At 50.5% G+C, this 276,252-nt stretch overlaps 18 protein-coding genes across 39 annotated transcripts in view; 10 read left to right on the forward strand and 8 right to left on the reverse strand.

The window, feature by feature from the left end:
- The window catches only part of KCNN4 (potassium calcium-activated channel subfamily N member 4), a 12,610-nt gene extending 2,856 nt beyond the window's left edge, over positions 1–9,754 (forward strand). The window contains exons 2-9 of the mRNA XM_037820656.1: positions 689–784; positions 2,121–2,548; positions 4,222–4,357; positions 6,601–6,711; positions 6,878–6,996; positions 7,384–7,453; positions 8,634–8,801; positions 9,208–9,754. Coding sequence (XP_037676584.1) covers positions 689–784; positions 2,121–2,548; positions 4,222–4,357; positions 6,601–6,711; positions 6,878–6,996; positions 7,384–7,453; positions 8,634–8,798 — 1,125 coding nt within the window. The 3' untranslated portion in view covers positions 8,799–8,801; positions 9,208–9,754. The remainder of the gene's footprint in view (positions 1–688; positions 785–2,120; positions 2,549–4,221; positions 4,358–6,600; positions 6,712–6,877; positions 6,997–7,383; positions 7,454–8,633; positions 8,802–9,207) is intronic.
- A 7,412-nt stretch (positions 9,755–17,166) lies between these two features.
- On the forward strand, positions 17,167–38,118 carry SMG9 (SMG9 nonsense mediated mRNA decay factor). Of its 2 annotated transcripts, none has more exons than XM_037820639.1 (14): positions 17,167–17,459; positions 21,017–21,172; positions 23,478–23,552; positions 23,644–23,911; positions 24,006–24,103; positions 25,609–25,721; positions 29,358–29,469; positions 31,415–31,510; positions 31,916–32,001; positions 34,786–34,892; positions 35,690–35,797; positions 35,996–36,088; positions 36,371–36,515; positions 37,611–38,118. In XM_037820639.1, exons 2-14 carry the CDS (start codon positions 21,023–21,025, stop codon positions 37,687–37,689), a joined length of 1,530 nt encoding a protein of 509 aa, XP_037676567.1. In that variant the 5' UTR covers positions 17,167–17,459; positions 21,017–21,022; the 3' UTR covers positions 37,690–38,118. The 2 variants fall into 2 exon arrangements, with proteins under 2 accessions (XP_037676567.1, XP_037676566.1); XM_037820638.1 differs by having other exon boundaries at positions 17,170–17,459; positions 35,960–36,088.
- Positions 38,119–38,413: 295 nt separating this feature from the next.
- LOC119521163 (interferon-inducible GTPase 5-like) lies at positions 38,414–40,867 on the reverse strand. The gene is made up of 2 exons (XM_037819219.1): positions 40,527–40,867; positions 38,414–38,445 (listed from the first exon to the last, which is right to left on the reverse strand). Exons 1-2 carry the CDS (start codon positions 40,756–40,758, stop codon positions 38,414–38,416), a joined length of 264 nt encoding a protein of 87 aa, XP_037675147.1. The 5' UTR covers positions 40,759–40,867.
- Positions 40,868–44,857: 3,990 nt separating this feature from the next.
- On the reverse strand, positions 44,858–46,349 carry IRGC (immunity related GTPase cinema). Its single transcript, XM_037820653.1, has one exon. It carries the CDS (start codon positions 46,250–46,252, stop codon positions 44,858–44,860), a length of 1,395 nt encoding a protein of 464 aa, XP_037676581.1. The 5' UTR covers positions 46,253–46,349.
- Positions 46,350–59,679: 13,330 nt separating this feature from the next.
- LOC119521947 (phospholipase A2 inhibitor and Ly6/PLAUR domain-containing protein) lies at positions 59,680–66,742 on the reverse strand. 2 transcript variants are annotated; one of them, XM_037820673.1, is made up of 5 exons: positions 66,148–66,742; positions 64,604–64,735; positions 63,370–63,534; positions 62,970–63,116; positions 59,680–60,750 (listed from the first exon to the last, which is right to left on the reverse strand). In XM_037820673.1, the coding sequence occupies exons 1-5, from the start codon at positions 66,275–66,277 to the stop codon at positions 60,518–60,520; spliced, it is 807 nt and encodes a 268-aa protein (XP_037676601.1). In that variant the 5' UTR covers positions 66,278–66,742; the 3' UTR covers positions 59,680–60,517. The 2 variants fall into 2 exon arrangements, with proteins under 2 accessions (XP_037676601.1, XP_037676600.1); XM_037820672.1 differs by having other exon boundaries at positions 63,325–63,534.
- A 2,816-nt stretch (positions 66,743–69,558) lies between these two features.
- LOC119521963 (phospholipase A2 inhibitor and Ly6/PLAUR domain-containing protein-like) lies at positions 69,559–73,821 on the reverse strand. Its single transcript, XM_037820704.1, has 4 exons — positions 73,097–73,821; positions 72,106–72,207; positions 71,696–71,842; positions 69,559–69,987 (listed from the first exon to the last, which is right to left on the reverse strand). The coding sequence occupies exons 1-4, from the start codon at positions 73,149–73,151 to the stop codon at positions 69,815–69,817; spliced, it is 477 nt and encodes a 158-aa protein (XP_037676632.1). The 5' UTR covers positions 73,152–73,821; the 3' UTR covers positions 69,559–69,814.
- An 8,021-nt stretch (positions 73,822–81,842) lies between these two features.
- Positions 81,843–93,186, forward strand: PLAUR (plasminogen activator, urokinase receptor). Of its 2 annotated transcripts, XM_037820667.1 has the most exons (7): positions 81,860–82,106; positions 83,839–83,949; positions 85,016–85,159; positions 88,841–88,993; positions 89,563–89,697; positions 91,669–91,815; positions 92,639–93,186. In XM_037820667.1, exons 1-7 carry the CDS (start codon positions 82,049–82,051, stop codon positions 92,890–92,892), a joined length of 1,002 nt encoding a protein of 333 aa, XP_037676595.1. In that variant the 5' UTR covers positions 81,860–82,048; the 3' UTR covers positions 92,893–93,186. The 2 variants fall into 2 exon arrangements, with proteins under 2 accessions (XP_037676596.1, XP_037676595.1); XM_037820668.1 differs by lacking the exon at positions 88,841–88,993 and having other exon boundaries at positions 81,843–82,106.
- Positions 93,187–98,138: 4,952 nt separating this feature from the next.
- CADM4 (cell adhesion molecule 4) lies at positions 98,139–111,902 on the forward strand. Its single transcript, XM_037820658.1, has 9 exons — positions 98,139–98,255; positions 106,711–106,857; positions 107,177–107,329; positions 107,554–107,688; positions 108,423–108,587; positions 108,708–108,798; positions 109,171–109,343; positions 110,128–110,256; positions 110,831–111,902. The coding sequence occupies exons 1-9, from the start codon at positions 98,192–98,194 to the stop codon at positions 110,938–110,940; spliced, it is 1,167 nt and encodes a 388-aa protein (XP_037676586.1). The 5' UTR covers positions 98,139–98,191; the 3' UTR covers positions 110,941–111,902.
- Positions 111,903–113,828: 1,926 nt separating this feature from the next.
- Positions 113,829–122,558, forward strand: ZNF428 (zinc finger protein 428). Its single transcript, XM_037820701.1, has 3 exons — positions 113,829–114,206; positions 116,682–116,891; positions 121,968–122,558. Exons 2-3 carry the CDS (start codon positions 116,816–116,818, stop codon positions 122,465–122,467), a joined length of 576 nt encoding a protein of 191 aa, XP_037676629.1. The 5' UTR covers positions 113,829–114,206; positions 116,682–116,815; the 3' UTR covers positions 122,468–122,558.
- Positions 116,549–119,504, reverse strand: SRRM5 (serine/arginine repetitive matrix 5). Its single transcript, XM_037820710.1, is given in 3 exon segments — positions 116,549–118,144; positions 118,547–119,072; positions 119,075–119,504. Coding segments are annotated over 3 exon segments (2,211 nt in total). The 5' UTR covers positions 119,466–119,504; the 3' UTR covers positions 116,549–116,850.
- A 5,598-nt stretch (positions 122,559–128,156) lies between the features above and the next one.
- Positions 128,157–131,266, reverse strand: ZNF576 (zinc finger protein 576). 10 transcript variants are annotated; one of them, XM_037820699.1, is made up of 4 exons: positions 130,917–131,103; positions 130,327–130,428; positions 129,691–129,851; positions 128,157–128,812 (listed from the first exon to the last, which is right to left on the reverse strand). In XM_037820699.1, exons 3-4 carry the CDS (start codon positions 129,719–129,721, stop codon positions 128,331–128,333), a joined length of 513 nt encoding a protein of 170 aa, XP_037676627.1. In that variant the 5' UTR covers positions 129,722–129,851; positions 130,327–130,428; positions 130,917–131,103; the 3' UTR covers positions 128,157–128,330. The 10 variants fall into 10 exon arrangements, 9 of the variants coding, with proteins under 9 accessions (XP_037676627.1, XP_037676628.1, XP_037676620.1 ...); XM_037820700.1 differs by having other exon boundaries at positions 130,845–131,103; XM_037820692.1 differs by lacking the exons at positions 129,691–129,851; positions 130,917–131,103 and adding an exon at positions 131,230–131,266.
- On the forward strand, positions 129,965–137,026 carry IRGQ (immunity related GTPase Q). Its single transcript, XM_037820641.1, has 3 exons — positions 129,965–131,395; positions 131,718–132,249; positions 133,125–137,026. Exons 2-3 carry the CDS (start codon positions 131,720–131,722, stop codon positions 134,425–134,427), a joined length of 1,833 nt encoding a protein of 610 aa, XP_037676569.1. The 5' UTR covers positions 129,965–131,395; positions 131,718–131,719; the 3' UTR covers positions 134,428–137,026.
- Positions 137,027–141,287: 4,261 nt separating this feature from the next.
- Positions 141,288–144,140, reverse strand: LOC119521961 (phospholipase A2 inhibitor and LY6/PLAUR domain containing). Its single transcript, XM_037820703.1, has 5 exons — positions 144,119–144,140; positions 143,751–143,867; positions 142,035–142,187; positions 141,652–141,795; positions 141,288–141,523 (listed from the first exon to the last, which is right to left on the reverse strand). Exons 2-5 carry the CDS (start codon positions 143,845–143,847, stop codon positions 141,369–141,371), a joined length of 549 nt encoding a protein of 182 aa, XP_037676631.1. The 5' UTR covers positions 143,848–143,867; positions 144,119–144,140; the 3' UTR covers positions 141,288–141,368.
- Positions 144,057–170,544, forward strand: XRCC1 (X-ray repair cross complementing 1). 7 transcript variants are annotated; one of them, XM_037820628.1, is made up of 19 exons: positions 144,057–144,888; positions 145,278–145,489; positions 145,723–146,160; positions 146,552–146,644; positions 155,383–155,493; positions 161,690–161,848; positions 162,755–162,835; positions 162,939–163,044; positions 163,276–163,385; positions 163,461–163,566; positions 163,740–163,998; positions 164,294–164,410; positions 165,519–165,612; positions 165,796–165,928; positions 166,251–166,302; positions 166,397–166,536; positions 169,571–169,661; positions 170,076–170,151; positions 170,299–170,544. In XM_037820628.1, exons 3-19 carry the CDS (start codon positions 146,110–146,112, stop codon positions 170,527–170,529), a joined length of 2,010 nt encoding a protein of 669 aa, XP_037676556.1. In that variant the 5' UTR covers positions 144,057–144,888; positions 145,278–145,489; positions 145,723–146,109; the 3' UTR covers positions 170,530–170,544. The 7 variants fall into 7 exon arrangements, with proteins under 7 accessions (XP_037676556.1, XP_037676559.1, XP_037676555.1 ...); XM_037820627.1 differs by having other exon boundaries at positions 144,059–144,888; positions 166,248–166,302; XM_037820632.1 differs by having other exon boundaries at positions 144,063–144,888; positions 166,248–166,302; positions 170,258–170,434.
- A 6,369-nt stretch (positions 170,545–176,913) lies between these two features.
- Positions 176,914–179,605, reverse strand: ZNF575 (zinc finger protein 575). Of its 3 annotated transcripts, XM_037820677.1 has the most exons (4): positions 179,469–179,605; positions 179,079–179,279; positions 178,086–178,184; positions 176,914–177,640 (listed from the first exon to the last, which is right to left on the reverse strand). In XM_037820677.1, exons 3-4 carry the CDS (start codon positions 178,165–178,167, stop codon positions 176,979–176,981), a joined length of 744 nt encoding a protein of 247 aa, XP_037676605.1. In that variant the 5' UTR covers positions 178,168–178,184; positions 179,079–179,279; positions 179,469–179,605; the 3' UTR covers positions 176,914–176,978. The 3 variants fall into 3 exon arrangements, with proteins under 3 accessions (XP_037676605.1, XP_037676604.1, XP_037676603.1); XM_037820676.1 differs by lacking the exon at positions 179,469–179,605 and having other exon boundaries at positions 179,079–179,448; XM_037820675.1 differs by lacking the exons at positions 179,079–179,279; positions 179,469–179,605 and having other exon boundaries at positions 178,086–178,296.
- Positions 179,606–184,592: 4,987 nt separating this feature from the next.
- On the forward strand, positions 184,593–206,036 carry ETHE1 (ETHE1 persulfide dioxygenase). The gene is made up of 7 exons (XM_037820674.1): positions 184,593–184,750; positions 185,063–185,207; positions 185,317–185,465; positions 203,333–203,462; positions 205,061–205,150; positions 205,525–205,641; positions 205,843–206,036. The coding sequence occupies exons 1-7, from the start codon at positions 184,649–184,651 to the stop codon at positions 205,893–205,895; spliced, it is 786 nt and encodes a 261-aa protein (XP_037676602.1). The 5' UTR covers positions 184,593–184,648; the 3' UTR covers positions 205,896–206,036.
- Positions 206,037–207,081: 1,045 nt separating this feature from the next.
- PHLDB3 (pleckstrin homology like domain family B member 3) lies at positions 207,082–225,188 on the forward strand. 2 transcript variants are annotated; one of them, XM_037820636.1, is made up of 16 exons: positions 207,082–207,207; positions 207,751–208,125; positions 208,628–208,810; positions 208,989–209,126; positions 211,060–211,188; positions 211,317–211,478; positions 212,439–212,549; positions 212,705–212,788; positions 213,142–213,255; positions 218,778–218,877; positions 219,036–219,126; positions 219,213–219,300; positions 219,478–219,534; positions 222,651–222,864; positions 223,608–223,693; positions 224,366–225,188. In XM_037820636.1, the coding sequence occupies exons 2-16, from the start codon at positions 207,892–207,894 to the stop codon at positions 224,498–224,500; spliced, it is 1,926 nt and encodes a 641-aa protein (XP_037676564.1). In that variant the 5' UTR covers positions 207,082–207,207; positions 207,751–207,891; the 3' UTR covers positions 224,501–225,188. The 2 variants fall into 2 exon arrangements, with proteins under 2 accessions (XP_037676564.1, XP_037676565.1); XM_037820637.1 differs by lacking the exon at positions 219,478–219,534.
- Positions 225,189–231,043: 5,855 nt separating this feature from the next.
- LYPD3 (LY6/PLAUR domain containing 3) lies at positions 231,044–235,154 on the forward strand. Its single transcript, XM_037820663.1, has 5 exons — positions 231,044–231,145; positions 231,639–231,770; positions 232,643–232,813; positions 233,092–233,253; positions 234,129–235,154. The coding sequence occupies exons 1-5, from the start codon at positions 231,079–231,081 to the stop codon at positions 234,635–234,637; spliced, it is 1,041 nt and encodes a 346-aa protein (XP_037676591.1). The 5' UTR covers positions 231,044–231,078; the 3' UTR covers positions 234,638–235,154.
- Positions 235,155–276,252: the final 41,098 nt, after the last annotated feature.

Raw genomic sequence — 276,252 nt, forward strand, 5'->3', positions numbered from 1 at the left:
AGCATGGGGGCCCAGGTGGCTCTCACTCCCTCACAAAACCTACCCCGGGCGGGGCTCCACCCCCTCTTAGGGAATCCAGGAGTCCCAGTCCCTCTAAATCTCTCCCTCCAGAATTCTAGATTCCTCCAAGGTACTGCCACACAAAGAGAGGAAAAAAAAAAAAAAAAACACTTCTCCGTGGTTTCTGGAGGCCCTGTGCTTCCGGCCAGATCTGCCCTGGGCTTAGAGCCAGGAGAGAAAGCAGGAGGGAGGGCAGGAGGTGCAGGAGGCAGGCCTGGGGGGTGTCTCCTCAGAGTGGGGGCTGAGGGCCCAGGGCTAGATGAGAGCAAGGCAGGGGTGTCATTCCTTGAGGGCTGAATGATAGTGTCTAGGCGCCTCTAGGGGGCTGGGATTAAGAAGAAATGTGAGTTTCAAGGATTCCTTCAGGGCTGTGGGTGTGAGTCTCAGAAGAGCTGAGGAGGAAGGTGGCCCCTGGGGCAGGACTGTCTGGTTGGGAAGGAAGAGGGCACTCTCTCTGGGGATCAGATGATGGTTTGGGACTTTCCCAGAACAGAGACATCAGGAAGTATTGGTTTGGGGTGGGGGGGGAGGCCAGGAAATTGGGAATCTAGAAGGCATAGAGTTATTTGAAGGAAGGTAGAAGGGTGGAGACCTGGGATCTCATCTCTTTTTTCTACCCTCCCTACAGTGGGCACTTTACTTGTTCCTGGTTAAATGGATGATCAGCGTTTCCACCTTCTTGCTCCTTTGCCTTATCGTGGCCTTTCATGCCAAGGAGGTCCAGGTAGGGAAGGCCCCACCTCCGAGCCCCTTCCTTGCTCCTCTTCCTTCCTCCCTCCAACACACCCCATCAACTCACACATTCCATCCTCCTCCTTCTCCTCCCAGGCTGAGTAAGGAGGTTCCTCTGCCCAAGGTTGTATCCACACCCTTATCCATAGGGATGGGATGAACCACAAACAGACAGAGCCTCCTGGAGCAGCCCCAGCCTTTCCTCCACCTGCAGGCTCTCCTTGCATGCTGCTCCACCCTTCCAGCTCCCCCATTTCTCCTGCTTCCACCCCAGGCAGCTGTCCACTGGACCCCAGGTAGCCTTGCACCAGGCCCAGCCTCCCAGGTTTCTGTCCTCCGTCCTGGGTCCCCACCAGTCCTAGATCTGAGCAGCCTAAGAGCCCAGCTATGTGCCCACAGCTCCATCCCCACTCCCGACCCCCACTCTGCGTCAATATCCCTCACCCAGACCCTAGAATCCTTCCCACCCATAGCCCCCATCTCACCCAGACACTCAACCTCACCCACTCAACTCCCCACACCTCTCCCATTTCCCATCTCTCCAGATCCTCTTGCCCCACACTCCTACCCTACGCCACCTGCCCCCCCCCATACTTCAGCATATAAAACGGGAATATTGGCCAAGCATGATAAGCTGATGCAGTGCCTGGCAGATAAGAGGCACTCAGCAAAAAGTACACATTATCCTTATCATTAATAACAGTCATTCCAGCAGTTAAGTGGCCTGGATTTGTAGCTCAGCTGCACCACTGCCCACTGGGAGAGCCCGTCTCTTAACCTCTCTGGGCCTCAGTTTTCCCACCTATAAAATGGTGGTAAGAGTAATATCAGTCTCATTGCGTTGCAAGCACATTCACTGGGTCACACCGTGTAAAGGGGATCGAGCATATCCAGAGGGCCCAATAAATGTCAGCAATTGTTAATGCTAATGTTGTTATGATTTGGATTACTAGGCATGCCCCGAATGACAGGAGTAGGCAGGGCTCCAGGGATGTGAAATGTGAGCTCCAGGGGGGCAGAAGGTTTCTGTGTGTTTTGTTCACTCCGTATCCTCAGCATATGCAACAGTCTCAGGTACACAGTAGGTGCTCCATAAGTGTTCACGGGCTAGAAATTTTCCATGTGGCCTGAAACTTAGCGGGGGAGAGGTGGTGGCAGGAGAGGGGGTGTTTTCCTCCGGTCCTACCAGGTCTCTTCCCCAACCCTCCCGGGCCTCACGCCCCTGCGCTATCTCCCTCCCTCCCGGGACCCAGCGGGCGCGCCCACCTTATCTCCGGGTGCAAGCGGGCGGACCGCCCCTGACCGCCCTCCTCCGCCCCCGCCCGCAGCTGTTCATGACGGACAACGCGCTCCAGGACTGGCGCGTGGCGCTGACCCGGCGGCAGGTGGCGCAGATCGTGCTGGAGCTGGTGGTGTGCGGGCTGCACCCGGCGCCGCTGCGGGGCCCGCCTTGCGCGCAGGGCTTGGGGTCGCCGCGGACGGACGCGCAGTCCTGGCCCAGCTTCCTGGGCCAGGAGGAGGCGCTGCTGTCGCTGGCCATGCTGCTTCGCCTCTACCTGGTGCCCCGCGCCGTGCTCCTGCGCAGCGGCGTCCTGCTCAACGTGTCCTACCGCAGCATCGGCGCCCTCAACCAAGTCCGCTTCCGCCACTGGTTCGTGGCCAAGCTGTACATGAACACGCACCCCGGCCGCCTGCTGCTCTGCCTCACGCTTGGCCTCTGGCTGACCACGGCCTGGGTGCTGTCCGTGGCTGAGAGGTGAGGGGGCTGGGGGCCCTGGTGTCCCTGGAGCTGCAGCCAGCCAGCCAGCCACTGCCACTCCCTAGGATGGTGGAGAAACCAACGGCCCAGGCCCAGCCCTTCCTCCACCTGCAGCCTCCAGTCCGGCACACACAGACCCTAGGAAGCCCCCTCCCCTCTGGTTCCTGGGCCCCTCTTGCCTCAGGACTCTAGGCGTCTGCTCCGTCTTCAAACGCAGTCGCTGGGACCCGAGAAGGGCTGCATCTGCCTTTGAGAAGGGGACAACTTTTCCAAGTCAGCCCAGGAGCGCTGCAGGGGCTAGCGGTGACTCGGAGATGGGAGTGATTTGGGGCTCCCCTGGAAAAGAATTCCACGCAGGGAATAGGAACCAATTCCAGGCTTCCCGCTGGACCACGTGTGACCTGGTGCCCGGCCTGTACCCTTTCAGGACCTCAATTTCTTTTACAGAGTCAGAAATTGGGAGGAATCGTAGCCAGTGGTTCTCAAAGTGTGGTTTCCAAACCCGCAGCATCACCTGGGAGCTGGGTTGCAAAGGTTGCACATGCAGATTCTCAGGCCCCACCCAGACCTACTGAATCTGAAACTCCACGGGGTGTGAGCTAGCAATCTGTTTTAACAGGCCCTCCAGGAGATACCCATGCCTGCTCAAGTCTGAGAACCTTGGGTTTAGCGCATCTGGCAAAGGAGTCTTGAAGGGAAGATGAGAAGATCTGTCTTCAGATCTCTCGTCCAGCTTATCTGTGTGACTGCTTCGCCTTCTCTGACCCTCGGTTTCCTCATCTGTAAAATGGGTGTCAAATTTCACCATTTTTAAAGTCTCCCTGGCAAGTCTAATCTTTTGTGATTTTACACTCCGTCACCTCCCAGGATCTCAATTTCCCCAACTGGGAAATTGGTCAGGATCAGGATCAATGAATGATCCCGCCACCAAATTTCTCATCTGAAAAATGGGAGAATGAGGAGGGAATGAAAGTGTAATCCGAAGGCCGAAGTCCTCTAACTGAATGTACTCCAGGATTGGGAGGGGTGGGTGTGGAGTTGTTGGCAATGCAGATTCAGGCCCTACCCCCAGAGATACCTCACTGGGACTAAGATGGGATCCAGAAATGAAGCTTTCCCTGCAGGTTCTGATGCAGGAAGTCTGTGAACCAAAGTTAGACAAATACTGATCTTAAATTCCTCTGTGCTTGGACCTAATTGTTCCTGTCTATGAAAAGAGGAGAAAGAAAAGCAGAGTCCCACCAAGCCTTTTTAGAATCCCACCTTTTTAGTTCTGATGGGGCCACCTCTGGGCCATACAGCATCTTTTTGGACATCAGAAAAAGGTACCCCTTCCGCTGAGTGGATGCAGCTCCCTGCCAGGGTCTGACAAGTGGACTTTGGGCTGGGTGGCAGCCAATGCTACACCCCTGGTGGCATAGCTGCAAACATTCAGGCTTTGGAATTGGCCAGACCCAGAGTCAAATCCCACAGCCCAGAGAGGCTGAACAACTTACCCAGGTCACATAGCAAAGGGAGGAGGCTGGGCAGGCTCTCCAAAGCCCAGGACTTGCCGGCTTTTTGTCTGGGTGCTTTTGGGGGCTATGGGGGGCTGTTGGGAGGGAGAGGGTAGTAAGCATCAGAGAAACCCATGGGATGGGGCTTCATAACTAACTCTCCCTTCCCCCTAGGCAGGCTGTTAATGCCACTGGGCACCTTTCGGACACGCTGTGGCTGATCCCCATCACGTTCCTGACCATCGGTTATGGGGATGTGGTGCCGGGCACCATGTGGGGCAAGATTGTCTGCCTCTGCACTGGCGTCATGGTGAGCACAGCCCCTTCAGGGACCCTATGCCTACCGCACTGCCCACCCCAACCCCCAGCCCCATTTCAAGACTCCTGAATTCAGCCCCCATGTCCCTACTCTCTCGGGAACTTGGCAATCCAGGCCCCCCAACTTCCCAGTTCCACTTCCTTCTAGATTCCAGCCTCTAGCCCCCAGCCCCAACAAGGCTCAGGCGCCCTGTCCCTCACCCTGTAAACTGTCTCGGACTCAGGCACCTGGTGTCCCAAGCCTGGGCTCCTCCAGGATCCAGGAGTCCAGTCTCTCAGGCCCCATCCCCTGTAAGTCCATAGCGTCTAGTTATCCAGATCATGCCCATGGGGCCAGGCTGCCTGGGTTCCAATCCTGCTTCTGCCACTTCCTAGCTGGTAAGCTGCATAATCTCTCTGTGCCTCAGCTTCCTCATCTGTATAACAGAGAGAACAATACTAGTGTATTCCTTTGGGGGTTGCTGAGATCAAATGAGCTAAACCACGTCAGGGGCTTCAAACAGTACCTGGCACATGGCATGTGCTCAGTAAGTGTGTGGGGGTGGGGGTGGGGGTGTTATTATTACTGGTCTCAGGCATCCAGTCACCCCCACCCTAGGATTGAGGCAGAGGGTCCCCAGATCCAGAAGCAAGCTTCCTCCCCAGAGTCTGCTTCCTCCTGAATCCAGACATCCACCCCCTTCCTTCTGGAAGACATCCAGCTCCCCCCCAACCAGCCCCTGTCCCCCTCCAGGACCCACACCCAGTGCCATGGGCTTCACCTCCCCACAAGATCTGGTTGCCCTCTCCCTCAGGGACCTGAGCTGCCAGCCCCCAGCCCTGATGTTGTCCCAGGACAACCAAAGAGCAAGGACATGTTGAATTCCCAAGCCCTGGGTCCACAGGTGATGGATGGGTGGCAGGGGGATGTGACTCCCATGCCCCTCCAGTGATGAGTCTCTGGGGCGGGGGAAGAGGGGTAGAGACCAGGCCTGGGGGACACTCCCAAAGAGTCAGGGACCCTTGGGTCTGCCAATGGCCTCCTCCCTCATTTGACACAAGGAGAAACTGAGACCTTGAGAGGGGGGTGATTTGCACAAGAGCTCCCAGCCAGCTCCTGGCCAAGAGGTTCCACGGTGCAATGGATGTAATGGAATAATAGCTAGCTTTACGGAGCATGTCTCTGTTACCAGTGTCTGTTCTAAACACATTCCAGGGGTGAACTCGTAGAATCCCCATACTAATGCTCTGAGGGCCTGCCCGTTTTACAGTTGAGAAACTGAGGCACTGAGAGATTAAATAACTTGCTCAGAGCTGGGAATGGAACCCAGGTGGCCCCCAGAGCCAATGTGTGAAACTAGAAACCGTTCAGAGCTGTCAAGAGCGGAAACACGCGGGGGAGGAGAGAGGCTCAGCCGAGGGTTCATTCTAACTGGAGGGAGAGTGAGCTGGTGTCACAGGGCAGAGGGGATGTGACAGGGCCTTGGTGGACAGAAGGCCTTGGGAGCAGGAAGGATTCCCAGTTTCCTCATAGGTCACCTGGGGGGTGACATTCCCTAAGTGGAAGCAAATGATTTTCGCCAGGTCCACAGGGCAGGCTCCTCCCAGCCCTCCTGCAGACCCAGGTGCCCAGGCAGGTGAGGCAGAGTGGGCACGGCTGGGCAGAGGTGGGGCAATGAGGCAGGAGAGGGAGGGGGACGCCAGGCTAAGAAGCCTGAGGCAGTGGGAGCCTCAAAGATTAGAGTGAGGGGGCAGGGTCATAACTGAGTGTTCAGGTCTCCCTGGGGTCAGGGTGGGAGCCAGTGGGATGAAAGTGGTCCAGGAGGGAGAAGACAGGGCTAGAGCTGGGGCAGAGGCCGTGGGGATGGGGAGAGGGCGAGAACATACTTGGTGATTAAAGTGGCAGGGCTTGATGACCGACCAGATGAGAGCAGTGGAGAGAGAGGGGCCTGCTGGAGCCCGAGGTCTGCCCCTCACCCAGAGCCAGCCCCCGCATCTTCTTAAAGAAGACATTCCAATGGTGTGAACAGTAGCCACACGACTTGGACTCAGACATCTGTGGTTTCTGATCCCGGCCCCACCACTTTCTAGCTGTGGGGCCTTGGGTCCTTCTCTGAGCCTCAGTTTGCTCATCTGTCAATTCGGGATGGTTGCACCTCCCCTCCGGCTGCTGGGAGGGCTCGAGAAGAAAATCAGTGCCCAGGCCTGGCCCGGGAGCCCGCAGCATATGTGCCCCAGCGCCCACTGTGCTCACAGGGTGTCTGCTGCACAGCCCTGCTGGTGGCCGTGGTGGCCCGGAAGCTGGAGTTTAACAAGGCAGAGAAGCACGTGCACAACTTCATGATGGACATCCAGTACAGCAAAGAGGTGAGGACGGGCACAGGGCACCCAGAGCACAGCCCCTGCCTCAGACCCAGGAGCCCTGGTCCCGGCCCCTCCTCCCTCAGACCCAGGGGTCCGGGTCCCCAGCCCCTCCTCCCAGAGCCCTAGGGGATCCAGCTCCACTGACACCCTGCCACACGCACCCCCCCAGATGAAGGAGTCGGCAGCCCGAGTCCTGCAAGAGTCCTGGATGTTCTACAAACACAAGCGCCGGAAGGAGTCCCGAGCCGCGCGCAGGCATCAGCGCAGCCTGCTGGCCGCCATCAACGAGTGAGGGCTGCTCTGTGCGCGCTCCCGGTGCAGCCCCGGGGCCCGGGCACCCCCTGCTTCCCGCGGCCCCTGTGCGCGCGCCTGTGCCGGCCCAGGCCAGGGCACCCGTCCGCGGGGCTTGACCGTGGCTGGACCTGGCAGTGGCTCTGTGTCTCTGGTGGTGGCTGTCTGCACGTCTCAGAGCCGCTCTGAGTGCCTGGCTCCCTGGGTGACTACCGCAGCCGGGCTCCTGGGTGCAGACACCCCCTCCAGCCCCTTCTGCTCTCCGGCGACTCCTCCTCCTGTGCCTGCTTGGCTCTCTCTTCCCTCCTCCCACCCCTGATGGGGGCCACATCTGGGGACCAGGCTTGTGGGAGAAACTGACACCCCCACTTCCTCTTTCCACAGGTTCCGCCAGGTTCGGCTGAAACACCGGAAGCTGCGGGAACAAGTGAATTCCATGGTGGACATCTCCAAGGTTCCCGGGGGCCCATGGGAGGGGGTCTGGAAGAATGGTGGTTTGAGGGTTGCTGGCAGGGACATCTGGCCCCAGCGTGGGGAGCACTGGCACAGAACTGGCACACATAGGTACTCAGCAGACATTCGTGGTGGAATGAATGAATGAATGAATGATGCAGTAGTGTTTCTTAACCTCAGGTAAGGTTCAGATCCCTTTTAAAATTAAAAAAAAAGTAATTGCATAACGAATCCCAGTGTTTGATTCTAAATTATTTTTATTGTCAAGTTACTTACATGTGAACGGAGAGGGGTATAAAATTCTTTCCAGCTACCACTATCATACAACAATAAAACAATAAAACAATAAAAAGCAAAGCAAATTTACAAACCAATAAAACTGAAATTCACATGAAATTCACAACGTTGATATGGAGACAGATGACATTGTTTTAGTAAAAGACAATCTCTGCCGCTTTGGGAAGGGCCAAAGGTGCTTCTCCGCTGGGCAAGCTGCCCGGCCAAGGCAGGACTCAGCTCGCCCTCCCCGCTCTGCTGCTGGGACCACTTGATTCCATCAGTGCTCGGGGCCGGGGCCGCCGTGCCCCCTTGGTTTGGCTCACAGCACCTTTGGCTTTTCCAGTGGCCTTTGCTTTGCTTTTTCTCATTAGTCCGTGACACTTCAAACAGAGGCCCTTGGCACCCATGACATGGCAAACACCGCTGCAGCTGCAGGCCTCCAACCCAATGGCAGGGCTCAGGGAGGAGGTGGAGGTCCCAGTTTCTGAAGATTGTCAAGCCCAAAACATGGAATTCAAGAATTCCCGGAGGGGAAACAATGAAAAGAATTCTCATAGAAAGCTGAATCTAGTTTGAGAATGTGATGTGGATTTTGAAGTCAGGCATTCGTGATGCCACAGATACTTAAAGAGCACCTACGAAACTCCAGGCCCTGTTCCAGGTGCTGCCTTGGGCATGTTACTTAACTGCTTTGGGCCTCAGTTTCCTCACCTGTAAAATGAGAACAGGATTCCCGCTCCCCACGGCTTTGGGGGTAGGGTTACAAACTATGAATGAAACAGCACCTAGCAAGGTAGCTGGGACATGGCAGGTGCTCATCAGTTGTAACTGTTATTAAGGTAATGTTGACCCCGTGGCCCACCCAGCCCCCTGACACCTCGACCCTCTCTTTGCCACCCAAGATGCACATGATCCTGTGTGACTTGCAGTTGGGCCTGAGCACCTCACACCGGGCCCTGGAGAAGCGGATTGACGCGCTGGCAGGCAAGCTGGACGCCCTGTCCGAGCTGCTGAGCACTGCCCTGGGGCCACGGCAGCTTCTCCAACCCTGCCAGGAGGCCACGTAGCTGGTGAGGGGCTGGAACTCGGGCAGGAAGACATCCAGGAGGAAGTGCCAGGGGCCAGCACCCCGTGTGGCCACGGGCGTGGGGAGACAAGGTCACCCTTTCTCTTCTGCTCCAGCTCTGTCTGGAAGATAGTGAAGATTCATGCTCCCCTCCGTGGACCCTCAGGGCCCTCTCCCTCTTTTGCTGCTTGCCCTCCCCACCCTGCCTTTTCCTGGGAATGCTCTGTCCGTCCTGTGCCTCTGTCCACGTGCACGCCTGCACCCTAGTCTCTCTTCGTACACCCTCACTACTCCTTCCCCCTCTGCCCACTGGTTTCTGTCTGCTTCCACCTTGGTGTGTCCCCAGTCTCGCTCTCCCTCTGGTTTCAGGCCTGCCTGTCCATCATCTCTCTGTCTGTCTGTCTCTCCAGGACCCATGGAAGAGGAACCAGGCTACTTCTCCAGGGGAGAGGTCAAGAACACCCTCCCTGCCACTCCTGACCCAGCCCCTTCCAGGAATCAAGCACCTCAAGTGCGAGGACTGAAGGGGCCCAACTTGGAGCCGGTTGACTCTCTTGCGGCTGCTGGTGGGACCACTGGCTGAAGGAGGGAGCCCTGGGCCCACCCCTGCAGCCCCTCATAGGAAAACAGTCACCCACCCCCACACATGCTGTCATCAGAAATGTTCTTCCCACGCTTCTGGCTTTCGGTTGAAGCGGGGTGCCTGGGGACCGTTGTCTCCTGGGTCCCGGGGAAGGAGGGGGCTGTGGGCCCGGAGTCCAGGGTCCTGGGGAGCCTCAGTGACCCCCGCTGGAACCGGGACCAAGGCTGGGACAGAGGCGGGAGGGGCGCCCCCTGGTGGGAGAGCAAGCAGAACACTTTTTCCAGAGCCGCAGAGAATATTTGTAGGGGATCGGGGGTCCAGCCCACCAGTCTCTCTCTGCTCTTATACTTTGTAATAAACATAAAACAAAGCCAGAAGATGTTGCTGTTTCTTTCTAAACACATCCAGACTCCGAACAGGTAGGTCATCCAGTGGAAGGACCTTGTCTTGTCTGAACCCTGAACCACAAAACCCCCCACCAAGCCTGGTTCTGAGGCTAAGAGCAAGAGCTCTTGATTCGGACAGATCAGAGTCCAAACCCTGGCTCTGCCATCCACTGGCTGTGTGCCCTTAGGCAAGCAGCTTCACCTCTCTGAACATTTTACCTCACCAGTAAAATGGGGCATCTAGCTCCTTGGAACTGCTGTGAAGATTAAAACAGGAAGTGCCACCGAGGTTCGGGCGTTTAGTGAGAACCACATCACGAGAGATAATGAATCACGTTTATTACTGTTACTGATTTTTGCACACAACGCATGGCTGTCCTTTTCTTTTTCTTCTGCTGTCCTTTCCCCCTCTACTCATGCCACCACCAGAACTTAGATGACAACTCACCCATCAAGAGATTAAAAAGAGCCCCAAACCATCCTACATACCTGTTTCACATCCAGGCACAAGGTGTCTGCTGGGATTCAGGAGGGAAAGGGGAAGAGGCACCCAGCTCTGTGCTCCCTGCTTTTTATAAATCATCACAACCACTCCCTCACCCCATCCCCATCTCCAGTGCACAGACAGAGAAACTGAGGTTCCGTGTGGAGCCAGGCCTGGCCCAAGGCTACCTGGCCAGGAAGCTGCAAAGCCCAGAGTCACAGCCAGCCTGTCCCACTGCTCGGCCCTCCCAGTCGGCCCAGCCTGAGCTGAGTCAAAGGCAACAGTGGCCTTGGGCCTCTTGAACCTGGGTCTGACTTCCCCGATGGCTTCCTTCCAGCCCGAGGGGCTGATTCATCTGCACTTTCCTGGCTCTGTGGGGAAGCCCAGGCTGCCTGTCATCCTCCTCTGCCGAGCTATCTTTGGATTTCCCTAAAAGTCTACAGCTGGCCTCGCCTCTCTCCCTGGGAGCTAAAGTGGGGCCTCTACCTCCCACTGTCCAGAGACTGCCTCCTGCCCCTGCTGTCCACACGCCAGCCCACCTGGGGAGCACAGGATGCCTCCGCCCGTGCGGACACCCTCCCGCTGCAGGAAGCCTTCCCTTGAGTGGTGCTCAAGTCCCAGCCAGACTCACTCCTCCGGGACCACTTTTTCTTGGCCTCAACCCCTTCAGTTGGTAAGCTCCTTCCTACTCCTCCTTTAGGCCTTAGCTTAGCCGCCACCTCCCCCAGGAAGCCCTCTTTGAAGCCCCTAGATGGGCTCATGAATCCCCCCTGGGTGCCCCCAGCCCAGTGAACCTGTCCCTATCACAATAATATTTATCAGGCCAAGTACCATGCTAAGCCCTTGATAAATGTGATCTCACGAAAGCCCCACAATAAAAGACCAATGGGGTATTGTTAGTTCCTTTTTACAGATGAGGAAACTGAGGCACAGGGAAATTAAGAAACCTGCCAAAGTCACAGCAAAGAGGTGGGGAACTGGAGTTTGACTCAAGCAGCCTGGGTCCAGAACCCCCTGCCCCTGGCCACTGGCCAAGGAGCTCCCAGGTCACCACACTGTGTCGTTCGCTGTTGTGACTTCTATGCCAGGGGCCTGGCACAGTCACTGAGTGCCTGGGGTGGTCTGAAGCACCTCACCTTCTATCACAGGTTGGTCGCAGCTGAGACAAGGCAGGAACCAGTTGCAGGGGCTTTTGACTAAGAACCTAAGAGAATACATGAGAGATTCCTTATTCTGAATTATCTCAGGTCTTCCCGGGCCCACCCGTCCCCACTCTCCTCTGGGGTTCTCCTTTCCAATGCCCCTTTTCTGGCCGTTTTTACACTCCCTCTCTCACCGAATCAACACTTCCTGGAGGCCCTGTGCCAGTAGCTGCTGCAGCTGCTGGCACAAACCAGGGGCCTCTGTCCTTGAGGGACTCGGTTTCGTGGGAATTTTGGCTATTTTCCACTCCTACTTCCGCTCTAACCCTCTCCCACAGGAGGGCTGGGAGGGAAATGGGGAGCCCAGACAGGGGTGGGGGCTTGCCCAAGGCTGTGTAGCCAGGCAGGGACTGAGACTGGGGCCAAGCTACAGCCTCTCCCCTTTCATGAACCCCTGTCCCCAACACAGAGAGAGCCCCTGAGGATCTTTCTTAGCACCCAGACCTGACCAGAACCCTCCCCTGCTCAAAATCCTTCAATGGCTCCCACCTGCCTTTCTGTCAAAGCCCAACCCCCAGGCCTAGCTCTTTTTCGCTGTAATTGAGATACGTTTTACATACAATAAAGTGCACATTTTGCAAATGCATTCACCTGAGTTATCACCATGCAGCTCAGGCTGGAACGTTTCCTGCCCCACAAAAGCTCTCGGGCCCCTTTCCAGTTACTACCCTCCTCCGCCCACAGGTAACCACCATCCTGACCTCTATCACCATTGATTCGTTTTGCCCAGTTTTGAACTTCCGTGAAAGGCACCCTGCTGCATACCCTTGTGTGTATCTGCGTCTTGGGCTCCACACAATTGATTCATTCATCCCGCTCATTCGCTGTTTCCCGCAGAGCTGGGGTTCCACTGTGGCAATACACCACCCGCCTCACCTTGCTCTTGCAACATGCTGCCCCTTCCCTGGCTGCTCCCCCCACACTGGGCTCCTCTTTTTTCCCAAACATCCTTTGCCAGAACTGCCCCCTCCCTCTTTTGTCCCATCCACTTTGAACAAACCGCCTATATTTGCCCGGTTCTTTTTTTATGGTCTATAAAGGAAGCCGTATCATCTACATTAATACTAAGCCAGCAGTCCAAAGACCAGCGTGGAGCTTTTATGTCGTGTGGAGTAACTGCCAACATATATAAAAAACAGGAGCGGCTTTTACAGTTTGCAAGGGTATCAAATAGGAAAACTTTCCTGGCCCTTTTTCAATTCAAGCCCAACACCTCTCTCTACCTAGGCCGTTCCCATCCCTTCTCGTCTCAAGAACACAGTTGCTAAGTCACCTCCATTTCCCCTCTATCATGTCCATCAGCATACAAACACGCTGTCATTACTCCCATCTTAAACACACCCCACCGGAACTTTAAGAAACATTTCAGATTCTCCATTATCCTTAAATTTCACTATTCATTCACCAAACATCCTCAAATTAAAATTCAGCATCCTCACTTTAGACACTGTAAAACAACGAGTATGCAGAAATTCTTTAAAAGCAAGTTCTTCTAGAACAAACTCCTGCTACATGCTACATGGATGACTTGTACGTACATAAAAAGCTGAAGAATCCAGACATGCAAAAGGGCATGCTATAATATTTTATTTTATATCAAGTTCAAGAACAGAATCCAACTAATCCATAATCACAGAAATCAAATCAGTGATTGTTTCTGGACTGGGGGAATTGATAGGGAAAGGGCATGAAGAACTTTCTGGAGCTTTGGAAAGGTTCTCTTGATCTTGGTGGGAGTTACATGGGTGTACACATCTGTAAAACTTAATCGGCCTGTACACTTAAGATACGAGCCCTTTATGCACTTTTCTACATTTTAGTTATATCTTGACAAAAACAAAACTTTAAAGAAAAACAAGTACTTATGAAAACTTTTCCCTCAGAATCTGTGTTACGGTATCGGTAAGTTTCCATAACGTAAATAGACTGCCGGGAAGAAAGCCTTCCCTTGATCCCACAGCTGCCTCCACCTGCTGCCCCTTATTTCCGCTCCCCTTTAGAGCAAAACTTCTCAAATAGTTGTCTACACGTGACTTCCTCTTCTCTCACTTTCCTTGTACCCACTCCAACTCCGCCATCGCGCCACTAAATCCAGTCAACAAGATCACCAGCGACCTCCACGTTGCCAAATCCAATGGTCTATCCCAGTCCTTGTGATTTTCAATCTCCCTTGAGCACCTGACATGGTCAATCGTCTTCTCTTTGGAGTCCTTTTTCTCTTTGGCTTCAGGTTGCCACCTCTCCTCGTGTCTTCACTGCCACTTCCTCTCACCTGCTCCCTAGGATGCAGCTCCTTTCCCTGGGACCCCTGAGTGCGGGAGGCCCGGGAGCCTACACTCTGCTCTGTCCAACCCTTTTGGCTTGGATAAGCTTAGCAAATCCCAGGGCTTTAAATATCAACTACACATTAGCAAATGAAAATTTTAGCCTGCTTTTTATTATGGATAAAATGACAGGATATCTGGGATTTGCTTAAAAACAAAACAAAACAAAAACTCCAGGACAAGTGTGTTTGCATGGGGGAGGGGGAAATAGAAGAAACATGTAAATTGGGGATGACTGTCAAGCCAGGTGATGGGTATGTGGGGGTTCTTAATACCATCCTACCTTTGAGTGTTTTTTAAACTCCATAATGAAAAGTCAGAAAAAAATTCTGTCTCTCCAAACCCTGGTTTCTCCCCTCAACTGCAACCACTTACTTGATGTGCAGTGTGCATCTTGAGGTTATAAAGAAGTTCAAAGCTGGTCAATTTCCCACCAAGACTCTTTTTAAAAAAAGAGAGAGAAAGAGAAAAAAAAGGCACCACTTCATCCAATTGGTCAGGCCTCAAACCTTTAGGGTAAATTTTAAGTCATCCCTGACTCACACTTCCTCTCACAAGCCATATTTAATCCCTTCAAAGCAGATCCTGGTTCTCGACCTTTCTCACCTTGTCTACCAGCACCGACCATCCTCTTCCCAAGCCACAGTCAGCGCTCACCCTGGCAGGAACATCAGCTCCATTTCCTGCTTCCACTCCTGCCCAGCTCCAGGCCATTCTCCTTGCCAGCAACCAGCTCTGTTTTCACTTAACTTGGGGGACACAGGTAATAGCCACATGGTTCAAAAAACTTAACAATTTTCTAAAGTTTATAGGGAAAGGTCTTCCTCACGGCCCTGACCCACGTCTGTCCCTAACGCTCATCTCCACGGACAACCACTGTTATTGTGTTCACCAGAGAAGTCTTTCTAAAACATAACCAGAACATGCCAGTCCTTGCTCACAGCCCTCCAGTGGTTTCTCATTACACTTGAATTCCAAAGCCCTTACCGTGGCCCACAAGTCCTCATGTACCCTGGGCCCCTGCCTATACCTCAGACTTTAAATAATCCTACCCTTCCCCCCCTCCCTGCTTTGCTCCAGCCCCTCTGGCAACCTGATGATTCTGGAACAGCCGGGCCCACTCCGACTTGAGGGTCTTTCCGTCTTACTTTTCCTCAGCATCTTCATATGGCTCATTTCCTTGCCTTCTTTTAGGCCTTTGCTCAAATGGCACCTCCTCAGAGCAGCCGCCACTGACCACCCAAACTAAACAGCACCTGCCACTTTCAATTCCCGATTTTCCTTTCTCCTGAACATCTTTTATTTGACATCATATTGTTACATCTCATCACTTATTTTTCTGTCTGTATTCCCCACTAAGATATCCACTCCTGGGTGCTCCACCCAGTTCACTGTTGTATCTCCAGCTTCTACAGTGATACCTGGCAGTCAACTAGAGCTTAATAAATGAATGAATGAAATGAACAGAGAGATAAATGAAGAGATGAAGCAATCACTTGGCAATGGCTCTCAAAATTCCCAATGTACACTTTGACCTACTAATTCCACTCCAAGCAAGGTATTCTACGGATAATAGCACTTGCATGCAATCGGCTCTACAGGGATATTAGTTGCCACCAAAGTTTAGAAACAACCAAATGTCCATCAAGAAAGGAATAGTTAAATACAGTATGGCACGTCTGCAGAGGCATACCATGCAGCTGATAAAGAGAAAAGGCAGCTCTCTGGGCGTCTGACCGCACCAGTGACTCACCACCAGGCAGGTCGCCCTGTACCAGGGAAAAATGTGGGCTCGCCCTGGGGTGACACAGGCTTGGGTTTGAATCCAGGCCCTGCTGCTTCCTGGCTGCAGGGCATTGGGTAGGGCCCTTCTCCTCTTTCAGACTCACTTTCTACATCGTTTTAAGTGGAGAGGCCCCTTCTTTTCCCTTTTTGAAGTCACTTCCACCTCTGAGGATTGTCCAGATATGAAACTGGCACGAGGACTGGTCAGGAATTGAGAAGGTAAAGAAAAAGAGACCTAGCATCTTAGACGAAGATGCTAAAAAGGGAAACTGACAGACATAATGCCCAGATGGCCTGTCACGTGTAATTCCCAAATGCCCCAAATCTTCTGGAGACTCCATAAACAGGTGTAACTGTTTTTTTCACCCAGCCTGTGTGGGACAGCCTGGAGAAATGGTTCCGGAAGGGGGCAGCTCAGAATCAATCATTACAGTCAGCATCATAGATCACAAAATGACAACACATAGTGCCAACTATGCACCAGCCACTGTTCTGGGCACTTTTACTCATTTAACCCTGCCAGCAACATAACATGCCTTCGTCTCCATTTTACACATGGGGACATAGAGGCAGAGAAGGTTAAGGAACTTGGGCAAGGTCAGGCACATGCTCTGAACTCCAATCCTTTGCTATAACAGCAGCATGTTAGGAAACACAATAAACTGGAATCAGAGGTGGCCTTTAGGAATGGAAAGTGGGGGGCCAAGACTTACTTTTCTCATATACACTTGAACTGCTGAATTTTGTAATTCAAAAATAATTTCAAAATGTCTTTAATAAGATTTCGAATGAAAAGTCGGAAATCTATCTCTCTGCTCTTGAAACAATCTTCAGTCCCACGTGGTAATCACCTGCCCTTCCTTGCAAGGGGCCAACCCTTTGGACTGCGCATGCGCTCTTCGTCAGCCACGGCCTTCCCCTCTTGGGCGACATTTATGACTCGGCTCATAGGGGTTTGAATTTTCAGAATCTTGACCAGATTCCGCCGCCACCGTGGCTCACGAGGGATTTAAAACGTGGTTTTGTCCCCTACCATTCCCTGCCTTCCCACCGCCTTGAGGAAAGCCTGACTTTCGAGGCCCTTAAGGATCTGGCCTTCCACTTCTGCTGCCTCATCCCCCACCCCGGGGAGACCCTAAGGCCAAGCCAGTCTGGATCTTTCTCTCGAGTTCCTCTCAGGCCTCGTAGCTTTTGCTTAGCTGTTCCCTCCCTTGCCCGTCCTTCAAGGCTCCGCCGGACCTGCGCCCTTTCAAAAGTGATTTGATCCCCTGGCTGTTTCCCTCCACAAACCGGGATCTTTTCCGGGACACACGCCAGGTCTGATTCATTCCTGTGTCCTCAGTACTCACTAGGCACAGGACATGAGGTTCCTCCCTGCAGCCGACCCACCCCACCGCATCCCGCCAACATCACTGAGAAGGCGGGACTCGAACCCGAAATCTCCGTACCCTCCCTCTTTCACTCCTCTCTAGACACCTCCAGTCCCCTAACAACATGCATGCGCAGTGAGGTAGAGCCGCAGTACCCTCCCTCCTCCCCTTCGTAATCCGCATGCGTGCTGAGGCCAACCCCCTTCGTAACGCATGCTCACTCTGGCACGTCCCCCCGTTCTCGCGCCAGAACATAGCGCATGCGCGGGGCCAGCAGCGCTCAACTTAGCCCCGCGATATCGCCTCTTGTTCCTCCTTCGGTCCGGCCCTCCTTGGGTACCTTTCCGGGCCCCGAGGCCAGTTCTGGACTGGCCAGTGCTCGCTTTCTCCTCTCTCCTGCGGTCCTGGCCCCCTAAACGCTATTTGCAGGCCGGTAGCGGAACCTGTCGCCCGCTCGCCCCTTACTTCCCCTTCGCGGCAGAGAGCGCGCCTGGCTGCACCCCAGGAGCCAATCAGCACCCGCTTGAGGTAAGGGGCCCAAGTGCTCGCGTGAGGCGCGCGCATGACGGGGGCGGAGCCTGTCGGCGAGGCCCCGCCCCCGCCTCGACGGTTGAACTCTCTCTCCGGCGTCCCGGCGGGTGGGCGGGACTGAGTGGGGATCCCAGAGGGGACCCTGAAATACCCGGGCGAGGGGCAAATGTGTAAATAGAAACCCCAGTTCTGGGAGTAAACAGACCCTTAAATACTGGAGAGTCCTCCAAATGATGCGTACATAGAAACTTCAGTAGTGGGGTTCCCGTTGTTGGCCTATAAATAGATGTCTAATTCCTGGGGAGACCCCTGAGTAACATGTAAACCCTTAAGTTCTATGGGCGGCCCCATATAGGAGCCTGTAAATATATGTTTAAGCACCAGGGAGTCCTTAGAAAAATATGTTAATAGACTCATTAAGTTCTGGGAACAGTGGGGTGTCTTCACTGGGGTAGGCATAAATACAGAGTTAGGAATTGGGAGAGTCTTCCCAAATAATTTGCAGACACTGAGATTCTTTGCAAATCTTAAATTCCGGGCGATGCCTATGGGGGAGGTGTGAAGAGATGCTTAAGTACTGATCCTCCCCCAAGGAGTGTGTCGTTAGACTCAGTTTCTGAGAGGTGACCACAGGGAGTCAAGTAAATAGATGCTTAAATAGACCGACTTTATACATTTCGGAGGAATCCCCAAGGGGGCCTATAAACAGTGTTGGGGGTCCCCCAAATTATATGTAGACTCTTACATTGTGGGGAGCTAACAGCCCCTAGGGGCTAGCAAATAGACTCAAATACTGTAGAAGTTCTGAAAATAGCATGCAAAAGAACACCTTTGCAAGGGAAGGAGAGCCTCATGGGTATGTAAAGGGACACTTGGCTGCTTACAGGAATCCCCCAGAGGCCTGAAAACAGACCCTTAAGTACCGGGGAGATCTCCAGAATAATGTATAAACAGACACTTAACTGCAAGGGAAGCAGAATTTGCACATCCTGGGGGGGCTCCCCTCCCCCCGCAGGACCGTAAACAGTCATTTAAGTGCTGAATGAATCATTTTCCACACAGAAACAAGCACTTGTCTTCCTGTGTCTGAGAAGGCAAAGTCTTCACCGCGGTTTGTGTTTGGGGATGAGGTTGCTTAGAACAGCGAGAGGAGCTAGACAAGCTCAGGCTGGGCTGGCAGGTTACCCCTGCATCCTGTAAACAGACATCTAAGTGCTAGAGAAGGTCTCTCACAGACACCTGTGGATGTCACTGTGCTCTGGGGTGGGGGTGGGGGGATTCACAGAGTGACTTAACAGGCATTTAAGACCTAAGCAAACTTTTTCTGTCAAGGGTCAGAGAGTAAATATTTTAGACTCTGCAGGCCATACTGCGTCTGTAACAACTATTCAACTGTGCCACGGTACAGGGAAGGCAACCATGGACAGTCTGTAAATTGATGAGTGTTGTTCTGTTCCAATACAACTTTATTTACAAAAACGGAGGGCACTGATTTAAAAAAAAAAAAAAAGTTAATAAAAAAAAAATGAAAAAAGTGTGCAGAGCCCCCTTGAGGAGCTGGTGGAGAATGCAGGGGTGTTGGGCTTTCCCATCTCGATGGTTGCTGATGTGCACACAGACTTAGGGGACTGGTGGTTTGATGGGCTGAGCCCTCTACCATGGGACTTACCCTTGGCAAGACTGTTGCTGCAAAGGAGAGGCTCGGCCTGCCTATAATTGTGCCTAAGAGCCTCCTCCCGAATGCCTCTTTGTTGTTCAGATGTGGCCCTCTCTCTCTAGCTAAGCCAACTTGGCAGGTGAAATCACTGCCCTCGCCCCTTCGTGGGATCAGACACCCAGGGGAGTGAATCTCCCTGGCAACGTGGAATATAACTCCCGGGGAGGAATGTAGACCCGGCATCATGGGATGGAGAACATCTTCTTGACCAAAAGGGGGAAATAAGCTTCAATGGCAGAGAGATTCCAAAAGGAACTGAGAGGTCACTCTGGTGGGCACTCTTATGCACAATATAGACAACCCTTTTTAGGTTCTAATGAATTGGGGTAGCTGGTGGTAGATACCTGAAACTATCAAACTATAACCCAGAACCCATGAATCTTGAAGACGATTGTATAAAAATGTAGCTTATGAGGGGTGACAATGGGATTGGGAAAGCCATATGGACCACACTCCCCTTTGTCTAGTTTATGGATGGATGAGTAGAAAAATGGGGGAAGGAAAAAAACAAACAAAGGCACCCAGTATTCTTTTTTATTTTAATTGCTCTTTTTTTACTTTAATTATTATTCTTGTTATTTTTGTGTGTGTGGTAATGAAGGTGTCAGGGATTGATTTCGGTGATGAATGCACAACTATGTAATGGTACTGTGAACAATCGAATGTAGGCTTTGTTTTGTATGATTGCATGCTATGTGAATATATCTCAATAAAATGAATTTAAAAAAAACAAAACAGAGGGCAGGCCCTTCCCCCTATGTGGGACCTGACTCCCAGGGGTATGAATCTCCCTGGTATATGATATGTGGCTATATCTCAATAAAACTGAACTAAAAAATTAAAGATTAAAAAAAAACAGGCCCATAGGCTGTACTTCACCAACTTTGACCCTTGAGCAGAAGTCCCTATAGAGAACTGTGGTTAAGTACTCACAGACCTCCCTAAAATAATGTGTGAACAGCTAGAATTCCCCCTAGGGACCTGTAAACAGATATGTAAATGGTGGGGAGGGAGCCATGCATTTTGTAACAGTGTTTAATAGATGAGACACTGGTGAGACCTCAAAATGAAATGTGGCGTGTGAGGACTGGCACGACATTGGGAATGCAGGTTCTGAAATACAGAGGGACACCTAGTGATAAGCTGAAACTAGATCCTTGAACATTGGGGTCTCCCACCCCCCACATACACCAGTGACATGTAATCAAAAGAACAGTTGCTGCGCTGGGGATCATGCTACTGATTTGTAAAATAACACCTTGCTGCATTTGGGGAAGGAGAAAGTCCCATTTTTATGTGAGCCTACCCCTATGAGCTGTATTTACATTGGGGAAGGGTGATTAACAGGAATAGTTCTGACTGCAAATTTAAAGGAGATAGAAATGCTTTGGTTTCTTGCTGCCTCCAGAGGACGGCATTTGGAAATTAATCTGGGATCCACACAGCTTGTGTCTCATTCAGCCATACTTTAAGTTCCTTCACAGTTGAAGATGGCTGCTTGAGCTCCAGCTTCCACACCCTCATTCGAACCAGCAGGAAAGAGAAAGGAGCGAAGGGTATGTGCCAGCCATCTGTGAAGGAAAGTTTTGCAGAGTGCCAAACCACACTCTGGTGTCATTCGTTGGCCAGAGCTTCTGAATAGTTATGTACCCAGTTACGAACTGAGGTTTCTATTTCTTTGGAAGAAGTAGAGACGGTATTGGGAGCCAGTTGGCACTTGCTGCTACATCCATATGGTTCTCTCCCAAAAGAAAGTGCTTTCATGTAGTCCGGGGTGAGTCGGGGAGAGTGGGGAGAGACGATTCTTCACCCTGGAGTCCCCTCATTCTCTCCGCAGGTGACCATGTCTGAGTCTGGGCACAGTCAGCCTGGGCTCTATGGGATGGAGCGGCGGCGACGGTGGAAGGAGCCTGGCCCTGGCGGCCCCCAGAATCTCTCTGGGCCTGGAGGTCGGGAAAGGGACTACATTGCACCGTGGGAGAGGGAGAGACGGGTGAGTGTCTGCGTCCAAGGGCAGGTTCATCCATCCACTTGTTCCACAAATGTTTATTGAGCACGTCCTGTGCCAGGCCCTGATCTAGATGCTGGGAATATATCCATAAACAAAACCCTCCGGGGGGAAGAAGATGGAGAGTGGTAAAGGGGACTGTTAGAGGTGACTGTTAAACAGAAACCTGAATGAGGTGAGGGAACAAGCCATGCCCAAATCTGAGTGAAGAGCATTCTAGACAGAATAGCAAGTGTGAAGGCCCTAAGGCACCCCATGTCTGGTGTGTTCAAGGTGTAGCCAGGAGGCCAGTTTGGCTGTGTTGGATGAGGAAGGAGGGAGGGTAATAGGAGATGAAGTCTGAGAGGCAACTGGGGCTAGATCCTGTAGGACCTGGAAGGCCTTGAAAAGAACATTGCTCTGAGTGAAATTGGCATTGGAGAGATTGAGCAGAGGAGGGCCATAGGCGCATGTTTTAAAGAGTCGTGTGATTCCAACAGCAGTAGTGTTTCTGTTTACTGAGCAGCATACAGTGTGCTGGCACTGTGCGGGGTGCTTTAGATCCTTCTGGACTTCCCGAGCCCTTACAGCTACCCCATGAAGTAGAGACTATGATAGAGCTGATTTTTACTACTGAGGAAAATTAGTCACTGAGGCAGTAAGCTTTGGGGCTGAGACTCGGACCAGGTCTGGCTGTGTCTCCAGCACAGCACCACCCTACCTGCAGTAGAGAGAGTGACCTGGTCTGGGAATCAGGGGGTCTCAGTTTGGGCCCAGGCCCTGCCTTGCTCTACTCCCGCCCTTGGGTGAGTCACTGCTAAAACCGGTCCCCTGGGTACTTTATGCAAGGCTCTACCATTCTCTGAGAGCTGTTTGGTAGGGTAGAAGACGGTAACAATTGGGGCCAGTTTCTGAGCCATAAAACTCTGTGCAAACACGAGGAATAATTTATTCAGCACAGTGAGCTGGGCTTTTGCGTGTTCCTTTTCTTGGATCACAGCATAAGTGAGAACACACAGTCTCTCTTCCCTCCACATGCATCTTTCTGGGTGAAAGTTACCCTTTTCTACAGTTTCAGCTTTGCTCTGAATAAGCAACTCCCAAATCTCTGTCTTCACTTCTGATCTTGCTGCTAGCTCCAGCAGCCTCCTGACTTGCCCATGGGCTCCTCAGTTCCCCTTCTGACCTTGGCATCTTCCCACCATGTCTCCTCCCCCTCTGTGTCCCCTATAGTGATGACCCTAACACCCCCTTGGGTCTCATCCTGGACACCTCTCTCCCCTCAGCCCCCGGGCCAGTCAGGCAGCCCCCCCCTCCCCATGCTTTACATTCTGCCTCCTGAATGTATCTCCTCCCCATCATCTCTCCACCCTCACAGCCTCAGTCCCAGGTGTCATCCACTCCTCCCTGGACTTTCTCATCTATCTCCCTCCAAGCGTCCTGGAAGCTCACAGCCTGCCCTACAGTTCTTGCCCCACAAGGGCAAAAGCATGTCCACATTATCCTTTTGATTGTAGTTCATCACAAGCCTGTGAAGTGAGCAGTTTACCTAAGTCTCCCCAGTATAGGGGTGGAGGCACTGAGGCCCAGTGAGGGGACAGACTCCCCCGAGGTTGCTCCAGGAATCAGAGAAGGACCAGGATTCAAGCCCAGGTCTCTTCCCTCTCTTAAGCCAATAGAGAGTGAGGCAGGGGAGGCATGGCGAGAGTGCCGTGTGGGACTGTCAGCCAGCTTGGCGAGGGCGGGCACGGGACTGGGGAGGAGAGGTGATCAGGGTAGTAGATGTGACCGGCGGCTCTCGGTCAGTGAGGACCGCGTGTGTCAGGTGCCAGCTGGGCGGTGTACAAGTTCTGTCTCCTCCCATCCTCGTGATAGTCCTGTGAGGAAGGAATTCCTGTCTTTGCCAGATGAGGGCCTTTCTTTATCCAAGTTCATGGAGCCGACAGTAGGCAGAGCCAGGTTTGAACCCAGGTGGGTCTGACTCCAGAGCCCTTGTTCCTTCCACCTGGGCTTGGGCAGCAGAGACAGTTGAACAGAGTGGTTGAGAGCACAACTCTGGAGCCAAGCTGCCTGGGTTCAAATCCTAGCCCTGCCACCTACTGGCTGAGACTCTGGGCAAGCTACTCAACTCTGTGCTGTAGTTCCTCGTCTGGAAAATGAGGATGGTAATAGTACCTAGCTCATCAGGTTGGTAGAATTGAGGGAATTAAGTCATGAAGGCATCTAGAATCGTGCCTGCCACATATGAAGGCCTTCGGGAGCGTCCACTAGATCCAGGGGAGCCATTCCTGAGCACCCTCCCTTACCACAGGATGGCAGTGAAGAGACGGGCACTTCCGTTATGCAGAAAACCCCCATCATCCTCTCAAAACCTCCTGCAGAGCGGGTGAGTAGAGAAGAACCTTCAGAAGGAGGGAGGCAGGAGGGGTTGGGGTAGGGATCTCTCCCCATTGACTGGAGCTTTCTCACTCCCATAGTCAAAGCAGCCACCACCTCCAACCCCTGTGCCTGCTGCCCCGCCTGCCCCAGCCCCTTTGGAGAAGCCCATCGTCCTCATGAAGCCACGGGAGGAGGGGAAGGGGCCTGCAGCCTCAACAGGCGCCTCTACCCCTGAGGGCACTGCCCCACCACCCCCTGCCGCCCCCGCACCACCCAAGGGGGAGAAGGAAGGGCAGAGGCCCACCCAGCCTGTGTACCAGATCCAGAACCGGGGCATGGGCACTGCCGCACCAACAGCCGTGGACCGTGAGTCGGGGCTGGGCAGGATTGGGTTGGCAGCCGGCACCCCTTCAGACCCCCCTCACCGCGTCCTCTGCCTTCTGCTTTCTCCCATCTCCAGCTGTCGTGGGCCAGGCCAAACTGCTGCCCCCGGAGCGCATGAAGCACAGCATCAAGTTGGTGGATGACCAGATGAATTGGTGCGACAGTGCCATTGAGGTGTCGGGGGGACGCTTCCCTGCCTGAGCTTCCCCAGGTCCCACGCCCTCTGCCCTTCCACCCCTACCTCCGGCCTCCTGGCTGGCATTACCAGCCTGGACGGCTTTTGGAGAATTGCAGAAAGTCCTCACCAGGGACTTGTGCTAGTTCAGCTGTGCCAGTTGATAAAATACTTTGATGTTGGTTGGCAAAGAGGTGCTCCCACTGCCCCCCAGGTGCCCTGGGATGTCCTGCACCATCGTATAGCGGGGGGCTCCCAGAGCCTGCTCCAGGGCCCCTCCTGCACGGTCAGGAGCCACGCTGTACCAGTGTCAGCTCTTCTGAATGCCACTTTGAGGAGGGCTCCCCCCTCATCCCAGAGGCCCCTGCTCTACTTCAGGCCTTGCATTCCTGGACCGTGGTGCCTGTCTCCAGCCTCCCAGTCTTCATTTTCCCTGTCTTGATGCTTTTTCTCCCCCAGACCTGCCACATCACACTCCTGCTAAACCCCCCCCGCCCCAGGCTCATTCCTCCACATTCCCCAGCATCTGGACTGAGGGCAGCACGTGGGTTCCATTCATTACCTGGCCCCTGCCACTCTCAACCTCCAGTCTCATGTTGACATCAGCCGAGAAGCCTTTTTCAAAAGAGCCCAGTGAACACGCCCTCGGTACTGTCCAGTAGAACTTTCTGTGATGATAGAAATGTTCAGTATTTGTACTATTCGGTATGACAGCCACTACCTCCATATGTGGCTGTTGAGCACTTGAAATGTGGCTTGTACAATGGAGGAACTGCATTTTTAATTTTGTTTTAATTAATTTAAATCGAAATAACTACATGGGGTAGTGGCTACCATACTAAATGTTACAGCCCTAGATACTCTGATTTACCGTATCTATGGTCAGGCCTGGGATTCGCTTTTTTTAAAGCTGTAAGGGGCAGCCACAGCTGAGGACAGAGCTGTGTCTTCCTTGAGGAGCGTCTCGTTCGCCCCCTTGTGGCGAAAGTCCACAGAGGCGGTGGACGGAGGTGCAAGTCCCCAGCGTTCCAGAGGGGCTCCAGATCCCTCAGACAAGAACCAGGACTGATGTCCCCCTCCTGTGCTCCACTCCCATGTCTTCCCAACTTACCTAAAGCAGGAATCCTCCCAGAAGCCCCCCCAACAGCCCTCAGTTACTGTTACTGTTACTCCTCTGCCTCTTACCTCGTCCCTAAGGTCAGGCGTCCCTTTTCCCTCCATGTCCAGTTTCTCGACTTTACAGGCTCTTTTCTACTTCCAGCCCCAACAAATCCTGTGAACATTCCACAGCCACCCCACCCCACCTCCTACCACCATCACCACCCCCACCCCACCCCCCACACACAGGCTCTTTGCCCGGCTGAGGGGATTAAGGCTGCAAGAGTTTTTCTTCCTATCCAACAAGGCAGGTACATGAGCCCCAAGCATCTCTGGGGTCCCCCATCTCCATCCAGCCTCAGCAGCTTACAGATTTGTGAGAGCCACATCCCGTGTCTTCCCACAGTACCTGTTGGATCAGACCGACGTGTTGGTGGTTGGTGTCCTGGGCCTCCAGGGGACGGGCAAGTCCATGGTCATGTCGTTGCTGTCAGCGAACACCCCAGAAGAGGACCAGAGGTGAGGGGGCATCGGGTGTGGGGGGCAGGAGGGAGGTGGCACCTGCCTGGCGATTGCAGTGCTTTGCTGAGGGCCCTTGGGAAGTTGCTTCCCTTCTTTGGGCCTCATTGTCTTCGTCTGTTTGATGGGGCTGATTAAGGGCTGGATCAAATCTGTGTAGCTCCGAGGTATCCCATCCTCTTCCTGCCTTGCCACAGGAAATGCTACAGAACCCAGCCAGGAAGTAGAATGATGTGTCGTTAGAGCTTTGGATTCAGGCCCATCTGAGTCTAGCCCTGCCACTCACCGTTGGTTGACATTGGGTGGGTTGCTTCACCTCCCAGCATCCTACTTCCTCACCTAGAAATTGGGTTTGGGGAGAATAAAGTTAAGATCCAGCCAACAAAAATTAAAGAGCACCTGGCAGAGAGCAAACCATTCAAAGGATGGTGGCGATACGGCCTGGGAAGTAAGGTAGGAAAAGAGAGCTGGATTCAGGGAGCCAGGCTCTAGCCCAGCCTCAGTCGTGCTGCGTCGTCTCGGGAGACCGGCTCTACCTCTCTGGGCTGGGAAGGAGTAGACACGCGTAGTCCCTGTCCTGAACGACGTCCTTGAGAGACTGTGACTGTGAAGATAAAGGGCTGAAGTCAGAGTGGGGAGAGGATAGTGGAGGAGGGAGGACCTTAGGAGATAGAGCCCAAAACGGGGTGGAGGGAGGATAGAGAAGGAAAGAGAGCAAGGCAGAGGTTAGTGCGTGCGAGGATCTGCAGTTAAGTAAGAGAAAATCAACCCTTGGGGTTGTAAGAAACAGCCTCATTCAAGTTATCTGAAAAAAAGAAGGGTTTGTTTCGTTTTTTATAAAGCGGGTGATATTACCCTGGACTCCACAGACGGGTGTCAAGGAGTCCGTGAACCCCTTAACACTATATGCAGAATTTTGCCCACACCTGCAGCTAGAGTTTTCTTCTAGAGTTACATAGTGTTCATCAGATCTCAGAGGGCTGATAGAGACCCAGAAAAGGTGCGAACACTATTGTGGGAATATGCAGCCACAGAAGCAGAGCTGTGAGGTTCCTCCGCCTCTGGTGGATTTTCTGCCCTCTCCCAGGTCTGCTCCGTCCCCTCTCTCCTCTCTCCTCCTTCAGCTCAACGTGCATAGCATTCCAGCTCTCTTGGATAGCATTCTTTCCATTTCAGCTTCTGCCCCAAACTAGCAAAATAGTCCCCATGACTTTTGGTTCAGATTCCTGGGCTAGAAAGAATTTAGTGGCCCAGCTTGTCTCATTGAGCCCTGTCAACCCATGATGTGGGCTTTGATGCCAGCACTTGGCACCAAGCTTATAGGTTTACCTCCTAATTATGTTTGTAATTCACCTGCTTCCCACCTCCTCCACTCCTGTCTCCCAGGTCCAGCCAGAAGCATCTTCTTTGGAGGACCCCAGGAGCCTCCTAAGTGCTCTCCCTGCTTTAGTTCAATTATTGAGTGCCAACTATGTGCCAGGCACTGCTCTAGGTGCTGGAAATACAAAACGTCCTTTTTTTTTTGTCCTCACGAGGCTTACGTTTTAACAGGGAGATAGTAAAAAAGTAAGTATGTTATTCAACATGTTAGACGATGATGAAAGAAGGAAATGGAGGTTATAGGGAGCACAGTGTGGAGGTTGGGTTATGATTTTTAAAAGGGTGGTCAGAGAGGGTTTCACTAAGAAGGGGAGGTTTGAGGAACAGCAGACTGAAGGAGGTAGAGCATTCCTGCAGAGGGAATGGCAAGTGGAAAGCCTCTGAGGTGGGAGCTTGCCTGGCGTATGTGCAGAACAGCGTGGGGGCCATGGAGCTGGAGCAGAGGGGAGAGAAGGGGAGTCCTGGGAGACGAGGGTCAGGAAGGCAAAGGAGCAGCAGCGCTGGCCTCGAGGGCCGTTAGCTGCTCTCCACCTGCCAGCCCTCGCCACGCACCAGCAAGGGAGAGCTTTTCAAACCAAATCCGATCCCATCGCAAGCCACCTGCCTCTGCTTGGAATGTGCTTCCTCTGCTTTCATCCACCCCCACATCCCTGCACCCCATTTTCACTTCACGCTGAAATCACCATTCTCTTCAGGGCAGCCCTCACCAGCACCACCAACTAAGTTATCCCTACTTGGGGTACCGCACCCCTTTCCCTCCCCACTTCCACAGTCACTGATTTACGTCTGTTTATGAGCTAGACCAGAGGCTCCATGGAAGCAGAGAGTTTGTCTTTCTTGTTCCCTGCTTTATCCTTGGTATCTGATGCACAGATATCCTTGGATCTGTGTATCTTCAGAACAGCGCTTCTGAGAGCAGAGGGTGCCTGCTGTGTGCCGGTCAGGGCATTAAGCCTCCCAGGGGAGTGGGAATTGCCCTGTGAGAGGTAGGCACTGTGACTATCCTGGATTTGCAGGTTGCAAGTAGTAAAATCGCTTATCCAAGGCATGGAGTGACCAAGTGGAACTCAGTGGTTGGGGGCACGACCCAGCTCTGTCTTCTTGGCCCTCCTCTGCCCAGCCCCCAGCACGGGTAGAAGTGTGCCACCAGTACCTAGCAGAGACACTTGGAAAGCACCAGCTAACAATTGTGTATCACTTGGGATTAGTCACCGTTCTCAGGACTTTACATGTATTAACCTCACAGGAACTCTAAGAGACGTGGTGCTTTTGTTGTTCCCGTTTTACAGATGAGGAAACTAAGGAGAAAGATGTTAAAGAATCTTCTAGTTTGCTAATACTGCCAGAATGCAAAACACCAGAGATGGATTGGCTTTTATGAAAGGGGGTTTATTTGGTTACACAGTTACAGTCTTAAGGCCATAAGTATCTAAAGTAACACATCAGCAATCAAGTACCTTCACTGGAGGATGGCCAGTGGTGTCCAGAAAACCTCTGTTAGCTGGGAAGGCACATGGCTGGTGTCTGCTCCAAAGTTTTGGTTTCAAAATAGCTTTCTCCCAGGACGTTCCTCTCAAGGCTGCAGTTCCTCAAAAATGTCACTCTTAGTTGCACTTGGGATATTTGTCCTCTCTCAGCTTCTCTGGAGCAAGAGTCTGCTTTCAACAGCCGTCTTTAAACTGTCTCTCATCTGCAGCTCCTGTGCATTCTTCAAAGTGTCCCTCTTGGCTGTAGCTCCTCTTCAGAATGTCACTCACAGCGGCACTGAGTTCCTTCTGTTTGTCAGCCCATTTGTATGGCTCCACTGATCAAGGCCCACCCTGAATGGGTGGAGCCACACCTCCATGGAAATTATCTCATCAGAGTTATCACCCAGTTGGGTGGGGCACATTCTGTGGAAACACTCAAAGAATTAGAATCTAATCAACACCAACAGGTCTGCCCACACAAGATTACATCAAAGATAATGGCCTTTGGGGGACATAATACATTCAAACCAGCACAAGGAACTTGCCCAAAGCCCCACAGCCAGAGCTGCTAGCTCTCTTCTGGCAGAGTCCGTGCTGTTACACATCTCAGGCTGCTCCTCCCTTAAATGAACTAACACATCTACTCGTGAGTAGGAGGGAAGTCAGATGGTACAGTGGGGGCTGTGGACGGAAGGCTTCGTGGGTCGGCAGGGACTCGGGATCACACTGGAGACATCAGAAGCCGAGAACCAGAGCTCTCGTGTCCCCCACTTCCTCCTCTCCACAGGGCGTATGTTTTCCGGGCCCAGAGCGCTGAAATGAAGGAACGAGGAGGCAACCAGACGAGTGGTATCGACTTCTTTATTACCCAAGAGCGGATCGTTTTCCTGGACACACAGGTGCCAGCCCCCTTCCTGTCCCACCCTGCTGCATCCCCATTAGCCCATCCCCAAAACCCTGCTTGGATTCCATGTGGTTCCAGCCAAGCCACAGACATACTGGGCACTGCTGGACAAGTTGCATCTTTTCTTGGCCCTCAAGCTCTTCCTCTTGTCTAGTTTTGCCCTTTCCCAACCATCTCATACACACTAGCATGAAGAATATTCTAGTATAGTGGCTAAAAGGGTGGGCCCGGGGTAAATTTAGCTCCTCTGGACTTCAGTTTCTTCATCTGCAAATGGGAGTGACACTTGAGCTCAGCCTTATGGGGCAGTTGTGAGGGTTCAGTGAAACAGTCCAGGCAAAGTGCTTGGCACAGGCCGTGGTGCCTTGTTGGCCTCCAGGTCGGGCACTCTCGTTAGAGCTACCTGTCCTGCCTTTGACTGGCAGCTTTCCTCAGCTTTCCTTGCTCTTGGGCCAAGTCCACATCCCTTAGCCTGGCATCTGGATCCTGTGTGTCTTGACTTCTTCAGAAACCACCTACACGCGAGTAACCTTGGCCAAGTTATTTAACGTTTGCATTCCTCAGTTTTCTGTAAAATGGATAAAGTAATATTGCCTACCTTAGAAGGTTTTTTGTGAGGTTTCATGGGATACAAGTAAAGTCCTTGCAACCAACACATATTATCTACTCGATATCCTTAGCTGTTAGCAGTATTACTAGAATGCTCTTTTTGCTTTTTGCGCAGCCAGTGCCTTCTCCCTGCAGACTGCACTGGGGTGTCACCGCCTCTGAGCACCCATGTGTTCCCACATGCACCTTCCACTGCAGCACACAATCTGTCCAAGCCTCACGGCTGGGTGCTGCTCCGTCTCCTCACCTGCCTGGAGCTCTTCAGGGGAGGGGCCCTGGCTCTCGTGGACAGGGAGGGCCCAGGGCCTGGCCTGTTGTCAGGGCTCATTACGTTTTGGTGAAGCTCAGGAGTCTGGTCACTGTGAGCACTGATGATAGTGGAAAATGTTCTAGAAGCATATCCTAAGACCTGTGTGCCAGGCCCTGTGCAGGCACCACCGGGGCTGAGAGACAGATCGCAGGTGGCTGCATGCTGGGGCTGAGGTCGAGGGGAAGGCATGGGAGTTAATGCACCAGACCAAAGGACTGGAACAGAGCACTGTCCTGTGTGTGGAGTTTTAGGAAGTAAGGAGTTGGGAAGCCTCTTTCTGAAAGAAGTCCACCTGCTGCAGTGAGAGGTCGAGAGCTGTCAAGCTAATTTAGCTCCTGAGGCTTTAAATTCAGTGCTCCTTTAAGAAGAGTTTTGGAGTTCACCATTCATTCTTATACAGCCACTGAGGCAGTTTTTAAATCCTCACCAATTTTCACACTAACCTTTGTTTTGTTTTGTGATGAAAAGTTCTTTTTAAATTATAGAAATGGGTTTATAGAATAGGCATGCATAAAATACAGGATTCCTACATATCTCCCTATTATTACACCTTGCATTGGTGTGGTATATTTGTTATAATTGATAAAAGCACATTTCTGTAATTGTACTATTAACTGTAGTCCATGGTTTAATAACTTTTTTTTTGACCTGAGTAATTACCTTAACAGAATTTTCAAAGCATTTGAAACAACTTCCAACGTAAAGGGTCTTTAAGGGGTATGATTCATTCGAGCAAATGTTAAATTTATTAGCACTAGGAGATTTCTTCTCTTTGAACATGAGGTGCCTGAGAGTGGTATGACTGCTTAAAGGAGTTGAGGAAAGTCTTAATCTGCTTTGAAACTGTTTTCTTTAGCTGACTAGAATTATACTAATTAGAAGCCACTTGCTCATGTTTATGAACTTACTTTATTCTGAGAGAAGCAATTTATTGCCTTCAACATGTAGAACTTGGGTAGCCATGACCCCTGGAATCCCGGGCCCTAGCCCCATCCCTGACAGCCTCCCCGTCTTCCTACAGCCCATCCTGAGCCCATCCATCTTGGACCATCTCATCAACAACGACCGCAAACTGCCTCCAGAGTACAACCTTCCCCACACCTACGTTGAGATGCAGGTGAGCCCGGCACCAAGGTGAGGTCTTGCTGCTCCTTCACCCCACGATTGGTGAGGGAAAGTTGGATATGGGTTGTCCTTGGATTCGGCTTCCTAAGAGCCCTGGGTGTGCCCTGGCTGTAGGAAGGGAACGGCATGTTGAGGGTCAGATCTGGTTTAAGCCCTGGCCCTGCCCCTCCCCCCCCAGGCCTCAGGACCCAGCTGTGTAAAATGGAGGTGGTGAGTCCTGCCTTGCAGGATTTAGGGATGGCTTGTGAGGAAACTGCCTGGCACAGTGCTGGGCACACGTGGGTGCTCGGAGTCTCGGAGGCCCTTGCCTGCTGCCCCCTCAGCTGGGACTGAGATCAGGAACCCCCGTTCTGGACAGAGGGGTCCCTCAACTCTTGTCCCTTCCCACCCACCCCAGTCTCTCCAGATTGCTGCCTTCCTCTTCACAGTCTGCCATGTGGTAATCGTCGTCCAGGACTGGTTCACGGACCTCAGTCTGTACAGGTGAGCAGCTGGTGGAGATGGTGACTGGTAGAAGGCAAGAGACAGAGGCCCAGAGGCTCTAGGCCACTTTCCCAAGGTCTTACACATTCCACCCAGCAGCCGGAGGGACCCTTGGGACATGTAAGTCAGGGTGGGCCATCCCACCCAGCTCCCTGCTCCCCCAGCCCGCACTAACATTTACAACTTTCCACCAACTTTGTATGTTGCTCAGAATAAAATCCAAAGTCCTTCCCGTGCATGGCTTGCAAGTCCTCCACGAGCTGGGCCCAGTCACCTCTCCAACCTTGTCTCCCACCACTCTGCCCCACTCCCTCCCCTGTAGCCGCAGCAGCGTGTTCCTCACCCAGCCCAACGCCGCTGCTCTTCCGGCGCTTTAGCTGGAAACACTTAGCACAGACCTTGTTAGACGCCCTTCCTCATGTCCTTCAGGTCAACCTCAGATCTTCCCTGACATCTAATGTAGCATCCCCCGTTATTCTCCCCTTACTCTGCTATTTTTTCCTTCATCACTTTTATCACTCCCAACAGGTTATAGATCTCTTCATGGTCTTTCCCCCCATTAAAATGTAAGCCCAGGGAAGGCAGGGTCCCCAGCACCTCACACATTCAAAATTTACTTTATTGAATGAATAGCAGTTGTTGCTGGCTGTTCTGGTCCTTGGAGCCTTGTTCATTTCTTCTAGGCATGTGAGCCATCCCCCAGGAAAGGAGAGGGAGTGGGGACTGAGCAGGAGTCCTGCCTGTGACAGCAGGAGTCTCCAGAAATGTCCCCAGACAGAACTGACTCAGACTGGTGGCCCCAACAGTTCCTCTTGGCCTTGGGCCCAGGAGACAGCTGTGGGGGAAGCCAGCAGCCTTGGGTAGTGGGCGCAGGCAGAAGGAAGGAACAGGAGCTCAGAGCGGGGGAGAGCCAAGATTAAGGAAGCAGATGGTCCAAAGTCAGGCGACTCTGGGTTTAAATTCCAGATCTTACTGCATGTGTGTCTTCCCTTCTCAGTTCCTCATTAGCAAAACTATTTTTTGCAGATTGAGTGAGTGAAAGAATTTGAAACATTCTGCATAGTGCCTGGCACAGAGCAAGCACTCGGTAAATGGGAGCTTACTGTTTTCATTAGTAACTCTAGAAACAGGAGTGAGCTGTAGGTCTGGCTGACACCAAAAAAGACTTGCTGGGTTTGCCAGCTGTGGTGGCCAGATGCGAGTGACCTAATTCCAAAGCCCTCCTCCCACCACCATCATCCACTGGGTTCATTCATTTGACAAACACCGAACATTTGTGTGTGCAGGCACTGTTCTGGGAACTGGGGATACAGCAGTGAAGAAAACAGAGCCCCTACCCTTGTGGCACTTACCCTGCTGGGTGCTGGCTCAAGCATTGGCACGTGGCAGAGCCTCATTTTTAAGCCAGAGGCTACAGGTGGGCTTCTCGGAGGAGGTGAGCCCCTTGGAACTGGGCAGAGTGTGTGAGGAGAACGTCTGCAGCTTTTATCAGGTCCCATTAGAGTTACCTCAGATAAGTTTATGTTTACACATTGAAAAGTATTATTTAAAAATAGTATAAATTTGTAAAAAAAAAAAAATCATGTAGTTGGCATGGGTCTATAGGTTGGTGTCTCAAGGTTGCCTCTGAATTTCCTAAAATTGTACAAGAAATATCAGGTACATATGGCATTTTTCTGAGCGTGGCTGTCACTTTTGTCAGATCCTTAAGGGGAGCCCCCTCGCCCCGTGTTAGTTTGCCAGGGCTAGTGTGATAAACACCACCTGTTGGGGGGAGCTTAAAGAACGGAAATGTATTGTCTCACGGTTTTGGGGACTGGAAGTCCAACATCCAGGTGCTGGTAGAGCCTGCTTTCTCCCGGACTCCATAGCATTCAGCAATCTTCCATCACATCTCTCTCTTCTTGTGTCTGTTCCTCTGATTTCTGCTGACTTCTGGCTTCTTCTGACTGACTGTGCCCAAATTTCCTTTGCTTGTAAGGACTCCAGTCATACAGATTAAGGCCCACCCTGATTTGAAGATCCTGTTCACAATGAGTCCACATCTTAACTAATAATAACATCTTCAAAGGTCCTTTTTATAAATGGGTTCACCCACTCAAGAACACAGAGTAGGACCTTATTCCAGTTTGCTAATGCTGCCATTTTGCAAAACACCGGAAGTGGGTTGGCTTTTATAAAGGGGGTTTATTTGGTTACGGAGTTACAGCCTTAAGGCTATAAAGTGTCTGAGGTAAGACATCAACAATAGGGTACCTTCACTGGAGATAGGCCATTGGCATCTGGAAAACCTCTGTTAGCTTGGAAGGCATGTGGCTGCATCCACTTGCTCCCAGGTTGAATTTCAAATGGCATTCTCCAAAATGTTGGTGTCAGCTTCCAATGGCCGTCTTCAAAATGTGTCTCTCAGCTGCAGCTAGCAGTGAGTTCCTTCTGTGTGAGCTTTTATAGGGCTCCAGTGAACTAATCAAGGCCCACGCTCAGTGGGCAAGGCCACACCTCCATGAAAATTATCTAATCAAAGTTATCACCTACAGTTAGGTGGGTCACATCTCTATGGAAACAAGCTAGTCCAAAGGTTCCAACTTAATCAACACTAACACGTCTGCCCCCGCAAGACTGTATTTAGGAATATGGCTTTTTCTGGGGGACATAATATATATACAAATGGGTACAGACTTGAACATATCTTGGGGGGAGGGGGGCGTGATTCAGTCACCAGACCCAGGCTGTGGGATGGGGGTACAGTGCATGTGCTGTATGCTCTCCCTCCAAACCCCCAAGGTTCCTCCAGACGGCAGAGATGGTGAAGCCCTCCACCCCGTCCCCCAGCCACGAGTCCAGCAGCGCCTCAGGCTCTGATGAAGGCACTGAGTACTACCCCCACCTGGGTGAGAGGCTCTCGGGGTGGGGGGTGGGGGGTAGGGGGTAGGCAGGAGGAAGGAAGGGCCGAGAAGCAGGAGCATTATAGGGAAATGGGGAGCGCAGGGAGGGGCGGGGAAGCTGCAAGCAGTGCTCTTTTGAGGATTTTGAGGAGGGAAGTCAAAAATGGTTAGCTGTGACTTCCTCTAAGGTCCCTATCCCTTAGTCCAGCCCTGGCTTCCAGGGCGTGACCACCTGGGCTGGGGCTGGCTCCGTAATTGGACTGGGAGCCTCTCGGCAGCAGGACCCAGGTCTGGCCATTTCTGGGTCCCTGGCATCTCCCCACAAGAGGCTCAGGAAACTAGTGTCCGTGAAGCTGAGTGGCCTCCACTCCCTGTTCGCCCTCCTCCGGACTCTGCACCTGCCGTTCGTTTGCCCGTGTCATTCCTTGGCCTGCTGTGTCCTCTGCTTTTGCAAAGGTCTAGTTCATTATTTACAACACCCACCCTCCCCTGGGCAGGGCCGTCCCTCCCTCCTCTCGCTCATTGAGCCCCTTTTGTCTCTCCCATCACACTCCTGCCCATGCAGCCGCCTTCCTCCTCTGTCTTCTTTATCAGCCTGGGGGCTCCCTGAGAGCAGAACCAGAACTGACTCATCTCTGGGTCTCCCTCATCACTCAGCAGAGGGCCTGGTGCTAAAGTGAATTTATGTCATGTTTCCACTGTAGCTCTGAGCTGGGGATAAAGGCAGGTCCTTGGGGTGAGACAGGGAGTCCCTGAGGCCAAGCCCTGTCTCCCGAGGGCCTCACCTCCCCTCCCACCCTCAGTCTTCCTGCAGAACAAAGCTCGCCGAGAGGACTTCTGTCCCCGGAAGCTGCGGCAGATGCACCTGATGATCGACCAGCTCATGGCTCACTCCCACCTGCGTTACAAGGGTGAGGGTCCCCACACCCCTCAGGGCTGGCCGACAGCCTCCTCATTCCGGACCCAATCCCATGGCGCAGACCCCGAGGCTAACCTCCTGATTCCCCACCTCAAATGTCAGCCCCCCACCCCCCACAGCATAATATTTGTAGGCTGCTGCGTCTCTCCTCTAGGTACTCTGTCCATGTTACAGTGCAACGTCTTCCCAGGGCTCCCGCCCGACTTCCTGGACTCTGAGGTCAACCTGTTCCTGGTGCCCTTCATGGACAGCGAAGCAGAGAGTGAAAACCCACCGAGAGCAGGCACGACCACCCCACAGGGGCATCCGGTCCACAGGGAGACAGTTCCTTCCCTGGTCTGGGTGTCGTAGCCACCCACCCACCCCCCGCCCCCATGTGCCATTCTGAGGGGGACCCTAGCCTTTCGCCTAGGAGCTTTTGAACCCTTTCTTAGGAGCTTGTTTCAGAATCGTGGAAGTGCAGGAAGAGCTGGGCCAGGGCTCCACTCAGGTGCTCCTTGAATTCCAGAGAAGCCGGTGACTGGGAGAAGGACCCTCTCTCAGCAGGGTATCCTGTGCCCCCCAGGACCCGGCTCTAGCCCACTCTTCTCCCTCCTGCCCGGGTACCGTGGCCACCCCAGTTTCCAGTCCCTGGTGAGCAAGCTCCGGAGCCAAGTGATGTCCATGGCCCGGCCACAGCTGTCACACACGATCCTCACCGAGAAGAACTGGTAGGCGCTCTCAGCAGAGGGGGGTGGTGCAGCAGAGAAGGGGGCTCCCAGAGATCTGTATGACCCCATTAAGCCCTCACCCCCCTCCAGACCTGTTTCCTTTTATGGAATACTGATGATTTCTCCCATCTTGAAGTACATCTTCCGTGTCAGACAACAAACTGGTATTTCACACAGTTTTGAATCCTCCTGATTAGCCAGTGAGGTGTAAGTCTTCCCAAGTTTACTAGTGGGAAAATTTAGGCTCAGAGAAAGTGACTTGCCCAAGTTCACATAGGGAGGAAGTACCTGTGGTCGGGGTCGTTTGGTCATTAGGAGCAGGACCAGTCAACCCAATTAAGCTTAAAGAGGGTTTGTTGTAAGGACCTGAGAGCAGAAAGTATAGCCTCCTACAAGGCGGGAACCAGAAAGCTGTCAGGGACCACAGCAGCTGCGCGTTCCAGCTCTTGCTGGGTTGTGCGATCTCCTTGGCCTGTTTCCTTCTTTCCCCACCCCACCTTCACATGGGCCTGCACCACCTCCCCGGCCCTTCCCTATGCCCTTTTATGTCCAGAGCTCACAGCAGATGGATCCAGGTCTGCCCCATCTTAATTCCAAATTTCTGTGAAAGAGAAGTAGCTTGGCTTGGTGCAGCCTCTTACTGGGCTCCCTGGTCGGTTTGCAGTCAGCTGTGGCCAGAGGGGTGGGAGGGCAGGTGCAGCAGCAGGAAGCCACTGAGGCAGAGCACAGGCGGGGGGGGGCCGGCGTCCCTGCTCTGCTCCTCCAGTGGGTCTAAAGCAGGGTCCAGCAAGAAGGAGAATTGGGGGAGTGGGCGAGCCGTGCAGCTGCTGTTGGATGTTTGCAATCATCACAACTCTGGACCCCTGCCCACAAAGGCCAGCACTGAGCTCGGTGGGGAGGGTTTTCTTAGACTGGGAGGAAGAGACTTTGAGGCCTTAGTCCAAGCCCAGCCACCTCCCATCCGTGTTGGCGACTTCCTGTGTCCCAGTTGAAGAGACCAGGCTCCGAGAGGCCTCGAGTTGCATCTCTGTCACGCGTGGGCGTCCGCTTTCCTGTCTGTGCAGGGCAGCCCTGACTCCTGACCTCCTCTCACAGGTTCCATTACGCTGCCCGGATCTGGGATGGGGTGAAAAAGTCCTCTGCCCTGGCAGAGTACAGCCGCCTGCTGGCCTGAGGCCAAGGGGAGCAATGCCATGCAGCGACCCCCTCCTGGGTCCCCGTGGACGGAGAGGGAGCACACACGGCCCCCTCCCGGCAGGTGGAGAGTGACAGCCGGTCTGATGACGGGGGACCACGATTGCCTCCCCCAGAGCCGTGAGGTGTCCAGGGCCAGGCCCCTCCCCAGGGGAGGGTCGTCCAGGTGGTGACTTGAAGAGACCCTGCCCCCCACCTGGGATGGGGCGGCCCGTCCAAGTCCCCACGGGCAGGCGGTGGGAAGAGTGAGTGGTCATCCCGGGAAGCCACACTCCATCGCAACTCCCTCTGCAAGGACGGGGACCACAGGTCCTTCTTCCTTGACTCCGAGTCCTTCCCTGTAAGGTGAGGCAGGGTCTGGAGGGCTCTTTCTTGGGGCACATTTGGTGGTTGAAATAAATGTTATGCAAGCCTCTTGTTGGCAGTCCTCTTACTCCCTGCCCCGCACCGCGCTGTCCTGGGGGCTGGGCGAATGTGGGACCCAACCCTTAGGGGCAGGTTATCCTTGGCTGCCCAGAGGAGCCGGAGTCTCACTGGCCCAGGGGCTGTCAGGAACATTCGGACGCTGCCTCTGCTGAGGAGGAAGCCCCTAGTTAGGGGTGTTCCTGTTCCTTGGAGAGGTCATGCCTCCCGTCTGTGCGTCACAGATAGGAAGATGCAGTGCCCGTCCGGCGGAACGCTGGCTGCCCTGGTGTCCTCCGCTGTCACTGGAAGGCACCGGCCTTTGGTGAGATGCCTAATTAAACAGCAGGGCGTGTCCTTAATTAAATACTGTGAGTTAACTGTATGCTCACCATGGCTTGCAGCAGTTCTGCCCTTGTACCTCATCTAGCTCAAAACAGCTGTCTTTAAACCCAGGACCTCCCCTCAGTTAAATGAATACACCCCCCGCCTTCAGTACAGTGCCCTCCCTCATCTGCTCTGGTAAGACGGGGTGCGGTCTTAAGGTCAGTGTTTCCCAGGTGTCTCTCCAGACAGGTCCGTCCACCACACCCACCCCAAGTTAGCCCTGACTCCCAAATCCTGCCACTCCACCCTGTCAGGAAATTTAATCGGTTCCAGGCAACCAGCAGAGTCATCGACCTGCCTGCTACCCCGCCCCTCCCCTCTGTCTGTGAGACTTAGGCAGGGCCTGTCCCCTCCCTGGCCTTTCCTCGGCCCCACGTGAAGGTGGTCCTCAAGGCCTGCGGAGCCCTGGGGTTCACTGCCCCCCAACGGCCGTGCTTCTAGGTCCTTTGCCCCACTCCCCCAACCCGCACAGAAACCCAACAGTCTTCTCTAGCTAGAAATCTGTGCTCTTCCTTACTCATCAAAATTTACCTGTCCCCTGGGAAGCAGGGGGGACTGCTGGTTGACCTGGGGGTTCACCAGAGTGGGAAGGTGGGAGCAGTGACCAGAGAGGGCAGAAGACCCAGGGCCCAAAAGCACAAAGCAGCAAACGGGCCGACCCCAGGGAAGGTGACCTTAACTTTCCTCCCACCAACCCCCAGCACCATCCAGCCTGAGGATAGGTAGAGCCTGTGACCCCCATCCCTTCCCGGCCCCTCCAGCTGGCCTAGGCGCGCGTCTGGGACTCATCAGCCCTTTCTGGGAACTTGTGTCAGAGGTGTCGAGGGAGGCCTGAATCATTGTGCTCTGGGAGTCCTTGGCTGCCACGTCCAGGGCCAGGTGGAGATTGGCAGGTGGTGGCAAAGGAGATGTGGCAGGCAGTTGGGGTGCCAGGCGTTGGCACCAGGAGGAGCTCCTGGGTGACACAGAGACTCCCCAGAGGCCTGGTCCAGCAGTCCCACAACCAGCACCTTGGTGACCTCCATCCACAGGCCCTGGGCCAGCTCCAGGATTTTGTGCAGGGGCCAGCCCGCCTCTGCTCAGCCAGCTCCGTGAGGGAGGAGTCCTGTCTGAAGATGTGCGGGAGCCTTCCAGGGAGTGGATGAGCTGGGGCAGGTCACACACCACACCCAGTATACCCAGTGCAGGCCTCGGGCTGGTGCCACAGGCCACCGTGGCTATGAGCCCGATGTGCAGCTGCAGCGAGCCGCCTTCTGTAGGATGGACTGAGACATTGAGGCCACCAGGAACACGTGCCACTTGTGGCTCTCAGGTTCCCTCACCGTGGTCTCCTCCAGCAGGAGGAGGTCACACTGGCCCAGCTCAGATATGGAGAGGAAGAAAACCGTGGATCCTTCATCCCTTCTGCTGCAGGAAACTAGAGCAAGCTCGGTGGTCCTAACAGCTCCCGGACTCCAGCCTGTTGCATAAGTGTGTCAGCTCTTGGAGCCCAGGCCACCGGGTTCAGGTCCCAGCCTGGCTCCTGCCATCTGTGTGGCCTTGGGCAAGTTAGCGAACCTCTCTGGGCTTCTGTTTTCTAATCTGTAAAATAAGGTAATAGTTCTGCCAGCCTCCTAGGGGTGTGGTGATGATGCGGTGCATTTGTGAGAACAGGGCCTGGCCCATGGGAAGCCCTTGGTAAACCTGAGCTGCCCTCACCAGCAGGGGCCAGGATGTTGTTATCCCCAGGTGAGGATCTGCATTGGGTGCCTAGTGTTTGCACGAGCCAGACTTTTCGAATACACAAGCCTATAAATGTCCTTTTTTCCCTAAATGCAAGTGATTGGTCTCCCTCCCTTGTAACTGAAAATCACCAGGTCAGGAAGTGGCAGCCATAAGCGCCGTGTCACTGTGAGGCCTAGTTCAGTCACACGGTGTGACCTTGGGGACCCCTTTTCCCACTCGGCCTCAGCTGGAAGATGGAGGGGAGGGGGCAGGGCAGTCCCTCAAGGGGCCACCCACCCTAGCCCCCCAGAGCCTGGGCCTCACCTTCCAGCCGCTGCCCACAGTCCTCCCGGTTCTGGCTGAGCATGCTCCACTCGGAGAAGGTGCTGGGGTGGCGGCTGCGGGAGGCACCTATGTCCTTGGCGTGGACGCAGTAGAAGCGCTTGCCCTGCTGCAGGGCCCAGCTGGCGGTGGAGCACTCGGACGTGACGGTGAGGAAGTCGTGTCGGCCCAGCAGCACCCGCTGGAGGTATCTGTCAGCCCAGGGGGCGGGCATTCCGAGGCCCGGCAGGTCCCAGTGACGACGTTGGGTGCTTGGCCTGCAGGTAGGGCATGAGGTCCACGGTCGTTTCCACCATACCTGTGCAGGCCGAGTGGGGTCCTCCTCTCCCTGCCCCAGTTGGCATTTTCAAAGGTCGACTTGCCTGAGCCCGTCCCCCTGGTGAGGCCAGCGTGCGGCCTGGCATTCTCCAGCGAATGACGCGTGGGCCGGCATCCCAGCGGCTGCGGCTGCTGACAGGGTCCCCGCCTTGAAGGCCTGGAGGCCCCTGCGACAGCTCCCAGGACTCCTTCTCCAGCTCTTGGCTGCGAAACTTTGCTTGCCAGGGGCTGCGTGACCCCCGGTTCTCCGTCTCCAGGACATGGTGACCGTCAACAAAACAGGTAGGGCAGCATTTCCACTCTGAGTCACCCTTTTCTTTCTCTAGACTCCTCTGCCTGCCCGAGGTGTCCGAGGCCTCACCACTAACAGTCCAGAGAGTGTAACTATCGGCCAACCCCTGGGCCAAATGCTTTACTTAACATTTATTGATCACTGTGAGCGGCTATCTCACAAAAATCTCACTCATAACAACCTGGAAAGTGAGATTCTCTTCCAATCTGTGTTTTTCCAGATGAGAAAACTGATGCACCGAGAGGATATATAACTCACCCAGGGTTACCAGCTAGTGCATGGTTGGGAGTGGGACTGAGATCTCCTGATCCTGGCAGTCAATCTCTTAAATTGTTTCGCTCCACGGGCGGCAGGCACTGTGGTCGACACTGCACAGCTCTGGTTACAGCTGGAAGCCTCACCAGCGCCGGTAATAACGGTTAATAGTTTCTTAATGTCTACCCTGGGTCAGCTACTGTCCGAACCACAGGCATAAGTTCATTAAGTCCTCATTCACAGAGCAGGAAACTGAGGCTCAGGGAGGTAAAACTCACTTCCTAAACGGCTTACAGCCTGCAGCAGAGCCAGCTCTGGACCAGCTCCCTCTGCTCAGCCCCTCCCACCCCCCACCACTGAAGCGCAGCTGAGCACCCGACACGTGCCCAGACCTCTATGGGGGCTGCAGCCACAGACCCAAAAAAAAAACGGTCTGATGGGTCTGGTGTGTCTGTGGAGACACTGCCCACCCTCACTGCTTCCCCATCCCGCTTCTGCTCCGGAACCGCGGGGTGCGTGGGCAGGGGCCGCCCGCTCTGCCACCTGGGATTGCATGACCTCATCCGGTGCCAGCAGTGCCAGGGGCTCGCAGGGCGATGCTGGGCAAGCCACTCCCACCAGCCCTGCAGTCTTTAGCTCCCTCTCCTGTAAGGGGCCGGAGAGGATGGGGTCTGGGTTTCTTCACCTGTGAAATGGGGAGGCGTTTTCAGGGCCCACCCGCTCTGCCGGGTTAGGAAGACTCAGGGTTTTACTGAGCGAGGTTCAGCAGCGGAGGCTTGGGCGGGGCCCTCAGAGCAAGCAGCTTGTTCTTTCTCTGTGGGTAGCCAGGGAACGGTTGAGAGCAGGGAAGGGAGAGATCCACTGTGGACATTAAAAAAAGACTCGTCTCTGGCCAAATGGGGGAAGAAACTAGAGCCTGAGAGACAGGCAGGAACTGGGGCACAAAGGGGGAGCCCTGAGCTGGGACAGTGACCGAGGGGCTTGAGATGGGGGACCGAGCAGGGAGGAATGGAGGTAGAAGGGCCAGGACGTGGGGACCAGTTGGCTGAAGACGGGGAGGGGAGGAAGGACTAGAGTGGTGGGAGAGGCGATCTCCTTGCCTGACTTTTCCAGCCCAGCCCCAGGCGGGGCGAACGAGCCCTGTGTTTAAGGTGACATCTCAGGCCCACAGGGTTCAGGGCTGGGGGCTGTTTGTGAGCATGGATTTGGAAGGGACCATCTGTCTCCTGCATCCAGGGTTCTGAGATTTCCCTATCATGATCCCACTTCCCCCCTTTGGTGCAGAAAATCCCATGAGAACCCCAAGTAGTCCTGGCAGGGCCAATGGGGAGCCCTTCCAGAAAGAGCCTTTTACAAAGCACAGAGCTCTTCAGCAAGGAATTGGCATCTCCTTAAATCCTCCAGGTAAAAGCAGGACCCTCTTAGCCTGGAACTGACTCCTAGGGTTGGGGCGAACGTGAAGCACCCAGATGAGGTAGAATGGTCACCAGATCCTGGAGGTGGTGGGAGCAGCTGGGGGTGAGGCCAACTCCCTGGCCCCCTGGAGCCGCCGACCACCAGCCTTGCACCAGCCTCCAGAGCCTTCTTGTGATCTTCATGGACTTTGTAACACACCGAGATGGAGCAACCTGGGTCAGATCCCGGGCCCCAGCCTCCTTCCTCAGCGATGACCTGGGCCTGTTAAATCATCCAGCTCCCCTGTAAGATGTCAGGGTTTGGCTCCTTCCCCTCGGCCCCCAGCATCAGGAACTCTCCAGGGGGAGACTTAGAAGGCATCACATCTCCCTGGGCTACTTTAGCTGAGAGGTTGAGCCCTTGCCTACCCCCAGGACCCTGAATCTACCCCCATGGCCACTGGTCACTCGTTCCAATCCCACCCATCTTCCCCCAGCCCCCCTGAGATCCTTGAACCATGGAGCTGAGCTCTCATCTTGAGCTGCCAAGGGTACGCTACCCCCAGGGCCCCACGTGCAGAAGGAAGGATTCTTCTCCATTCCTAAACTTTTCTGGGCCCTTGGCCCGGCTGGCCACACTGGGCGGTGAATCGGCTTCTCTCTGCGCAGTCCCCCAGCTCCCCTGCCTGGTGGCAGTTGCCGTAGGCACCCCACAGATGACTCCTGGCACTCCCCCAGCCCCGTTCTGGCCTCCATCCCTTCACCCTCATTCAGCTCCAACCCAGAAACTCACCCTACTCCTCCCCTAAATCCTTCACGGCTCAGTAAATGCCTCCCCAGAGAGGCTTCCCTGACTCTTGTCCAAGCCCACAGAAGCCCTTGGGGCACCCAGTCCTGTCTGAACTCCCTGATCCGGGGAGTTAAACTTTTTAAACAGATGTGACTCTTCATTTGGCAGGTGAGAGTTCTGGCTTGGGCAGGTGTGTGGGTGTCACTCACTTTTGCACCCCTGAGGAGCCAAGCCCTTAGGAGTGTGGCTTCCCAGGGACGCTCGGGCCAGGCCCACAGATAACTGTGCCCAGCGTGTGCCAGGCACGTGCCCTCCTCACTCACAGGCACGTTGCAGCCTTCAGAAATCCCAGCGCACAGCTGCCCTCCCTCATCCTTTCGGCACACTCCCAACATCCACACCTGCAGCCACCCACCCAGCCAGGGGGAAATGGGTGGCTCCGGGCTCAGGACATGGCTGCCAATCACAAACGCCCTGAAGTTGTATCCACACTCAGGCACGGCCTCCATCTTTCCAGAATGGGAATGGATCCAGGTCAGGGAGCTGCACCCTCTGTCTCCACTCTCCTTTGATGCTTACAGAATTTACCTGCTCACCCTCTCACCACCTCCCTTCTCAGTCTCTTGTCCCCAGGCTCTGCCTGGAGGTGAGCCCGGTGGACATCTGGCCTCCCTTCTCCCTGCCACCCCAGGCCCCATCACTCATAGGCATAAGTCGGTTTACCCCAGTTGCCAGGCACCACTGTGCTGTCCCGGGCACCGATCGGCTGCCCCATCCCCACCCTCCAGAGGCCGCCTTTGGGACACTGGGGGTTCTCAGAAAGGGACATGAGATTGCAACTAACGCAAGGACCTCAGCAGGCCCCAGGCCCCGCCTCGCCACCCACGTGGGTTGACAGTGGACACCTGTCTTGGAACCAGGCCGGGCAGTCCTACCACCACACAAATCACCCCTGAGGCCACTTGGTGACCAGGGAGAGAGACTCACCAAGGAGCCCTTCACCCACCCTCCTCCCCGGGGCCAATTCCTACCCCAGATCAGTGTGCCTTCTTAGACTTGGGTTCGCTCACGCCTCACCCCTTTGCAACCCCTGACCTCACCCTGCCAGGGTGGCGCGCTCTGGCCATTCCCTCCAGATCGCCCTTCCAACCCCATCACCTGCATTTTCACCCTCATTTTCACCACATTGGCCTTTTTCGGTTGACTGGTTGATTTTGTTAAGGTTCAGTTTGTGGGTGAGGCAGGGGGACGGGGGACTTGGCTTTTATTTCTCCTCTGACAAGTCGCGCTTCTTCCAACTGTCGAGAATGTACTTGAGCAGGAGGCCGAGCTTCTGGCGGGCCGAGAGCGGGGCTTCCTCGCCGCCCCCCTCCCCGGCCCCCCGCTTCTCCACCCCGCCGTCCCCGGCCGCCTCCAGGCTGAGCTTGGCCTGGGGCTCGTCCTCCTCCAGGGCCTTGATGCGGACCCGCTGGGCGTCCTCGGCCAGCTCGTTGAGGCAGCCCTGGAGCATGGTGTAGACCGTGCCGAAGCTGATGCCCCCGGCCACCAGGGTGCCGAACACCGGGATGCCCTTCTCGAAGGCCCGTGCCACCCGCATGGCGCCGTCGGACGACTGTGAATAGAGCCGCAGGATGGTCTCCGGCGAGACCTCGCTGGCCAGCGGCGAGCGGATGACCGAGCGCAGGTCACCGGCCTGCTTGCCCACCTGCTCGGCCAGCTTGGCCAGCGAGTCGTCGTCCAGGCCGAAGCTGCGGTGGTAGCCGCGCAGCGAGTGGACCAGCAGGGCGTCGTCGTAGGCAGCCGCCAGCCCCGGCACGGGCAGGGCCTGGATGACCCCGGACACCAGGGCCGTCTTGAGCACCTGCTCCTGCAGCATGTCCTTCTTCCTCTGCAGGGCCTCCAGCGAGATGTCGGGCAGTGACAGCAGCCCCGCGTGGCGCCGGTGGGCGGGCAGGTCGTGCTCCCAGGAGGACACGAGCAGCGGGAAGTCGTAGCGGGTGGGCGACAGGTTGGACACCAGGAAGATGCGCGGGTCGGCTGTGCCCGCGGCCCGCAGCCGGTCGGTGCAGTGCTCGCGGATCTCCCGCAGCACGGCCGCCTCGCTGAAGCCCGAGGGCCGCTGGCTGCGCGTGGCTGCCAGGTCCTCGTCCACCTTGGTGCGCACGAAGTAGAACTTCTTGCCCTGGCGCAGGATCTCCGAGGCCAGCCGGGCCTCGACGGCGCCGCAGCGGCGGGGCGAGACCAGCAGGAAGAAGTCGTAGCGGCCGAAGTCCACCTGCTTCAGGTACTTGTCGGCCGGGCAGCCCGGGCTGCCGGCCCCCGGCAGGTCCCACAGGGTCACGTCGGGGAACTGTGGGTGCGGGTAGGGCGAGGGGTTCATCGTGGTCTCCACCACGCCCGTGAGGGCCGCGCCGGGGTCCTCGGCCCCCAGGCCGCGCAGGGCGTTGATGAGGGACGACTTGCCGGCCCCCGACTCGCCCGTGACGCCCACCTCCAGGCGGATGCTCTCCGAGGAGGCCAGCAGCTCCCGGAGGCGCGAGGCCGCCTGGGGGATGTCGCCCGACTCGAAGGCCGTGCGCAGGGCCTCCAGCTCTTCTTTGGCCATGAGAATGGTGGTCTCCTCCTCCCCGGGCCCCGCCGGTGTCTTGGCAGTAGCCATGGTGGCCGGCAGTTCAGGGGGCAGCGGGGGGCGGGGGAGGGTCACGGGACGCGTGATCCTTGGCGTCAGCGGGGGGAGAAGGCTGCTGGTCACGTCTCCTGGGCCCTGGCGTGGGGTAGGGAGAGAGAGACAGACACTGAGGTGTGGAGGGGGCCCGTCTCCCCACCTCCGGAACCCAGAGCACGCCTTGGGCAGGGGCCAGGGGTTCCCGAGTGTCTCAGGCCCGGTCTCAGCTCCCCGCTCTGCCACCAACTTGCTGTGTGACCGAGGGCAAGTAGACGCACCTCTCTGAGCCTGTTGGCTTCTCAAGATCATGGCACAATGACAGAAGTGCTGTGAGGAGGCGCCTGGGGGTGACCTAGGAGTGGGCTGGCTTCGAGGGCACGCAACCTGCTTGGTCGAATGCTCTGCTGTCACTGACTTGAAAGTGGGAATAACTTTTGAATGAGACCCAGCATTTTCATTTTGCACTGGGACCTCCAAATTACATAGCTGGTCCTGCCGGGAAAGGGCTTAAGCCGAGCCCCTGGCTCCTGGCGAGGGCCCCACGTGAGGGTGCAGAAGGGGATAATGAGGAGTCCCCAGGCAAGGGGCCAGACAGCCCGGGTTCCACTCTCCGCCTCCCTGTCCTTGTCGGTGAAATGGGGCTAATAACTCTGAGAGCCAAGCACCTCCTAGGGGTGCTGAGGATGCAGTGAGTTAACACATGAATGGTGCCCAGCTCAGCGGCGTCACTGATGTTCTAGCTGTGTGACTTTGGGCAAGTCCCTGCCCCTCTCTGGACCTGCTGCCTCCTCGGTGGATCATCACACCCACCTTACAGGGCTGCGGCGACTGCGAGCCCATCTGGCTAACTCAAGGCCAACTTCCTAGTCATCCTCGGGTTCGGCCCGAGAAGCTTGGCCTTGGAGGGACCTCCAGACACTGGGAGTCTCGCCGAGTGTATCAAACACATGGCCCTGCTGTGACTCAGTTTCCCCATGGTGGCACAAGGAGCCACCCCACCTCCAGAACCCCTTAGGTAGGTCTCTCCTCGGATCCCGCCATCCCCACCTTGGAGCTTCCCTGGCCCGTCCTGGCCCCATTTACTCGCTTCTCCCTCATCAGCCCTAAAATACTCACTGACACGGACTCGACAGAGAACCCTGGGAAGGGACTGAGGCTTCTACAGAACCAGTGATGGTCCCCAGCTCGGAGGCCCAGCCAGATCCCCGGGCCCCTTCAGCCCCTGGAGAGTTGCTCTCCCTTGGGCGCGTCCTGCTCTCTGTTGTCTCCTTCCCCTCTCCCACCTCCCCCCTCCCCTGCCTCCCCCTGCCCCCACTGTCCCCTGCTGCCCTCCCCCCACCCCACCCTGAGCAGATGTGTCCCCTTGACTTTGCTCCCACCTGATCGGAGCCTCCTGTCCTGGTTGGGGGCCCGCCCCGTGCTGCAGGCACACTCTCCCACACCCTTTCTCCCTAACGCATCTCAGGGGAAGGCCTGGGTACAGGGCCATGGGAGGAGATGGCAGGAGGTAGACGAGTCAGGGGCCGCCGAGTGGAATGCGGGCTGCAGGGGTGGGGTTGGGGACAGGAGCCCCTGTCTCTGCCCACCCTGCTGGCCCCGCTGGACACCCTGCCCTCGGGGACTCACCTGCCCTGCAGGCTCTCCCTCTCCCCTCACACTCTCCCCGGTGGTGAGGTCTCCTCTCCTGTTAGCCCAGGGCAGACCCTGTTGCTAGGACCCATTATAATAGGAAGCAGCAGCTTATTGGCCCACTGGCCCCAGTGCAATAATGCGACAGTGATGTCAGGGGGCGGGGCTCCGAGGTGGGGCAGGGACCCCACCCCCGGCTGCTCCTGGGGCCACCACAGACCCCCACCCAGCCCCAGTGCGAGCTCTCTGTCACCCGGTTTCATTCAAAACCCTTCCCCGGCGTGGAGGGCCTGGCCCTGCTCGCCACTCCGTCCTCAGTGCTCCCCATCCGGTTCTCTGTTCTCCATGGAGTCAGCCCCACTCCCTTCTCTGCACCTCCTCCCAGTGGGCTGCACACCCGCGGCGGGGGGTGATTAGGCTTGGCCGGCACTGGCTGGGACGAGGGAAAACGTGGTGATGGGGCCGGGAGGGGGCAGGTCAGAAGCCACCGCACGGCCTGTGGTGGCAGAGTGGCAGTGCCCGCGCCCCAGGTCGGAACCTGGTACCCTACTGCCCCTGCTCTGGCCTGCCTCTTCCCGAAATTTCATCTTCCTCTCCCACCTGCTCCCAGACTTCCCTAGAAAGCCTCTCCACTCCCTCTCCCTGTGCGGCTTCCTCCTGACCCTTTAAAATTGTGTCGGTGTGGCAGAGGGAGATGTAAGCAGAGAGAGAGATGAAGGAGAAAAGGGGAGAGACAAAGGACCCCCAGAAAGAGGGAGTTGGGACGGGGAAGAGGAAAACAAAGTCAGGCAGGAAGACAGAGTGAACGAGAGACCAAGTCGGATGGAACCACAGACAGACTCGGAGGCATAAGTTGCAGAGGCTGAAAAAGACACAGGCTCAGAAAGCTGGAAACAAAGAGGTGGAGACCAAGACAGACAGAGAGGGAGCCAAAAGCCAAGAGAGAATAAGACACCCCAAAACCCAGCCCCTTGGGGGACAACCCAGGCTCCAGCAGCTCCCCTCAATCCTATCCACCATCTCTGCCACTTGCAATCATCCCCCCTACCCTCTAGGCCGTTTATAATCACACACCCTGTCCCCCTCCCACCTTCCTCTCTGCACAGTCCAGGAGGGTCCACACCCCACCCCACCCCACACACACCGTTTCCTAAGACATGCCCACGGGTTCCTGAGCACCCACAGGTCAGTTCTGTACAGGAGCCCCAGATAACAACTGGCTGAACCCTTTCGTCCTGGAAGAGGAGACGGGGCCCCAAAAGGGAGAAGGCGCACTCGGGTCACAGCCAGAGTCGGGGAATGAGGGGTCCTCTGGCCACGTGGTCCAAACACTCGAGCGACATGGAGGAGGGAAATGCAGACCAGCAGCTACACGGAGTCATCCACAGCCGGATCGACTGACAAACACGCACACGGAGACCCAGGGGTTAAAAACCTAATTCTCTGACGTTCTTAGATACCAAACACACAGACCAGCAGACACCCAAGACTTGGCTCCCAAATTTACACGTGTCCAGATCCAGCCCGAGAGGGAAAGGAAAGATACAGACCCTCAAATACAGACCCATTACAAAAAGCAAGACCAAGGCAAACATACAAAAGCCTTGCAAACACACAAATTCAGGCACACACAGGCTTATGGGCCACCAGCGACACGGTTGCACCCAGACGACAGGCTGGGACCACGTCCTCTGGAACCCCCTCCAGCGTTCCGCTCCGGCTCCTGATGCCCCATGTGCACAGCTGGGGCCCCAGGGGTGCATCAGCCCGGGCACTGCCCGTGAAGGCTCCAGGTCTGAAGAGAGGGAAGATGGCAGCAGCCCAGGACGACTGGGCACCAAGGCAGAGAGCTGGCGAGCACCGGGCTTACGCCATGCACCCTTGCTGCCAGCCACAGCCTCCTCTTCCCTCTTCATCCATCAAACATGCAACAACTCTCCATGCTCCTCCTCGGTGAGGTGTTGGAAACACAGCAATGATCAAGGTGGCCCCAGCTTTCCTTCCTGGGCTCAGAGTCCAGGGAGACAGGCAGATCCATCCCCAGACAGTGACAACCAGAGGGCTCGGATCTGGCACGAAGGTGCCCAGAGATCTGTGAAGATCGCCATGTGCACTGTCATAGGACGGAAAAGCCAAGGACCAGGGATTGCCGGCAGCTGGCCCCGGAACACCGCAGCCTTTGGGGAGAAAGCATCACCTTGCTGACACCTCAAGTCTGAACTTCTAGGCTCAAAACTGTGAGCAATAAATTCCCATTTTTTAAGCCAACCCACTGTGTGGTATTTGTTTCAGCAGCCAGGATACTAAAAAACCATTTAACTGGTAAGGGTCTAATAGCCAAAATAAACAAACAGAAAGACAAACAATCCTATTATAAAATGGCCAAAGGACTTGAATAGACATTTCTCCAAAGAAAATATATAAATGGCTGATAGCACATAAAAGATACTCAATACCATTAGCCATTAGGGAAATGCAAATCAAACGGAGATACTGTTTCACAAAAAGAAGGTACCATTTCACACCCCACTATACAAAATAAAATAAAAAACAAAAACAGTGATGGAGAAGGTGCAGAGAAATTGGAACGCAAGTGCATGGTTGGTGGGTATGTAAAGTAGTGCAGCCCCCGTGGAAAACAGTTTGTCAGTTCCTCAGAAACTTAAAACATAGAATTACCATATCATCCAGAAATCCCAATTCTAGAAAACAGGGACTCAGATATCTGTACACCAATGTTCATAGCAGCATTATTCACAGTAGGTAAAAGATAGAAGCAATCCAGTGTCCATCAATGGAAGAGTGGATAAACTAAATGTGGCATATCCATACAATGCAATATTATTTAGCCATAAAAATGAACGAAGCTCAGATGCATGCGACAACATGGATGAACCCCGAAGACATCATGTTGAGTGAAAAAAGCCAGATACAAAAGGACAAATATTGTATGGTCTCCCTTATATGAAATAACTGGAATATGCCAACTCATGGAGACAGGAAGTTTACAGGATACCGGGGTGGGGGGGTTGGGGAATGGGGAGTTGCTGCTTCGTGGGTGTAGAGTTTCTGTGTGGGGAGACGGAAAAGTTTTGTTAAGGGATGGTGGTGATGGTAGCACAACGCCATGAATGCAGTTAACACCACTGAACTGTATACACGAAAGTGGTTAAAACGGGAAATGTACTATTGTATACGTTACCACAATAAAAATTAATTTTAATATTAATTAATCCTTAAAAAAAAAAAGATGAGGCCAAAGTGGATCACGGTGGGCTGTAATCCTATATGATGTTAGTCCTTATAAGGAGGGAAAATTTTGGACTGAGAGACAGACACCGATGCACAGAGACAGACAGCCATGTGACAGAGGCAAAGATTGAGTTTTGGATTTCCAGACATTTCCAGAACCCTACAGACTTCAAGGGAAGCATGATCCTGCCGAGACCTTGATTTCAGAATCCGAGCCTCCAGAGCTGTGAGAAAGTACGTTCCCGTTGTTTAAAACAGCCCCACTGGTCCGGGGCCCTTTCTTACAGCAGCTCTGGCAAAGGAAAACTCTCAAGGACCAGCCTAGGCAAATACTCTGGAGTCAAGAGAGGGTTTTCATTCATCCATAACTCAGACACGCTGTCATTTGTTGGGTCATTCCACAAACATTTATTTAGAGTTGACCCCAGGCCAGACCCCGGGCTGGGTTCAGAGATGTGAATCACACTTGTCCCTGCGGTTAGAGCGTTCACAGTCTGGTGGGGTTGATGAACACGTCCCACAGAGAGACAGACGGGTAAAACCAACGGTGTTCACTGAATGCGTGTTTCTGGGCACTGTTTTAAGCACATCAGGTAGAGTAACTCATTTAACTGGAACTCGAGTTCTGTTCTCCCTCCTGTCATCCCAGGACAGACATCAAGCCCAGAAGCTGAGATGGGAATAGAGAGAAAGAGACAAACGAGAAGAACACATTTATTCATCCATTTCTCCAGCAGTTTCCACATATAATCAAATCTAAGATGCCACCGGTTGTACGATGCATCGTTTGGCAGCCCACCAACAAAGGGGAAAATGCTGCTAATAAACCTATGGCACAGTATTTCCTTATCACTTGAAAATTTTTATTTTATGCTTTGAAAGAGTTCTTTGTAGACTTACTTGGAAAACACAGGTTTTTCTCATCTGTCACTCTTGTGTGTGCATAAATAGGAAAATATACGGGAAATAAATCGGGCGAGCTATTCCTAAAGAACACAGAGGCTGACTCTTTGGAATCACCTTGCCTCCGAGCAGGTGACGTCCATGCTTTCCCACGCTGCACCGTCCTCTGGGCCAAACGGAGCTGTAAGGATGTTATTGAAGGTGGGCTCCTTTACCACACACAGGCAGTGACAGCTACGTCACCCTGGCTGATAGTGACTGTCAGGCCTCGTCAGCTGTAACTCTTCCTGATTTGGGGCCGTTAAAATGTGCAGAAAGAAAAAAGAGCATCTCAGAATTGATGAAAATTGAGTGCTTCCTGAGTGTCCCCTCCACATCCGGCTTTTCTGAGCACACAGTCATGGCGGAAACAACCCGGCCCTGTCCGGCGGGGAGGAAGTTTATGCAACACAAACTTCCTATGTGCTAGGGGCCTGTTGGTTGATGTTGGGGACCCAGCCCTGCCCCCATGGGACTCAGAGTCCAGTAGGGGACAGAGACCGTCCCTAGACAGTGACAACCCCCAGTGGTTAAGGCCGGGAAGGAGGAGCCCAGAGGGATGTGGGAGCTGAGGGGGCCTCACCCAGCCTCGGGCCAGGGGAGGGGCAGATAACAAGGGCCCTTTAGTGAAAGATCCTTTTTGAACCTCTGCTGTGTACCAGGTCTCACGCTGGTTGAGGCTGGAGATATGACAGTGACCTAGACAGTCGCTGGCCCTTCCCTTGGGAAGATCCCAGACCTCTGCCTCCTTTATTTCCTAGCTTTCCTCTTGCCCACTCCCAGTCCTCCTCCTTTCCTTCTTTCTCCCCATCCTTGGAAACCCTAAAACACTTCCCCAGGAATGTCTACACGTTGTGGCCCTCACCATCCCTCCATCCCCCACATCTGCAGATAACCTGAAATTAGTCTCCAGGAATTCATGCATTCATTCATTGAAATAGTTATTGAATGCCATAGACGTGCCACCGATACAGGGATGAAAAAGACAAACGTTTCTTACCTTCATAGGGCTTATATTCTTTTCAAATATGTAGATAAACAAAAATAATTAAGATGGTACCAAGTGGTGATGAGAAAAAAGAAGAAAAAGAAAGCAAGTGTAAGGTTACTGAGAAGGGGTGGATTGCCCATAAATCCAGCCACTGCCAATTCCTCCCACCCTGTGAGCACAAGCCGCTCTTCTCATCAGGAAGTGGAGTCTCTTTCCCCTCCCCTTGAACCTGGGCTGGCCTCGTGACTTGGTTTGGTCAACAGAATGTGGCAGAAGGGACTTTCTGCGACTTCTGTGCCCAGGTCTTAAGAGGTAAGAGCTTCTACTTTTTCCTTCTTGGATCCCTGACCTACCAAGTAAACAGGTCTTGCTGCGCTGCTGGAGACATACAGGTAGAGAAAGAGGCCACGTGGAGATGAGCTAGAAGCTGCTAGAGTGTTCTGGCCTGAGCTCTAGCTGAAGGCAGCCAGCACCACACGGGGGCAGAAGAACCACCTGGCTGAGCCCAGCCAACCCAGAGCCTTCTGAGAGATAATAAATCATTGTTGTTTAGGCTACTAAAGAGCCAGCGATCTGAGGGAGGCCTGTGCTATCTTTGAGAGAATGGTCAGGGAAGGCGTCTGGGAACCTGACATTCTATATGAGCAGAGACCTGAGTGAGGTAAGGAAATGAGTCATGTGGACGTCAGCGGGGAGAGCATTCCAGACATGGCCAGTGCAAGGGCCCAGGGGGAGGAAGTCATGGCGGCCGGTGTGGCTGCAGAAGAGTGAACAAGGCTAGGGAGTACCAGGAGAAGAGGCCTGGGAGGGGACCGGGCCCCCATCTCACGGCGGGGGTGGCTACAGTGACTCGACAGTGTTACCTGGGAGTGAACTGGGGGCCTTTCCAGGGGTATTGAGCCAGGGGCCCTGAAATGAAGTCAGGCTCCTTTTGCACCCCGCCACCAACCTGGTGACAAGCAGGGCCAGGACCAAGGGTGAGGCGAGTGAGGCATTGGTCTCGAGAGCAAAATGTAAGGTGGTTGCAAGAAATGAATAACCAGAATAAATAATATTTTAATGAAATATTTTTTAAAAAATCAAAATGAATGCCAAAAATCCATGACATTTTGATCAACAAAGTATCAACATTTAATAAAGACCAGGGTTGTGCTGAGCCGTGTTGGAAACTAAAGGAAAAGGAAAAATGTGCATCCCCGGCTTTAATGGATACAAACTCATCAATTGTATTTTCAAAATCTAGTTCTTGGTTTATCTCATTTTCAGTCAAGAGAACAGCACCAAACTGCCATGTTTGACAATTTCTCTTGAGCCAGGGATGATCTTAAATAATTTTTAATCCACTTCAGCTGAAATAAAATGATAATTCTGACTGGGTATAAAAATATTTTAACTGAAAATAATGCAAGTTTTCATATGTACCCACTTTACAACTTTTCAGTTTTTTTTCAACAACTTTTAGGTTCTAGGAAACATTAGCCACTAAAAAAAAAAATACATAAAACCACGTATATAGGGGACCACGTGGCTCAGCACAGCACCCGCTGGAACCCCAGGTTACCACCTCGGCAGTTTCGAGGAGTTGGGGCAGGGTGGTCTCCCGAAGGCACTGAGGGCAAGGGATTCTGGGAAGTCAGGCTCAGCCCAGCCAAGGGAAACAAAGGGTTGGGCTCAAGAAGAAGCACTTGCGATCACTCCAGCATCACCTAATAATGAATTAAACTCACATGTCCCCTTCCACCCAGCACCCTGCTCCTGAGGATCTGTCCCACTACCTTTAGGGACTGAAGCAATTGAATTGACTGCCCTCTGCAGTCTGCAGGGAGAAAGGACGTCCAGAGGGGCCACAGCTGGGCGGAGACGACCCCGGAGGAGCTGGGGACGGTGGCTCCTGGACCCCCACTTCCACATCTCCGACTCTTAGTTTTGAACCACAGCTACCCACTTCGTTTCATTAAATGTTTTATCATTTTCTTCAAATGCATGAAAGGGACATAGCCAAGCTTTTAAAATGTATTAGAAATTATTGAAAACACACGGAAACATAAATAATAAATGCTACTGATATCGGAATGTTTACCACTGAATTCCTCTTGCTGGGAGGAGGAAAAAAAGGAAGTAATGTGATTCTCAACAATGGGATAACCAATGAATGAATTCTGGCACACTGCCCCAGAGACTGTTAGGCAGCAATTAAAAAAGTATGAATCAAGTGACTTGGAGGATTTCCATGGGGTATTGATGAGTGCACAAAGCAAGATACAGAGGGCTGTGGCTAATATCTTACTGAAAGAAAAAAAAAAACACATCTGTATGCAGATGTATATATTCAGTATTATTTGCACTTGGAAAATAACAGAAGATAGATACTAGTTTAACATGAAACTCCTAGAGGGGGTTCCTGTGGGGTGGGAACTCTAGGGGAGAGAAAAGAAGAAACCCAAGCAGAAAAGGAAAAGGGAAAAGACCATTAGGAAAAAAAAAGTGTATAGGATGCAGCAAAATTCAGTCTCCACATTCAGGGGAGACAGAGGGGTCATCTCTCAGTGGAGGAGAGAGAGAAGGGGTTGTGGGCAGGGAAGAAACACAGAAAATCAGCAGTTTTGATCATGTTTTCTGCCTTTTGGCTGGGCCATCAAAGACACAGCTTATTCATTATTTGCTGTTGTATGCCTTAAATAATTTACAGTAAGTTTTTAAAACTTCAAGTAACGTGCCCACATGTCTGTCCTGATGGAACATTAGGAGTGCACAACGAAGTCCAGCGTTCTGCCCAGACCAGTCTCCCCTGTCCTGAAAGTCCCTTTCAACGCCCTTCAGACTCCAGGGACCACCGACAAAAAATGACTTTCACCTGCAGAAGTTTCCCGGGCATCTGTCAGCAGGCCCCGGGCTTAGCTGAGATGACTCAGATCCCAGCCCCATCCCCTGGCCTCAACCTGGTGGAGATGGTGCCTTCTTCACCCCTCCACTGACATCTGCAGTTTCCTTCACACGCTCACCTCTGGGCCAGCTCCCTCAGACGGGGGGCTCTGCTGTGGAGCAGAAAGAACCGGGCTTTGGGAGTTGAATACACGTCCCACTGCATGGCCCAAAGGGCACACACACACGCACACGCACACACCACCACCAGTAATAATAGTAATGGCTTCCTTTTAAAAAACGTTTATTGGGGTTGCTGTTTAATTTTTATTAGGCTCTTACTATACGCCAAGCACTGTTCCAAGTGCTATGAACATACGTATCAATTCTTTCAACCCTCAAGTCCACTCCAAGTAGGATCCGTTATTGCCCCATTTTATCAATGGGAAAGCTGAGGTCAAGTTACTTACCAAGGTCCCAGAACTAGTAACTGGCAATGCTGGCTTTCGAACCCACGCGAACCAGCTCCAGAGCCCTGTACTCTTCACCGCTACGCTGGATTCTCTCTCTCTCTCAATCTGTCTGTTATCTGCATTTTGAACAGTTTGAAATGATTTTTCTAGGGAGGATTTAGAAAGCTGTCGCTGCCCCCGGGGGTGAAGGCGGGGGTGGGGGGGAGCTCTGAAAGACAAGGACATGCTAGGGCCTTTTGCTAAAGGGCAGGGATGGGGCCATGCCCAGCTCCCAGCCTGCTTTATTCTACTCAGCCCTCCCTCCCACAGAGGATGGGTGCTGCACAGGTGGCAACGCAGACAGGTGTGCAATGAAGTCCTTATGGGTGACATCTGATGTCTGGGATTTCCTTTAAAATATCTCAGCCCAATAAGGAAAAGGGGAAGAGGAAGGGGGAGAGTGCAGAGGGAAAGAGAAACTAATTGTCAAAATATGGATAATCATTGATGCCTGGCGCTAACACTCAGGGGTCCATTATACTATTCTGTCTGCTTCTGTAAGTGTTTGGACATTTCCTTTAGGTTTAAGGAAAATCAAAGTTTATGCTCTGGGGTCAGACAGATGTGAGTTCAAATCCCAGTGTTGCCACTTAGTAGCAATCCTTTATCCTCCCTGAGCCTCAGTTTCTTCTTCTATACTAAGGGAATAATAATAGTACCGTTGACATGATTGTTTACAACCCTGGGAGGCAGCTACGTCCGTCTATTGAAAACTGAGAATGGACCAAGCCTTGTGCTTCACATGCGTAACAATAACGCGAGGTGGGTTCAGACAGGCAATGGGACGTGTCCAAGGCCAAACAGGAGATAAATTGTGAATCCACACTTCCAACCCAGGTCCAAGTCCAGAGATCTTAACCACTGTCCTATCTGGGGCAGCGATTTGAGATTTGGTTCTACCCCCAATGCTGCCCTCAAGTCACTTTGTGGCCTCTGTACCAGTCAGGATGGGCTGGGTGATGCCACAGTAACAAACAGCCCCAATTTCCTGGTGCCTTACTACAAGAAGAAAGGTTTATTCCTCACACCACGTGTCCACTGTGGGTCGCCCGTGGCTCTGCCCCGTGTTGTCTCCACTCCAGGACCTGGCCTGACAGATTCTGTAGGGAACCTTATGGGTTTCACGGCATGGAGAGAAGAGACACGGCAAACTTCAAGCTTCTGCGCAGAAGGGACTCAAGTTGCTTCCACCCTACAAGGACATCCCCATTCTTTCCACGCTGGTTCTGATGACCCTTAGATCCACATGAATGGTGGATCAGTGGCTAGATGAGTCCAGCTACTTGCTGAGTGACTCAGATGAAGACCTCTGGGTCTCCATAGCTCGTCTACAAAGCGAAGGCTGTAATGCTTACGTCAGAGGACATTAGATATGTTGGGTGAAAACACACACACGGTGCTAGCCAGAAGTATCACTTCCTTCCTCTTTCCTTTCAATAGCATTCGAACTATGATCATTTACTGAGTGCGTGTTACTCACTAGGAACTCTACATTCTTTCACCTTTTCAGGCACTATTATATGCCCATTTTACACGTGAAGAAAAAGGGACTAAGAAAGAGGGAGGGACTTGCTCAATGATTTACATGTGGTCTCTCGGTCCCATAACCACCCCTCTCTGCCCTGTAATGCTGGGGCTGGGAGTCTGAGAGCTACATTCCCAGTCTCCCTTGCTGCCTGACTTCAGGAAAGAGGAGGCACTGGAGATCAGGAGGTAAACGAAGGTAAGAAATGCTTTTCCTTCTCTCTTCTTCTGGCAGCATCTATGGAAATGGCTGTGGTGCCTCCTCCGTGGCCCCAGCTCTGGCACAGAGCCTCCCCATCTGTGGTGCTCCCAGATCGCGGTAACACCACCTCGTCCCTTTTGCTCCCCCAGCCCTAGAGGTGGCAGCTGGTCCCTGCAGTTGATAATCTCCAGGTAGCCCCATGCAGTGATTGCACTTTTCCAAAACTGACCACAGCAATATTTCCAGGCCCACATGCTCTTTCAGAACCTTGTAACTCTTCACTTCCCACCAAGAATGGAGTCTATTTCCCCTTCCCTTGAACCCAGATGGACTTTTGTCACTGCCTTGGTGAACAGAATGTGCAGAAGTGATGTTACATGACTTCTAAGGCTAAGTCATAAAAGGCACGCTTTTCTGCATAACACTCATTGCCATCTGGCATAGTTTACGTGATATTTATTTGCTATCTGTCTCCCCTGCTAAAACATGAGCTCCACGAGGGCAGGCAATTTCATTTTGTTTACTCTCTATCCCCAGAGTCTAGAACTGTGTTGGGCACATAGTATGCGTTCAATAAACGATGACTAAATGAATGATGAATGAATTGTTTTGGCCACATTTCTTTTAGTTCGGCTTGCTATTACTTTCAGCTAAAAGCAAACGGCCTCGGGCATTCCATCTACCGTGAGTTCCCCATTGTGCAAGTTTGGATGTATTATGTCCCCAAAAACGCCATGTTCTTTAATGCAATTTTGTGGTGGCAGACGTATTAGTGTTGATTAGGTTGGAATCTTTGGATTAGGTTGTTTCTGTGGAGATGTGACCCACTCAACTGTGGGTAATACATTTGATCGGATTGTTTCCATGGAAGTGTGGCCCCGCCCATTCAGTGTGGGTCTTGATTAGTTTACTGGAGCCCTATAAAACTCAGACAAAAGGAGCTCAGGGCTGCTGCAGCCAAGAGACATTTTGGAGACAGCCATTGAAAGCAGACTTTTGCTAGTCCAGAGTTTGCCTGGGAGAAACTAAGAGAACACCCCCAGATGCCTAGAGAGAAACGTCCTGGGAGAAAGCCACGTTGAAACTAGAACTCCAGAGCAGACACCAGCCATGTGCCTTCCCAGCTAACAGAGGCTTTCCGGGACACCACTGGCCATCCTCCAGGGAAGGTACCCAATTATTGTTGACTTATCTTGGACACTTTATGGCCTTAAGACTGTAACTTTGTAACCAAATAAACCCCCTTTATAAAAGCCAATCCATTTCTGGTATTTTGCACAACAGCAGCTATTAGCAAACCAGAGCACCCGTTTTTGCTCCTCTGCTCAATCCTTTGGGTTCCATGCTGCTCCAAAATGACTTTTGCTCCAGACTGAGTGCATTATCTCATGCCCACCCTGGCTCCCAGACATTGTTATCTGCAGGACCCCTCAGGTCCCAGGAACCCCAGCCCAAGATAGACCCCAGAGGAGAAAGTAGACTACATCAGAGCCCTATTTGGGGCTATAACTTCAAAAAAGGAAATCCAAACCACTCGGCATTGTGGGATGTAATTCATTCAGATTTGATTACAGCTGGGAGTTTGGGCCCAGGCAGAAGACAGACTTCTCACCCCACTCAAGCCCCCTGCCCACCCTGGCCCTGGTGGGAGTCGAATGGAGCACTCTAAAAGCCTGGGAAGGCGGTGGTCCCCATGCCCCACCTTGGCTCCCCTGGATACTGCTAGACCCTAAAGAAGGAGACAGAAGAAGGGGGAGTTGCTTCCCAGTGTTTGAGAAGAGACACAATCTGAGGGAGTAGCCTGGTCTTGGGGATCCCCTAGTTTGAGGAAGGAGGTTTAGTCTTTGGGGCCCTCTAGTCCGAAGGAGAATGTGTAGCCATGGGGGCTTTTCTAATCTGGGGAAGGAGAAAATCAGCCCCAGTCTGAGGGAGGAGGCAGTCTGGTTTGGGGGAGCCCTAATCTGAGGGAGGAGATTTAGCCCTAGTTGAACAGAGGCCTGAGTTCAGCAGGGGCAGGTGGTTTTAGTCTGAAGGGGGTAAAACAGCCCTAGTCTGAGGGAGGAGGTATGGACTTCGGTGGGGCATGGGCCTTAATCTGAGACGGAAGTAGCTCTGATGCAAAGAATTAGGACCAGCCTTGGGGAAGCTCTTAATCTCAAACAGAAGGCCTGGATTTGGGGAAATCCTAATCTGAGGGAAGAGGCTCAGCTCTGGTTCCTGATTTTCTTTACCAGAAGCTTCCAGGCCCCAGAAATGCCCCATGAGAGGGGAGCCAGGACGCCATCTGCCAACACAAGGTACAAGGAGGAGGAGCTCCCCCTGCAAGGGTGGCCGATTAGGGTCCCTCAGGAGAGCATCGCTGTGCCCAGGGCCACCACCAGCACCGGCAGGGCCGCGCCGAGGCGGGGTCCCGCGCCCAGTTGGCACTTGGAGTCCATGACGGCGCGCTGGCCGGAGCTGCAGTCGGGGCGGCCGGCGAGTCGGTGGCCCGGGAGCGCCAGGGGCCCCTCGGTCCGCGCCAGGGTCCTCCTGCACAGGGCGCGGGAGCCGCAGCCGCGCACGCTCACGTTCCGGCCGCCTGCGGAGACCCGGGCGTGATGAGGCAGGGCGCGGGGAGGCGCGCGCGCACACGCGTTCACAACTGCACGCACACTCGAGCGCACACGCGCGCCCCTTGCACGCGCGCCCCCCCGCGGACCGACACCAGCGCAGAGACGCTGTCCCCAGACTCAGGGGCGTCTCTGACCCAGCGACTTTCCCTAAAAACTCCCGCCGGTCCTCGTTTATGTTTCCCCGCATCGGCCTCGGGATCTGCCAGCATCGCTGGGGGTTCCTAAAAGATTCTGTCAAATCCAAAAGGACAGCTGGGGTCAGGCCAACCCCGGAGGGAAAGGCAGATCCTTGAATCCAGGTCTGTTTCTTGAGCTGGGGTCCTGTCGAAGTTTGCTTTCGTTGTTATATTTTTTGCCTTACACTCATTGCATGTATTATTTTACTTATGTATTAATAAATTAATATTAATAAAAATGAACTATCTTAATGACAGCCAGAGGCCACTCTCTATTTCACACATGCCCCTAAACGATTTAGTGCAAAGCTTTCTCTATTTTTTCCTAGGATTCTTCAGAGCATATGATTCAATATGATGTGATATATTTATAGAGAGATATAAATATCCAAATGTAAGCAGCTTATAGAAGACTTGATGATGGGGATATGAAAGTGAAATGGTCTTATTTTTCTAGTTAAAAAAGAAACCTCATAACAATTGTAGGTTATTTTTAAGTCCTTATGGTTTAGAGATAAATTTGGAAATACTTAGGGATGAAGTGATCTGATATCTAAGGTTGCTTCAAAATAACATGGGGCCGGATGGAGATAAAATTGGGTGTCGAATGGATAAACTTTGGAGTTGGTGACAGGCACACAGGGTTTATTGAACTGTCCTCTCTTTTACTCGTCTTTGAACTTCTCCAGAATTAACAAGTTTAAAAGAAAAGTAAGTCTCCCAGCACAGTTGGCGTTTGTCACGTTTTGCCGGGCACTGGTGTTCGCTGCTTCAGAGTAGAGTTTGAGAATCATTGCCCCGCCCCCACCCTCATGCTCACCCACCCGTCCGTGTGCACACGCACACACAATCACACGCACATCTCAGTCACACGCACAGCTCCCATGACACCCCCAGGGGCCCTCATACAAGCAACACAAACATACCCACACGCCCTGTACCCACCCAAGAAACACACAAATGCACACCCATACCGCTAGACGCACAACCCTAAGTCCCTAGCACAACCGATTCCTGGACAATGACTAACCGAAGGCCTGCTCCAGGCCACGTCAGCATTGCACACACACAACGGTCATGACTAGTGCTTACTGAATTTCATCAATTCCAAGACGCACGTGCCCCTCCCCTTCCTCCACATTTCGACATTTCTGAAATAGGGCCATGTCTTCCTGTCTGCCCATCGGCGTCATCTTAGATGCAGTGGAATGCATATATAGTACTTCCTGTCTTCTAGACCCCGTGCTGTCCCGTATGGTAGTTCCAGCCACATATGAGCACTTGAAATGTGGCTCGTCTGAATTGAGATGTGCAGTGAGCATGAAATATGCTCCAAATTCAGAGGACTTAGCAGGAAAAAAAAAAAAAAAACTGAATGTAGGGCATGTTTGTAATTTTTACATTGATTACATGCTGAAATGATAATTGGATATCTTGGATTAAATGAAATGAGTTATTAAAATAATTTCACCTGTTTCTGTTTTACTCTTTTAAGGAGACTACTAGAAAGTTTGGAGTTATATATGTGACTCCCAATATATTTCTATTGGACAGTGCTGAGCAAGAAGTTTAATGAGCTCTCTTTAGTTCTCACAACAGTCTTATGAATTAGAGACTATTATTGTTTCCTTTCTTGGATGCAAAAATTGAGGCACAGAGAGGCAAAGTCAATTGCCCAAGGTCACCCAGCTTATAAGTGGTGGAACCAGGATTTGAACCTGGACAGCCGGACCCCAGAGTCCTGCTCTTATCCCCTATCCCTATCACTTCTCTCATGAGCTCACTGGATCTTCCCAACCCTGTGAGGTGTGCCTCCACCATCTCTGTTAACCAGAGGAGACACTGGAGGCTCAAAGAAATGAGGCCGCTTACTTCAGGCTACACAGAGATTAAGTGATGGAGGTGAGACCTCAAGCTCAGGCATGCCTGTCTCCAAACCCAGGGCCCTAAAACTCACTCACACACATGCACATGTGCGCACAGACACACACACACACTAACCCCATTACCTGCTTCAGGTACCAGGCTCAGCTGGACACACTCGGTCTCCCCACTGGGACACTGCTGGTAGAAGGAGGCATTGCAGGGCCCCGGGAGGTCCCAAGAACACGAAGGACACAGGAAATTGCTCAGAGTTTGTGAGGCTGGCAGAGGCGCTGTGTCGGAGAGGGTGAAAGTCAGCCAAGAGGATGCTCAGGTCTTCCCAGGGCCCTCAATGCACCCAGGCTCTACCACAGGGGAATGACCATCATGGAACTTCCCACCAAGCTGGGGTCGGGACACCTTAGGGAAGCCTGATTGGGGAAGTTTCCCACCCGTCTGCCTTCCTTCCTCAAGGCAAGCTCTCCTCCAAAGCCACCTCACCACCTCCTTGGACACCCATCTGACTGTTCTCTGTTGGCGTTGTACCCAGAGGAGTGGGCTCCTGGCAGTTGCCTTGGCAACAAGAGGTGTTGACCCAGAAGCCAAAGTCAACACTGTAGGTCAGGGCAGAGATGGAGGTGTTGAGCTCGCAGTCCTTGGAGGCCACACAGGAACCATTTCTCCAGACGACAGAGCTACCGTTCCCCAAGGCTGTGGAGAGGTGGACAGGCAAGATAGAGAAGCCACCACCCGGCCAAACCCTCACAGTCCCTCTGGGTGTCATCCCAACAGTGCAAATGAGAACCCCAACAGAGCACTCAGAGCCCGCCATGGCTGTCAAGACACATAGTTCAGGAAGCCTTGGTGCCCTGCCTTCTCACCTTGGGGTACGACTTGGCTCTGTACCTATGACGTCTCCCCAACCTGACGATGAAGACCTCATGGGCTGAGGCAGAAATTTCTCTGGGATCCCCCAAATGCCCAGCACTGGGCCTGGAACACTATCTTTTCTAGTCCTACTTGTGCTGTTGGAAGACAGCAAAGAGCCTGTTTCTAGAAGAGACCAGTATTCCCTGGTATGAGGATAGACCAAGAGGGGCTTTAGGGGACCCCCTGCCCAGAATGTTGCAGAAGATACCAAGATGGCAGCAACTGTGTCTCCCATCCCACGTGCTCTTTTCCAACATGATCCATCAAGAGATGAGGTTGACCTCCTTGCCCCTTAAATCTGAGCTGGCCCTGTGGCTTGCTTTGACCAATAGAATGTGGTAGAAGTAAATTGTGTCGGTTCTGGGGCTTAGTCCTAAAGAGGCCTGGCAGTTTCCACTCTCCCCACCTGGAAGCCAGCCACCAAGCTATAAGGAAGCTCCAGCTGAGCCACTGAATCATGAGAGGCCACGCAGAGAGGGGCCCTGGAGAAGGAGAGGCTGTCTTAAAAGTCCCAGCCCCAGTCGAGCTCCCAGCTAAATGCAGCCACATAAATGACCCCTGCCTTCACCGCCTGTTAAAGCAATCATTGTCGCTTTAAGCCACTAAGTTTTAAGATTTATTATTTTGCAGGAAATACCTGAAACAAATACGGCATCGGATTTTTAAACTCAAACTACCTGCCCTCTCCCACTGCACCCCGGCCTCTCTCCTCCAAGGCCAGGAAAAGGCTAAAATGGCAGGAGCTGAGGCAGCAGACACTGGAGGGCCAGAGAAGTCTGGGAGGGCGTCAGGCCCCGTGTCTGCCCCCCTCCTTCCCCCAGTCGTGTTCCCTGCCTCCGTGGGTGCTCACCTAGGACGCCTGATGTCTGAAGACAGTAGCTCCTCTCCGCCAGGCAGGGGAAGGGGTTGCAGTGGTGTGGGTCCGAGCAGGTGAAACAGACGGTGCGCCTGGCCTCTGCTCGGGTTGCAGTCACCTGGGGTCCTGGAGGGAGCGGAAGAAGGGCTGGCTGGGGGACCGCCTGTGTCTGTGTGTGTTTGTGTGTGTGTGTTTCTGGGCACACTGGAATGTGCCCATGTGTGTGCACATCTGTACTGGTGCAGTTTGCATGTGCAAGTACACCAGCCTGTTTCTCTGTGTGCATGTGTGACTGTGAGTGCTTGCATTGCACTCTCTGTTATGTGTTCTGGAACTTGTTTGTCTGCAAGCCGTGGGGATGTTTGTGTGTGAGTACATGACTATGTGTATAGCTGAGAACATATCTATGTGTTCATGTGCATGCGTATAAGGCTGGTTTTGTGAGTCCGCGTGTGTTTCTTTGTCCGAGTGTGGCTGTTTCCAGCAGGGTTGGGGGTGCTTGGATATATATGTTGGTGGTATGGATGTGAACATTTATGGATGTGGGTGATGTTTCAGCGTGGCTGTGTGTGTACATTTCATGCTTTTGTATATTTGTGTGTTTGTACCTGTCTCTTTCCCAGTCCAGGTATATGTATCTGAGAACCAATGTGTCCAGGAATGGATATATTATGTGCCCGTAGGAATTGTATATCGAAAAATCCCATGCCCCATCTTCTGGTTGACAGTAATCCTATTTTTTCTCTTTTCCTTCCCATATTGTAAATTTTGAGCCCCCAGGTCTGTCTTTTTCTTCTTCATTGCAATTATAAATTCAATCTACTGCTTAGTTTTGAAAAGTAAAACTCCTAGCAGCTGGTAATCTGCAGAAGCTAAGGCGAGAATGTTCCCCCTTTGCCTGATGCCTCTGCTGCATCACAGCACGTCCTTGCCGATGTGACTTCTAACAAATGCGTCTTCTAAGACTCCGGTGCCGAGGAAACACTTCTCTCTCATCGCCTTTCACCTCTAAACTGTCTGTAATTTTGTGCAGTTGTCTCGCTTAACAAGCTGCTGCCCCGGTAAATTCCATTTCAATTAACATCTCTCTCTTCTGGGAGACAAAAATTATTGTGAGTTTTCTTTGTTAAGCCAAAAGACTACTGGCAATTCTGCATTCTCCACAAAAAAAAGGAAATAAAATAAAGAATAATGGAGACTCTCAGGTTTCTTATTTAAACAGAATTTGGATCTCGGATCTCACTGTTATCAGGATGTTCGTGTTTATAAATGAGTGCACCTCCATAGATGTGTTTGGGGTACCAGAATATAAATGTGATGTTTGTGGATGTTTGTGGATATGTGCCAATGGGGTTTCTGCTTCTGAGGGTGTCAGTTATTGTGTGCGTGTGTGCGTGCGCACATATGGTTAATTGCTCTCCCTGGGAACGTTATCGTTGGAGGAGGAGCACTGTGGGAACACATAGGATTGGGAAGGGTATGCGGGATCCAGGCAGTGGACAAAGGGTGGGGTGTCAGGAAGGCAGGGGCCAACGCACCTGGCTGTGTGGGAAGAGCCAGCTGGATGCATTCAGGACTGGCGGTGAGTTGAAATCCAGACTCCTTCAGGCCCAGGATGGCATTCTTTGGCAGATGGCAGACCTCCGGGGTGGCACAGCCCTTCAACATTTGGGGATGCCCTGCAAAAACAGAGGGAGCCTACATGGGCAGTCTCAGCGACAGGACCTCCCAACTTGGCTGTCTATCTTTCTCTGTTTGAAACAACCCATCTCTCTTGGCAGCTTCTTTTGGTAGTTCTATATGATTCATTTTCAAACCTGCCTGGTCAATTTTTGTATTCTTTTGTTGTCTGCTCATTTCTGTGATTCTAACTTTACTCCTTTAAATGTATCACATATAGTTATATTATATTCTGTAGCTGATGATAACAATAGCTGAACTCCTCAGGGGTCTGCATCTGTTGTTTGTTGTTTCTGCTATCGCTGATGGTGGCTTATTTGTGTTATTCATGAGCTTTGATTGTGAGCTCATATGTGGTTGATGTGGATCTATGGGAATCCTAGGGATCCACTTTGAAAATGCTTTTCCCTGTAGAGGATCTGCTTTTGTTTCTAAAAGTCAGGTGGTGCTATAAGCCTGGGGTCATTTCAGCCTCCTTCTGAGCTCCCTGAGTTAATGTGGGAGTCTAAGGGTGTGGTGGGTTTGAAACCGTTTGCAACCCAGAAAAACATGTTCTTAAATCTAATCCATTCCTGGGGGTATAAACCCATTGTAAGCAGGACCTTTTGACAAGTTTCTTCAGTTAAGGGTGATCCACCTCATTCAGGATGGGTCTTCATCCTCTTACTGGAGTCCTCTATAAACAGAATGAATACAGAGAAAGAGAGAGAGACAGCCACAGAAGCAAGAATCAGTGAAACCCAGAAGAGATGGGAGAGATGGCAGATGCCGTCATGTGCCTTGCCACACGACAGAGGAGCCAAGGATCACCGGCAGCCAGTCTTCGGGAAGAAAGCATCGCCTTCACGATGCCTTGATTTGAACATTTTCCCAGCCTCAAAACCACAGGCAAATAAATTCTAATTGTTTAAGCAGACCCATTTCACGGTATTTGCTTTGAGCAGCCTAGGAAACTAAAACAGAGTCACCTTCTCAACCATGCTGCTGGCCCAAGACCCAAAGCAGCCTGTTATCAGCATTTGCTCTCGGCACCACTGGGCCTTTCATGTTAGCTTTCCCTCCGGTTTCTGCTTGTTTTTCTTTTGTTCTGTGTCGGAGCCCTTGAGAATTTCCATTACTTCCTGCCAGCCTCCAAAGAGCATGGCAACATATGTTCTGTAGAGGATCTAGTTCATTGGTAACACTGGCTTACCAAGAATGGTAATGGGGGGTGGGGGGTGGAAAATGGGAGTGGTCTGTCCTGGGAGAAGGGATACATTGTCTGTAGATGATTTAAAAACCATGACAAAACCTACTAAAAGTCAATCTGCTTTTTATTATCACCATGCACCAGCGATTCTAAACAATGCCAGTGATAAAATACTCCTCCCCATCGGATAGGCCATGCCACTGCTTAACCCCACCCCAAAATGCCGCTATTTGTAGCGGAAAGTCCTTCAGAAAATCTAGTCTACCATACCACCAGGAGCAGCAGCTCAGGCCACCTCTTTGTAGTGTTTTGGTTTCAGAATTGGTCTCTCCTCTGGCCAGTGATGGTTCTGTCTTAAGCCTTTTGCTCAAAAAGCCTCTGCTCCAACCATTTGCAAACACATGGTGGTGATTTCAAGATACATCTGTAAATTCCTTGATACATCAAGAGGCAGGGGTCTAGGTCTCCTCCTCCTAAAACTGGATGGACTTTCTGACCATTTCAACCAACAAAACCTGGTAGAAGTGACACGCGTACTCGCTCTTGAGGTCTTCAACTGCCATGCGGAGAGCCCAGAGGTAGCTGTGATGAGAGGACGCCCCATCTAACCATTGTGGGGGAACCACATAGAGAGGCCCTGACAGAAAATTAAAAAGTATTTGCAAGATCCCTTTGAGCGACTGGGGAAAAATGTGGCAATATTAAACTTCCCTATCTGGGGAATTACTGATATTCTCACAAGCATTGGGGACTACTAATTTAGTAGGCCAGCCCCTCAATCCTGGGGCTTGCCCTTATGAAGCTTGTTACTGCAAAGGAGAAGCTAAGCCTACTTATAATTGTGCCAAGGGTCACCCCCAGAGGACCTCTTTTGTTGCTCAGATGTGGCCTCTCTCTCTAAGCCAACTCGGCTGTAAACTCACTGCCCTCCTCCCTACATGGGACATGAGTCCTAGGTGTGTGAGTCTCCCTGACAACATGGAACATGACTCCCAGGGATGTAAATCTCCCTGGCAACGTGGGACATGACACCCAGGGACGAGCTTGGCCCTGGCATCACAGAATTGAGAAAGCCTTCTTGACCAAAAGGGAAAAAAGAAATGAAACAAAATAAAATTTCAGTGGCTATGAGATTTCAGATCAAGTCAAGAGGTCATTCTGGAGGTTACTTTTATGCATTATATAGATATTCTTTTTTAGTTTCTAATGTATTAGAATAGCTAGAAGGAAATACCTGAATCTGTTGAACCCTAATCCGGTAGACTTGGTTCTTGATGACGATTGTATGACTAACTATATAGCATTTATAATGTGACCAGATGATTGTGAAAACCTTGTGACTGACACTCCCTTTATCCAGTGTATGGGCAGATGAGTAGTAAAATAAAGACAAAAATCTATATAAATAATAGGGGGGGATAAGAGGTATGGGATGTTTGGGGGGTTCTTTCTTCTTTTCCTTTTCTTTATTTTGGAGTAATGAAAATGTTCTAAAATTGAGAGGCCCTGAGACGACAAGGAGAGGGAGAGAGCGGCCCACCTAGGAGATGCCCCCTAGCTCCCAGCTGCCAGCTTGTCTGCTGCACTATCTGCTCTTGAAGAGCCACCATGTAAAGTTCCCTGCGCCTGCTATGTTGTGAGAAAGCCCAATCCACCTGGGGTGGCTTGGAGTTATACGCCCCAGAAAACATGTTCTTAATCTGAATCCATCCCTGTAGGAGTGAACCCATTGGAAATAGGACCATTTGATGAGGTGACGTCAGTTAGGGCGTGGCCCAGCTGAATCAGGATGAGTCTGAATCCCATTGCCCGAGACCTTACAGAGAAAGAAGGCCACAGAGAGAGACGCTTTGGGAGGTAGCCAGAAGCTGGAAGTCAAGGGAACCCAAAAAAGAAAGGAGAAGATGCCACCATGTGCATTGCCAGGAGATGGAAAAGCCAAGGAACCCCGAAGATTGCTGGCCAGCCAGAAGATCCCGACCCCAGGAGGAAGCCAGCCTTCCAGCCTCTGAAACGGTGAACCAATGACTTTCCGTTGTTAAGCCAACCCCTTGTACGATATTTGTTTTAGCAGCTGGGAAACCAAAACACCAAACAATGTGGAAAAACCACACAGAAAGGGCCCGAGTCTACATGGAGGGGGGGGGATGCTCAGCCAGCCCCTGGCAATTCCAGCTCCCGCCACCCTTGAACCGCAACCACCCAAGAGATCCAGATGTGTCCAGCTGAGCTCTTTCTGAATTTCCAGCCCACAGAAAAGGTAAGAGATAATAAAATGAGGGTTGTGGTTTTGAGTCATTAAGCTTTCAGGTGACTTGTTACACAGCGGTAGATAACTAGGACACACGTGCCAATGAGCCCTTACCTCCACTCCACGTCCCGTTGAGGGTGACACACACGGTCTGGTTCCCGGTGCAGCTGATGACTGAAAGGGAGTCACACGGGGCCAAATTGTCCCCAGAACAGTAGTGACACCTCACGGCGTTGGGCTGGGCCTCGGAGACTGCCTCTGGTGGACGTGGTGGGGTCAGTGGGAGGGGCTGAGGAACCCCCACTTGCAGCCTGCCCTCCCCCCACCAGCCCTCCTGTCTGCCCTCCCTCTCTTGCCGCCTCCACACACAATCCAGGGCATGTTCCTCCAGATTAGGAGTCGTTTGTTCTCAGCCACCTCCTTCCAGCCCCTAAGCACTCAGTCTGAGCAGTGAACAGAGCAGAAGATGGAGTTGACCCCAAACTATTAATCTGTCCTAAACAAGTCTTCATTCCCTGAACACTTCTTGAGTGCCTACTGGGTACCACGCAGCAGTGGGGGCCACTCCAAAGAAGAAATCCCTGCCCTAGAGACCTTGTCTTCCAAAAGAAATCAACAAGTGATCTTGTCTTAGGTTTACGATCCCATGGTGTTCTGCAAAAAGCAGAACCACGGCTTTGGGGTTCTCCACCCTCTGACTGATTTTTAAAGCTTTCTTAGAGATCCAAAACATTTAAAAGGAAGCTGTCAAAGCATATTTTTCCTAAGTAAAAAATAAGCCATGAAGAGTTATAAAAGTAATTTTGGCTCATACTGAAACATTGGCAAATACAGAACAGTAGACTAAAGAAAACCTTACTATGAAACTGCTATTTGTGGCAGGAAAATCCTTTGAAGAATCTAGTCCATCACACTGCCAGGAGCAGAAACCCCCCAAAAAAGCTTTTTTGGCTTCGGAGTTGGTCTCTCCTCTGGCCAAGCATGGTTCTCTCCCAAGACTTTTTCTCAAAAAGCCTCTGCTCCGATGATTTGCACACACATAGTGGTGATTTCAAAACACATCCACAAGAAGGCCACAAGTAGCTACCGAGCACTTGAAATATGTCTGATCTGCTTTGAGTAAAATCCGCTGTAAGTGTAAAACACCCAGCTTTGTATGACTGCTCGGTGTGTGAATATATCTTAATACAATTGAATTAAAAAAAAAAGCTTAGTTTGAAAAAAAAGAGAGATCATTATTAATTTTTTATTGATTATATATATGCTAAAATGGTAATATTTTAGATACATTCGCTCAAATAAAATAGATTGTGAAAATTAATTTCACTTGTTTCGTTTTACTTTTTAATGTGGGTGCTAGAAAACTTTAAATTACACATTGCATTATATTTCTATTGGACAGTGCTGAAAATGGCTGGTAACCCCAAGTGTGGCACAGTCTCAGGTCTCCTCATTACAACATCTGCCAAATACATTTCGTCTTTGGAGAAATAACCAAGAAACAAAAAGTGATCTGTATCACCACCCAGGGACTGGGCTCCAGGGAAGCAAAGGACGCACTGGGTGCAAAATTTAAGGAGGCGCTGACTCTCAGGGTCGTGCGAGTGCAGGGTCAGCACCTGAGAGTGTGTGCCTCCTTAAACTTTGCACCCCAGGTGCCTCATTAGCTCCCCCCCCACACACACACCCGGCCCTGTCACCACCCATAACATTCCCTCTTCTGCTTGACTAGTCTTCAGGGGAGCCTCTCTCCAAGGAGAAATAAGAATCCTGGGCTTCTCTCCAGCCCCCCCAAAACCGAATATGCACAGCTATAATTTATGGAGTCCTACAATATGCCAGCCTCATGCAAAACTTATTTCTCTTGTCCCAGTCAGCCAGACAGGAAGCCGCAGAGCCAGAAATGGAGGCCCAGGTCCCATGACCCCCCACTCTGGCGTGTGACACCCCAGCCCCTCCGACGTACCTTGCATGGTGGGCCTGCTGCAGTTGTTTTCACAGCAGGTTGTGTTGACCCAGAGACTTGAGTTGGGGCCATATGTCAGGGCATAGATGCCTTCTCGGCACTCCCCAGGGGCCACGCACGACCCGTTCTCAATCAGAGCTCCATTCTCTGGGGACAGGGGTTGGGGAAGGAAGATTAGAGCTCCCCCCAAGCCCTCCCAGAACTCTGCCCCCCTGCAGCAATCCCCAAGGTAATCTAGAACCTCAGCTGGCGTTGGGTCCACCCCTGCTCCTTCCCCGGTGGCGCCGAGCTGAGCTATGAGGCGGTTTGTACCCTCTGGTCCCACTGGGTGGCCCACCCGTGAGTCTCCCCTCCAGCCCTCAGTCACCCCCTTTGTCCACCCTCTCGGCCAGTTCCATCTGGTTGCTCACCCAGGAACATCTGGCTGAACGAGCAGGAATCCTGGGCAGAAGGACACACTATCTCAGTGCATTCTCTCTTCAAAGAGCAGGCTGGACATGTCCTGGAGGTCCCTGTTGGGAGGATGAGGGGATCAGACTCCTGGGGAAGGGGAAGGCAGGGGGAGAAGTTCAAGGAACATTTTCCTGGAGGAGCATGAATTGACTTTCCAGGTGGATGAAACAGCACAGGGAAAGGCCTGGAGGTGGGAATCTCAAAACCTCCAAGCTGAAGCCACTGGCAGTTTCCATCCAACCTCCTAGTTCTCCTCATAGAATTTTCTCCAAACAGCATTTCCCTCAGAGTCCCAGAATTGAGCAGATGAAAGCGGAATTCCCATTATTAGGCTGGTCTGGGGCGATTTCCATCTGTCCACGCCTCTTCTTGGAGCTCCAGCAGGGTCCCTGGGGCACAGTCGGAAAACCCCTGGCCTAGTCTCATAACTTTTTGTTATAGTTGAGGAAGCTGAGATCTGGAGGAGGTTTAGGGGCTCACCCCAGGTCACATGGTGAGGTCCTGGCTGGGTTCCAGGCCACCTAATTCCCATCCCAGTCCAAATGTTGGCAGAACTATAGTCAAGGGGGGACTGGTGGGAGAGTAAAGGAAGAACTGAGCCTGGGGATCCGCTCAGACAGGCCTGGTACTGCTCCGAGCCCCTCAAACACGTTCATTCAACTAACACCCCCAACAGTGCTCTGAAGCAATGTCATTCTCCCCACCATTTCACAGACTCTGGAAACCTGAGGCACAGAGAGGTTAAGTAGCTTGCCCAACATCACACAGCAAAGAAGTAGTGGAGCTGGGATTTGAACCCAGGCAGCCTGGCTCCAGAACCATCACTGGTAGACATTAAGCCCAGGTAGAAGGAATGAGGGAACAGGCACTAAAGTCAGATGTCCCATTGCCCATGTGCCCTTGTGCCTACCCTCTCCCCCTCCGAGGGTCCCAGTGACATATTCTCACCTGCCGGGGCACCCAGCGCCGCCAGGAGCGCCAGAGCAGGAATGAGACGGAGCATGATCCAGGCCACAGAGAAGGAAGCAGGCTGAGGGTGCCCCGTCCTTTTATTCCAGGGCCTTGGCTAGGGTGGCAGCCCCGGAAGAGGGAGAACAAACAGGCCCCAGGAGATAGAGGCTCCACCCGCCATCCTGGCCACTGGGACGCCCGGCGAGGAAGGGGCCTTAGCAAGCATTAAGAGGGGGAAACTGAGTCCTGAGGGGGGGTGGTAGAGGCCCGAGGCTACTCAGCAAGGCCAAAGAAGGATAGAAGGACATGTTTTTATTGTCATTACTAAGAGGCTACCTGGTCATTCCACACAGATGTTATCTCCCCAAATCTTGCCTTAGTCCTTCAAGCCACTGTCGTTGGCTTCAGGAGGGATGTTCCAAATGCTCGGCCATCAGTCAGCACAGGCCAGGTTATGCCGCTGGAACAAATCTGCCACTTGTGGGAGCAGTGTCCTGGGGGCTCTGCCAGCCTGGAGTCCCCCTTCGTGGCTGGAACATGGTGGGTATCTGTGAGGGTGGAGGCTCGGGATGACTTGGGGGCCACTCAGGGTCGTGGACTTCTACCATCCAAATCTGGAAATATCTCAGTATTTCAACAATCAATTTCAACAGCTGAAATCAGCCCCAATTTCCCCATTTAACTGAAGAAGAAATTAAAGCTTAGAGCAGTCCAGTGCCGTCTCCAAGGCCACGGAGCAAGAAAGTCGGCACAACCAGGGTTCAAACCCAGATCTCTCTGACTTGAGGGGAGACAGCCCCCCACTCCCACCCTTGCCTGGAAACTGGCCTGTCCTAGCCAAACGGGGACTGCACTGCCCTTGTGCCCCTGCGTCTGACTGGGTCTTGATCTGCACATCTGTTCAGTGGGAAGAAGGCTGACTTCACCTGCCCCACGAGAGGCCTCCTAGGCCTGCTGCTCGGCGCGTCCATCAGTCACCCCTCCAAGAGCTTTGACCACCCCCACCCCACCTCTCCTTTGGGGTGACCCCCAGTGGATGCCCCTTCCCCTGCTTTTGGACTCAGCATCATTATCCACTAAAAGGCTGGAACCCAGAGCCTGGGTTCCAGTGAGTGCCTGATACATGGAGGGTGAGTCCTAGAGATGCTGAAGCTTGAGGGAGGCCACACACACACCTAGAGGGGAGAAAGAACACCTGCAGCCTGACAGCCTGGGTTCAAATTCCAGTTCTGCCTCTTCCATGCTGGGTGGCCTTGGGCAAGACATGTCACCCATTTGAGCCTCAGTTTCCTCCTTGGTAAAATAAGGCACTAAGAGGACCCACCTCAAAGGGCTGCTGTGAGGACTTCATGAGTTGGCAAACAGAGAGCGCTTAGAACAGGGTCTGGCATACAGTAGGCACTTTATAGGTGTTGGTTGTTGCTATTATTGTTATTTAGCCACGTGCCCGGCGAGGCTGGGATTGGCTGTTCTCTTGGCTCCAAGGGGAGATCCAAGCCAGAGAAAGGACCTACCCAAGGTCACGTCTCACAGGCCATGGAGCTTCCCAGACTCCCAGGTGAGGCCCCTTAATCAGAGTGTACATCAGGGAGTTTGCTTTGGAAGGTGCCAAGCCAGGAGGGGAAGATAAGAACCTGGGGGGCTGGATTTTCCTAAGGGGGTGCTGTAGCAGGGAGAAGTTTGGGGACAAGTCCCTTCTCCTTCCGGCAGACCCAAAGCCCCCTTGATCAAGAGAGATGGGAAGAAGGGAGAGTGGGGCCCGGGGGAGCCTCGAGTCTGGGAGGAGGGAGCGGCTCCCCGCGCTTGGTGACTAAAAAGGCCAGTCTCAGGAAGGTTAGTGCCAGGCTGATAACTCAGGCTGGGTAAACAGGCAGGAACTGCACAAACACGAGGCTTGTCTGGTAAAGTGGGGGGTGAAGGGCGGGCAGGCAGGAAAAGGACGTTTCGGTGACCTTAATTTGAAACCTGGAGGTGAGAGGACCTCAGAGGGGTTATTTTAAGGCATATACAAGCGAATGTGGTTGTAAATCCCATTTCCCTCCTTCTGTGCCCAAACGGCGGTGCCCGCTATACACTGTCTTCCACCCCTGGATTTTTCCACTCGACAATAACAACCTGAACCACACAGAGTTGCCTCTTTCTTTTTCCTGTGGGGTGATTGTATCTTGCACAGTCGTTTGGTATCGCTAACTATGATGCAGCGAATAACACGGTACCTGTATCATTTCACAAATGTGCCAAGTTCCCAGGAGTGGTAAGCGGTTTTGCTGTGTCAAAAGGTTTTTTATACATTGGTAATGTTGAAAGCAATTGCAAAATGACTGTCGTCAGGTTGTACCAATTTGCACTCACGCCAGTGATGTAGAAGAGAGCCTATTTCCCCACAGCCTCGCCAGCACAGTGTGTTTGCAAACCCTCTGGCCTCTCCCAATCCAAGAGGTAGAAAGGAGAGCAGGAGAAAGCAGAAGGCTATAAATTCTCCTTCCATCAAGAGTCTAAGCTGCTCTTGTGGCTTTTTTAACCAAGAGAATGTCACAGAAGTGATGCGGCCTGGCTAGGCCTCGAGAGAACCTGCAGCTTCTGCTCTTGCAGCTTCTGCTCGCAACCCTTTTCTACTATGTGAAGAAGTCCAGGTTAGTCTCCTGCAGAACGGGAAACCACACAGAGAGAGGCCCAGCCTTTCCAGCCAGCCCAGCTGGGAGCCTATACATACAAGCAAGGCCCTCCTGGACCCTCCAAGCCAGTCTAGACAAGTACAGCCCAGCCAACCCCAGAATCATGAGACATAATAAGTTTGTTTTAAGTTACCAGATTTGGGGGTGGTATAACAGCAAAAGCTAACTGATAAACATAGGATATTTTAGTGTTGTTTCTATCAAGAAGGTCAAGCAACTCTTCCCATATTTTAAAAGCCCTTTGTGCTTCCTTCTCTGTCCTTTGCTGACTTTTCTATTGATTCGTGGGCACTCTTTATATATGAGGAACGTTAGCCTTTGAATTGCAATGATTATTTCTGTTATTGCAGATAGGTGATGGAACTGAAGAGCTACAAAATGCTAAAGACAAGGAAAGTTTTCATTTTTGCACAAACACAGAATTTTTTTTTCTTCTCTGGGTTTCCTCCTTTCCCCAAGCCACCCTACCCACCTCCATGTAGCAAAAAGACAACATGGCAAAGAGGGCTGATGGAGGGAGGGAGGGAAGAGGTTGGCTGCTGGGAAAGAGTGGAAAGAAACTGCTAGTTCCTATTCTCTGTCCCCCTGACCCACCCTCAATGTGGCGGTTACAAACCTAGGCTGTAGAGCCAGATTGCCTGGCTTCAAATCCTAATTCCACCCTTATGAGTCAATTTAGGCAAGTGACTTAACCTTTCATGTTAGGGTCCTATCACTGCTGTAACAAACTGCCACCAACTCAGTGGTTTAAAACAACATACATTTATTCTCTTGCAGTTCTGGAGGTCAAAAGTCTGAAATGAGTCCTACAGGCTGAAAATCACGGTGTCAGCTGACTCTGCTCCCTGCAACAGCCCTGGGGGAGAAACCTGTTGCCCTGCCTTTTTCACCTTCTAGAAAAAACCTGCATTCCTTGCATTTCTTGGCTCTTGGCCCCTTCCTCCATCTTCAGAGCCGGCAGCACAGCGTCTCGTCTCTGACGTTGCTCCCCTCTGTTTCTATCGCATGGCCTTCTCTTCTGTCTGAGTCAAATCTCCCTCTACTTGCCTCTAAGCCAAGACAATATTCTCATTTTTAAATCCCTAACTTCATCACATCTGTCAAGACCCCTTTTTTTCATATAAGATAACATTCACAGGTTCCAAGCCCTGGATATTTGGGGGAGGGAGGTATTTTCCAGCCAACCACACCTCTCAGACCCTCAGTGTCATCATCTGTTTCGTGAGGATTAAATCATTAATGTAGCTGAAGCACCCAGGACGGTGCCCAGACAACACAAGCACTCAGTAAAACCGAGAGAGGAAAACCCTCACTGAAAGTCTCCCCTGTGGGCCTCAGTTTCTCTGCCTGCAAAATGGGGCAAGAGGAGGGCCAGGTTTGAGGGGTTTCCCAGCTCTTCCATGCCTAGGGTGGCTCCTCTTCTGTCCCCCGTTTTTTGCAGAGGGAAAGCTGAGTTCCCAGGAGACAGCTCCAGTGTCCAGGGGGTGGCCAGGCCAGGCCAGGAAGTGCCCAATTCCTCAAGACAGGTGAGATGAGGGGGTCCCAGGCAGACACGCTCACGCACGCGCACACGCACAAGCACGCAGACGCACACAGCCTGTCTCTCTCTCTCCCCCTCTCAGTGTCTCCCTCCTTCTCTGTCTCTGCATGGAATTCACCCGTCCTTCTCAGGCTGGGGAAGCCCCCGAAACCTGCAATCTGTGCGTGGGGCTCGCCCAGGGCCCAGCAGGTGGGCGGGAGAGGGGCGAGGCCCGAGTGAGTCACGGGGAGGGCCCTCCTGAGGGTTTCCCAGGCCCTGATTCCTACCTGTCCCCAGCTGGGGGCCCAGCACCTGCCGGCCCCTCCCTCCACATGTCACTGAACCTCACGGGTCTGCGTCATTCTAGGGAGAAACAGAGAAAGAGTCAGAGACAGAAACAGAAGGAGTCAGGCAAGGACTGAGTTGGAAAGAGAAAGACAGACATGGGGAGGGGCCAAAAACACAACGATAAGAAACAGGGATAAGAGAGACGGAGAACAGAGAGAAACAGAGATACAGAGGCAGAAACAAAGAGATGAGAAAGATAGATACAGAGACACAGAAAGAAACAGGGAGTGGGGGAGAGAGAGAGAGAGAGAGAGAGAGAGAGAGAGAGAGAGAGAGTGTGTGCGTGTGTGTGTGTGTGTGTGTGTGTCAGGGACTCCCAAGAGCAGAGCAGTGTGCGGTGGCATTTAAGACACTTCCCTCATTCTTGAAATAAAAGAGGAAATTGTGGCCCAGAGGGGTGAGTCACTGTACCTAGAAATGGTAGCACCAGATTACGCAGCACCCCATGACCCCCAAACCTCAGCTTTCCTTTCGCTGAGAAACACCTTGTAACCCCACTCACACCCTGGGTTTCACAGGTGGGAAAACCAAGGGTCAGCGGAGTGAAGCCGCCTGCCCAGGGTCAGCCGGGAGCAAGTGACAGCGCGGGGTCTGCAGCCCACCTGGTCCGACTATCCGCCTTCCTGTTTCCCCACCTCACACTCATTCGTGTCTCCATCAGTCTCTCCTCCAGCTCCAAGAGGAGCCCATTCTACAGATGAGGAAACTGAGGCTCAGAAGGAGGACATTGGCATTGGCTCTTTGTGTTGTATAGTTTAGTAATATTGGATCATCAGTTTTAACAAATATACCACAGTAATGCATAAAGGTTAATAAAAGGGAAAACTACTTTCTGCATGGTTTTCCAGCAGAAAACTGCTCTAAAAAAATAAATAAAAGGAAAGGAAGACATCTGTTGGCCCAGGATGACCCAACCAAGGAGCTGTCCACCTCAGCACTTGTCAGCATGATGATGACACGATGACACGTAACCACTTCTCTTCCCAGCCTGCACGCAGGGAGGAAACACAGGGCCAGAGTCTAGTGATGGCAATTTGTTTGTTTTGTTTTGAGCACTTAATATGCACCAGGCTCTGCAGCAGGAGCCTTCTGTGCATTCTTTCATCCCCCAACACACCAGTCCTAGGAGAGAGGCACTTGCTATCTCAATTTTCCAGATAAGAAGCCTGAGGCACAGAGAGGTTGAGTAAGCTGCCTGAGGCCACACAGCTGGCAGCTCTACTAGCTCTTCAGAGAAGATTTCTTTGGGACTTTTCTTACTTTATCTTAAAATTACTAGCTTAAGGCTTCAAGGAATAGTATAATCATTATCATAGTACTATTCTCTCCCTCTCTCCCTTATTGTATGCCGGCCACCCTGCTGTTCCTAGCTCTCATCAGGTACATTTCCACCTCAGGGCCTTTGTACCTGCTGTTTCCTCTTCCTGGAGCCTCTTCTGATACACATTTGCTCAACTTCTTCCCACTCTGCATTCAGCCGCCGCTCAAATGCCACCACCTCAGAGAAGCCCCCGGGATTGCCCTGCTTACAACAGCACATGCCTCACTCGCAACCCTCATGCCTTCCTGGACCCACTTTGTTTTTCTCCATTTTACTTATCGCCACTTAACATCCATAGATCAGAAATTAGGTATCTGCTTCCCGCCCCATTGTCAACACCACAAGGACAGGGACTGCATTTTGTTCCCTAGGTCCTTGGTAAATATTTGTTGAAGGAGTCTAGTGAGCCCTCCGGGAGGACCCGCCAATGTCCAAGCCATATCACCTGCCTTAAATTAGTCTGATTGATCAGAAACACCTGAAGGCGTGTTTTTCTTTTACATTTTATTTTACTTTATTTTGTAAGTGAACGTGAACATTTTCAAACACACAGAAAAGGAGGGAGAATATATACACATAAAGAGTCCTCAGACCCACCACCTTGATAAGACTGACATTATGAATTTTACCGTTTTGCCTGTATTTTTCTCTAAACTATTTGAAAGTCAGTAGAGGTCAGAGAGGCTGGTTAGGAGGCCCTTGGAGGCTGACTTGGTGGAGAGACAGTGGAAATGAGAGAAAAGTCTGGGGAAGCCCATGAGACTGAGTGGGATCATCAGGATTTGATAACAGACTGGGTGTGTGGGGTGAAGCTAACAGAGGATTCAAAGGGGAGGTCTGTGTTTCTTGCTCGGGTAAATAGCAGATGGATATTTATTCAAACAGAAAACCCCAGAAGAGAAAGAGTTGTGGAGGCGGAGAATCAGCCTTCAGTTTAAGACACGTGGAGTTTAAAATGCCTATGGGACAACCAAACTTATAAAGAGGCCTGAACTGGAGATGAAGATTTGGGAGTAGATACATGGAAATTAGAGGTAATTACGAGCATGAAAATGGTGAGATTTTACACAGAACAGGGCACTTTAGGGTGGGAAGACGAGGACCTTAGATAAAACAAGAGGTACACCAACAGGAAGAAGACAGATATATTCGAAGCACCAGAAGCAAAGAGATGAGAATGTTTAAGAAGGAAGAAGTGTTCAATCTCAATGCTGCTGGGAAGGTAAGGACTGAAAAGAATCTATTGGATTTTGTTTCAAGGGAAAACAGTTTCAATGAAATAATGGGGGTTGAAATCACATTGCAGTGCCTGAAAGACAGGAAGTATAGACAACTTTTTCAATAATTTGGCTGTTTAATTGAAGGCAATGAGTTCTGTAGGTAGATATTTCAACCCTGCCACATAGGAAAATTTCATTTAGGTGTACATATCACAGGAAGTTTACTTTTCACCTCCAGCCTGACTTATTACTGTGGCAGGAAGACTGGCTTGAAGAAACACGACCTGCTGTATATAATATAATACTGTATATTATAGTATAGAATACTATAAGAAAGGAAAGGCCACGTCAGATGAAACCGCTGCTATTGTATGATGAGATCCTGTGAGATCAAACATGTAAATCTGTGCAGATCTTGGAGTGCAGGCATCGCCCAACCTTCAAGACAGTAGACTAATAGAATTTGAGGTCTGAGAAAGATCTTAAGAGGTGATCAAATCCAGCTTTCTCATGTCTCAGGGAAGAAGTGGGGACCAGACAAGTTATCCACATGTACAAGGTCAGTGGCCAAGCTGGGACTCCCATAAGTAAATTTCCCCATTCATAATTGCCCATTATTTTTTCCATTACAGTACAATTTTTTAAAGAAACGTATCTGTTGTACACTTCTGTTTACTAAAGTACTAATTAATGTTCAACGTAAAAAATTCAAACAATAGAGATCTAAAAAGCGGAAAGTGAAAGTCCTCCATTTTCCTGCCTCCCAAAAACCATTATATTTTTTTCAGATTTTTCCTATGCTTATATATTTATGTTGGTCATAAATAAGACTATTTATATCAATGTATGTATGTATGCATCTAATCTGTATATAGCAACTTGCTTTTTTTTCTTTTAACAATATACCACAGACAACCTCTCTGCCAATATTTATAAGTCTAGCACATATCCTTTCTAGTGGATACATAACATTCCATTTTATAGATATAGCCTCATTTAATTGTTTAATCCTCTTTAAAACAATATTTAGGTTTTTTTCCAATTATGATTAATGTATAATTAGCATCTTGTATATGTATGTTATATATAATATATAAGTACATATTACATATATACACACATATATATTTCATACTTGTTGAAATATTTCCATACAATAAATTTCTTCAAAATGGAAAAAAAAAAAAAGTAAATAGAGAAGTCAATGACATTCACCCCCTAAATATTTCAGAGGGCATTGGTTAAAAATAAGAACACTTTCCTTGCACAACCACAAAACTATTTTCACAACAGCAATATTTATTTTTCTGGCTTAAGTATTTTAAGGTAAATTGTAGACATTAGGTTATTTCACCTCCAACTATTTCAGCGTGCATCTCTAAATGATAAGGACATTTTCCTAGGTAACCACACCATTTTCCCTCCTCACCAAACTAGCAAATATCATGACGTTATCTAATAATCAGCCCACATGCAAATTTCCCAGGGGACAAGTTTTTATCACCATTTTACAGCTGAGGAAATCGAGGGGTTAAACTCCCTGTCTGAGGTCCCACTCCAGGAAGACGCGGAAATAGTTTCTGAACCCAGGAAGTCTTGGGACGGGGCTGTGACCACCGCCACATGAGTCAGGACGGAGCCAGCCCCCGCTGCTCCGTCTGGGCCCGCTGGCCGCACCCTGGGAAGGGAAGTTTTGAGGGGGTGACGTGGGGGAGAAGGAGGAGGTGCCCACGCATCTGGAGCTGACTCGCTCTTTCGCAAAATGACTGGGAGGAGCCCCCGGGGCCACAAAACCGCCTCCTTCCCCGGGGCCAGCCAGAGAAGAGAGGTTCAGGCTGGCCGCGGACCGGAGCCGCCCCGCCAGACATGGGCCGCCCGCTGCCACTGCCGCTGCTGCTGCTCCTGGCTCACATCTGCATCCCAGGTAGGACCGGCGCTGGGTCTGACGGTGAGGGCCCCAGGATCGGCTGGGTGGTGGGACGGTGGCTGGGTTCCCCGGCCTCCCCACTCAAATCGTAATTCTCGAGCGATCTGCAGTCCTTGCACGCCGCAGCTGCTCGAAAGCACTCGTGGAGCGAAGGCATTTAACAGCCACCCTTAAGTGAGCGCGCTCGTTACGCCAGGTGCTCTTCTGAGCTCCGTCCTTGCGATTTCAAACTGGGCGGGTAAGGACACCGAGGCACAGAGAAGTTAAGTAACTGGCCCGTGGTCACACAGCCAGTCCTAGAATAAGTGGGATTCTGACCCCGCCGGGGCGCGCCCCCCCAGGGCTCTCCACCCTGTGGAAGCCTCCCCTAGAGACAGAGAGGACCACGCCCCATTTTACAGACGGTCCAGAGTGGCCAAGCGCGGCACAGCCAGGCGCGGAGGCCGAGGTTTGTCCCTAGAGGACCCTTCCCTTTCTCCAGCCCCTCGCCGACCTGACCCTCTCACCTCCTTCCCCCGGAGAATGTGGACGAACCGGTTGAGAAATGGGAGGAAATTGAGAAGGAACTGAGTTGGGGGGGGGGGCGGCGCGGCAGGGGGTGGCGATGAATAACGCGGAAAGCTCTCGGGACCGCGGGAGGCCGAAAATGAGTAACCTGGAGCTTGGGGCGGAGAAGGGACGTCGGCCGGGCCCTGGAGGGCCAGACAGAGCCTCGGGGCGGGGATAGAGCCGCTGTCTGCAGATAAGGCGCGGAGGGAACGTCTGGAGCTGCTAGTGGGCGGGGTCAGAACGCAGGGGCGGGGATAATGGGCGGGGTCAGAACCTCGGGGAGGAGCTAGTGGGCGGGGAGAGACGATGGGGCGGGGATAGTGGGCGGGGTCAGAGCCTCGGGGCGGAGCTAGAAGGCCGGGAGAAAATGTCGGGGCGGTTACTGAGCGGGGTTAGAACCTCGGGGCGGAGCCAGTGGGCGGGGAGAGAAGCTCTGGGTGGGGGTACTGGGCGGAGTCAGAACCTCTGGGCGGAGCTAGAGGACAGGGAGACAACGTCGTGGGGTTAGTGGGCGGGGTTAGAACCTCGGGGCGGAGCCAGTGGGCGGGGAGAGAAGCTCTGGGTGGGGGTACTGGGCGGAGTCAGAACCTCTGGGCGGAGCTAGAGGACAGGGAGACAACGTCGTGGAGTTAGTGGGCGGGGTTAGAACCTCGGGGCGGAGCCAGTGGGCGGGGAGAGAGGCTCGGGGCGGGGCTAGTGGGCGGGAACGTCGAGGAGGGGCCATTGAGTGGGGACCGAACCTGAACTGGGGGCAGTGGGCGGTCCAGCACCAGGGGTACAGGCTCTGGGGTGAGGGTAGAACGCCTCCAGAGAGCTCTCGCGCCGGGATAGACCGAGGGCCGGCGGGCTGGTAGAAAGGGTTCAAACGGGATCAGGGCTCGACCTCCCAGATTGTCAGAGGGGCGGGGACAGGGCTTCAGGAAAGCCCCCGCGCCAGGACAGAATTAAGTGGAAAACGATCCAGGGGCGGGACTTTAGGGGGGACTTGTGGGCCGGGACAGAACGTCGGGCTAGAGACAGAGAAGTACAGCCGGCACTCAGCGCCGAAACGGAGGGGCCGGGCAGAACGCGGGGCATGAAGCCGAGTGGACGAGGCCGTTTGACTTGGTCCTTGCACCGGGGCACGCAGCGGCGAGAGCGGGGCCCTGGCGCAGAGCGGCTAACTGCCTGTCTTCTCCAGCCTCGTGGGGCCTGCGGTGCATGCTGTGTGAGAGGAGCGGGCACTGCCAGGAGGGCGAATGTCCCCCCGGCCAGGACCTCTGCAGGACCACGATCCTACGCATATGGGAAGGTGAGCTCCCCTTCCCCAGCGCCACCGAGAAACCTCACCAGTAATCAGGGAAATGCAGTTACAACAAGGAGACCCCACTTCACACCCTTCAGACTGACAAGCATTTAAATCTGACAGTGCCAGGGTTGGTGAGGATGTGGAGCGGGGACCATGCTGGGGTACGGGTGGGGGCAGTAAACTGGTCCGCCACCTCAGGCAGAGATTTGGCAAGTTCTAATAAAGATGGAGATTAGCATGGCCTCCAACCCAGCAGTTCAACTCCTGGATATACAGACACTCCAAAGAACCTGGGTTCCTTTGCCCCAGGATACAGGTATAAGAATGTTCTTAGCAGCACTGGATGTGCCATGGAAAATTGGAAACAACCTAAAGTCCAGCAGCAGCAGAAGAGAAACACTGTGGTATGATCACTTAATGGAATGTTCTGCAGCAGTATAAGGAAGGAACTAGATAGAGCTTCATGTATCAAACATAGATCCATCTCGAAAACAGAAGATTGAGAGAAAAAAGGATGTCACAGCGTACGATACCTTTTTATAGAAAATCTGTAAAGCAGTAGCGTATGTTGTTGTGCTCACATAAGTGTAAGGGTTACTAAACCAGTGGTGGCTTCTGGACCGGCGTGGGAGGAGTGGGATTTGAGAGGGGTGTGAGGAGGGCTTTAACTGCATCATTAATATTTTATTTATTTTTAAAACACCTGAAACAAGCACAGCAAAATGCTGCTAATGTTTTACAAAGTTAGGTAATGAATACACAGTATGTATTGTATCATTCTCTTATACTTTTTTGGTAAGCTTGAAGAACTTCCTATCAGAGACATCTCCCAGCTGAGATTACTAAACTAGGGGAGTAGGTAGACCCAGAAGGTCCCAGTGACACTGTTGTCACTAAGAAGGGGAAGGGTCCCCGTGAGTGTGTTGGGGGATAGAGGCGTTGCAGGGCAGGGTGGAAAAACTCCTGGATCCCAACAAGAGAAGAGGACTAGCCAGGATCAGCCCTGGGAGTGTCAGAGGCTGGTTGGGTCCAGGGGACGGTCTGGGTGATGGAGATCCATTCCTTACAGGGGGTGAAGAGCTGGAAGTGGTGGAGAGAGGATGCGCCCACCGAGAGAAGGACAACAGGACCATGACATACCGGACAGGGGTGCAGATCATCACCCTTATAGAGGCAGTGTGTGGGTCAGACTTGTGCAACCAGCCCAAACCTGGTAAGTAGGCCAGCCTTGCCATCCCCAACCCCAAACCATCACCACCCCCAACTCCTTCTCATCAGGGTCCCATCTGTTTTAGTTTTCTAGGCTGCTCAAGCACATACCATGAAATGGGTTGGCTTAAACAAGGGGGATTTATTAGCTTATGGTTTTGAGGCTGAAAGAAAGTACAAATCAAGGCGATGCTTTCTCCCCAAAGACTGTGGTATTCTGGAGCTGGCTACCAGCAATTCTTGGTTCCTCTCTGTCACGTGGCAAGGCACATGGCAGCATTTCCTGGTCTCTTCCTTCTCTTTTGGGTTCTGTTTCAGTTGTTTTGTTTCCTGTGGCTTTCTCTCTCTCATGTCTGACTTCATTCCATTTATAAAGGACTCCTGTCCTGCTTGGGCTGGGCCACACACACCTTAACCAAAGTAGCCCCAGCAACTGTCCCACTTACAAGGAGTTCACACCCACAGGAATGGGTTAGATTTAAGAACATGTTTTTCTGGGGGTACATACAGCTTCAAACCACCACAGAATCCCACCCCCAACCCTAATTCCATGCCTTACCTTAGTACCAACCCCAACTCAAAGCCATCCTCATCTTAAGCACATCCCCACGCCCATCTCCAGCCCAGCCCCAGCCCCAACTCAACCTCATCTCCAATCTCATCCCCAACTTCATTTTACCCCAACACCACATCTCTAGCTCAAACCCACTCTTATTCCAAACACATCCCTAACTCCATTCCCAAATCAACCCCATCCTCATCTCAAAGTGTCTCCAATCCCACTTCCAACTATGAACTTCTCCCCAATCCCAGCCCCCCAGCCCCACCCTGCACATGTTTATATTTATGATTGTGTGTATAAGATACCACAGCTGCCCTTAAGAAGCTCCTACATACACACCCACTTCTGAGGTAGATCAGGTGTCTCAATGGTATTTTGCCACCTAATTTTTTCCATGGGGACAGGAGATGGTCCAGGCAACAGACGCTGAGAGGCCAAGATAATAGCAGATCAAAGTTATTAATGGGAGTCAGAAGAGGAGGGATCCGATGGCTGAAGTGGGCTGGGAAGCAACCTGGTCCTGGACTTGGGCAGTGAAAAAAGATGTAAGGAAACTTCCACATGTCCTTTTGCCAAGTTTCACGTTTTTAGGTTCTGGTTAATTTAAGAAAAAGACATAAAAAGGGTCAAATTCTCCAAATTCTAGCTGGAGAGGAAGGGTGGGGAAGGCATGCATCCCTGTTGCATGGTGAAGCAGAGATTTTTTTGTGTGGCCCTGGAGAGGAAGGAAATCCGTTCAGGCCAGTCCAGCCACGCTGACATCAGTGAACAGAGCACATAGTTTTTGCACAGGATTTTCTTCGTTTTTCATCCATCCTGATTCTGCCTGATTTTCATCCATCCTGTTTCAAACATTCCTCTGCTGGTTGGGAATGAAGCTGATGTTAATTTTCAAGGAAGTGACACGAGAGAGGATGGCAGCTTCCTCTTTTGGTTAAATGTGATTAAGGAAAGAATACTTGGGTCTAAGTAAATGCTTCTAATAATAGTTGGTTTAACACACCCTGTACTTATGTGAAGCTGGGTATTCATCATGGGGCCATGGCAAAGCCCCAGCACCAGACAGTGACTGTTAAAATCGGGGAGGGCTGGGTGGCAGAAGCACGAGGCAGTCTGGACTGGAGAGAAAGTGTGAGTGAGCAGCAGATAGGAGGAAACGAAGCCATGTCAGCGAATAACACCCCAAGGGAGAACGCTTACTGTGAAAAATGAAAAGGGGCTAAGAGAGTCCTGAAGATCACCCACAAATTAGAAGAGCCGCGTTAGAAGAAGAATTCACAAAGGAGACCCGTAAATGCTGGGAGTCTGCTGTTTTGGCAGTGATGGCAATTTGTGTTTTCATTTTCAAGGACGTTCATGTAAGAAGACATGGGTTATTGGCCTTTTAGTTATTTTTCTTTCAAAGAAGAATTAAGCTGTGGATGGAAATGATTCACGTAATTACAGCTACTGGCATGCCAGTTGAGAGCCTTGGCGGAGGCAGCACTCACTTCTCTAAGGCTTGGCCCCAACTCAACCCAGATATCTGGGGTCAGGAAGCGGAGGGTGTGCCAGGCATGGGAAACGGTGTGAGCCGAAGCATGAGCAGAGGGATGAGTCTGGGGTTTTACAAGGAAGAGGAACTGATCCCACTGGTGTGGACTGGATGAAGCTTCACGTGAGAGACGAAGTTACCAAGGATCGACAAAGGGAAGCTTTGACTCCTGAGATATCTTCATTATCTCTTGCATTACAAATTGCCCCAAACTTAAAACCAAAGGAAATACTTATTTTTTCACAAAATTTCTAGAAGGAGAAGAATCCAGGCACAATTTAGAGAAGGGGTTCTGGCTCAGGCTCTTTCAGGAGATTGCAGCGAGATCTTGGCCAGGGCTGTGGCCCTTTGCGGGCTCCCAAGGTAGCTGCACCCATGTGGGTGAACCACTGCTGTTGCTTGGGCAGAGGCTTCAGCTCCTTGTCACATGGAGCTCTGCAGAGGTCCTTGTAACATGGCAGATGCGTTCTTCTGGAGAGTGATCCAAGACAGAGTCGGGTGAAGTTGCAGTGTCTCTTAGGATCTAGCCACCCAAGTCATGCACCATCGTTTCCGCCATCTGCTGTCGGTTACAAGGGTCATCCCTAATCTTTATGGGAAGGAACTACACAGGGGCCTGAACGCCGGGGGCGGGGATCAGTGGGGGCATCTTGGAGGGTGGCTACCACGCAGAGCAACAGGAGTCTTTTAGGCATTTGTACATTCATCCTTCCTTCCATCCATTGAACAACCCTGCCCTGTGCTGGGTGGTACTGGGACACAGTGGTGATCAAGACAGCCCTGGTTCTGCCTTCAGAGACTCGCAGTCCAGTGGGAGAGACAGTCCTGCCCCCAGACAGTGTCAGCCCAGAGAGATCAGAGCTGGGATGGGGGACCCCAGGAGCCCTTGGGGGCCCCGAGGAGAAACCTGATACAGCTTGGGGTGGGGGGGGTCAGGGAGGACTTCCTGGAGGAGGTGAAATTAGAACTGACACCTGAAGAATGAGAAGCAGTTAGGGAAAGCAAAGGAAAGTAGGGCACAAGGCAAAGGTGTTCCAGACAAAGGCGTTGCATGCGCAAAGGTCCAGATTTAAGTCTGGGTGTGTATGTTCGGGGACTGAGAGAAGTCAGTGTGGAGTAGAGAGCCTAAGGGGCTAGTGGTGGGAGATGAGGCAGGACAGCTGGCCAGGACCCAGTCTTTGATGGGCCTTTGAATGCCACACTGAGGAGTTTGGATTTTTATTCTGAGAGCAGTAGGGAGCCATGGAAGGGTTTTGCGCAGCAGAGAGACAGAAGCAGATCTGGGTGTTAGAAATAGCCTTCTATGGCCACGTGGGGATATGGGGGGTGGGGTGGGGCAGGGAGGAAAGACTGGAAACCAGGAGGCCAGAATGCAAGCTGGTATTGAAAGAGGTCTGAGCTGGATAGGAACAGGGGCCTGGAAAGGAGGAGATGGATTCTAGAAAGGTTCAGAAGGCAGAATAGGCAGGGCTTCATGACTGGCTGAAAGTGGGATAAGAAGGAATTGATGCTGAGGCAAGTTGTCCAAGAAGCTGGATCTCTAGGACTCCCCCCATGGAGTCTCATCTTCCTGCCTTTCCCCCAACCAGTATGGGTTTCCACCTTTCCCCGAAGCCGCTACCTTGAATGCATTTCCTGTGCCTCGTCAGACTTGAGCTGTGAGAGGGGCATGGACCGGAGCCTGCAGTGCCGCAACCCTGCAGAACAGTGTCTGGAGGTGGTGACCCACCAGAGCCAGGAAGGTAAGTCCAAACGGCCCGCAGCTCCCCTTCTGTACTTTGCTCCTCCCCAAGGTTGCACTTAACAGCAACCCTCCAATAACAGTGACGCAAAAGGTAGAAGGTTAATTCTCTTGTATATGAAAAGTCCAGATGTAGGAAGTCCAGGGCTGCTAGGACAGTTCCACAGTCACCAGGAACCCACATGACTTTTCATTTCTTACATATGGCCTCTATTCTCAAGATTGCCTCATAGACCAAAGCACCAGACCTCATATCCAAGTTCCAGTAAGGATGAAAGAAGAAGAGGGGCAAAAATGGGGGCACCTTTTCTCTCATAGGAGGTCTCCTTTCAGGAAGTCCTGTAAACCACTTCTACTTAAATCATGTTGGTCAGAACTTAATCGCATGTCTACATCAAGCAGCAAAGGAGCTGGAAAACAGTCTTTTGGCTAGATCTGTGGCTGCCCAAAATAAGCTGAGGGTCCTATTATAAAGACTGAAGCAGAGACTGGATGAATGACTGCTGGGGTGAACAAATCCAGGCTCAGCCCCCGACCAACCATTTGACTTCTCTCCACTGCCCCCTACAGGGAGTTCAGGGGATGAGCGCTACTCCCGCGGCTGTGGCTACATTTCCGGCTGCCCGGGCCCCACTGGCTTCCATAATGACCAGACCTTCCACTTCCTGCAGTGCTGCAACACCACCAAATGTAACGGGGGGCCAGGTAAGAGGCCAGCGGACCTGGCGTGAGGCCTGGGATCGGGTGGGGAGGTGGGCTGGGGCAGATCGCCGCACAATTACTCTCAGGCAAATCATTTCCCCTTATTGGGTCCCCATTTCCTCCTATGAAAAATGGGTGCATTGAGCCCTCTCTCCAAGAGATGAGACTGAGCCATGGAGACTATGAGCTTTCCTTCTTCTCTGTGCTCTCTGCCTCCTACCTCTCTCGAATCCTTCCACCGCTCACCACCTCCCGTGCCACCAGCCCCGCCCAAGCCCCCATCTCCTGTTACCTGAACCGTTGCAGAACCCTCCACTCTTGTCTTCCTGCTTCCACTCCTGCCACTCGGGAGGTAATGCTCTCAACACAGCAGCAAGAGGCATTTCTAAAAAATATATAAATCAGATTGTGTCACCCCCCCTGCCTCAAGCACTTCAGTGAGCTTGCGCTTAGAATTTAAAACCCAAAGGCTTTACTACAGCCTCCATAATCTGGCACCTGTCTGCCTCATGGTCTTCGTTTAGTTTCTACAACTGCCACGCACCATCCTGCCTCATAGCCTTTTTTTTTTTAAATAAATCTTTTAAAAATCTTATTTATTTATATTTAATTGTGGTAAAATATCCATAACATAAAAATCATTTTAGCTATTTTAAGTGGACAGTTCTTTGACATTGAGAACATTGACAAGACTGTGTCACTTTCACCACTATTTATTCCCAGACTATTTTCATCATCCCAAACAGAAACTCATAGTCATTTGGTGATAACTCCCCCTTCTCCCCCCACCCCCACCCCGGTAACCACTACTCTGCCTTCTGTCTCTACGAATTTGTTTATTCTAAGTATTTCATGTAAGAGAAATTATACACTATTGTCCTTTTCTGTCTGGCTTATTTCATTCAACATGATGTCTTCAAGGTTCATCCATGTTGTCCCATGTACCAACGTTCAGTTATTTTTACAGCTGAATAATATTCCACTGTGTGGACAGACTACATTTTCTTTATCCATTCATCTGTTGATGGACACTTGGGTTGCTTCCACCTTTTGGCTGTTGTGAATAATGCTGCGGTGAACACTGGCATAATATATCTGAGTCCTTGCTTCTGATTCTTTGGGGTATAATATCTAGGAATGGAATTGCCAGGTAATTCTATGGTAATTCTATGTTTAACTTTCTGAGGAATCGCCAAACTGTTTTCCACAGCAGCTGCCCCATTTTACATTCCTGCCAACGGTGTTTGAGTGTTCCCATTTCTCTGCATCCTTGCCAACACTTTTTATTTTCAGATGTTGTTTTTTATTAACCCTAGCCATCCTGGAGGGTGTGAAGTGGTATCTCATTGAAGTTTTAATTTGCATTTCTCTGATGGCTAATGATGTTGAACTGCCTCATGGCCTTTGCACGTGCAGTGTCCTTCACCTGGAACGCGTCTCCCCCCAAGGCTTCTCATCCGTGAGATCTCAGCTTTAATGTGTGGACCTCAGGGAAACTTTCCCTGCTCCTCCTTCCGGGAGAATCTAGACCCCTCTTTTTCTATTAACCAGCACGGTCCAACAGAACTTTACACCGTGATGAAAATGGTCAATTTCTGTGCTGTCCAATGTGCTAGCCACTAGCTATTGAGCCCTTGAAATGCGAATTTTTTGTTTTATTTCCTGTTAATTAATTTAAAGTTAAATTTAAACAACCGCCTGTAGCTAATGGCTACCATATTGGACAATGTCAGTCTAAACTTCCAGCTCGGTGAGGGCAAGGACTGTTTCGTGCCTGGTCAGGTGGGGCCTCCTGGAGCGAGTTGAGAGTTGGAATTTGTCTCACCAGCCCTGGAGAATCGTCCAGGAGAAACTGCCATTCCAATGCCTGACCACCAGGTGGCTCCAGGCCCTCAGCCAGAGTGGTGACATAAGCCAGGCAGAAGGGGCCCCTGTGCTAATTTTGTTGGTCTCTTGCTCCTTCCTTCTCCTAAGTCCTGGAGCTTCAAAAACTGCCACTGAACGGCTTGCAGTGTTACAGCTGTGAGGGCAACAGCACCCATGGATGTTCTCGGGAAGAGACTTCCCTCATCTCCTGCCACGGCCCCATGAACCAATGTCTGAAAGCCACAGGCTCTAAAGGTGATGCCCTTTGGAAAGCCGGGAGGGGATACTGATTGGGGGGTGGGGGATCCCCCAAGAGTGTGACTTCCAATTAAGCTGAACTTAATTGAGGTGGCATTTCCTGAGCAAAAGGTGGGACTTCCTTTGAGAATGTGGAAATTATAGTGAAGAATTAGGACCTGTCCATTAGGGAGGTAGACATTTTGGCCATAGCAATGTAGATAGCTTTGGGGGTGGGATTTCCTGTGGGTGGGTGGGACTTCCTGTGGACACTGTGGACTTACACCCTGTGACATCCTGGGAAAGTCTCAACTCCAGTGGTTTTCAACCTTTTTGGTCTCAAGACTCCTTTACACTCTTAAAAATGGTTTATGTGGTTATATCTATCGATATTTACTACATTAGGAATTAAAGCTGAGAACATTTAAAATGATTTATTAATTCATTCAAAAATTACAGTGGGACCCCTTATGTGTTAACCTACTTTTAAAAATAACTATACTTCCCAAAACATGTAACGAGAAGGGAGTCATTGTTTAACATTTTTGCATACCTCTTTAATGTTTGGCTTAATAGAAAACAGCTGGATCCTTATATCTGCTTCTGATGCAATATCGCCTGTCCTGTAGTTTCTGGAAAACCCCACTGTACACTTTGAAAAGGGCAAATCATGTCGTAGCATTAGTATAAGAGGAGTTCTGACTCGGACTTTGGACCCCACCGCCACTCTCTTCAGGGGGCAGTGGAGAAGGCACCCACTGCGAGGTGGCAGGTCACACATAGGGAATTCCATGCCGGGGGTCAAAAGCTGGGGGTCTCATGCAGTCTTCTCTTTCCTCAGGGCTGGGGACTCCGAACTACACAGTGAGAGGCTGTGCAACCCCCTCATGGTGCCAAAGCCTCCACGTGGCTGATGGCTTCAGCCTGATCCACCCCAATGTCTCCTGCTGTACCGGAAATGGCTGTAACCACCCAATTCGGGACATCCAGCCCCGCAGGGGGACCGCGCCCCGTCCTGGCCCTGCCCAACTCAGTTTCACCTTCACCCTGCTGATGACTGCAAGACTGTGGGGGGGCACCCTCCTCTGGACCTGAACCCAGAAGCCCCCCTGCCCTGGCTGGATCCAGGGGACCCCTTACCCCAGGACCACCCTTCCCTCAGCTCCCAGCCCAGTGGACTTGCTGTGTGACCTCAGGCCAGTGTGCTTTCCTCTCTGAGCCTCAGCTTTCCCAGCTGTGAAAACACCTACCTCACAGAGTTGTGAGAACCTGAGGCGAAAAGCTGGAGAAAGGCTGCGGGCCGGCAGAAGAGCTCTTGTTATTATTCTAATTATTATTTTTATTATTTAATATTTTATACTTAAGAAATAAAAATTTTTGTACCAGTGATCCATCGCATCTAACTTTGGGAGAATGAATGGAGGTGTGGGGGGAACACCTTTCCGCAGGCTTCTGGAATTAGAGGTCATTGTAGGGCCCCAGTATCCAAGTCCCCTGACTTGGGAACAGTCCTGTCAGGGCTTCCCCTGTAAGCCACCTACACATCTATTTCCTGGCCCCAGATGCAATCCTCCTACTCACCCACCCAAGCACTAACCTTCCAGTTTCTTCTCCCAAACTCCAAAGGTCAAGACTGTTGTTCTAAGAAGGCATGTCTGCATTTCCCAGGGGCTCTGGGACCAAGATGGGAATAGGGGATACCATGATGGCCAGAACTGCCTCAATGCACTGCTCTGGGGGTGGGGACCCCCTTTTCCCTGAGGCTCTCTGGACCGTGTTTCCCATGATACCCTGCAACTGACTGAGAAAAAGACAGAAGTACCATTTCGGAGGCACTCTCGGGGCACAGTATGGATAGATTTCGTGTTTCCCATGGTTCCCTGAGGCAACCTGTAGAGACAAAATTGCATTCCCCATGGGGCCTTGTGGCTAATGAAAAGGAGAGCTTATCTTCCATGGTTTCTGGGGCCAGTGAGGGACAGGATTTCTTTTTAGGACCTCCTCAAATCACTAATCACTACCTGTCACTGTGGTGGCTTAAAGAGGCGGGGCCCATATCTCCATCTCTTGAATATGGGTGGCTTTGGCCAACAGGATGTGCTGGACGTCATTCTGTGCCAGTTTCTGGGCCCAGGCCTTAAGGAACTGTCATTTTCCTCTTCCTGGGTCTTGGAATGCTCTCTCTGGGGAAGCCCAGCTGCCACATAAACGTCTGACTACCCTGAGACTGCTGGGTAGGAAGCTCAAGCAAGTCGTGTTCGGACACCATATAGAGAGAGTTCCCGGTCTGCCCAGCCATCTTGGCCTGGGTGCCAGGCTAGCGAATGAAGGATCCATCTCGGACAGTGCAGCTCCAGCAGCTGTGACGTAGAGAAGATCTGGGGAACCCAGCCAACAGCCAGACCCAAGGCTTGGCTATGTGGGCCCAGGTGAACCCTCCCTTCCATCTCTGCTTGTTCAAGCCAGCCCCTTTTGGGCTCCAGTCCATTGTGAAGCAGAAACACACCAATCTGACTCACAGAACTGTGGGCATTAACAGATTGGTTGTGGTTTTATGTCACTAAATTTTGGGGTATTTTGTTATGCAGTGGTGGTTAACTGGAACAGTTATTCTGTTTGCTTTTCGCCGACTGGCCCCACTATAATCTCAGTGGAGGACAGAGCCTTTTGAGTGCTCACTGCTCTATTCCCAGTAACTAGAATAGTGCATGGAACACAGCAGGTGATGAAGAAAGAAAGGGGGCAAGGAAGGAAAGACTACCCCTTCTGCTAAAACAAAAATTGGGCCACGACTATATCTCCCATGATGCCCTACAGCAGAGGTGAGGTTAAGATCACATTTTCTGAGATGCTCCCTAGTTAAAATGGAGGGTAGTGTCACATTTCCCATGATTTCCTACACAGAGATTGGAGGCTAGAATTATATATCCCCCATGATGGTCTACAGCAAGGAATGAGGCCTGGGAAGTATCTCCCATGAGTTCCCACATCAATTACTGAAGTTAGGAATACATTTCCCATGATTCCTCACAGCAGGGAATGAAGCCAAGACTGTGTCTCCCATGACACCCCATGGCGGAGATGGGAGGCTAGGATTACACATCCCATGGTCTCTACAGCAGACACTGAGGTTAGGAAGACATTTCCCTTGATGTTCTACACCAGGGCTTGTGACGAGTACCTCATCGTTTATGGCTCCCAAGTTTTTGTTCAGGGATCTACGTTGCAAGAAATAAAATCTGTTTAAGCTGACCTCAGCAAAAACAGTCACCTTATTGGAAGTTTAGAATCCAGGTGAGAGCTAGGGCTCCAACCTCAGCAGAAACAGGAAACAGAACTGAAAAGGGTTTCTCCCCATCTTGCAGACTCTGTATCTTTCAGGATCCCTCTCTCTCTCTCTCTCTCTCTCTCTCTGTACTTCTTTCTCTCCCTATGGTTTCCCTTCTGAGCTTCCACTTTATTTTTCTGTATCTCCACAGACTATCTTCCTCTGCATCCCACAAATATGCCCACTGAGATTTCAAATACAAAGAAAGGTTTGAATCCCAGTTCTCAAATTTTAGCTGAGAGATTCTGATGGGGTCCAGTTTGGGTTAGGAAACTGCCTATGAACCCTCTGCTATGGCCAGGGAAGTTCCATTAAAGCCACCGCATACACAACCATCCACAGCTCCCACAGTTCTCACGGTTTGCAGCCCACTCAGCCAGAGCTGGGAAAAAAGACACCGTAAGAGAGTTCCTACCACAAGGATGGGGGGTGGGCAGCTGAAAAGGAAAACAGTGTTGCTTGGAATGTTTTAATCTGCAAGCAGGGCTGCCTCCAGGTATTCTATGTGAATCATGGTTAGATGGTGGCCCAGGCTGCATGTTACAGGACACCCAGCTCAAGAGGTTTGTAACAAAAAGGAAATCAATTATGTCATATAATGAGAGACAATGAGTCAGGGCAGTTCCTGGGTTGACTAACTCAATAGTTCCACCATGTCTGAAAGGGCCCACTCAGGCTTGTCTACTTCATGGCTTCAAGGTGGATGCTGTAGTTCCAGACATCACACCCACATCCAGAGGCAATAGCAAAGGGGCCATCTCCTGCTTGGGTCTCTTTAAAAAATATATATATATATATCAAGGGACACTTACCTCCAAATTAGAATGATCATCTCATGTTGGTAGCCTATATACCTTTTGGGGCCCTGCCTCTTTCTCCAAAACAGTGGGCATAGCAACTGTCTCCCCAGCATCCATTCCTTCCTCTGACCCTAGGGGTGGAGCTTGTGGCTCAAACCTAATCTAATTAGCATAACCCCACCTCCTGATCACAGTCATTGGTGCAGGGATAGGCATATGGCACCATTTGGGCCAATGAGACACAAGGAAAAGTTTGCCACATTTCTGGGGAAAACATGTTTCCCACAGCTGAAGTAGTTTCTTAAGTCTCTTACCTCTCTCAGCCTCTCTCAGTCTATCTCTTTTGGTCTGTCTTCTTCTCTCCCCGCCTATCCCCAGATGTGAAGAAGTGTGGTCCCAGGAGTTTTTGCCAGTCATCTTGCAACATGAAGGGGAGCCAACCTCAGGATGAGAGATGAACCGACCATGCCTAAGTCAGCCCTTCCCCAGAACGTTTTGTTATGTGAACCAGTTCTCTTTCTCTTAAGCCAATTTGGGTTGGATTTGCTGTCACTTGCACTAAAATCCTACTAGACAGACTATCCTGGAATAGGATGGGGAAAGTGCTGCCACTCTTGTGGAGCCCTCAGGTGGAAGAAAGGATGGGACCTAAAGGTGACAGATGAGAACCAACATCTCCCAGGACACCTCACGGCTTGGGCAGGAGAGGTCCGCTGGGGCCCTGAGCCAGGGTCTGACAGGTTCTTGGGGGGAAAGACAACTATGAAATACCCACTGAACCAGCATCCCAAATTCAGATCAAATATCCCTCTCCTACTTATTCTAACTCACAAAATGTGAGCCCTGGCAGGAGAATTAGAGGTGTCCAGCCTGACCACCTCTACCCAGTTTACAGAAGGGAAAACAGAATTGAAAAGAAAAGGAGTCGGTAGGAGCTGTGGCCCAGAGCATACGGGGACTGGTGGGAACTTTGATCCTGGGGACAGAGAGGATGCTGGGAGGCTGGGCACTGAGGACAGAAAGGGTCCTAGAAACTGAAGTCTCTTGGTGGGCCTGGATGGAGAAGTTTTTAGTAGTGATGGAGATAAAGAGCAAGGATTTCATAATTGGCTCTGGATCTCAGTTTACCTGATTGTCAAATGGGCATGGGGGAGGTTGAGTCCTCCTAGCTTCCATGGTTTCTCATCACTCTTCCTGGGTCCTATGGGTGATAATCTACACCAAGTCTCCAGGATCCCACAGAAGTGGGCTCAAGGAGAGCCCCTTTCCAGGAGGAAGAAGGTGAAGTTCTGAAGGGTTGAGACAACACAATGATGGGAAGGAATCTGGAAAGGCAGAGAGGTGGGGACAGAGAGACACAGGGATGCTCCAAGAGACCGGGGCAGGAAGAGCAGGGGTACAGAGTGGGGAGCTAGGATGCTGGGCCTGGGAGGCAGCCCCAGGAGCCCTCTCCCTCCCTGGGGCGCAGGTTCACTTTCGTGGGGTGGGCAGGGGGTAGGACCCTCCCGGGACTGATGCAGAAACACGGGGTTCCCGGTCAAGGCAGGAGGGAGGTTGAGGCCTGGGCTCTCCCCAGGCCCGAGCCCCGGGGGACCCTACCCTGGGAGATCCAGAAGCTGCCAAGCCCACGGGCCACCGCCAGCCCTGGCAGCGGGGCTCAGCTCAGCCTCTCACTGTCCACAGTCACCTTCAGGCTCCCCTTTCCCCTCACACGCACAGCCCCATATAACACTCCCCTCACACTCACCTGCACCCCAGCAAGCAAAGGCCGGCACCCTCACCCCCTGGCACAGCTACCTCCCCTCACTCTCTCGCCCTCTCACACACCACCCACACCCGTCCCTCCTCACCGGCGCCTTCCCGCACCCTTCCAACAACGCCTCCACACTCACCCGCAGCAGGCGGACACTTTCACACGGGGCTGTCACCCTCACACACCCACCTTCACCCTCACGCAACACCCTCACCCCTCACTCTCGCCCTTTCCCACCCGCGCCCTCGCCCACACGCCCCCGGCTCCCACCCGCGCCTCCCCGCGCCCGCGCCGGCGGCGCCTCTGGTCGCGACCCCTCTCCCCCCTCCCCATTGTCTTGCGGCCTCGCCCCCTCCTCCCCCCACTCCGCTCCGGCCTGGCGGCCCCGCCCCGGTCTCCACGCCCCGCCCCCGGGCGGGCAGGGGGCGGGGCGCGGGGCGGGGCGGGGCGGGCGGCGCGGGCGGTGCAGGTGCCGGGCCGGGAGCGAGCGGCGGCGGCGGCGGCGGCACCACCATGGGCCGGGCCCGGCGCTTCCAGTGGCCGCTGCTGCTGCTGTGGGCGGCCGCGGCGGGGCCAGGTAAGGTCGGGGGCCGGGGCCGGCCGGCCGGGCCGGGGCGGGGGGTTGCGCCGCGGGGACAGCCTGGCGGTCGCGGGGCCGCAGAGGCCGAACAATGCGCGCGGGGCCCGGCCGGGCCCCCTCCCCGGGACAAAGCGCAGCGCGGGCCGGGAGTCGCGAGCGCGGGAGGGGGCGCGGGCCCGGGCCGCCGTGCCGCAGCCCCCCCACCCTGCACAGGCCCCGATTCCAGCGGGGACAAAGAGCCCGAGACCCCCTCTCCCTACCCCAAGCCTGCCTTCCCGGGGCCGGTCCTGCTGTCCTGCTGTCCGGTCTCTGCGACCCTCTGTCCACCGTCTCTGGGTCCCTCTGCCTCTCTCCTTGTCTCCCTACCCTTGTCCTCTGTCCCTCAGTCTCGAAGTCCTGATCCTCCCTCTCTCTAGTCCCCTTCCTGCCTGCCTCCTTGTCCCCCATTTCTCTACCCTGTTTTTGTCCCCTGGTCTCTGTGCCTTTTTACTGGGTCACTCTGCCCCCCGTCACCCTCTCCATTCCTCCTTCTCTGTCCCCTGTATTTTTGCCCCCCCCCTCTGCCCCCATTCTCCCTCCCTGTCCCTTTCTCCCTGTCCCTCATCTGCCCCATCCCCCGTCTCTGTGTCACCCTCTCTAGTCTCTTCTGTCCCCCTCTGTCTGTCCCACTGTCTCCCCGTCCTTGTCTTTCTGCCTCCTCTCTCCTTACAACCTCCATCCCATGATCTCTCCTCCCCATCCTTCATTCCCTCCATCCCTCTATCCCTCTGTGCCTGTGGAGAGGACTTGGAGAGGGCCCTGGGGGAAACGTCTGTGTGTCTGTGGGAATGGGGAAGCTGGCATGTGGCCACACACGTGGACTCAGCAAATGCCAACCAAACCCTGCCCCTCCCCACCCGTTCACACACCCAGGCCACTACTTACAGGGAACCACCACCCCTCCAGAACCAGGCATCCAGGGAGCCATCCGCTATGCTTAGCACACACTGTGAGAAGCTGTTGGCCCCCCTAGATAGGGTGACCCTGAGCCTGGGGACAAGGTCAGGAAATGTCACCTACACACTCACACTCTGACGCCGTGTGTGCCTTGAACCTACCACGGATCACCTCCTTCTGGTGGGTAAAGCCTCTCTTGGAGGAATAGCTGATTGGGAGGTGGCTCGGCAAGGGCAGGAGGGCTGGATGTTCCGTAGCTTTGGAAGAGGAGTGTAGTCAGGTGGCACAGGGCTGGGGGCCTGGGTTTGAATCCTGGCCCATGTCATTTTCCACAGCAGCCCAGGGCAAGCATCTTTCTCTCTCTGGGCCTCAGTTTCCCTTTCTGTAAAGCGAGGATGTTGAGCTCAATGACCTGAAAGGGACAGACGTTTGTGTGTGTTCACCCCCTGAAGTGAGCGTTTCTGGCAAGCTGGGTGCAGTTACACTTTACCCACTCCAGGGTTTGAAGGTGAGGGGCAGAGCCTTCCTCTCCTCAGGACAAGGCAAGGGGCAAAGCTGCCCTCTCATCCTCCACCTTTCTTTCCCCTATGGTCTTCGACAATCACTTCAGAACTTTTGTCATTACCACAATATCCTAGATGAGAATTCTGGTGCTTTAGCTACATTTCCATTGATATTTATTTTTCTTTATTTAGTTTTTTGGTGTGTGTGTGTGTGTGTGTTTTGGGGGGGGGGGGTCCTGAAAATCAGGCTTATAGAATTTTGGAACCAATGAATCCAGTAATCAAAAAACCTGAGGGTATTTTAGAACCTTAATCTCTTCAGGATACTAGAATCCTGACACCTTTAAAATTCTAGAACCTAGACAGCCCTTAGCATTTTAGCATCTCTTGCTCTTCAGAATTCCAAAGTCTTGACCTCTTGGAGTTCTTGAATCTTGACAGCTTAGAATCGTAGCACTTTGGTTTCTCAGCAACAGTATCTCGCCTGAGATGACCACCAACCCAGTTCAAGAATCCTTTCTCCAGTACCCCACAGCCCTGTCCCTTGTTTGATTCTAAAGTCACTGCTTCCCAGTACCTTAATCCTCTCTGTAAACTTTCTCTAAATTACATGGTGTGGGGCTTTACAAGTTGGGAGAGAGCCAGGTGTCTTGGGAAGCACTCGGCTGAGAGCTAAGGAACTGGGTCCCAGCCTTGCCAGGCCTCTCTTGTATACTTTTGTGCCGCCCCCTGCCTGTCTTTGAGCCTCACTTTCCCGCTCTGTCCGGATGGGGTCCAAGGTCTCCGAGGGCCTTGTCAGCTTTCCTTTCCTCTGGATATCCCTGAATGGCCTTGGCCACCAGATTTTAGGGTTATCAGTGGTCCCCATGGTTCCTTCTTGGCCACTCTCTTATTCTCTCACCTCGCCTAGTCAGCAGGGCTGCAGATGGGAGATGGGGTCCACTTGCAGTCTTTCAGAAACTTACAACCTCTTTCCAGAAGGCACTCCTGTGCCGGGAAGGCCAGAAGAGGGTGATGAGATATATGCCACAAGAAAGAAGGACCAGGGTGCAGGGGATGGGGGTGGGAGAGGGAGCAAGAGGCTGACTGACTGCCCAGAGGTCCCAGAGATGAACACAGGCGGAAGCGGAGACCCACTGGCCAGAAGCTGGGTGGGACAGAAAGGAGCAGAGGAAACAGATACACAGATACAAAGGAAGAATAGAGCAGCTGTCAAGAATTGGGGGGCCTTATGGAGGGGGTGGTTGTTGATCCCGAAAAATGTTTCCCTCCCAGAGTGACTCACTTTGCCCAGCTGAAGTTCTGACCAGACGCTCTGAGACCAGGGGGCCACCCCCCATTGTGAGTCACCCCAGGGAATAGGTTCAGGAGGCTTCCATCACTGACCCCCACCCACCCATGAGCCGGACCAACGCCCAAGTCCCCAGAGCCTGGGGGTGGGGGTCAAGTTCCGCAATGGATTCCAAGACCTTAGGCTCAGCAGGGCTGGGGCCTGGGGTGGGTTAATGTCGTGCGAGCCTGGCCTGTCCCCGTCTTGGGGAACACAAAGACAGCTTTCTCTCTTGGGGGGTGGGGGGACCTGGAGACAGTCAGACCCGCCAGTGTCCAATGGCCTGTGGCACCAGGACCCAAGCACCCATTGGCTCCCGGCTGTGCAGACCCCAGGCCCATAGGCCCCTGGGCAACCAGGCTCCAGGCCCTTCCACACATACCCAGTGGGGGAAGGGGGTGAAGAGAGGGCCCTGGGGGTGGAGAATCGGACAGTGAGCGCTCAGTGCAGGCTTGCACCCTTCCTGGAGCAGGCATTCTTCCCTGACCCCACACCCAGGGGGAACCTCCAGGGGACTCTCCCACCCCTGGATGGGCCTGAGGCCCGGAATCCAGGGAGTTCCGAATATCCCAGGAACGTGGGACCACAGGGGGTACTTTGTATGTGAGGCTGCTGACTCACCCCCACGCCCCCACCTGATGCCCCAGTCCTCACATAGGAGGGGGCAAAGGGCTGGGGGGCTGTTCTGGCAGTTGAGGGCTGTGGCCTAGAGTCAAAAGTTTCCAGGAGAGGAGGGGGCTGGGGGCCTGGACTCCTGGATCTGAGGAAGAGGGATCTGGGGTCCCAGACTCTCAGGTCTGAGGGAGGAGGGGGCTGGGGCCTGGACCCCTGGGTCTGAGGGAGGAGGGGGTGGAGGTCCATACCACTAGGTCCTGAGGAAGGAAGGGAGGGGGAACTGACGCCTGGGTCCTGAGAGAGGAAGGGGCTGGGGGTCCCACTCCAGGTTTCCGAGGGAGGAGGGGCTGGGACCCTGACGCCTAGGTCCTGCGAATACAGGCGCCTTCACAAGGCTGAGCTGGGGAAGAATTGATGCTTTGTGTGAGGATGTTAGGACTCCGCCATTGATGGGGGGCTGAGGGGGGTTCGGTCAGGACTCAGGGATGTACCACCTCCCTAGGGGAGGAAGGAGGCATGATGCCACAAGCCCCCGGGGAAGCAGTTATGGAGGGGGTGGCTGTGACCTTCCCGGAACCGTGACCTTGAGACTCTCGTGGGTATTCGCTGACTCAGGACCCAGGAAGTGTTCCCCCCATCCCGCCAAGTCTCCGTGGAAACATCCATCAGCTGTGTATCCTGAACCCCTGGCTCCTGGGTCCTGAAGGAGGAGGGGGCTGGAGGCTCAGACTCCTGGATCTGGGTGGGGAGAAGCCTGGGGGCTCTGACTCCTGGGTTTGGATGGAGGAGGATGCTGGGGTCCCAGTCTACTGGGTCCTGATGGAGCAGGGGGCTGGGGGCCTGGAATTCTGGGTCCTGGATGCTAGATTCCTGGCACCTGGTCTAAGGGACGGAGAAGTCACAGGTGGGCAGAATCCTGGGTTTTGAAGGAGGAGGGGCCTGGGGCCTGGACTGCTGGCACCTGAGAAAGGAGGCAGTTGGGGGCTGGATGCCTGGATCTATGGGAGGAGGGGCCTGGCTTCCTAGGTCTCTAAATATCACTTGCTCAGCTTCTCTTTCCCAGTCCCTTTTTTTCCAGGCACCATCCCCATGATGACTCCAAGCTGTCAACAGGGTTTAAAGGGCCAGTGCCCCAGTCCCAAAAGCTCAGCCCCTCTCTGACCAGAAAGTTCTGCTCCCACCACCCCCAACCCTGAAACAAAAGCTCCTGGGACATTAATATTCCAGGCACATTCACTGTTGGTTACTGACTCCTCAGGAGGGGAAGGGAATAGGACAAAAGCCCCCCACCCCTCACCCCATGTGCACCCTCAAGCAGACAGCAGGCGACAGGTTTTGGGGGGCAGATCCAGAGGTCCTGATGGCTCCCAGAAGATCATGAGTTTCTGTCACTGACTTGCCCTAGGACCCCTGAGCCTCATTCTCCACATCTGTAAAATGGGGGGTCTGGCATTAGCCTAGTCCCTGAAGTCCAAGATCCATGGATAGACTTCAAGATGTTTTTTAAAGCGCCAGAATGTGCAGGCCAGTTTCCACATGCATGGACGTGTTTCTGGAGGTTATAATAACAACCTCATAAAGAGGGCTGGCTCCCTGGGCTTCAGGCACTGGGATAATCCCTGTGAGGTAGGCACTGGCATCATCCCCATTTTACAGATGGGGTAATAGAGGCTTGGAAAGGTTAGGGCATTTGCCCAAGGTCACACAGATGGCAAGTGATCCATCTGGGATCACACCCAGGTGTGTAAGATAAGAATAATGCTGTCCTTTATAAAGTCCCTGGGAGAGGAAACAAGATCCTGCCTGACACACGATTCCTTCAGCCAGCTCCTCAGACACTTGCTGAGTACCAGGCAGGCTTCTAGGCACTAGGGGTGCAGTGATAAACCCAACAGGTTACATCCTGTCTTCATGGAGCATATATTCTAGTGATGGGGGACAAATAGACAATAAACAAGTAAGCAAATTAATCAGATAATTTCTGTGACGTTTCCACAGAGGAAAGAAAACACTGGTGATGAAACAGAAAATGTTCTGGAGGTGAAGAGGCTGATGGTAGGGGATGAGGGGTGGCCTCTCTGAGGAGGTGTCCATGTGAGCAAAGATCCAAATAAGAACAGGAGGCAGCCCTGGGAAGAACATTCCAGACACAGGGAAGAACAAATGCAAAGGCCCTGAGGTGGGAAAAAGCTCGGCAGTGTTTGACAGACATTGAGGTCAGTGAGCCTGGAGTGACGTGAGCAATAGGCGAGTGGTCGGAGCTGTGGCTGGAGTGGTGGGCAGGGGTCAGGCCCCTTAGCCCCTTAAAGGCCAGAGGAAGGAGTGTGGATTCTGTCCTAAGTGTAATGGGCAGCCCTCAGAGGGTTTCAAGCAGAGGAGTGGCTGATCTAATTGACCCCTTTGAAAAATCTATCTGGCTGCTATGTGGAGAATGGCCTGGAGGGAGGCAGGCATGGACGCAGAGACCTGCGAGCAGGTTCTTGAAGATTGCAGGTGAAGATGATGTCACTGGACTAGGATGATGGTAGGGGAGGCGGACAAAGGTGAATAGATATGGGATATGTTTTGGCAGTAGAAGGGACAGATCTTGCTGATGGAATAGATGTTGGGAAAGGGAGAAAATTTGGATGATTCCTGGAGCAACCAAGAATGGTTGGATGGTTGTGACATTTACTGAGATTGATAAAACTTGTGGAAGAAGAGGTTTGGGGCGAGGATTAAGAGACCAATAGGTTTTAGGTTGGATGCGTTAAATTTGATATTCCAGGATAAACCCCAAATCATGGCTTAATTACCCAAAGTAATTAATTACCCACACATAAAAGAAGTCCAGAAATAAAAGGACTGTTATGGCAGTTCCTTGACATCACCAGAGATCCAGGCACCAGAGTCCCAGTTCTTTGTCCCACCAACCCTATGCCCTCATGGTCCACGATGGCTGTCAGAACTCCAGCCATCCCATCCTAATTCCAGACACTACGAAAGTGACCTGCTGGAAAAAGGACTTGTCTTTTTTCTTTAAGAAGTCCTCCCAAAATTAGCACGTGACACTTTGCTTACATCTGATTGAATAAAACTTGATTACAAGGCCTCAACTAGCTGCAAAGGAGGCTGGGAAATATCTCTTTCAGCTGGACACAGGGCAATACTAAAATACCTTCAGGATTTTTTCACTGAGGAGAAAGGGAAGAACAGATGTTGGGGCAGGCAGCCAGCAGTCTCTACCTCTACCCGTCTGAATTAATTTTTCCTACCCTTCAGCCTCCAAGTCAGGTCAGCTATCCCTCTTACAGGGAATGTAAAACTTTTGATGGAATATTAGAGTGATTTGTATCTACCTCCCCATAAATCTAGAAAGGCTTCCAGAGTAAGGACCCCATCTGACTCATCTCTGGGCATCCAGCCCATGAAAACCTACCAGTTGCTCAGAAAATACTTGAACGAATGAAAGACCCTGAGATGGAATGAAAGAGTCATGAAGAGATAGTTATCCATCATGTAAAGATAAATAACCAGATCTGATAATGGCACTTTCCTAGTTCAAACCTCCTCTGGCCTTCTGGATAAAAGCTGATCTAGCTCAGCATTCGAGGCCCTTTGCAAGTGTTTGCCACATAATAATGATCAGCCTGCCCCCACAATCCCTCACCAATGCTGCACACTTCACCCAGACAGCTGAGGGTGCATGCAGATCCAGGACATGGAATCAGAGCTGCAGATCCCGGCTCTGCCACTCTCGGGCTGTGACCTTGGGCAAGTCATTTCATCTTTCTGGGCCTTAGTTTTTCTCACCTATAAAATGGGGATTGAAAAAAAAATGGGGATAGGTAATTGTACTTACCTTATACAGATATTGTGATTAGATGGAAATTATATAGGTAACGCCCCTAGCACGAGGCCTGTTATTTTGTTATTTTGAAGATAATAATGATATGATGATGGTGATGATTAGTCTTGGCTTTCAGCTTTTCCATAGGCTGTTTTCTTTGCTGGAAGCACCCCCTTTTTCATCCTCCACCTTGTTCCTCTGATGGATTAGTCAAAGTGGGTGAACTGCTGTAACAGTCCTGGAATTTCAATGGCTTAACAACAAAATATTTCTTGCTTATGTCACAGTCATCTGCAGGTATGGGCAAGAACTATCGGGGTCTCAGGCTCCTTCCAGCTTCTGATCCTGCCCACCTTAGGGTCCTTGGAGGCTTCTCCTTTGACCAACATGAAGGGCTTTGAGAGGGATAAGCCAGGTTGGGCAGAGGTGTTTCTCTCCTCTACCTACATCTGTAACAGTCACATGGCCCTGCCCATGCTGGAATGTGTAGCCTAATTGTGTGTTTTATCAGTTAACTTTTACCATGTAACAGATTCCTCGAAATTTAGTGGCTTCGAACAACTGTTTTATTTCCTCATGACTCTGGGGGCAGCAAAAGGGCAGGAGCAGATGCTGCAAGATCTCTTAAGCCCTAGACCCAGAACTTGTACATGACTTTTTGCTATTTCTATTGGTCAAAGCTAATCACAGAGCCTGCCCAGATCTGAGGGTGCAGTGCCTCCTAAATGGGAACAGCGTCAAAGTCAACCTGCGAAGGGCAAGTTCAAGGCTGGGAAGAATATTTTGGCCATCTTTGCAAATAAATTACATGTGCCTGGGTGTGAAAATGGGACTTGGTGAACACACACCCGTCTCCCACACCTGAGTTCCTGCTCACTCTTTACAACACAGATCCAACATAGCCTCCTCCCAGAAGCCTTCTCTGACTACTGCCTGCCTAGGCAGTCCTAGTTTCTCCTTCCTCTTGGCTGCTGGTGTGCCCTGTGATTCCCCCATTAGAGCACATACCACTGAATCTTGACTACAGCGCCTCAGAGCAGGGAGCAGGTTTTCGCTATCTCCCAGACTCCAGCCCACCTACAGGAAATAATTAGGTTTAATGAACTGAATGAGGGGGGAAGCAGAGGGATTGGAGGTTTGGATGGGAGAGGAGCAGAGAGACAAAGAAAAGGTTCACTTGCAGCCCTCAAGGAATGGGTTGAGGGCTAACCAAACCTGTCTCTCTGTCTTCTGATCCAGGGGCGGGACAGGAAGTACAGACAGAGAATGTGACAGTGGCTGAGGGTGGGGTGGCTGAGATCACCTGCCGTCTGCACCAGTATGATGGATCCATAGTTGTCATTCAGAACCCAGCCCGGCAGACCCTCTTCTTCAATGGCACCCGGGGTGAGTAGTGGGAACATCATCCTGAGTTTTGAAGGATGAGAGGCATGGGGCCTGGACTCCTGGGTCTGCAGGGGGAGGGGCTGGGGGCCCCAACTACTGGGTCCTGAAGGGGAACAGAGCTGAGGGTCTGGACTCCTTGTCCTGCAGGCAGGAGGGCTGGGATCATACTGGGTCCCTAAAGGAGTAAATGGGTGGGCACCTCAGATTCACATATACAGCTAGAGAAAAGGGCCGAAGGCTAGACCCTAAGCTCCTGGAAGGGGGGCCTTTCCAGACCAGGAGTCCTGGAATCCACCCCATTCCTGTCCTCGGTCTCTAGCTCTGAAGGACGAGCGTTTCCAGCTTGAAGAGTTCTCGCCGCGCCGGGTGCGGATTCGGCTCTCCGATGCCCGCCTGGAGGATGAGGGGGGCTACTTCTGCCAGCTGTACACAGAGGACACCCACCACCAGATTGCCACGCTCACTGTACTGGGTAACACGCTCCCCATCCTCCTTTCTCCTCTGCTTTTACCTCTTAGCCTGAGACCTTCTGAACTCTGGCTGTTTTTAACCTCCTGGACATCTGGAGCCAGGACATATGGCCTTCTTGACCTCTGGTCTCTGCGTCTGACCCCTGCCACTTGGGATCTTGGTTCCCTTTGAGCCCACATTGGTGCCTCCCACAGCTGTCCCCTTACCCCCCCCTCCTTGTGGCAGTGGCCCCGGAGAATCCCGTGGTGGAGGTCCGGGAGCAGGCGGTGGAGGGCGGCGAGGTGGAGCTCAGCTGCCTGGTCCCGCGATCCCGCCCGGCCGCGGCCCTACGCTGGTACCGGGACCGCAAAGAGCTGAAAGGTACAGGGAGCTGGATGCTGGCCAGGGGCGGGACGGGAGGAGAAGTTGGGGTTCCCGGAAGGGGGCCTTAGGAAAGGGGCTGGTTTTGTGGGGGCGGGGCTTGGAGAAGACAGGTGTCCCCGGGGGCGGGGCTTGAGAAGGAGGTGTGTCCTATGGGTGTGAGCTTGGGAGAAAGCCAAGATTCCAAGCGGGCGGGACTCGAACGGGGGGGGGGGGGGTGGGGTGGGGGGTGGATTCTAAGAGGGCGGAGCTTGGTGTAAAGGGGAATAGAATAGAATAGGATCAGGATTCTAAGAGGATGGAGACTGGAAATAAGTCAAAATTAAAAGAGGGTGGGGGCTTGGGGAAAAGGCAGGATTCTTAGGGGTAGAATTGGAAGAAGAGTCAGGAATTTTTTTTTTTAAAGGGGCATAGCTTGGATGGGGCTTAGAGGACATTAGTTAAGTGGTGAGTTCTATGTGGACGGTTTTGGAGGATAGAGTACCCAGCTATCGCATCTATTGTTAAATGAGCGTGAAAGCGGGGGGGGGGGGGGGGAGCTGTGGGAAGAGGCACATGTGGGGTTGTGGCCTGAGTTTGGGGAAGGGCGTGGTTTGGAAGACAGGAGGCGAGGCCTGTGAGGGAAAGGGCGGAGCTAGGCAAATAGCCTGCTTTGGCATTGCCTGGGGGGGGACTCCCCCTGGGTGGGCAGAGCCAGAATCTTGCACCTGTTCTGTCCGCGCGGGGCGTGGCAGGAGTGAGCAGCCGCCAGGAAAATGGCAAGGTGTGGAGCGTGGCGAGCACGGTGCGGTTTCGCGTGGACCGCAAGGACGACGGCGGTATCATCATCTGCGAGGCGCAGAACCAGGCGCTGCCCTCCGGACACAGCAAGCAGACGCAGTACGTGCTGGACGTGCAGTGTAAGTGCCCAGAAGGCCGGGACCCGGGGGACCCCAACACCAGCCACCCACCATCAGGAGGGTCCCCAGCCCTGTGTGATGAGCCGGATACCCACTCTTCCTGCTCACTTCTGCCCACAGATTCCCCCACGGCCCGGATCCATGCCTCCCAGGCAGTGGTGAGGGAGGGAGACACGTTGGTGCTGACGTGTGCTGTAACGGGGAATCCCAGGTGAGCCCTGAGGCCCGAGACTCCTGGGTCCTGAAGAGAAGGCTGGGGGTCTAAACACCTTTATCTCAGGCAGAAGGGACCTGGGTGAACAGGGGGCTGGTGCCCGACTGAGGGGTCTGGGGCTCCAACTCCTGGGTCCAAGGAAGGAGGCTATGTAGTCCCAGACTCCTGGATTCTGAAGGTAGATGGAGCTGTGGGCCTAGGATTCCTGAGTCCCTGGTGGTGCCTGGAAACTGGGCCCGAGGCTGTTGGTTGGGAGGGAAACAGCCAGAAAGGACTGTCTTATTTTGGGGTCCCCCTGGGGTGGGAGTTGCTTGTCTAGATTCCTGAGAAGTCAAAAAGGCGCGCTCACTATCCTTTATCCCTGCCTAGGCCAAACCAGATCCGCTGGAACCGCGGGAACGAGTCTCTGCCGGAGCGGGCTGAGGCGGTGGGGGAGACACTTACGCTGCCCGGCCTGTTATCAGCAGATAATGGCACCTACACTTGCGAGACGTCGAACAAGCACGGCCACGCGAGGGCGCTCTACGTGCTCGTGGTCTACGGTGAGGGATGGCGGGGACCTGGCCTTGGGAATGCTTAGGCCGGGTTGGAGGGTCTCCAGACCTGCAACGGCCTTTGAAGTGGGAGGATAGGGGGTCGCTTGGCACAGAGAATGATTCAGGGGGTCAACTGCCAACCAAGTTCTTGTAGTTCTGGGGCCAGACGGACCGTCTGGGTTCAAATAGGGCTCTGCAGCGTCCCACTGACTGCAGGTAACTTGTCTGTCTGCGCCTTAGTTTCCTCACCGGGCAAGTGGAAATAAACAATAGCACCTACTTCATAGGGTTGTTGTGAGGACTAAATATAAAGCGGGTGGAATGGTGCCTAGCACATAAGTGTTGTGTTTAGCTCTTGTTACTGTGGGGGAGGAATTTTGGAAGTGGCTGGGCCCTGACCCAGCATTTTAAATACCTGAAGGCTTTAGACAAGGTGGGAAAGGACGTGGACCTGAGGTTCTGTGGGGGAAGAAACAGTCTAAAGGAAAGAGTTGTACTGTTTCGGTCCTTCTAGCAGGGGGAGAGGAAGAGCGGGGGTGGGGAGGTGGGGGGCCAAGGGCGGGGTCAGGCCGTGTATAAACTAATAAAGCATTTCTAGAGGAAGTGGAGCAGCTGAGAAGAGTGGAGCCCTGAGAATGGGCCCCCAGGTAGCCGTAATGTTTGAGTGGCGTGGCTCCTGAAGGAACGCGGCTAGGTGTGGTGGGCAGACGGGTTTTAGAGTTTGGCAGCGGTGGGGCGGGGTTGGGACCCTCCTCTGATGGCCGGGTCCCGTGCCCTGTCCGTCTGGCAGACCCCGGTGCGGTGGTGGAGGCTCAGACGTCGGTGCCCTACGCCATCGTGGGCGGCATTCTGGCTCTATTGGTCTTTCTGATCATTTGCGTGCTGGTGGGCATGGTCTGGTGCTCGGTACGGCAGAAAGGTGAGTGGAGGAGACAGGGCCTGTATTCACGAGGGCTGTGGTTGGTTGCGGGATTGGGGAAGGGGCGGGGTCTAGGGCGCAGATTCGAAAGAGCGCGGGCGCCGAGCCAGGATAACCAGGGGCGGGGCCAGGATAACTAGGGGCGGGGCCAGGGTTCGGGATTCGAAACCCTTCAGCGGGAGCTGAAGCCAAATTCCAAAAGGGGCGGGCCTCTCTGCCCTGGATTCTAAAAAGGGGGGGGGGGGATTTGAAGCCGAATTAAGGCCTGGAGTGTGAATAGTTTATCTCCCGCATTGCTGGATTCGTTAGGAGCACAGCAAGGGAATACCACCCCCAAAAAAGGATAAGGGCCGACATATTCCTCGACTTTTGGAGTTTTCCTAATTCTGCTTTTGCCTCTTTCTCTGCCACTGTTTGGCTCTTCCCTGGACTTGACTTCCTCTCTGTGTGTTTCGTTTCTCCCTCTTCCTCGGTCTGGTATCTGTCTTGTCTGTCTCCCTCTTTCCGTATACTGCTGTCCAACTTCTGGGTCTGCATATATGTCCCTTCTGCCTGGGGGTCTGTGGTCCCTCAGGCTCCTATCTGACCCACGAAGCCAGTGGCTTGGATGAACAGGGAGAAGCAAGAGAAGCCTTCCTCAATGGCAGCGATGGACACAAGAGGAAAGAAGAATTCTTCATCTGACCCCACCCCCACTCTAGGCGGCCTGGGCCTGGGCTGGGGTCCACCCCCTCCCCTACTGCCGGCTGCAAGGAACCAGCAAAGACATTCACCAGAGTCTGGGATGGTGGGCTTCTCCCCCCACCACTAACACCCCAGACAAGACGCTTGGGCAGGGATGGGGGTGTCAGATGCCTGGGACTCTGCCAGGGCCAGAAGGAGAGCCCAGAGATCTGGGCCCCACAGGGGGCAGGGACCAAAGGTCCAGACCCCAAAAGTCCAGGGAGGGCAGTAGGGATTGGGTTGGGGGAAGATAACTGGGGGAAGGCCAGTGCCCCTAGGTTTCAAAACCAGGTCTTGTGGGGAGGGAGTCAGATTCTGGGAAAGGCGGGGAGGTGGGGGGGAAGGGCAGGGGAACACAGATTTCTTTGGGGTTTTCAGACCCCATGCCAGCCATTGTAAGAGTTCCACAGAGCTCTGGGCACCTCTTTGCAAAGCCATGTTTGCACGGTGGGGGAAGGGTGGGGGAGGGCATGGAAACGGGGATTCTGTGTCTTTGTGTCGTAACTTTGATGGGGGGGCAGTGAGGGAGATAGCCCTAACCCTTTTCTCCAATCCCTCTTCCCCAGGTTAATGGGCTCCCTTTCCCTTCACCTCCTCTCCCCATCTGTCCCACCCATATTTGTCTTTCTTTCCACCCACTCCTGGGGGGGCCTTCCCTATCTCTCCTCCAGGCCTCCAAGGGAGGGGGAAAGGAGTTGGGCGGGGGGTGCTATGGTCTCTATGGTTTTATATATAATATATTAAAAAAAATCAAAAATCTGTATGAAAAGATCAGATTGCTCCCCCCTCCCCCCATTCCTGGCTTTTGCCCTCTTTTTCTTGTTTAAAAAAAAAAAAAAACACGTTTTGTACAGGGCGGGGAGGGGAATGGGAAGAGGGTTTGGCAATCCCACTAACCACCATTAAACTGAGGAGAGAACAATTGTGTAGGGTGGCTGTGTGTCTGTCCCTCTGCCTCGGGCTGCACCATGTTGGGAGGGGAACTGACCGGGAGTTGGGTGGAGGGAGGGAGGATGAATCTGATGGCTGCTGGCGGTCAAGGGCAGCTCCACCCTTCTGAGAGACCACTCCTACCCTACCCCCCCAGCCAGTACCCACACGTAACCACTCTTTCAGCTAAAAAATCACAGTCTTGTCTCTTCAGCTTGAATAACTACTGAGCTACTGCATCCCCAGGGCTTGGATCCCTACCTGGCTTCCTCCCTTCCCTAACATCAGTCTCCAGGGGAGCTTAAATTACTCACATCTCACCCTTTCCCTGCCCTGCTCAGAACTCTTTCCTGGCTTGCCATCACCTGTAGAACAGTCAAAGCCCTTTAGCCCGGCATTTCAAGCCCCTCATTTATTCATCCAAGTTTTAGATGAATTATTCTAATTTTAGACTCTAAAAATATATTGAACCCTTACTATGTACCAGGTACTGCTCAAAGGTCTGGAGATACCTGGTAAACAAAACAGGCAAATGTCAGGTGTTAACAGTTTAGCACTAATCTGAGACTTGATCCTTTTCTAGGCATTGAGGACCCAGAGTGGAAAAGGGTGACTCCATTCTTACCCTCATGAAACTTTCATGAGCAAAACAGACATGCAAGGAAACTTGTGATAAATACTATTAAGATAAAATGCAGAATAAAAGGGTGTGGGTGCTACTTTATTTTAACCTGTTATGGAAAACTTCAAACATACAGAAGTAGAAAAGGACAATGAAGTCCTATGCACCCATCACCCCTGCTTCCATGACAACTATCAACTCAAGGCCAATTCTACTTTACCCATGACCTTACCTCCACTCCGGTATTGTCCCTAAACAACCCTGGAGGTTCTAATTTAAAACAGAAAGCCTCTCAGATTAACATCTGGGCCCAGATAATGATGAGCATGAGGGCAGCTATTCAAAGATTGGAAGGAAAAACATTTTCCTGCAGAGGGAACAGCGAGAAGCAAAAGCCTTTGATGGTAAAGAGATTGAGGTGAAGTGCAGCTACACCGGAGTGAATAAAGAGATGGGTGAGGTCAGAAAGATAAGCAGGGCTAGACCTAAAGCCAAGATAAGGAGTTTGGGTGAATAAAGAGATGGGTGAGGTCAGAAAGATAAGCAGGGCTAGACCTAAAGCCAAGACAAGGAGTTTGGATTTTTCTAATGGATGCCATGGGAAGGTTTGGGGTTGGAATAAGACAATATCACTTCTTCCCAGAAGCCAGAAATGCTGCGATAGCTTCCTATACTCTCAGCATAAGTCTACACTTCATCACATCCAGCTTGTAGGAGCCTTTCCTGGCTCCAACTCTGTGTCCCAGGCTGCTTTAACTTCCTAAATCAAACCATAATTTTTTTTTTTTTAAATCTGGCCTTTGCCCTTGCAGTTCTTTTTGCCAGAAAGACTCCCATTCTAGCTGGGTCCTATTCATCCTTGGCTTAAAGATCACTGCCCCCTGGAAGGCTTTCCTGAACCCCAGGCTGGGGCAGATGCCTCCTCCAGCTCCCAACAGCCTCTTGTTCATCCATCCCAGATGTGACCAGCGTGGTTGTGGTTGTGTGATTCGTAGGGGCTGGGTCTGTATGCAGGAATAGTGTCCGCCAGCATAAGAGATCAGTAAATATTTATCTTGGTTTGGGGAGGGCGATCGGTAACGGTCCTGGCCCTTGTGATCCCCACCTCCCCGATTAAGACAAGGATACCCCTTTGCTGTAGTCCGCAGTTCCTGTGCGCATGCGCTATTGCCCAGTCGCGCGCGCCCCCCTCCCCATATGCTAATCAATGCGCTCCAGAAAACGGCCTCTCGCAGGAATATGCAAATCAGCCCTTCCTGCGCTGGAGGCCTTCCATTGTCCCGCGCTGGGATTATGCAAATGAACATGCCCCGGGGCCAGGATCCACGCGGAGCTGGCGCCCCCCACGCCCAACACATCCCCTTTTTACAAGGCCCGTTCCTATCCGCACCCGTACGCGCGTGCCCTGCGGCTTCTTGTTCCACTGGACCGCAGGCTGTACCATGTAAACCAGGCCAGCGAGGGGCGAAGCCCGGCACCCCCTGCGCGGGCCTCCCTGATGGCTCGACCCGGATAGCCCCTCTTCCCACTGTGCGACAGGAATGGTCCAACTCGCCGCGCAAGCGCCCTAGGCCCTTCAGGTCCTGGCGCTCCCTCCTACCCAACTTGCAGCGCAGGCGCGGAGCCCAGGCGTGCAGCCGCCACCGCCGAGCCGGAGCGGGGGCCTGAAGCGCCGGTGAGTGTCCGGGGCAGGGGTGCGCGGGGCATGCTGGGAAGCGGGCGCTACGGCCTCAGCTGCATGATGGGAGTAACGGCCCCCATCACCGAGCAGCTGGCAAGGGTCTTGAGCCGTGATGGCCGGAGGGCGAGACCCGGCTCTGTTTTCTCCGCTCCTGGGACATTCTCGGAAAACAGAGCGCCCTGCCCTAGAGCCTTGTGGGAATCCGTTTGCTAGTCGTTATAAATCTGGTGCACTCTGGGAAGGATTATTCTAGTTCCCCAAAAGGATGTACCTTTTGTCACACATCCTCCGCTGAGCATCCTTGAAGCTTGGAGTGTTTCGATGCAGGGCACCATGGAAAGTGGTTATTAGGGGACCGAGGCATCCTGGGAAGAATTGCCCCAGGGCATTGTGGGAATTGGCCCGTATTGTCTCCTGTAAGGTTTTGCTCTGTTTCCTTGCCTTGGCCTCTGGGAATGGGTGCCTGTTGTGTTCATGCAGGGCATCTTGGGATTTGGTTGCTATAGACTCGGGGCATTGTGGGGTCTCGGCAACTGTGTGCGCCTTATGGTAGTGGGGGAGCTTCGTTTATGCTCCTCTAAGATATTGGAAGCCAGCCCGGCTGCCATAAGCATTTGTAGGAGGGGGCCTCGTGCACTAAGAGATGTCTCCTCTTAAGGTCTAGCTTATTCTGGTAGAGATCTTGTGTGATGTGGGCTTGGGGAAGGGTAGTCGACTCGAGCACTTCCTGGGTAACTTCATGGGAAGTCCTGATTGTCCTTCCAGATAAAACATAGGACACCCAGTTAAATTTAAACTTCAGATGAACAACGAGTAAATCTTTTAGAATAGCTTGTCCTAATCATTTCAAGAGACATACATATATTAAATAATTATTTGTTGTTCATCTTAAATTCAAATTTAATGAATGGAAGTAAGTTTTCATTTGTTAAGGCTGGCAAGCAAAGAATCCCAAATTAGATGACGCCTACAGGCAATAGAGGAATACAGGCAATTATTGTAGTTCCCCAAAAGGATGTATCTTTTGTCACACATCCTCTGCTGAGCATCCTTGAAGCTTGGAGTGCTTCGATGCAGGGCACCATGGAAAGTGGTCATTAGAGGCCCCAGGCATCCTGGGAAGAATTGCCCCAGGGCATTGTGGGAATTGGTCTGTGGCGAACAGGCCTCCCCACAACTATGGATACTCTTTGTCCTTAAAAGCCTGGTCTGGGTGTCTTCTTTAGGAAACCTCTCTGCTAATGATGCCAGCTTTCCTATGCCCCAGCCTCCTCTAGGCTTCAATCTGGATCTTTTTCTAATTAGTCCCCAGCATTAAAACGTGACCTCTGGGCTTTGAAGGGACCATGTATTTTCCATCATTGTTTCTCCAGTGTCCAGCACAGGCCTATAAGGGGTGTAGCTGAGGTGACTAGCCCCTTCCCTAACTACCTCAAGGTGGGTAGTGAAGTGGGAGACAAAAGAAGTTCTGTGTGTGTGTGAGTGGGGGGAGGGTGTTGGTGAGGAGTTAGGGAAGGTTTCTTGGAAAAGGCAGTACTGGGTCTGGGAAGATGCACAGAGGTTGAGGTGGGCTTTGAAGGGTGAATAGGAGTTCTCCGGGCAGACAAAGGGGAAAGAAGACATTCTAGGCAGCAACACCAGAATGTGCTAAGACCCACAGACATGAAAGGGCCTGTTTTGTGTAGTGAGAGGTGAGAAGTCTGGAATGGCTGGAGTTTATAGAGGGGTGGGGATAGGAGAAGTCACAGCCAGTGTTCATGGAGCACCTCCCATATACCAGCAATTTATACACATCAGCCTACTGAGTCTTCAAAAAATCTTTTCAAGGGAGAGATAATTTTATGAGAGGTAGGATGACATGGCTTCAAATTTGAGTTCAGCTATCTACCAGATGGTGTTACTTGTGTATCCTCTCTATGCCTCAATTTCCTCATCTGTACACCAGAGATGATAATCTCTCATGGTTATAAGGAGTACATGAATTAAGCCCTGGAAGCCCCTTTCATACAGAGAAGGAAACAGGTTAGGGAAGTTAAGTTGTTTGTTTGAAGCTACTCTAAACTAGAGAGTGGCAGATTTAGGATTCAAACTTTAGATACCATCTTGCCAAGGTATAAACTGATATAGAACTGGGGCTGACATTCAGTTCTATATCAGTTGCAGCCTTACCTGTTCTTTAAATAGTGAAATACGTCTGCACTGGCTGGTATGTCACCACTACTCGAAGTAAATCCCTACCTGTTAAGTATTTGGAAAGCCCCCATCCCCCATCCGTTTGACTAAGAACCACACTCAGCCTTGTTGTCCAGATGGGGAAATTAAGGCTACAGAGGGGTAGGGCCTGCAGCCAAAGCCTTATATGCAGTTAGAGACAGAGCTGGGGCTATCTTTGCCTCGTCCCAGTGCTGAGAACCCAATGCTATATAAAAGTTTATTGAGTCACCACAGGCCTTTCCTTCCCCCGTCCAGTATCCCTCTCTACCTGCCGATATCCTGCACTGGAGAAGAACTTGTGGCCAGAAGTGTGGCTGTAGAGAGCTGGCCAGGGAGGGACGCTGCCCAGCTGCTGCTCTGCTTCTAGCTCCTGTCCCTTCCCCCTGGCCATGACAGACACCCGTGAGCCAACTGAGACTGGAGGCTATGCCAGCTTGGAAGAAGACGATGAAGACCTCTCCCCAGGTAAGGTGGCCTTATAACTGGTGGCACTGTCTTGAATAGCACCCTTGTTTGGAGTTTGGACTGCACTGAGAATTCTTGTTGGGGGGGAGCTCCCCATCTCACTGGGGGTTCCATTCTGGCTGGGACTCCTTGCCCTGTGAGGGGCTGTCTTCTGTCTGGGACTTCTGGAGGTTCTAGATCGCCTGTGATCCCTCTCCTTATTGGGGGTTGTAGATCGGCTGCGATCTCTCTCCTTGCTGGGGCTTCTAGAACACCTGTGATCTCTCTCCTTGCTGGGGCTTCTAGATCGGCTGCAATATTTCTCCTTGCTGGGGCTTCTAGAACACCTGTGATCTCTCTCCTTATTGGGGGTTATAGATCGGCTGCGATCTCTCTCCTTGCTGAGGCTTCTAGATCGACTGCGATCTCTCTCCTTGCTGGGGCTTCTAGATCGCCTGTGGTCTCTCTCCTTGCTGGGGCTTCTAGATCGACTGCGATCTCTCTCCTTGCTGAAGATTCTAGATCGCCTGTGCTCTCTCTCCTTGTTGGGGGTTATAGATCGGCTGTGATCTCTCTCCTTGTTGGGGGTTATAGCTCGGCTGTGATCTCTCTCCTTGTTGGGGGTTATAGCTCGGCTGTGATCTCTTTCCTTGTTGGGGGTGATAGCTCGTCTGTGATCTCTCTCCTTGCTGGGGCTTCTACATCGGCTGCGATCTCCCTCCTTGTTGGGGGTTCCAGATCGACTGTGATTTCTCTTGTGGGGAATTCCAGATCGACTGTGATCTCTCTCCCTGTTGGGGGTTCCAGATCGTCTGCAATCTCTCTTGAGAATTCTTGTTGGGGAGGAGCTCTCCATCTCACTGGGGGTTCCATTCTGGCTGGGACTCCTCACCCTATGAGGGGCTGTCTTCTGTCTGGGTCTTCTGGAGGTTCTAGATCGCCTGTGATCTCTCTCCTTGTAGGGAGTTCGAGATCGACTGTGATCTCTTTCTTTGATGGGACTCCTAGACCAGCTGTGACTTCTTCCCTCACTGGAGCTTCTAGACTGACTGTGACAGCTTTCCCTTCTGGGGGTTGTAGACTGGTTGTGACTTTTCCCCTTGCTGCGGGTTCTAGACTGGCTACGACTTCTCATTTGGCTAGGTGTTCCCTTCCAGGCATGACTTCTTGCTCTACTATGAGTTCTGTTCCAACCATGACTTCTCACCCTGCTATGGGTCCTCTTCCGACTGTGACTTCTTGCCCTTCTGGGGGTTCTAGACCGGCTGTGGCTTCTGGTCCTGCTGGGGATTCTAGAGCGGCTGTGGCTTCTGGTCCTGCTGGGGGTTCTAGACCGGCTGTGGTTTCTGGCCCTGCTGGGGGTTCTAGACCAGCTGTGGCTTCTGGTCCTGCTGGAGTTTCTAGACCAGCTGTGGCTTCTGGCCCTGCTGGGGGTTCTAGACCAGCTGTGGCTTCTGGCCCTGCTGGGGTTTCTAGACCGGCTGTGGCGTCTGGCCCTGCTGGGGGTTCTGTCCCTGCTGGGGTTTCTAGACCGGCTGTGGCTTCTGTCCCTGCTGGGGTTTCTAGACCGGCTGTGGCTTCTGGCCCTGCTGGGGGTTCTAGACCGGCTGTGGCTTCTGGCCTTGCTGGGGGTTCTAGACCGGCTGTGGCTTCTGGCCCTGCTGGGGGTTCTAGACCAGCTGTGGCTTCTGGCCTTCCTGGGAGTGCCAGCCTGGTTGTAACCCTTGACCCTGCTGGGCACTTTTGTTGGGCTGTAACTCCTTCCCCTGTTAGGGTCGACCAGCTGACTATAGCTCTTCACTTTCCTTGCTGACGGTGGAGAGTCACCATAATTCTCCTTGACTGAAGTTCTAGTAGGGCTGTAACTCTTTGCCCTACTGGTGGCTGTAGCCAACCTGGAACTACTCCCTACCCCCGAGGCCCCTGGTGGGCTGTAACTCTTCTCCCTGTTGCTGTTTCCGAGCTGGTTGTCACTCCTTTCCCAGTTAGTGGTCCCAGGCCTGCTGTGACTTTGTCCTGTACTGTTTCTGTGCCGGGAAACAGGTGTTCGCACCTTGCCGGGCATGCCGGCTCCGGCACCGTGAGGTCTCATCCCGCTGGGAGTGCTGGCCCTGCTGGGTGACCTCTTGGGGTTGTGGCTTTCCCTTCTGCCAGGAGTTCTGCCCCGGCTGTGCGTGCCCCTCCGCTGGTGGCGTCTCACCCGCTGGCCTTGCTGGCCCTGGTGTCGGTGCTGGCCCCACTGGCTGTTCTCGCCTTGCTGCGGGCCCGGGTTCCGCTGCCGGGCTGGTGAGAAGGGGATACCTTTGTACTTGCTGATTTGGTGCGCTTGGAGCTGCTCGGGCTCACAACTGAGTTGGGGGCTCTTGATGGCTGGGTGGGCACTGAGGAGCTGTTGGGCATTGCCGATTTGATGGTCTTTAAGGAGGCAGGAGGCCTGGGGGATGCGGTGGGTGTGGAGGGTCCAGTGGAGGCTGGGGCCTTGCTGGGCTTCGAGGATCTTGTAGGCGGAGAAGGCATGGTGGGCGGGAAAGGGCTTGTGACCCTGGAAGTCAAGGGGGGCATGAAAGACCTGGGAGCTCTGCACGCCCACCTCATGGCCTTTCCCAGGCCAACTGGGTGAAGTCATAGTGGGCATTGAAGACCTGGGAGGGGAGGTGGCGTGAAGTCAGAGGTGGGAGGAGAGCAAGGGGAGGGGCCCTGGGGCTGGTCCCAGGCTGGAGTGTTTTCTCTGTGTTTTGCAGCCATTCTGCAAATGTCTCCTGCAGCCAAGTCATGTTCAGCATTGTTGGGAAGACAGCAATAGGTCAGACCCAGGTCCTGCTCCAGGCTGGTGGGGGAGACAGACCAGAGCCAGACAGTCACTGCCAAGGGTGGTGAGCATAGGCTAGAGGGCAGTGCAGGGTCAGGAGCAGGCATTTGCCAGGAGAGGAGGAAAGGGTCACCCCAGGGGGACAGCAGAGGCCAAGGCCTGGAGGAGGAGAGCAGGGCCTTGGGGCCACCCTCATCAACTCAGCACATGTGTCCTGTGCTGGGCAGTTCTGGGGGCCCCAAGATGAGTCAAACCTGCCATTGAGGGGTTCCCACTCTAATGGGCAGACACACTGAGCCCCAGATGATCACAGCCTCCAGGGTGGTCAGGGCAGAGATGGGGAGATGCCAGGGCAGGGGGAGCCAGGGCGCGGGATGCAAGAAGGAGGCCACTTACTGGGAGCTGGGGGCAGCTGGGTGGTGGCTTCACAGAGGACGGAGCCTGTGCTGGACCAAAGGGTGAGTCACCAGGTGGCCCAAGTGGGGACCAGCCCAGGCCAAGGCCCCAGGAAACGTGTGTTAAATTGCAGGGGACAGCAGGCCAGAGGCAGGAACAAGTAAGAGACAGAGAGAGAGATGCAGGGAGGACGTTCAGCAAACCTCTGCAATCCATTATTAAGGGCAGGGCGATGTCGGAAAACCAGCAGTGGGTTGGACCAGACTTACCTGCCTGGTCTGGTGGAAAAAAGACCTGGTCGCAGACGGCCACAGCCCCCGGGGCTCAGCGCAGGGACCGCAGGAGGGCAGCAGGATGAGGCATCTGGGACAGCCTTGCCAAAGAGGGCGGCCTCGTCCTGGGTCCTAAAGGGTGACAAGAAAAACCAGGGGAGGACATTGCCAGCAGATGGAACAGGCCCCAGCACAGGTTCATCAAATTGAAGGGAGAGGTGTTTATTCCCCAAATAGGTATTAAGCACCTTCTTTGCACCAGGCCCTTTCTAGACACTAGAGACACACCAGTGAACCGAAGTCCCTGTTCTCAGGGACAGGCAAGGAACAAACACAAGGAAATGTGTACAATGAGTCAGAAGATAAGGGGGAAAATAGAGCAGAGTGAGGGGTGTAGGCTCTGCCCGGGAGCGGATGCTGGGTGGACAGGTGGCTGGGGTGTCCCTGAGAAGGTGACACATGAGCAGAGACCTAGAGGAGGGGGACAGCCAGCCCTGGTCCATCTGCAGAAAGGGTGGCAGAGGCCCTGAGGTTGCGCTTGCCTGGAGCATTGAGGGCCAGCACGAGCCCGATTTCCGGCGATGTCAGTGAGGTCAGAGATGCGGTCACAGAGACGCACGGGGCCTCCTGGCACCTGTGGTGACATGAGTGAGGGCGGGGGCTGTCCTGGCTGGCTCAGTTTGAACGTTATCCCTTTGACTGTTGGAGGAGAACTGACAGAAGGGGGCCAGGGTGGGCGGATGGACACAGGGGCTGTTGCAGTCCTTGAGATGCTTTTGGTGGACTGCCGCCACCATGCTGAGGAAGCTGGGGCTTCCCACGCTGCAGTCGGGGACCCCTCACCTCCCCGACCACTGCTCTATGTGCACCCCTCAAAACCCCCAATAATGACTGCCTGTGTCATAGTGTTCTGAAGATCAATTTGAAGTCTTCCCCCCTTTTTTTAAACCTAAACGTGTCCTAGGCAATAATATACCCACAAAGTCACATTAATGTGTCTATACCCATAAAGAAATATTTTAATTTACTTATAGATGTATAAAACCATATATATCAAAATACACATTTATACATGTCCTTGTGTTTTAATTTGCTTAAACACCTGTTCAAATGTTGGTCTCCCTAAAATGGCCCAGTGTGGGCCAACACCCATCTCCAGCTCTCCCTGTTGGAGCCGTGCGACTGTGGACGGGTGAGTCACCTCCCCTCCCAGGGACTCGGTTTCCCCATTCGCCAGCTGGGGTAACAGTAGCACTTCCCCATGAGTTGTTGTGAGGCTCAGGTGAGGTCACCTCTGAAAAGGGCTCAGAACGGGGCTCTTAGGACTGCCGGGGACACCGCCGCCACCGTTGCTTTTCTGACCATCACTGCTCCTAGTATGACCCTGTCCTTACCAGGCCCGAGCTGCAGTTCTTGCAAGACCCTCATTTGTTTGACACGTAGAAACCAAGCACCTGCTGGGAGCCGCCCTGTCCTGCACGCTGGGGAGTCATCCGTGGGGAAGGGGATTGTGCCCAGGCCATGCCGCGGCCAGCCTGTTTGGGCTCAGGGAGGGACTCGTGGGGCCTGGCCCTTGTTTGTCTTCTGATCCCTAGTGTTTCCCCCTCCGCCCCCCACCAGGCCCCGAGCATTCCTCTGACTCCGAGTACACTCTCTCAGAGCCGGACTCTGAAGAGGAGGAAGAGGAGGAGGAGGAGGAGGAGGAGACCACCGACGACCCCGAGTATGACCCCGGCTACAAGGTGAAGCAGCGCCTGGGGGGCGGCCGAGGGGGCCCGTCCCGCCGGGCCCCTCGCGCAGCCCAGCCCCCGGGCCCCCCGGCCCAGCCCTGCCAGCTCTGTGGCCGCCCGCCCCTTGGGGAGGCACCACCGGGCACCCCACCTTGCCGGCTCTGCTGCCCCGCCACAGCCCCCCAGGAAGCGCCAGCCTCTGAAGGCAGGGCCCTGGGGGAGGAAGAGGAGGAGCCGCCTCGGGCTGGGGAGGGGCGGCCGGCTGGGGGGGAAGAGGAGGAGGACGAGGAGGAGGAGGGCACGTTCCACTGTACGGAGTGCGAGGATGCCTTCGACAGCCTCGGGGAGCTGCATGGACACTTCATGCTGCATGCCCGGGGTGAGGTGTAGGCAGAGCCCCCCCACCCAGGGAGCTTGGCAGAAGGGGCAGGGTGGGAGGAGGGAGCTGGGGGAGCGAGGTGGTCGCGGTGGTCACGGGGCTGGGGGGGTGTGCCGCCAATCTGTGTCGTCTTAGTAGTAGATGTGTGAAGGCCAGAATAAAAGCCAGATTCTGTGTGTCGGTCTAGCATGTGCTTGGTATGTGAATGTGTGTTTATCCTGCCATCCCCACCCCAGGCTCCTCCTCTGGGGAACCTTAGGGTTGTTGCCCCCAAGATAATTAACATTTACCGAGTGCTTCTGTTCATTGTGGCTTCTGTGGATTCACTTGGAGAAGCTTGGCAGCTGTATCAGATAGGCAGTCTGCAGTAACAACTAGAACCCCAAATGTAAAAGCCCAAACACAACAGAAGTTTGTTTCTCACACACACAGTAGTCCAGAGTGGGTGATTTAGGTAGCTAGCTCTCTATTTATGGCCATTTGGGGACCCTTAACCCTGTCATCAACAGGGTGCCAGGGTCCTGCTGGTAGAAGAGGAAAAAAAGCATGGAGATGTACACATGTTGTCTTCCAAGCCCTGGCCTGGACTCCCTTCCATTTACATTCCTTTGTAAATTAGTCACCTGGCCACAGCTAACTGCAGGGGAGTCTGGGAAAGGCAGTCTAGCCAAGCGCCTAGAAATCAGAAAGTGGTTTTTGGAAGGTAGCTAGTGCTCCCTGCCATGATGCCTAAGAATCTTTACAAAGAGGACTTTTTAATTATAATTATAGCTACATTTACTGAGCGCTTCCTGGTGCCAAGGGCTTTATATATATTGACTCATGGAAGCTGTGCATCTAGGAACTTACAAAAACAGAACCTTAATTATAATTATAGCTGCCATTTTCCCAGCACTTAGAGATTGTGACATTTTATTTGCATAAGATCATCAAGTCCTTAGAATAACTCTATGAGGCAGGGACTATGGTTTATTAATTCATTTAACAAATGCTTTTTGCATACCTGCTCTGTGCTAAAGCAGTGGGGATACACCAGTGAATACAGCAAAATCCTTGTTCTCCTGGAGCTAACATGGGGGAGGGGTGGATAGCAGTGGAAACAGATGACAAACAAGATATAGCATATGCCAAATGGTGGTAAATGCTGCAGGGAGAAATAAAACAGAGAAGGAAGAACAGAGTGCTGCAGGGAGTCGCGATTTTAAGTAGCATAGTCCTCCCTGAGAAGGTGAGCTTTGAGCAGAGACTAAAAGGAGCGAGGGAGGGAGCTGGCAGATCTATGGAGTAAAGATGAGGAGGTCAGAGGGACTGGAAGGGAGGGCCAGGGAGATGAGGTCAGAAGGCAGCAGAAGGCCAGCTCCCTGTGGCCTTGGGACTTGTCAAAACCTTGGCTCTTGCTCAGAGATGGGAAGGACTAATTTCGTAGAAGCTTGGCACCGAGGTGCCTTTGCAAAATAGAAGCCTAATTATAATGACAGCTACCATTTCCTGAGTGCTACCATGAGCCAAGGCCTGTTCTAAGGCACGTTACGGGTATTAACTCCCAGAAGCTTGGCAAGAAAGAATCTTCAAGATTAGAACCTGAATTATGCTAATGGCCATCATTAAGTCAGCGCCCACGGTGGTCAAGGCCCTGGGATAAGCGCTTTACATGGACACTTGTACCGGATCTTTATGAGGTGGGGGCCTGCTTGGGATGTGGGCAGAAGAACATGCAGACCCACAAGGCTGGAGCCGAGGGGGTAGAGGAAAGGGGGTGGGAGGTGAGGCAGAGAGGGACAGAGAGCCATCATGACTTGGCTTTCTCTCCAAGTGAGAGGGAAAGTATGACCTTCTAAAAGCCCTGTGAATTTGGAGCCCTCCACCGAGGGCTTTCTGTGTGCTAAGTAATATGGGCACAGTCTGAACCTGTTTTTCAACTGCCATGACTGGGGGCCCAAAGATTGAATTACTTGCTAGAGGTCCCACAGCTAGAAAGAAGCAGAGCCCAGGTTTGAAGCTTGGCAGTTGGATGCAGGGCATACATTCTTAGCCACCGAGCCCGGAAATGGCAGCGCGGCTGCCCGCAGCCACCATTGGACTTGCAGCCACTGAGTTACTGACGTTTTTTAATCACATTGGTGACCAACACTTGAAAATAAGATTTCACGTGAAAATACAGGTTTCTGGCTTCTCTTGAAAAATGGTAAGATCTATATTGCTGAGCCCGCAATCCCATGGGGCAGTAGTTGGCCGGAGCCAGGTAGGGGTTCCCCCCTTTCGATGGGGCATTCACTCCTGTTTCCAGTGCCTGCCTTTCCCCAGCATCTCACACCCTGCCTGCTGCACTGACTGATGGTACCTCCCTGGCCCCAGGGGAGCGTTTGCACTTTGACCCTTGTTACAGGATCTTAGACTAAAGCAAGTTTCAAAACCCACACTTCTCATTCTAGAAGCTCAGAATTCCAGATCCAAACATTTATGAACTCTTTGAACTGAGACTTTCGTAACTACTCCAGCTTATCATCACAGTATCCCTGAACCAAGGCAGAAAGTCACAGCTCATTAAAACAACTCAAAATGAGTTTTCTTCCCTGGGGCAGCACATCTATCCCCTCTTCTGCCCTAAGACAGGGACTTCTAAGCAAAGAAGGAGAGAAGTCTCTAACCATCAGCAAATATTCCTAAGGATCGGAGAGACATTGGGAATCAGGAGATCTGTGTCTCCTGCCATTTAGGCTCTTCAGTGGTCAAAAGGAAAAGGATTTAATACAAATTAAAAGGCTGAAGTACAAACATGGAAAAGTGAGGTCGTCCAGAAATTTGTGTTTACAAGAAGCAGCTCCCACTCGCAAGACAGGGATATAAACAAAGAAGTGATGTTACTTGAACCTCACAGGAGCTTGGAGGACAGGTGACCATGTGGCTGGTGCAGAGACCTCCATGGGAGACTGGCGTGGGGGGTCTTGTGTGGAGAGCGAACAGATGCTGGAGCCTCGGCCATTGCTGGATGGGTTCCGGCAGGATCCCAGGGCTGGCCGAGTCCCTTTCCCCCTGTACCTGCTGTGAACTCGCATGGGAGTCTGGGAAGCAGTTTGCAGAAAGCCCCTGCATGGCAGAGCAGTGTGGGAAGGTGAGCTTGAGGCTGGGACCATAGGTAAAGAACAGGTGAGGGCAGAGGCACTTGAGCCTCCATGCTAAGTCCCGTCCTAGGTGCTGAGGAGGGAACAGTGAGGGAGACATGAGACTTCTTTGCCCTCAGGAGCTTGGATTCCAGTGTAAGGATACAGATAATAAGCATATAAACAAAAACGGGATAATTCAGGTGTTACCGAGTGCTCAGAAGAAAATAAGTCGGGGTGGGGGTTGGGAGTGCTCCTTCAGTTAAGCAGGCTGAGGATGACCTCTGTGTGGGGCGGCAGCACGTGTGGAGACCCAAGCAGTGAGGAGGCAGCCTGGCAGTGTTCCGAGGTAAGCTTTCTGGGCAGAACAGTAAGTGCAAAGGCCCTGAGGCTGGAGTGTGGTGAAGGAGACAGAGCAGAGGGAGACGAGGTGGCTTAAAGGGCTGGGGGCTGATCTGATCATTGTTGGGTTTCATGAGCTTCGGTTAGGTCTTTGGATCTTATTTATGGGATGTCATGGAGGGTTTTAAATGGAGAAGTGAGAGAAATCAATTTACAAATACACAGGAGTGGTCTGTGGGAGAAAATCTGAAGGCAAGCAGTAGTTGTAGCAGAGGAAGCAGTTAGGCAAATAGGGCTCCAGCTGGGGGTTGTGGTGAGATGTAGTTAAGACTCAGGGTTTTAGCAGCTGAGTGCAGTCATATGGTAGAAGTTGTGGTGGAGGTGGGGACTGCAGGAGTCAGTTAGTTTGAAATTCCCATTTGTCATCTAAGTGGCTGTGACTCTTGGGAGCGATCTGAGGTTTGGCTGGAGATAGATTTGGTAGTCACCAGTGACGCTAATGAAAGTCTTGGGTACCTCTGACATCTGGGAGCATAGAGAGAATAGGGAGTCGAGGGTGTACTTGGGCAGGCTGTTGGCTGTCTCAGGAGAGCCTTAGATTTGAGATGAGGGAAGCCAGTGTGTGGGCGGATGGTGATGAGACATCTGGGTTGGTAACTTCTGGGCTTTCACCAGGTGTCAGAGGAAATGTTTGGCTTTGCTGAAGTTGACATCTGGGAAAAAGTAACGGCCAACTGAGTCCAAGCCAGTTTTTCCATAAATCTCTCCAGCAGAGACCATCTAGCCCTGCCCCAAGTCTTACCCATACATGCACACATCCCTGGGAAAGACTATTTCCCAAGGGAGGGAACCCCTGCTTCCAAATTCAGAGTAGGTTTTCTATCAGTTAGGCAAGAGGATGGCACATTTTTTCTGTAAAAGGCCAGGCGGAATCTATTTTAGGCTTTGTGGACTTTAAGGTTGGTCTTTGTTGCACCTACTCAACTCTGCTCTTGTATGCAGCCCTAGACAGTACATCCGTGAGTGAGCCTGGACGTGTTCCAATAAAACTTAATTGACAAGACCATGCAGTAGCTGGATTTGGCTGTAGCTTGCAGACGCCTGGCTTAAGCTATACCTTCTGCTGCATGTGATAGAGATCCCACATAATGGTGGCTTAAACAAGACAGGTTTATTTCTCTTAACAGCATGGAAGTGGTGCTTCTAGGGCTGTGTGGCAGCTCTGCTTCATGAAGTTGTCTAGAGAACCAGGCTCCTGCTGTCTTGTTCTTGTCCTCATGATCCAAGATGGCTCGCCACCATGTCCACTTCCCAAAGCCTGAGGACACTATCCAGAAATTACACATACCACATTCTCTGTCCCATTAATCAGAATTCAGTCACATGACCACATCGAGCTGCAAGGGAATGTGGGAAGTGTACTTTTTAGCTGCCATGTGTCTAGCTAAAAATTGAGAGCTCTTGGTCTCTACTATCCACCTCCCTTGAATAGAAACATCCCTCAGTTCAAATAGAATCTATGATGATTGTATGCAGGGCATCGGCCATTGTCCCTAGGGGCAGCGCAGGTAACGCAAGGGAATAAAATTGGCCAGGTGGGGCTACTCCCCTGCCTGTGTTAGCTTCTGCCCTGCCCCTGCACACAGTATAAGCCCAGGGTTGGGCCTTTCAAGAGAGCTTGAAAATAGGATCTTAATGGGACATCTCCCAGCATTTGCAAGGTTGGCCAAACAAAACACAAAACAGAAGGCATCTCTGTTTGATTCCAAACCAGTTTCCCACAGAGCCAGGTCAGCCCTGCCCTGAGCTCCCACTTCCCTCCTTATGTTCTCTGGGACTCCTGCTGAAAAGCCAAAGTTCCCTGCTTAGACGTTTTAATATAGAACTTTTCTGTTTTTAGATACTATTCTGTTAGTTGTTTCATGTTATGCCATCCTCACCTACACATGTAAAAATATTCTATGCCTAGAATAGTACACAAAATTAGTCAAGCGGGGCATAAATTATCAGAGAGATTGATGCCATCCAATGGGGTGCCCTCCTTGAGGGAGGAAAACCAGAGACTCAGCTTGCAGCCCCACTCAAGGGTCCAGCTCCCAGCTCCACTGCCCCAGCCCCAAAGGCCCAAATTGCTTCATGTTGTGAACACTGTGGTCTCTCAAGTCAACATCACCGCGCTTTCCCTGTCCCCCATTCAGGCACAAATCCAGGGCCCTTTGCTCCCACAGCCCATGGCACACATCAGGGAAACATGAAACGTGATTACCCAATCTGCAGCAGGTTGGGATTTTAAACTATTTAATTGGGAATGAGGGGAAAACAAATAACATTTTTACTGAAAACAGATCTCACTGTTGCCTGATTTTACTCTTAATCTAAAGGCCTCCATGTCCTCCAAATACTGAAGCTCCAAATGTGTATCGTCTGCATCCTATTTATCAGAAGCCCTTTGCCTCCCTGGGGAGGGAAGCAAATCCCTCCAAGGCCCCCAGAGCTCCCCGCGGGCATGCTGGATGTAGTGGTGGTGCAGCCTGGATTCCCAGACAAAGTCCTGGCCGCACTCAGTGCAGGCAAAGGGGCCGGATGCACGGGCCTTGTGCACCTGGCGGTGCCGCCGCAGAGAAGATGCCCACCCATAGGTCTTGCCACAGTCAGGACAGGGGAAGGAGGGCTGGGGGCTGGGGGGTGCAGCTGGTGGCAAGGGTTTGGTGACCAGACCGTGGTTGCGCTGGTGGGCGATCAGGGCCTTGGAGGAGAGGAAGGAGCGGGAGCAGGTAAAGCAGATGAAAAGGGCCCCCTGCAGCTTCTGGGCCACGAAGTCCGCTGGGTGCTCCCGCTTCATGTGGCGCTCCTGGAACTTGGAATCGATGAAGGTGATGAGGCATCGGGTGCACTGCAGGGCCCCTGGGTGGCCTGAAGGACGGGGGAGAGGTCAGGGGAAGCCAGCAGGAGGCTCCAGAACCTCTCCCGAGCCCCAGAGTCATGCCAACAATAGCACCAAGTGCTCACCCTGGGCCAGGCTCTGTGCCTGTGCTGAACAGGGTTACAAGGGAACAATTATTGGAACTCATTTCACAGATGAGCAGACTGAGGCTCAAAGAATTTAAGCAACTTTCCCAGACTGACCAGGCTAAGAAATGAAACAGAAGAGTCAGGATGGAACCCAGAGAGTGACAGGCTGGCAGCCTCTGCAGCCAGTCTGCCTGGGATTGAATCCTGACTCCTTTCACTTCCCGGGCAAGTACAAATGGTTTCCTCATCTGGCAAGTGAGGTAATAACAGTATCACCTCAGGGGGTTGTTGGGAGGAATAAATGAGTTCATGTCTATAAAGTGCCTGGAGAATATGTATGTGCTATACAGCAGTCTGCAGTTAATACTACTGAGAAAGAAAAGCAGCCTGACAATCCGGAGCTGGCCTGGCACCCACAGCTAAGTCTCGGTGTTCTGTTGAACATACACAGTTTCACAGAACATCATAGGACAAGATCACACTGGGACCTGGAATAATCCAGACAAAAAGAGACCAGGCCAAAATCATGTCTGAACACAATAAAAACATGAATGTTGTCCAAACCACAAAAATGACCGAACATCCCCCTAGCCTGGCTCATGGGAGCGACTGCTGCTGCTTAAATAATCACAGCTTAAGCCTCACTTCGTTCCTCCCTCCCAGATGAGATTTATTAAGATGCCTAATCAGCCTCCAATCCAGAGCAGAGCTCTGCTCTCTTGAACCCTCCCCAAACTTGCCTAACACAAACCTGAATCCTACAGTAAGTCCTTTCTTACACGCTCTTACTGAGACCACCTGGCTCCCCATGGTGTGTGTGCTTCCTTGTGGCACTCAACTATAGGTGTATTCCTGCTGGGTGGTCTTGGGCTGGAGGGCACTGACATTACTGCTCTCATGGTTATTAATTCTTAACCTCTCTCAGGCTCAGTACTCTCACCTGCAAAGTAATAATACAAACTTCATTAGGTTTGGAGGACTTAACGAGATAATGAATGTTAAACTCAGTGCTGCCTGGCATGTTAGCATTCAGTAGAAGCTGCTGCTTTTATGTCTGCAGCAAATTCTCTCAACTGCCTTGGGAGGTGGGTAGTGGCAGCCCCTTTTGACAGATGGGGAAACCGAAGCCTGCAAGTCCAGGGCAGAGTTGGGGCTGGAATCTCAGGCTTTCCCCTGCCAGTCTGCCCTTTCCCAGCCACATCTCCCACCCAAGCCTCTCCTGGGTGCTGTCCTCTCCCTCTGAACCACATCCCGTTCGTGCTTCTCTGGCCTGAGCAGGGTGGGTACACTGAGGGTTATAAGGGCAGGGAGTTCAGGGAGGGGCCAAGTCCCACAGAGCCAGAACACTGAAATACTCCAGAGATCCTTTTAGCACCGGCTCCTGTGTCCCACCCTCTCTGGCCAACAGTACTCACAGATGTCAGCTCCCGGGCTGTGGGGACTCCTCTCCTTTGACAAGTCCTGCTGCTCCATGTTCTTTTGTGGGTGCAGGTCCTCCCTGGAGACTTGAAACCCGTCTAGTCAAGACAGCAGCATGTGTGATAGAATAGTAAATCTAGTGAGGCTGCTCATCTGTCTTCAGCCTCGGGTCCGAGGGCCCGCTAACCCTGTAACTTTTGACCTCAACAGAGGCTCTCCTTGCTAACCTTTGACCCCCATGAGATGCCATCTCCTTGAGCTCTAACCTGATGAAACCTTCCAAAGGATTCGACTCCCTGAGTCTGTGACTCCCCTATGGCTTTCTCACCTGTGTGACCCATGACCTCCTGCATCATTCTAACGAAATTCAGAGCGTGGGACCCTTGAGTTTTGACACCAGGAAGTCCTTCCGTTTCTCCCACATGTCTTAGGGATGGTACTTGAACTTTGGTCCCACCCTTTACCCCTCCTCTCCTGGTATCCTGTAACTTATACCTCCCACGCGCGCTTTTACCCGCTCCGTGTCCCTCTGCCCACCGTTCCCTCCTCCCGACGCCCGGAGCCCAGGCCCTGCCTTTCTCCGTACAGCAGCGGGCTGCCTTCGGCTGCGCCTGTCAGTCGCGCGCCACAGTTCCCGCGGCCTTCCGCCCGGTGAGAACCTCGAAGCGCAAATCCCAGATTGCCATCCGGCAGCGGTGTAGTCGCGCCAGCCCGGGCTCCAAATACCGGGAGGGGTCCTTCTCTGCACTGGGGAGCGTCATGATGACGTCGCAAGCCGCCATTACCATACAAACTTAAACCTATTGCACAAGGACGTTCAGGCGCTCGCGGTGCGCAGGCGCTTTGATGCCCTCATTGTTCCCGGCCCAGATCTCCCAAGTCACGCTTTCGAGACACACCTCTTCCCAGAGGGTCCGACATCAGGGCTAGAGCCCCGGATCGGGTCCCGACGTCCCCAAATCCGGGCGCTCTGGCCTCGGTCCCCCGGAGCCCAGGAGCGGGGCCTCTCAGCTGCTGACCCGGCCGCCACGAACTGCTCTCGTCCTTGTGTCGACTGTTGACTCGGTTGGTGATTTGGAAGTTCTCCGGGAAATGGGGGAGGGGAGGATAAATACTTAATACCCCCGAGGGAGGAGGGGAGGCCCGGGTTTCTAGAGTTTTTGAAGCAGGAAAGGAAACGGTTGCGTCCAGAAAGATGGTAGGCAGGACGCCTGGGTCCTTGGGAGTTGGTCCTGGGCGCCTGGGTTTCTCGGTCCTGGGGAGTTACGTCGGGAATGGGAGAAAGGGCTAGGGCGGAGGACTGATGTCTGGATCCAGGGTGGGGAGGTTTGGAAAGAAAAGAGCTGGAGCTCCCTGACCCGGGTCTTTCCCATTTCTTGCTTTTCAGCCATGCCTTCGCCACGGGGTGACGTGACTGCTTTGTTCCTGGGGCCCCCGGGCTCGGGAAAGTCTGCGCTGATCGCAGCGCTGTGCGACAAGAATGTGGAGACACTGGGGACTCCCGAGGGAAGGCTAGAGTCTGGGGTCCCCATCCTGCGGGCTGCAGGCCCAGGCCTCTTCCTGGGTGAGCTGAGCTGCCCACCCGCAGAGCCGGGACCCTGGGCCGCGGAGGCCAACGTGCTGGTACTGGTGCTGCCCGGACCCGAGGGGAACGGGGAGACCTTGGCTCCAGCGCTGGGAGAGGCGGCGCGGGCCGCCCTGGCCCGGGGGACTCCGCTGCTGGCTGTGCGGACCCTCCACCCCGGGGATTCACAGAACGAAGCCGGGGCCCGGGATCAGACAGAGGCCTTGCTGGACAGCGCCGGATTGGGAGCCGCGACTCTCTTCGTGTTGCCGGCGGACTGCAGCAGCGGCGACCGCTGCGAGGAGCTGGAGCGCCTGCGGGCGGCGCTAGAGAGCCAGGCGGAGGCTCTGCAGAGGTGAGCGCAGGGACTGCGGGTGGGGATGAAGGGAGAGAGCCCCGAAAGCGCTCTTTGAAGTCTACGAGGACCGAGTTCCACCGAATTTTGGGCAAGTCTTAACCAGATATTTAATGTAGGCTCCGCCCTTCAACACAGGCTTTGAGGTCAGCTTGGCCCCACTCTAAGCCAGCGCTTTGTGTTCAGCCCTTTTCTGTAATCTGGGCCCCGCCCCAACTAAGGATCGGCTGCAGGTTCCGACCTTTCTGTGCCCACTTGCTGAATTTAATCCCCCAAACCCCAGCCACCTCATTTTACAGACAGTCAAAACGAAGCTCAGAGTGGCAGTCCCTCGTTCAGGTCGCTTTTTCCGTATTCTCACCCACCCGCTGTTGCGTTAGCCACACGCCTTAGGTAGGAACTAGTAAATGAGCCTTCCCCCTCACTGGTCGTCCTCACGCCCGGCCTCAGGAAAAAGGGCCCTTTGAGACCTTTACCATGTCAAATAGTGCTGCAGTACGGGCCCCAGTACAGCCCCGATTCTGTCTGCTCCAAGCCCTCCCCCTGTGAGCTTTGCCCCGCCTGGCAATTCTAGCACCCCTCAGAAAAGCCCCGCCCCCAAGTTCTGTATTCCCACTAGGTCTTAACCCCACCTCCCTCTTTGGGCTTTGCTGGAAACTTGACCTCAAGTCAACCCTCTCCATCGTCAGGGCCCCACCCCTCTTCGAAGCCCCTCCCTTGTCTTCATGGCTCCTCCTTTTCCTGGCCTCACCTCATTGAAGTATTACTGGAAAAGCTCCGCCTTTGTCATCGTAGCCCCGCCCTTATCCGCCTGGTCTAACTTGGGTGTTTGGACTCTTTTCTGCCCTTAATCTCATCCCTCCCTCTCCTCGCAGGCTCTTGCCACCGGCCCAGGATGGCTTCGAGGTACTGGGCGCAGCAGAGCTGGAGGCTGTGCGCGAAGCCTTCGAGACCGGTGGCCTGGAGGCAGCGCTGTCTTGGGTGCGCGCCGGCCTGGAGCGCCTGGGCAGCGCCCGGCTAGACCTGGCCGTGGCCGGCGCGGCCAACGTGGGTCTTGTGCTGGACATGTTACTGGGGCTGGACCCGGGCGACCCAGGGGCTGCGCCTGCTTCTGCGCCTGCGCAGCCCACACCCTACCCGGCCCCTGAGCGCCCCAACGTGGTGCTCTGGACAGTGCCCCTGCGCCCCGCTGACACTGCCGCCGCCCCCAACCCGCCCGTCTACGATGCTGTCATCCTCGTCACGCCCGGGGCCCCCACGGAGAAGGACTGGGCCCAGGGCCGGGCGTTGGTGCCTCCAGATACGCCGCTGGTCTGTGTGCGAACCGATGGCGAAGGCGAGGATCCGGAGGGTTTGGAAGAAGAGGAAAAGGCGGAGAAATCCAGCGGCGAGAACTTGGAGAATGGACGCAGTGAGAAACGCGGCACTGGATCTCAGAAAACAAGCAGTGGGAAAAGTTCAGAGAAAGCAGGCAGCGAGAGTGTGCAGCAGATCGACGCCAGTGCGAAGAACTCGGGCGGTGGAGACGCCGAGTGGGCGACCCCGTTGAGCCCGGAGGACGAGACGTGGGAGGTGCTGGAGGAGGCGCCGCCGCCTGTGTTCTCCCTCCGGCCGGGCGGACTCCCGGGGCTCTGTGAGTGGCTGCGGCGCGCGCTCCCCCCCGCGCAGGCAGGGGCGCTGCTGCTGGCGCTGCCAGTCACGTCTCCCGGCGCGGCCCGAGCAAAGGCTGCGGCGCTGCGGGCCGGCGCGTGGCGGCCGGCTCTTCTGGCTAGCTTGGCGGCGGCGGCGGCGCCCGTGCCTGGGCTGGGCTGGGCCTGTGATGTGGCGCTTCTGCGGGGTCAGCTGGCCGAGTGGCGGAGGGCGCTGGGGCTGGAACCCGCGGCTCTGGCGCGGCGCGAGCGCGCGCTGGGCCTGACTCCTGGGGAGCTGGCCGCGCGCACGCATTTCCCGGGCCCGGTGACGCGCGCGGAGGTGGAGGCTCGGCTCGGCGCGTGGGCGGGCGAGGGCACAGCCGGGGGCGCGGCCCTGGGCGCGCTCTCTTTCTTGTGGCCCGCGGGCGGCGCAGCGGCGACAGGTGGCCTGGGCTACCGCGCGGCGCATGGCGTCCTGCTGCAAGCGCTCGACGAGATGCGGGCCGACGCGGAGGCCGTGCTGGCACCCCATGCAGCCACCCAGTAGACGGAGATGGGGGCCGGGACATTCGGGGTGTCCAGCGTCTGGCTCCACGAGGGTTGAACACCCCAAGTCCCGGTTAGATGGGGGTCCAGATTTCCGGGTGGGATGTCGGGCCTCTGAGATAAAGTAAGGGCCACCACCCAGGATCCTGGGCGTTTTACGGGGATAAGGGCTCTGACTTCTGGTTGGGAGGTGTGACTTCTGGTCACCTGGATCCTGAAGGGGGGTAGAGTCTGGGGGACAGTCCCCTGAGCTCTCTGGGGACTAGGGACATGACACCCAGACTCCTGTGCCCTGAAGGGAATTGGCGGCCTGGACTCCCAGAAGGGGGCATGTCTTCATCTCCAAGGGGAGCAGAAACTGGAAATACTGGATGTCTAATCCTCAAGGGGGAGAGGGATGAAGGCCTGGCTCCTGATGTGGGACCTGGACTGCAGCCTCAGGTGAGGGGTCTGGGTTGCCCAGAGATACAAGAACTAGGTTTCCTGGGGAGAGAAGGGCTGCACCAGCTTCCTAGGCCCTTAAGGGGCAGTGGGCTTTGAATCTTCTTGGGGAGATCACTAATATCTCAGGCCCAGAAGGCTGTGGACTTTGGTTCCTCATTCCTGTGTGATGGAAGGTCTAGGTCTGGAGAGAAGTATCAGGCCTGTGGGAGGGAGCTGGAGACCCTTGGTCCCTCTTGAGGAGTAAAGGGGCATCTAATATTTGCTTCTGAGGCATCTGGTGATCCAGACTCCTTTCCCAGCTATTGGTGAGGGTTGGTCCCATACAATGAGGGGAGGAGGGGAGAACCTGTGCTTGGTGAGCTCCGGGCAGCCAGAGACCAGGGATTGAGGTCTTCTGGAGTAGAACGGCAGGAACCTCTGACTTCTGAGGTATCTCCCGCAAATCTCCAGTGGCTTTGGATCCCAGTGACTGCCTTTCTTGCTGTGAGTTTGACTGGGGAGGGATGTGACTACCTCCATTTTACAGGTGCTGACACTGAGAGATTCAGGGGCCCTCTAGGGAGTCCATTCCTCTGTCTCTTTAGGGATTTCTCTTTTTGGTCCTGGTTTCTTCTGTCATTGAACCTTAACTCTTTCTGGCCTTCCTTTTTAGAAAAGCAGCTTCACTGCTGCAGTAGTCCAGATGTTGTGTGGCCACCTCAGGTGTCCCCAAGAGCCTCTGCCTTCTGACATACTCAGAAGACACCACAGCAAACAAGAAGCCCTCAGACTGGCTGGGCAGTTATCCCAAGCCATGGGAATGTGCCATGAGTAAGGACAAGACTGAAATCACAGTGCCTGGAGTGTGCCAGGCTGCCAGCTACATGTAGAGGAGCAGATAAAGGTCACAGAATTCTTCAGTGTCAAAAACAGAAAGGGGGGACCTGAGAGACCATCCAGTAGAATGTCTTTTGTGACAGACGGAGAGGGAAGGCCCAGAGGGCGGGCTCTAGGCCCCACATCACACAGCAAGGCCCCATGTGGTCTGGCCCCTGTTCTCATTTCCTGCCCCACCTCATCCCCAACCTACCTGATGAGTCTTCCTTCTGATGTTTGATGAGGGCACCTTGAGTCCTGCCTCAGGACCTTTGCTCTGGCTGTTTTCTCAGCCTGGGATGCTCTGACCCCAGATCTTCTCATGACTGGCTCCTTGTCAATCATGTTTCAGTTCAAATATCCCTCAGGCCTTCCCTGACCACCTTAACTGAAGTAGCTCACACCCCCATCATTCATCTTGGCCAGTTGATTATTATCAAAAATGACCTTATTTATTTATTTACCTGTTTATTGTCTGTTGCCTCATTGCCTGTCTTGTTCCCTGCTGTATTCTCAGCACTCAGAACAGTACCTGGGACATAGTAGGTTCTTAGTAAATATTTATTCTTTTAGTTCATTAATCAATGGCAGAACTAGGCCTAGAATTTAGATTGTCAGCCTTTTACCTCAAGACAGGGAAAAGGAGTGAGATGGGAAGAAAGAGAAGCATTTAATGGGAGAAGAAGGAAGTCTAAGGTCAGGAGACCTGGGAAGCAAGCCTGGCTTTGTCACCATCGCTCAGTGTGAGCTGGATGTGTGCCTTACTTCCCCATCTGTGACATGAGAGAGCTGGATGAGAACCATGAACATTTCCAAGATCCTATTTCCCTTGTCAGCTGAAGACGGGTACTTGATCTGAAGGGCAAAGACAGGGCAGTGCCTGCATTCCTACCTTGAATTCTCACCACTGCCACAATATGTGCCATCCAAGTTGACCTGGCCAACTCATGGTCTCACCCCTCATGGTATTTATTGGTCTAATAATGCTTTTAGGGGCCAAGGAAGAGCCAAGAAGAGGCATTTGTTTTAATTTGTTTTACTTAACCCAATATATCCATAACAGTATCATTTCAACATGTAATCAATATAAAAAAGTATGAATGAGATAGTTATATTCTTTCATGATAAATCTGGTGTGTACTTTATACTTGCAGCACATCTCTATGCAGATGGCGTTTTAGTTTCCTAGCTGCCAAAACAAATACCATGCAGTGGGTTGGCTTAAACAACAGGAATTTATTGGCTCACAGTTTTGAGGCTAGGAGAAGTCCAAAATCAAGGCATTATGAAAGCAATGCTTTCTCCCAGAAGACTGGCATTCTGGGGCTGGCTGCCAGCCATCCTTGGTCCTTGGCTTTTCTGTCGAGTGGCAATGCACATGGCAGCCTCTCCTGGCTTCTCCTTTCTCTTCCTGGTTGCACTGACTTTCAGCTTCCACCTGCTCCCTCTGGCTTTCACTCTTTCTGACCTTCCCTAGAAGGCCTTCAGTAATAGGATTAAGACCCATCCTGATTCAGTTGGGCCACACCTTATATCTGAAATAACTTCATCAGAAGGTCCTGTTTACAAGAGTTCACTCCCACAGGAATGGATTAAGTTTCAGTACATATTTTTCCCCAAACTACCATCGATGGTGAGTTTTCATTTGAAATACTTGATTTTTATTTAGGTTTCATATGATTCATAGTTGGAGATATAAATTCACATAGCCAAACTGTCCCAATTATATTTAATAGGTTTTCAATAACTGAAATGGGCATCAGTTTTTCAAATAACAAGTCTGTAAAATTTAAAATTCTGTTTCTCAGTCACACTAGCTGCATTTCAAGTGCTTGGAAGCCATGCGTGGCTAGTGGCTACTGTATCAAACAGCATGGCTCTAGATTTCCATTATCACTGAAAATTCTTTTAGGCAACATGACTCTAGAGATAGATTGTCCTACTAACTCTGGGGTGACGGTATCACCCTGAAAATTGCACCTACCTCACAGGGTTATTAAGAGAATTCAGTGTATGAACATATGTACATATATTCATGCACACACACACATCTACATTCTGCAGCATCTCCTGGGAAGCCCAGCACACGCTGGGAGCTCAAATGTGAATCCCATGGCCTCTGTCCACACAGCCTCAGCTCGGACAGCACCAAGATGACTCTAGTCTGGGCATTTTCTGTCTCACCATCATACCTTTGCTCATGGAGTGCCCTTTTCTCCTTCCGCGATTTTGACACCTTCAATTTGGTCCCTGGCTCTCTGAACTTCCTTGCTCTAAATGCCCTCTGCCTTCGTGCCAGGGATCATAGGTGAAGAAGCAAGACCCAGCTTTGTGCATGTGTGTGTTTTTGCATTGGGGAGGGGTCGTTGTGTTTACATAGCTGTATATTGGGTGTCATAACTACTTTTTTGGGGTGGTGGCTTTTTTTTTCTGGCCTAACAGGAAGTTTTTCCTCATGGTTTGGAAGGCTAGAAGTCCAGAATGAAGGCATTTGCAAGACCATACTTTCTCCCCAACTTCTCTAGCATTTTGGTTCTGGCTTTCTGCAATCCTTGGGGTTCCTTGGCCTCTTGTCACATGGGAATCTCTCTCCTTACTCCTCTGGTTTCTTTTGGCTTCTGGCTCCTCTGTGGCCTTAGACCTTTTTTTTTTTTCTTAACTTAAACTTTTAATTTTGAAATAATTTCAAATTTACAGGACTGTGGCAAAAATAATACTAAACCCCATACAGAGAAGTATCTATCTATCATCTATCTGTCTACTTGGTTGCTTTTTAAATCATGACTTTGGATGGGATTGCATTTTAGGCTCTATGGAGGCAGAAAGTTGTGAATGAGGCAACTGTCTCTGGGAGTATCCAAGCAGAAAAGACCAAGCTTCCCTTTGGAAGGATCGCTGGCTGCCATCAGGGTGCATCTACATGGCACCTCCATGTAGAAGACCTTCCCAGGCAGGAATTCAAGGAAATGTTTGATGAATCTTGGTGTTAGCATCCCCTAAAACAGAATAGGCACCAGAGATTTTTGTCAAGTTGAAGAAACCAGCTCATTTGTACATTTCCAGTTGATTAGGAGAGACTTGTGTTCATTGGGGTGGGAACCATGAAGGGCAAATCACGGTGCAGTCAGCATGTGGTGCTTTTTGGTGGAACAAATAAAATTGAGTAGAAATCCCATTGTGTGTGTCTGTTCTTTTGGAGTTTGAAGGGGGAAAAAGGATGCTTGGGATTTTGACTGGGGCTGGAGGCCTGGACTCCTGGGTCCTGCGGGAGGAGGGGCTGGGGTCTCTGAGGCACTGGAGGAGGAAAGACGGGGGTGTCTGTCTAGGAAAGAATCCCTTGGGCTGGGGGATCAAGAGACTTAGTCTGTGTCTGAGTTTTGCCACCCAGTAAGGGAGCAAGTGGACTACAATCTATCTTATTATTCATATGTTTAATTGTTTTAATGACTTTCTCCCCTACTAGTAAGGAAGCTTTAGGAGGGTACCCTGTAAATTTCTTGTTTGTGCACCCAGCCCAGAACTCCAGGTAGAGAAGACCTTCAATAGATAAGTGTTGAATCTGAATGAATTGAAGGAATTAATGTTACCTCATGACTCCCGATAGAAGCTAAAATCTAGAAGAACTTGAGATTCGGGCATTGCAATAGACTGTCCTGTTAATGCCCCAGTTTGTTCGGCCTCCCTCTGCTCATGCCCCTGGATAACAGGCCCCTCTCATGCTGACCCTGGACTTGGCATGTGATCTGCTTGGCCAGTGGGTCAGTAGCAAACATGCTGCAAGCAGAGGCTTGAAAAGTGCTCATGCACTGGGGCTTCCCTCTTGCTGCCCTGGGGACCCTGCCACTGTGCCATGTCAAGAAGCCTGATAGACAAGAATTGCGTGGCCCAGGCAGCCTTGGCGCCTCATCCCACAGAAGCCAACCCTGAGGCAGAGCCGCCCAGCTGCCAGCAACGGACCCCAGAGTCCAACAGTGACCCCTGCCCAGACCAGCAGAAGAACCGCTGGTCCTACACCAAATTGCCCACCTGTAGAATCGTGAGCTAAATAACAGATGGTTGTTTTAAGCCACTGAGTTTTGCAGTGGTTATTACATAGCAAAAGATAACCGAGGCAGGCTTGTTCTCGCTGTGTCTGACGTGGTCTCTTTCTCCCCCTCAACCTGACCCAATGACAAAAACCATAAGTTCAGTCTCTATTTAGCTGTGTAACCTTACTCCAAGAAGACATCCCCCTTCAGAGCCCTGGATTTTTCAGAAAACAGGGATGAGAATAACAGTGCCTATTGCAAAGGGTTGTTGTGAAGATGAAATAAGAAACAGCCCCTAAGAGGCTGTGGTGGTCACTCACACTGTCCACCAGACATGCCCACCTCTCTGCCTTCCATGCACAGAAATCGGTGATGCTCTAGTTGGGGTTGCTGGATGATTGTAATGAGTAAAATCCCCTAAGGACGGTGCTGGACATGTGGGGTGAAGGAAAAATCAACCTTTTGTAAATGGGCACTTACTTGTTCAGCAATAGCCACTCCCGTCCCCTCCCCCTGGAGGGAGAGTACTTCCCTGTCCCATTGATGTTGGGTTTGACCATATGATTTACTTTAGCCAACGGAATGTTAGATTAGCAGACTTGACCTGAACAGGGGCCTTATATGCACTTGGCTTTTGAGCTCCTGTGATCTGCCATGACCAGGTAGCCATTGATTCAAAAAGACTGTGGAAACCCATGGTGGAGACTTGAACCCTAGCCCCAAAGTGGAGTCAAGTCAGCCAACTTGCAGCCAGAAGCAGAACAACCCCAGTGCCTGCAAACTCTCAAAAAGAAATCTGCTTATTGTTAAATGTCTCTGTTTGGGGATGATTTGTTACACAGCATTAAGGCAGCATTAATTGACAAATACACCTTTGTTGTTTAAACCATCACGATTACTGGGTTTGCTTTTCTTTACTGCAGCATAGTCTCATCTGTCCTAACTGATGTCAGGGTTTAGCATCAGCCAACTAATGGTGATTCATAAAGTGGAAGCTATTTGGATGGTTATTATTTACTCCGTCATACTGTCTCTGAAACCTACATTGTCTTAAAGGCACTCAACTAACTCCACTAAGTGTTTTTTAAGTTTTCTTTCGTTTGACTCTTACAATACCCCTATGAGGTGATATCCACATTTTGCAGACGTGAAAACTGAGGCAAAAGGGGGAGAGGTTAATCAGTAGAGTTGATCATGGACTCCGGAATCTGACAGATGAGGGTGCACATCTGACAGATGAGGGTGCCTCTGACCCTCCCTAGCTGTTTGATTCAGGGCAAGCAATTTCCACCGTCTGTGCCTCAGTTTGTTCATCTGTAATATGGGGATAATAATGTAAACTTCCTACAGTTGTGAGGGGGAAATGAGGCACAGCATGGAAAACACTTAGCACAGGGGCCTGGCAGGAGGTAATCAATAAAAGGCAAGGCCTTCCCTCTTTTCCTCAAAAAGAGGGGGTACCCAAGGGTTGAGACCCCTACTCTCTGTATCCCACCTCCTCAACTCCCATCACAAGGACTCAGGGCTTGCTCTGTTAATCTGTTTAATTTACAGGCATATGGAGAGCTGCAGGCTGAGGACAAATGAGGGTTCCAGGCCACATATCTTCATTTCTTCACTCAGCCCTGCCTGGGGGCTGGGAGGCTGGCAGGCATTCTACTCGGCTGAGGAGGTAGAGATAGGAGGCTGAGGGCACTTCAGCTCCAGGCTTCGTGTAGCAGGCACTCTCTGTAGCACAGCCCCGAGTGGCAAATTTGGGGTTGATGATACCTAGGAAAGGGGATTTCAGTCTGGAGTCCGAGCCTCTAGGCCCCAATTCCTCACCACCTTCTGGAGCCCCCTCATCCCCCGGAACCTAGAGATCTGGGCCTCCATCTCCTGGCCCCCTGGCCCCTCACCGGCCTGCACGTTGCCAGCGAAGTAGATGCAGTGGGTCTCCTGGCCAACACAGCGGGCTGCATGGGTCTCCGAGCAGGTCTCCTGGAAGGGTGTGATGCAGGCCTGGCACTGGAGCCCATTCTCAGTGCGATTGTTCGGGGGAGCTGGGGGCATGAAAGTGGGGTGGTCAGCCCTTCTCCCGACCTCACAACAACCCTGGAGGACACCGGTTGCTAAGAGACACTGCACAACCCATTTTACAGGTGAGGACACTGAGGCTCAGAGTGAGCCAGGTGCTTTCCCAATGTCACAGAGCAGGACAGTAGCAGGCTGGCAGAGACACCGTGGACTCTTGGGCCGGGACTGGAAGGGGCTCCCGGCACTGGGCAGGGCGGGCACTTACCAGGCAGGGAGTCGCGGTTGCAGCCGTCACTCTGGCAACAGCGGGTGTTGGACACCATGTAATCCTTGGGGCCCATGGTGGTGGACACAAAACCCGAAGAGCAGTCGCTGAACTTCATGCAGCCCTTGTAGGTGTTCACCGAGTGGTGGCCCTCTGCGGGGTGGGGTGGGCTCAGGCAGCACTCACCAACCCCACCCCAGCCTCAGGTCTCCCCTAACCCAACATCTCCCCCACTCTGTGATTGCCTGGGGTAGTCTTTTCCGGTCACCCCAATCTGCACCTCCCTCACTGCCTGGAGTGGTCTCTTCTAGGCCCCCCAAACCATCCCCCCTTGTCTGCCTCAGGTTCCGTTTGTAGGTTTTTAGGTAGCTCTCCCTACTCTGCCCCAATCTGTCTTTGGTGGTCTCTTGCAGTTCCCCACTGCCAACATCCCTGATGCCTGCCTGACCCAGGTCCCTTCTGACCCACCCCACAGCCATCCTTCTCTCCTCCTCCAGCCCACTGTAGTCTTCAGCAGGCCACTATGGCCACTCCCCTGCCCCTCTGGGGTGGTCTCTTCCAACCTCCAGGACTCTCGCCCTCCCCCATATGGGGTGGTCCTGTCCAACAAACCTTGATTTTTCTGTCCCTCTCCCCCAACACCTACCCCCTCTCTGTCCAGGGTGGTCTCTGCCAATCTCCAGCCCTGGTGGTCTCTTCCAACCCAATCCAATGGTTTCCTCTCTTGCCCGCAGCTCAGAGGTTTTTTCCCTCCCAGCCTCCCAGGGCCACCTCTCTCCCTCTGTATGCCTGGGTGGTCCCTTTGAGCCTTTTCAGGTCTGTCCCCTGGGCCCCACCACTTGCTGGGTGGATGGGACAGGTGCAGCCTTCTGCTCCACCTTGCTCACTTCCTCCCTCCTGTCGGGCTGGTTTCTTCCTGCACTCAAAGTTACCCCTAACCTGCTGTCACAGCCGTCATTCCCACTCCTTGCCCCATCATCCCACCTGGGATGAAGGGTCCCCAGTGCTCTTTTCCTATAACCCTCACTCTGGTTTCTCAGGTCTGCTCTCCTCCATTAAAGTCAGACCCCTCCTCTCCCTTACATTTTACTCACCAACCTACCCACTTGCCCCATGTCTACTTCAGTTTATAAGGACTTGCTCCTTAATTCGTGTTTATCTTCCCCTTCCTAGCTAGGTGGTCCTTTCCGCCTCTCCCCTTACACCAACACCGGCTCTCCTCCTCCTGCCAGGAATGGTCTCTTCCAGCCGCTCACCCGTGGTCTCTTCCGAGGCTTTTGGTTGATTCCTCCCTCCCGTCCAGAATGGTCTCTTCCCTGACCCTTTGCCCGCCGGTCACCCTCAGGACCATCCCTCTTGTCCCTCTAGCTTATTAGATTCTTCCCTTTTCACTATTTCTCTATTTCCTTAGTCCTTTCCTCATCTCCCGCCTAAAAAAGTCTCTTTACTCACGCTGCCCTCCCTCCCCCAGAGACTTCTTCCTCCACTTTTGGAAAGTCTCATTTTTAGAAATTCCTGACCACACTGGTTCCTGTCTCCCCGGTCAAGTCTCCTGCCTCCACCTCGAGATGGTCTTGCCCTCTCCCTGCCCCCCATCCCATCTTCTTCCCGCGGTCCCGCCATCCCGCGCACGGCGATGACCCCACCCCACCCCGCGCGGTGGCCTCTTCTTTCCACCCGGAGCCCCCCACCCCCGTCTCACGCCCGCCCTCGTACTTGTGCTGGACTCGCCCACGACGGTCACGCAGGCGTCCTTGCCGGCCTCGCACGTCTTCACTTTCCCGCTGCACGCGGGCCCGGGGCCCTTGCACATCTCGCAGCTCAGCGCGCTCCCTGCAGGGGGGAGGGCGGCGCTGGAGCCGGGTCTGCGGACCCCGACCTCCACTCCGGGGTCCCGAGGGAGACGGGGGCAGGGGTCCCAGGCTGCTGCTCCTAAGGGAGGAGGGCCCGGCGCCTCCCATGTTTTTCCTGGGCGGAGCGTTGGTCCCTGTCCAAGGAGCTGGCCAGGGCACTGGGCAGAGCCGCGACAGGACGCGAGGCTGCTGCCAGGGGCGGGAAGCGACTCCACCACCGAGCCTGGTTACCTAATTACAAGGCTGGGGGCTTTGGACGCCAGGGTCCTCTGAGAACGCTCGGGGGCCTGGAGGGGCGGGGCCAAGGCTTCCAGGGACTTCTGGGAAGCTTTGGGAACAGCTGGTTCTGGGTTTTGAGACGCTCCCCTTGTAGGTACAAGGAGGTCTGGACGACAGTGGGAACTCAGGCGGTGGTACCTGAGGCTGGGGTCTGCATCCTAGGCTAAGGAGGGAGAATAACCATCCGGAGGGCTGGGGGCATGGACCCCTTGTCTTGAGAGAGGAGACAGGGTCCTGGGGAAAGTGGGGTTGGTGGCCTGAGAGAAAGGGAATCTCGTGTTCCTTTCATTCCCTTCCCCTCCCTTCCCTTCCCTTCCCTTTTCCTTTTCCTTTCCTTTCCTTTCCTTTCCTTCTCCCCCCCTCCCCTCCCCATCTTCCTGGTCTTAACTGACTTCCTAGAATTCTGATGTCTTATTTTGGGATCTACCTGGGGGACAAGGGATTCAGGGCCCACCAAGCCCCTTCCTCTTAGGGATTCAATCATGTAAGCTTTTCTTCCCTTGGGGTCCCAGGCTTTCTCTTCTTTTGGCCACTTCCCTTAATCCGAATTCTCAAGATGCTTCCCCTTGCCCCCTTAAAGATCCTGTTGAATGCTCTCTCATAGTCCCCTCTTCCCTGAAGATCTCCTGAGTCCAGCCCCCAGCCACTCACCAAGGCGCAGGAGGGTGCCGAACAGCGCCAAGGCCAGCAGGAAGGTCCCGGGACTCTCCGACAGCCTCATGGTGTGTGAATCGGCAGCCCTGGGTCCCCAGCCCTTATAGGGAGCTGAGGAAGGGTGCGCCCCGACCCACCTTCACCCTGAGGCCGGGAGGAGCTGAGGTCAGAGCCCAGGGCAGGCCTCACCAGCCCCGGGGGGACGGGGGTGGAACCAAGTCCAAAAGGGACCTGGACATGTGGTGCCCAGCCCCCTCCTCCACGGGGACCCAGGAGCCTGGGCTTCCACCTCCTTCTTCCATCAGGACCCAGAAGGTCACTGCCCTGTTTTCTCACATTAGCACCGGCCATTTTCTTTACTGGAAGCCTAAGGTCGGAGTCGGGTCGTTTGATTCCCCGCGGGGTTCGAGCCAGTTTCAAGGTCCGGGGTTCTCTCTCTCTTCCCTCTCTTCCCAAGGAGGCGCCCAGCATGGGTGGGGCCCCACGTGGGAGCGCCCTGCATGTCCAGACTCGTCCTGCGGGGGCCGTGGCGCCTTGTCTCCCTTCCCTTCTCCTTTACCCGCTTCTGTGTTTGGACTGTCGCCGGCTCCGACCCAGCCCACGGCTGCATGCCTGGATCACACGGGAACTGAACAGAGGGGTGCTTGTCAGCGGCCGGGGCCAGGCATGGTAGGAGACAGATGCCCACAGGTCACATATTGGGAAACTGAGGCAGGGGTGGAAGCATTCTAGGCTGGGTGTGTGCTTGGTTTGGGCTCATGTTTTGTGTTTTAGGTCTGTCACCCACTCTCTCTTGGTCTCAGGCACAACCTTGAAAGAGATCTGAGGTTTTTGTAGGGGAAGGGTGACTGTGGAGTGGAGCCGGTGAAGATCCAACTCAGATTTGCTGTCTTGCTTTCTAGGCTTCAATTTGGGAGTGACTTCATCGCCCAATGAGAATGGCGAATTTTTTCTAGGGACCAATCCCGGAGGCTTCTCCTGTTGCTAGGCGCCCGGAAAGTCGTGCGTGCCTGTCACTGGGAGGCGGGGCTAGAGGGTGGAGGGGTCGGAGGGAGGGGCCAGGGGAAAGATCGTTGCTAGGGAACTCAGCACCGCCTACTGGAGAGGCGCGACTGGGCATGCGCGGAGTCGACGCGCGTGACGGCGCGCCGCGGTTCGAAAGGCCCGCGCCTCAAGCGCCTGCGCATTGAAGCTCGCACAGAGGAGCAGCACCACCCCCACCTCCCTTCCCGCCCCCAAACCCGGACCCTCTTTGAGTCTTCGGGCGAGGTGAAACCCACTACGTTGACATGCCGGAGATCCGCCTCCGTCATGTGGTGTCCTGCAGCAGCCAGGACTCGGTGAGGGCTAGCATGCGGGAAGTGGGAAGACGTAGAGAATTGATGGGGGAGGGGGCTTTACAGGAACTTTCGGGGTGTAAAAGGGAATTTCAGAGGGGTCTAAGAAGGGCCAAGTGGGAATTTCCGGAAGGCTATAAGTGAATTCTCAGAGATGAGGAATAGAGGAATTTCTGGGCATCTGTGGAACTTCCGGAGAGAAAAAGTGGAAGAGGGGAGCTTCTTTGGAGAGCCCGTAGGTGAACTTCCAGGGCGGAAGGTTGCAGGGGAAACTCAGTGCAGGGATTGGGGGATTAATGAGGAGCTTATCAGGCAACTTATCAGGCAGAGGACTTGGAGGGTCTAGGTCTCAGCGCTGTGTCGTAACCCTTCCATTTCCCACTCTTGCCCCTAGACCCACTGTGCAGAAAACCTCCTCAAGGCGGACACTTACCGAAAATGGCGGGCTGCCAAGGCAGGCGAGAAGACCATCTCGGTGGTCCTGCAGGTGACCCTGCCCACCCCCCCACCCCCCTCCCTAGGAGTCTGGAGACTCAGGATCCAGACTCAGCTCTTGAGGCAGCTGGCAGTGGGTTGAGTCACTTTCCTTTCTGGGCCTCAGCTTCCTTACCTGGAAAATGGGCAGCACGATCCTGGTGCCCTCAGCAGAGGAGACAAGGAGACCCCAGGACTAGGCCCGGGACAAACACAGGAATCAGTTGTGGCCCCAATAGGTTGCTTCTCTGGGCCTCAGTTTCTTCAGCCAGAATAGAGTGAGCCAGTGGACTGGAAGATATCCTTGAAGATTGTCTAAGCCAATCAACCCCATTTTCAAGATGGGGAAACTGAGGTATAGGGGAGGAGAAGGGAAGCTTCCATTTCTTGAATGCTGGCCAGGTCCTTTCTGAGTGCTTTTTGCTCGTGTTCTCACTGAGTTCATACCACAGCTCTGTGAGGTTAGAGGGAGGCAAACGGGAAAGGGCGGCTTGACCTGAAATGGCTACAGAATTCCAAACAGGCTATTCCTGTCAGGGATAAGAAAATGATGGGAGAAGACAGCTAAATTAATATTAAGCATCTGCTGTTGGCCAGATGCTGACCTAGATGTTTTACCTGCATGAATTCGGCCTTCACAAAAGCAGCATCACCAGTAGTAAATGACAGAGGCAGGACTTGAAGTCACACCCGAGTGCTGGTGTTGTTTGCCCCTTTGTCGCCTGCCTTGTGTTCATTCACTAGCTTTCTTGATTTGGGCCACATTCCTTAGTTCTGAATGTGGGGGTGTTGGGGAGAGATGTTGGGGACAAGGCTTGCATGATTGCATTTGATTCTGATCATATCGTCAGCCTCTGTCTTGCCCTCTGCTTTTAAAAAAGTTTGGGGTCACAGAGGCTTTTGGGAATTTGATAGAAGCTGCGGACTCTCTTCCCAAGAAAAATACACAGACTCATAAAATATTCTGAATGATTTGGGTAATTTAAACATCTCCCGAATCCCTAACATAGTAAAAATGAGAACTAATGCTTATTCAATGTTACAGCCTGGCAGTCACTGTTCTAAACACCTCACATGGATTAACTCATTGAATCCTCATAAAAACCTCATGACCTAGCATTTACTGTTAACATTTTACAGATGAGGAAACTCAAGCCCAGAGAAGTTATGCAACTTACCCAAGAGTCAAATATTTTAAACTGAGGGAGATACAGGTTGCTTACAGTTTAGTCTTGGGACCTGGATGCAAGTCCCCAGCTCTCCCTCTTACTCACTCTGTGACCTCAGGCAAATTGTTTCATTTATCTAAGCCTGTTTTCTCCTCTGTTCTCTGGGAATAATAAGATCTAAACCCCAGGTTGTTGTGATAGTTCGGTGACATAATGTCTGCAGAAGTGCTCTGTCAACATACACATGTTTGTGTAAAGGGATGGATTTGTTTTTTATTACTGGGTGATGATTCTGCCCGGCTCTCTCCTGATCAGGTGACACTGGGGAAATCCCCCCGTTGTAGTGAGAGCAGAGGGACTGACGGAGACAGGAAAGAGGACATGGAAGGCGAGGGAGCAGGAGGGGCCAGGACGAGGCATAGGATTCTGTGACCTGAGAGACTGAGGGGGAAGGTGCAGCTGTCACTGAAATGGGAAACCCAGAGAGGGGGCAGCTTGGGAAGGTGACATGTTTGGGTGGCACTTCCCAGTTTGATGTGACTTTGGGGCATCCAGAACTCAGGGAGGGATTTAATGTGGAGCCAGAGACAGAAGTGTGGGACTTGTCAGCACAGGGATAGGACCCAAAGACTCAGGAGTGGGTGGATTTATTTGTTTGTTCATTCATTCAGGCAAAAGATATTTGTTAAGTGCCTTCTATAAGCCAAGCACTGCTTTAGGTGCCAGGGCTACATAGCAATGGACAACATAGATGAAAGCTATCTCAGTCCCTGTGGAACTTTTGTGTTGGTAGAGAAAGACTGATGGAGAAACCAATAAGTAAAACATGTGCGATGATGAATGCAATGGAGGGAAATTAAGCAATTGAAGGGAAGAGGGAGTCCCTCAGCAGGGGAGGGGGCCATGGTGAGTTGTGAGAGTTTTCATTTAAATAGGAGGGTAGGGAAGGCCTCCCTGAGAAGGGACATTTAAGCAGAGTGAACTGTGCAAATATCTGGGGAAGAGTATTCCAGGTAGTGGGAGTAGCAAAGACTAAAGGCTCCCAGGCGGGCTTGTGCCTGGCGTGTTGGAGGACCAGCAAGGAGGCCACTGTGGCTGGAGTGGAGTCACTGCAGGGAGAGAGGGAGGAGATGAGCTGATGGGGCTGGAGGCTGCCTGGAAAGCCACTGTAAGGACTTGGGCTTTTACTCTGGGTGAGATGGGTACCCCTGGGGGTTTCTGAACAGAGGAGGGGCAGAATCTGACTTCAGCTTACAGGGCTCCCTCTGGTTCCCATGTTGAGACAGACTGCTGCGGGCATGGCAGAGAGCTTGTCAACTTAGCCCTCATCTGAGACCCTCCGGAGAATCTGATCGCCTCTGGTGGTTGCCCGTATTAGCCGTAACTCATTCCCCGCTGACGGTTGATTTTGGTTCCTTCAAATTGGTGATAAGGCAGAAATTTTTGGATACCAAGATGTATAGCCTAACCTGTGGGTTTTCCTACCACCCTGTGTTTTTTCTAAACACTCTTAGGCCACAGCCAGATATTGCCACTTGGGGCTCAGCCCCTCTGCTTGTGACATTTGCACACACACCTCTTTTGGTCCAGGTGGCCACAGGGGCCTCTGCTGTCAGCCGGTCACCTGCTCCCAGGAGGGGGCAGTTCTGACCTCTTTTCTAACCGTTCCTGGGCCAGGAGGAGATGGCTGGGAGGTGGGCCATGTGCAACTTCTTTGCTTCACTGGAGGTGGGTTCTTTAGGAGAAATCTTCAACAGCAAGATGGCACATTGCGATGTTTTAAATGTTTTTACCTCTTTTTTTTTTTTTTTTAAGACATGTGGCATACATGTAGAAAGTGTACCCATATGTGTACAGCTCAGGGAATCCTCACAAACTGAAACCTCATTTTCTCAACACCAAGATCAAGTAACAGAACGTGACCGGCCCTCAGCAGTCCCCTCATGCCCCATCCTCACTGCCTCCTACCCCACTCCCAAGGGTAACCACTATCTGACTTTAAACAGCATGGATTGTGTTGCCAGGTTTTGAATTTTATGTAATTAGAATCATGCAGTGTCTGGCTTCTTTTGCTCAGTGTTCTGTTAGTTTCACCCATGTTGGATGTAGCTATAGATAGTTCATTCTCATTTCTATGTGGTATTCTGTTGTATAACCATTGTGGTTTTATTAACTTCACTTTTCAGATGGGTATTACCCGAATGTGGTGCAAAATTCAAAAGGTGCAAAAGGGTGTATGCTGAAAAGAAAAGCTCTTTCCTCCCCTGTCCCTTGTCACCCAGTTCATCTCTCCCTAGGCAGCCACTGTTGGTAGGTTCTTTTGTGGCCTTCCAAGGCTATTCTATATACAAAGAAGTACACATATTCACCCCTGCCACCACTTTTTAAAAATATTTAGAATAGAGGCTGTTCTGCCCCTTGTTTTTTTCAAATAACAGTTTATCTTGGAAATCGACAGCCATTACAAAAAGCCCTATCTTATTCATTTAAACAGTACTTAATGTTGCATTTTGTACATGTGACACAACTTTTTAACAATTTCTCTCTCAGGAACCTGGCTAACCTTCCGTGTCCCATTTGCTTTGCTGTCATGAACTATGTCTTCCTGAGCAAGGGTCACACAGGCTGGACCACAGGTAGTGGTCATCTGTGCTCAATCCCTTGTCCTAACAGCTGGCACTTACTGAGCACTCACTATGGGCAAGGCCCTGTGCCGGCTGCCCAGTGCATCTGAAATCACCGAACATGCCACCCCAGCAGGTTCACACTTCTACTGTGCTGTTTCCATTTTGCAGCTAAGGAAACTGAGGCATAGGTATGTGCAGTTACCTGCCCGAGTCTCAGCAGCCAGCAGGGCTCCAGCCTCTGAGTCTGTGCTCTTGGCTGTTAAGGTGATCCTGACAGGTTAAGTCGTGTAACACCAGCGAAAACCATTGTCTATCCCCGGAAAAGTGGAAACAGATCCCAGGAGTCATACACACAATTTCACGCATTTCCTGGACACCCCCTGCCCAGTCCCAAGGCCGAGATAAGACTCTCCCACCCCCACCTCCCAGACCCCCTGGGGTGGTTGAGATTCCCTGGTCTGGCCTGAGAAAAGTCTGGGATAGGACTCGGACCTGTTACATTTCTGGACAGGCAGAGAGGAACCGGGCCCAGGAAGGAACAGAAGGAGCAGCCAGAGAGGGAAGGGGAGGCTGGGAGAGTGCAGGGGAGTCTAGGCACCGAGGCAGGTCAGAAGCAAGCTTCAGAGCAGGGTTAGCACTAAACTGGACTGCTCTGTGACCTGGCGGTTCCACACCTGTGCCGTGAGAGAAGCGAGGGCTTCTGCCTGCTGAGGATTTTGTACTAGAAGGTCCATTCTTCATAATAGTCAAAACCAGGCAGCAGCCCAGAGGCCCCGACGGGAGATTGGACCAACCGTGGTATATTCTCACAGCTCCCTACCGCTTCACCCAACAGACAAATTTCAGAATCATCCTGCTCAGTAAAAGAAGCCAGACGTGAAGGTGTGTATGTGTGATGTGCAGGAACAGGCAAAACTAACCTGCAGTATTAGAAGTCAGAATAGCGGTCACCTTGGGTTGGGGACAGAGACTGAGAGGAGCAGAAGGGGTCCCTCTGGCATGCTGGAGATGTTTCCCATTTTGACCAGGGTGGTGGTACCTCACAGATCAAAAAAATAATGACACTACACACATAATATCAGTGCGTTCTTACTGGAGGCATGCTCCTCCTCGATTTAAATAGAAGTAAGGAGTGGACATCTGTGTCATATTGCAGGGATGGGGAGTAGATGATGGCCAAGGCGTGGCCATCTCATCAGACGGCTGGGATGCGTGTAAGGGGGCTGCTGCTTCAGGAGCCTGGGTGGGGAGGGGCGTTTGAGCCCTCGTCCAGTTAGGAGACATTGACACGGCGGTGTGGGGATGGGTTAGCAGGGTCTGGGATGCGGGTTCATCGGGAAGCAGGACCCGATTAAAAGGCCTGATGTGTGCACGTTTGCTCCAAGTTTCCGGAGCATTTCCCTGCTCTCTGTCTGTCTGAGGAATTCCCATCCCGTGGGAAGAGGCAGGGGCTGCTGCGTGGCTCTCCCATGGAACCACCTTGGACTGTTTTTGAGATTTTTTTTTTCTTTTTACTTTCATCTTCTGTAATTTATTGCTAATAATTTGCTTGTCCTCACCTATGTATATTTTTAGTGATGTGCCTGATAACAAACTGACCATATAAACTTCTATTTTTTTTTAAATTTTTATTGTGGTAACATAAAAACTACATAATGTTTCCCATCTTAACAACTTTCAAGTGTACAATCTGTATAAACATTTTTAGAACTTTTACTTATCAAGAAGAAGAAATACCTGGGAGTATATATATGTGTTTAAACTGTGAATGGGTATATATACAATGAGAATCGCTCATTTAAGGCACAGATATATAAATCCGACCAGATGCAGGCCCCTGCGCTCTGTGCTGGGGGAGAGGTACAGATAGTGACTTCTAACCTCAAGGACTGAGTAGCGGAGCTGGCAGGGAGAGTTGGTGTTGGACAGTGCCTTGCAGTTGGGTGGTTGGGTCTGAATTGCTCTGCTGGTAATTAGCTGTGTGTGATGTGTGAGCTGTTTATTTCACCTGTGTGAGCCTCAGTTTCCCCATCAGTAAAATTGGGGTGATAACCTTCCTCCTGAGGTGGTTGTGAGGATCCAGAAAGAGCTCAGGAAAGTGAGAGGGACAGATTAATGGCCCCCGAAGATGCACATGTCCTAATCCCAGAACCTGCAAATCTCTTACCTTACCCTGGCAAAAGAGGCTTTGCAGATGTGGTTGGTTAAGCATCTCCAAATGAGGAGATTGTCCTGCATGGTCCAGATGGGCCCGAAGTCATCCCAAAAGTCCTTGTGAGGGAAAGGCAGGCAGGAAAAGTCTGAGACAGAGAAGATGTCATGGCAGAAGCAGAGGTTGGAGGGGGTCCTTGCAGGAGGGAGGCCTCCTGACATGGAAAAGGCCGGGAAACGGATCCTCCCTGGGAGCCTCCGGAAGAAACAGTCCTATCAGTACCTTGATTTTAGCTCCGTAAGTTCCAATTTCAGACTTCTGGCCCCCAGAACTGTAAGAAAATAAATTTATGTTATTTTAAGCCACTGAGTTCCTGGTAATTTGTCACAGCAGTCACAGGAAACTCATCCACCCAGCACCTGGCTCACAGTGAGTGATCTGAAAACTTGAGGTTTGACCATCCCCTTGTGAGATCAAAGGAGACACTGAGGCAAGGAGCAGGGAAGTATTGAGGGGCTCCCCATCCATCAGGAAAGTGCCAAAGGCCCCGTTACAGGCTTAGATGACGTTTGTGGAATGCCTGCTCTGTACCAGGCACCGTTCGGGGGACTTTTATGTGTATTCCTCACTTATCCTGCCCAACAACTTTATAAGGCCACTGCCCCATTTTACAGATTAGGAAACTGAGGTAGGAAATGGCTGAAGTGAAGCCATTTTCTCCAGGATCCCACAGCCAGGAAGTAAGCAGAGCTGGGAAGGGCCAGGTGCTGCTCCTGTGTCGGGGTCAGGGCAGGGAATGACTCGGACACTGTCCCTGCCCTCATGGAGCTTAAATATGTAGTGGGGGAGACAGAGGACTGGACAAATACACAAAAAAAATGTAGCTCTGTAATACCCAGTGGTGATAAGGAAAATGAACTGGGGCTAGGGAGTAAGGAGCAGCACCTCATAGGGGGTGAGGGAGGCAACTTTGGTGGGTCAGGGAAGAGGCGACGTGAGCAGGGGCTGGCATGGTGGAAGGAGCCAGCCACCGGGAGGCGTGGGGGCAGAGCTCTCCAGGCAGGGGCAGTGGTTGGTGGACAGGAAGGAGCCTGCCCATTCTCGGGACAGAAGGAAGGCTGGTGTGGCTGGAGGAGAGCAAGCAGGTGGGGCAGGGGGCTGAGAAGCCAGCCCAGGACTTCCATGTACTCGGGCAGCACCCCACGCCGTCCCAGGGCTCAGCGTTGGGAGCAGTGGTGGAGGCAAAGGAGTGGCCAGGCAGCCAGGAAGGCCTTTCCCTCAGCATCGCCTCTTTCTCACACACTGTGTGGTCTGGCGGAGGAGCACGCAGGGTCTCTGGAGCTAGTCTGTCAAGGTCACCAGCTGGGTGGCCTTGGGGAAGGTAGGTAACCACTTCCTGCCTGTGTGTGCTCCTGTGTGAAATGAGATAATGCTCAGTGGCGGGTGAGCAGTGTGAGGAGATGCACGTGCATGGCTGGCACACAGCGTTCAGCTTTCGCTGCAGTTGTCCTGTGTTACCTCAGCTTCCTTCAGAAGGAGGGTTATTATGATGATCCTCCCCTTTCACAGGTGAGGGTGAGGAAACGGATGCTCAGAGAGGTTGTTGACTTCAGTGGGGGTTTGCACAGCTTGGAAATGGCAGGGCTGGATTGTTTTTTTTTTTTTTAACCGTCAGATCATTTATTTTTGTATGTCTTTCAACTCTGATGGTTGCTAAAACACAAATGCAGAGTACTATGTTACAGGGAATAGTTGAATCAGTATGTCTTGCTAAGCCAGGCCTTCTGGGGCTGAAGAAGAGGAGGTGGTTGGGGGGCTATTCTTCATACTTCCATTCTTTGCCTTCCTCAGCCATCCCCACCCACTCTCTTAACCCTAAGTCCCCATGCCATCATATGTATCTACTTGATTCAGAGTATTTAAATTTAAGGTGCAGCTGGAAGAATGTGGTTAGACAATATGAAGAACCTTTTCTGGAGGAGCCTTCAGAACCAAAATCAAGCATGAAGGTTGGATTAAGTCAGGGTTGTGGACTCAGTGATCTCTCGGTGACCCTTTCCCTGCCCCTGCGAAGAGGAAAGGCATTTAAATTCTGGGATAAGGGGATAGTGCCTCTTTTCATCTCCAGAAGCAATGAGATTGAGGAGGCATCGTTTCCCCAGTATCCTCCCATCGCCTCCTCCCAGAGAAGGCCAAGTTCAACAGGAATAGTGGTCATCCAGAAAGTAGGGGGCCCATCTGCCTTAGCCTCCCCGTCCCCAGCTGGGGCCCCTGTACCTTAGGCCAGCTGTGTCCCTGAGGCCCTGCCCCCTACAGTCCAGCTGGCAGTCTCCCCTGAGTCCTTGGAAGAGGCCACACTGTACTCTGAGCAGCACCCGGAGCCACCTGCCCACTGGCCACACACATGCACCAGTCCAGATGCAAGGCAGGGGCAGGGGTGACATATGTGACATTTATCTGTATGAGTATTTGTACAAAATTGTAACTCTGGAGATGCTTCAAGAAGAGCTCCATGACGGTGTGTTATAAGCAGATCTGATGGAGTCTGGAAGGGTTGGTGGAAGCAGGTGGCGGGGGGAAGTTTTATGCAGTCAATGAGTATTTTGTGAGCTCATGCTCCATGCCAGGCCCTGTGCTGGGGGCAGGGGACACAGTGGCACCACCCAGCCCTGACCTCCACTGTCACAGAGTTGACATTCCAAGGGGACTTGGCAGCCCAGGTGGGGCTCACCCCTCTCCCGAGGCCCCACAGCGAGGCCAAGGGCAGAGCTGGGATTGACGGGGGCTTTCCTGCTCCCCACAGCTGGAAAAGGAGGAGCAGATCCACAGCGTAGACATTGGGAATGACGGCTCCGCTTTCGTGGAGGTGCTGGTGGGCAGCTCGGCCGGAGGGGCCGGGGAGCAGGACTATGAGGTAAGCAGGACCTGGAGAAGGCCCATGCTGCCCCCCACCCCCCCAGCGACCCCCGATAGCATCCCCCGGGGCCTCCTGGGTGCCGGGCCAGGGCAGGCTGGAGATGAGTCACAGGCAATCCCAGTCCAGTGAGAAGAGGACACAAAAGAGGAGACACAGGGTGATGAACACACTCAAGGAAGAAACGGAATTTCCTTCGTGGTTGCTTAAACAACCAGAGGCCCTTGTTTTTTCTAAGATCCAGTCACCGCTCAGGAAAAAAAAACTGCTTCTCTTAAAGATTGCCACAGATGGCCTGGCAAATTGAGATTTTGCATTGGAGAGGCTTTTGTTAGTCACTTTATTTGCATCACATTTGTACAAAATTTAGCTGCATTCTGAATATGAAAACAGTCAGCACAACCTTTTTTTTTTTTAAAGGGTTGAATTATTTAGAGCTGGATTTGTGAGGTCATAGCCAGCCAGCTGGTTAATGAGCAAAATGTCGTGGGTACAAATAAACCTACTGTGATGGACAGAATTTACAACGCTAAGAGAACAAACCCAGTTTTCAACAAGAAACATTTTCTTTTCTTGCAGTGAAAAAATTTTAATCGACACGTGTTTTGCACGGAATCTCATGCATAGATCTTAATGTATAGGTTAAAGCGTTTTGGCAAATGTACACACCTGCACAACCATCACCCAAATCTTAAGCTTCCCTGAAAGTTCCCTTGTCCCTCTTTTAATCAGTCCTCCCACTCCCAGCTCAAGGCAGTCACTCATCTTTTTTCCATCACTATAGACCTCTTCAGAATTTCATGTAAATGGAATTATAAAGTATATACTCTCTTGTGTCTGGCTTCTTTTGCTCAACTTACTGTTTTCGAGATTCTTCCATGTCATGCAAATGTCATTGGCTCGTTCCATTCGATTGCTGAGTTGTGTTCCATGGTGTGGATATTAGTCCATTCTGTCTATCCATTCTCCTGTTGATGGACTTCCCAGTTTTTTATTCTGATGAACAAAGCTGCTGTGAACATTCTTACACAAGTCTCTGTATGGAGATAAGTTCCCATTTCTTTGGGGTAAATACCTAAGAGTGGATTTGCATTGCCATAGGCTGGATGCATGTTTTAATTTTACTAGAAACTGCCAGATAGTTTTCCAGAATGGTTGTATCATTTTATATTCATTCCCTCCAGCAGTGTATGAGAGTTCTAGTTGCTCTACATTGTCACCAACACTTGGTTATCGTCAGTCTTTTTAATTTCTACCTTTCAGGTGGGCGTGTGGTGGTTTTTTATTACTACTTTAATCTGTATTTTCTTGACAAGTAACAAAATGGTGTACCTTTCATGTTCTTATTGGCCACCATTTGTCTAGTCCAGTCTTTAGCGTATTTTTTATCTGTTGCTTATCTTTTTATCATAGGAGTTTCCTAGGTAATTTTTTTCAGAGTCTTTTTTTCATATATGTTTGTTGCCAGTCTCTTCCCCTAATCCATGGCTTGCCTTTGCATGATCTGAATAGTGCCTTTTGATGGGCAGAAGTTGATGACTTCCGATCTGTCAAGCCTTTCGGTTATGCTTGGTGTCTTGTCTCCTATAAGAAATAATAGCCTGTTCCAGTGTAATGAGGGTAGTCTTCTATGTTTTTTTCTAGAAGTTGTGTGGTTTTAGCTTTTATACTTTGATCTAAGATTTATCACAAGTGGATTTTTATGTATTGTTTAAAATAGGGGACAAGGTTCATTTTTTCTGTATGTCTTTTATATGCTTGTTGAGAAGACATTTTTTTAAGACTACTTTTCCCATTGAATTATTGTGGCACCCTTGTTGAAAATTAATTGACAGTATGTTTGCAGGTCTATTTGGTTTCTCTCCATTATGTTCGATTGATCTATGTGTCTGTATTTGTGCCAGTATCACACTCTCTTAATAGTAAACATTGAAATCAGGGAACGTTGGGACTTCTAACTATTCTTCTTCAAGATTCTCTCAGCACTTCTAGAGTCTTTGCTTTTCCATACAAATCATAAAACCAACTTGTCATTAACTATTTATTTTGATGTAATGTCAGACTTACAGAAAAGTTGCAAAGTAGTACAAAGAATTCCCATATATTTTTCACCCAGATTCCCCAAATGTTAACACACACATACGTATGTTTTTCTGAGCCAAGAATAAGTTGCATACAATGATGCCCCTTTACCCCTACCTACTCCAGCGAGTATTTCCTAAAAATCAAAGACATTGTCTTAACATTTCTAGACATTTTGACTTAACATTTTAACAATTGGCGAAATTAGGAAATTAACATTGATCCAGTACTGTCATCGGATCTCAAGAACTTATTCACATTCTGTTAATTGTTCCTATAATGTTCTTTATAGCAAAAGAAAATTCAAGCTATACATTCCATTAAGTTGTCTTGTCTCCTAGATTTCCCTGCATTGGGAACAGTTACTGTGACTTTCTTTGTATTTCACGCCATTGACATTTCTGAAGAGTAGAGGATGGTGATTTTGTAAAATGTCACTCGTGGTACAGAATGTCTGTTGTTTTCTCCTGATTAAATGTAGGTTAATCCCTTCTGGCAGAATCCACAGAAGTGATGTGTTCTCAGGGATCTCGTCATGAGGCATGTGGTATTGACTTGCTCCGTTACTGATGATTCTAACTTTGTCACTTGGTTAAGGTGGTAGCTGCCAGGTTTCTCTGAATATTTTTTCCTTTGTTATTAATAAGTGTCTTGTGTGGAAATAATCTGAGACTATAAATATCTTGTTACTGCTCAAACTTGCACCCACTAGTTTTAGCATCTACCAGTGATTCTGGCCTCAAGTGTTGATGCTGTTCTACTGATTTTTTTGTATTTCATTTTCCAGTTGTTTGGGGTTTTTTTGCACATTGACCTTGTGCCCTAGGACCTTGCTAAATTAATTCATTAATGCTAGTAATTTTGTGTAGATTGCTCTGGATTTTCTACACAGACTTTATCATGTTGTCTGTGAATCAAGATAGTTTTCTTCCCTTCCAGTTTATACGCCTTTTATTTTAATTTTTCTCACCTTATTGCACTGACTAGAATACTCTATTGCAGTGTTAAACAGAAGTGATGAGAGCGAACATCCTTGCCTTGTTCCTGACCTTAGGGGGAAAGGGTTGAGTCTTTCACCATTAAGTATGATGTTAGTTGTGGGGTTTTTAATTATAGATGTCCTTTGCCAGGTTGTGGAAGTTCTTTTCTATTACTAGTCTGTCGAGAGCTTTGTTCTGAATGTATGTTGAATTTTATCAAGTGCTTTTTCTGCTCTGCAAGGTATGTTTTAACAAATGAGGCTTCCTATAACAAACATCTTTATTCTCAAGTTTATATAAGTCAGCTGACTTTGGGACTGTTAAAAAAAGATCTCTGCTCTTGGCAAACAGATTTAGAGCAAAATTCCATAATGGTGAAAGCAGAATAAACACAGTTTTAGCTAAAATTTTATTCTTCGTGGTTTGTGAATATTTATTAGTCTTTGCTTATCTGTCTAGTCCCAGGCTTTATTTTCTCAAAGTCTGAAAACACCTATGCCACCACTTCCATTCTTTCAAGGTTTTTAGTGAAACTTCTAAAGGCGTCTCAGGTTTCTTTTATACCTTCTAGCCAAGATGGAATTAAAGACTCTGGGAATTGTAATGTTCAGTTTTCACCCAGAGACTAGATGTGGCTGGAAGAACCCAGAAAGAAAAGGAAAAAGGGCGGAGCAGAGGGGGGCATCAGAGGTGTCACCTACATATTAAGTGTAAGGCCTGCGTTGTGATAACTAATACATCGTCTCCAAAATCAACTACATGTTCTTTTTTCCCCCTCCAAATTCTACAAAGGAGACGCATAAGCTTAACATAGTCTAGAGATTAAAAGTTTAATTCCAGAGGCATAAAGACAGTGTTAGGTAACAAAACAGCCTGATAACCAGGGTTGTTTCCCCTTCACAGTGAACGGAAGGAAAGCGCATTCTGGGGAAATCTGCCTCTTAGTAGGGATGGCAGCTGCCAACCAGTTTGTGTTGCTTTGATGGTCAGCTACCTTCTTCATTTAGTCACTAGATGATAAATTCACTTCCCTGCCAGCTTGAAGGCCTTTTATAAACAAGTATAGTCATGGCCAGGCAGATGCTTTCCTTCTATACAATTTCTTTGTCTTTGATGTTTCCTTTTCCCTGTCAGAGCTGAGCACAAAGAAGCATATAGTTGTTTTTCTCTGAGTTCATGAATGTCACAGTGTGTCAATTAAAAGTGGCTTACTACATATGAACATTTATTGTTTCTGAAGGAGGAGGTCTCGCATCAGGCAGACCCAGAGTTGACTGCACAGTTTAACAACATCAGGGAGCTGGGTCAGCACCTCTTGATTCTCCTAGACTTGCCCTCGTGATCCAAAGATGACTGCTGTTGCTCCATCCATCACCTAGTCACCCTCAGAGCAGGAAGTGGGAGAAGAGGTCGAGTGGCCTCCCTCCGGACATCACATTGGCCGGAGCTGGTTATGTGCCCATCCTTGGACCAGCCTGGCAGAGGGAATGGGATTGCTTGGATCCATCGTGCTTTATCCCCTGGGGTTGGAAACACAGCTATTCCGCACTCTTTCAAAACCACGTGGCCAGTTTTGATTGTCATTTTTCTTTCATCATAATGTCAACATCTCTTTAATTCTCATAAACATACCTATTTTGTATTTTGAACCTGATAATTTCAATAGATGCAGTCGTTGTGGGTCTGAGCCTGCAATTTGTGTTTTCTGCTGACCCTAAGTCATGTAACTTATTTCCTCATAGGGCTGTTTACCTTCTTGTTAATTTACCTTCTTTGAGACTGTATCTCTGGGAATTCTTTGAGGATTTGGTTTGAAGTACCTTCCTCCAAAGGGGATTTGCCTTGGCATCCACAGTACTACCCACATGGAACCACTTAATATTTTCGGTTTCATTTTTTTCATGCATACTGGTGTGTATCAAGAATACACACTTGGAGCTAGAAGTTCTCCATAGAGCAAGTTTAGTTTTTCTCTCTGCTGTTCCCAAGGCCGAGACAGGCAGGCATCCTCCAACTCCCTCCACAAGGATATTTTCTCAACCCACCCACTGAGGCTGCTGCCCTTGGGTGTCCCCGCTTTTGTGACGTGGTGTTGGTCTCTGCTAGGACACTCGTCCTGGCTGGAGCCCAGGCTTGGGGGCCCCCCCCCCCAGGCCCCTTCGTCGAGCCCTTTAAACCTCAGCCCTGTGACCCCTGGGCGGCAGGAAGGCAAGCACCAAGCAGACTGGCACCACACCACTTATTTTAACAGAGAGAATTTAATATAAAGAATTAGTAGCTAGGAATTGAAGAACTGAAAAGGCGACAAGAGAAGACTAAGATACCGTGAAGGAGCAACTGCAGGGAGCAGCTGCCACCCATCGGGCTGGGGGAACAGCCGGAAAAGGTTGGAATTACTGAAATGTAGCTGCTTAGCAGCTTGGAGGTGGGCCCTGGGGAGTGGAAACTCAGACCCCGAGGAGGGGGCGCCTGCTGGCTGGTGTCCCTGAGTTGGGGAGATGAGGCCGGCTCTGACGCTGGGAAGCCACAGACGGGGGTCCTGCTGTGGGCAGGAGCTGCTGCTGCAGGGGTGCGAGCCTGGCGGGGGCCGAGGGTGGAAGGCAAGGACGAGCAGGGCCCGCTGCCTCCTGCAGCCTGGCAGCCCCCCTGGCGCCCCCTGTTGGCTGAAGGAGGGTGGGTTTGGAGCCGAGAGACTCACTTCCTAACCGGCGCAGCTCCCCTACTGCTCTAGATTCTGCCATCTCACTTCTGGCCTCCAATTCTTCCCCTTGCCTTTCCGCGGGCTCAGCCATGCATTCCCAACAGATATTTTACTGTTGCGGATGTTCTCTACTGGGAGGGCTTCTCAGGACATCTAGCTGCCATATTGCTGGAAGTAGAAGACGATGGAAAGGATTCGAGAAGGACCATTCAGACATGAAAACGATAAAGAACCCTCTGGGCCTGTGTCAGGGAAGGTCTGGAGCCCAGAAAACATGGAGGATGTCAGAGACAGTGAGGCTCGAGCTGAATTCCTGGGACTCCTGTCAGCAGGGGGCTGCCCAGGCCCCCTGCCCTCCTCCCCAACCTCCAGGAGGTCTTGGATGAGCCGGTCTGCTCTGATGCTCAGTGGGTGCCCTCCTCCCCCCACCCAGGTCCTTCTGGTTACCTCATCTTTCATGTCCCCTACTGAGAGTCGCAGCGGCTCAAACCCCAACCGCGTTCGCATCTTTGGGCCTGACAAGTTGGTCCGGGCAGCAGCCGAGAAGCGCTGGGACCGCGTCAAAATTGTTTGCAGCCAGCCCTACAGCAAGGTACCTAGAGGAGGGGCTGGGGACGCAGGGTCTTTGGTCCTGGGGTGGGGGATGCTGGGGGGGTCCATGTCTGAGTCCCATGGGGCTGGGAGGCCTGGAAAGCTGGCTTCCTGGGGTTCTGGGGAGGCCAAGTCCCCAAGGTCCCTGAGCCAGCTTGGTGTCCTGCGAGGTGTGATGGGACCCACAGTCATCTGCAGCCCCGTGATGGGGGCTTAGTTTCCTGGAGGGGTTTAGGAAGGGCAAACTCAGGATCTCAGAGGGGCAGGAATTGTGCAGGGGGCCACTGGCTAGTAAGGGAGGCGGTCTAGTAGTCGTTCACGTCAGAGCATCTCTTGGCTGCGTGACCTTGGGCAAGTGGCTTAACCTCTCTCGGCCTCAGTGTCCTGGTTCTTACAGGGTTGCTTTGGGTTAAGGGATGCTGAGCCACATTAACAGGAGACCCAAGTGTGTCACGGCACCACACAACAGAAGTAACTGCTTGCGGTGTGGGGGTTTCTGTCAGCCAGCTGGCTTCTGGCTCCTTCCATCGCACGGCTCTGCATCCAGCCAGGCAAAGGGAAAAGCTTGGAGCACAAAGGGCCTCCCCATCCTCTGGAACCAGCCGTAGCACTCCCCTCCCTTTCCATAGGCAGGAATGTGGGCATTTAGGAGTGGATTCATGTGGACACAGTAGTCGTGGCTGGGTGCAAAGAGCTAAATGAGCTGATACGTGTGAAGGGGTTGGGAGCCGAACCTGACCAGAGTTAGTTCTCAGCCACAGCTTGAAGGGTTATCGTCGTCATCACTGGGATGCCTCCCCAGACGTGTGTGTCCATAAGAGAGAAGAAGCCAGGAACGGGTTTCCTTAAGTTAAGGGGTCTGGAGCTGAGCTCTGGGGTCCTCTGACGCCCACCCCTCCTCTCCCAGGATGCCCCCTATGGCCTGAGTTTTGTACGGTTTCACAGCCCCCCAGACAAGGATGAGGCCCCCCCAGAGTCCTCATCCCAGGTAAGCCTTACCTGCTGCCCCTCCCCAGAGCCTTCCTTGTCCCCACCTCTTCACCCCCACCTGCCAGTCACCCGCCTGCCACACTGACCTTGTGAGACCTTAGAAGGTGACCAAGCTCGGCCAGTTCCGTGTGAAGGAGGAGGATGAGAGTGGCAACTGCCTGAGGCCGGGGGCTCTCTTCTTCAGCCGGGTCAACAAGACATCCCCAGGTGAGGGCAGGAGACCTGGGTCTGAGGGAGGAGGGGTTGGGGGCTTGGACTCCTGGGTCTGCGGGAGGAAGGGCTGGGGGCCTGGATTCCAGGTCTGAGGGAGGAGGGGGCTCGGGCCTGGACTCCTGACCACGTCTGGGTTTTGTGAGCGACACTCTGTGTCCCATGGAGAGATGCTGAACGGTCTCAGGGCCCAGCCCCCTCGTCCTGGTTCACTTCCTCCCTGTGTAGCCACAGCCAGTGACCAGGCAGGACCCAGCTACGCAGCTGCTACACTCCAGGCCTCTGGCGCCGCCTCCTCATCCCCCCTGGCCTCCAGAGCTGTGGGTAGCGCCTCCAAGGTAAGATCATCAGACCCTGCTGGGGCAGAGAAGGAGAGAGAAGCCAGTGGCCTCACCCTCCCCTCGCCCCCTCAGCCTCAGGAGAAGGGGAAGAGGAAGTTGGATTTGAACCAAGAAGAACAGAAGACCCTCAGCAAACCATCAGCCCAGCTCTCACCCCCCACCCTCAAGAGACCCAAATGTGAGTAAACCAGATTCCTTCTCCAGTGGGATAAAGGAATTGGGGGTCCACACTCCTGTATTCTAAGGGAGGAGGGGCTGGGGGCCTGGACTCCTGGGTCTGAGGGAGGAGGGGCTGGGGCCTAGTCACAGGTTGGGTGGTGCTAACTGAATCCTACTCTTTGTCCTCCCCAGTGCCCGCTCCCAGCCGTACCCCAACCCCGACCCCAGCCCCTCCCCCAGCACAGGGGGCCGTGCCAGGGAAGCCCCAGGGAGAAGGCACCAAGCCCAGGGGACCCCGAGCTGGTCCCCAGGAGCTGGGGAAGATCCTTCAGGGTGTGGTGGTGGTGCTGAGTGGCTTCCAGAACCCTTTCCGCTCGGAGCTCCGGGACAAGGTCCTAGAGCTGGGGGCCAAGTATCGGCCAGACTGGACCCCGGACAGCACCCACCTCATGTGAGTGTGCACCCTTCTCCTCCCCAGACTCCCCACCCCCTTCTCCCCCATCTCCGTCTGTCGGCCCCATCTTGCTGTCTCTCTCTCTGAGTCTCTCTACTTCTGTCTTCCCGATTATCTCCTGCCTCTTTTTCTCTTTGCTTCCTCCATCTCTCCTGCAGCCTTCCTATCTCATTTTCTGTCTCTTCCATATCTGCCTCTGTGTCTCTCTCTTTTTCCCTCTCTGTGTCTTCCACTTTCCCCTTCCCCCCTCAGATCATACCTGACTGACACCCCTCTGTCCTGCCCCCACCAGCTGTGCTTTTGCCAACACGCCCAAGTACAGCCAGGTCCTGGGCCTTGGAGGCCGCATCGTACGAAAAGAGTGGGTGCTGGACTGTCACCGCATGCGTCGGCGGCTGCCCTCCCGAAGGTGAGGCCCCACTACCCACACGTGTCACACATGTGCACACTGGCAGACATGCACACAGACACACACACCCCCCACTCTGCTCCTCGTCTCTAGGCGGGCGATGCTGGGGCTCTGGGTCCAGCCCAGAGTGTGCCGGCTTCTGAGAACAGGAGGGAGAGGACTGGCCTGGGAAGGTCGTGGAGACCTCTGTGTAGACTGGTTCAGAGAAGGGAAAGGACATTTCAGGCTGAAGGGGCAGCATGTTTGAAGGCCCAGGGGCGGGAAAACGGGAATGTGGGGCCTGTTCACGTTCGTGTGAAGTGAGTTCTGAGCCTCTGCCCCTGCCTGGCTGGGCTGTGCAGTGCTGGGGACCCGTTGTCTGCAGCCTTGGCCTTGCCCTTGAGGGCCTCTCACTTTGATGAGGAGCCAGGCTTGTAATAACAGGGTGGGGAGGGGGTCATGGAAGAAAGAGGCAGGAAAACAAACAGCATTGACTTTGCTGCTGGCTTTTGGAAAAAAAAAAAGTGGAAGCCCTCCCTCCCCACCGTAACCAAAACTTGGGGATTTTTTTTCCTTCCTGTCTTGGAATACAAAACACCTTGAAGCAAAAGCTTAATAAACTGATCACTGACTCTTCACTCAACGGCTACCACTTTAAATCCTCTGCATTTCCCATCAGCCAGGGGATGAGACTTTTCCTGAACAGTGTTTCACCAGCTTTGGAACCACCACAGCCTGTGCAGAAGGGCCTCAAAGTGCAACACGTTCCTTTGCCTCTGCCACATGCTTTGCCCTATGATTTGGGGTGATTCCATTAATCTCTCCGTGCCTTAGTTTCCTCACCTGTAAGACAGGACTTTTCCCTTCCTTGGCAGGCATTCTCCTAATGAAAAACTGACTTTGATTCTCAAAGGGGAAATCAAATATATTTTTTTTTTTTTCCTTTTTCAATGAGAGCATTTCTTCCCCAAGAGGGAGGGGAGGCTGGGATGGCTGGGGGTCGTGGGGCCCTTCCTGAGGCTGGGAGACCACGATGGTGACTGTGGTGGTTGTTGCTCCCTGAGTGGCCTCCCCATCTCCCCCCAGGGACTCCACGTCCTGTTTGTCTGAGGCCCGACTCCTCCCCCAGGTACCTCATGGCGGGACCAGGCTCGAGCAGCGAGGACGAGGGGGGCTTGCACAGCAGCAGCAGTGGGGATGAAGCTCCCAAGACTCCCCGCAAGGTCCGACGGCCCTGCTGGTGCGGGAGGGTATCATGGGACGAGGACATGGGTCAGCCGAGGTCCCCTGCTCTTCTCCATTCCTGCCTCCGCGTGCACCCCCCTCACACCCCTCCAGGCTGCCCCTTCCCTTCTCACTCGCCCCATCCACTCATCTGTCCCCATCTGTCCCGCCCTCCCCCTCAGCGCCCCCCGAGCAAAACCAAGCTCCCTCAGGCAGCAGGACCCAGCCCGCCCCAGAAGCCCCCAACCCCTGAAGGGGCCCCAGAAGCCTCATCAGAGCCCCAGGATGGTACTCCTACCGAGGGGGAGCAGTCAGGTCAGAGTCTGAGGGAGGGGCTGGGCCTGGACTCCGGTGTCCTGGGGGAGGAGGAGGCTGGAGACCCAAACTCTCCTGTCTGAGGGGACAGGGGACAGGGAGCTGGACTCGGGGGTCCCGGAGAGGTGAGGCTGGATCCTGGACCATGGGGTCTGAAGGAGCAGGGGGCTGGGATTCCAGACAGCTGCATCAGGACAGCAGTTGGGATCGGGGGTCCAGACGCTTGTGTCTGCACTTGGGTGTGATACCGGGAGGGAAATTACCAGTCTTCCCTGAAGACAAGCTGGGCCCCTCACGTTGACTGAGCTTCCACTCGCAGAAGAACAGGAAAATGGGGCAGAAGATTCTGGGGACACCGAGGATGAGCTGAGAAGGTAGGATTGGGGCTGGGGTTAGGGTGGCCCCAGCCTTGGATATAGGGGTCTCCAGCCTGTACACTGATGCTCCCGCCCCTCTCGGTCCCCCCAGGGTGGCTGAGCAGAAGGAACAGAGGCAGCCCGCGGGCCAGGGGGAGAATGGTGAGGACCCGTACGCGGGCTCCACGGATGAGAACACAGACAGCGAGGATGGCCCAGAGTCCCCAAGTCTGCCGGTTCCTGAGCTGCCAGGTAGGAAGTCCCTCCCTCCCTCCTGGCATGGGATTTTGTCCCTCTCAGTTCTCAGCTATGACTTGCCTCAGCCAGCCCTGGGATCACTGCCACCCCCCAGGACTGGTCTCCCCTTCTCCTCTCCCCCTTCCCCACGCCCTGCTTTGCTGCCTCCTCATTCTCCCTTCGTCACCCACTTTGACTTCCTGCTGTGACCGCCCCACCACAGCCCAGGGTGGCCCTCTTGGGCTTTCCAAGCCAGCTGTGAATAGCCCCTTCCTCAGGCCAGTGCTCTCACCCTCCCTGGGCTTCAGAATCACCTGGGGGAGCCTTCCAAACCTGCAGCTGCCTGGGCCCAGCCCCTTGGGTTCAGTTTCATTGGTCTAGGGTGGGCCTGGGCACTGAGCTCTGTTGGGACCTTGGCAGTGGCCACGTGGTATTCGCTTTGTCATTTTCTGTGCCTCTGGACACAGATGCTGGAGGCACATGTGTGGGTGTTTGCTTTCCCAGTATAAAAGAAGGAGCAAAGGGAGTGGGAAAAGTCTGCAGGGGTTGTGGGATGGGGTGGTGGGGGTCAGAGCCTCTGTGGGTTGAGCACGGAGGGAGAAGGAGGAGGAAATCTGAGGGTCTCAGCCAGGCAGCGGTTCAGTGGCTGCAGGAAGAGCCGTTCCCACCTGGTTCCTGATGGGCAATGGGCAGGAAAGTACCTTGATCCCCCAAAGCCCCCAGGGCAGCATCAGCACATTGATGGCCTGGAAAATCATATTAGAATGGTAAGAAGAAAGAGCTGTCCCAAAGGTGAGAGCAAGAGAAGGCACTGGTTGAAAAGGAGAAAGTGAAGGTGAAAAAGTGGCAGATGATAGAAAGTTTCCAACTGGGACCCTGCTAATTAAATGGCACTGTCCTCTCTGTGACTGACCTTGTGTCATATACGTGTTGCAGTAATAGTAATAGCATTTTTTACCAGTAAAAAAAAGTCTCCACTACCACTGGGAGGCTCTGATGGGCCACTGGATGGAGCCACTGCTTGTCACTCACCACCCCACCGGGGCATCCTCACCCCTCCGCAGCCCTGTGACCCCTCCCTGCTGTGGCCCTGGGTGTGGTGTCACTCCTGGCTGGGGCCAGTAAATAAAAAAATAGAAGATCTTATGGAAATAAAAGAAACTGTTGGCCAAATTAAAAAGACTCTGGATACTCATAATACAAGATTAGAGGAAGTTGAACAACAACTCAGCCTCCTCGAGGACCACAGAACAGAAAATGAAAGAACAAAGGAAAGAATGGGGAAAAAAATCGAAAAAATCGAACTGGATCTCAGGGATACGATAGATAAAATAAAACATCCAAATTTAAGACTCATTGGTGTCCGAGAAGGGAAAGAGAAGGGTAAAGGTCTAGAAAGAGTATTCAAAGAAATTGTTGGGGAAACTTTCCAAACCTTCTACACAATATAAATACACAAAGCATAAATGCCCAGGAAACTCCAAATAGAATAAATCCAGATAAACCCACTCCAAGACATATTCTGATCAGACTGTCAAATACTGAGGAGAAGCAGCAAGTTCTGAAAGCAGCAAGAGAAAAGCAATTCACCACATACAAAGGAAACAACATAAGACTAAGTAGTAACTACTCCAGCGGCCACCATGGAGGCAAGAAGGCAGTAGCATGACATATTTAAAACTTTGAGAGAGAAAAATTTCCAACCAAGAATACTTTATCCAGCAAAACTCTCCTTCAAATTTGAGGGAGAGCTTAAATTTTTCACAGACAAACAAATGCTGAGAGATTTTGCTAATAAAAGACCTGCCCTACTTCAGATACTAAAGGGAGCCCTACCAGCAGAGAAAAAAGCTGAGGGACTTCACCACCAGTAGATCAGTCCTGTAAGAAATGCTAAAGGGAGCTGAGCAGGCTGAAAGGAAGGGACACTAAACAATTGACTGAAACCGCAGGAAGAAATAAAGGGTACCACTAAAAATCACATGGTAAATGTAAATACCAATACTACTGTATTTTTGATTTGTAACTCCACTGTTTACTTCCTAAAGGATCTAAAATACGTAAACTGTAATGATAAATCAGCGGTTTTGGACTCAATGTAAAATATGTAATTTTTGGCAAGAACTACATAAAAGTGGGGGAATGAGGGAGTATAGGAACATAGTTTGTGTGTCCTATTGAAGTTAAGTTGGTATCAAAGAAAAACAAGATTGTTGTACATTTAAGATGTTAAATTTAAGCCCCACAGTAAACACAAAGAAAGTATCAGAGAATATGACTATAGAGATGAAAAGTAGAGTAGGGGTTCCGAGAAGTGGGGGAAGGGGCAATGGGGAGTTAAGAAATGAGTGTAGGGTTTCTGTTTGGGGTGAAGGGAAGCTTCTAGAAAGGGATGGTGGGAAGGTGATAGCATTGCAACATTCTAAATGTGATTAATCCCACTAATGGAATGCTAGGGAAGGGGTGGAATGGGAAGATTTAGGCTGTATGTATGTTTCCACAATTGGAAAAAAAAAAAAAAAAAGACAGTCTAAATAGATGACAATTAAATGCCAAGGATGATCGTGGATGGGATCTGAGGATGGAGGAGAGGAGGCTCAAAGGGACACAGATGGGACATAAAAAAAAAGGAAATATAGAATGTAAGCTTTGTATCAAGGTTGAATTTCTTGAACTTCTTAGCTGCGTTTAATGGGATTGCATAAACGAATGTTCTTGTTCATGGGGAATGTATATGTGAATTATATTGTTTTTTCAAGGATGTGTGCAGCTAGCTCTCATGTTCAGAAGACAGAGCAATAGATGTTGGATGATAGGGAGGGAGGGAGGGAAAGAAAGAAAATGGTGGTGTGACAGGTTGTTAAAGGTGGTGGATCGGGGTATCGGGAGATGGGGGTCAGGGTATGCTGGAGTTCTATGTATGGGGTTTGTATTGTTTTTGCAACTGTTCCTGTAAGTTTGAATTTATCTCAAAATAAAATTTCTTATTAAAAAAAAAAAAGAACTCCGGTGGCCTCACACTTTCCCCATCCACTGTCTTCCCCCACAGACTTCTTCCAGGGCAAACACTTCTTCCTGTACGGGGAGTTCCCTGGGGACGAGCGGCGGCAGCTCATCCGATACGTCACAGCCTTCAATGGGTCAGAGCCTCCAGGGTTGGGGATGGAGGAGGGGAGCTGGGTGCAGGCGCAGGCGGGGGGACGCGGTGGGAGGCTGTGGGGAGAAAGGCTGTCCAGAGGCCTCCAGGGAAGGGGCACACCCAGCAGCACACACAGGCCGGGGAGTTGGAACATCAGCACGGATGCCTGGCTTTCTCTTGGTTTCCTCCTCTCTGAAGTGAGGAACCCCATCCCACTTCTGGAAAGCTGTCATGGGGACTGGCAATGGTAGGAGCTGCAGTTTTCATGGCTGTGACGGGACCAGCACATGGGAGAATGGGGGAGCCACAGGCAGAGAGGATGATGGCCTTTGAGGACGGCTGGGGAATAAGATGTCGAGAGGGGGGACATAAAGCCCCTGAAATAGCCTGTCCCTCTTTCCTTCTCTTTGACCAGGGAGCTCGAGGACTACATGAGTGACCGGGTCCAGTTTGTGATCACGGCGCAGGAGTGGGACCCCAGCTTTGAAGAGGTGAGTCCTGGAGGGCCGGGGAAAGGGACAGCCCACCCTGCCATGGCATCCCCACCCTTCCCTCCTCACTCACACGTTCATACGTGCATCTCCGCCCCCCATGCAGGCCCTCATGGACAACCCCTCCCTGGTTTTCGTCCGCCCCAGGTGGATCTACAGTTGCAACGAGAAGCAGAAGTTACTTCCCCACCAGCTGTATGGGGTAGTGCCCCAGGCCTGAAGTACGTGCACACACACACGTGCACACACAGGATGAGTTTAATAAAGGTGACTTGGTTTGGAACAGCTGTCCCCTCTCACTGTGGAATCTCCCAAAATTTCAGTCTTATGTTGGATTTTTGCTTCCCCTCTGGGGTCCAGGTCTCTGGGATACCTTAAGACTCATGTCCTGGGGTCCCAGGGAGAATGAGGGGCCCCTCCATCAGGGGTCTGGTAGGGAAGGAGCTCTTTGTCCCCCCTCCCTGCCCCCTCACCCCTGTGGGGTAGTAGAGAATTGGGAACCTGACCCTCAGTGCCTTTTCTCAACCCTCTGAACCCCTTCTTGCATTTCGGTTTCTCCTCAGTGGAACAGGGCTTCTGGGTCCTGGGCTGGAGGCCTGGATGCTCACGAGGTATGCCTCCTTCTTGAAGAAATAGCTCCCTTTCTCCAGGACTTTCAGAAGTAGCTGTATAGTTGTCACCAGCATGGTTTTATATCACATAATTTGGAAGGTAGAATGGGGGCAAGGGGCATTTTAATGAAACCACCCAAATCCTGGACCCCCTGTAAGGCTCCTCCACATTTAAGGGAACTGAGCTGGGTCTTAAAGAATCGGGGCAGAAGATGGGATGGTGTTCTAGGTGGGGGTCCTGGCATGGGCAAAGGCCAGGAAGCGGGAACTAGCCAGTGCCTAGGGGCAGTTGACAAAGGATTGCTGCCTTTGGTGAAGAGAACTTGGGGGCAGATTTATCTGGAAAGGTGAGCACAATTCTTGCAGTTCTGATATCTATATTGCAGCTAATAGACACAGGAGGCTCTTTAATTAAAATTAAATGACATTAAAAATTCATTTCTTCTGTCCCATTTCAAGTGCTCAATAGCCACACATGGCTGGTGGCTACCCTACTGGACAGTGCACACTTCCATCACTGAGAAACGTTCTTATGGACAGTACTGTTCTGAAGGACTGTGAACCAGGCCAAGGAGCTTGGACTTTCTCCTGGGGGGTGGAGGGACAAGAAGGGCGAGGGCAGGACCAGAGCTGAGTTTGAGATCTGACCTTTGGGTAACCTTTGCTTGGACATTCCAGCCCTTTCCCTACTTTTGCCTCATGACCAAGGGCCACCACTCGTGATCTTTTCCTTTCCCTTTCTTGACCGTTGTTTTCTCATCTATAAGGTGGATGGTGGTGGGGATAAGATGGGGGTGGTCTTAAGACTCTGTATGTGCTCATTCACCTGTTCATTCCTTCACCCGTGTACTGATCATCCACTGTGTTTGTTTCCTTTGCTGCTGTGACAAATGACCACAAACTTAGTGGCTTAAAACAACACAAATTTATTCTACAGACTTGGAGGTCAGAAGTCCAAGATAGGTATCCCTGGGCTAGAAATCAAGGAGTCAGCAGGACCGCATTCCTTCTGGAGACTATAGATGAGAATCCATTTTCTTGCCTGCTCCAGCTTCTAGAGGCTGCCCACGCTCCATTCCCCTTCCATCTTCAAAGCCGGCAGTGGCCAGTCAGTCTTCCTCATATCACGTTACTCTTCACGCTGACTCTTCTGTCCCGTTCTTCCACATTTAAAGTCAGTGATTCAGAGGCGGGGCAAGATGGCAGACTGGTGAGCTGTATGTTTTAGTTACTCCTCCAGGAAAGTAGGTAAAAAGCCAGGAACTGCGTGGACTGGACACCACAGAGCAATCTGTCTTTGGGCATACTTCATACAACACTCATGAAAACGTGGAACTGCTGAGATCAGCGAAATCTGTAAGTTTTTGCGGCCAGGGGACCCGCGCCCCTCCCTGCCAGGCTCAGTCCCGGGGGAGGAGGGGCTGTCAGCTCCAGGAAGGAGAAGGGAGAATTGCAGTGGCTGCTCTCATCGGAAACTCATTCTACTGATTCAAACTCCAACCATAGATAGACTGAGGCCAGACACCAGAGACTCTGAGAGCAGCCAGCCCAGCAGAGAGGAGACGGGCATAGAAGGAAAACAACACGAGAAGCTCCAAAATAAAAGCAGAGGATTTTTGGAGTTCTGGTGAACACAGAAAGGGGAAGGGCGGAGATCAGGCCTTGAGGCGCATATGCAAATCCCGAACCAAGGCTGATCTCTCTGCCCAGGGCACCTTTCCTTAATGGCCCTGGTTGCTTTGTCTATTAGCATTTCAATAACCCATTAGATCTCTGAGGAGGGCCGTTTTTTTTTTTTTTTTTTTTTAAATCCTTTTTGCTTTTTCTAAAACAATTACTCTAAGAAGCTCAATACAGAAAGCTTCAAAGAATTGAAATTTGGGCACATCAAGTCAAGAGCAGAAATAAGAGAGCTCTGAGACAAAAGGCAATAATCCAGTGGCTGAGAAAATTCACTAAACAACACAACTTCCCAAGAAAAGGGGGGTGTCCGCTCACAGCCACCATCCTGGTGGACAGGAAACACTCCTGCCCATCGCCAGCCCCATAGCCCAGAGCTGCCCCAGACAACCCAGTGTGACGGAAGTGCTTCAAATAACAGGCACACACCACAAAACTGGGCGTGGACATTAGCCTTCCCTGCAACCTCAGCTGAATGTCCCAGAGCTGGGAAGGGGGAGCAGTGTGAATTAACAGAGCCCCATTCAGCCATCATTTGAGCAGACTGGGAGCCTCCCAACACAGCCCAGCAGCCCAGAACTGCCCTGGGGGGACGGCACTCACCTGTGACATAGCACAGTCATCCCTCAACAGAGGACCCGGGGTGCACAGCCTGGAAGAGGGGCCCACTTGCAAGTCTCAGGAGCCATACGCCAATACCAAAGACTTGTGGGTCAGTGGCAGAGACAAACTGTGGCAGGACTGAACTGAAGGATTAGACTATTGCAGTAGCTTTAAAACTCTAGGATCATCAGGGAGATTTGATTGTTAGGGCCACCCCCCCTCCCCGACTGCCCAGAAACACGCCCCACATACAGGGCAGGCAACACCAACTACACACGCAAGCTTGGGACACCAATTGGGCCCCACAAGACTCACTCCCCCACTCACCAAAAAGGCTAAGCAGGGGAGATCTGGCTTGTGGAGAACAGGTGGCTCGTGGACGCCACCTGCTGGTTAGTTAGAGAAAGTGTACTCCACGAAGCTGTAGATCTGATAAATTAGAGATAAGGACTTCAACTGGTCTACAAACCCTAAAAGAACCCTATCAAGGACAGCAAATGCCACGAGGCCAAAAACAACAGAAAATTATAAAGCATATGAAAAAACCAGACGATATGGATAACCCAAGCCCAAGCACCCAAATCAAAAGACCAGAAGAGACACACCTAGAGCAGCTACTCAAAGAACTAAAGATGAACAATGAGACCCTAGTACGGGATATGAAGGAAATCAAGAAGACCCTAGAAGAGCATAAAGAAGACATTGCAAGACTAAATAAAAAAATGGATGATCTTATGGAAATTAAAGAAACTGTTGACCAAATTAAAGTCAGTGATTATGTTTGGTTGTACCTCCATAATCCAGGGTACTCCCCCAATTTTAAGATCAGCCAATTGCCAACCTTAATTCCACCCAACAACTTAATTCCCCTTTGCCACCTAACACAACATAATCATAAATTCCAGGGATTAGGATGTGGACGTCTTCGGACGGCCATTACTCTGCCTAGCACACCCACCATGCGTGAGACTCTGGGGACACAAGTCTCCTCTCATGGGGCTGACTGCTGCGGAGGGGAGAGACCAGGAGTGTAAAGCAGTGTCGGGCAGGAATAAGGGCCGTGAGAGCAAGTAAATCAGGGCGATGTGATAAGAGTGGTGGGGCAGGGTGGGTCGTTTAGATAGGGTGATCCGGGAAGGCCTCTCTTGAGGTTTTACCTTTCTGCAGAGACTTGGGAGGAGTAGGGAAGTATCTGTGGGATACTGTGCAGAGACCCTCAGGCAGGAGTGTGTCTGATGTGTGCAGGGAGCTGCAGGGCATCAAGAGAGCCAGGATCCACCCTAGCTCGGCTACTGCTCATTGCTTGTGGGTAAATCCCATCTCTCCTGGCCTCGGTTTCTCCATCTACATACTAGGTAAGGTTGGACCGGATCGAGACCTCTCAAGTGAGTTTGTGTCCTTGAACCTTTGATGGGGCTGTGGCTGCTTTGGAGGAAATCTTCTGGGAACCTCTGTGGGTAATGGATATGAGCAGCAAGGCCAGGTTGGGAGGGAATGGAATCCTCCCTCCAGCCCCCTGAGGCCTTGCTGAGTGGCCTGCAGTTCAGCCGCCTGCTGGTTGCCATTTGCCTGCTTGGCCTTACCCCTAATGCTGGTCACTTTCTACAACCATCTCTCATTCCATCCTCCACGACGTTCAGAGCTCAGCTCAAACACTGTCTCCTTAAGGTCTTTCCTAAACTCCTCTATATAGTAATATATGCCAGGTATACTCAATACTGTATCTTTCTCCTTTCTATCATAGTAATAACTTTACATTTGCTTATGATGAAATTTACCAGCCTTTCCCTCTATGATTTTCATTTTTTTGTGTCTTGAGAACACTCTCTGTACCTTTGAGGTCACTAAGATATTCTCCTTTATTTCCATCTAAATGTTTTAGAATTTTGCTTTTCAAATTTAGATCTTAAATGATTAGAAGTTTTTGTGGATGGTGTGAGGTAGGTGATCTGTATTAGTTTACTATTGCCACTGTTACAAATCATCTAAACTCAGTGGCTTAAAACAACCGACATTTATTATCTTATGGTTGTAGAGGTCAGAACTCTGAAATCATTCTCACTGGGCTAACATCAAGGTGTCAGCAGGGCTGTGCTCTTTCCGGAGGCTCCAGGGGAGAAGCCGTTTCCTTGCCTTTTCTGGCTTTTAGAGGCTGCCCATTTCCCTGCTTGTGGCTCCACATCACTGCGACTCTCACCTCTGACTATTCTGCCTCCCTCTTTCTCATATAGGAACCCCTGTGACTACATCAGGCACACCCGGATAATCAGGGTAATCTCCCCATCTCAAGGTTCTTAACCTAACCACATCCATAAAGCCCCTTTGCCATGTATAAGGTAACATACAAATCCTGGAGATTAGGACATGGGCATCTTTAGGGGGCCAGGGGGCCATTATACTGCCTACCACAGGACTTGCCCCCCCCTTTTTTCCCCATGTCTCTCAGCCTCATTCATAAATGAGTCTATCCTTTCCTGTCATCTACGCCACAGGCTGGCAAACTACAGCCCACATGCGTAATCCAGTCCATCTCGTTTTTACAAATAAAGTTTTATCGGAACAGCCACACATTCATTTATGTATTAGAGTGTCTGCATCCTCTTTTGTGCCACAATGGCAGAACTGAGTAGTTGTGACAGAGACCATATGGCCCGCAAAACCTAAATATATGTACTCTTTGGCTCTTTACAGAGAAAGTTTGCCAATCCCTGATCTACAGGTAGGGGTCATATGTCATCTGTATGTCATATGTCAGAATCTCTAATACCACAGGGCTGTGAGCTGAGTTCTCTTGCACTGGTCTGTTGGTCTCTCCCTAGGACAACACCAAGGCTTCATTACTACAGCTCAGTAATATAGTAATGAAGGAGGGCAAGGCCCCCTAACTTGTTCTTCAGAACAGCCTTAGCTATTTTACACTTCTTTTTGCCACCAGTTGATTAGGTGCATCTCCCTCAGGCATGTCTTGTTCACTGCCATGTCAGGATGCCTTGTGCAGGGCCTGGCACACAGTAGGTGTTTAGTACACGTGTGTGGAATGAGGAGCCATCTTTATAGTGGGAGAAAAAGGCTGCAAGAGGGGCTTTGCCCAAGACCAATGCCTTATCATACCCTCATTTAACAGCCAAGACACCTGAGTCCAGAGAAGTTGAGAAGCTTGTCCAATGTCCCATGGCTTGTAACTTAGTGGGTCACAGCTCACACCTAGGTGTGCCTGGCTCCAAAACCTGTGCTTTTCAACTTTTTCATACTCTTAATAGTTTCCCCTTTGTTCTTGTTTTGTTTTGTTTTTAATTACTTACTGTATCTTGGAGATCTTTCCACATCAGTACATGTAGAGCTGATTCTTTTTCCTGTGGCTGCATGGTGTCCTTTTTGTGGCTGTCTTGTAATTCATTAGCTGGTCCCCTATTGATGGGCATGGGATACTTCCAATCTTTGGCCACAACCATCCTGCTGCCGCAAACATCCTTCCGTTTTGTTTTCTTCACATTCTTGAGTTTATAGCGTAAATTCCTAGGTGGATGGAATAGTTGGCACAAGCCTTTTCATTTTTTTAATAGACACACTCAAATGGCCAAAGTGGAGGCACCAATTTAAGCTTACAAAAGGAAAGACTGTTTCCCTACGATTCTCACCAACCACAACGCAGGCAGGCTTTTGACCTTTGCCATATGAATAGGTGGGAAAAAGTGAAGCCAAGGCTGTCTGTCAAACCACAGCTCCAGGTCCACGGTTTTGGGCCCAGCAGTAACTCTCTGTGGGTGACTGTCCTCCTCCCAAAGCAGGTGAGCAGAGTTAGCCTTCCCCACAATGAGGCCAGTCTGCCTCCCTGCCAGCTCTCTGGAAGAGGCAAGTTCATATAGCCTGGATTAGAAATCCCACTTTATTGATGGGGGCTGGCCCAGAGGGGGCAGTGACCCAAGGGAGGGTTCACTCCTGCTCCCCCTGGCCGTCTGCCTGGTGGTGGCTGCGTTGGTGAAGGAGCAGGAGGCGTCTCTGGCCGAAGGCCTGGCTGCAGCTGGAGCAGGGATGCTGGGCCATGGTTGGACTGCCCGGGGGGGGGGGGGGGGGGTCGTGACACAGGCGATGGGCCGCCAGCTTGGAAGGGAACGAGAAAGACTTGGGACAGTGCAGGCAAGGGTAGGGGCGGGCCTCGGAAGCGTGGTGCGTGTGGCGGTGGGCTGCCAGCTTGGAAGGGTAGCAGAAGGACTTGGGGCAGTCGGGGCACGGGTAGGGGCGGGCGGGCGCGTGGGTCCAGAGATGGGCAGCCAGCTTGGAGCGGTGGCCGAAGGCCTTCAAGCAGTGCGGGCAGGGGTGCGGGCGGGCGCCGCTGTGCGTGAGGCGGTGGGCCGCCAGCTTGGAGGGGTAGGAGAAGGCTTTGGGGCAGTCGGGGCAGGGGTGGGGGCGGGCGCCGCCGTGCGCCAGCCTGTGCGTAGCCAGCTTGGACGGGTAAGAAAAGGTCTTGTCACAGTTGGGGCAGCGCTGCGGGCGCTGCGGCGGGGGTCGCCGGCAGGGCCGGGAACGAGCCCCCGCGGCCGCGGCGGGCCCTGGAACCGACTGGCTGGGCTTCTGTGGCGGGCCCTGGTGGGGAGCTGGAGGACAAGAGGCTCGGTGAGCTCCAGGAAGCAGACCACGCCCTGAATCTAGGCCCGCTCCCCCCCACCCACTGTGTGACCCCTGGGTCACTGTGAGAGTCCCCAAATGGCATGTTCCCACTTCCCGCCATGCATCACACCGAGAGTCTCCAAAGGGTCACCTACCTGGACCCCCAAAGCTACTAAGGGTCCCCCCAGTGTCAGTTTCTAGAATCTTCCCAAGGATGCCATCCCCCTGTTTCTCATGACTTCCTGGGCCCTAGTAAATGATCACTTTGAGCTCCTGAAGTTCAATTCAGAGGATTCTCCAGAACGTCGCATTTTGGAAATCCCAAATGGTCCCTGGGCCCTCAAACTCTCACTCTGAGATTCCCCCCAAAAGTGATTCTCTTGGCCCACACTCCTGGAGGTCGCTCCCCACCCACAGACAAGCCGCTCTTACCTGCTCCTTTGATCAACGGTTCCTTACTCGTGGGACTCGGGTCGGTGCCCTCGGCCACGGACTCCGCGCCTCTCTCCAGCATCTCGCCGGCCCAGGGACCTAGGGACAGGGCCTGGGGTCAGGGAGCGACGCCAGTGATTACCAGGCTGATGGGGATAGGGTTGGAGGGCCTGAAAACAGGAGTCGGGGCTATGGAAGTCCTGAATCCCAAAGCTAGGGCGGGCGTGGCGGGAAGCTGGAGCCTGAGCGCACGATGGGCGGGCTATGCAAATCTGACCCAGAGGCAGGCCCTTTGCAACTTCCAATCCGGGGTTGGAACCTTTGCACGGAGTAGGCGGGGCCTTTGCAAATCAATCTAGCCTAAAGCCTGAGCGTGGAGTGGGCGTGCTCCATTCCAGAGTGGGCGGAACCTTCGTAACTGGACCCTCCCGGTGGCGGTACCGAAGAAGGGAACGGGCGGGGCTATGCAAATAAGACCCAAAGTAGGTTTCCCTGCAAGTCCGTTCGGGGGCGGGACCTGTGCGCATAGCGGGCGGGGCTCTTGCCACTCCGTCCCAGAGGCGGGGCCTATGCGCGCAGTGGGCGGGATTTCACGTCGAGGAGGTGGCTTCACTCGACTCTTGGCTTAGTCTCCGTCCATTGACGGCATGTCAACCGCTCCCTCCTTGCCGCTAAATTTCATCCCTAGCGCGGAGGTGGGGCCGTGGGGGGATAGAAAGGAGACCTGGAGGAAAACCCGAAAAGACGTAGCGTGTGTTGACATCCTGAAGACGCCTAATGGATTTCTGCGTAGGGGTGTCAAGCTCCCCTCGGAATCCTGGCATTCGGGCCTCAATTCACTTTCCCAAGCCTAAGCACCAAAGCGCAGTTCCTCCAGAACCCATGCATCCGGACCCCAGTCGATCCTCCTCTGTGAAATCCTGGCATCCATGCCCCAGTCCATTCCAAGGATCCAGAAGTCCCAGCTGGGACCCCTCACCCCTCACCCCTCACCTGCGGGCCGGCCCCTCCCCGGGGGCGGGGCTCCGGGCCTCTCCCGCAGCGGCCGCTGCTGCTACACCGCCCTTTGGACCCTGTGGAGCTGCACCGCCTGGCGCGCGCCCGGCAACGGCGAGGGAAGTGGAGGGAAGCGCGCACGAGTTGCTGGGCCCAGCCTATTTTTCATTCCGCATGCGTAGTCGCGTCCAGTGGAGGCTGCAGCGGGGGGAAGACGAAATGGGAGGAGGGAAGCGGGTGGGCAAGGTTCTTGAGTTAGCGGAGAGCAAAGTGGGCAGCGGGTTGCGGGGCCTACGGTGGCAGGCTGGAGTCAAGCATGAGCAAGACTTAACTCGGAGAACTGCTCTTAGAGGTCACTGAGACAGCTCCCAGCATAGGCACACCCACCCTCCCTTTTCTACGTCCCGGTTCTTTTCGAGAATTCTTCTGGGAGTCGGAGTTCCGTGTCCGGAGGCACTTTCAGGAGCCCCTGGCCGGTTCCACCCTTCCAGGTGTTTGCAAAAAAGACTGGATTTTTCTTCCCGAGAGGGCGGGGGCAGGACTCCAGACTCAGGGCGAGACGCCCTACCAGAGGCTCGTTATTTGCATAGAGCTCCGACACCATTCGTCGTTGGTAGGATCGCGATTCTCAGCTTCCCAATGCTCCGCCGCTCTCAGGAGACCCGGGCAATCCCCGAGGTGCCCAGGCTTGTGTTCTCGGGAGGCTGGAGTTTCTGGTGCCAGGCCCGGGATGGCACACGGCTGGGCGCCCTTCCCCGGGCAGTGATGGTGCACTTTCCCGCCCGGTGCAGGAATGACCGTGAAATGCCCATAGAAGTCCCCCGTGAGGGTGGGTCTCCAGCCTCGTAACCCACAGGCTCTGGCGAGCCCTGGGAGCCGTGGGCGATACCTGGCGGCGTTATCTGGGCTCTCCAGTCAGATTGTTTGCGTGACTGGTTTGGAATCCCGGTTCTGCCACTTTCTAGCTGTGTGACGTTGGGCGAGTCACTTCACCTTTCTGGACCTTAGTTTCCTCATCTATAATATGGAGGTTTGTTAGGATTGAATTTGATAATCAATGAAAAGTGCTTAGAACAATGCCTAGCATACCGAGTGCTCATTAAATTTATCAATATTACTTTTTGTTTTTATTGTGCATTAAACTAGGCCATAATAGGGTCAGGGATGTCCCAGGAACGGCGAGTGCACAAACCTCGAGGTAGGAAGGAGCATGCCCTGTTCCAGAGATTTCTTCTAGCATTTCTTGCCATACTCCAGACTCACGCTCTCCTTCTAGCTCTTGTGCGTGCTGTGTTCAATCCCATGTAAGGGCCTTTGTGCTAGCCGTTCCCTCTGTCAACAAGGTCCCTCCTCCATCTCTTTGCATGCCTGATTCCCCCCATCTAGTCCCAGCTCGAATGTAACAGCTGCAGCAGACCTCTCCTGCCCTGATCTCCTGCTCCTGATCCCTTCCCTCCATTGCTCAGTCAGTCGGTTATTCTGTCCCCTTGCATGCACTTCGCACTGTAAACCTGACTCCTAGAAGGTGTGCCATTAGCATGGACAGCTTGCCTATCTTGATTATCTCTGTGTTCCCATCTCCAGAAAAGGACTTAGCACAAATAGTAGATGCTCAATAATGCTGGGTTGAATGAATGCTTGAAAGAATTAGCAGCCAGAAGCCCTCTGTGTGGGAAGATAGAATGATGGGGAGAGAGCAGCACTTGAGGACAGGGAGTTGGGCAGGGGCCTAAAATGAGTGGGAACCAGGGGAAGATTTTAAATACAGGAAGTGACACAAACTGGTTTAGGGTTTGATATACTTTTTTTTTCTTACTAGCTTTTTTAAATTATGGAAAATTTCAAACATACTACGAACATGGTAAATCTTGTTTCATGACCCCTACGATACTCCACTTTGAGCCCCTTTGGTTATTTTGATGCAAATCCCAGACATTTCATGCAGAAATACTTTAGTCTGTGTCTCTAAAAGAGCAGGACTCTCTTTTTAACATAGCCAAAATACCATTATCACACCTTAAAAAACTGACATTCATTTCTTCATGTTATCTTATATACTATCAGAGTGTTCAAATTTCCCCAATAATCCCATAAATATATTTCCCCCCTCTCTTTCCAAGCACAGGTTATGTTTTATTTTATTTCACACTTACAGAAAAGTAAAGAGAATAATAGAATTGTTCTCTGCTTCAATAATAGAATTGATCAGCAGAAACAACCATCCACTCGCAGCTGATGCTGTTTTATTTGCCCTCATCTACTCCTTCCAGATGATTTTGGAGCTAAATGCCAGACATCATACACATCACATCCCATAAGTTTTTCTTTTTTTTTTTACAATTGGTTTGTTTGAATCAGGATCCAAACATGTCACACTTGTTTGATATGACTCCTGTCTCTTTTCATTGACTTTACAAAAGTCTCGCTAGTCTTTTTGGGTGATGGAAAAGTTTTGTAATGGATGGTGGTGATGGCAGCCCAACATCATGAATGTAATTAATACCACTCAATTGTATACTTGAAAGTGGCTAAAATGGGAAATTTTATGTTGTATACATGTAGCCACAATAATAGTCTTTAAAAGGATCACTCCACTGCATGGAAAACAGACTGTAGGAAGGCAGAGTGGAAGTCAACAGGCCAATGAGGCAGTTGTTATATATTAATAATATTAATTGCTAAGAGTTATTGAGCCCTTACTATATACAGAAACTGTTCCAAGTGCTTTACATGCATTAATTAATTTAATCCCCTTAGCAACTTTTTATGAGAAGGTGCCACTATATATCTGCTGTACAGAGGAGGAAAAGGAGGCCCAAAGGAAGGAGATCATTTGCCCAAGGTCACCCAGACAGGAAGTAACAGGACTATGATTTGAACTACTGCAGCCTGGCCCCAGGTGATTTGCATTTATGCTTGGCTTCCTCTTGACTGGGCAGAGGGTGTGGTGATGGAAAGGCAGCCTGATTGGCCAGGTTAACCCGTCGGGGCCTGGTGATGATGTGGGTGGAGGTGGTAAGGGCAGGAAGGAGTCAAGTTTGATGATAAAAATAATGATGGCCACCGCCTGTAGAGAGCTCATTCTGAGCCAGGTGCTCTTCTAAACTCTTCACATGTGTGAATTCATTGGATCTTCGCAAATGAGGGTGGAAATATTTTCAACCTCATTTCACAGATGAGAAAACTGAAGCCCAGAGAGGATAAGTTTTGAGCCTAAGATCACAAAGCCAGGAAGGGTGATCCAAAGTTTCTGACTCTTAGGACATCCGCAGCTGGCCCTATGAAAACTCCAGAGGCTGTGCCTTCAAGGGACAGATAAGTGGTCTAGAAATTCTGCAAAAACAATAGGAAAGGGCCCCAAGGTGAGGGGGTCTTATTTCGGGGGATCCTCATAGTGAAGAGTGCCTGGCTTCTCCCTCCCTTGGGCTCCCCCAGTCCCTGCCCCTCTTCTCCCCATGTTGCAGCCTGATATCCACACCTGTCTCCCCCACCAGACTCACCTCTGCCACCCAGCATCACCTACATCTGCCCAGATATCCAGGAATCCTCACACTGGAGGAATAAACAAGCAGAGTTCTCTCCTTTACTCTGAGCTTTTGTCTCACCAGTTTCTCCCCCATCTGGGTATCTCCTTGGTCTGAAAGATTCTCTCCCTGTTTCTCCACATTTCTCCATGTTCTGATCTCCCAACACCTCTCTTCATCTCTCACAATCTTCTGGAATCTCCAACTGTATCTTTTTGATCATATTTCCTTAAAGGCTATCCCATCTCAACCCTGTATCTCAGAATTGCTTCCTGCATCTCTTGATGTCTCTTTGGATTCTCTTTTCGGTATTTCAGAGTGTCCCCTCTCAAATCTCTGAGGTATCTCTTATTTCTGAGTCTCTTCCTGATAAAGCCTACCTGATAAAAACCACTAGGAAGACACTGGGGGTCCAACAAAGTTGGGTTTACTGACTTGCTGAAGTTCAAGGGAATGGACCACAGAAGGAGCACTGGGCATCACCCCCAACACAGGGAGAGAGAGGGTTATTCTAGGATTTGGGGGAAATGGAGCATTTACATAAAAATCAAATGAAGCAGAGTTTTGATGGAATCAAAACACAAGCAGGCCTTGTGAATGGAGTCAACATCTGTTACAGAATCTGAGATGCAGACTCAGGGACCTGTTTCCTTGGAAACTGCAGTGTCAAAATAAATGTGGGATGTTGTTGCTGGAAACCCCTCCTCTGAAACTCTGCATCTGGGTTGGAAACCAAGGCTGCTTCTCTGCCTACAGGCAAGTGTGGGATGTTCCATTCTCACTATTGATAAGATGCCAAAGAGCAGCCTTCCTGACAGCCTGTGACTTTAGAGAACATAGTTTCTCAGCTCAAGGTCCTTGGTGTAAATTAATAAAAAGTTTTTACAAGCTAACGCTGCCAGCAGAAGACAAATGATCCCAAATCTGATTTTGCAAGATACATTGCAAAATTATTTTTAAAAATGATTTCTTCCTGGGAAGTGTTGGAAATAAAGCTGTACCTGTAAGGGAATAAATGCTCACTCGGTTCTGGAGGAGAAAAGAATTTATTTATGGTCTTGCAAGATAGGGCGCACAGCCAGTAACGTGGTGGGCTATGGAGCAGGAGGAAGAACATGGCAATCTTTTAATCTCCTATTCCTAACAGGCAGATCCCTCCCCTCTTTCCCCATTGGCTGGGTACAGAGGTTACAGCCTATCGGAGAGAGTTAACTAGCCCTTCTTTGAGATTTTGCATTGTACAGCCTATCCGAGAGAGTTCATTCCGTTTAAATTTCCTGCTGGGAGTTCCTGCCTCTGATTTTACCCCATATCTCTTTACATTCCAGTAATCATGGTTACTTTTCCATACAAGAAGCTGGCGCAGATTCTCTCTCTCTTCCCTTTAGCACAGGGCCTGTTTACCCCGGTTCTGCCGGCATTTCCCCTACTCCATGCTGCCTCTATGTGAAAGCTAAACTTAACCCTTTCTTACAGGAAGTAATGAAGGGTGATAAAATGCTTAATTAACTGATGAACTTTAGAACCAGGCACCCACCCAACAGTTCCTGAAGACACGATGACTCTCCAACCATCCTCTTTTCCCATTAAATGGCCCCGTGGCTATGAGTGCACTGCCGCCCGATGTTCTCTCCCCCTCTGTTTCTGCACGAGTATCTCTGGGGGTCTCGAGAGTCTCTCCCTCGCTCTTCGAGGATCTCCCCGTTCTCTCTTTCTCCCGGTTACAGGGCATCTCTGCGTGGCTGCGGGCTTTCCTGGGTCTCTGCGGCCTTCCCCGCGCCCCCAGCCCCGCGCAGCGACGCCCCGCCCTCCGCGCCGGGAGCCGGCGGTCCCTTTAAGGCGGGCCCCGCCCCCGCCCCGCCCTCCGCGCCCGGAGCCGGCGGTCCCTTTAAGGCGGGCCCCGCCCCCGCCCCGCCCTCCGCGCCCGGAGCCGGCGGTCCCTTTAAGGCGGGCCCCGCCCCCGCCCCGCCCTCCCGGGTCAGCCCCGGAGCACTCCGCGGCGGGCGCCGCCTGGGCCCAGTCTGCAGCCGGGCGGCGGGCGCGATGGGCTCCCGGCTCCTGCGCGGCGCGGGGGCGGCAGCGCGGGTGGCGGGGCGACAGCTCAGCCAGCGCGACGGGGCGGGCGCCCCCCTCCTCCTGCGGCAGGTGCGAGGTGATGGACCCGCGAGCGGGACCCCGGCCCGAGGCGGAGCCAGAGGCGGGGACTCCTGAGTGACCTGGGGGTCCCGGCGCCTGGACCTTACGGATGGGGTCTGGGGGTCCGACTTCCTGGGTCCTTTACAGAAGAGGGGGCTGGGGATCCTCGTTTGGGGGGGGGGTATAACAAAGTTGGGGCTGCTTGGTTCTGCGGGAAGAAGTTGCCAGGGCCCGGGACCCCTGACTGCAGCGGGAAAGAGGGGGCTGCGGTTTCTGTTTCTGGTGCTGAAGTCGAGGCCTGGGCTTCTGGGTCCTTCCCAGATGTTCGAGCCCACGAGCTGCACCTACACGTACCTGCTGGGTGACAAGGAGTCCCGCGAGGCCGTTCTGATCGACCCGGTTCTGGAGACAGCGTCTCGGGATGCCCAGTTGGTTAAGGAGCTGGGCCTGCGGCTGCTGTACGCTGGTCAGTCCGGGGACCACGCTCCAGGCCCCGGGGGAGGACGGGGCTGGGGGCTGGGAATCCCAGGTCCTCTCCATGCCCCCTGGCGCTGGCTTCCCTCCCTCTCTCCCAGTGAATACGCACTGCCACGCGGACCACATCACCGGCTCCGGGCTGCTGCGGACCCTGCTTCCTGGCTGCCAGTCTGTCATCTCCCGCCTTAGTGGGGCCCAGGCTGATCTGCACATCGAGGAAGGAGACTCCCTGTGCTTCGGCCGCTTCGTGAGTTGGGTGCTGGGTCCTGGGGAGAGGGTGGTAGCCTGCTCCCTGGACTTAAGGGAGGAAGGGGCTGGGGGCCTGAGCTCCTGAATCCTGCAGGTGGAGGGGCCTGGGTTGCTGATCCCAGGGCCGTGGCCCCTGGAGGTGGGGATTGTAAACCCAGGTGGGGCAGTAGGGCCAGAGGCTTCGGGCAGGTGTGTCTCTGACGGAGCTCCTTAAGTCAACAGCATTTATGGAGTTTCTCAAGACTTTGGACAGCGCTTTTGGCCTGCAGTCTCCATACAAGTCTGAGGGAGAGACCCAGCCCTGACTTCCCAGAGCCTCACTTTGCCGATGGAGCTTCCTGTTGCCCAGTGCCAGGGCTAGGGTGAGGCAAGCGAGGCACTTGAGGTGCAAAATTTAAGGAGGCGCTCACTTTCAGGGTCGTGCAAGTGCGGGGTTGGCACCTGCCGGCAACGCCTCCTTAAAATTTGCCCCCCAGGCCGCTCACTTGCCACACCGTAGTCCCAGACCACTATTGCCTCACACGGGCATGGTCTGAAGGTTCCTGCCTCCTTCCCCCTCTTTGCCACAGGCTTAATCAGCCAGTTTCCGGTCGGAACTGTGACTCTGAGCAATATGGGGCGGGCTGTTCTCAGAGGGAGGGGAAACAGCTGGCTGTGCATTTTTTTCTGATCGGAGTTGGTAAAAGTGTAGAGCGTTTGGCTGACTTTGGGGACAGAATGTCAGGTGAGGATTTGGCCTCCTGGTTGGAGGATTTTGCTAAATGAGGGTAGTTTATCTGAGTCAGAGCATTTCCTGGAAGTGAGGGCTGCATGTGGGATCAGAGGGCTTAGCTTTACTTCAAGCCTTTTTATGGAAGCCGGTGAAAAAAATACATGGTAGATGAATAAACAAGGCATCGGGGGCTAACAAGTATTTCGTGGATTGAGAGGTATGTTAGAAGGGTTAGAGCTCTTTGCTAAACTGTGTGAATGAATATCCAGGGGTCCAGCTGTGGTAAATTTTGCTTCACTGTTGTTTTTAAACAGCTTTATTGATACAATTTCCATACCATACAATTCACCTGTTACTTTTAGTATATTCACAGAGCTGTGCATCCATCACCACAATCAATTTTAGAATATATTCATTACCCCAAAAAGAATCCCCTGTGCCCCTTAGCCCTCACTCCCCAACCCCCATTTTCCTCCCAGTCCTAAACAACCACCAATCTACTTTCTGTTTTTATAAATTCGCCTATTCTGGACATTTCATATAAATGGAATCATATAGTATATGGTCCTTTGTGACTGGTTGCTTTTACTTAGCATGAATGTTTTCAAGGTTCATCATATTGAAGCATATACCGGTACTTCATTTCTCTTTGTTGCTGAATAATATTCTGTTGTATGGATAGGCCACATTTTATTTATCCATTGGTAGGCATTTTGTTATTTTCACTTTTTGGCTCTTTTCACTAATGCTGCTATGGACATGTGTGTACAAGCTTTTGTGTGGACATATTTTCATTTCTCTTGGGTATAGACCTAGGAGTGGAATTGCTGGATCATATAGTAACTACGCTTAACTGTTTGAGGAATGCCAAACCTTTCCTGTACCATTTTACATTCCCACCAGCAGTGTATGAAGTTTCCAATTTCTCCACATCCTCATCAGCACTTGCTATTATCTGTCTTTATGATTATTCAGTGTTTTGTTTTTGGTTTCTCAGTCCTTTAGAAACATTTGGAGATGGGCTGATTTTCTCTCCCCCTTGTTTTCCATCCTGCTTTTAAAAATTGAGTTGTGACATACACATCGTTAAGCATGGAAAGTGCACATATTTACCTGTGCAGCTTCATACATTTTTATGTGTGTTTATCCTTGAGGATCCACCACTCAGATCCAGATATAAAACATGCCCCTCACCCCAGAGGCGTCCTCATGTCCTTTCCTGGTCAATGATATCCCCATTGACTTATTTCACCAAAGATTGCTTTTGTCTCTTCTGGACTTTATAAACAACATTGTATAAGCAGGAATTGTATAGTTAGTGCCCTTTTGTTCCAGCTTCTTCTACTCGATATAATGTTTTTGAGTTTCCTCTGTGTTGTATGTAGTTGTAGTTCATTCCCTCTCATTGCTAGATAGCAGGCATTGCAAACTTTTTCTGTAAAGGGCCAGATAGTAAACATTTTTGGTTTTGTGGCCATATGGTCTCTATCATATGTTGCAGTGCAAAAGCAGCTAGAGACAATTTGTAAACAAATGAGCATGGCTGTGTTCCCATAAAGCTTTATTTGTGGAACTGAAATTTGGATTTCATATGATTTTCATGTGTCATGGAATGTTATTCTTATTTTGATTTTTTCCCCAAACTAGCTAAAACTATAAAAACCATTCTTAGCTCTCAGGCCATCCAACAGGTGGCAGGCCAAATTTGGCCCAGGGGCCAGAGTTTTCCAACCCCTGCTATGTAGCAGTACACTGCACAAATATACTGCAGTTTTTTTTATCCATTCTTCTGTTGGTGGGCATTGGGTTGTTTCCATTGTCCGGCTCTTATGAATAGCACTGCTATGAAGAGTCTTGTACAAATCTCTTGGTGAACGTGTACACTCAATTCCAAGGGGTGGACTTGCTGAGTCATTAAGTCAACAGATGTTTAACTTTATGAGAAACTGCTGAACAGCTTTCTAAACCAATTGTATATTTTATACTCAGAGCGGGCCAAATTTAAACGGTTTCATTTTAAAAGGAGTCTTCTTTTTAATGACCAATGATTGAGAATTGAACATTTTAGCTCCCATGACAGGATGGCAGATTCAGAAAGTTAGGATTGTCTGTTAATATGCTGATATAGAGAAATACTGATCAAAATACTGATTTTCCAGTTCCCACCCAAGAGGTTCTTATTGATTAAGGGGCACACAGGGAATCAGTATGTTTTTTTTTAAATAATTCAATTTTATTGAGATATATTTGCATACCACACAGTCATACAAAGCATACTATCAGTTGTTCACAGTACCACCATATGCTTGTGCATCCATAACCAAAGTTAATTTTTGAACATTTTCATTACCACACACACACAGAAGTAATAAGAGTAAAAATTAAAGTGAAAAGGAACAATTAAAGTAAAAAAGATCACTGGGTGCTTTTTTTTTTTTTTTTTTTGCCCCCATTTTTCTACTCATCCATCCACACACTGGACATAGGGGAGTGTGATTCACATGGCTTTCCCAATCACATTGTCATCCCTCATAAGCTACACTTTTATACAATCATGTTTTAAAAGCTCCACAGGTGATCCTCATGTACACATTTGTGTGTCAGGGCTTTCTTCTACATGGAATTAAAATTTGAATTGTGGAACAGGTCTTTTTTCCTCCAATATTTTATTGTGAAAATTTTCAAGCATGCAGAAACCTTCAAAAAATTTTACAGTGTACATCTCCATTCATTTTAATTTTTGATTGCGTCTCAAAATAACTGGCAGATATCAGTATACTTTCCCCTAAATAGAAACAAATAATGTTTTAAAAATGTTTCCTTTACAAAAGAAAGGAAGAAGGTTTAGCTGATAGAGGTTCAGAGTACTTAGCAACAATGGAAAATTACATTTCCGCTTGTAGAGCTTAGAGGGCATAAAAACTGCGGGTGACTATCCAAGATGAAGTACTTTGGAGCAATGGACTGGAATCAACTGGAGAAGCCGAGGAATTAATTGCCACCGGGGGCAGTGAGGTCATGGGAAGTGCACGACTAGTGAGTTGTCTCACGCTGAGGTTTTACCAATGCGACATAGTTTAAGAAGAGTTAGCTGCAGCGGGAAATTGGTGAAAGAACAGATATGGGGACGTGTCACGTATTTGATGCAACATGGGAAAGGAAGAATTAATTTGTTGAAAGAGTGCAGGGTTAGGCGGTTGAGCTGCTGGCATGCAAGAGTCCGAGTCGAAATATTCTGCAGTTGGGGAGATCACTCAGCAAGTTGCAGGAACGGTTGAGGCTGAGTTAGATCAAGATTTTAGGTGCCCCCTAATGGCAACTTTTTATTTGGAATATTTTCAAATCTGCAGTTAGTCGGAATAATAGTACTTAATAATTAATACCCTCATCCCTTCATCTAGATTCACCAGAGGCTGACACTTGGCTGTAGTTACTTTTTTTCTCTCTCGTTCCATATATACTTTTCTCTTCCTGAACATTCAAAAGTGCCTTGCAGACATTTCCTCCCTAAAGAATTTTCCTGAAAAATAAGCATGTTCTCCTATATCGGTAGTTCTAAACTCTCAAACCTTTTGGTCTCAGGACCCTTAACACTCTTAAAAATTATTGAGGACGCTAAGAAGCTTTTATGTATGTGGGTTCTATTTATCAGTTTTTTTTTCTTTATTTCTTTCGTTATTTTAAATTTTTTATCAGTTTTTGCTGTATTACCAAATCAGAACTAAGAAATGTTCAAATGCAAGAATACACACGTACACATTGGTGATCAGAGCAATGATGTCCTCACACATCGTGGGGCCTCTGGAAAATTCCACGGACTCCTTGTGGGACAATGAGAGTGAAGGAGGAGAGTGAAAACTATTATGAAAATAGTTTTGATCTCACAGACCCTCAGGGTTCACTTGCTTACACTTTGAGAACCACTTTTCTACCAAACCATAATAACTCTGTCACATCTAATACCATTCACAATAATTCTATAAGGTCATTAAATATCCAGCCCAAGTTTGAATTTCTCCAATCGTCCCAGGAATCTTTTTTACAGGAACCAGGATACAATTGAAGTAAATGCATGGCATTTATGTTATGCCTATTTACTCTCTCTTTTAATGCATTTTTATTGTGAACTTTAAAGTATATACATAACAGTGATAACTTTCAAAGTATGATTTAACAAGTAGAGAACAAATTTCAAAGAATGTTATGGGTTACAGTTCCACCATTTCAGTTATTTCCACTATTGTAAAATATGACATATATAAGAAGGGTGTTAACTTTCGATGTACAGGTCAACAAGCAGTTATATAGGTAATTTCAAAAATTGTTATGGGTTATAGCTCCACAGTTTCAGTTCTTTCCTTATTGTGAAATACAGTGCTTATTAAGAAAGGTGAAAACTTTCAAAGTACAATTCAATAAATAGCTATTTCAAAGAATAACTGTTAAAGGTTACAATTCCACCATTTCAGTCATTTCCTTCTAGCTATTCCAAAACCCTATCATCTAAATATATACATATATATATTATATAAAGTTTCAGTGTTCTTAATCCTTTGTGAAATCCTATCTTGTCTGTTGCTACCCCTTCCTCTTGTTTAATTGCTTTCTCAATCTTCAGGGGTGTCTAGGCAGTGACCACCCTAACTTGTTCATATTGAAAGGGGGATCAACCATATGGGGAAGGGGGCTGCATCTGGTTGATTATCTTAAAGAGGCTGTTGCCTCTGGATTTTAGGACTTGTCTGGCAAAGGAACACTCTGGTGGATTTAAGTTTCTGAGAGATAAAACGTAGTGTCTTTTATAGAATCTCAGATAGGGACCTAGGTAATTCGGGACTACTGTTGGTAAGGGCGTGGCATACTGTGGCCATTTGGGATGTCTAGCTGGAGCTTGCATAAGAGAAACCTCCAGGATAGCTCTCAACTTTATTTGAGATCTCTTAGCGGCTATAACCTTATTTTGTTACCTTTCTTTTTCCCCCTTTTGGTCAAGTGGACATGTTCAATCCCTCGATGCCAGGGCCAGACTTACTCCTGGGAGTCGTGTCCCATGTTGCCAGAGAGATTCACTCCCCTGGGAGTCATGTCCCACCTATAGGGGTATTTACTCTCTTTTAATCTAGAACCATTTCAAACTCTTTCCATCCCACCCCCCACCCCATGACATTGACTTTTGAAGCTTCCAGGCCTGTTGTCTTGTATGTGGTCCTACATTCTAGATATGTCTGATCATTTCCTTGTGGTGTCATTGAACTTGTTCTAAAACCTCTCTTTCCTATAAACTGGAAGTAGATGTTAGATATTTTTTGTAGTGTTTAATAATAATAATTTAATAATAGACAACAAATGTTGAGTGCTTCACCACAGGCATTGTGCTAATCTCTGGAAATATGTTTTCTTGGCAGTTATCTCAAAGGATTTAAAAAAAAATTTTATTAGAGAAGTTGTGGTTTATACAACAAACATGCAAAAAATACAGGATCCCCTTACAACACCCCATCATCACCACTTGCATTGGTGTGGAAAATTTGTTACAATTGATAACACTTTTTTTGTAATTCTACTGTTTATTTTTTTTTAACAGTATCTACGTTTGTTATAATTGATGAAAGACTATTAAAGTGGTACTATTACTATTGTCCATAGTGTACATGGGGCATTTTTTCCCCATATTCCTGACCTATTATTTTTTTTTTTCCATGCATGTCTTTGTTTTATTACTCATTTGCCCATATACTGGATAAAGGGAGTATCAGTCACAAGGTTTTCACAATCACATGGTCACATGATAAAACCTATTTAGTTAAACAATCATTATCAAAGATCAAGTCTACTGGATTACAGTTGAACAATTTCAGGTATTTCCTTCTGGCTATTCTGATACACTAAAAACTAAAAAGAAATATCTGTATGATGTGTCAGTAGTCATAATCAATTGTCGAATCCTGATTTCTCAGTTATACCTCTTCCCTCTCATTTGATCATTCTCTCAATCTTCAGGGATATCTGGTCAGTGACCATTTTAGGTTCTTCCTGGAAAGGGGTGTTGGCATTATGAGTGGAGGAATGAAACTAGATGATGTTCTTGGAGAAACTGGTACCTCTGGGTTTCAGGGCTTATCTGGCATAGGAACGATCTGGAGGTCTTAAGTTTTTGCAAAAATAAACTTACTAAGTAATACTTTTATAAAGTCTTAGATAGAGCCCAGGGTATTCTTTAGGATTTTCAGGAATATTATTGGTTAGGGTTTGGCATACTGTGGCAATTTGCAATATCTGGTTGAAGCTTGCATAAGAATAAGCTCCAGAATGACCTCTCAATTCTATTTGAAATCTCTTAGCCACTGAAACTTTATTTCATTTCTTTCCCCCTTCCTTTTGGGCAAGAAGGCATTCTCAATCCCACGATGCCAGGGCCAGGCTCATGTCCCAAGTGGCCAGGGAGACTTACACCCCTGAGAGTCATGTCCCACATGGGGGGAGGGTAGTGAGTTTATTTGCAGATTTGCTCAGAGAGAGAGACCACATCTGAGCAGCAAAAGAGGGTCTCTGGAGGTGACTCTTAAGCATAATTGTAAGTAGGCTTAGCTTCTCCTTTGTAGGAATAAGTTTCAGAAGGGCAAGCCCCAAGATTGAGGGCTTGACTTATTAAATTGGGATTCCCTAGTGCTTAAGAGAATATCAGGGATATCAAGGGGGGCGGGGCAAGATGGCAGATTGGTGAGGTGTATGTGTTAGTTACTCCTCCAGGGAAGTAGGTAGAAAGCCAGGAACTGCGTGGACTGGACACCACAGAGCAATCTGACTTTGGTCATACTTCATACAACACTCATGAAAACGTGGAACTGCTGAGATCAGCGAAATCTGTAAGTTTTTGTGGCCAGGGGACCCGCACCCCTCCCTGCCAGGCTCAGTCCCGTGGGAGGAGGGGCTGTCAGCTCCGAGAAGGAGAAGGGAGAACTGCAGTGGCAGCTCTTATTGGAAACTCATTCTACTGATCCAAACTCCAACCATAGATAGACTGAGACCAGCCACCAGAGAATCTGAGAGCAGCCAGCCCAGCAGAGAGAGGAGACAGGCATAGCAAAAAAACAGCACGAAAAACTCCAAAATAAAAGCGGATGCTTTTTGGAGTTCTGGTGAACATGGAAAGGGGAAGGACAGAGCTCAGGCCCCACAGGCTCATTTGCAAAACCCAAAGAAAGACTGATCTCTCTGCCCCCTGGATCTTTCCTTAATAGCCCTAATTGCTTTGTCTTTTAGCATTTCAATAACGCATTAGATCTGCCCAGAGGGCCCTTTTTTTTTTCTTTTTTTTAATCTTTTTTTCATTTTCTAAAACCATTACTCTAAGAAGCCCAATACAGAAAGCCTCAAAGACTTGCAATTTGGGCAGGTCAAGTCAAGAGCAGAACTAAGAGAGCTCTGAGACAAAAGGCAATAATTCAGTGGCTGAGAAAATTCAGTAAACACCACAACTTCCCAAGAAAAGGGGGGTGTCCGCTCACAGCCACCATCCTGGTGGACAGGAAACACTCCTGCCCGTCACCGGCCCCATAGCCCAGAGCTGCCCCAGACAACCCAGTGTGACGGAAGTGCTTCCAATAACACGCATACACCACAAAATTGGGCATGGACATTAGCCTTCCCTGCACCCTCAGCTGGTTGTCCCAGAGTTGGGAAGGTGGAGCAGTGTGAATTAACAAAGCCCCATTCAGCCATCATTTCAGCAGACTGGGAGCCTCCCTACACAGCCCAGCAGCCCAGAACTGCCCTGGGGGGACGGCACTCACCTGTGACATAGCACAGTCATCCCTCAACAGAGGACCCAGGGTGCACGGCCTGGAAGAGGGGCCCACTTGCAAGTCTCAGGAGCCATACATCAATACCAAGGACTTGTGGGTCAGTGGCAGAGACAAACTGTGGCAGGACTGAACTGAAGGATTAGACTATCGCAGCAGCTTTAAAACTCCAGGAACACCAGGGAGATTTGGTTGTTAGAGCCGCCCCCCTCCCTGACTGCCCAGAAACACGCCCCTTATACAGGGCGGGCAACACCAACTACACACGCAAGCTTGGTACACCAACTGGACCCCATAAGACTTACTCCCCCACTCACCACAGAGGCAAAGCGGGGGAGAACTGGCTTGAGGGGAACAGGTGGCTCATGGACGCCACCTGCTGGTTAGTTAGAGAAAGTGTACTCCACGAAGCTGTAGACCTGACAAATTAGAGATAAGGATTTCAATTGGTCTACAAATCCTAAAAGAACCCTACTAAGTTAAGCAAATGCCAAGAGACCAAAAACAACAGAAAATTTTAAAGCATATGAAAAAACCAGAAGATATGGGTAACCCAAGCCCAAGCACCCAAATCAAAAGATCAGAAGAAATACAGTACTTAGAGCAACTAATCAAAAAAGATGAATGATGAGACCATGGCACGGGATATAAAGGACATCAAGAAGAGCATGGAACAGGATATAAAGGACATCAAGAATATCAGGAATCCCCCAGGTGGGAAAATTTAATAGGTCCACATTTTTTTCTCCAGTTCCTCAGGGGGACTTTGCAAATACATTTTTATTTTCTGCCCCAAATTATCAGGGTATTACATTAACCTGTATAGAGCAACAGGATCTCATTCCCTATTCTAGATTCCATGTTAATTAGGTTGTTTCAATACACTGACCAAAGAAGTTAGATTAGATAGTGTGCTACAGAAAATTTAAATTTGAACAAAGTAAAAATCTCTTCCTTTGGTATCTCACAGAATTTGGAATTTTAAAATATAGACTATATCATTCTTTACCCTGTATTCTGATTCACCTTAATCCTAACCAGATCAGCGTCATTCTCATCTGTCATTGAAGTCTGATCTCTTTTTCGCTTCTTGAACAGTTGCTGTATGGAGTAATGCTGACATTCAGAGCTCCAGAATTCTAACTCTGAGTCTCAGGTGTCACACAGGTACCCAGTTTCCAGGGAACTAGCAGGTTATACACAAAAAGTACAGCATCTCAGAATTTAGAAATCATAATTAAAACTCAGGAATAAATGTGACTGCTGTAAGAGCTTACACTCTAGGAACCCTTCCAATGAGCCTTTTTGAACATTCTGTACTCCTTAATCATTGATTGCCCAATCCCATCCTGTTTCTATCTCCTGTTATCCTATGCTCTCAAATTCAATTCTCAGAGTTTGCTCATTATAGTTGGTTTATATTAGTGAGAGTATACAATATTTGCCTTTTTGCTTCTGGCTTATTTCACTCAACATAATGTCCTCAAGGTTCATTCACCTAGTTGCATGCCCCAAAACTTCATTCCTTCTTGCAGCTGCTCAATAGTCCATTGTATGTGTATACCACAGTTCACCCTTCCATTCCTCAGTCCATGTACCCTTAGGCCACCTCCATCCATTGGCAATCTTGAATACTGCCACCATAAACACCAGTGTGCAGATGTCTATTGTGTCCCTGCTCAGTTCTCCCAAGTATATACCTAATAAAGGGTTGCAGGATCATATGACAACCCTATTCTTAGCCTCCTGTGGAATCACCACGCTGCTCTCCAGAGGGACTGCGCTGATCTACTGCCCTACTCACAGTGAATAGGTACGTCTCTCTCTCTCTCCACATCTTCTCCAGCTCTTGTATCTTTCTGTTTATTTTTAAAGTTTTATTCACACCCTGTTACAATCCATCCTAAGTGTACAATCAGTGGTTCCCAGTGTAATCACATAGTTATGCATTCACAACCACAATCTATATGTGAACATTTCCATTTCTTCCCCAAAGAAAGAAGAGAAAGAAAAGGAAAAAAAAAGGGGAGAAAGAAAAAAGAGAGAGAAAAAAAGAATTCCATATCCCTCCCTTATATCCCCCCTTACTGACTTTTAGCTTTGGTATATTGCCTTTGTTACACTTAATGAAAGAATATTACAATGTTATTGTTGACTATAGATGCTTATTTGGATTTATTATTATTTTTTCCATATACCATCCCATTTTTAACATCTTGCAATGGTCACATTCATTTGTTCCCCCTCATGTAAAAACATTCTTATCTTTGAACGTTAATCACCATCATTATCCACTCCAGGTTTTGCTAAGTTAAACAATCCCAGTTTTTATACTCTGTCTTTCCTTCTGGTGTCATACATGCCCCCAGCCTTCCTCTTTCCACCATACTCACACTCAGCTTTGTTCGTTGTACTCACAATATTGTGCTACCATCACACAGTATTGTGCTATCTATTTTTGGATCTTTACAATCACTTTTGTTAAACATTCTGTACTCCTTCAGAATGCCCAGTCTCTACCCTCTTTCTATCTCCCGATAACCTGTGTTCTCAACTTTAACTCTGAGAGTTTGCTCATTATAGTTAGTTCATATTAGTGAGACCATGCAGTATTTGTTCTTTTGTTTTCTGGCTTCTTTCACTCAACATAATGTCCTCAGGGTTCATCCACATTGTTGCATGCATCACGACTTTATTCCATCTTACAACTGCGTAATATTTCGTCATATGTATATACCACAGCGTGTTTATCCACTCGTCAGTTGATGGAGACTTGGGAACTTGTGTTCAAACTTGGGCAGGTCGACTTCAGGAACCCAGCTCCGATAGAGGGAGAGTTGGAACAAATGGCTGTGGTGCCCCTCCTGCCCATCCCTGAAAGAACCTGCTTCTTTCCTCCTCAGTGTCCAAGGAAGACCAGAGTCCCATCATAACCCCTCTACATGCTCTCCTTACTGATGATACAGAAAATAATAGCAATGATTAATCTAGCCCTGCCACACGGGTGCCACAGGGGCTGACAGGTGATGAAGAGTTCTGCCACTTCCTGGCTGCATGACTGGGAAAAGTATTTCCCCTCTCTGAGCCTCAGTGTCCCCATCTGGAAAATGGGCGCAATGATGGTACCTCTTGGGAATTATGAGGAGTGAATGAATGAAACCATGGGGAGTGCTTAGAGCAGGGACTAGCACCTGGTTAGCTCCTGACAAAAAAATGTTTGCTCTTGACACTGCTGTGATTTATTTCCACAGAGGAATATGTTCTTTATTTTTTTTTTCTTGAAATATGGCTTTTGCAAGTCTTCCTTTTGATTTCTCACTTCTGATAGAGATATGGTTATAGGAAATGTTTTATTTCCCTTCTAACTCTAACTGTATGCTGGGAGAGCCAAGTGCCCAAGCAGGATGAGAGGCAGGAGCTGACATTTGGTGCCAGGTAGCAGGGAGCGGTGGGGGCCTGTGGCAGATTTCAGGGTACATGCCCCATTTGTGAGGGACAGTCACTGCACTGTCCACGTGGATTATTCATGTTTGGAAGTATAGTCTGCTTCCAAGTCTTCCTCTGTTTTGAAAAAATTAGAAGCTACAAATATACATTTTTGAGAAGTCTCCCACTTTTTAAGAATAGACGAGGAATTCAGACTTCTAATAACTACTGAACAGTTTAAACAAACCATTTTGTAGGCTGAATCCAGCCTGTGGGCTTCCAGTGTGTCTTTTCTGACAAATAGATCTTACTGCACCTTTATAACCAAATGGTGAGATGAGATCAGATTGCTTTTCCTGTTTTACAGATCAAGAAGCTGAGACTGAGAGGGGGAACATGACTTGCCAAAAAATCACACAACAACAAAGTAACTGAGCCAGGATTTGAACCCAGAGGCTTTGTGGTTCTACTAGATTGTGTTTTCTCAAAATTTTAAATGTTATTATTTATTTTTATTATATAGTGCTTATGTGCCAGGCATTTTCCCAATTGCTTTACATACCTAAAATAATTTAATCTTTATAACAGCCCTATGCGGTGGGTACAATTATTGTCCCCCTTTTACAAATCATCAGTCAGGCCCAGAGAAGCAAAATAACCTGTCCAAGGCCACACAGCTAGTAGTAGAACCAAGATTAGAACCCGTGCCATCTGTCTGCAGAAACTGCTCTTAACCACTGTTCCATTCGCCCTCTCCAAGAGACAAATATTTTACCTCTTTACGCAGAACTGAAACTTCAGCTTTGTGAACCAATATCTATCCTTACTATGTACCAGGCACTCTGATATTTTCCATCTCATTCCATTCCCTTCCACTCCACTCTACTCTACTCCATTCCCGTCCTTTCCGCTCCACTCCTTCCACTCCACTTTACAGTCTACTCCACTCCACTCCTTCCACTCCACTTTGCTCCATTCAGTCTACTCCACTCCACTCCATTCCTCCTCACTCCTCACTCCCTGTGCTCCATTCCATTCCACTCTCACCTACTTCATTCTTGTCCACTCCATTCTATGCCGTTCCATTCCATTCCATTCCACTTCACTCCACACCACTCTATTGTACCTGGTTTCTTTTGCTCATCGTCTTGTCTAGGAGACACATCCGTGTTGTTGTGTGTAGTTATGGTTTGTTCATTCTCACTCTGTATGGTATTTCATTACGTGAATAAACTGCAATTTATTTATCCATTCTGCTGTTGTTGGGCATGCAGGGACTCCCCGGTTTTCAGCTATTACAAATCATACTGCCAGCAACATTCTAGTACCTGACTCGGTGACTAGACAGATGCATTCCTGTTGGGTGTACACCTAGGAGTGAGTCACAGGTATGTGTAGCTTTAGTACAAACCAACGAATAGCTTACACCATGGTATATGAAAGTTCCGATTGCTTCACATTCCTGCCAAACTTGATATTTTTCAAGTTTTAGCCATTCTGGTGTTACATAGTGTATAGTAGCTTTACTTTTATTTCTTTGATAACAAATGAAGTTGGGCACCTTTTCATATATTTGTTCCATTTGGATATCCTCTTTTGCAAAGTGTTGTCCCACTTTTTACCAAGTTTTCTGTTAGATTGTCTTACTGATTTGTAGGTGTTCTTTATATATTCTGGATTCAAGAACTTTATTGGATAAATGTTTGTGAATATCTTTTCCCACTCCAGAGAGCTACTTTTTTACTTTCTTAATGGTGCATTTTGATGAACAGAAGTTTTAAATTTTAGTATAGTCCAATGTATCTGTTCTTGCTTTTATGAGTAACACTTTTTATGCTGAAGAAACCTTTGCCAACTCAAAGGTTACAAAGTTATTCTATATTTTTTCTCTAAAAGCTTTGTTGTTTTATCTTTCACATTTATGTGAAAAATGAAACCATCTCAGATTCATTTTTGTGCATAATGTAAGACAGGAGCCCACATAAATTTTTTCTTTTCAAAGTGGGTATCCAGTCAACCCAGACCTCTATTAAAAAGATCACTCCTTTCCCCCATACTGCAGTGTCTGCTCCATCTTAAAAATCAGTGCTTAATTTAAAAAATAGTTTACTGATCTGGTCTCTCTGGGCTCAAAACTTCCCATGCCTTCATTCTCCCCTGTTGGATCTGAGCCCTCCATTCCCTCTCTGATATTATTTCCCACCACTTCCCCTTCGCATACCTCACTTTAATTTTCTCCTATAAGTAGAAATCTGGAAGAAGCCATTTGCTGCCTTTGACGTGGCAGCAGTATTGTTAATGGGATTCTCTTGGCCTTTCCTTCATGGCTGCAAGGTTGCTGCTGCAGCTGCAGCAATCACATCTCATGTTCAGAGCCAGAGGAAGGGGAAAGGGGAGGCACCAGTCTCTTTTATCAGGAAGTAAAAAGCTTTCCCAGAAATCCTGAGGAGACATCTATTGAAATATCATTGGCCAGAGAACTGGGTCAGGGGCCACCCAAGCTACCAGGAAGGCTGGGAGAGTACATGGCTGACTGGGTATATTCATCCCAGAACCAAATTAGGGATCTGAGAGCAGGAGAAAGGGCAGAATGGATCTCGGGGGATGGGTAATGGGATGTCACATGATATCCTTTCATGAGCAGCAGATGACTGACCTAGACAAGGATGCTGACTGGTGGAGGAGCTAGACTAAATAATGCATGCAAACATACACATGTAGTGATGTTGGATCATTAGGTAAATATATTTTTTCTTACTCTTGTTCCCTGAGCTGAGTGTGGGGATGTAGACAACAAGGACGTCCTTTATGGGCATTTTTATGCGTGTTTGTCAGGGATTCTTAATGGCAGAATCCTAGAAGTGGCTTTGAGGGTCATAAAGTGCACATTTGAGACGCTGATAGATACTGCTAACTTGCCCTCCAAAGTAGCTATAGAGAATTATACCTACACCCAGGAAACAAAAGAGGTTGCTTCAAATGCCGTGAGCAGCTCTTGACAGTCACCAGTCTGATAGGGCTTTCAAAATTTAACTTCCTCCATCCCTCCCTTCCTTTGTCTTTTTTTTTTTTTAAGGATTGATATTCCATGATATTTATTCTTTTATTCTTTCTGAAAGGTGTTTAAAAGAACAAAAGAAAAAATTTACTTATGTACTTTAAATGGAATAAAATTTATTCTATCTCACAATTACCATGTGGGTCCCTTGGACCTTTGTTTTATAAATCTAAGATACACTAAGAAGTATTTTGATATTTTATCCTCCTAAGAATTATTTTCTCAGTTCTCATTAGTTATTTTCAACAATGCTAAGACTAAATTCATAAGAAAACAGAAACATAAGGGAATCATCTAGGAAGATGCAACAGTGAAATAAATCATCACTATTGCATCATCCTTCAATTTTCATATGGAAATGACAAAAATATCACATCATTATCTTTTAAGATGACATAAAAGAAGAATGGAGATTGGTCTGCTTTAAGCTTTCATCGAACACAGTTGTGAATGCAGAATTTCTTGTTTTCTGCTCATACTGGCAAAGAGAAGAAAATTTACAGAGGAAAATGATTCATAATTATTAGATGATTCAGAAGATGAATGCAAAGTAACAAAGCAGCATTCTAGACTCAAATGATGGTGAAATTGATGGTATAAATGAAATCTCAGACTATGAGTCTTCAGATGATGATATCCTACATGAATTTTCTCAAACTCAGGAATCGATGAGTGAACAACATATATTTTTAAATGCAAGTCTGTTAAGATATATTCACATACCATACAACCCATCCGAAGTCTACAATCAGTGCCTCGCCGTATCATCACATAGTTGTGCATACAATTTTAGAACATTTTCATTACTCCAGAAAAGAAATAAAAATAAAAAAGGAAACCCCAATCCCCCATACTCCTCATCCCCCACTATTATTGACCCATTGTATTGGTGTAGCACATTTGTTACTGTTGATGAAAGAGTTTTAAAATATTACTGTTAACTATAGTCCACAGTTTGCAATAGGCGCATTTTCCTCATATACCCCTCTATTATTAATTCCTTGTAATAGTGTTGTTCCAGTTTGCTAAAGCAGCTGGAATGCAAAATACCTGAAATGGATTGGCTTTTATAAAGGGGGGGAGGAGGGAGAATTATTAGTTACAAATTTACAGCTCTAAGGCTATAAAAGTGTCCAAACTAAGGCATCGACTAGAGGATACCTTCACTGAAGAAAGGCCGATGGCATCCAGTATTCCTCTGTCAGATGGAAGGGCACATGGCAACATCTACTTGTCCTTCTCTCCCAGGCTCCAGTTTCAAAATGGCTTTCTCCAGAATGTCTCTGGGCTTCTATCTTGGCTTCTCTTTCTCAGCTCCTGTGCGTCCTTGCTTGTTTCTCCCAGGGTGTTTCTATCTAAGCATCTGGGGATCCTCTCTTAGTTTCTCCAGGACAAACTTTGGGCTTCATGTGCAAGCATCTGGGTCTGTGTCAGCTCTGAGCTCTATTAAGGACTCCAGTAAACTAATTAAGACCCACCTTGAATGGGTGGGATCACATCTCCATGGAAATAATCTAATAAAATGTCCCACCCAAATAAGTCTGCACCCTCAAGATTGGATTAAAAGAACATGGCTTTTGTGGGGTACATAGCAGATTCAAACCAGCACAAGGGTTGTACATTTGCTCTAGTTCATGAAAGACCACCCTTCCTTTTAAGGGAGATTAATTCATGTTTTCAGATGTTTTTTGACTATTTCTGTTTCACCTTCCATGAATTGCCTGTTCTTTTCTTTTACTCATTCACCCCACTCCCTGCCCAGGCATTCTTATTTATGCTTAGGAGCTGTTTATATATTATGGCTATCAACATTTTATAATAGTTTGTTATATGTGCAGCTAATATTGTCTCTGAGTTTTTATTGTTTTTTAACTTTGTGAAATTTTTGTTTTGCTAATAATGAAGTTAAAATTTTGAATGTGGTCACATTTGTCACTATTTTTCTTTATAGCCTCTGAATTTCCTATCATGCTTAGAAAAACCTTCCCTACCTCAAGATTGTGTGTGTGTTGTCTGTCTATATCTACATCAGTATCCTTCTATATTTTTCTAGTATTTTTATGTTTTTAAAATGTTTTTATCTTTAATTTATCCTGAATTTTTTTTCTTTTTAATTACAAACTACTTGTGCACTGTAAAAATAAGTAGGATGATATAGGAAAAGCCTGAAGACTAAAGTATATATTTACAGTTAAAATGAATAATTTTAAAAGAATCATACTGTACAAGATACTGGTGTCTATTTTTTTTGTACTACTACATAGTAAGCATCTTTTCCTGTCATTAAGTATTAAAGCACAATTAACTTTTTTTCACCATCATCTTTAATTAGTATTCCATTTTATATTAGCATGCTTGTTTCTTGTTGATTTGCAAGATCTGCTTATATATTAAGTATATTGACCCCTGTGTATTATATATATATGTGGAACAAATATAATTTCTCAGCTTACTGGTTTGCTTTAATTTTTGTTTTTGATGTTGTTGCCATTTAGCAACTTTAAATTTCTTTAAAGTCAAGCCATCGATCTTGGCTTTAATGATTTGTGACTTTAAGGATCACCTTTGAATGTTCTTCCCTAACCAGAGATCAGATATTCACATTTGTGTTTTTTTTGTTATTGTTGCCATAGTTTTATGACTTTTTTTTTTTTTTTTTTTTTTTTTTTTTTTTTTTTTTTTGCATTCATCTCTAATCCATTTGGAGTTTACTCTGGTATAAGTTTTGAGCTTGGGAATCTAAAATTTTTTTCGACAGGTTTATCTAGATGTGATGCTGGGATGGGGTGGGACTTGTGGGGCCAGTCTACCATGAGGACAGAGCGGTGGGCTTGCTGGTGACTCTCTGTACGCCCCCTCCCTGCCAGGCCTTGGAGACCCGGGCCAGCCCTGGCCACACCCCAGGCTGTGTCACCTTCGTCCTGAACGACCACAGCATGGCCTTCACTGGAGATGCCCTGCTCATCCGCGGATGTGGGAGGACGGACTTCCAGCGAGGTCACTGGCCCCTTTCCCAGCCCAGAATCTTAATATAGTTATGTGTGTGCCGGGGTTTTAAGTATCTGTTGCAAGAATGAATGAATGAACATTAGATTTCTAGGGGGTCAGGATTAGATTCAAGAGGTTTAGTTGCTGGAGATGGGGAGAGTTAGATTCAGGGTGTATTAGTTATCTATTGCCGTATAACAAATTACTCTGAAAGATAGTGGCTTAAAACAATGATTAGCATTTATTATCTCACAGTTTCTGAGTGTTAGGAATCTGGAAATGGCTCAGCTGGGTGGTTCTTGCTCAGAGTCTCTCATGAAGTTGCAGTCAAGCTGTCAGCCTGGTTTTCATTCACCAGAAGGTTTTACTGGGGCTGGTGGATCAGCTTACAAGGTGGCTCATTTTCATGGTTAGCAGGTTAGCGCTGGCTATTGCCAGGAGGTCTCAGTTCCTCGTTGCGTGGCCATTGCCACAGGGTTGTTAGTGTCCTTACAACATGGCCACTGGGTTCTCCCAGAGAGTGACCAGAGACAGGCAGACAGACAGACAGGCACCAATTTTTTTTTTTTTTTTAATGATCTAGCCCCCAAACTCCATCATTTCTGCAATATCCTATTTATTAGGAGCAAGTCGCTGAGTCCAGACCACTAATTCAAAGGTGAGAGGAATTAAGCCTCACATTTTAAGGAGAGAAATAGCAAGGAATTTGTGAACATAGTTTAAAAAACCACCATGTAGAATTTAACCACTGGGCGTATGTGTGTGAGGAGTTAGATTCCAGGATTTAGCTGCTGGGAAGTTGTTAGATTCAGTGGTTTAGCTGCTAGTTTAGCTGCCAGGGAAGTTAGAATGAGAAGTTTAGCAGGGGGAATGGAGTTCAGTTTCAGAATCTCAGGGGTTACCTGCCCTTTGAGTAGGTGTGTGGATGTCGCGTTGACATTAGATTCGGAGGGTTTAGCTGCTTTGTGGGGAGGAGGGCAGGGCTGGATGAGAGAGAAAAAACAGTAGCCGTGAGGAGCTGCAGTGGGCAGCCAGGCCCCTAGGCTGCCTCTTGCTTCCTCTTCCTGCTTTCCTTATCTCTCCATCTCCATCGCTGTCTTTTTCTCTCTGAGGCATCCAGTCTCCCATCCATCCACTCCCAACACAGTCATGAACTCCAAGATGTTAGGCTGAAATGAAAGGCGGAAGAATGTTCCAGAGAAGTTTGCCCCTGTCCCAACTTAGGACTCAGAAATTCTTGTTGGAAGCCTGGCTCCAGTCTCCTCCCTTGGCCTCATGTCTTTAGTTTCTGACCTTCCAGCCCACTTCCTCACCCAGAACCCTTGCTTGGAATCCCCAGGGTGAGGTCACAACTCCTTGAGCCCCGAGGGGTCATTCCAGCAGCCACGCTGAATTTCTCACCATTCCTCAAGTCTTTGTATATGCTGTTCCACCTGCCTAAAATGCCCTTCCCTCTCCTTCTTCTCTACCCAGACAGAGGGGTATTGACAGATGAGGGAGAAGGTATAGCTCCAGTGATTATATCCTCCCATACTTTTCCCCAGGGAAGGGGTTAGGGGGCTTCTTCTGTCCTGTTGATCCCCTGACCTCTGAACTTTCCTTCCCAGGCTGTGCTAAGACCTTGTACCGCTCGGTCCATGAAAAGATCTTCACACTTCCGGGTGACTGTCTGATCTACCCTGCTCATGATTACCATGGTGAGGGCTTCCTGGAGGAGGTGTGGGGTTTATATAACTTACTATTTGAGAGAGGGCACCAAACTCCCATAATCCTTGGGGAGCATGGAGACTACAATTCCCAGAAATTCCTTTGGCCAAAAAGATCACGTATTAGATACACTGTGTGTGGATGTAGAAACAACAGCTCCTAGAATCCTGGAGGGCCTGGGTTTCCCTAGGACCTCCTTGTAGTTCTTAGGGAACTGTTGGAAACTACATCTCCCATAGTGCCCCTTGAGGAGGGACCACAATCTCAGGGGCATTCTGGGTCCCCAAGGCCTCCTGGGAAATGTAGTCTCTAGAGGCCTGACCCCTGGACATGTGGACTTTCCTCCCCCTCCCTTGGCCACTAGGGCTTACGGTGTCCACCGTGGAGGAGGAGCGGACTCTGAACCCCCGCTTCACCCTCAGCTGTGAGGAGTTTGTCAAGGTCATGGCCAACCTGAACTTGCCCAAGCCTATGCAAATAGGTGAGCCATCGGTTGCTGGGACTCCTGGGTCCAGAGGGAGGTGGGGCTGGGGGCCTGGATTCATGGGTCTGAGTGGGGAGGGGAGTGGGGCCAGAATTGTGAGTCCCCTAAAAAAGATGGGTCTTAGGTTTCTGGGTCCCTAGTGGGGCACAGGGGATCTGCCTGGGCCCCTTAGTTTCAACCTTGGTCTCTTCCTTTCAGAATTTGCTGTTCCAGCCAACATGCGCTGTGGGATCCAGAACCCCCCTTCCTGACACACTTCTCGGCAGGGTGCTCATGTCCGTTAAAAATGCAGTAGGTGGGGTGAGGGGAGAGGTGGCGTCACCACCCACACTCTCCCATTTCTCGCCTTCCCCAGCTTCTTAATAAAACGTTTTTTGAATTTGTGCTGTGAATCTGACTTCTGTCTGATTTCCTGTAGGAAAACGGCTGAGTTTCTGGACCCGGGTGACTGGGGTTAGTTCTGGTCTGCTCGAGAGGCCAGGGCAGTGGGACCAAGTGAGTCTGGAAGGAGCACATTTTTTAACTTGCCAGATCAGAAGCAAACACAGACATCTGGGGCAGGGCTCCTCATGTCCTCGGATTAAAGACTGATTTGAGTTTAAATCCTTCTCGCTGCGAGACCCAGGATAAGGTGCTTCACCTCTTTGGGGCTCAGTGTCCTTTATCTGTAATATGGAAATAATAATAGGGTGCTTGCATGGAAAGCTTGTCCTAGCGTTAGCTATTACTGTTGCTATCATGTGGAATGATCTTTCAGGCACTTCCTGGCTTGGGGTGATAGTAGGCATAATGGTAAAGAACACGAGCTTCCTAGAGAGTGAATCTGGTGCTAACATTTACATTGTGTGCAGACCTTGGGCACATCCGGCCCCTGCAGCCTCAGTTTCCCCAACTGTAAAATGGCAATAGTAATCCCTTTGTCCAACGGCTGCTGTGAGAGTGAAATGAAATTAACATTCATAAAGTGTTTAGAACAGCTCCTGACATGAAATAATCCCTTCTACCATACCAGTTCTTTCCTGTTTTTGCCCAGAGAGGAAAGGTCTGGCTGAGACCTTTAACCTATGCCCTCAACCACATAGCAAAGTGTAGGGGGGGCACATTTTCCCCTCCCTCTGGGAGGGTCTCTGACTCAGCTCAGGGCACCCCCCTCCCCTTGCCCAGCTCCCCAAACCGGTCGGGGCCCTTCTGAAAGTTTCATTAGAGGTGAGAGGCCCCCATCCCCAATCCCCTTTTCGTCTCAGGACTCCCAGGTCCCCGTATCAGAGGTGGCCAAGACACCTGGCTCTGGGGGGCAGAGTGGGGGTCGGGATGCTGGGTTCTCCGAGGGTGGGGCCGGTGGGGCCGGGATGGCCGGATGCCGCGGCCGCGGGCGGGGCAAGCTGGTGGCCTCTCCTCCCTCGGGAGCTGTCGGACCTGTTGTCATTCCCCCCTCCACTTCCGCCCTGCTGGGGAGGGGGACCCGGCGGCCTCTCTCCTCCTCCCCATTCCCCATCCACCTGTCTCGGAAGCAGAAGCGGCAGCGCCCGGAGCGCTGAGGCGAGCGCGCCGAAGCCTGAGCTGGTGAGGGGGCCGGGGCTGCGGGCGAGGAGGGGGCTCGAGGCTCGGCCTCCTGGTTCCGCGCGGGAGGAGGGGACTGGAGTTCGGGAATCTGGCCGCCGGGAGGAGCAGAGGACTCAGACTCCTGGTTTGTCCAGAGAGAGGGATGGTGGGAGCCCGGACTCCTGGGTCCCCGGGTGAGGGCAGGGCGCTGCACCCCTACGCAGGGAGGTTGGGGTCAAGACTACGCGGCTCCAAGGTGGAGAGTTTGAGGCTAACAGAGGAGGGGACGGGACGCCGGGCTCCTGAGTACCCGAGGGAGAAGGGGATGTGTCGTTCTAAAGTAATCCACGGATTTGGGGGGCTGCTGGGAGGGTACAGGGCCCGACAGGGGGATAGGAGGGAAAAGCGGGGTGGGAGAGGCCAATAGGGGGCGTACTAGGACTTGGGACTCAAATTCCGATCCCTCCTCCGGGGGCGTGGCTCCCTAGGAGCAATCAAGCTGAGCCCTGGGAGAGTTCAGGCCACGCCCCTGGGCTGCTCCGATCCCATCCTTTGAACTCCTAGGCCCCGCCTGCTGGAGCATTCTCTCCACGGTGCGCAGCCGTCGGGCGTCGCGCTCAGGCCTCTAGGCTCCGCCCCCAACGAGGCTAGGCCACGCCCCCGGAACGCCAGGCCCCGCCCACCCTTCTGGAGCCTGAAGCAGCCATGGGGACGCGGAGCAGCCCCGAGAAGGGGATACGGTCGCCAGCGGTCCTGGAGCGCGACGCGGAGGCCGGGCCCCAAGGAGCCGCCGCGCTCCAGGAGACCTCCAGGCAGCCCCGCGAGGAGAAGGCTCCCGAGGCCCCGGCGGAGCTTCCGAGCGGCCAAGGAAGGGAGCAGAGGGCGGAAGAAGAGGAAGAAGTGGGAGAAGGCAGCAGCACCGAGAGCAGCCGCGACGTGGTGAGGAGCTGGGAGGGCGAGAGCCACGGGGAGACCCCGAGGGACAAAGACCCCAGAGAGGACACAGACTCAGAGAGACAGGTACCGAGAAGACAGATAGAGACGCAGAGATATGGAGAATGCTGAGAGATAGAGACTGGGAGCGAGAGACAGAGACGCCGAGACAGGTATGGAGAAACTGGAGATAGATACCCAGAGACCTGGAGACTGAGAGACCAAGACCCAGAAGAGAGACAGAGGCCCAGAGACACTGGGACTTGGACAGAGAGAAATAAACACCTTCCACGAGGCTGCCTGCCTCGTTCCCCCTCCTTCTTGGGGTCCGGTGGTCCCCGGACTTCCCGCCCCTCCCCTAACCGGTACCTTGAGCCTGAGACATCGTGATTATCGTGGGTCGAGTCGCGCAGACTCAGACCCCCTGAAGTGGGCATGGGTAGGGGGGCCTAGTTAGCGACTGCAGGGGGCGGGCCTCGCACTAGACCACGCCCTCTCCCCCCCTCAGGCCGAGGCCCCGCCTCCTGCACCCAGCCCGGCCACGCCTCCCGTATCCATCCCATCTGGGGAAGGGGCCCGACGGGCGGCGCGGCGGCTTCGAGAACAGCACCTGGAGGCACTGACTCGCGTAGCCCTGATGGAGCAGCGGGTGAAGGAGCTCCAGCGCCAGAGGAAGGAGCTGAGGATCGAGGTGAGGCTGCGGACCTTTGGGGGACCCGCAAGTCCAGGCTCCCAGACCCTCCTTCCTTCGAGATCGGATTCTAGGCCTCCAGCCCGTCCTCCCAATCCAGGCGCCCAGCCCCAGCCCCCACCTCCCTCTCATCTAGGAGTCAGACCCAGACTTCTGGGCCCTTGCGTTCTCTCTGCAGATGGAGGTGGAGGTGGCCCTGCTGCAGGGTGAGCTGGCTGGGGAGCGAGTGGCCGCGCGGCGGGAAGAGGAGCAGCTCCGGGAGCTGCTGGGGCAGCAGGTGGACGTGGAGCAGAGCGGCCAGGAGCAGCGGGAACAGGTCTGTTGGGCTCACTGGGTCTTCAAGTCCTATCTTCTGGGGTGACCTGGGCCCCCTGGTTATCCCCATTCTCTAAATGCTGGGGATCCTTGGGCTCCAGAGAGGATGAGGGGCATATTCTTCTGCGTTTCCTTCTTCCTCCCTGAGAGTATTTCTTGGGTCTGACTCAATGGAACCTCTTCCTTTGCCTCTCTTTCTTGCTCTTTAAAATTGTGTCATTATGGACAATTTCAAACCCACAAAAACAGAACCGGCCTGGGGGGCCTGCATGTGTGTTCTAGTAGGAAGACTGGTCAACCGTCTTCCATTCTTGTCTTGCCTGTCTCAAGTTTTTGAAGGTTGTCCCAGACATCATGTCATCCAGTCTGTGAATATATCAGCACGTATAGCTTCCAGCTCAGAATGCCTTTTTAAAACAATATGTAATTAACATATTATTCTCATCTTTAAAGAATTAATTAGCTCTTACTATCATCTCCTATCCAGCTGTTTTTCGTGTTTCCCCGATTGGCTCAAAAATGCCCGTGAACACTTGGTTTGTTTGAAACAAGTTCCTGAAGGGCTGGAATGTTGCAATTGGTTGATATGTTGCCTGAGTGTTGTTTCGTCTCTTAATGGGTCCCTCCGACTTTTCTATTCCCATACTGTTTATTTGTTGGAGAAACCAAGTTTTCTGTCCCACAGTTGGGATTTGGCTGATTGCATCCCTGTGGTGTCGTTTAATGTGTTCCTCTGTTCCCGGTGTTTTCTGCAAAAGGTGATTAGAGGTAGAAGCTTCACCAGATTCAGACTGGCTTTAGAGCTTTCGGCGCACCCTGTCAGAGGGACAACCTGTCCAGTCGCCAAACCCCTGTGAGGTCACCCGATCCCTTCTTTGTGATTTCTTACCTAAAGGTTTTAATATCCATTGGTAGTCATTGTTTGGATTGGTTATCTCATTATAGGTTGGAAAATGGTGACTTTCTAATTTAATCAGTCTTTCTCTTTGCCTGTATCTAATATGATTTTTGGGGGCTGGGTCTTGGGCCCTCAAGGAGCCCATATTTATCCCAACCCTGATTTCTATCCTGAGGTGTAGATCTATGTGTGCTACCTCCTGAATATTTCTTCTACCCCAGGAACTAGGAATCCAGCCCCCAGCCCCTCCTCCTGTAGGACTCAGGGTCCCAGGACTCCAGCCGCTACTCCCACAGACCCAGGAGTCCAGGCCCAAGCCCCCTCCTCCCTCAGACCCAGGAGTCCAGGCCCCCAGCCCTCTCCTCCTCCAGACTCAGGAGTTCAGAACCCCAGCCCCTCCTCCCTCAGACCCAAGAGTCTGGCCTCTATCCTCCTCCTCTTTCCACTCTCATCTCCCACCAGGCTCCCCATCTCTTCCCACCACTATGTCATTTTCCACCCTGACCAGAGTTTGCCATCCAATCTCCTTCTTTCATCCTCTGTACCTTTGCACCATGCTATTCCCTCTGCCCCAAACTCCCTTTCAGCCCCCTCAACTTCCTGACATCCAAAAGCTCCCTGACTTTTTAGGCTTACTTCAAAATCCCCACCTTCTATAAGCCTTGGGTTACCCTAGGAGAAACTGCTCCTTCCTCTTGGTTCCCACAGCCCCTGTGTCTCACTGCCCTGATTGTCCCAGGCTGTGACTGGCTGTGTCCCCACCTGGAAATCAGGGCCCGGACCCGACCCACCCCTTGGTCCCCATTATCACCCAGCATGGATGTGTCTCTACATTAATTCCTTCATTCAACGACTGTCCACATTGCACCCACTCTAGGGCAGGCGGGTACAAGAGCGAAAAAGAGGGACCAGCTCCCTGCCCTCATGGAGCTGACACCCAGGGACGGGACTGAGTTCTGGCCGGCCTGGCCCTTGCTGGCCTCTGTTTCCCTGCCCTTGGTTGGGCCGAGGCTGAGAGCCTGGCACGTCCTTTCAGGAGCAGAGGCGGCTGGGCCAGGAGCGGGTCCGTGTGGAGCGTCTTCGCCAGAGACTCCGGGAGGCCCGGGAACAGCTCGACTCGCAGCCGGAGGACCAGCACGAGCAGCTTCTGCAGAGGGTGCAGGAGGTGAGGGCCCCACTGTCCAGGCCCCCAGCCCCCTCCTCCATCAGGACCCAGGAGTCCAGCCTCCCAGGCCCCACATACCCCCAGGCCCTGGGCTCCAGGCTCCAGCCGCCTTCTGTCCTCCCCACCAGATGCGGGAACAGCTGGATGTGGCCCAGCGTGCCTACGAGGACCTGGAATTCCAGCAACTGGAGCGGGAGAGCAGGCGGGAGGACGGGGATCGGGACAGCCCCAGGGCCCGGGTGCTGGACCCCAAGGTCCAGGAGCTCCAGGCCAGCGTGGCTCAGCACAAGGTGAGTCAGGCCAGGCTAGCCTGCCACCGTCACCTCCCCTCCACTCCGGGTCTGGGACTTTGTCCACGTTTTCTGCCTGTGCCGTGTTCCTCAGAATAACGAAATAATTTCTGATATTCACTGACCATTTTCTGTGTGCTGGGCACTGTCCTAAGCATTTCATGTGTATTAACTCATCAAATGCTTATGACAATCCTATGAGAAAATTTCTATCATTCTTTCCATTTTATAAATGAAGAAACTCAAGCCCAAGCTACTCAAATAATCTTTCCAAACCAATCTTTGTTTGTATGTGGCATAGCCAGGATCTGTATCCTCTCAGGTTTCTCCACTACATGTTATGCCACTCAATCCCTAGTCCAAAAAGATGCTCCCACTAGTTCCTTCTGGGAGCTTTCACATTCAAGGATCTGATAAGTCCTGCGGGAAAAAGCAATATGCTTGTATTTAATGCAGTTTCCCAAAGTTATTGGATTAGAAAGCTCTTATCCACCTCTATTTCTGAATCTTTTTCCAGTCGCAATCTCTTCTCCCTTCCTCTGTCTCAGACAGTTTCTGTCTGGCTCTGGTCTATTTCTGTCTTTTTGTCTCCTTTCTCTACATCTCCATTTTTTGGGGTCTATCTTGGTTGCTGTTCTCTGTATCTCTCTGGGTGGTCTCTCTGTCTGGCTCTTTCTCTGTGACTGTCTCTGGGTCTCAGTCTCTACGTCTTGTCTCCCTCAGTGTCTGTCTATATATTGAATCCTCCCTACCTTCCCCAGGTCTTTTCTGGGCCCCTAAAAGGGAAGAGGGCCCCAGGGAGCTCAACTCTGGGTCTCTGCCCCTGGCCCACAGATCCCAGAGTCTCTGTGAGAGACCTCCAGGAGGACCTGGTTCTGTGGAAAAGTGGGACTGGGCAGCCAGTGGGGACCCTGGGGCAGCTGATGGTAACCAGGGCATGGGGTGGGGGGTGCCTTGCAGCGCCGGATCCAGGTCTTGGAGGAGCAGCTCAAGTCGCTGAGGGAGCAGATGGCGGCCGAGAGCCGGGGGCTGAGGCTGAAGAAGGAGGAGGCCCTACAGGCCCTGACGCAGGTGCGTTCCCCTGGAGACCTGGTCTTGCCATCTTTCCTCCCCCCGGGGTCTTCCCATCACCTCCCTGTGCCCCAGATGTCCCCTGGCCCCAGGGGGAGCTGCTGGGATGGCGCCTGGTGCGATGTGGTAGTCCGTAACACCCTGCCCTCTTCTAGGAACGGAGCCGACTGCTGGAGCTTAATTGCCTTCAAGGAACCCCTGCTGGAGACTTCTCAGAATCCAGCCAGGCCCTCACTAAGGTATGGAGATTTCCCGCACCTGCAGGCTCCTCCTCCATCAGACCCAAAAGACTGGACCCCCGAGCCCCCTCCTCCCTCAGACCCAGGAGGCCGGGCCCCAGACTCCCAGTTCCCTGGGGTTCATGGGTTCAGGTATTCAGGACCCAGCCCCTGCTCCTCAGGGAGCCAACTGACTCCGCTCACAGACTTAGCTCATGCCAGGAGACTGGACACCAAGGATTGCTGTCCACCTCTCCTTGTGAACCTCAAGCCTTTGTTTCTCCATCTGAGAAATGGGCGGGCATGGGATACCTGGGCCAGAGCTTCCTCTGGATCCTTCCAGCTCCCAGTGACCTTTACCCCGTCTTCTGCAGCTGCTCTTTACCCAGAAGACAGACCGCCAGCTGCTGGTGCTCCAGGACCCCGCCGCTCACACCACAGCCACCTCTAGCTCCTCCTGCCTCTTCTCCGTCCACAGCTCCCTGCAGGTGGCTTTCGCATGCCTTGGTTTTCCTGTGTGTCTCGGTCAGTGGGGAGGGGCTGAGACCAGAGCCCCCCACCAGGTTTCTCCAGAGCTTTCTCTGCTACGGGGGTGTTGGGTGGGAGGTAGGGTTGATCAGGAATATCTTTCATCAGACTCCAGGTTTATTTGTTTTTTTCTTTCTTCTGCTGAACTCCCCACCCCTCCTCCAGTGAAATGGGAATGTGTGCCCCCAGGAATAAATTTTAAAAGTGCTCCAACTGAGTATATTGATAAGGAAGTTCCCTGTCCCACCCCCAGTGTTCCATAGATCCCACCTTCCCACTAGCAGAGCAGTTGCTGATTTCTTGGGTCTCCTTAAACTGGATGTCCCAACTAATCAATGGGCTCAAACATTCATTGAATGGGTTACTGCTATCTTTAAAAAATGACGTAGAACAGAAAATACAGGTGCTGTGCGTGAGGTAGGGGTGAATATTAGATGAGAAAAGTTGTGTTTTGATTGTGTGAATATGGGGTAAAGGCTTAGAAATTGGTAATTATTTTATCGTGCAACTTTTCTTTTGCAAAAATGTGTATATTTTCTAGAGTTGGCTTTTTAAAAGAACTTGACACCATATATCATGGAGATTGTTTTCTATGGATATATTTATAGCTGCCTCATCATTTTTCAAAAAATAATTGTTTTTATTAAACAGAAAATATCCCCCACCACTTGCCTCATCATTTTAATGACCCTGTAATAACAATATTAACAAAGAGGATAATAAGAGTAAGGATTTATTGAGTCCTTAGAGGGTGCTGGGCACTGATAGAAATGGTTTACCTGAATCCATTGTTAGTTTTTGCCACAACTCGATGAGGTTGATTCTACTCTTTCCATTTTATAAGAAATGGAGGCAGAGAAGTTAAATTACTTAACCAGCTAGTATGGAACAGAGCAGGGGTTTGATCCCAGGTGTTCTGTTTTCAGAGCCTAAGGTCTAACCCCTCTGGCTTCTTTGGAGTACCCTATTCTCTTGTGGGCAGTGAGCCAGCCCCTGTGGAAGGTAATTTGAGGGTCTTGGAGCTTAATCAATGCTGTTGTGAATCTCCGTGTGTGTCCGTCTGTGCACACATAAGAATAATGATAATAACAATAACCTTGTTAATATTATTATTCAAATATTGGTAATATAACATATAATAATGTCAATAGTATATTGTATAATATAGTGATGTAATAGAGTATGCGATGTATAATATAATAATTTATTATTAATCAATATTAATAGCATTATATATTAATAATCATTTTTAAGAGCTTAGCATAGGTGAGGGTCTGTTCTAAGCCTTTGATCAGGTTGAACAATATGGGAGTGAAAAACCATCAAAACACTGGCAATTTCACACGGTTCAGCCTAGTAAATATAATCTCACTTTTTGCCCAGAAGAACCCCCAAAAGTAGGTCCTATTAGTCTCAATTAGGTAAAGGGTTATCAGCACCCTTTCTTCAGTATGAGAACCTCGCCTTGGGTCAACCTTCTAGCTCATTCCCCTGGAAACCTGATAAAGGTGGAGTGCAGCTGTGTTGCCAGGGAATACAACTTACTGTAAAAATGAGCCTTCTTAGTAAATTGTGGTGTAGGTACCTGCTGGGAAGCCGTGTGGGTTCCTATGGAGCAGTGACTGAGTTATTGGCTCCTGTGGGAAACAAAGCCCCCTAAGTCCCCACCAATGTGGCCTCGTCACCTGGGGTGTCGTCTGGGGCCAGACACTGGCCCCCGGGGTTTGTTCCTGTGCCAGCAGGAGGGCGCTCATTCTGTTTTTGTGAGAACCCTAGGAAGCATGTGGGATGCCTCTTTCACAGAAGGGAGAGAAGGAACAGCCTGCCCAAGTCCCACATCCAGTGAGAGGCAGAGCTGGGATTTGAACCCAAGTCTTCTCGTTCTCTTGGCCAGAGCTTTTCAGGAGACGGGGTTTCCCAGGCATCCCTCAGTCTCCCAGTGGGCACCAAGGGACCGCAGGGCACAGAAAGAGCCTGGGGAGTTTCTATTGACTCAGTCGGAGAAGCAGTTAATAAGTGAACAAATGATTGCCTGGATTAACACATTACTTCTCCTTGCCTCCCTCCCCCTCCAATCCTCTTAAATCCCTCCAAATTCCACCCCTTCTTTGCAGTATTATGTGGCGCCTGAGAGCACCACGTTTGGAGTTAGCCTGCTTGGGTTCAAATACCTGTCCTGGCACTTCCTAGCTGGGTGACCTTAGACACTGCACCTCCCTGTGCCTCAGTTTCCTTGGCTGCACAGTGAAGTGCTTAGCACAGTGCCGGGCACACAGTAGGTGCTCAGCAAACAGGGGCTGCCATTACCATGATTTCATTACAATGATTAGTATTATCACAATTATCACCAACCTTGCTCCTCCCACCCTTGCCTCATCTTGTCTTGAGTGACCCTGCACCATCTTAACTTTTTGTCTCCCAACCATCTATTCTCCATGCAACAGCCAGAGTGATCTTTACATCTCCTACTCCAACCCTACCCCTCAAGGCCTTCAGTGCCCTCCCCCACCCCACTCCAGCCCTGCTCTCAGGGTCTGGCTCCTGCCCCCCTCCCACCACACTCCCCAACGCTTGCTCTGCGCAGCCACACCAGCCTCCAACACGCTGATCTGCTCCTGCCCCGGGACCTTTGCATGTGCCGGAGCACCTTCCCCACAGCTGTCGCCTACCAGCCCTCATCCTCGGGGTCTCTGGCCCTCTCTGGTCTTCTGGGTGGAAGGTTCTCTTTGAGGACACCCTATTCTCTTCAATCATGGCAGTTCCTGATTGTATGTTTATTTGTGTAATGCCTTATTCAAGTCCTACAATGGTAAGCACCGTGCGGATAAGGCTTGCCTCTGTCTCACCCACCTCTAAGGGCCAGTATCTGAGGTCTCCCCACTGGAAGTGCTGGGAATGTGGATTGAAGGAAGGAAGGAGTGAGGGGAGGGAGGCGCGGGGACTTGGGATTTGGTCTCCATTCTGAAGTGGAGCTCATGTTTCCCAGGGTTTGGGAACCCTTAGATGCATCTGTAAGGTGCCAAGTCCACAGGTAGGCACATAATGGGCATTTGATAAATATCAGCTGCTATTAGTATTTTTTACCTTTTTACTATTAGAAAACCCAAATAGAGAAAATCACATCAAACTCACAGCTTATTACTATAAGGGAACACTCAGGGAGCTGCCACCTGTGTCAACACCAGCAGACACCCCAAAAGTCCACCACATGCCCCACTCAGTAACTGTTAACCAGATTCATATGGTAGATTGTTTTCTTTAATGTTTTGTCAAGGGTCTAGCCCTAAACACTGTGGTGTAGTATTACCCTTTTTGTGTACGTGTGTGTGTATGTATCTTTTAAGTCGCCTTTAATCTATGGGTTCCCCTTGCTATTTAATTGTTGAAGAAACCAGCTCTATAGAGCTTCTTGCAGTCAAGAGTTTGCTCATTGCATCTGGGGGGTCACTACCCCCTTCCTCTTCCTCTGTCTTTCCTGCAAAGTTGGATGTGTGCTTGATCAGATTCAAGTTCAGCATCTTGGCAAGTCTTCCAAGAAGACTGTGTGTGCTGCTTCTCTTTTTGTGATGTCAGAGCTCAGATCCGTGGCTGCATTAGGGGTTGCAAATGGTGAAATCCCAATTTTGTCATACTTATTTATTTATTGAAATAACTTCTACAAAGAGGACTAGCCCTCCTTTACCGTTTGGTTACCCAGAGGGACAGTTTTTGTAAGAAGGTCAGGGAAAATGCTTGATTGTTTCATTTTATGCACCTTCAAAATAAAAAGCTCCTTCTCCAGTACCCACCCAAGGTGACCAATTCGATTTTTCTTTTAGTATCATTATTAACTCATGGATTAAATATATTTGATGAATTTTGATCTCTGGCAGTAATTAATGCTGCAATTATGTAATTTATCATTTTTATGATTCTTTAATATTATCCATGCAGAACTGTGGTTGTGTTTTCTTTTTTAATAGTTCAGTTTTCTTTACTTATTGCCCTTAAATATGTTTTTCTTTTTTTTCCCTCTGCTAACTCTTATTTTGAAATAATTTCAGACTTACAGAAAAAAATACATAGTAGAAAGGATTCCCATATGTCCTTCACCCAGATTCTGTAATCGTTAACATTTTACCACATTTAACTTTTGCTTTATCACTCTACTTGTCTGTCTGTCTGTCTGTCTATCCAGGAATACACACATGCACATAATTATGGTTTTTGAACCATGATTCTCTTCTGCATGTATTACCTTAGGTCAAGGACATTCTCTTTTGTCACTATAGTAGGATGATCAAATTCAGAAACTACCTTTGAGACAATACCATTAAAATCCAGAGACCTTTATTGTTATTTTGTCTAATGTCCCACTCATTTTTTTCTAGTAAAAAAAAAAAATTATTTTTCTTTTCTGGTCCAGGAATACAAGTTACATGTAGCTGTCATGTTTATTTATTTAAAAGAAAAAACAACAGATATTCCCCTGGTTCAAAATTCAAACGGGATGGAAGGATATTCAGAGAAAAGACTCCTGCCTTTGTTCCCGTCTGCCCAGTCCGCCTCTGGCGTGCACCCAGGGTCACCAATTTCTTGTGTGTCTTCCCAGAGACATTCTGTCTTTACAGGGCCAGTCGTGTGTATACCTTCCCCGTGTCCCTCTGCACAGGCAGTAGACTCTTCACACTGTCCCGTGCCTTGCTTTATCTTGGAGACGATTTTCCACCTACGTGTGAAGAACACCCTCCTCCTTTTTCACGCTGCAGAGTTTTCCGGGGCGCGGGGGCGCCGCGGTTGATTTCCCCTGCCCCCTTCCGACAGGCTCGGAGGTGGTTCCAGGCTTTGGCTGGCAAAGGCAGCACTGCGGGAACAACCTTGAACTCAGGTCATTTTGCGCGTGTAAGAGTCTATCCGTAAGATAAATTTCCAGAGTGGAATTAGGGCTCTGAGGTTTCTGCATTTGTCATTTTTTAAAAAAAAAAACAAAAGCCAAAATGCCCTCAGGGGTGGTTCCCATAGAACACACCCCAGCATTGTGTGAGAGGGTCTGGCTTGTCACATTCCCGCCAAAGCAATGTGGGCTTTTTATTTATACATATAAAACAGCTTTATATGTATATAAATGTGAGATATAATTCCCATACCATAGAATTCACCCATTTAAAGTGTGCAATTCAATGGCTTTTAGTATATTCACAGAGTTGTGCAGCCATCACCACAATCAACTTTAGAGTATTTTCATTGCCAAAGGGAAACCCCGCACTCCCTAGTCGTCAGCCCCCAATTCCCCTCTCCTTCCCAGATGACTTCTTGTCTCTAATTTGCTTAGTCTGGACATTTCATATAAACAGAATCATGTAATAATCAGTGGTCCTTTCAAGGCTCATCCACGTCGACGGTGGGCGTTTTGATCTGTGCCAGTTAGATGGGTGTTTTATCGGCAGTTCTCGATTTACCATTGGGGTTGAGCATCCTGTGCGCGGGCCTGCTGTGTTTCCAGGGCTCCATTGGCCTCCAGAGGACCGGAAGCCTGCCCCGCAGGAGGGGAGAGAAGGCGAGCCAGAGAGGAGCCCCGCGACCTCTGTCCCTCCACTGCACTGGTGAGGACCCCTCCCGATCCTCCCGCTCCTCCTGCCCCAGCATCACCCCCTTCCTGCAGCAGACGGTGGAGGAAACTGGCAAGGACGCCCGCGGGGAAGACGTGCAGGGGCTGGGGCAGGGGAATGGCCGTCCTCTCTAACCCGGGCCCCTCTCCCAGGATCCCCGGATGTCTCTGCTCTCCAGCCGGCCGCGGGGGACTCTGGGAGACACGCGCTCTACCAGCTGTTGAACTGCGGCCCTGGGAATAGGTGAGACGCGAGCGAGAAGGTGGGGGGAGGAGGAGGGGGAGGGGGAGGGGCGCTCCAACCTGCGCTGCTCTGCTCCCTCCTCCCAGCTCTCCGGCCTTCCACCCAGACATCGCGCGCATGGAGCGGCTCCTGCAACAGGCCGTGGCAGAGAGGGAGCGGCTGCTCAAGGCCAGGGTGAGACCCCGGGCCCTTCTCCTTAGGGACTCGGGGACCCCCTCCAGGCCCCTCCTCCCTCAGATCCAGGAGTCCGGGCCCCCAGGCCTTCCTCCTTCATACCCAGGAACCCCAGTGCATTTTTTCCCACATCCCACTGGTCAGCCTTCTTATTGACCCTTCACCCCAAACCCACAGGAAGGGACGAGAAGGAGCACAGAGGGTCCCTCGGGCCCTGCTATCCCTGCCATCATGGTAAGTCCCCTCTGGCCCTCCCCCCACCTCTCCTTTACTTTGTCCCCCCCCACTTCACTTCCCTGGCCTGTGTCCCCTCTCTTACCACACCCCCTTCCTCTGCTCCAATGGAACAGAAAAGTGTCCTGGGCTTGTCAAGCGAAGGGGAAATAAAAAGGACCCAGTTTCTGTTTCCTACTAAGTTCTTCTGTGTCTTTGGCATGTCCTCAAGTAACGTGCCACACACCTGTGCCTCAGTTTCCTCCTCTGTATGTTGCTGACAATATCAGCGGTGACGACTAGAATAAGAGCGAGCGCGTGCCAGGGCTTTTAAAAACCGTGTAAAAGTTTTGTTTTATTCACTTATTTTTGTTTCTTTTTAAAAAACTATTTATTATAGAAAATTTCAAGCATATGCAAAATATAGAGCAAATAGATAAATAATCCTCCCACATACCTCCCATGCAGCTTGAATAATTATCAGCATCGAATCTTGTTTTACTTGCCAACTGCTTTTACTAATCCCACCCATACTTCCCACTCTGCACTGGAAGATTTTAAAACAAAGTCCAGATATCATATCATTTCGTCCATACCCCACTATGTACCTCCAACAGATAAGTGTTTTTTTAACTTAACAAAAATTCCATTTTCGTACTTTACAAGATTATTAATAATTCTGTCATCACATTCTAATACACTGTCTATAGTCATATTTCCTCAATTGTCTCCCAGATGTGTTTTTTATAGTTGATTTATTTGAATCTGGGCCAGGACAAAGCACACACAATGCATTTGGTTACAATGTCTCTTAAATCTTTTTTGATCTTTGAGTCTGCCCTCCCACCCTTTAAAAAAAAATGTCATTTATTTGTGGAAAAAAAAATCCAGTCATTTATCCTGTAGATTTTCTCACATTCTGGATTTAGCTGAAGGCTTCCTTATTGAAGTTTTATTTTTACCTAAGCTAATAGCATGAATAATTTTTGCCCTAAGAATGCAGTGGTATCGAGAAGGTGAAGGTCACCCTTGAGCCCTTCACCACAATCCTAGCTCTAGTGGGTGCTTTCCGATTGCTGAGAAGCCTTCCAACCTTTTTTATACTTTTCCACACACACGTCTTGAACCATCTTTTGTGAATTTATTTTTTCCATGAACAGGCACATCATTTGCAACCTGCTCTTTGTTTTCTTAGCAGTTTGTCCTTTCCCAACAAAATTTTTTGAGCAAACACCCTAATAATAAGCCCTGCCTTCTGGAACCTGACATTTAGCAGGGGAGAGGGACAAAAAAGCAACATAAATAAATAAAATAAAGAGCATATCAGATGCTGATAAGAGCCAGGGAGAAGAAAAACAGGAAGGACAGTGGGGCTTTCCAGGTTGTTAGGTATAAGCTCTACCTCATTAAAAATAAAACATCCCTGCTTTATAGTTCTCCATGGTGTGGATGCACCATCATTTATTAAACAGTCCCCTGTTTTGTGCAGTGCCCGCCCCGCCACTCCCTTATGCTCCGAGCTGTCTTCCCATTCACACGTGTGGGTGTGTCTGAGGTTCACATCTAGAAGTGGATTCGCTGTTGAAGAACTTGACTGTGCTAGCTCATCGTTGAAATAGCCCTGTGAGGAGGGGGCTGTGATAACCCCTGTTTTTGAGAGCAGAGGCTCAGAGCCGGGCAGGGGCTTTGTGGAGGTGACACAGCTAGGGAGTGGTGGAGCTGAGAGCCCCGAGCCCACCTTGCTGTCTTCCTGAATTGGCCCCAGCTCCACCATGTCCTGGGTGAACTATGAGGCACTTCCTCTCTAGAAGCCTCAGGCGCCTCATCTGTCAAATGGGGACAATCATGGGTTGTTTTGGAGAAGAAATGAGGTGATCTCTGGGATGGTTTGGCACAGCGGCCAACACATGGTAGAAGCTCCGATCTGCAGTGGTGGTGGTGATGATTATGTAGGGTTTTGGCAAGATGACTGGTACATGAGTCCACGCCCCGGTCCCTTCCCCTTCTGTGCAGACCCGCAGCTCTTCCTCATTTCCCCTCCACCTCACTCCCCCATTTCTAACCAATGAGTCTCACCTCTCTTTCTCATTCCTTTCTCTCTTTGGCCTCTCTTCAGTTTTCTAAGCCTTCAATACTCAAAGTGTGGTCCAAGCATCACCATTTGCTTGGAGTTTGTTAGAATGTCCCCTCCGCCCCAGACCGACTGAGTCCGAGTCTACATTTTAACAAAATTCCCAGGTCTGGTTGGCAGGCTGATGTCTGAGATGCACTGCTCTACACCCCACTTTGACCATGGGGATCATAAATACCCCATTTTTTTTTTTTGCAGGGATTATTTGGGGAGCATGGGTCTGTGGTTGGGGCTCTTGTAAGCCGCAGACACTGTATGCTGCCTTAATTCTTCTCTGCTAAACTTTATGGCCATGTGCGATGGCCACGCTGCCAGCTGAGTCCTGGCTCAGTCAGCTCCAGCTGTGTGACCTGGGGCTAGTGACTTAGCCTCTCTGAGTCTTGGTTTCCACATCTGTAAAATGGGAATAAATGTACTGACTGCCAGGGAAGTTTGAGGGGGCAAAGACATTAGACTTATAAAGGGCTTAACACAGGATAATAAACACTAATTTCATCAGAATAATTGCAACAAGAATAATGGAAATGATGTTCTCGTTTATTAATCACTTTCAATTTGGTCCTCATTTTACAGAGGACCCAGGGCCCCTCACTTCTTTGATATACCATTGGTATTTCAGCATGAGCTCTAGGGTCAGAAAGTCTGGTGCAAGTCCCAGCTCTGCCACCCAGAGGCTGTGTGTGACCTTGGGTGGATTATTTCATCTCTCTGTACCTCAGTTTGCTCACCTGTAAAATGGGGCTCTAATATCCCCATCCCAAGGGAGGCCATGAGTTGTCAAGGGGCTGATGTTTGTAAAGCCCTGGGCAGAGTGTCATAGTCAATAAACGTAGTTGTTGGTGCCACTGTCATCATCACCGTTGTGATATTACTGTCTAAAGGCTATGGCAGCCCAATCAACTCACACCTGAGCTGCTCTGATTGGGCTCCCCGGGTGTGATGGGGTGGGGACTCCCGGCTGCAGGGCCCTTTGATGGTCTGCTGCCCCTTTCTCTTCCCTCCCCAGGCCCCACCTACACCCAGTCCTCCAGGCCCCCAGGTCTTGGATCTCCGGCAGCACCTGGAACGATGGGGCCACAACCCGGAAAGCTGCCCGCATGTGCAGGTGCTGGGGGGCTGCTGCCGCGGCCCCCTGGTGAAGATGGGCGGCCGCATCAAGACCTGGAGGAAGCGGTGGTTCTGCTTTGACCGTCAGGCCCGCCGCCTGGCCTACTACGCAGGTAAGCCCAGCCTGGCCACCTTGGGGACCCCCGGAACCCCGTCTCGAGGCCTTTCCCTTCAGACTCCCAGGAGTCCTGGCCCCTGGCCCCTTTCTCTCATAGGCCCATGAGTCTGGATCCTTGGGACTCAGGAATCCAGGCCTTCAATCCCAACTTCCCCCAAGATCCAGGGGTGTGGGTCCCTAACTTCATCCTTCCCCATAGCCATGGAGTGTCAGCTGCCAGGACCCAGGAGGCCAACTCCCCAGCCCTGTCCTCATTACATGACCCAGATTCCAAAACCCCAGCCCTCCTGAATAATGTACATAACCATTTTGTACAATTCTGGCTCTCAAACCCCCATTTCCTCAGATACCCAGGGGTCTGAACCAGCATTGCCCCCCACCCCCATCTCATCGCCCTGGAGTCCAGGCCCCTAATCCTCCCTCTCTAGGGGAATGCAGGATTCTGATCCTCTCCAGGGTTCCTTCCCTTCTCAGGGACCCAGGACTCCAGCTCCCCTAAGACTCCCAGGACTGAGGGCTCCACCCTGGTCCAACCTCCACACCCAGGCTCCCATCTACATCGTCCGCATTCACACTCACCTCCCAAACAGGGCACCTTAGGGACCCTTAGATTCCCGTCTCTGTGTTTCCCACCCCAACGCCAGCCTCAGGACTTGGGCCCAGTGACCCCAGGTACACACACACACACACACACACACCTCTCACTGGCTCCGTTTCTCCCTCGTCTTCCTCCACCAGACAAAGAAGAGACCAAGCTCAAAGGTGTCATCTACTTCCAGGCCATTGAGGAGGTCTACTACGACCACTTACGCTGTGCCTTCAAGGTGACGCCCCCCGGGTGGCAGCCCCTGCAGCCAAGCCTCAGCCCATTTCTAGCTCCTCCGGGGAAGGCCACTCAGCCCCTCCTGCCAGGGCCCAACAGGTCACTTCACTGCAGAGACCAAAAATTAAGACCTCAGTCTTTGGCTGGCAGCCACCCTTACTTTCCTTGGAACAAAATGTTTTGAGCAGAAATCTGGCAAACTCTGAGGCCAAACTGAGAAAAGAGGGCAGGGTGGGGACTGAGGCATCCCGGGAGTGTGTGAAGGAGCTGGGCATTACTCAGCTCCTGCCCTCAGTGGCCAGGTGGGAGTGGGTCATATTTATCCCCCCTCCCAGAGAATTCAAAAGCTAGTGTCAGAAATGTAAATGTTGGCAGCCGATTCCATTTTAGAACGTGCTGTGGAGAGCAAACACCTGTGGCTTTGCAGAACTTGAGTTGGAATCGCAGCTGTGTAAGTGTACCTGTGAAGTGACTTCCCTTCTCTGAACTTCAGTTTTCTCGTCTGCAAAATGGGCACAATCCAACCCACCTCCTTAAGCTTACTGAGAAGGTTACTCTTAGTTCTTGCTCCCAATTCCGCTCAGCCTGTAAGTAGCACGGCTGAGATTCGAACCCAGGGCGCCGCCAGTGTCTGCTCGTTTAACCAACCACCTCCTCTCCGCGCTTGTTGCAGAGCCCCAGCCCCCGCCTGACGTTCTGCGTCAAGACCTACGAGCGCCTTTTCTACATGGTGGCCCCGAGCCCCGAGGCCATGCGGATCTGGATGGACGTCATCGTGACCGCGGCGGACGAGAACCACGCCCCCTGAGTGGCCCCGCCCCCGGGGGCGTCCCGGTGAGGCCCCGCCCCCACGCGCACCGCCGGAACGCCTGGGCCCGCCCCTTTGGAACTCTCCCGGGAATTGTGCAGGCGCTGCGGCTCCGCTGGCCTGAGCCGGGGCGGTGTAGGCTGCAGGTGGCTTCCCCAAACGGGGTCTCCAGCCTCTGGGGCCTTGCGGCGGCGGGAAGGAACTATTTATTGGTGCTCCTGTGATACTGAATTAAACATGGAAGAAAAACGGGTTGCTGCTGTGGTTTCCAGCCAAGGCGTCCGGGGCCCCTTGGCCCCTAGGCGGGACATCCGAATTATGGGTCCCTTGGAGAGTTTAGCGTACCACATCTGGTTCCTCTCTAGGAATGGAAGCCTCAACCCTAAGGTCATGGCGGAGGAAGGGGGGAAGGAGAGAAATGCTCCCTTAAGTCTTGGGCAATTTTGTTTTTTCAGTTTGGACCGCCTGCTTCCACCTTTTTTAGCCTGACTGGGCTATTTGCAATTTCTAGGAACTACTGGGCTCCCTCCCCCAAGGCGTTTGCACATATTGTTCCCTCACCCCTTAACTTCCCTTAGCCAGCTAAGCTCCTTATTCTTCAGGTCTTGGTTCAGATGTCTCCTCCTCCAGGAAGCCCTTCCTGGCTCCCCTGGCTGGGTCAGACATCCCCCCCTTCCCCGCCCTGGGTTCCCCCACCCCATCCCTGTGCACCCTAGGTTATCGCTGGTTCTTTGGGGATTCTAGACTTTGGGGATTCTAGACTGGTTCTTTGGGGATTCTGGACTGGGATCTCCATGAGGGGAGAGCGGGGCTGCCCTGGTCACTGTTGTGTCTCCAGCACCAGGGGACACATTTCACTCCATGAAAGTGAATAAAACAATGCCTCCCCTTTCCCTCTGGGCCTTTGTACATACTGTTCCCTCTGCTAGGCACCTTTCCCCACTACACCCAACTCCTAGTCATCATCTGAGTCAGAGCTTAGATGTTTTCTTCTCCAAGAAGCCCTCCCTGATTCTCCTGCCTGAGTCAGAGGCTTCTGGGCTCCAGTGGCCCCCAAAGCTTCCCATCCTGGCCCCGACCCCTCTACTTGGGCCTCCCCCACCTGGGCCATCACTGTTTATGAATGTGCCTTACCCCCACTGGGCTGGGAGCACAGTAGGCAGGGACTGGCACTGTGTCCATCACCACTGAGTTCTTGGCACCCAGCAAAGGGCTTAATGTAAACTAGGCGCTGAGTGAATGTTTAATGATTGAATAAACTGCTAAGAAAGAGATGCTAAGGACTGGTGACAGCCATGAGCCAGACAGACATGGGAATTTTGGGCTGACTTTTCTTCATCCTTTAGGTCTCATTTAGCTATCCCCTCCTCCAGGAAGCACTCCTTGATCCCTACTTTGGGTCAAGTGCCTCTTTTGGGCTCCCACAGCGCTGAGCACTCCAGGTTGTCACATTCTGGAGGCAGGTCTTTCCCTCCTCGGGATGCAGGCATTCACTCCCTCTGGTTCCCATCGCCTCAGGACCTGGGTGTCCAGTCCCTGGATCCTGGATCCCTCAAGGATTCAGATATGATGTTCCTGAGTCCTGGAAATGTAAATACCCAAATTCCCTAGGCCCTCTGGGACCCCAGGTGCCCCTTGGTCTCCACTAAGGAGACATCTGAGAGATCTGGTTTCTTGAATCAGCTCATCCCCCAACTTCTCTTCCTGACCAGGGATGGTTCCCCAGGGCCCAGTGCTCAGAAGTCTCTGCTCTTGTGGTATAGTGCTCTGCCCTCACCATCTTGAAATTCTTAATGGTTTTATCTTTGAATCTGTGTTTTAAGTGAAATCTGATGGGACAGTAGAGCATGTGCCAGGGGATTGGAGCCAAGCCACATGTGGTCCCACCCCCCCACCCCCACCTGCTGCTCTTGTCCGCTGTGACTCTCCACTCCCGGCAGGGGCCTGGGTGCTGGTGCGGGGAGGATCAGGGTTGGGGCCCATGTGCCACCCCCCCACCCCCCACCCCCTCTCTGGCATTTCAGGGCAAGCCCGGATGGGCGGCAGCTGGTGAGAAGCAGAACCAAGCAGCAGGGTTGCCCAAGTTGTGGGGTGGGGTCCCTGGACTGTGAGGGTCTGTTCTCATCCTACGAATAGCTCTGTGCCAGAGGAAACATGACATTAAATAGTAATTTCTTTAAAAATTAAGAAAAAAAATTTTTAAATGGAGAGATTACAGAAAAAAGGAAAAGCCCTATTTTCGTACCTTTAATGGCACTCTTTTCCTTCCCAGCATTTCCATTTTGTACTGGGCTCCACAAATTCTGTAGCCGGTTCTGCCCCTACCCACACCCTTTCCCTGACGCGTCCCAGACAGCACATCCCAGAGGGAGTGGGTCTGACGCAGGCGGGGAACATCACTGCACTCAGAGCCTGTCCTGCCTTGGGGCCCAGAAATCCATAATGGATGTGGGCCCAGGGTTGTCTGAGACCCTGGCATAACCCCCAGGGCTGGGGGCTGCCCTCACACTGACCCCTCTGTTCATCTGGCTGGAGAACCGCGATCTAGGTCCCTTGGTGGTGGCCACAGTGGACCGTGGCTGCAGAGCAGGCATAAGTGGAGGCCATGCATTCAAACCTCCCTCTGCTTTCTGGGCCTGGGCCAGGCCAGGGTCAGCACCCAGGATCCGGGCAGGCCTGAGCAAGAGGAGACTCCCCGCCCTGGGTCCCACTCCCTCCCAGGACGCTAGTTCTTCTGGTCGGGCCAGTTCAGGGTTCCTCCCTGAAACTCTCCCACGCTGGGGGCCCGCAGGGCCTCCTGCACACAATAATAATAGTATAATCACCGGCCTGCCACTCTCTGAGTCCTCGCTCTATCCCTCTGTTGGTAGGGGTTTACAGATCCCTTTGGCAAAGGAGACAGCTGAAGTTCAGAGAAGGAGACTGAGTTGCTTGAGGTTACACAGCAAGGAGGTGGCAGAAGCAGGATTCAAATTTCAGTCTGTCTGATTCCCGACTTGATACTTTTCCCACTGCCTCCATCAGCCATGTAAGAAACCCTTTCCTTAATTATAAAAGGGAGCTCAGGGAGTACAGAGAAGCATAGATGCTTAGGCAGGGTCACCCAGCAAAGCAGAGGTTGTGCTGGGATTCGGAGGCTGGGGCCAGTGCTGAGCTGCAGTGTGATGCCAAGTGACCCCACCTGTGTGACTGAGGTCTCTGTCATGGTTTGGAATGGGGGTACCAAACCGGGTCTGGGGAACAGATTGCATCTTTACAAACACTCCCACTATTTCTCCTGCCACCAGATAGTGAGCCAGCCAGATGGAGCTGGGTTTGACTCAGGGCTCTGCCGCTGCCTGGCTGCCTGAACTTGAACTTGGTCTTCCTCTCTCTCAGTACCAGTTCCCTCAGAATTCAAGGAGAGGGTGCTTTTAATGGATGGAGCACAGTGCCCGGCACACAGTTGGAGCTCAAGAAGTCAGGGCTGTTACGAACAAATGATAATAGTAATAGTAATATCAACTTATTTTAACCTATTATTATTAATAATAGCTAGCATTTTTATAGTACCTGGTAGTATGCCCTATATAACCATTTCACATGTATTATGATATTAATCCTCTCAACAACCTGTGAGGTAGGTACTGTTAAGATCCCCATTTTACAGATGAGGTTACTGAGGCACACAGAGTTCAAGCTGTTGTCCAAGTTTCACAGCTGGCAACCAGGTACACTTGTACATGTACCTAAGTGTGGGTTCTGGGGCCAGACTGGGTTCAAAACTGCGTCCATCACCTCCTAGCTATGTGATCCTAGGCAAGTTGTTCAACTCATCTCTGCCTCAATTTCCACATCTACAAATTGGTTATCATAAAAATATCTCATGGGTCTATTGTGTGGAATAAATGTGTTAATATGTAAAAGGGTGTGGAACAGGGTCCGACACAGAGGAAACGCTGAATAAATGTTATCATTGCCTCTGTCTATACAAGAGGTCTCAATATCCAAGAATTAAAGCCATTTGCCAAAGGTCACATGGCTAATCAGTGGCAGAGCTGAGACTTGAACTCACGCCAGTCTGGCTCCCAAACTAAGAGTCATTGCAAAACATAGACTGAGGTCCAAGACAAGGCTTGGGCCCTGACAGTGGTGGTGGGGAACTTTCGAGACAGTCCTGCGTTCCAATGGCACCAAGCTTTTCCCAACCTCAGTTTCCTCTTCTGTGAAATGGGGATTATTCTTCCCTTTGCAGACCTGTTGTGACAATCAGAGATGGTTCCTAAAAAGTGCTAAAGCACACAGTAGGTGCTCAATGAATGATAATAGTCATATTTACCTTAAAGGTTGGTGGTGAGGATTAGATTAGATGAGCTAATACATGCCAGAACACTTCCTTGCTTATGGTAAACACCCAGTACTTGGTCAATGTCATTATATTATTACTCCTGTATTTACTACCATGATGTCGTTTATGGCAGGAACTACCTGGAAATCATCTTGGAAACCTCTCACTTCCCTTCCACCAGTAATTCCTGCCAATTTGTCCTCTTACTGTATTTTGGATCCTCCCACTTTTCCACCATCCCCACGGCTACTGCCCCAGGCCAAGCCAGCGTCATCTCTTGCCTGTGTCAATTCCTTCCAGCCCAAGACCACCAGGAACCCACCTCTAGTTGAACAAGTTGGGTTTATTGCTTCTTGCAACAAGGAGGAATGCACATCATGGGGGAACCGTGGGGCTTCTCAATAAAAGGGAGTGAGAAAGGACTTACTGTAGGATCTGGGCTTGTGTTTGGTGATTTTGTGGAGAGTTTAAGGAAACTGGGCTTTGCTCTGTATTGGATGCTGTCAGGAAGTGGGGGTGATTCTGTGATTGGGTATTTTAATGAATCATCTATGAGGCAGGAGGAACCAAGCAAGGTTAAGGCTGTCACATATTAATATAACATGTTATAACATAACAACACATAACACAACATAACATAATATAATGTAATATAATAAAATATAAGCAGTCACTTAAAATAGCCAGGATATGGGCATGCTTATTCGCTTTAATGACTGGCACAGTGTCCCAGTTTGTTTCTGTGTTCAGACATGACTGTAATGGTCTTGATCACATGATGGTCACAGTGAACTTGGCTGATATTGGTGTTTCATGAGATTGCTCATGTTCCACAGGTGAACGCTGTGGTCTGGCTGAGTGCCCGGCCAACTCTCGCTGTCAGGGGCTGCTTTTCTCTTTCTTACCTGGAAATCTGACCAGCTCCCTCATTGGTCCTCCTGGCTTCTCTCACCTTTTTTCTTGATTTTTTTTTAATTGAGGAATAATGTGCATTCAGTGAAGTGCATAAGTATACAGTATGGTGATTCTTTACATACTTGCCCAAATGTGTAACTACCACCCTGATGAAGATAACAGAGACTTGTCACTATTGCTCCTTCTGGGGCAATACCTTCCCAAGGGTAACTGCAGTCACCCCTGATTAGTTTTGTCTGTTCAAGAACTTCATATAAACGGAATTACCCAGTATGCTCTGTTTTGTTTAAAGGCTTCTTTAGTTCAACATAAAGTTTTTGAGACTCATCTGCATTGTTGCCTAGCAGTTGGATCTTTTTCATTGCTGTGTAGTATTCCAAAAGGTGGATTAATAACCACCTTTATTTTTCCATTCACTTCTTGATGGCTATTTTCATTATTTCCCAGAATGATCAAATTAAAAAGCAAATATCATCATGTCCCCCAACTGATTTCAACCCTCTAAAAGGTTCCTCATTCTTTCAGAGCAAAGCCAAATCTCTTCTCAGAGTCTGGGAGGCCCCTGAACAACCTGGTCCCTGTTTGCTTCTTCTGCCTCAGTTTCCACCTTTCTGCCCTTTGCCCCTTTGCTCCAGGCACAGGGTGGCTCCTTTCTGCATTTGAATGGTCCACAGCACTTCCCACCTCCCACTCTTTGCACATGCTGCCCCCTCACCCTGACCTGCTTCCTCTGGGCAAATCCTCCCTGTCTTTGAGGCTACGGCTCAAATCTACATCCTCAGGGAAGCCTTGGCTTAGGCCCCACTCTTAGACTCCACACTTCCCTGCAGCTCCCTACACTTCTCCTGTCATTGTCCTACTCTCAGTGTAGAGAACAATTTCTCGCATTATTTGATGGATATCTGTCTCTCCCTTTAAACTGTGCTCTAGCTCCGTGAGGGCAGAGGTAGGTTCTGTCTCGACCTCTAGCATCACCCTGCTATAGCCAGCACACTGTGGCTGCTCATTAAATATGTACTGAATGCCCAACTGGAGTGATCTCTGGGCCTCAGGCCCTCCTCGCCCCCTAAGCCCCTTGCGGACTTTCTCCCGGAAATCGTCAGGGGACCTTGACTCCTCGCCCCTCCCCTCCCGGCAACTGTTTAGGGCAGGGGCCCGCTCTCCCTGTGGGTGCCGCACCTGCGGGCGGGGCCCCTTCCCACAGCGGACGCTGAGTTGGCCCGGTTGGGCAAGGCAGGGTTGCCTGGGGGAGGTTACTCATCCTGGGCTCTGGTAAGAGGACCCGGGTTGGGAGGCGGCACACCCAGGGGGGAAGCCGAAGGAGCAGGACCGAGCCATGGACCCCTCCAGGAAAGCTTGGGCTGCAAGCTGGCTGCTGCTGCTGCCGCTGCTGCTTCACGAAGGTGGGTCGGCTGCCGCGAGTGGGCGCGGGAGCTGGAGTGTGAGGAAAGTTCTCTCGCTCTGAACAGAGGGGGCTGTGGGAAGGAATTCCCCCAGTCCAGGCAGAGGGAGCTGTGGGAAAGGCTCCGGCACCATGGGCAGAGAAGACTGTGGGAAAAGTTCTCCCGTTTTGAGCAGAGGGGCATGGGAAGGATCTCCGTCTCTGATTCAGAGGGGGCTGTGGAAGGGATCCCCCTAACCTGGGATGGTGGGGCTCCGCGGCAGGGATCACCCACTTTACGTATAAGGCGCTTTGGGAAGGATGCTCCCATGCAGGCAAAGGGGGCTGTTGGGAAACGGGCCCTCGCGCCCCCAAGTTTGTGGGAAGGTTTTCCCTTCTGCTCTGGAAAGAGTGTGTGCAATAAGGATTGTCTCATCCCAGGGAGAGGCGGCCTGGGAAGGGGAGGAGGGAGAGGCCCTAGCGGACATGGCTCAGTTCTCGGCCCTGCACCCCAGGAGCGCAGGCCCTGGAGTGCTACAGCTGCGTGCAGAAGGCAGATGACGGATGCTCTCCGCAGAAGATGAAGACCGTGAAGTGCGCGCCGGGCGTGGACGTCTGCACTGAGGCCGTGGGGGCGGTGGAGACCAGTGAGTGGGGGGCGGCCCCGGCCCATGCTCACCCAGCCGCGCTCCTCCCTCTGGATCTGACCGTGCCCTTTCAATGCAGCCCACCCTGCCTTTCAGCCTGGAGGGCCCTGGAACACATCCACGCCCCTCACTCCCCGCCTGGCCCTCGCCGTCAGGGTTAAGGGGGGTGGTGGGGGGCTGAGGGTTGAGAACTGGGTGGGGCGGAGCCGGAGACCCCCGACCTGAGATCCCTGCCCACCCTTCTGGGACCCCGCCCCCTTTGCGGGCATACTCTGTCTGTTGGCGCGCGACCACCGAGACCCCTTCATCCCCTTCTGTCCCGGCGGGAATCCTCTCCTTCCCCAGTCAGCTCCCCCTATCCAGTGGGGCCCTCGGTGATGGAGCGCTCCTCTAAGAGGTCTAAGGTTCCCACAGTCTGAGGCTCCTCCCCTCTGACACACCCTCCGCGGAAGCCCCGCCCCTGTCAGGCTCAGTTTTCTGTGGAACCTCGCCCCTTGGGTGTGGGCTATGGAAACTCCCCTCTTTGACATTCGTCCCCCAGGAGGCTCCACCCTGATCCTGTGTCCTTTTGTTAAGTCTCTCGGTTCTTTCTGAGGTCATTCCGCGTTTGCGCCCCTCACTGGCGGTGCCGGGTCTTAGCTCCTGTTTTGGATTCGATTCGGTCCCGTGTCTGCCAGCCCGTCCTCCCGCCCAGCTTTGTGCGGTCCCCTTCCTTCGTGACCCCGCCCCTCCGGCCCTGCGTCCGTCTGTCGTTCTTTCCCCTCGGATCTGCTCTTTCTGAGGCCCCCGCCCTCCGATCCCGGCGGGTGAGTGTCAGGAACCTTTCCGCACGAGGCCCCGCCCCTCTGACCCCGCCCCCTCCGTCCCCGCAGTCCACGGGCAATTCTCGGTGGCCGTGCGGGGCTGCGGTTCGGGACTCCCCGGGAAGAATGACCGCGGACTGGACCTTCACGGGCTTCTGGCCTTCATCCAGCTGCAGCAATGCGCCGAAGACCGCTGCAACGTCAAGCTCAACCTCTCCTCGTCAGCGCTCAACCCGGCAGGTGCGCGGGGGCGGAGCTACCTGGGGGCGAGCTAGGGGCGGAGCTGTGCCAGTCGGCGGGAGCTCTCGGCACGGGCCGGGGGCGGGGCCACGCTCGGGGGCGGGGCTAAGGATAGGCGGTGCGACGTCGTTGCCGTGGGCCGCGGGCGGCTGGGTGCCGGGGGCGGGGCCACGTCCTGGGGGCGGGGCTAGAAGCCTCACGTGCGCTGGAGTGGTCGCGGGCTGCACTGATTCCCGGGCCTTCGCGGCCCCTCTCCTTCTTCCCTGCTCCCCTTGCAGGCAATGAGAGCGCGTACAAGCCGAATGGCGTCGAGTGCTACAGCTGCGTGGGGCTGAGCCGCGAGAAGTGCCAGGGTACGGCGCCGCCCGTGGTGAGCTGCTACAACGCCGGCGACCGCGTCTACAAGGGCTGCTTCGATGGCAACGTCACCTTGACGGCAGGTGAGCGAGCCGCGGAGTACGGGGCCCCTAGGAGTTGTGGTGGCCTTTCTGAGGCATTGTGGGCGACGTAGGTAGCCCTTTACCCAAAGGGTTCCCCCACCTCCAGCGCATTCCGGGGACCGTAGTCGCAAGGTTGACTTGTCCTAGAGCATCATGGGAAATGTACTCCTAATGCCAACATACCATGGGGACAGGGGTGCTTTTTTTCTGTTTTCTTGGAAATACTCTTCCATAGAGGGCTGCCAGGTGCAGAATGGGAGGACGTGCTATGGGAAATGTATTTAAACCTCTAAGCGTCTGCCCAGGCCCTGCGGGCAATTTTTGACCGCTTCAACTCCAGGGGTTAGCGCCCCACCTGCCCCAGGATATTAGCTCACCCTTCTGGCTTCTGCCTCAGGGAACCACGGGAGATGAAGTTTTTCAAGGCACATCCTCTTCCAGGGGTACTGTGGGAGATGTAGTTCTGACTCTAAGACTTAATTCTGGCGGTGGGTTAAAGGGAAGGGGCAGGGGGAAATGGTGAGGAAACTATAGGGAGGGACGTGGGGTCTTGTTCTGCTCTTTGGTCGTGTGAGAGATGGTTTGTCCTAGTCTAAGCCTTTGTTCCAAGGCAGAGTGGGACTTGTAGTTCCACCCCCACACCTTTCCCCTTAATGTACTATGGTGACAGTGGTTCACCATGTGCCAGAGATGGGGGACGTTGTTTCTCAGGGTGAGGCTGGAGTTGAGACTTGTTGTTTTAAGGGATGAAGGGCCCTTCTCTCTCCTGTTTTGGAGTGTTTCCGCTCCTGCCTTGCTCCAGAGAAGCCCACATTTCATTCTGGCTGTGCCTCCCCACTTCCATGCCACCACTGACCTGTGCCTCCCTCTTGCAGCCAATGTGACTGTGTCATTGCCCGTCCGGGGCTGTGTCCACGATGAGTTCTGCACCCGGGATGGGGTGACTGGCCCGGGGTTCATGCTCAGCGGCTCCTGCTGCCAAGGGTCCCGCTGCAACTCCGACCTCCGCAACAAGACCTACTTTGCACCTCGAATCCCGCCCCTGGTTCTGCTGCCCCCTCCTCAGTCTACCACTGTCACCCCAACCACTTCTGTCACCACTTCTGTCACCACCTCCACCCCAGCCCCAACCACTTCCACCTCTACCACAAAACCCACTGCAACCCCAACCACCCAGACTCCTCTGCAGGAGGTGGACTCTGAGGCCTCCTGGGAAGACGGCTCCAGCTTTTCTGGAGGCGCTGCTGGCCACCAGGACCGCCGTAACATGGGGCAGTACCCCGGAAATGGTGGGGCCCACAATCCCTCTAGTAAAGGCTCTGCAGCTCCTGCAACGGAGTTGGCGGCTCTTCTCCTGACTGTGGCTGCTGGTGCCCTATTATGAACTTCTTCACCTGGGGACCCCCCTCTTGTCCTACTTCCCTGGCCCTGGCACCCCTTCTCCCCACTACTTCCCTTTCTCACGAGTGGACTGGGCTGGCCCAGCTCCTGTTCTTCCAGTCGCCCCAGCTTCTGCTGCACTGGTTTGCGGCTTTGGGAAATGATTTTGGGAAATTACTGTTGTATATAACCTGCCTGTGTCCTCTAGCTTTTTGAGGACAGCACCTCCCGTCCCTCTTGTTCTTGGCTCTCCCTCATCCCCTCATGGTGACTGGGACAGAGTGAGAGAGCTCGGAAGTGTCACAGGGAAGTGGAGATGCTTCCCGTTAGCTTTCTCATGGCCAACTTGGAATATGGAGGGATCTAGGAATAACAGGCCCCGCGCTCCGGCCCCTGCTGCCCCCTGTCCCTCCATCGTTGTGGGAAGACTGTGAGCTCCTCGAGGGCAGGGACCCTGCCTTAGGCCTCTGTGTGGCCGGTTTCTGGCACATAAGGCCCTCAATAAAGTTTAAATACTTTGTATAGTGCTTTAAAGGAGTTGATTCCACTGCATTTTCCACAATATTCTCTTTTAACATAATTTTTTGTTGCTGTTGGAGGAGTTGTAGGTTTACAGAAAAATGCGAAGAATACAGAGTTCCCATATCACCCCCTCCCTGTTACTAACCCGCAATGGTGTGGTAGCTTTGGTACAGTTGGTGAAAGAATATTATTATAATTGTATCATTAGTTGTAGTCCATAGTTTTCATTGGGATTCACCCTTTGTGGTACAGTCCTATGGTTTGTTTTTTTTTACATTTTGAATCTAGTAACATTATATACAACCTTAAATTCCCCCTTTTAACTGCATTCAGATATATAATTAAGTGCTGTAAACAGTGCTCCCTTGAAGCACTGAGGCCTCAGGCAGACGGCGAAGCTGAGCTCCAGACCCACAGCCCCGGGGACACCCGAGTTTGAGCTCCGAGTTCCTTCTGTCTCCTGGCATCTAGCCAGCTTGTGGGTGATCCCACCAGGGAGGGGGAGACTGGGCAAAACCACTAAGCAGCCTTGAGGGGTGCGTGGGGTTTTTAGCAATGCTGGGGTGCACAGGAGAGCTTGGTCTAATGGGTTCCTGCGCCCCCCCAGGCCCCACCCACCGTGCCTGCCATCCACCTGGTTTATGGCGACGCTGCAAGCTCACCCGCTGCATCCTGCTTGTCCAAAGGGCCTGAGGATGCCGCTTTCAGTCTCGACTTGTGTTGGGGACCTGGGGCCTGCACCCCAAACCCCGGCCCTTGATGCCCGAGGGAGGGAGGGCCTGGCTTGGGAGTGAGGAAACCTGGTGGTTTGGTGCCGTTTGACGGAAAGGGCAGGAATGAGGACGAGGAGCTCCAGTAAACTCATCAAAGCACATGCTGATTGGGTGGGGTAACACCTCCACAGAAAGGATCCAATCAGAGTCATCACCCACAGTTGGGTGGGGCATATTTCCATGGAAAAACCCAAAGAATTACAATCTAATCAGTACTAATATGTCTGCCCACACAAGATTGCATCAAAGATAATGTCGTTTTGGGGGACATAATACCTTCAAACTGGCACAGACTCTTTTGGGGGAAAAGTTCCAAAGTGTAGAAAAGACTTTGGGATTCTCCCTCTTATTATAGGGATTGTAGCTCGGCCTAGGGTGTCTAACTTTGGGGCTCCTCCTCTCCCCAGCCTGCCCCTACCACCACCACCCCGCTTCCTGCAGAGGCCTGGGATCGGTGGAGCCACAGTCTCAGAGCCGAAGCAGGTGTTAAAGGATGGCTTTTTAAAAAGGCGGATCAGGGCCCAAGGGCTCAGAACAGCAGAAACTGCTCCTCTCACCATTCTGGAGGCTGAATGTCTGAAATCAGGCTGTTGGCAGGGTTGCTTCCTTTTGGAGGCTCTGAGGGAGAATCCATTCCTTGCCTCTTCCTGGCTTCCAGAAGCTTCTGGAAGCTGCCGGCAGTCCTTGGCTTTCCTCAGCTGGTAGCTGCATCACTCTGATCTCTGCCTTCTCCTTCACTTGGCTTTCTCCTCTGGGTCTTCCCTCCTTTTCTTCTCTTTTAAGGATTTAGGACGCACCCTAATTCAGGATGTTCTCTCAGGTTCCTTCATAACCTCTGACAGGGCTCTTTTCTCCAAATAAGGTCACATCCGCAGGTTCTGGGTGGACGTATCATTTGGGGAGCCCCCATTCAATCAGCTACAAAAAGTCAAATCAAGACTCTTGAAAATATAAAATGAACGTGTATCAGAGGTTTTATTTAAGTCATCAATTAATGAGGGGACTGGTAAGACATTACAACTGTTTCAAAGGAGAATTCCAATGATGCACCCAAACAGGCAACCAGGAATGCCAAAATAAATGTATAAATGGATGCAGAGCTGGTCAGTATCCACAGGGAAATGATTGTACTCCAGAAGGCAAGAATCCTTTGTATTACCATCAGTTTACTCTCGGTTTTGCATTACTGTCTTAGTTCAAGACAGTGAAAGGTCGAGATAACCCAAAAGGGCGAGCTGAACGGGACGCCCACTCATCGCTTTTGCCCATTACAGAGTCCTCCAGAATTTTTAGTGACACAGGCGTGCTCCCTGCCTCTAGAAGCCCCCATTGTGGTGGGGGAGACCCAGGCCCAGCCTGTCCTGAGGTGCTACGGTAAGGGTTGGGGAAGGGCGTTTTGCAAGCACAGGTTAGAGGCACCTCATGAGACCCAGGAGCGATGGTGCTCCAGCATGGCTCCCATGGTGATGGTGGCACCACACTTTCTGGGAGTCCTCGACTCCTCCTCCTTGGTCACCTCCACGACTCTGCAAATGTCCGTTTTCGAGACAGTGTAGAATGGAGGTTTGGAGCCCAGGCTTGAGTCAGGCAACCCAAGGTTAAATCCCAGCTCTGTGGCTACCCAGTTGGGTGAAACTGAGCTAGGGAATTTTCTCTAAGCTTCAGTTTCCTCATCTGTGAAATGGGAATAACAGTTCTTACCTTGTAGGGCTCTTGTGAGGCTTAAATTTGATTATGTGAGTAAAGTACAGTTCCTGGCAAATAGGAAGTGCTCAGAATACAGGGAACTGGCATGACGGTACAGTGATTCAGAAAAATATAGGGAAGATGGAATAATATTTAGTCAATGAAAGAAAGACTGCTGAAGGAAGATTGCAGTCTTAGATTCAGAAGTAGTTCTTGTGAGCCCCATTCAAGATGGTGGAGCGAGAAGCTTCAGGGCTCCGTCCCCCCACAGAAGCTTTGGACAACCAGGAAGAACAGGCAGAAACATCTTTCTCAGAGCTCCGGAAAACAGGTAAAGGACTGCAGTAACAGGGTGAGCACTGCATCAAGAAAAAGACCACTTAAAAGCAGTAGGATCACAATCACACAGTCACACTGTCTCACTCCCTTTATCCAGTGTATGGACAGATGAGTGGGAAAATGGGGACAAAAATTAGGTGAAGAATAGGGTGGGTTGGAAGGGATAGAAAGTTTTGGGTGTTCTTTTTTGTTCTTGTTTTTATTTTGGAGGAAGGAAAAGGTTCAAAATTGATTCTGGTGATGAACGCACAACTGTGTGATGGTGCTGGGAATAATTGTACACTGTGGATAACTGTAGGGTGTGCAAATGTATCTCAGTAAAACTATTTTTAAAAAACTAAATGAACAGTGTGGGGGAGGAGGGGTATGGGATGTTTTGGGTGTTCTTTTTTATTTTAATTTTTATTTCATTTTTTAGAGTAATGAAAATGTTCCAATTGTGGTGATGAATGCACAACTATATGACAATACTATGAACTACTGATTGTACAGTTTGGATTATTGTATGTTATGTGACTATGTCTCAATAAAATTGCATTTTTAAAGAAAGTAGAAGCACAATCATAAAAAAAAAAAGAAAAGGCAGTAGTATCTCGTGACGTGGTGCCTGGGCTGTCCCCTCCCTCATAACCCCCAACCCGCTTAGGGTGGAGCTGGCCCATTCTCCCGGTATGAATCCCTGGTCTTGGTTCCGGAGGGAGCAGAGTAGCCCTTGTGCACATACTGGCTGGCATATATGTCTGGCCCAATCTGCCTGGTGGTGGCCTAAGGGACTCTGTCCCAGAACTTCCCTGCATGTTGAAGGCAGCTTGCAGAGCTCTCCTACGGAACCCTGTGGGAGTACCGTCAAGTCCTGCTTGGGGCAAAGGATTGCTGGCCTAGAATATACAGGGCAGTGTCCGGGACCGTGAGGAAACTGTTTCCTAGGGAAGAGGGGACATTTGTATCTGTGTAAACAGGGGAGTACCCAGGTCCATACTTGCATGCCCATGCCCATGCCCATGCTTTGGCCAGGAGCTATTCTCCAAACTCATAGTGTGGGTAAGCCGTGAAAGGGAGAGCATTTGCGTGGGTGAATCTGCAAGGTGTTTTCTTTTTTCCTTTCCCTTTTTATTTTTTATTTTTTTTATTTTTGTGAGCTGCTAGCATTCAAGGAAAGTGCTCTCACAATACTAGCTGGATATAAACTTAAGGAACAGAAATCTCAGTGTCTAAATTCCAGCAATAACAGCTAAAATACAAAAATATGCAGGATTCAACAAAAGATTACAAAATATACAAAGAAATAGAAAGTGATGGCCCAGGGAAAGGAGAAGATTAAAGCATAGAAACCATCAATGAGGAGGATCAGACCTGGGACATTCCAAACAAAGACTTAAAAAATGGTCCTAAATATGCTCAGAGAGCTAAAGGAAAACATGGACGATGAATTAAGGAAATCAGGGAAATGACAGATGAACACAAAGAGAATCTCACTAGAGAGGTGGAAATTATGAAAAGGAACCAAATAAAGGTGAAGACTATAGTAACAGAAATTAAAATTTCCCTAGAGGGTTTCAACAGCAGATTGGAGCCGTAGAAAGAATCAGTAAACTTGAGGATAATATAATTGAAGTCATCCATTCTGAGGAGCAGAAAGAGGAAAGAATGAAAAAAGACAAACAGAGCCTGAAGAACCAGTGGCACATTATCGAGTGTACCAATATATAGCATGGGAGTCCCAGAAGGAGAAGAAAGAGAGAAAGGGACAGAGCAAATAGTCAAAGAAATAATGGCTGGAAACTTCCCACATTTAACAGAAGACATGATTATACACACCCAAGATGCTCAGTGAACTCTGAATAGGATAGACGCAAATAGACCCACACTGCATTTTGTTATCAGCAAACTGGCAAATGCCAAAGATAGCGAGAATTCTGAAAGCCACAAGAGAGAAGCAATGTGTCACATACAACAGAGTCTCAATAATTAGTCAGGTTAAATGCTGATTTCTCATCAGAAACCATAGAGGCAAGATGGCAGTGGGAAGACATATTTAAAGTGCTGAAAGCAAAAAATTGCCAACTAAGAATTCTGCATAGGCAAAACTGTCTTTCAAAAATGAGGGGGAAATTCAGACTTTCCCAGATAAACAAAAGCTGAGGGACTTCATCAACACTATACTGGCCCTATAAGAAATGCTAAAGGGTGTTCTGCAGGTTGAGAGGAAAGGACACTAGAAAATTGACTAAGATCAAACTAAGAAAGATTTCTGGTAAAGATAATGGCATAGGTAGATATAAATACTGGTACTGTTGTATTTTTGGTTTGTAAGCCCACTTTTTACATCCTACAGGACCTAAAAGGTAAATGTATGAAATGTAATGTTAAATCAGTGGTTTTGGAGTCATAATGTATAAATGTGTAATTTGTGACAAGAACTACGGAAAGGTGGGGGGACGGTGGGATATAGGAACATGGTTTATGTATGCTGTAGAAGTTGTTAAATTGGTATCAAAGCAAACAAAGATTGTTATACATTTAGGATGTTAAATTTAAGCTTCACAGTAACCACAAAGAAAATATCAGAGTATATGCAAATTCATAGAGACAGAAAGTAGAGTACAGGTTACCTGGGGTGGGGGGCTGGGACAGTGGGGCGTTAATGCAGAATGAGTGTAGGGTTCCTGTTTGGGGTGGAGGGAAAAGTTCTAGTGATGGTGGTGAGGTGGCAGTGATTCATCCCACTGCATGGTACGCTTAGGAGGGGTTGGGATGGGGAGATTTGTGTTTTTTATTTTTCCACAATTTTTAAAAAAGAGAAACTAAAGAGATAATGACAGTTAAATGCAATACATGTTACTGGATGGAGGAGAAAAGGTTCAAAATGACATTATTGGGATGTAAGAAATTAGAATATAGAATATCAACTTTATATCAACATTAAATTTCTTGAACTTGAGAACTACACTTAAAGTGATTGCACAAGTGAATGTCCTTGTTCATAGGTAATATACTTGGAAATATTATGTGTTCAAGGAGTATGTGTGCAGCCTGCTCTCAAATGTTCAGAAAATAGATAAGTGGATAGATGATAGAATGATATTGCATAGGTGGCAAAATGTTAGGATTTGTGGATCTGGGAATCTGGAGGGTGGTGGGGGTATGTTGGAGTTCTCTCTATGAGGTTTGTATTATTTTTGCAATTGTCCTATAAGCTTGAAATTATTTAAAAATAAAAAGTTAAAAGAAAACACAACTTGTTCTTATCCTACAGGACAGCAAGACCTTAATTTCTTGTGTCATATTTTCTCCTGGGAAGAAGTCATTTCCATCAAAACCTATTTGCAACTCAACCAGAAAAAAATCATTTGCAGCTTATTAACCTTCTATAAGTTAATATCTGAACTTTAAGCTGGTCCCTAATCAGAAATAAATAATAAGGCAAACAAAAGTACATTTCCCCCAGAAAATCAGAAATCTTTGAGTGGGTCTGTTAGACAGTGGTTCAGTATGATACTAAAAATCCATGCTGTCCCCTTTTTGTCTTATTTCCAAGGTTTGGATCAGTGAGATGCATGTATAACTTAAAATTTTCTAGCATCTATATTAAAAAAGTAGAAAGAAAATGTGTAATTAATTTTAATAATATATTTTATTTAACCCAATATCTGGAAAATAGTATCATTTAAACATGTAGTCAATATAAATACATTAATGAGATAGTTTACATTTTTTTTTTTTTGTACTAAATCTTTGAAATCCCATGTGTATTTTACACTTCTGTTATGTTTCTGATTGCACTGGCCACATTTCCAAGTGCTCTGTAGCCACATACGGCCCGTGGCTACTGTGTTGAATAGCACAGTTTTAGATCATTCTTCTTAACTCCCTTGTTGAGGTTGCCAATGGCTGGGGTGACCCTAGGTCCTGGTTTTCCGCAGGCACCCTTATTTATGCCACTTGTTTCAGTGTAATTATCAGTAGCTTCCCTTTTGTCTCAAACTAGTAAATTTTATCTGTTAAATTATATGTTCTCTCTACCAATGACTTCCACATTGTCAAGTCTTGTGGTGGCTCCAGTTGCTTATCATATTCTGCTCTGTGTCAGCTTTGACCCAGTTGGCCCACTTTCTCCTTCCAGGATCTCTCTCTCTTTCTCTCTCTCTCATTAGAGCAGTTGTAGGTTCACAGAAAAATCATGCAGAAAGTACAGTTCCCATAAAAGCACCCCCAACAGTTTTCCCTATTGTTATTGCATTAGTGTGGTACTTTTGTTGCAATTGATGAAATAATAGTATTATAATTATACTATTAACTGTAGTCCATAGTTAACATTAGGGTTCACTGTGTTGTTCTATGCTTTGTTTTTTTTGCTTTTTTTTTTTTAATTTCATTCTGGTGACATATATAAACCCTGAAATTTTCCATTTTATTTACTTTCAGGTGTGCAGTTCAGTGGTATTAATTGCACTCACAATGTTGTGCAACCATCACCACCATCCATTACTAAAATTTTCATCACCCTAAACGGAAACTCCTTACCAGTTAAGCACTAACTCCCCGTTTCCCATCCCCACCTGGTCCCTGGTAACCTGTATTTCTGGATTCTGACTCTACGTTTGCGTATTCTAATTATTTCCTATAGGTGCTATCACTCAACATTTGGCCTTTTGCGTCTGGCTTATTTCACTCAGCACAAAGCCTTCGAGGCTCATCCGTGTCTTACAGGACCTCTTTTCTTTTGGCTTCTTGTTTTCCTCCTACCTCACTGGTCACTCCTGGATCTTTCGTGATGACTTGGGGGCCTGTGCCTCACCTCGGGACTTGGTCCTGGGTCCTCTTCTCTATGCTTTCTCCCTACAGGAGATGATCTTACCTACCTTCACCCTTTAGATACGACTCCTTAGATTATACCCACAGCCTCTCCCAAGCCCTCCCCTGAGCTCCTGTCTCCGTATTCTGTTGGCTGTTCAACTTCTGCACTTGGATGTTTAGAGGCATCTGAACCAGAACGGAACTGTTGACTCCCCAGCCTTCACCAAACCTGTCTTTCCTGCAGTTCCACCAAGTACAATAACCAGCACCCTGCTTGCTGAGGCCAAAAAGCTCACCCTATTCTTTTCCCTTTCATTGACGTCCTACATCAAAGCTCTCAGTCCAGTTGACACTCTTTACCCATGAAGCACATCTGTTATGGGTCGAATTGAGTCCCCCTGAAAGATGTGCTCGAGTCCCAACCCCCGGTCTGGGAATGTGGCCTTGTCTGGAAATAGGGTCCTTGAAGATGTGGTTAGTTAAGATGAGGCCAGACTGGACCAGGATGGGTCCTGCTTTGGACGCAGGCAGACGTGAGGGGAGAGCACCATGTGGCCACGGAGGGAGAGGCTGGAGGGCGGCGGCTGCAAGCCAAGGAACACCCCTTGCGGGTGACTGAGCTTGTACCTCGGCTTACCAGGCCTGGGCCAGGGGACCTGATATCACCCCCTGGGGAGGGTAGTAGGTACGGGCGTTAGTGCCCTCTGCAGCCCCCCCGAGCCTGGGGAGCGAGGTCAAGGCAGCTCCCTTTTCCTCACCCAAAATGCCACTGGCAGGGGAGGCTTGCCGGAGGAAACCGCCTTTCTCCCAACCGCCCTTTCCTCACTTCCTTATCTTGCCCGCACACTCCCCTGTGCCAAGGCAACTCCTGCCACCGCCAGCGCACATGCACCGTGGCCAGAACAACTCCCGCCCGCTGCAACGGCTCCTGCGTCCTCTCAGAACCAATCCTAGCCCCTCTCCCTTCAATATTGCCATTTAAGGCTACTTCACCTCTTTTCCAGCCCTGCCCTTCTTACCAGCCTATATAACCTGTAATCACCCCTGAATAAATCTCTTTGGCGCATACTCCTAGTGGATGAGGAGTGTCTTGTCCTTATCGCCGCCCTCCACACCTTGCACGCCTCCCGCTGAGGACCTGGCCAAGTCCTCCGCCTCGCCCTCGCCTCCGGGAAAGAGCCCCCGCCGCCGGTACCCTTTAAGCAGCCCCGAGAGCTGAGGGCTCCGCTACCGGCCGCCACTCCCCCCCAGAAGCAGTAACCGCGACCGCAACCCCTGATGGCAGGCAAACCCCACGGAGCTGGAAGGGGCTGGAAGGTTCCCGCATCGAGCCTTCGGATGGAGCCCGGCCCCACCACACCTTCACTGCAGACATGTCGCCTCCACAACCATGAGACTATATGTTTCCGTTGTTTTAAGCCACCTAGTTCATGGTACCGTGTTACGGCAGCCCTGGGAGACCAACATGGCCTCCCAGTCTGTGCACTTCTCTGCGTCTCCATTGCTGCCACCATCATCCCGTGCCCAGGTGAGTGCAACAGTGTCCTCTCTCACCTGCATGCACCATGCCTGCCACCTTATGATCCAGTCTCCCCAAAGCAATCAAGGAAACTTTGAAAAACGTAAATCAGATGCCGTGCCTTCCAGTGGCTTCCGAACCCACTCAGCATGAAATCTGAACTCTTCATCATGATCTACAAGGTCCTTTGTGATCTGACCCTGGTCTATCTTACTTGCTACTCTTCGGTTACTACTCTGTGACCACTTGGGTCTTTTTTTCTCTTCCTCAATCCTGGCCTGTTCATTTTCATCTTTGCATGCACTGCCCCTTCTTTCTGGAATGTTCTGCTACATCTTTGTAGGGCTGAAGGCTTCTTGTCCTTTACTTCTCATCCTCAGTGTCACCTCCTCAGAGAGATCTTTCCTGTCTTTTTTGTCTATGGCCCCACCCCCCATCATCTCTTCCCCCCTTTTAATGAAAAATTTAAAAAAGATGGGGAAGTTGAGAGACTTGTACATTGAACACCCTTACAGCCTTTCACCCATACTGAGATTCCACAGTTAATATTTTGCTCCATTTGCTTTATCACTTTTGTCCATTACTCTATACATCTTATTTTCTGATGCATTTCAAAATGAGTTGCAGATACCAGTATTCTTTATTCCTAAGCAGTTCAGCATGTGTTTTATTACCTAGGGTTCAGTATTTGTTTACAGTTTATTTTATTGAGGGAGGTAAATTTACATCCCATGAAGTGCATATATTTAGTGTACCATTCAATGAGTTTTGACATTTGCTTTATCCTGTGCAACCCCAAACTTTTCAAGATACACAACATTACCATCATTGCAAAAAGTTTCTTATGCCACCCCCCAGAGGCAACTACTGTCTGAATTTTTTTCCATCCTAGATTAGTTTGACAAATCTAAAGTTTTAGAACTTTGGATCAATGGAAACGTACTGTGTCTCCTCTTCTGTGTAAGACTTCTTTCACTTGACATGTTCCCATGTGTTCTGGTTTGCTAATGCTACTGAGATGCAAAATACCAGAAATGGATGGGCTTTTATAAAAGGTGGTTTATTTTGTTTCACAGTTACAGTCTTAAGGCCATCAAGTGTCCAAGGTAACGCATCAACAATCGGGTACCTTCCCTGGAGGATGGCCAGTGGCGTCCAGAAAACCTCTGTTAGCTGGGAAGGCATGTGGCTGGTGTCTGCTCTGGAGTTCTGGTTTCAAAATGGCTTTCTCCCAGGATGTTCCTCTCTAAACTGCAGCTCCTCAAAAATATCACTCTTAGTTGCTTTTGGGGCATTTGCTCTCTCTTAGCTTCTCCGGAGCAAAAGTCTGCTTTCAAAGGCCATCTCCAAAATGTATCTGTAAGCTGCAGCTCCTCTCTCAGCTCCTGTGTGTTCTTCAGAGTGTCCCTCTTGGCTGCAGCCAGCTTGTTCCTTCTGTCTGAATTTATTTGGTGCTCTAGTAAACTAATCAAGGCCCATGCTGAATGGGCGGGGCCACACTTCCATAGAAAGTATCCAGAGTTATCACCTACAGTTGGGTGGGTCCATCTCGTGGAAACAGTCAAAGAATTACAATCTAGTCAGCACTGATATGTCTGCCCATACAAGATTGCATCAAAGATAATGGCGTTTTGGAAAACATAATACATTGAAAGTGGCACGCCATGTGTATCAGTAGTTCCTTCCTTGGTATTGCTGAGTAGTGTTTCATTGTATGCATATACCACAGTTTATTTATCCTTTCTCCTATTGAAGGCCAGCTATGCTGTTTCCTGTTTGAGGAATTCAGAATAAAACCGCTGTGGTTATTCTTGTACAGTTATTTTTAAGGACATATAGTTTCATTTCTCATGGGTAAATACCTAGGAGTGGAATTTCTGCATCAAAGGTCCAGTTTACTCTTCTTTTTTTGTATTCTTCAGTTTTGAGGGTAGTCTCTCATTTGTGATCTTCTTTTTTAATATAAGCACTTAGAGCTATAGATTTGCCTCTCAGCGCTGCCTTTGCTGCAGCCCATAAATTTTGATATGTTGTGTTTTCATTTTCATTTGCCTCAGGATATTTCCTAATTTCCCTTGTGATTTCTTCTTTGACCCAGTGGTTGTTTAATTTCCACCTGTTTGTAAATTTTCCAGCTCTCTTTCTGTTATTGATTTCTAGCTTCATTCTATTTGGGTCAGAGAAGATACCTTGTATGATTTCAATATTTTTGAATTTATTGAGAATTGTTTTGTGACCTAATATATGGTCTAGTCTGGAGAATGATCTGTGTGCACTAAAGAAGAATGGGTATTCTGCTGCTCTTGGGCAGAGTGTTCTATATATATCTTTTAGGTCCAGTTGGTTATAGTGTCATCCAAGTCTTCTATTTCCTTATTGATCTTCTGTTTGGATGTTCTATCCATTACTGAAAATGTTTTATTGGAGTCTCCTACTGTTAATGTAGAACTCTGTATTTCTCCCATCAAATCTATCAATATTTGTTTCATGTATTTAGGGGATGCACCATTAGGTATATATATATTTATAATTATTAAGTCTTGTTGAATTGACTCCTTTATTAGAGTATCATGACCTTTGTCCCTTGTTACCGTTTTTGACTTTAAGTCTATCTTAACTGGTGTTAGTATAGCTACCCTAGCACTCTTTTGGCTACCTTTTGTATGGTATATTTTTTTCCATCCTTTTATTTTCAACCTACTTATGTCTTTGAATTTAAGGTGAGTCTCATAAACAGCATAGTTGGGTCATGCTTTTTCTTTTAATCCATTGCCGCTCTCTGCCTTTTGGTGGAGAGTTTAATCCATTTACATTTAGTAACTGTTGATAATACATGAATTTCTTCTGCCATTTTGCTATTTGGCCTTTGTAAGTATTGTACCTTTTTTGTCCGTTAATTCTTCTGTTGATGCCTACTTTCATATTTCTTTTTGTAGTGTATCATTTTGGGGCCTTCTCATTTCTTTCTGTGTATGTTTTTTCAGATATTTTCTTTGTGGTTGCCATGGGGCTTACATTTAACATCCTAAATCTATAAAAATCAAGTTTGATTTGATACCAACTTCATATGGTATACGCATGCATAGTTTCTATAGCCTTCCTCCCTCACTTTTTTTTGTACTCGTTACAAATTACATCTTTATATATTGTGTGTCCCAAACCATAGATTTATCTTTACTTCTTATGAATTTGCATTTAGAACCTGTCAGAAGTGAAAAGTGGAGTTTCATGCCAAAGAATACAATACAAGAGTACTGGCGTTTATAAGTACCCATATAGTTTCCTTTATTGGAAGTCTTTATTTCTTTATGCCGCCTTGATCCATTGTCTGGTGTCCTTTCCTGTCAGTCTGAAGAGCTCCTTTTAGCATTGTTTGTAGGGCAGGTCTAATGGTGACAAACTCCCTCAGATTTTATTTATCTGGGAATGTCTTATTCTCTCATTTTTGAAAGACAGTCTTGTTGGACATAAAATTCTTGGTTGGCGGTTGTTTTCTTTCAGCACTTTAAATATTTCACCCTGCTGCCTTCTTGCCTCCACAGTTTCTGATGAGAGCTTGATACTTAATCATATTGGACTTCCTTGTATATAACATGTTACTGTGGTCTTCAGCTCTGTTCGGTTCCTTTTTATAATTTCCATCTCTCTGTTGATATTCTCTTTGTGTTCATCTATTATTTCCCTGATTTCTTTTAGTTCTTTGTCCATGTTTGCCTTTAGTTCTTTGAGCACAGTTGGGATGATTGTAAAAGTCTTTGTTTGCGTTGTCCCAGGTCTGATCCTCCTCATTGATGGTTTCTATGCTTTAATCTTCTCTTTTGCCTGGGCCATCACTTCCTGTTTATTTGTATGTTTTGTAATCTTTTGTTGAATCTTTGACATTTTGATATTTTTGTGTGTTATTGCTGGAATTTAGACTCTGTTCCTTAAGCGTATATCCAGCTAATGTTATGACAGAGCTTTCCTTGAATTCCAGGAGACAGAACTAACAATAAAAAAAAGAAGGAAAAAAAAAAAGAAAACATTTTTCCCAGTCTCTGCAGATTGACCTGTGTGAACACTCTCCTTCAGAGCTTGTCTATTCAGTGATTTCAGAGAATAGTGTAGGAGCTACCCTGATCCTTTTTGCGCATGTGTTCCAGTTTGCTAATGTTGCCATTATGCAAAAATACAGAAATGGATTGGCCATAGAGAGGTTTATTTGGTTACAAAGTTACAGTCTGAGGGCCATGTATATGTCCAAATGAAGGCATCAACACAAGTGTACATTCACCTATGGAAGGCCAATGGCGTCCGGAAAACCTCTGTTAGCTGGGAAGGCACATTGCTGGCGTCTGCGGATCCCAGATTGTGTTCCAGCTCCTCTCTCAGCTCCTGTGTGTTCTTTTTTTTTTTTTTTCAATTAAATTCAGTTTTATTGAAATACATTCACACACCATACAATCATCCATGATATACAATCCACTGTCCACAGTATGATAACATAGTTATGTGTTCATCACCACAATCTATCTCTGAACATTTTCCTTACATCAGAAAGAACCAGAACAAGAATAAAAAATAAAAGTGAAAAAAGAACACCCAAATCATCCCCCCATCCCACCCCATTTGTCCTTTAGTTTTTTTTTATCTTCATTTTATTGAGATATATTCACATACCACGCAGTCATACAAAACAAATCGTACATTCGATTGTTCACAGTACCATTACATAGTTGTACATTCATCACCTAAATCAATCCCTGACACCTTCATTAGCACACACACAAAAATAACAAGAATAATAATTAAAGTGAAAAAGAGCAATTGAAGTAAAAAAGAACACTGGGTACCTTTGTCTGTTTCTTTGTTTGTTTCCTTCCCCTATTTTTCTACTCATCCATCCATAAACTAGACAAAGGGGAGTGTGGTCCTTATGGCTTTCTCAATCCCATTGTCACCCCTCATAAGCTACATTTTTATACAACTGTCTTCGAGATTCATGGGTTCTGGGTTGTAGTTTGATAGTTTCAGGTATCCACCACCAGCTACCCCAGTTCTTTAGAACCCAAAAAGGGTTGTCTAAAGTGTGCATAAGAGTGCCCACCAGAATGACCTCTCGGCTCCTTTTGGAATCTCTCTGCCACTGAAGCTTATTTCATTTCCTTTCACATCCCCCTTTTGGTCAAGAAGATGTTCTCCGTCCCACGATGCCAGGTCTACGTTCCTCCCCGGGAGTCATATTCCATGTTGCCAGGGAGATTCACTCCCCTGGGTGTCTGATCCCACGTAGGGGGGAGGGCAGTGATTTCACCTTTCAAGTTGGCTTAGCTAGAGAGAGAGGGCCACATCTGAGCAACAAAGAGGCATTCGGGAGGAGGCTCTTGGGCACAATTATAGGGAGGCCTAGCCTCTCCTTTGCAGCAACCATCTTCCCAAGGGTAAAACCTATGGTAGAGGGCTCAATGTCGTTTAGTTTTTATCCCCATTCCTCCATTCATCCATACACTAGATAAAGGGGGTGTGAGCCACAAGGAGTTCACAATCACACTGTCACCCCTTGTAATCTACATTATTATATAATTGTCTTCAGGAGTCCAGACTGCTGGGTTGGAGTTTAGTAGTTTCCGGTATTTACTTCTAGCTATTCCAATACATTAAAGCTTAAGAGGTGTTATCTATATAGTGCATAAGAATGTCCACCAGAGTGACCTCTCGACTCCATTTGGAATCTCTCAGCCACTGAAACTACTTCATCTCATTTTGCATCCCCCTTTTGGTCAAGAAGATACTCTCAGTCCCACGATGCTGGGTCCGCATTCATCCCCGGGAGTCATACTCTGCGTTGTCAGGGAGATTTACATCCCTGGGAGTTGGGTCCCACGTAGGGGGGAGGACAGCGAGTTCACCTGTTGAGATGGCTCAGTTAGAGAGAGAGAGGGCCACATCTGAGCAACAAAGAGGTACTCAAGGGGAGACCCTTAGGCACCATTACATACAACTTTAGACTCTCCTTTGTGGTAATGAGCTTCATAAGGGCAAGTCCCATGCTCGAGGGCTCAGCACATCAAACCGCCAGTCCCAATGTTTGTGACAACATCAACACCAGTCCAGGTGAGGATGTCCAACACATCCGCACCTTCCCCCAGATCCTTGGGGCTGGGGAGGGGGAGGCTGTAAATATATTTTTTATTATCTGCCCAAATTACTCTAGGATGTGTCACTATTTCACTCCAGCCTATACTAACCTACCGTATCTCACTTCCTATTCAAAGTTCCATGCAATTGTGGTGTTTGAACAAATCGACTGTAGAGTTGTACCGTTTAGAAAATTTAGATCCTGTACCAAATAGATATCTATTTCCTTGGTCTCATATGAAAGTTGAAGTTTTAAAACGCAATCAGTTTCAACCTTTATCCTTTGGCCTGGCTTGCCCTGGTCTTAACCACACCTGCTTCATTCATATCACTAATTGAAGTCTGCGCTCTTTTTCAGCTTTTTTTTTTTTTTTTTTTGACAGTGGCTGTATGCACTAATACTGACATTCATATCTGCCGAGCTCTAGCTCTGAGTTTCAGGTGTCTCAGAGATATGCATTGTTCCAGAGACCAATCAGGTTATACGCTAGGGGATCAGCATCTCAAAGTTTAGAGATAGGCCTTACAATTCAGGGATAGAGTTAACTGCTGTAAGAGCTTACAATCTAGGGACTATTACAACTATTGTGTCCACGTTAGGCTATGTTCTAAGATTCAATTCTGAGTTTACACATTGTAGTTAGTCCATATTGGTGAGGCATCATCCCTCTCACCATGTTTTCTCCAGCACTTTTACTCCTATATATATATTTTCCTACAATTTTATAGAGTTATGTTCACATACCATACATTTATCCACAGTGTACAATCAGTTGTTCATGGTATCATCATAAAGTTGTACATTTATCACAATCAGCACTTGAACATATTGATTACTACAAGAAAAATTTTTTTTTTAGCAATAAGAAAAAATGATAAAAAGAAAAATAACATGTCATACCTGTGTGTTCTTCAAAGTGTCTCTCTTGGCTGTAGCACCTCCTTCTGTCTGTGAACTCTTATAGGACTCCAGTGATTCAATTAAGACCCACCATGAATGGGTGGGGTAACACCTCCATGGAAATTATCCACTCAAAGGTCTTGCCCACAGTTGATTGAGTCACATCTCCATGGAAACACTCAATCAAAGGATTCCAACCTAATCAACACTAATATGTCTGCCCCACAAGATTGCATCAAAGAACATGGTGTTTTGGGGGACATAATACATCCAAACCGGCACAGCATGCATCTTGTCTTGGGTGTGCACGTGTGGCCCTGGGAATTCCCGCATTTACATGGAATGACTGTCCCCTCTTTCCTAGTTTCCTCATCCTTCCAGGCACTGCACTGGCTATCCTACAGCCAGCAATCCCTTGGCCCTGGGAGCCACTTGACTGCTCTTCTGCAGCATCCTACAGAAGGCTCCGTGAGCCGCCTTCTACATGCAGGGCGAGTTCCAGGATGGTGAGTCCCTCAGGCCACCTCCAGACAGACTGGGCCAGACATCCAGGCTCCCAGCATGTGCACGAGGGTCACCCTGCTCCTTCTAGAACCAGGACCCTGGACCGGCACTGGGAGTGTGGGCCAGCTCTGCACCAAGCCAGGGAGGGATGGGAGAGGGCCACCCAGGGCACGAGGGGATCCCACCTCTTTTTTTTAAAATTCAATTTTATTGAGATATATTCACATACCATACAGTCATCCACGGTGTACAGTTATTCTCAGTACCATTATATAGTTGTTCATTCCTCATCACAATCAATTTTTGAACATTTTCATTACCACACACAAAAGAGTAAGAATAAAAGTTAAAGTAAAAAAGAACACCCAAAACATCCCATACCCCCCATCCCTCTCTATTATTCATTTACTTTTTGTCCTCATTTTTCTATTCGTCTGTCCATACACTGTATAAAGGGAGTGGGAGCCACAAAGGTTTCACAATCACACAGTCACCCAGTGGAAGCTATGTAGTTATACAGTCGTCTTCAGGAATCAAGGCTACTGGGTTGCAGTTCAGAAGTTCCAGGTATTTCCTTCTAGCTATTCCAAAACACTAAAAACTAAAAAGGAATATCTACATATGCATAAGAATAACCTCCAGAATGACCTCTCAACTCCATTTGAAATCTCTCAGCCACAGAAACTTTATTTCATTTTGCATCCCCCTCTTGGTCAAGAAGATTTTCTCAATCCCATGATGTCGGGTCCAGGCTCATCCCAGGAGTCATGTCCCACGTTGCCAGGGAGATTTACACCCCTGGGAGTCTTGTCCCACGTAGGGGGAGGGCAGTGAGTTCACCTGCCGAGTTGATCCTACCTCTTTTAAGTGGCTGTATTCTTGATTCAGTACTTCCCTTGTTACTGCAGTCCTTGGACTGTTTCCTGGAGTTTTCAGAAAGATGTTTCCATCTGTTTTGTTGGTTGTTCAAAGCTCCTGTGGAAGCCGGGCAGGGCTTCCATTGTTTCTGATGAGAAATCATGAGCAATTTGTACCTTTGTTCGTCTGTGTGTAATGTGTCTTTTTCCTCTGGCTGCTTTCTAGGCTTTCTTATCATCTTTGGTATTTAGCAATTTGACTATCATGTGCTGAGATGCTTTATTAAGTTTAGTTTTAGTTTTTTTTTTGTTAGTTTGTTTTTGGTATTTCTCCTTGCCTGAGTTTCACTGAGCTGACTGAATCTGTAACTTTCCATTGTACCCAATTTGGGAAATTTTTATCTATTGATTTTTCTAATATAGTCTCTCTTTTTCTTCTTTTATTCTAATACACGGGTTAGACTTTTTGCTATTGTCTGACAGGTCCCTGAGGGTATGTTTATTTTAAACAACATTCATTTCTCTCACCTTTTCAGATTGGTAGTTGCTATTTATCTGTTTTCAAGATCATTTGCTCTTTCTGCCAGAAGACCCATTCTGCTGGTAAACACACCCAGTGAATTATTTATTTATTTATTTATTTACCCAGTGAATTTTTAATTTCAGATATGGTATTTTTCTCTTTAATTTTTTTCTGTATGGTTCTTTTTTTATATTTCTATTTCTAATTCTCGCTGAGAATTCCCATGTATTTTTTTCACTCATTGTGAGTGTATGTCCTTATATGTCCTTAAGCCCAATTATAACAGTGACTATACAGTCCTTTCCTGCTAATTACAACGTCTGAAAGGGTCATATTTGGTTTGGTCTCTAGTGATTGCCTGTGTCCTGAGTGTGGTTCAGGTTTTTCTGCTTCTTTGTATGTCTTGTGGTTTTGATTTTACCCTGTACACGGTGATTTTGGAGAGTCTGGATTCTTCACTTTCTTCTGAAGAGTTTTATATCAGTCTGGGTCCCATCAAGAAAGAGAAGCCACACAGTACGATGAACAGGGAGAGTTTAGTATAGTTATTAACTGTAACTGGGGCATGGAGTCCCGAGGAATTGAAGTAGGAAGTAAAGTGAATTCTAAAGAATACAGGATTAGCCCATAGAAGGCCCAGCCACTCCCCTGGGGTTGAGATGGAGCCAGGAAGAGACACCCCACCCCCGGCTGAGCTCCAGACCTTGCTGGCACAGCTGTGGCTCAGTGTGGGTGGAACTTGCTGGAAATTGTCCCTCTAGGGTTTGGGGGCAAGCTGTTCACTCTGCTGCAAATCATTTGAGGGCACTGCTGGGGGATCTGCTGGCCACGGGGTGCATGCACCCTGGAGGCTTCTCAGCTCATGCAGCTTCTCCAGGGCCCCACTCTTGCAGCACACGTGACTGCCCCAGTGTCCAGTTCGTGCAGCATTGGTGGCCCCCGCCTGCCCCCCTCCTCAGGCAGTGCCTCTGACAGGACACCTCCCATGAACAACTTTCCCCACCCCATAGAGGGTGGAGTTCCAGCAGGTTCCCCCAGCACCATAGCACCAAGCCCACTCCAACAGAATTTGGGTCTTAGCCCTGGGGGGGTGGGTGCTCTTCCTTGGATGCTCCATCCCAGCCCTAGAAGAAGGGGCTGCTCCTTATAGCTGCTGTTCCTGTGATTTTAGAGTTTTCTTTATGTTTTACTAGATAATCCTTTATTACCCCAAACCCCAATTCCTTTTATGAAACTTTTCCTGTCCAAATCACTGTGTGTTTTTTCTCTCTTGATTGGCCCAGATGAATACAATAATTATAATTATTATTAGTGGTTTTTTTTGGGGGGGGGCAATCACCTTGGCTAGGCTAGATTTATTTCAAATTCTACATTGTGGCCACTGAAATCTCTGTTTATTTCTTTTAACCATGGCAGGGCTGTTTAGAGTCTGCCCCACGCATGCGTAGTTCAGGGGTCATGTAGAGATGTGCATAGAATTTATAAAAGAATCTGAGGTTCTCTGTTTCTTCATCTTTTCTTTCTGGGATGTTTCTCAACACTTTCCAGCTGTCCCCATCTCCCCACCCCCCCATCCTTTGACTCTACAAACAAGACAGACTTCAGAGTTCTATCCATGGCTCTGATTGCAACCTGGTCACAGCCATAAAAATCTGGAAACTCACCGACTTCTATTCCATTCTTCAAGTGTAGACCTCCTTCCAGTTTCTGCCTGTTTTGGGTCACTCTCCAGTATCTTCAGGTAGAGTTTTTTTATATAAATCATGCAGAGTTGTTATTTATGGGAGGGTTGATCCAATATGTGCTACTCCTTCATTACTAGAATGTTTTAGTTTTCTAAAATTGTACTCTGAAATAGTCCCAAACTGGGAAAAAAAACCAAATGTCTATCAACAAATGAATGGATAAGCAAATTGTGTTATATCCGTACTGTAATGGTTAGGGTCATGTGTCATCAGTACCCAGGTGTCTGGTCAAGCAAGCACTGGCCTAACCGTTTCTGTAAGGACATCTGTGGCTCATAATAAACCAGAAGGCTGGTTATTAAATCATCAGTCAGTTGATTGCATCTGTGGCTGATCACATCAATGAAGGGAGTATCTTCCGCAATGAGAAAATTCAATGAGCCGGACTTAAACCAAATCAGCTGAAGACTTTAGGGAAAAGAGAGAAAACTTTCACTTCTTCAGCCAGCCAGCCTCTCTTGGGGAGTTCATCAAAGATGTCATTGGAGTTGCCAGCTCACGGCCTGCCCTATGGAATTTGGACAGTTGTGTGAGACACTTTTATAAAATCTCATATTTACAGATATCTCCTGTTGGTTCTGTTTCCCTAGAAAACCCTAACTTATACACATACCAAGGAATATTATTTAGCAATAAAAAGGGAATTAACTATTGATACATACAACATGGATGAATCTTATTATAATTCTGCTGAATGAAAGAAACCAAATAAAAATGAGTATATACTGTATGATTTTATTTATATAAAATTCTAGAAAATGCAGACATCTCTAATGACAGAAAGAAGATAGGTGGTTGCCTGGGGAGGGAAGGATGGGGTGAGGAGTGACGGTGGGGAGGGATTAAAAAGCACAAGGAAACCTTTGGGGGGGGTGATTTAACAGGTGTACGCATATGTCAGACTTACCAGATTGTGTACTTTAAACGTGCAGTTTACTGTATGCTATATTACATCAGTATGTGTCAATATATGTCAGACATACAGTGTATGTCAATTACACCTCAATAAAGCTGTTAAAAATAAAATCACACTTTGACATAGGAGAAGAGGAGGCAGAACCTGTGGGCTCAGATTAGCTGTGGTGGGAGTTTGGGTAACTTTTCTTCTGATGGCTTCAGTTTTCTCAGTGAAGGAGGCAACACTGTCATTCGCTGGGAAGGATGAGCGGGGAGTGAGGTGCAATGGACAGGACTGTCTGAAAGCAACCTCGGGAGCCCATTTTGTGCTGCTTGGAAACAGAACCAGCTGGGACTGGGGTGGGGCTATGAGTTCCCCCTTCCCCCCGCCAGTAGAAGAGCTGCACCCTAACTCAGTTTCCTAATGGACCAAGAGGAGTTGCTCCAACATCCCATGGGCCTTCAGCTCAACGGACAACTCATAAACATCTGACACCAAATCCAGATTTCACGGTGGCCGCATAGGCTGTGTGTTCCTTCGTTGAGATGATGGCTCTCATGCTGGGAAACATAGAAAGGGGCAAAGTGTTCTCTGCCCATGCTGGGTAGCCAGCAGTGCACTCCCCCCCCAATCCCTTTCCACAGGGGTGATGGGAGCTTTGTGGAGAGTTGAGAAGGTAGGAAATAGTCTTCTAGGAGAATAGGGGAGTGAATAGGGGTCTGTGGAAGTCTGGCTGGTTTCTAAGCAGAATGAAGGGCCCACTGGAGGTTATCAAGCATGATATAAAGTAAGACCTTTCAGCAAGGTTGTGTGGTCACTTGTTGGGTATTGACTTAGTGGGTGGAAAGTTGGATATTGCCAGATTGCCTTGAGAATGGCTCAGAGCTGGGGAGATGAGGGCATATGCAAAAGAGTACTTATAATGATTGAGAGTAGAATTTAAACTTGGAAAGGAGGGAGGTTAGAACCTGAAGGAGATGATGAGCAGTTCATTCATTCATTCACTTAGCACATTTTTATCTGCCATAGGTGGGGATACGGCAGTGAACAAGAAATCATGGGTCCTGCCTCCACAAAGAAGCAATAGGGTAGAGCTTGGATTCTGAAACCATGCTGCCTTCAGTCAAATCTTGGTCCTGCCACCTACTAGCAGGGTAACTTACAAGCTGTTCAGCCTCTCTGTGCCTCAGTTTTTTCATCTTTAAATGAGAGATGATCCAGAAAGTAAGAAAGTACTCAGAGAATGTTGAGGGTGTGTCAAAAGAACAAAGGAGATATCGCAAAGAGTCTCCCTATGACCAAATCTGGGACAAATTGAGGATCGAACTGAAAAACGATAGTAAAGGATTGTAACCCATTGAATAAATAATTAAGTTGGGAAACTCTTCCTTATAGTAAAAGGTCAATTGGGGAACATAGAAGGAATGATGGAATTAGAAATCACCATTTAGTGACCTTCGTAATATTAATTGGTTCAGGCAAGAGTCAGTAATAGATGGTGAAACTAGTGGGTACGGGTTGAGGAGTAATAGAATATTTACATGGTCTTAAAGTATTTCCCCACAAGAAACTTACTAATTGCAAAGGGGAAAATAGTGACTTTGCAGCGGAGAAACCTGCCAGGCACCATATAGGGGAGTGGTCAAATTCCATTGCCAGTAATGGGACAGACAGACAGAAGGTGCCTCCCGAGGTGCACCGGGAAGGACAGGGCATCACGTCTGTGGAATTTGGCTGAACACGCAGAACGTGAACCTGGTCGCGTGACAACGCCAGACAAGCCCAGACTGAGGGACGTTCTTCATGGTAACAGACCTCTGCTTCGAAAAAACATCAGTGTCGTAAAATACAGGAAAGACTGAGACAATGTTCCAGAAGGAAGGAGGATAAAGAGACCTACAACAGAATGCAATGCGTGACCCAAGATGTTCTTTTGCTTTAAGGGACAGTACTGAGGCAATTGACAAAAATCTCAACAAAGCCCATAAAATGGATAATTTATGTTCAATGTTAATTTCCTAATTTTGCTAACATACTGGGATTATGTAAGAGAGAGTTCTTGATTTTAGGAAATATTCAGTGATGTATATTTAGGGATAAAGGGGCAACATTTCTGCAACTTACTCTCAAACTGTTCAGGAAAAAATATAAAATATATATGTGTATTCACACACATACATGTACAGAGAGAGAGAGGATGATAAAATAAATGTGGTGTATTAGCTTCTTAGGGCTGCTGTAACCAAGTACCTCAACTGTGTGGCTTCAAAAATTTACTGTCCCAGGGTTCTGGAGGCTGAGGTCCAAAAGCAAGGTGTCAGCAGGGCCAAACTCTCCCAGAAACCTGTAGGGGAGAGTCCTTCCGTGCCTCTCCTAGCTTCTGGTGTTTTCTGTGCTCCTTGGCATTCCTTGGCTTGTAGATGCGTCACTCCAAACTCTGCCTCCATCTTCAGATGACCTTCTTCTCTGGGTCTGAGTCTGTCTCCTCTTCTTATAAGGGCACCCACCTGCTGTATTGGATCATGGCCCACCCCAATCCAGTTTGGCCTCTTCTCAACTCATCATGTCTTCGAAGACCCTGTTTCCAACTAGGGTCACATATTCAAGACAGGGGTGAGGATTTGAACACATGTCTTTGGGGGACACAGTTCAACCCATGACCTGTGAGAAAACGTTTAAAGTTTAGGAAATATGGGGGAAGGAGATACAGAAATTCTGTGTATCATTTTTACAGCTTTTCTCTAAGTCTGAAATTATGTCAAAAATTGAAAAAGGGCAAATAACAGAGATGGCAATAATATTCCACTAAAAGGAAATAACAATAATACATCTACCTCCTAGGGCAGTTGTGAGGATTAAAGTGAGTAAAACCGCTAGGATAACACCTGGCATCCAGGAGCTACTCTGTAAGGCACACATACCACATTTCAGTACTCAAATAGCCAAATATGGCCACGACTACTGTAAGGACAGGGCAGATACGGAAATTTCCATTATTGTGGAAAGATCTGTTGGATTCTAGTGGGTATAATCCTCAAGACACCTGTAATTCCAGTCCAGGTGACAGTGGTGAGGAAGGCGAGCACTGAGGCCTGGTCGGAGAATGTGTCAGCCACAGACTGGGGAAAAACCTAGCCAGTTCAACGTTTTCTCCTTTCCCTCTCTTCTTGAACCTTGTTTTTTATTGTCATTGTCGTTGTTAAACTTTCCTCAGCTCTCATATATCTATTCTGTCCTACTCCCTGTCCCACCTCTGACCTACAGTAATCCTCATCGCCTTGATGAATGCCCTGATAAACTTTCTAGGGGGCTGAGTCAGAATTGCTCTTATGCTGGAATCAGTGTCTTCTCTTGGCTTGCTTTAAAATAGGTGAACACCAGACATTGGGGACTGGTGGTTTGATGGGTTGAGCCCTCTACCACGGAACTTGCCCTTGGGAAAACTGTTACTGCAAAGGAGAGGCTAGGCCTGCTTATAATTGTGCCTGAGAGTCTCCCCCTGAATGGCTCTTTGTTGCTCAGATGTGGCCCTCTCTCTCTAGCTAAGCCACCTTGTTGGGTGATCTTGCTGCCCTCCCCCCCCCACATGGGTCCTGACTCCCAGGGGTGTAAATCTCTCTGGAAATATGGAATATGACTCCCAGGGAGGAATCTAGACCCGGCATCATGGGATGGAGAACATCTTCTTGACCAAAAGGGGGATGTGAAATGAAATGAAATAAGTTTCAGCGGCTGAGAGATTCCAAAAGGAGCCGAGAGGTCACTCTGGTGGGCACTTTTACGCACAACATAGACAACCCTTTTTAGGTTCTAATGAATTGGAATAGCTAGCAGTAAATACCTGGAACTATCAAACTATAACCCAGAACCCTAGAATCTTGAAGACTATTGTATAAAAATGTAGCTTATGAGGGGTGACAATGTGATTGGGAAAGCCATGGACCACACTCCCCTTTGTCCAGTGTATGGATGGATGAGTAGAAAAATGGGGGCAACAAAACAAAATAAAACACCCAGTGTTCTTTTTTACTTTAATTGTTCTTTTTCACTTTAGTTTTTATTCTTATTACTTTTGTGTGTGTGGTAATGAAAATGTTCAAAAATTAATTTTGGTGATGTACACACAATTATATAATGGTACTGTGAACAACTGATTTTATACTTTGTATGACTGCATGGTATGTGAATATATCTCAATAAAATTGAATTAAAAAAATAAAATAGGTGAACCCATCCACAAGAAGAAGCCAGATACAGAGTTCCAGAGGTCCCATTAACCATGTGGATTTGATCACATAACTCCACTGCCATGAACCACGAGCATCTCCTCTGTAAAATGGTTGTATTTATGCATGCTTCCCAGGGATAGCATAAGAGATGAAGATTGGGTCTGTAACAATACTAACGGGCATAGGGCTTAGTAATTGGTAGCTGCTGTTATTTCTAGACACTTTGCTTTTCTATTCCCTCTGCTGGTGGTTCCCCAGGCAATACATATATTACCTAACAGAACACAAGGAATACCAAACATGGAAGCAGGATCTGGGGTTTCAACCCAAAGGGTTAGAAATCCACGTGATGAGAGTTTGCAAGTGCCATCAGGTGTCACAATCACAGATTGAAAACACAGGTTGGGATTTGTGGGCCGATGGGATTTTTTTTTCTTCCCTGACCAGTGAGTTGATACGAGAAATCCAACAAAGCCACTCCAAAGAAAACACTCCAAAGAAAACACGATTAAATGTGCTTGTTAACAACAGGTGAAACAGAGAGTGCTCTTGCCTTTGTCTTTTAATTAAAAGAATATGCAGGATATCCCAACCCTCCTTTTGAAAGAATAATTGTTGGGGCCTTGCAAAGCCATCTCAGAATTTGGCATTGTCCAGGAGAACTTCCGGTGATGACGGAGAAGTCTGTGTTGTCCAATATAGTAGCCACATGTTGGCTACTGTCTCACAGCTACCATTTTGGACAGCGCAGCTCTAAATTGACAGTCTTGAGTGTTGGCAAAACGGGAGCACCATCCTCTCATAATTGGGCTCGATGAACACGTATTGGCTCCATGACTTCTCCGTGACCTGCAGGACTGTTCGTAAGGACTAGTATATGCTTTTCAGGGTCAGCATGACCATGGACTGGTCATTTGCTTTCTCTGAGCCTTAGTTTCCCAATCTGTCAAATTAGGAATAATAGTATCCCTTTGCAGAATGTTATAAAGTCAGTATGGAATCCTAAACCAGCTCCACCATGTCCTAGCTGGGTGACCCTAGGAACAAGTTACTTAACCTCTCTTGGCCTCAATTTCCTCATCTTTAAGGTGGGAATTAATATTAGTAAACTTACAAGATTGTTGTGGGGATTCAATAGTATAGCAAAGTACTTACAACTGTGCCCTGGGGCATGATACAGCCTTTACATTTGTCTGCTCTTATTATTATAATGTATCTGTGAAAGGACTGGGCAAAGATGGTAGATCATGAAATTTAGTAAATTTAGTAGGTCACACCAGTGTTTTGTTTTTTGTTTTTTTTTAAGTTTGTTTCCTTGCAGTTTCTCTTGGGATTTATTTTCCTGTGTTACTATAACACTTTATAAAACCATCTCTAATATTACCTTTTTTAGCAAACATACGTTTTGTTTTGTGATGCTTTTGTTTTAGTTCCATAAATATGTTTTGCGCTGGCCTCAATGTCAAATATATTTTTTTACTCCGAGTTGTGCTCAAACAAGTTTTAAAAGCACTGCTTTTTTTTTTTTTTGCTGATTTGAAACATCTCAAAATTACAGAAAAATTGCAAGTATAATACAAAAAAATTATTTTCCCTAAACCTTGAGGATGTTGCCAAGGCGCCATTGCCCCCAGTGTGTATTTCCTACAAACGAGGAACTTCTCCTGCATAACCACAGCACAGCATCAAAAGTTAAAAATATTAGTGTTGATAAATTACTACCCTCTAATCCTCAGACTCTGTTCAAGTTTCACCAGTTGGTGCAACAATGATCTTAGGAGCAAAAAGATCCAATGTAGACTTCTGTGTTGTATCTAGATTCAGCGCTGTCCTAAAGAACTTCCGGTGATGACAGAGATGCTCTGTAGTCTGTGTTGTCCAATGTGGTAGCCACGTGTTGGCTACTGAGCCTGTGAAAAGTGGCTTTTTAGCCTCCTGTATTCAGTCTGGGAAAATTCCTCAGTCTTCCCTTGTCCTTCACCACCTTGACACTGTGAAGACTGCAGCCCGGTTTTTTGGTAGAATGCCCCTGATTTTCGCTTGTGTGATGTCTTCTCATGAGGAGACTCAGGGTCTGCTCCTTTGGCAGGAGCGTCGCAGGAGTGACATCAGGGTCCAGGACCTCGCATCGCGTGGCCCACAGTTCCGTCTAGCCCTTGGCAGGCTGTGCTCGCTTTGTTTACCAGATTCAGGTGGTGTCTTCAGGCTTCCCTGTGTAAAATTACTCTTTCTCTCTTTGTAATTAATATGTGCTTTCTGGGAAGGTGTTTTGAGACTATAGAAATATCCCTTTCTCATCCAACTTTCAATTTATTCATGTATTTTTGGTTATATCAGAACAGACTCATGGCATTGTTTATTGAAGCTGGCTCCTGTGACCTGTTACCTGTCCCCATCATTCTTTGAGCATTTCCTTTCTTTCTGGTGCCACAAGATGTGCCAGGGTTTTCTTGTACTTTCCCTGTTCCAGCCGTGGATTTAGCCTTGACTCCGAGGAGCCCTGGTATTTTTCACTGCAGAATGGTATTTAGAAACCAAGATTTGGATGCTGTGTGTGCTCGCTGCTGCTTGGCTGTCGCTACACCCAGACCCACTCAGTACACAGAGCTAAATACATCTGTGTTTATTTCTATATCTGTCTCCATATACTGAAAATCATGAGATTACACTATTTCCAATTTCAATTCAACATTAGGGGTCATTCTCCTTTTCTCCCTTTGCATATTTGTAGCACATTTCCCCAGTGGCTCCAATGGCTCCCATTGTGTTGATATATTTACTTGTCTGGTTGGTCCCCTTGCAGGTAACCAGTCTTTTGTGGTTGCCGCTGCCCACACTCGCAGCCCCTGGGGGTGGGGGCACCCTCCTCACCCTGCTTGGGCTCTGACATCCTGCTCAGGGTCCCTGTGCCCCCACCCCAATGCTTCTGCAGTCACCTCTTTGCTTGGCCCCACTGATGACGTTTGCCCTGAATTGTTCAGAAAGGGCAGGGATGAGCTTGGTGTGTTTAAAAAAATAACAGAAGGCTTTGGTCTGCTCTCCCAATTTCTCCTAAGATTCTGGCTATACTTGCCTTTCCTTTTCTCTTTCTTGTGAAAAATGCCAGATTATCTATGACTTAAGTGTTCTTTTATTAAACTGGGCATGGTTTTAGCATATTTTTAGTACATTGCTCACCAAACCAGAAGTTAGAGAAAGAATAAAAAGGAGGAGGAGGAAGAAAATGAGGAGCAGGAGAATCTAGTTGTGTGTAAAGCAACAGAAGGAACAAATTACAAAATCTCTCTCCTGTGGTTTTTCCAGGATTCTGTTGAGACCCATCTTTGTGCTTGAGTAATGGCTTTATTTCAACATTAGGCAGCGGGGCCTGCTGGGGACAGGGCAGGGGTGACAAGACAGAGCGGGGGAGGCTCCTCCTGAACTGGCCTTGCTGGTTTCTCTTCTTTCCAAGTTTGTGTTTTTAATGAAGGGTTTATTTAATTTTAATTACATAAGTAATACATAAATATCTTCTCGCGGTTCAATATTCAAACAATACAGAGAGCCAAAAGCCCTTCTGAGAAATGGAGGTCAACCAACACAATGGTGGGAATTTGGAACACAGTTTGGAAACTTCTTTTAAAATAACAAATGCATATATCACTTTCGACTTGGCAGTTCCACTCCCAGGGATTTATCTCACAGCCACAGACGCGTGTGCCAACATGTGATCTGCCCAAAGATACTAATTTCCATAGTGCTTGTATATGTCAAGAAGTGAGAAACAACCTAAATATCCATGAGAAGGGGATTGGTTAAGTTACTTATGTTACACTCAGGAAGTTTGATGCTTTGTGGGCATTTTTAAAAAAATGAGGCACATCTATATTATTAACCTGGGAAGATTTTAAAGATAATGCTGTGAAGTGGAAAAAAAGGAAAAGTAAGATATAAACAGCAGGCCACCATTTGTGTAAAAAATTATTTATGCATAAGTGCTAGTTTAATATCTCAGGGAATAGCCACTGGTAATAAACAGTATTTCCTCTGGGAAGGGAGTGGGGGCCCCAGGATGGGGGGTGGGAGGAGGCTTTTCTATCCCTTCCTCTCTGTGATCTTGGACAAGTCATGTGTCTTCTCTGAGCCTCAGTTTTCTCATTTGGAAAAAGGGAAGTTGAACGAGGGGCTGAATGCTGATTCCAGGGCCCGACACCTCAGGGATGATCGCTAGAGGAGCCTCCTGGTCTGGGTCCTCACGGGGAGCATGCCCCAACCCTCTGCCTCATTCAACGATGACGAGACAGTAACCTTGGCAGCTGGTGGCAAGGAAGAGGGAAGGTAATTCCACCGTTCCCCACACCTGTCCCTTCCCACCTGCACCTCAAACTTGGGACCAACTGTGTGTTCCCCTTCAGGCATCTCTAGAGTCACCATCATTCTCTTGATTCAGAGTCTTCCAGTGGGGTTGGGGCAAAAAAAAAAAAAAAAAAAAAAAAAAAAAAGCTGTTGTTTAACCACTGAATTCTGGAGCTGTTTATTACTGCAACCTAACTTAGCCTATCCTGACTGATACATTTCCCCACCCTCTTCACTTGATCTGCAATTAGAGTCATTTACAAATACTGCCTGTAACCCTTTCATGACTCCCCAACACTCAGAAGGAGGTCCAAATGCCTTACTACGGCTTACATGGTCATCCGTGGCATGCCCTCTCCCCGCTACCCTTCAGCTGCTTGCTTCAGGCGTATCTTTATCTGCCCCCACCCCTGATTTACATTCATATTGCAGTTGTATCCAACTGTCAGTTTACTGTAACCGTCATTCTCTTCTGCTCACCTCCGGGCCTTCGCATGTGCTGTTCCTTCTGCCGGGAATGCTTTTCCCTGTCTTCCTCTCTCTCTCTCTCCCTGGCTGACACCTGCTCCTCCTGTAAATCTCAGCTCAGATACCCTCTCTGTCGGGAAGCTTTCCCTGACCACCACTCTGGGTCAGGTGCCTCCTTTGGGGCTCCCCAGCTCCTGGCTCCCCCATAATTGTTCAGATCACTCTGATTGTCACTATTTGGGGAATGAGTCAGTCTCCCCAACTGGACTCCTAGTGCCGTGACGGCAGGGCAGGGGCTCAGCTTAGGGTCTGCACAGAGGGGGGTTTCAGTAAATGTTTGTTAAATGAGTAACAAATGAGTTCAGATGTTAAACTGGCCTATTTCTCACAGGATTTCTGAGAAGTGGGGGTGCTGTCTCTTGCTCTCCTCTGCATTTTTCTCTTGACAGGCTCCCTCCAGAACCAAGACTTGGCAGCTGGCTTCACTCAGTTCTCAGAGGCAGCTCTCTGGTTTCTGTGGGAAATCCCAGAGAAGTTCTTTTTTCTTGGCTCCTCTAACCATTCCAGAATTTCTTTGCTGACTCAACACCCTCACCAACTTTAATTTTTATTTTTACATTTTTCCCAAACACTTTTTTTTTTATGGCCAAAAAACTTATATTTAGAATTAGTCAGCTGGATTCAGTTTAGGTGATCCCAATTTTGTTAGCAACATCCAAAGCTCATAGTCAGGAGCCTTTCCAGCAGAGGCCTTCTCTCCATCAGCCTGATCAGGGTGTTGACCTTGGCCATGTCAAGGTCACTGAGCTTCTTCACAGCCTGTTGGATCTGGTGCCTGTTGGCCCTGATGTCCACAATGACACAAGTGTGTTGTCTTCACTGTTCTTCAGGGGGAGCTTGATGTCGGCGTAGTGGTCCGGCTCTTCTCTCCGGGGGGCACTCTTCCGAGGATATTTGGGCTGTCTTCTGAGACACAGCATCTTGAGCGGCCGGAACGTGGGTGAAGTGCAGATCTTCTTTCCTCTGTGGCCGTGGACGCCTTTCAGTACCGCATTCTTGGCTTTCGGCGCCATCTTCGTGTAAAAAGCTCCCCAGTCACTTTTGATGAAAAATCTCACACATAAAGAAAAGTTGAAATAAATTTTACAGGAATGCTTATGTACACCATCTAGATTCTGCAACTAGCAGTTTACCACTCTTGCTTTATCACTTACCTATCCATCTTGCTATCCCTTTATCCACCTATCACTCCCTCTTATTTTCTGATGCATTTCAAAGTAAGTTGCCGTCCTCAGTACTCTCCCCCCTAAACACTGAAACGTGCATAAAATTAGTAAGAGTTCAGTGACTGCTTACAGCTCACTCTTAATCACTCATTTATTTATTTATTTAGAGGTTTAATTTATAGACAGTGAAGCGCAAAAATCCAAGAGTTCTGACAAGTGCATAGAACTCTGCCACCAAATCCTTACCATGAGTCAGAATGTCGCCCCCACCCCAGGGGTCCCTCACAGCCCCTGCCTGTGGTCCCTGGGTTTCAGAGGAGGGTAGGCGAGTAGGGGGTGGAGTGGGGAGAGGGGCAGAGCTTGGGGCCAGACCTTGAAGGAGCTGATAGACCGTGGTGAGGAATTTACTGTTAATACTATTGATACTACTATGACTAGTACTACCAGTACTAGTATTACTGGTACTGTGCTGAGTATTTTTTGCTTGCTCCTTGGGATCCTCTCTGCTGTGCTCTGGGCTGCTGGAGGCTGGGCAGCGTGGACCACATGGGTTTTCTCATCCTCTGGCTCCTGCTGGGCCTGGCCAGGGAGGAAGGAGCTCTGAGAGGCCAGAGGTCAGAGCCAGGCTGCTGTGTCCCCAGCTCCTTCCTGGGTGGGGGCTGCCTGGGGCTGGCGGTGGCTGTGCCCTGAAGGCCACGGCTCCTAATTGGGGTCCGCTCAGTTCTGGTAATGACTCCCCTCACCCCGTTCAGGCCTGGGGGTGGTAAAGTGCCCCACCTGTCTAGCCTGGGATGCTGTACCACCCTTCATGGTGTCCCCACCTACTGCCTCCTCCTTTGTGGATAGTCTCTTTGTTAAACTCTCCCCACGTCCCCCAGTCTAGTGTGCTCTCTGGTTCCTACCGAGACCTCAAGTGGTGCTGCAGCTCACCTGTGTCCATACTACAGGTCTGAGACCTTTCCAGGTGCTCATAGGAAATAATCTATTTAATCCCCTGACGACCGGATGTGGAAGCAGAGGCCTGGAGAGGTCATGTGGCTGGCTCAGGGTTCGGAATGAATAAGCGGCAGACCCAGAACCCAAACCTGGGTGTCTTAACTGGGCAACTCGGAGCCACCGCAGGGGTTTTAAGACAAGAAGTCAGGCTGGGTTTCGAAAGCGCCCTCTGGCGGCAGGGGATGCACTGGCAGGTGAGAGCGGGGGACTGTCGGGCCTCGGGGTGTGCTGCTGTGTGGCAGGTGGAGAGGCCCCACGCCCCACGGCTTCCTCAGCAGAAACATGACAAGTGGACTCTGCCAGGCCTCCCAGGAGGTCTCCTTGGAGGAGGTGGCATTGGAGCCAGGCCTTAAAGGACAAGCCCTCGTGTGAAGGCCTGAGGGAACGGGGTGCAGCTTTGTGTGGGAGGGTGTTAGGTGGCATTGGGAGGCGAGGTTTGGGAAAAACCTTGGCTTTGGGACTTGGTGCCCTCGCCCAGTGTGGAGGTTATGAACCAGTCGAGTTTCAAAGACAAAATCAGAGGGTCAGACATGGGGTTGTCAACTTTCTATTCTGCCAAGTATGGATTTTTTTTTTTTAAAGGACTATTTTAATTCATTCTAAAAGCTTTTATTGTGTATTAGGGCATGTTCGGGGGCAGGGTCTGAATCTGTTTTGTTCGCCCTTGGAGTCCAGAGCCACGGAAAGTCCCTAATTGAAGGAATGAATGAAATTCAAGATAATTTCTAGGGCAGGAGTTGTCAGGGCAGGAAGGAGCTGCTGGGAATGAGGTTGAAGTGGGTGAGGTTTTGGAGATAGAAGAGGGAAAAACAGAAAGTCTTCAGTCTTTGTATTATTAGTTAAAAAAATAAGTCATCTTTAAATATGGAGCAGGGATCGTACCACACAAATACCCAATCCTGGAAGAAACATGACTCAGATGCTTGCGTGTGTGCTCAGACACGAACATCTCCCGCCTTCTCGGGGCGCCTCGCCTGCTCCTTCCCGAGGAACCGAGCGACAGGGCGGAAGGACTCGCCCGAGGCCTGCAGACTTGGGATTTGAATCTCTTGCAGACTGGCCCAAGCTCCTCTGCCCTCCTTCTTCTAGGATGTCACGTTTCGTCCAAGCAAATGCTTCTCTTCTCTTCCCCTCCCCTCCCTCCCCGCCATCCACTGTAGTCATCATCGGCTCTTTGGGAATTCTTTAGCAGGAGGATAACTTGGTTGAGTGAATGTTTGTTTCAGTGTCTTCTTCAGTCTAACAGTTAACAAAATCCAGAACAAAGTCAGTGCTCAGCAACTCAGTCCCCCCGTCTGAAAGCTCCTGCTTCCTGGGAACGCCGTGTACCCCACACTGAAATAGCTGATCAAAGCCTTTTCAGGTAATATCCCAAGATGCAGGGGGGTGGGGGGAGGCAGAGTCGGGCAAGTCACCGCCCAGTGGGATGGAGAGAAGAGGAGGCAGAGGGACACGTCTTCCCACAAGGCAGGGGCACTTGGACCGGGCCCCGCAGCACGAGGGAAAGGCGGCCATTTCTGTAATGGCTCCCTTCTCCCTCAGGGGAAAGCTGGGGCCCCCACGGCCCGACACGTCTCACCGGCATCACCTCCCTGCACACAGCCCCTTGATCTTGAAGTCTCCATCAGCCGCGAGGCAGCTGGTGGCCTCCGGGTTGAGGTGTTTGGGGATCGTGAGCGTGTGTCCATCTGGCAGCTTGATGTCCGGTCTGCCTATTGGAAGGAGACGCACAACCTCCATGACACTTCAGGGTGCTTGGACCTGGCCCCACTGTCCGTGCTGTCGCACCCAATGGTGGCGGCGTCTCTGTGGGGCCTTTGCCCAGGTTTGGCATGAAGCTCTTGGCTTCGGGGGCCTCCTCATGCACATCTGAGGCCTCCCCAGGCCATGGCTGAGGGAGGAGACAGCTCCCTGTCCAAAGTCTCCACCCGGGGCATGCCTGCCCCTCCGCCGCCGTCCTATTCAAACACCCCCTGCCCACACCACACACCCCTTGACACTATCGCCCTTCCCTGCTTGTTTTTTAAACACTTATCTACAACTAACAGAACACATTTAGTTTTACCCTGTTTATTATCTGTGCTCCCCAACCCCCCACTAAAATGTAAGTTCACAGAGGACAGAGGCTTTTGTCTGTCTTGGCCACTGCTGCACCCCGAGTCCTAGAGCAGTGAGTGCCGGGCGTACAGTGGACGCTCTAGAAGTCTCTGTTGATTACAGTTATGGAGCCCTTGAATTCGGAGTGCTTTGCCTGGACCATCTCACTGAATCATCACATGCACTCTCGGAAGTGGAGATGCTTACCCTCGGCCCCGTTGGACGGAAGGGAGGTGGTGCCCTGACAGGTGAAGTCACTCTCCGAGGATGCTGGGATGGGGCAGAGCTGGCTCCACACCTGGGCATCCAGCGCTTGAGCCTGTGGGTTTTTTTTTTCCAAAAAAATTTTTTTATTAGGGAAGTTGTAGGTTTACAGAACAATCATGCATAAAATACGGGATTCCCATACACCACCCCACCGCCAACATTTGCATTGGTGTGGGAAATTTGTTACAGTGATGATAGCACTTTTTTGTAATTCTACAATTTTTTTTAGCAGTAGTTACATTTGTTACAATTGATAAAAATTATTAAAATAGTACTATTAACTATTGTCCCTAGTTTACTTAGGAGTATTTTCCTCTATATTCCCAACCTATTATTTATTTATTTTTTCCATGCATGTCTTGATTTTATTACTCATCTACCCATATACTGGATAAAGGGATGTCAGTCCCAAGGCTTTTACAGTCACACGGTCATATGATAAAAGCTACATAGTTATACAATCATTATCAAAGATCAAGGCTACTGGATTACAGTTTAACAATTTCAGGTATTTCCTTCTGGCTACTCTAATACACTAATACACTAGAAACTAAAAAGAAATATCTGTATAATGAGTCAGTAGTCATGATCGTTTGTTAAATCCTATTTCTCAGTTACAACTCCTCCCTCTCATTTGATCATTCCCTCAATCTTCAGGGTTTTCTGGGCAATGACCATTCTATCTTCTTCATGCTGAAAAGAGGTGTCGACATTATGGGGTAGAGGAATGAAACTGATTTATGTTCTTGGAGAGACTGGTACCTCTGGGTTTCAGGACTTATCTGGCATAGGAACAATCTGTAGGCTTCAAGTTTCTGAGAAAAAAAAAAAGTAAAACTTCTATAGAGACTTAGATAGAGCCCAGGGTATTCTGTAGGGTTTTCAGGAATATTGTTGGTTCGGACTTGGCATACTGTGGCAATTTGCAATATCTGGCTGAAGCTTGCATAGGAGTAACTCCAGAATGACCTCTCAACTCTATATGAAATCACTTTGTTTCATTTCTTTTTCCCCCTTTTGGTCAAGAAGGCATTGTCAATCCCATGGTGCCAGAGCCAGGCTCATCCCTGGGAGTCTCGTCCCACGTAGTGGGGAGGGTAGTGAGTTTATTTGCAGAGTTGGCTTAGAAAGAGAGGCCACATCTGAGCAGCAAGAGGTTCTCTGGGGGAGACTCTTAGGCATAATTATAAGTAGGCTTAACTTCACTATTGGAGAGATAAGTCTCAAAAGGGCAAGATTGAGGGCTTGGCTTATTAAATTGGGATTCCCTAATGCTTGCGAGAATATCAGGAGTTCCCAGAGCCTGTATTTTTAACCACTTGTATGCCGCTGTCCTTGCCAAGGGGACACTTAAGCAGGGAGGGCATGGTATCAATGGAACATCTGCCAGTCTCTGGGGTGTGGGGCTAGGCTGGAACGGTGGGCACTGGTGGGTGCCCTGGAGCGGTGGGTGCGGTCCACCCTGGCTCTTTCTCTCCCTGGCAGTTGTCTCTGGGAGGAACTGACATGAAGCTTGAAGTGGGTGTTTTAGGGACCAAGTGGTGCTTTAGGTTTCCTGCCAGTTTACAAAAGATGTGAGTGATTTTCCCCAGAAGACTCTACTTCCCAGTGTGTGTGTGTGTGTGTGTGTGTGTGTGTGTTTGAAACATAAATAACACATGGGTTCAATATAGATATTGGGAAGTAGGGGGTGCTGCTTATTAGCAAATATCTAAAAATGTGAAAGTGGCTTTGGAATTAATTGAAAAAATTGGAAGTGGCTTTGGAATTCAGATGATGCTAACTCAAGTAATAGAATCAAAAGTGAAAGTTTCCCTTGCAAGATTCCCCGATATCTGCTGTCCTTTCTTAGTTCCTGAAAGGGGTGCCCATTCCATGGGATCTTTTTGTTCTTGGGATCCCGGAACAGGGAGCACTGCATTCTGCGGTTAAAAATGCTCACAGTAGAACAAAGGCCAGCACGGAACCGAGCATTCATCACGATCTGGGCACTGGCCAGAGCACGCTCCACGTATGAACTCATTTAATTGTCACAATAATGAAATCCATGCCCCTTACTGCTCGCCTGCACCTCGGACATCACCTCCAGCCACTCTTGTCCTTGCCCAGGTCCCTACAGCCTTCCTTCACTCCTCACGCCCTTCAAGCTCGTGCTCACCTCCAGGCTTCACACTGGCCCTTCCCTCTGCCAGGAAGGCTCTTCCTCGAGATCTCTGTGTGGCTCCTTCCATCTCTTCCGTCACATTCCTGCTGGAACATCACCTCCTCTGGGTGGGCTTCCCTGACCACCTTATAAAAAAGCTGCATCTCTTCTGCATCTCCATCTCCATCCTTTTACTCTTTTAACTTCTTTTCACAGCACTTATCTCTCCCTGACATTATGTCTAAAATCTGTTTATATTTAATCCATCTGTTCCACGTGAATGTCAGCTCCCTGAGGGCAGGGATTCTGCCTTGTTCATTGTAGTTTCCTCCCCACACAGAGCAGTTAGAGCTTAGTAAACATAGGGTCACGAGTGATGGAGCAATCCTGTTGAGTTAGATCTGCTTCCATCCCTTTTACAGGGGAGGAATCTGAGGCCCAGAGAGTTTAAGTCACTCAGCTGACAGGTGGTGGGCAGGGGATTCAATTCAGGCCATCTGGCTTCAGGATTTGACTAAGGCTTTGTGGGCTTCCTATATCAGTCAGCTTTTGCTGCAGTAATGTTTGTAACAACCCCCCCTAATACTCAGAAGCATTTATTTAGCCCACGAGTTTGTAGGTGGGCAGTTTAGCTGAGGTTAGCCAGGTGGTTCACCTGGACTTAGCAGCGCTGGCTCATATGCCTGGGGGTCAGAGGTTAGCTGACCTCACCTGGGATGACGAGGATGACCTGGTTCTGTTCCAAGTAGCTGTCATCTTCCCACAGCCAGGCCTGGGCTTGCTCTCATAGAAGTATGAAAATGCAAGTGGAAGGGTGCAAGGCCTGAGCTCGAGGCCTGGGCTTGAGACTGGCACACTGACCCTTCCACCTCACTCTCCTGGAGAAAGCACGTTGCATGCCCAGAGTCATGTGACTGCAGAGCAGCGTGGTGAAGGGCACGGACACGGGACGGCGAAGCATCGGGGTCAGCAGGACGGCCTCCCACAGTTCCCATCGGCCGGAGTTCTTGGGCTCTGCCCCCAGGTGGAGAGGTCAGAGGCTGGGAGAGAGCCCCAGCGGGCTCCTGGGTAGGGCTTTTCTGAAGGAGACTCCCAGGCTCAGATTGGATGGGATTGGTTTGGGGGAAGGGTAGGAAATAAGAGAGGGTGGCTGAACAAAGAAGCTGTGTGTTTGCATTTCCCTGCCTGGGTGTGGCTGTCTAGGGAAAGCCGGCAGGAATATTGGAAGGCATCTGTGTTTGCTGGCTGATGAGGAGTGAATGGCTTGGAGTTATTTGACCCTAGTCACTGCCTTACCTGGTTTGGGAGTTTCTGTATCTATCTATCCATCCATCTATCCATCTACCTATCTATCTATCTATATTCATCTATCTACCTATCTACCTACCTACCTACTATCTACCATCTATCCACCTGTCTGCCTATCTATCTAATTTAATCTATCTCTATGTTTTCCTTATCTTTTGCCTTTAGTTGGTTTGTGCTTGTGGGGGATTCTCACACATCCCAAGATCTTTTGAGCTCATTTCAATCTTGGCTCACAGTCCTCTGGAGGCTCCAGGCCTCACAACCCTGGATCCCTTTTTGGTTCCATGCCCCTGACATGCGGGAGCCACTTACTAGCCACAGCGGCTCTGTGAAGCCGGAGTTATGACTACCCCCATTTTTACGAGTGAGGGAACTTCGGGGAATTGCACAAGCCAGTTTCCCAGGGCTTAGGCTGCTTATAAAAACTTAATTGGACCCAGCTGATTCCAGAACTTGCCTGGGGCGAGTCCTTCGGGCTGGGCTGTTGAGATGGCCGTCCTGGCGCAGGGCCTGCGCCCACCCCTCCGGCCCCGCAGGACGCGGAGTGAGGGGCGCCTCCGGCAGGCAGCTGTGGTTCTTACAGTAAGTGTGGGCCTGGGGTTTTCCTGCTTCCTGCGCTCCTGCAGTGGCATCCCTCACCTCAGGGCTGTGAGCTTGGAGAAGCTGGGGGGCACGGAGGGCAACCCTCGTCTGTAAGAACACCGGTGGTTTCACAGCTGCTCTGGCAAACCCAGACGATCCGCACGTGTGCCTTTCAAGCCCCCCCCGAGGCGCCACTAAGGCGACTCCCCAGTGGAGGCTGCGTTTGGAAGATTGATTGTCCCGCAAGGTGTGACTGGAGGTGCTGTGCCCTGAATCGAGCCCCCCCGCAAAGACACATTCGGGTCCCAGTCCCCTGTCCTGTGGGTGGGAACCCATTTGTTAACTGGCTCTTTAAGGATATTGGTTAAGATGGGCCGAGGGGAATCAGGGTGGGCCTCCAATTTGACTGGAGTCCCCAGGAGCACAGGACGTTTGGACGGTCAGTAGGGGACAGACGGCAGGTGACGGAGGCAGAGACTGAGCTGTGGACAGTGGCCAGCCCCCCGGCACACTGCAGGCCGCACAGGGAGCCCGGCCGGCCAATCCGTCGATTTTGGACTTCTAGCCTGTTGTTGGAGCCTCCCAGCCTGTGGTGTTTGTGACAGCAGCCCTGGGAGACCAAGACGGAGCGCTGCTTCACTACCCCGTGCCTTATCAACCGGAGCCCCGTGTTGCTGGTCCTGGGCAGTCTGCCCCCACCCCTCAGAGATACCCTTCCAGCCCAGGGCAGGGAACCTGGGTCCAGGGTGGGCTTTTGCAGTATAGAGAATCTCCTCCTGCTATCCCCACCCCACCGCTGCACCCCCAGAACCAGCCGTCAGACCAGGAACAAATGTCCCATCACGAGGGCTCCATGGGCCCTAGCCGAGAGGTTAGCTAGCTTGCTTCTCCCAGCTGCACCCCCTTCTGGCTCTCGGGTTGCTTGTCCCCCATTCTCACGGTGGAGCCAGGTTGCTTGGGTTCAGATCACAGCTCAGCCTTGGGATTATTGAGCACACCTTGACATATTATTTAGACTTTCTGTGCCTCGGTTTCCCCATCTGTAAAATGGGGATGACAGAAGCACTGACCTCATAGTGGTGTTGCGAGGATGAGATGAGTTGACACATGTAAAGTGCTTCAAGCCCTGCCGTGCAGGTAGGCACTCAATAAATATTGGCTGTTAGTGTGACATTGACAAGGGATGGCACTCATCCCCACGGTGGATTCTGAGGTACCAGTCTATGAAATGATGGGTGCCTCAGTCAGAGTTCTGTCAGAGAAGCAGAACCAGGATGAGATGTAAGCATGGATTAATTACCTAACACTGCATAACCAGTCACTACAAATCTTAGAGGCTTAAACAATAATAACATTCATTGTCTCTCACAGTTTTCTGTCCGTCACAGTTTAGGAGTCTGGCTGAGTGTTCCTGGCTTGGGTGTCTCCAAGATGGCAGAGACAGTGGCTGGGCTGTGGTCACCTGTGGGCTGTCCTGGGGCTGGAGGGGCCAGGGGACCACGTCCACAATGGCGCACCCACGTCTGGCAAGTTGGTGCCGGCCGTGGGCAGGAGGCCTGGGCTCCGAGCCATCATGGACACAGGCTGCTTGAGTGTCCTCCTGGCGCAGCAGCTGACCTCCCCCAGAGCCAGCAGCGCAGGAGACCGGGTGGAAGTGGCTGTGTCCTCGTGACCCAGCCTGGGAGGTCGCACACAGGCACTTTGCAGTGTTCAGTCGGTTGCACAGATCAGCCCTGACTTGGTGTGGGAGGGACCACGCAAGGGCAGAAACACGGCGGTGCGGCCCCAGGGGCTGTCGAGGAGGCCGGCGTCCACAGCCTGCATCGAGGCATTTATCACAAGCTTTCCACCCTCAGCAACCGTGAGAGCTGGCCACGTGGCCTGTGCAGGGCCATTGTTCTTGTGTTTCATGCTGGAAACTGAAGTCTGAAGGGCAGGAATTCAGGAAGGAAAGGAGGATGGGAAGTGGGAGGCGCAGGGACAGTCTGGAGCTGGCCTGGGTGAGTGAAGCCTGCCTGGAATCAGGGGCAGGTGGGTGGGGAGCAGGTGTCAGGTAAGGTGTCCTAGCTACAGAGTGAAATGTGCACGTGGCCCAGGAGCTGCAGAAACGGAAGCAGAAGGTCTGTCTGGCAGGAACAGAGCCACTCTGGGCGGCCGCTGCCCCAAGGAGACGGGTGGCAGGTAGGTCGACAGCGAGTGTGAGCAGCAGCATCTCCTGAGTGTGTCAGACAGTGGCTGCCCTTTCACTTCTGCCTTCCAAAGCTCACTCCGAATGCCTCTTGTGCCCCACATTAACTTGGAACGATGTAGGAAATTTGGGGAAAAACAGTTTCAATTTAGCTAACTTGACACAACACAAATCCACCATAATGTCAGCTGACAGACTTTCCTGCAGTTCCTAGAGACACTTCCTAGAGAATCCAAAGAAGGTTCCAGAAGTCTAGAGTGTGCCCGCCGGGCTGCGTGAAGGAGGCAGACGGCACCCTCGGCAGGTCTGGCGGAGCTCGGGGAGCCGAGTGTCCCTGTGGGCTGAGCCCTCCCTGTGCCTCCCGTTTCCTCTCAGTCAGGGCCCCCGGGTCTCCCACACCGGGCCTGGAGCTCACGGCTCCCCTGTCGTCCCTCAGGAGGAGGAGCCACAGGGCACCCCACTCACCTCGGGGGGAGGGCCAGGGCCGTATCTCATTTCTCTTCTCTCTTTATTACATTTTTTTTATTTTGGAAAGTTTCAGACTGCACACATATAGAGAGAAGAGTGCAAAAGCCCCCTTATCTTTCCAGTTAATTTGG

Source organism: Choloepus didactylus, chromosome 27 (genome assembly GCF_015220235.1).
Source record: "Choloepus didactylus isolate mChoDid1 chromosome 27, mChoDid1.pri, whole genome shotgun sequence".
NCBI classification, from domain to species: domain Eukaryota; kingdom Metazoa; phylum Chordata; class Mammalia; order Pilosa; family Megalonychidae; genus Choloepus; species Choloepus didactylus.

What these genes read in the sequence shown, in the direction of transcription:
- SMG9 (XM_037820638.1), top strand. Translation starts at nt 21,023, where the DNA reads ATGTCTGAGTCTGGGCACAGTCAGCCTGGGCTCTATGGGATGGAGCGG. An exon ending in CAAAACCTCCTGCAGAGCGG is followed by an intron (nt 23,553 to 23,643) that starts GTGAGTAGAGAA and finishes TCACTCCCATAG; the next exon opens with TCAAAGCAGCCACCACCTCC. An exon ending in GGTGCGACAGTGCCATTGAG is followed by an intron (nt 24,104 to 25,608) that starts GTGTCGGGGGGA and finishes GTCTTCCCACAG; the next exon opens with TACCTGTTGGATCAGACCGA.
- LOC119521163 (XM_037819219.1), bottom strand. Translation starts at nt 40,758, where the DNA reads ATGCCCGCCCCCTGGGCTGACAGATACCTCCAGCGGGTGCTGCTGGGC. An exon ending in CTGTGGGCAGCGGCTGGAAG is followed by an intron (nt 38,446 to 40,526) that starts GTGAGGCCCAGG and finishes CTGTTTAATTAG; the next exon opens with GCATCTCACCAAAGGCCGGT.
- IRGC (XM_037820653.1), bottom strand. Translation starts at nt 46,252, where the DNA reads ATGGCTACTGCCAAGACACCGGCGGGGCCCGGGGAGGAGGAGACCACC.
- LOC119521947 (XM_037820672.1), bottom strand. Translation starts at nt 66,277, where the DNA reads ATGTTGAAGGGCTGTGCCACCCCGGAGGTCTGCCATCTGCCAAAGAAT. An exon ending in GGCTCTTCCCACACAGCCAG is followed by an intron (nt 64,736 to 66,147) that starts GTGCGTTGGCCC and finishes CGCTCCCTCCAG; the next exon opens with GACCCCAGGTGACTGCAACC. An exon ending in GATGGGTGTCCAAGGAGGTG is followed by an intron (nt 63,117 to 63,324) that starts GTGAGGTGGCTT and finishes TCTCCGACACAG; the next exon opens with CGCCTCTGCCAGCCTCACAA.
- LOC119521963 (XM_037820704.1), bottom strand. Translation starts at nt 73,151, where the DNA reads ATGCTCCGTCTCATTCCTGCTCTGGCGCTCCTGGCGGCGCTGGGTGCC. An exon ending in GGCGCTGGGTGCCCCGGCAG is followed by an intron (nt 72,208 to 73,096) that starts GTGAGAATATGT and finishes TCCTCCCAACAG; the next exon opens with GGACCTCCAGGACATGTCCA. An exon ending in CAGCAGGCCCACCATGCAAG is followed by an intron (nt 69,988 to 71,695) that starts GTACGTCGGAGG and finishes CACGTCCACCAG; the next exon opens with AGGCAGTCTCCGAGGCCCAG.
- PLAUR (XM_037820667.1), top strand. Translation starts at nt 82,049, where the DNA reads ATGGGCCGCCCGCTGCCACTGCCGCTGCTGCTGCTCCTGGCTCACATC. An exon ending in CAAATGTAACGGGGGGCCAG is followed by an intron (nt 89,698 to 91,668) that starts GTAAGAGGCCAG and finishes CCTTCTCCTAAG; the next exon opens with TCCTGGAGCTTCAAAAACTG. An exon ending in GAAAGCCACAGGCTCTAAAG is followed by an intron (nt 91,816 to 92,638) that starts GTGATGCCCTTT and finishes CTCTTTCCTCAG; the next exon opens with GGCTGGGGACTCCGAACTAC.
- CADM4 (XM_037820658.1), top strand. Translation starts at nt 98,192, where the DNA reads ATGGGCCGGGCCCGGCGCTTCCAGTGGCCGCTGCTGCTGCTGTGGGCG. An exon ending in CTTCTTCAATGGCACCCGGG is followed by an intron (nt 106,858 to 107,176) that starts GTGAGTAGTGGG and finishes CTCGGTCTCTAG; the next exon opens with CTCTGAAGGACGAGCGTTTC. An exon ending in CTACGTGCTCGTGGTCTACG is followed by an intron (nt 109,344 to 110,127) that starts GTGAGGGATGGC and finishes TCCGTCTGGCAG; the next exon opens with ACCCCGGTGCGGTGGTGGAG.
- ZNF428 (XM_037820701.1), top strand. Translation starts at nt 116,816, where the DNA reads ATGACAGACACCCGTGAGCCAACTGAGACTGGAGGCTATGCCAGCTTG. An exon ending in CGATGAAGACCTCTCCCCAG is followed by an intron (nt 116,892 to 121,967) that starts GTAAGGTGGCCT and finishes GCCCCCCACCAG; the next exon opens with GCCCCGAGCATTCCTCTGAC.
- ZNF576 (XM_037820691.1), bottom strand. Translation starts at nt 130,686, where the DNA reads ATGATGCAGGAGGTCATGGGTCACACAG. An exon ending in GGAGGTCATGGGTCACACAG is followed by an intron (nt 130,429 to 130,658) that starts GTGAGAAAGCCA and finishes TGTCTTGACTAG; the next exon opens with ACGGGTTTCAAGTCTCCAGG. An exon ending in CAGCCCGGGAGCTGACATCT is followed by an intron (nt 128,813 to 130,326) that starts GTGAGTACTGTT and finishes CCCGTCCTTCAG; the next exon opens with GCCACCCAGGGGCCCTGCAG.
- IRGQ (XM_037820641.1), top strand. Translation starts at nt 131,720, where the DNA reads ATGCCTTCGCCACGGGGTGACGTGACTGCTTTGTTCCTGGGGCCCCCG. An exon ending in CAGGCGGAGGCTCTGCAGAG is followed by an intron (nt 132,250 to 133,124) that starts GTGAGCGCAGGG and finishes CTCTCCTCGCAG; the next exon opens with GCTCTTGCCACCGGCCCAGG.
- LOC119521961 (XM_037820703.1), bottom strand. Translation starts at nt 143,847, where the DNA reads ATGTGCAAGGGCCCCGGGCCCGCGTGCAGCGGGAAAGTGAAGACGTGC. An exon ending in CAACCGCGACTCCCTGCCTG is followed by an intron (nt 141,796 to 142,034) that starts GTAAGTGCCCGC and finishes TCATGCCCCCAG; the next exon opens with CTCCCCCGAACAATCGCACT. An exon ending in CGCTGGCAACGTGCAGGCCG is followed by an intron (nt 141,524 to 141,651) that starts GTGAGGGGCCAG and finishes CCCCTTTCCTAG; the next exon opens with GTATCATCAACCCCAAATTT.
- XRCC1 (XM_037820627.1), top strand. Translation starts at nt 146,110, where the DNA reads ATGCCGGAGATCCGCCTCCGTCATGTGGTGTCCTGCAGCAGCCAGGAC. An exon ending in CCTGCAGCAGCCAGGACTCG is followed by an intron (nt 146,161 to 146,551) that starts GTGAGGGCTAGC and finishes TCTTGCCCCTAG; the next exon opens with ACCCACTGTGCAGAAAACCT. An exon ending in CACCCTCAAGAGACCCAAAT is followed by an intron (nt 163,567 to 163,739) that starts GTGAGTAAACCA and finishes TGTCCTCCCCAG; the next exon opens with TGCCCGCTCCCAGCCGTACC.
- ZNF575 (XM_037820677.1), bottom strand. Translation starts at nt 178,167, where the DNA reads ATGCTGGAGAGAGGCGCGGAGTCCGTGGCCGAGGGCACCGACCCGAGT. An exon ending in ACCGTTGATCAAAGGAGCAG is followed by an intron (nt 177,641 to 178,085) that starts GTAAGAGCGGCT and finishes CTTGTCCTCCAG; the next exon opens with CTCCCCACCAGGGCCCGCCA.
- ETHE1 (XM_037820674.1), top strand. Translation starts at nt 184,649, where the DNA reads ATGGGCTCCCGGCTCCTGCGCGGCGCGGGGGCGGCAGCGCGGGTGGCG. An exon ending in CCTGCGGCTGCTGTACGCTG is followed by an intron (nt 185,208 to 185,316) that starts GTCAGTCCGGGG and finishes CCTCTCTCCCAG; the next exon opens with TGAATACGCACTGCCACGCG. An exon ending in CCCTGCTCATGATTACCATG is followed by an intron (nt 205,151 to 205,524) that starts GTGAGGGCTTCC and finishes CTTGGCCACTAG; the next exon opens with GGCTTACGGTGTCCACCGTG.
- PHLDB3 (XM_037820636.1), top strand. Translation starts at nt 207,892, where the DNA reads ATGGGGACGCGGAGCAGCCCCGAGAAGGGGATACGGTCGCCAGCGGTC. An exon ending in GCCAGGAGCAGCGGGAACAG is followed by an intron (nt 209,127 to 211,059) that starts GTCTGTTGGGCT and finishes ACGTCCTTTCAG; the next exon opens with GAGCAGAGGCGGCTGGGCCA. An exon ending in ACTTACGCTGTGCCTTCAAG is followed by an intron (nt 223,694 to 224,365) that starts GTGACGCCCCCC and finishes CGCTTGTTGCAG; the next exon opens with AGCCCCAGCCCCCGCCTGAC.
- LYPD3 (XM_037820663.1), top strand. Translation starts at nt 231,079, where the DNA reads ATGGACCCCTCCAGGAAAGCTTGGGCTGCAAGCTGGCTGCTGCTGCTG. An exon ending in GCCGCTGCTGCTTCACGAAG is followed by an intron (nt 231,146 to 231,638) that starts GTGGGTCGGCTG and finishes CCTGCACCCCAG; the next exon opens with GAGCGCAGGCCCTGGAGTGC. An exon ending in GTCAGCGCTCAACCCGGCAG is followed by an intron (nt 232,814 to 233,091) that starts GTGCGCGGGGGC and finishes CTCCCCTTGCAG; the next exon opens with GCAATGAGAGCGCGTACAAG.